Source organism: Phascolarctos cinereus, unplaced genomic scaffold, assembly GCF_003287225.1.
Source record: "Phascolarctos cinereus isolate Bilbo 61053 unplaced genomic scaffold, phaCin_HiC Scaffold_726;HRSCAF=1367, whole genome shotgun sequence".
Taxonomy (NCBI): domain Eukaryota; kingdom Metazoa; phylum Chordata; class Mammalia; order Diprotodontia; family Phascolarctidae; genus Phascolarctos; species Phascolarctos cinereus.
In genome coordinates, this window is record NW_027556098.1 from 106,127,181 (window position 1) to 106,415,538 (window position 288,358).

Here is a 288,358-nt window from a genome sequence, read left to right on the forward strand (position 1 = left end):
ATATAGTTTTTTTATAGTTTATGAAGTAATAGACAAATATTATCTTATTTCTCACAGCAACCCTGGGAAATAGGTGCCATGATTATCCCCACTTACAGATGGGACAGACAGAAGTTAAGTAACTTGCCCAGGGTCACAAACCTAAAATAATATCTTAAGCAAGATTTGAATTTGGATCTTCCTATCTTCAGGTCACTGCACCATTTAGAAGTCTAGATGGAAGTAATAACACAATTCAGATGAATATATGCATACATGTACACATATATTTTGGATTTTTTGAAACATTTCTCAGACATGAAAAATACTAGTTATGGCTCTGTGTGTTCTTAGCCTTTCCTGAAGCCATTTGTTTGCTCAAGCAGCTCCATAAATTTATCACTTTTTAGGTATGAAAGAAACTGGCTGAAAATATGTATTATAAATGGTCACAATGGATGGACATGGGTATTGTGATAGAACCTGAGTACAAAGGGCATAAAATAGATGTTTTTCATGAGTCCTGGTTCACAAAAAAAAAAGATATTTATTCTTTTGCTTGTTATCTGGAGGTAAGATGAATGAGAAGGAGCTGAATTAAAATTCCTTAAGGATGTGTTAGAAGGCAAATAGAAGGAGGCGGTTTTGCTTATCTGCCTAATTTCGTCTTGTCCAAGTGTATTTTTCTTGGACAAAAAGAAGTGAGTCTGATACTTGATTTATTTTCTTTAATAATTTTGATGGCTGGCTCCAGTGAATGAACTACTAAACATTAGGTTAGAGATAGATGGTACTCATAGTGCTCAAGGTCTAGCCCTTTGCCAGCCATGATCACATATGAAGAAACCAGATGCCACTCAAGTTGTGTCTTCATAGTACTATAGGAAGATCAATGATTTTATTGTGGTCTATAGCTACAATAAAGACGAGAATTTAGGACCAAGGATCTAAGGCATAGTTCAGTAATCCTGTCATCTTCATATAGACCTTTTATTCTTTCTTCAAGGCTTCTTTGTATGCCAATCAGGTATGTCATGGTGGTCTGAAGGGAGTCAACCTCATCAAGCGTAAGTTCTTGGTAATTTTTGTTCAATAGAGTCCAAAAAATTCTAAAAAGTAATGTTGACTAATAATCCAGGATTTCATAGGAGTTAAAAGGATTTTTCTAATTCTAAGACAGATATTTAACTGGAGCCAGAGTCTTTGAGTAGTAGTAGAAAAAGAATGATCAAAAGAACAGACTAAATCTTGGCTTAAGGGCTTCTGCTAGCCTTTCTTGGCTGTCTGACCAGTAACAACCATCATGTGCCTAGACAATGCAGATTAAATTAGCTTTAGCCTTCCTTGGAGAAGAATAGAGAGGCTTATCAATTACTGCACTTCTGCAGATAGTAACAAAGAGTACCATGTAGTCTGAAGATCAACAGACAAAATCCTAATGCAGCTTAGTGAAAATAGTAGGCAGACACTAGCAGTAGGACCCAGCACACAATGGATACTAAATACCAGTACAAAACAGCACGATGAGTGTTGCATCTGTTGTTTGTGAAAGGGCTAGAATGTAACGTACATACGTTCTCTGGGCACATCCATAGAGATATGAGTTGTTTTTGCCACATGTCTTTCCATGTGTGCCTGTGCACGGATGCGCTTCATCACATTTGTTTCCTGCATGTTCTTCTTCATATATTTTTCTTGGTCACATGTGCTTCTTCTATGCATTTGTGGGTGATGCATGCAAGCATAGGTGTATACACCTCTCTTGACAGTATAATAACCCATGTGAGATGGTACCTTTTTGGGTATGAGGGAGATTTTCTCAGAACTTAATTTGCTAAGTTGTTCTATCAAATAGCCTTTAGCTTTGAATATTTTACTTTTAATCCTTTCTGGGTGGCACAGGGAAAATGAATATATGGCTTCTGAGCCATAGAATATTTAGACCTTGGGATAACATTCAGGGGAACTATACTTGAGGGGACCTTGAGTATTATAATACCAAGAAAACCTAGTTCATTTGGTCAAATCAGTGAAAAAAAAATCAGTCAAGCTGACTGTGATTAATGTATTTCCTTTTCAGTGTATTGTAATGGAATCATTCAGACATCGAACCTCCAGCTAAGGACATGGTGAAAACACATGTTATAGTTATACTTACATGATGCTAAAGTTGTTTATATGATGGCTGAGCCAAGCAGATGCTGCACTATTGTCTAATCTTGAAGCTTTTGGATGAATGGCCAAAGAATTCATTACTGAGGATCTCATCTATTGGTGGTGAGACTCTCCTTACTTAGCTGGACAGGTACTGAGATGGCAGATGCAGCAGTCTGTCACTGTGATAACATTCAAAACTTTTGCATTCTGGTAGAAGATGTGAGTCTGCACTTTGTTGGCAAAGCCATTAAGAACCTAGGGCCACTTCCACATCACAATGAAGTATCAGACAAGAATACCTGTGAAGTTCAAAGAAAAAGTAAAAATTACAATCATTTTATTATTTTTCCTGCATTGTGCCAAGAAGCCCTAGCAACTACTGTCTTTTTTACCCTTCTGAATTAAATGTATGTGTGCATGCATACATATATATGTGTGTGTGTATGTGTGTGTGTGTGTGTGTGTGTGTGTGCGTGTGTGCATAATGGTTTTAACTATTTTGTAAACAACCATGTGCTTGGTATTCTATATGGAAAACATGTAGATCAAGGGTTTTTAACTTTGAATCTGTGAACTTGATTATAAAAACATTCAAAAACAGCATTTCAATATAAATGTTTTCTTTGTAATCCTGTGCATTTCATTTATTCATTTAAAAGTATTATTCTAAAAAGGGTATCAGAGTGCCAAAGGGGTCCATGAAACTAAAAAGGGTAAGAACACCTGATTTGGGATGAATTTTTTCACTTGAACAATACTTTCTTTTCTTTCTTTTTCTTTTCTCTTTTTTTTTCCTTTGGTATTGTGTGGATGAAGACTTAGAGTCATTGGTACTGTGGGAGAAAATTAAAAGGATGTTCTGCAAAACCATTCATTATGGAAGCTTTAGGGTAAAATCAGAGGCAGATAGTTGCTACCCAGCCTTGAAGAAGTCAGCTTGCTTCAAGTGGAGGTTTCTTAGAACAATAAGGCAATATTTACCCTAGAAAATTAAAGTTAGATTGAATTTCATGTCAAGTCAACAAGAATTTATTAAGCACCTGCTATGTGTCAGGCACTGTGCTCAGCACTAGAGATACAAAATAATAAAAAAGTAAAAACAATCATCACTCCCAAGGAGCTAACAGTCTAATGGGGAAGACAACATGCAAACAACTATGTATAAACAAGATATATATACAGGCGAAGTTGGAGATAATCACGGTAGGAAAACCCTATCATTAATAGGGATTGGGAAAAGCTTCTTACAGAAATAGGGACTTGAAGGAAGCCAAGAAGCTGGGAGATGGAGATGAGGGAGAAAATTTCAAACATGGTGTAGGGAGTATCCAGTGAAAATGCTCAGTCAAGAGATGGCGTGTCTTAGATGAGGAATGGCAAGGGGGCCAATATCACTGGATTGAAGAGTGCAGAATAAGGGAAAATTAGGAAGGGTCCAGGTTGTGAGAGGTTGAAAAGCCAAACACAGGATTTCATGTTTTATCCTGAAAGCAATAGGAGGCCACTGGAGTTTATCAAATAGAGAAGTGATGTGGTCAGATTCTCTTGTTGTTTAGAAAGATTAATTTGACATCTAGGTAGAGAATGGATGGCATGAGGAGAGACTTACAGGCAAGGAGACCAACCAGAAGGCTATTGCAATAGTCCAGGTATGAGATAATGCACTACCACTGGTAACAGCAGTAACAAGGTCAGCCGAGAGAAGGGAGCATATGAGAGAAATGTCACAAGGTAGAATTGATAGGAATTGGCAACTGATTGGTTATGGGGAATGAGACAGAGTGAGGAGTTGAAGCTGACACCGAAGTTTCAATTCTGGGTGACTGGGAACATGGTGGTACCCTGGACAGTAATAGGAAAGTTAGGAAAAGGTGAAGGCTTGGGGAGAAAAAAAGGCTTGGGGAACTCTTTACTTCCTGTATCCAATTGGAAAGCAATAATATGGTTGCCCTAATATTCCAGACTCATGTATTTCCAGTTCATTGCTGTATCTATACCTGTGAACTCTCACAATTGCTCTGACTAGATTGCCTGTGTAGTGAAGTAAAATACCTGATGGAATTCAGTCTAGCAACCACTTATTTTTTGCTTCCCTGATTGCAAATAACCAGTTTGACTGAATTTTTACCTTTTTATGGGTATTTTGTATAGACACCCCAGAAATAAGGTTTTTTTTTTTGTTAGGAATTACTTTTAATATCATCTACATATCATTTTTAGTTTGCAAGACACTTTAATTTCTATGACCTCCCTTGATGTACACAAAAATCTGTGAAATAGTTAAGGCATTATTATTATGGTTTTGTTTTTGTTTTTGTTTTTTACAGGGAAGTACATGGGGCCTCTGTCAAAACCCAAGTACAAGGACTCAATTACAGTCCAGGCCTAGAACACAGGTCTTCTGACTGCTAATTAGATGTCTTTTCTACTACATTAGACTTCCATTGGGTGGGAAATTAGGATGGGCATTGAAGTCTCAATTAAAATGGCATTTGGGGAGAGAGTAGGGAAAAGAAGCATCCTTGAGAAAATTTTGTTGAGCGTTCCATTGTTTTAAATGCATGTCATTGTAGTTTCTCATTATATTGCTAACAACATCAATTATTTCATATATTCTATACCATGCTGATAGAAAGAATATAATTTATTGCTCAACTAACGTATGATGGACACTTTATGGTAGGATTGAACACGCAAGATATATGTAGTCCTTACTCTTAAGGAACTTTGATTTTAATGGGAAAGTCCAGAGAAAGGCATCATTTGAGGGAACATTTCCTGATATTAGTTCTTTTTTTTTTATTAAAAAAATTTTTTTAAGGCAACTGGGGTTAAATGACTTGCCCAGGGTCACACAGCTAGTAAGTGTCAAGTGTTTTTGGTCTGAGTCCAGATTTGAACTCAGGTCCTCTTGACTTCAAGGCTGGTGCTCTATCTACTGCACCATCTAGCTGCCCCTCCTGATATTAGTTCTAAGAACCCTGGATGGAGAAGTTATGGTGGGGATAGGACTAATAAAGGATGGCACATGACTTCCCATAATCTAGATCCTGCCTCTGGATCATAGGAATGAAAAGATGCCTTAGAAGATTCCATCATTAGACTGCCCAAATTATTACATTAGTTTAGGGGATAATAGCAATAGTTTTATTGATTTCACATATTGTTTGAATTGGGTTTGCAGATGATACAGTGCTAATTATATCAAACCACTGAATACTACCAACCTTCTTAAATGACATCCATAATTGCTTCTAAAAGTTTGGCTTTCCTATTGACACACACACACACACACACACACAGACACACACAAACAATAGGAAGAACCCCTGTTGTCCAGGCTCTGAAATTTGTGACAGCATATAGAACCAATCCATAAATATGTATATGTTAGATACTGGATAAACAACAAATTAGTCCAGACTTTAATAGAAGGAGGAGAGTGGAATGGAATGCTTTTGGAAATCAGGCAGGGTTTTTAATGACTCCGAGCTTTTGTGGAAAGCAAGGCTAACATTTTAAACACCAGTGGTTTTCCAGTGATTCTGTATGGCTTTACATCATGGAATGTTACTGTCTCCAGAGTTAAAATTGCACATCACCCAAAAGGCAAGGAGGGAGATGTAGTGTGAACAGGTTGCAAGATACTACTATTGAATTGAGCAGAGGAGATAAAGAATATCACTAGAGAGAACTATGATAGAAAAGAAAATGGGTTGATCATGCAGAGAAATTGAAAAATAGCTCATAGATAGTCTATATGTTCTATTGGTATCAATACAATATCAGAAGATCTTTTCTGGAGCAGAGGTCAGCAGTTTGCCAACCCTCTACTGGTATGCCTCAGAATGTTGGGTGGTGCCTCTGTGGAATATGTACAAGAGCACGCGGTGTGATAGGAACCACATCTAGTGCCCCTTCCAACTCTAAAGCTGTCATTTTACTATATGCAGACAAAAGAGGCTTTTCTATAAAAGATAACAAGATTCCTCAAGGCCTAATTGGACTAGGGGACCAAGACTCATGTTATTAATATAGTTTCCTGGTTGCCTAACTGTCAAAACCCAGTGCAGGATGAGTTAGGAGCTATTCAGTTTTGACACATGTCTTCATTTGGCATGACATCATGGCAAACATGGAGACAGAAGAGTTACAGCCAGTTGCATTAATGTTGTATCCTTGCTGAATGTTCTTTCCTGGTATAACTAAGTACATTTCTCCTTTAAAATTGTTAAATAGTCTGTGAGTATCTCATTTCATTTCATTTCCAAGCCTGATCCATCAGACTGGCCTGAGTAAGGTCTGGGCCAGAACACATGGACCACAGTCACATAGGAAGAGGAAATATGGACAGGTTTTGATCTGTAGTATTGGATTACTCATTTTTATGAGATCACAAACCTGCTCTTTGGATTGAGTGATGTATTGTTCTGCATCATCATCCTATTTGTGTCCCAAGATACGCCTATAAGGTGGGAGTAAGGACATAAGCCTGGATTTTTTTTTCTTCAAATTGAGCCTTAAAGAGATTAAGTGACTTACCTAATGTCACTCAACTACTAAGTGGCAAAGCCAGGATTCAAACACAGATATTTTGACTCCAAGCCCCATGTTTTTTATACTCTACTATGCTGTCTCTAGTAACTTGGTCTCTTTTAAAACAATGTAGTAGAGTCAGGAGGACCTGAGTTCAAATCCAGTCTCAGAGAAGACACTTGGCACTTATTAGCTGTGTGATCCTGGGCAAGTCACTTAATCTCAGTTACCTCACAAAGAAAAGAAAATTATCTCATAGTGGCAGCTAGGTGGCACAGTGGATAGAGCACCAGCCCTGAAGTCAGGGCGACCTGAGTTCAAATCTGGCCTCAGACCAAACACTTGATACTAGCTGTGTGACCCTGGGCAAGTCACTTAACACCAATTGCCTAAAAAAAACCCCAACCAACCAAACAACAAAAAAAAACCCAACGTAGTAGTGATTTGTGGTCGTAAAAGTCTGTTGAAAACTTAAGATACGCCACTTCCAAATCTGCTCTTGATTCTGTTGTATGATGTACTACAAATATCACTAGATAGGAAAAGCACTGAGAAAAAAAATCTTCATAGCAAAATTCTCTGATAAAAGTATACTTAACAAACCAACATTAAAAGTGGATGCAACTATATAAAAAGTAAGTTATATTTTTCCAAATAGATAGAAGGTCAAAGGGTATGAATAGGCAATTCTCAAATAAAATAGTGACGGTTTCTGACAATCACTTGAAGACATGATACAAAAATACTTTTTATTTTAAGAGAAATGCAAATTAATACATCTTAGTGGATCAACTCTTTTCCCATCAGATTGGCAAAGATGACAAAGGAGGAAAACAATAATTGTTGAAGTAGTTGTGGGGTAGACAGGCACTCAAATGCAATGTTGGTGAAGATCAAAACTGGTTCAACCACTTTGGAAAACAATTTAGGATGTACCTAGTAATAATTCTTTTAGGTATATACCCCAAGGAGGTCAAAGCTAGAGAAAAAGAAGCCTTATGGGGGCAGCTAGGTGGTGCAGGAGGATCTGAGTTCAAATCAGGCCTCAGACCGAACACTTGACACTTACTAGCTGGGTGGCCCTGGGCAAGTCACTTAACCCCAATTGCCAAAGGGGAAAAAAAAGCCTTATGTACAAAAATAATTATAGTAGCACTTTTTGCTATAGCAAAGAACTGGAAACAAAATAGGTATCTATCAGCTGAATAATAGAGGATTAAACTCTGCCATGTGAGTGGGATGAAATGTTATTGTACCATAAGACATGACTAATATGATTCAGTCAGAGAATTATGGAACATTTGTATGAAGTGATGTAGAGTGAAATGAGTAGAACCAGGAGAATAATTTATAAAATGACCATAATAATAATAATAATAATAATATGAAGGAAAATAACTTTGAAAGACCTTAGAAACTCTGATAAAAGCTGTAAACAATCATGAGTTCAAAAGACTAATCACAAAACACACTTCCCGCCTTTTGGCAGAGAGGAGATGGACTAGTGTGTCAGATTAGACACGCATTCTCAGACATGGCCAATGTCAACTGTTAAAAGCTTTTGCTTGACTCTATATATTCATTACTCAGTAGGTCTTCTACTCAAGGTGGGTGATTGGAGGTGGATTAGTGGATAGTAATAGAAGTGGAAAAGCATCAATAAAACATCCGTAACAATGAATGAAGAAAAAAGTGCAGAAGAAGATGTAATTGGAGCAATTTTGTTACTGCTTTGTTCTATTTGTAACATAGATATACGCAGATAGTTTTTAGAACTGTAACAGAAAATACAGTTTCTTATGTAATCATTTCCCTTGTTCATTTTCAGATATTTATTGATGATTGTTGAGTTCCTAAAGAAAAAGAAAGTTAATAACAAAAGGAAGATCAATAGGTTTGGAATTTTAGGACTTCAATTCAAATCCTGACATCTTAGATGATTTCTAAGGTTCCCTTCATCTCATTTAATAAATCCTCGTCAAATACTATTGAATTATTTAGGATTATAGATTTAGAGCAAGAAGGGAACTTAGAGTCTATCTTATTCATTTACTCCCTTATTCAGTCATTCAAAAATATTCATTAAGTGCATACTACATGCTAGCTGCTATGCTAGGTGTTGGAGAAGCAAAAACAAAATAATTCCTGACTTCAAGGAGCTTACATTCTATTGGAGGTAACAGAACATACATGGAAAATTAAAAGCCAAACATATATGAGGTAGTTTTCTGAGAGAAGGATAATCATTCTACAAATAAAGAATTGGGGCCCAGAGAGGCCAATGATTAAAGAGGCAAAGTCACATACTTAACAAGATTTAGGATTCAAATGTTAAGTTCTCTGACTTCAAACCCAGTACTCATTCTACAGTATCTCTTTTTTATGCCCCTATTCTGTTGCCTGTGGTATAGTGATTAGACCCCTATTCCTGTTGAGTTTATTATAGTTTCTACTTCAATGGATAGAGACCATCAAAGAGCAAAAGGCATCTCATTATGGTAGGGAGGTTGTGGCAATCCAGAATACCCCAACTTGCCTATGAATTCTAAGACTGGCAAATTTTTCTAAAGTGTGTGTGTGTCCCCATGCAGCTCCACAAAATTTTAGTTTAAAACTTGGAGTCTGACAGCATCTATATTTTTCTTAATATCCATTGTGATGATGGCATTAGAGTTGGAATATTGCTGTCCAGGGTACTAGAAAATTCCAGCCTGAGAATGTACAGTGCAGAACATTCCTTTTCTATCAGAGGAAAGATATGTAATACTCATAATATTTCTAGCTGTGGATCCTTATAAAATCATAAGTCTGTGTATTTGGCAGTGGAAGTATTTAAATAGCCACATAGCAATTTCCTCCAATTTACTACTGAGAAAGAAAGCCGAGGTTATTTTTTTCAAGCATTAACATGAGAGGCCTCTTTTATGCATGGTGCTTTTTATCCTGTCTCTGCTGGCCCTGCCTGGAGATGTGGATATAAGTGAGGTGTGCCAGGAAGTGAACTAGTTTCCTTCCTCTTTAAATGCATAAAGGCAAAAATGAGGCTAAACACTGATCAATATATCTAGACACAGTTTGAGACCAACCACTGTAGTACTTAAGATAATTGGGCCAACAGAGAGTTCATTCACAAATTAGCTAATCATTGAGAATACTTGAGGCAGCAAGGTATATTAAAAAGAGCAATAGTTTTTAGGTCAGAGGACCTGGATTTAAATTGCAGCTCTGATGCTGTGTGACCTTGGGAAAGTCACTCAACCTCCTTGGGATTCAGTTTCCTCATTTGCAAAATAGAAATTTGGATTAGATGGCTTCTGAAAGTTTACTTCTAAATCTACAATGCTATGATACCTGGAAAATTAATCGCCTTTCATTGTTACTGGTCAGGATCAGAGGGCAGACATTCTAGATTTTATTTCCCTTTGATATTATGATTCAATCTGGTCTTAGTTGCACTGGTGGCCTCACTGAACTGGCAGGTCTCTGCCCTGCTTCTTCCCATGTCCCTAGGCCCTTCCTTCAAAAACCAACCACCACCCACAATCACAGCCACAACCACTGCCACCATCCCAACAAATACACAGCTGTTAATGCCTACTGGTGTTGGTAAGGACACTCCTCTTTCTCTGAACACTCCTTCTTTGGATATTCTTGCTCCTTCTCCCCTCCACCCCCCAATCCTAAACATTCTTACAGGTGGTGCAGGTCAAGGGCTTCTGCTTTTTTTTCATCAGCTTTCTTTTCCCTGGGGAAATTATTTGCTCTGACAACTCTAGTTATCATGCATATATGGAGCACTTCCCAATTTATATCTCCAATTCTGTCTTCTATTCTGAGCTCTAGTCACATATCTCCAAATACACTTATCAATATGTATATGTCTTTCTGTACATACCTACACCTTTTGAAATGACTGAAGACATCAGGGCAATGGCACAATTGAATGGAAAGTGTTGGATATGGATTCCAAGAACTTGTGATTGAATCCTATGTTACTTGCTACCTATGTAACCTTGGGCAAATAACCTTTGTGGGCCTCAGCTTCCTCATCTGTCATTAGTCAGTCAACTAGCATTGATTAAATGCCCACTATGTTCAGGCACCGTGCTGAGCTCTGGGGCTACAAAGAAAAGCAAACAAAATTGTCCCTGCTATGAAAGGTGTTGGAATGGCCTCTGAAATCTCTTCCAACTTTGATCTATGATCTAATGATCTATGATCCCATGATGTCTTCCCCACATTTACCAATTATGTCATCACTACTTTACCGATCATCTTGGTTCACCTCCTCAGAGTCATCTATGACTCCTCTCTCCAACCTCCACCCCACATCCAGTTTATCATCGAGCCTTATTCATTCTTATTCTGACATTTTTGGCATTTGGCATAGAATCATAGATCTAGAGCTAGAAAGGACTCAAAGTTCATTTAGTTCAATACCTTTACAGATGATGAAACTGAGGTTCAGGGAGCCTGAGTGATTGTCTATATTTTCATTGGTAGTAGGCAACAAAGGCAGTATTTGAACTCTGGCCCTCTTATTCCAAAGCTAGTGTTTATCCCACTGTACCACGCTGCCTTTTAACCTCTCCTTTCTTTTGCTTTCTACTGCAGGGTGCTAATTCAGACCCTTTACAACTTACCAATGCCCCCAACTAGAATCCTTGGCCCCAATCTTTCCCCACCATCCCATCCAACCTACACAATGCTGCTAATTTAATCTTCTAAAATGTGTCCATCATATTACTGCCCTACTCAAAACTCTTTAATGATTCCCATACATACGCAGAATAAAATCCAAACTTTTTGGCATGGCATTTAAACCTTTTCCATTCCCTCCCTCTCCACCCCCAATCAAAGTTAATAAACTCCTGTCTGGGATAGAGACACATCTAAAAAGGTTTCATTTTCCATATGAACTGGGGGTCTGAGTCAGAGAAATGAAAGGACAAATCGATATTTCATGGATCCATGATTTGAATAATGTGAGTTCTTCTTCTGCTGGTACAAAGGGTAACTCAATCATGCCTTCTAATGTTGTAGGATTCTTGTCCTTGTCTTCCTACAATTCTTCAATATATAAACTAAAACTACTGTATACATTCTACTTTTAAAAAATATTACAACAATAATAGTTCAGCATTTAGGTTTTCAACCTGTTATTACTCATTCTTGCTATATCACTAGGTCACCTACTGTTATGATTTTTCATGTCCTTAATGATTTATTTTGTGTAATTTCTCAAAACAAAAGTTAGTTTTATTTGTGTGCACATGTATGTGTGCATTAGGGTTGTTGCTATTTGTCCTTCTTTCTCAAAGAGGACTATGACATCAGCAAGATGATGTTATGATTTACAAATGAATTGAATTTAAGTGAGGGAGACCCATGCAAGGTCCCCAGCCTCACTTTCTCCACCGGAGCCATCTGGGTCCAGTGGAAAGACACAGAACAGGATGACTGGAAATGGCCCCAGATGCAGTGGTAGACCTCAGTCTTTTAAGCTAAGGTGTTTCCTAGTTCTCGCTTTGACTGAGGCAATGCCCACTCAGTGATTAAGGCTGGTTAAGCACACATTAGGGAGTGAAGTTGTGGAGTAAGAGGTATGGGCTTATGATTTCAAGAAATTTGGGGTGTGGCAACTTCCTCCACTGTAGTAGATTTAGAACTCATCTGTTGTAGAGTTGACAGGGTCACTAAATATTCATTCATTCATTCATTCATTCATTCATTCATGTTTTCATTCCTTCTTTCAACAAACACTTATTAAGTACTTACTATAGGCCAAGCACTGTGCTAGGTACTAGGGTAACAAAGAAAAAAAATGGATATAATCTCTGTTCTAAAAGGATTTACAGTCTATTAGGGGAAACAACGTGTGCACCAATAAGTAAATACAAACTGTATATAAGTTAACATGATGCAGTTTCAGGCTAGGGAAAGGGCTAACAGTTGGGTAGATGAAGAAAGGCCTCCATATAAGGCAGCACTTAAACCTTGGATATATTAACAAATAGTGATGAGGAGGGAGGGGATTTTAAGCATGGGAAGGGCTTTTGCAGAGATATGGAGGTAGAATATTTTGCGTACAAAGAGGAAGTAGGTCAGTTCTGCTGGAATATAGAGTTTATGAAAGGGAATAAATTAAAATAAGTCTAGAAGGATAGTCCAGTCACATAGTTAGCACCTGTTACAGGCAAGATTTGAACCTAAGTCTTCTGACTCCAAGGTTATTCACTATACCATGCTGTCTCATTGGTAAGAAATTGTGCTCTATTGATATTACTATTCATATTACTGCATAATATATCTTTCCATTGTCTTTTGTATAATTTATATATAAATATAAATACATATACATATACAAGATATAATATATCTTTCCATTGTCAAAGAAATTTTATTATTTCTTTGAGATCATAATATTCCATGATATACAGCCTTTACCATTTCTCATCTTTTTATTTTTGTGTCAGCTCATTGTCCATCATCTGAACTTGTCCAAAATATATTCACTTATGGAGGAACTCAATAAATGGGCTACCAATCTATCTGCAAGTTGAAGTCTGGGAAATAGAGATTCTTTATCCATTTGATTTTTCTCATACTGATTCCTAGGCTATTCTCTTTCAAATGATAGGAGAAACCATTGAAGAGAGCATGAAGTACTTTGAAACAGAGCAATTAGCTCAATGTCATCTGCAAACATTATAGTCTGGATACCCTGACCATCTATAACGGATTTCTCTTCCTCTTCAACTTTGTAAAGTATCATTAATAAAAGAATTTTGGAAATCATGTCTCCTTGTCTAGTATCTTAGTTGATGCTGAAATCAGAGGGTGGAGGAACAATATTATCTTTGTGGTTATATTCTAACAGATAATTTTGTCTATCAAATGGTTTTGACAAATGCATGGGAAATACTTTATTATAGAAGAGCTTTTTGATACAATCAGATGATTTTTTTGAGGGAAAAGGTACTCAACAAATAGGAGACAGGTAGGTGGCTCAGTATATAGAACACTAGGCCTAGAGTCAAAAAAACCTGAGTTCAAATCCAGTTTCAGACACTTACTAGCTGTATGACTCTGGGCAAATCACTTAACCTCTATTTGCCTTAATTCACTGCAGAAGAAAATGGCAAACCGTTCCAGTATGTTTGCCAAGAAAACCCCATGAAGAGTTGAACACAACTTAACAACAATCAACAAATAATTAAAAATGAGAATTTTATATTCTCTATACTTTTTGTTCAATTGTGTAACTATAAAAATTTGGTTTGCTATTGCGAACCCTGAATCCCATGAACCTAATCCCAATTTGAGACAAAGTCTGCTCTAAGAAAGAGACAAACAAAATTGGGGTATATGAATCCACAGTTTAATTTCTCAAAGTGAGTTGACATGCATTGCATGGGAGTTTAGTCCAAAACCGGCCCCCCCCAAAGGGGGCCAGTTGAGAAGTGGCTTGGTTTGGGATTTTGGAGTAGTGTTATATGCCCTTCAAAAAGTAGGTGTTCCCAAGGGGGTGCCAATCAACCATGATTGGTCAACATACTAGGAGGTGGATGGGTTCCTTAGACCACTCAGTCTACAGGGGATGATATTGCCCACCATCAAAGGAAATGCCACCCCCAATCTTGGAAGTCTGTCTCCACCCAAACCTGAGTACACAAAATCAATTCAGACCTGGGCTGGAGTTTGACCAAGATAAGAAGATTCAATGCAACCTCATCATCAGAGATGTCCTTCTGAACAACTCTGGAATTAAGGCTGGCAGGGTGGAGCTCTGAGTCTCCAAAACACAGATTACCAATAGAAATCATTTTTCACACTATAGAGGGTCATTTTAAAAAGTCAGTTTACTCCATTGTAATGTTTTCATTGAAGATATCCTCAATATATACATATACATAAACTATTTTAGTATTTTATAGGCCTGATAAAATAGGCCTGTGGTCTAGTAGTTATTTCATTACACATTTTTGTAATAATAATACCTGTGATCATTTCCATCTTTCTGGGAATTTTCCTCATTTTAGACATCTTAAAAATCAATACTTGAATTTTTAAAAATTGTTTTTTCTTCTGTATTTGGTGAGGTCCTGTCCTGCCCTCCTGATGTCCTAAATGCAATTTCTACTTCTTCATATTAGCACCCCAGATATGTGGTTTACTATCTTAATCTATAATTCTACTGTCATCAGTGATGAGAGATCTCTGTTGAAACATTGGCAAAGCCAATCAGTTTTCTTGGGATATATGTTTTTGGCATAATCTGGATTATTTGTATCAATCAGTATATCTGAAAATGTATTTTCCTCTCTATTGCTTTTCCATGATTTGTGGAGTAACGCTACTCATAATCTTTCACCCTCCTTAATAAGGCTTTTCTAGTGAGTTTGTAACTTAAACTAGTATTTCTCTTGGCTGCCAAGTTTCTCTGCTTGAAAAGAAGATTGAGTTTGTCACCTAAGGTGGTTCATGGGCTCTTTTGGTTTTCTATTCAGAAGACTTTTCAATGAAACTTTCCTAAGAACTATTAATAATTGGATTCAATGTCTTTACTTTTATCCATTTCTTATTTTGTAAAAAAAAAAAAGACTTTCTGCATTTAGGTGTCCCCTAATAGCCTTACTAACTTCTAGATTTTATGATTCTATTAACCCCAAGGACAGTTTTGAAGAGAATAAAGGAATCTTAAACAGCTGTTTACAAGGTATTTGGAAAGGAGGAACAGCATCATCCCTCTGCTGAAGTTGAAGAAATTTATTAATTGACTAATAAATTTATAGCTTGTCTGTGAGGTGAGTTGTTTTTAACACCAGAGTGCCAAGTAGACGAACCAACTCTTGCTTTACCATTGACTGCCTTCCATATGCATTACTATGAAGAGTGTCAGATAAGACCAAGGACAGGATCCTGAATCACCAAAACCTAGATAGGAGTCTGGTAGGGAGAAGCAAAGGTTTGTTCATTTCTTTCACCCATGCCCATTTAGACTCACAGAGGGCTATTTGCCAAAATCAGTTTACTCTTTAAGTTTCTCTAATTTCTTTATCTCTAAAATGAGAATAGCATTTATCCATGCCTAATTCCTTACAAGGTTATTAAGGTGATCAAATAAGATAATGTGTGTGAAAATACTTTGAAATTCTGTAAAGAATTTTTTAAACATATGGCATTATTGTAAATGATTGGTGATTTTGACTGCCCAATTATAGTCTCATTGTGACATGCAAAATTTTAATTTCAGAAATTAAATCCTTTTTTTCAATATAAAATATGAAAATTGAAGCAGACTGAGGAGAAGGAAAAATAGATGTCTACATTGGTAAGTCATCTTGGTAAGACTTTGGTGGCACAGTAGTTAAATCCCTTATTGTGAGGAGTGGTTCTTTCTATAACTCAATCTAAGATGGGTGTGGCATGAAGTTGGTTAAAATACAGTACGCAATATTTGAAGCCAAGATTAAATATCTTATTCTACATGATGTTGAACAGAAGGAATTTACCAATTAGGCCAAAGGAGTCTCTTCTACTGCATATTCTTTCACTAGAATCCCTAGAAAGAATCTCTGTACCAAATTGGTGTGTTATCATCAATTAGTGGGTGAAAATTTGAAAAAAATTTTGAGATCTGTAAACATATAAAACATTAAAGGACCGCGAAGGTAGGTTACCTGAATGTCTAAATATTGTTGTAGGTATAATTAATGATCTGTTTTATGAGAAATATTTTTCTTCTCTTAAAAATGTCCCATATGCAGAGACAAGGCACAAATGTATTAACCATACACACATATGCTGCAGTATTCTAACAGATGCACATGCATGTTATGCATTATATATTCTATTTTAATAAATGATATTTCTTTTCCCTCCCAAATTGTGAAATTCATCAAGAACAATCACTTAGACTTCAGATAAGTAAGATGTGCCTTGTTGGTTCCTCCAAGGCTAGGCAGGCAGAGTATTTAACTTTTTTTCATTTCCCCATACTGATCCATGGCGCTGTGGTCAGCATCAATGTGTTCCAGCTCTACTGTTCAACTGTACTCAGATTTTCAGGGTAAATTGGTAGAAGTCATGCATGTCACATATAACTGTGAGGATTATGGAAGGACTTAATGCCACAAAAGACAGATTTATTTCCCAAATACTATACATTGTTCCTTAATTTTAAGTACTCAGAAGTCTGACAAAAGCATAACATAATATGAACAATGTGCATCAATTAGTATATGGAGCATATATATGTATGGTTAATATGTTTCTGTATTCAGTATATGTAAACCTATGTATGTGTCTGAATATTTGTGTAAGTCTTTTATATACTATGTATGTATGTGGGAAAAGAGGCAGATGACCCCTACATATGTTGCTATTCTTGAGGGAACTTAGCCTAGGCATAGTTTACCTGTGTATGAAGACTAAGTGGCAGAAATATCCTCACTCACTGCATTAGCACTGGGGGAAAAAAACTGTCTAGGGATGGGTGTTCCTTTCTTTTACTACTCTGATAGAAAAGGAGGAAGACAAGAGTTTTAGAAAATGTAAGGACCCCCTCAAGCCCCTTTTACCCCAAATATTCCTCACCCAGTGCCCTAAAAAAGCTGTAATATCTTTCTTCGCACCCCCCCACCCCCATCCTCTCAGTGTAGTGGGAAAGTCAGTGGGTAATTGGGTCCAGATTGGAGATGTTTAAATATTCATGAGACTGGCAGGGGACTGGGAGGGGGTGGCTGTCTAGAATGGGGGTGGGGGCTGGGGGAGGTGACTAGTCATTGAGAGCTAGTGAACAATTCTGGGAAAGATACTGAGGGAGAGAGGAAGAAAGAGGCAGAGAGAGAAGGGAAGGGAAGGAGAAAGAAAGGGAGGGGGTAAAAGAGGAAGGGGAGAGAGCGAGAGGGAGAGGGAGGAGGAGAAGGAGGGGTAGATAGAAAGGGAGAGGAAGGGAGGGAGAAAGAGAGAGGGAGAGAGGGAGAGAGAGAGAGAGAGAGAGAGAGAGAGAGAGAGAGAGAGAGAGAGAGAGAGGGAGAGAGAGAGAAGAGAGAGAGAGGAGAGAGAGAGAGAGAGAGAGAGAAGAGAGAGAGAGAGAGAGAAGAGAGAGAGAGAGAGAGCGCCTATGTGATGAGCAATAGCTGAGGACCTTACAGTTGCTGCTAACTGCCCTGGTGTGTGTGTGTGTGTGTGTGTGTGTGTGAGTGAGTGAGAGAGAGAGAGAGAGAGAGAGAGAGAGAGAGAGAGAGAGAGAGAAGCAGAAAAGAGGTGGAGAGGGGGGAAAATAAGAAAGAGAGAGCAGGAAAGGAAGGAAGGAAGAAGAAGAGGGGAAGGGACAATACAATCATGCTGTGCTGTATGAGAAGAACAAAACAGGTAGAGCTAAAGATTTTTTTTTCCTACTTACTGGTAAGAAATTCCCAGACTATTGGATGTGAGGGGAGAAAAAATCTTTTAACTGCTTCTAGTCTGGACATGATGCTTGCATTTCCTTAACATCTGGCAACTGAATGTTACTTCCCTGCCTTTATTCACGTTTTCTTTACGGTTTGGGTTTAGCGTATGGTCATTGATCGGGAAAAAGCTTGAAAATGTGCTTGGCTGGCGAGAAATAAGAATTCTTTGGGCTACTGACAAATGCTCAGGTTTTTATATCTCTGATTTTGAGGGTGTGCGTGTAGAAAGGTATGATGTGGTCGTGGTGGTGGTGGGGAGAAGAGGTGTCGTGAGAAAAAGAAAATTCTTTATCTTACGTGCAGAATGATAGGGTGCAGAACGTGTGGGGGGCGATTTTTAGTGCTAAATGTGCCTGTTCTGTCATGCAATTCCTTCTGATGTGCAGCCAGAGATGCTTTATTTCTTACATGCATGTATGTGCCTTGGAATGGGGGGCAGGTGTACTTCAAAAAACGAAAACGTGTGAAGGTTTTTTTCTTAAAGAAAAGAACTGTTCTTGTGGGTGACTAAAATATTTTTTTATTGAAGGAAATGATTAATTTACAGAAAAAGCAATTGGACGTGAAGAAGGGGGGGGAGAGCCCTCTTCATGATCTCCTTCATAGTAAGAGCAGTTAGACAACTGTGCACCAGCTGGTCTATCGAGAGGGTGGACCACGCCCCTAGGAGCTTTGAGCTCGGATGGGATGGGAAAGACTAGCCGGGTGTTACCTGTTGGAAACCAGTTTTTTTTCCCCTTTTCTCTTTTTCTTTCTTCTTCTTAAAAAACAAAAAAACAAAAAACAAAAAACCTGGTTCCCTTTGGGTCCTTCTAGGGCTTCCAGGGGCCAGAGACACACCAGGCTAAAGATAATAAGCAGGTGACTCATTTTCATCCGGAAGAGGAACAAATACCAGATTTCCAGCCCCCAGGCTCCCTCCTAACACCCTACCCCCACTTTTTTCTCCCTCCATTTCATATTGCTAACTTATATCTTGAAAGGAATTTAGAAACTTGACAGAGGAAATAAAGAAAAGGACAGTTTACAGGATTCCGCAGTTACCAGCTTATCTGAAACTAGGATTCGAACAATCGTTGGGGCACATAGTGTAGATCTTTTAGGAGGGTTGAGGAGCAAATGTATGCAGGGTGTGTGTGTGTGTGTGTGTGTGTGTGTGTGTGTGTGTGTGTGTGTGTCTGTGAGCGCGCACACAGACACACACACACACACACACACACACACACACACACACATGAAGCCCTGGGCAAAGAAATCCATGTAGAATCATGGCCACGGGGTGGGGGTTGAAAAGAGGATTTGGGCATTCTTCCTGTGCAGGTATTGGATACTTGGCAATTTGTAATCCATTCGCTAAAAATCCAAAAAGGGTGGGGTGGAGGGGAGTGGGCTTGGTGCAGACAGCTAGCGAAGAGCACGTTCAGCTAGCAATGTGGGATGAGGGGTGGAGGCAGAGGTTTATGAAGATGGAAGAGGAAGAGGAAGGCAGACAAGCAGAATGACTGAGCAGTGGGAGGAGAGAGGCAGAGCAGATTCTTAAAAAATAAAAAAAGTAGCAGATTCTGGGGTTTTGTGGGGCCCGATGTGTTCGGGGACGAGCAGTGGGGGTGTGGCCCTTCCTGCAGCACTTCCAGGTGGCTGGTCCGTGGTTCAGGCAATTTCTGCTTCAGATGCACATGCTTTGAGTCAGGATGTTCCTATACTGTTTCCATTTTAATATAGCAAATAAGAAGACACAGGTGACCGGGTTACGCACATTGTCAGAGAGATGAACTAAGGTTGCCTCTCTAGTGAAATAAAATTTAGGAAGGAGGAGCCCTATTTGGGGAAGCCAATGCTTTTCCTTAAAGAAGCTTTAATTTTAGAAAGGAAGCAACGCCAGCTTAAGAGATTGATTCCCACCCTATTTACACACACACACACACACACACACACACACACACACACACACACACACTTTGACAAAGGAAACTAAGCATGGTTTTTTAATAGAACTAAAGGATCACCCTCCTAAAACGAGGCCAGCTGCCATTAGTCAAATCCTTACTGACAGCCTCATATATGGCTTCTCTGATGTGCAAACTGCTGACGCTACACTTATAGACTTGGGAGAGTACATGTAATGTTCATGTATACCCATCCATATGCAATCAGTTTCTTTATGGCTACACGTGTTTAAACGCAAGCAGAAACAGCAGAAATGGGAGAAAATTGTACACACACTTACATAAGATATGTCATATCATATATCTATATAGCCACACGTAGGTACATGCTTTGCAAATATATGCAGCTGGGTCTGAAAAATCTTCACAGGGAATGTGTACCAGTCCTGGGAGTGTTCGATGTACATGCAGCTAGCTCTCAGTAGATTATCACACAGAACAGATGGACCTACTGTAATAAGGGTGTGGGCTCACTGGGACACTGAGTGGCATTTGTATTATATGAGTGGTTCAAAAAGTGGAAAGCAGGCTTCCCACTTGTGGGTGAAGTGATCCTAGAACGTCAAGGGCAGAAGCTGATGGCTTCTATCCTTTCCCAGCCATCTTTTCATCATCATTGCCATTAGTAGGGAAAAAAAAATCCTAGCAAGATCCAGCTAAGGTCTCAACTCTGCCACACCCATGAAATCCAACAGAGCAGTGTGGGAGGGGGTGGAGGAGGGCTTTGCGCTTCCTTCCTCTTCCGCATGAGAAGCAAAAAAAAAAAAAGCTACCACATATTTCCAAGTTGCAGTTTACTGAAAATAAGTGGGAAGCCAGCATTAATGAACTATTTCAGCAAATAGCTTTCGGTAGGTCTTGCTGTGTCAGGAGCCTGGGAAGAGAAAAAAAAGGTGGAGAAAGATGTGGAGAATGGAGAAGGGATGGAGTGAAGGAGTAGGAGGAGAAGGAGGAAAAATTAATGACTAGCTGGCATTTTATTGCTTTAAGATATTAAAATGTCTTGGGCCTCATTTGATATAGCTTAATTAAGTGCACATGGAAGACACTGAAAAACTTGCAAGGTGTGTTAGTATGTAAAGAAGCAGGCAAGACACAAGAGATGTGGGTGTTTCCTTTTGTTTAAAAGAAAAAGCACTTAGCTTTAGCCAAAGTGAAAAGAGCCATATTGTATGCTGGGACCTCCTTGACCAGGGAGTATGGATGAGGTTTAGAATCCTCATTTTACTGGTTTCTCTTTTGCAAGGTTTGAACGGATTAGAAATAATGTTCTTATCCCTTGGTTCCAGGAGATTCCTTCTAGTGGTGAATTGGATGCTTCCTAAATTTTATATCAGTAAGCCACACCCAATAACTTCCTGCAATAATTAAATGTAGGCAACTCTCCTTAATGCAACAGAAGGTATATTTTAAAAGATGTTTCAGGCAACCATTCAGATGTGCAAATTTAAACAGGAGAAGAAATAGGGAGACAGTTTTCTTCCAAATATCTTCGCAAAGAAGCTCAGAAAATTGTAATGAATCTAAGCATGTATTCATTTTCTGGTGAATTTATTCTGCAACCTAGCTCAAGGCTAGAGAGTGAGCATATAAAAAGCATTTTTTTTCACCTCTTGAGGCCTTAGTTTCTTCATTTCTATATGGAAGGGGTCAGCCTAGATACTTTCCAAGGTCTCTTGGTTCTAACATTGTGTGAGTCAGTATACTGTAACTACAGAATTAATTCTTTTTCTTGCTGATTTGGCACAATTACAGAGATCTTTTCATGTTTCATTCTAAAGGGCATCACTGATAGGGAGAATGATGTAGGGTCTCTTTTGCTGTGCAGTGAAATCAAGAATATACCTGTATTTCTCTGAATAATGCTACATGTCTCAAGAGTTTTACCTGATTCCAGATGAAGGGTTCTTAGTTCCTTATCCAATTATAAAAATGTATCTGTTCATTAGGTGCTCCTTTCCATCTGGAGGGAGCATATAAACCCTATAGGCTTACTTCTAGCCAGTAATCAGAAGAAATGTATAATTAATAGCCATCCCAAGACAAGATTCTGTGTTTAATCATTCCCTCATTCTAATCATGGGATCATAGATTTAGAGTTGAAGAGAACCATAGAAATTATCCAGTCATTTTACAGACAAGGAAATTGAATCCCAGAGATTTGGGCTTTATCATGGTATAGAGATGAACTTGGGTTGTTAATGACTATGCCTTCAAAGTATGTTCTCTAATAGGTTCTTCTGTGCTGGAAAAGTTTGAATGAATTGTCTCACCATCATTGGCAGACAATCAGCCTAGTTAAGTTCTGAAAGGTTCTTTACTGGAAAATTAGGTATTAGGTATTGAATATTTTGGCCATAATAATTCATCAAGACCATTTACTAAGGCACAAACAATGTGACATTGTCTATAGAGAGAACCAATGGAATCAAGAATCATTGAAATACTTACTGAATTAAAAGATGGTAGTAAATGTCATCTCTGTCTTAGTAATTGTATATATGTGTATTTGCCCTCCTATTTTTGAAATGTGTCCTTGACCTAGAGTTACCATCTTTTCAATGTAATCCGGTAGTTCATCTAAGAACCAAAGACATCTGATCCTTGAATTGATTTGAACTTTGGGCAGACTATCAGGATTATGAATCCTTCTTTAGGATGTGAAGTGGATCAACTCATCAGAAATTGAGTGGTTGTAGTAGGAGAGGAATTCCCTTCCTACTTTACTGACTAAGGTAGGAGGATGTCCAAGATGATAGGTTTCATAGCGTTAGACGGGAAAGGAACTTTCAAGGAAATTGAGTCCAAATCCTTTATTTGACACATGAGAGAACTGAAACCTGGAAAGATTAAACACATTGCTCAGGGTCACATCACTAAGAAGGGTCTGAGATAGGATTCAAACTCAGGTCTTCCTAACTCCCACTTCAGTACTCTATCTACAGCATCACCTAGCTGCCTTATTGTTACCACTGATAGATAGTTCAAGTAAGGATAACTGAATGAACACTGGCTGTGAAGTCAGACTACCCAGGCCATGCTTTCTGTGTGACTTTGAGCAAATCTTTCTCCTCTCTGTCCTTGGTTTCTTAATCTGTAAAAGGAAAAGGTTAGGTTAGATGATCTTTAGAGTTCTGTAAGGCTCTAAAGCTATCATCCTTTTTCCTTATAACTTAATTTGAAGATAGATTTAGAGAAGAACAGAATTTTATGGCTGAAAGATATGAATCCCACAGTCTGGGATTTTTAATAATCCTGATTACAAAATGGCTTCCCAACTTTCATTATACCTGTGAAATTTCTTTCTTTTAAAACTTTTGGTGGCACATTGACACTTACCATTTTGTGCCTCTTGCTCTTCCCTCTGACATTTACCTTCCCTCTTTTGCTGCAACGTTTCCATTCCCTTACATTGACTATGTGAAGAGTGCTTAAAGACCCAATATACATTCTGGATGGCCTATACTTAGGTGCTTCAGTTCATAAAGATGCTTGAGCACAAATTAGAATTCTTTACAAGTAACCACTAATCAGCCAACCACGTAACAACAATACACAAAAGAAAAAAATAGTAAATAGAAGTAAATTCATGGAGGATCTTTGCCATCCCATTTGAAGCTTGAATAGGCTGAAGAGCATTAGACATTCAAGTAGAACTAGTCTAGTCAAAAGTAGGACGGCCTGCAACCCTAGCTTTAATAAAGAATTCCCCTCACCTAGATGTATCAAAGGAGTGTGCTGAAGTCAACTCTTATCTGAACCAGGGAGTTGATTGTTAAATTTTCATTGTGGTCATTTATACCCCAGAAATCAGCAAACACTACAAAGCAGAGCTTGAGGTTTATTGTTTTGTGATTATCTAGACTTAAGAAAATTATGGAGAAAATGGGAATAATTCAGATTACATTTATAGTGTGCCATGGATACATTCCGCTTCTCCTCCTCCCCCTTCCCCCTACCAGAAAGCCAGTTGTTGAACAATTACCAGTACACCTTTGTAAGTATTGTATATACTTCTTCCCATTGGGATGACATGTATTTAACAACCTGAAGTCCCTCTGGTACAAAAGAAGATATTAGGAATCTTAAATTTTCCCTTCTATTAAGTGTATATTTGAGTGTGTCATACCTGTTATTTAAAGGTAGAGTCAGTCCTTCACTTAGAAGTGAATCTCTGAGCCAACTACAGTTTTTTCAAGATTGACTAGCCTTCCTGACATTCTCATGCTAAATTCCTACTCTTCCTCCAAAGTTTTTCACTGCCCAGTTCTTTCTCTTTAAAATATTCCTGTTCTCTTCTCTTCTCTGTATTCTCTCTCCACTCCCCCCACCCTCAACAAATTAAATTGTTAAACCACATTTGGGATTTGGAAGCTTACTGCAGGTATGACCTTAGACAAATCTTTAATTATTCTGGGCCTTGATTTCTCCATCTGCAAAATTAGAGGGCTGGACTAGATGAGGTCTCTTTCAGCTCTTGAGTTCTGATCTTATGATCCTAGAATCCATGATTTCCTTGGTCTAGGTACCCCTTCCACTGATGCAGATTTCAACTCCTCTTTTATCTTAGTGTACTCTCTACTATCTTCTTGAATTTCTATAGCTGAAGTAATTTATCACCTGGTGGCCAAAATTCAGGTGATGATGACTAGTATTTATATGGCATGTTAAGCTAGTCATATGTTAATTTTTTATGTAACATATGTTACAATTTTGCTAGAATAATCCTGGGATTTGGGGCCCCAGAAAATGGGCCCCTTGCCCCTTTCCACCTTGGTAGGGTCTATCAGAATAGTCTCTGATTTTTTATTCCATTTGTTTAAAGGCATTCCTTCCACTAATGTAGATTGCAATCCCTCTATACCTTTGTGAATCAGAATTTACTGTGGCCTCCAAAAATCAATACCTGCCCAACCTTCCAGTAATAAACCTTTCAACTCAGCTAGCCTGGTCCTCTGCCTGTGGCTGACTCATAGTAAACTATCTTTAGTTGGCCAGAGCTGAAATAATTCATAACTTAATGACCAGACTTCTGGTGATGAACCTATTCCAAACTTTTTGAGAATGGTTCTGGGGTGTTATATCTAACTGAAGATTTTGCATAGTGGTAGACTCTACCAAACCACTTAGCATTGTCTTGAGTATCCAGTGTTACCTCCACCCCATGATGAGATATTGAAATAGCAAAAGTTAGAACTATCTTAAAGTGAAATAGACTGTCTTAGAAGGTAGCATGCCTCTTCATTGGCAAGTTTTAATCAGAATCTAGATGACCACTTAACAGGTAGGATGTTGGAAAGATTTTTTTTTTCAGGTATGGATTGGACTCAGAGATAATTATAATGAATTAAACTTGGGTTCAAAAAATCAACTTCACAAGTTCATGATGGGAAAGGTACAAGTTGCACTTTGAAAAAAAACTCAAGGGTTTTGGGGAGTTAGTAACAGTAAACTATGGTATGACAGTGAATAAAGCTACCCTCATCCTGGAATTTATTTCAAGATGTATACTTCTGGGGATACAGGAATGGTAATCATGCTATTCTTTGCCCTATTCTCACTGTACCTAGAGGGCTGTGCTCAGTTCTGCCACCACTTTTGTTGCTGTTGTGGTTGTTGAGTTGAGTTGTTCAGTCACCCAGCTTGTTTGGGGCTTTCTTGGGAAAGATACTGGAGTGGTTTGCCCTTTCCTTCTCCAGCTCATTTTATAAATGAGAAAACTGAGACAAACAGGGTTAGGTGACTTGCCCACTGTCACACAGACAGTAAGCCCTGATTTGAACTCAGGTCTTCCTGACTTCAGGGTGGTGCTTTATTCACTGTACCACCTAGCAGCCCATTTTAGTAAGGACATTGATAAAATGAAGTCTTGAAAAGAAATTCATGCTATATAAAGATCAATGGAAGGAACTGGGGAGGTTTAAGCTTGAAGAAGAGGAGATGTTGTAGTGAGTTTCAAGTATTTAGAGAGTTGCAGTTGGGAAAATTGGTTAGACTTGTTCATTTTGGCACAGTGGATAGATAACTAGACTGCGAGTCAAGAGTCAAGAAGAATTAATCTCTCAGTGCTCCCACGAACATTTTTAAGGCTATAGATCGCAGAGAATGTATCATCTCAGGTGAAAGAATTTTCTCATTAACAAGTTCTTTACATCAATGAAATAACAAATCTAGTCCCTCTCCTCCTCAGTTTAGCCCTAAAGGGAAGAATTAAGATTAATGGGTAGAAATTAGAAATAGGTGAATTTAGGCTTGTTGAAGGAAAAAAAAACCTTCCAAAAGTGATATGTTTAAAAAAGAAACAGCTTGCATCAGGAGATAATGGATTCTCCCTTGTTGGGTTTCTTCAGGTGAAGGATGGCAGACCACTCATCAAGTATGTTGTAGAAATGATTCTTCAAGTACTGGCTGGACTAGAAGGCAGCTGAAGTCTCTTCCAACTTTGGCATTCTGTTATTTCATGCCTCTGTTTCTGAGGTCCCTGCCTACCCTTAAATTCTGTGATTCTTCCTCAAGTAGAACTTTGTAGAAGGATTTAATAAATTAATCCCTCTTAATGCTAATGTGCTATTGGAATAGGACCAATGGAGAGATGGAACCTTCTGGGGTCAATGTACTTTACCCTTAAGTAATTTTAATTGCGGTAACTTCTATGAGGTCAAAAGGGAGCATTCTCCATGGCATGCCAGTAAGGAAGATGTGTTGGGACAGAAGAGGTCTTCCAGTGTCATTCATCTGCCTTTTTAGAACCAGTTGTGTTCAAAGACTTCTGTATCATCATAGGTATTCAATGATATCTTCTTGTTGGAAGTTACTCTTAAATTACCCTCCATCTCATTTGAGTTTCTGTGGTTCGTGCTAGGACAGGATAGAGTTTTAGGTCAAGTCCTAGTACTACCAAATTTGGATTTTGCCTTGTTCTAAGAATTCATTTTCCTTAACATGGACTTAGCACATTGGGAGTTCTGAGTGTTTGCTAGGCTTATAATCATTGAATAGCTGTGATTTTGTTTTCCTATAACCCTAAAGTCCATTCACAAATTAAACCATCAGCTCCTTGGGGTCAGGGACTACATCTTACTCACTCACATGTCTTGATGAACACCTTGCACACAGGAAGAGCTCATTGTTCATTGAATGAATGAATTCAAGCATAGTTGATTTAATAAGGCATATAAGTGCTTATATAGACTAGAAATATTGAGTGATAACAACAATTAATTTGAAGGGATTAGAAAGAAACTTGTGGTCATAGGACAATCTTTTTTCCCCTCTTTTTTGATTATGCATGCAACTAATGATCAGGAAACACAAATCAACCATAGCTCTAGCCATAGTTACATACACATATATGCATATGTACTTATATATATGAACACACACTTACAAACATATATATGTACATGTGAATGTATATACTATATTCCATAGAAATTCTAAATATAATAATAATGCATATCTATATAAATTATAGAAATACAAACTTTATACATACATATGTCCTATCCCATATCTGATCATGGCACGGAGATGACCCTCTGGTAGGTCTTGCCAACTAATAATGCTAGGAGTTAGTAGTCTAGTGAAAAATCAAATCTTTTCCTTCTTTGACATTGTGTGTAAGATACCTGTCAACTCAACTCTTGTGATTATTCCTCAAGTATAATTTTGTGGAAGGATTTAATCAATTAATCCCTCTCAATCGTTGGTCTTACCAACCAAGAACCCTTCAATAGGAGTCTAATGAAAAACTTTATGTCTTTTGCTTGAACTAAGTTCAAGAAAGCTCATCTCTAGGTTAGTCACATGGTGATGCAACAACTCTCAGTGATCATCTAAAAGTCTGTAGAGGGGTTGAGACTTCCTCCTCAAAGACAGAGCTGCAATTTATAATCCCAGAAAGATTCCTGGATCTCTCAGTAGTTAAGTAACATGGTCATATAGCTCACAAGTGTTACAGTAAAGGCATGAGTCCAGATCTTCATGACTTTAAAGTGAACCCACTTCAGCATACTACTCTCCTTCCCACTCCCCCTGACACACATGTAGTCACGTGTGAGTCTACCTACTGTGCACATTCTAGTGCTCTTATATTCACTCAAGATGTATGATGAGCAAGTTTGTACCTTCAGTGGAATTCAGTTTCGCCTTTGCTCCATTCCTATTTTCTTCCAGTCTGAACTGTCTTGCTAACATAGTCTGCCTATGGTTATCTGCATCTCTGAAGGCAGAGATTAGTTCCTTTTTGTCTCTGTATCGCTGGAGCCCAGCACAGTGTCTTATTTGTTGTTTCTCGCTTCAGCCATATCTAAGTCTTGGTGACCCTATTTGGGGTTTTCTTAGCACGAATACTAGAATCGTTTGCCATTTCCTTCCCTACTTCATTTTACAGATGAGGAAACTGAGGCAAACAGGGTCTGGTACATAGTTATAAGAAGAGCTTAAGAAATTCTCCCTCCCTTTCTGCACATTTTCAGCTCCCTTTTGCATGTTGTCTTTTGTTAGTAGAATGTAAACTCCTTTAAGTCAGAGACTCTTTCTTTTTGCATACATTTGTATTCCCATAGCTTTGCATAGTGCCTAGAACATTTGTTGCTGTTGAATCATTTTAAGTCATATCTGACTCTTCATGACTCCTTCAGGGGTTTTCTTGGCAAAGATACTGGAATAGTTTGCTGTTTCCTTGTCCAGCTCATTTTACCAATGAGGAAATGGAAGCAATCACAGTTAAGTGACTTGCCCAGGATCTGAAGCCAGATTTGAACTCAGGAAGATGTCTTCCTGACTCCAGGCCTAACACCCTATCCACTGAGCCCCCTAGCTGCTCTGCCTAAAACATGGTAAATGCTTGATGAATGCATCTTGCCTTGCCTTATTGATTAAATCCTGCTATCGGTAGAATGCCTATCCTTTTTGTCCCCAGCATGTCAATCTGTTTAAAGGTAGTAATAACTACAGGTCCCTTCTGTCACTTTTGGGAAGAAGAATAAGGAAAAAGGTCTATGAGAAGCTTCACTGGCAGTTAGTCTAACTGCAAAGGGATAAGAACTATGACGTTATTATTGCTCATTTGAGAGTGTGTTGTTTGTCCATAACTTTTCTTTTTTCATTTACAAGGGCTCCTAGGACCAGTTTCCTCAAAAGGATTATGGTATATGGGGTATGAAATTTAGCTCCTTGTGAGTGGTATCACAGAAATGGTATTCCTTAACATTAGTCATCTTATTCTGAATGTTCTTGAATTAATTCCAGTGATAATCACCATATTTCTCTATTTTTAGAAGGCTGGCACATCCCAAAATATTGAGCTGTTATCTCCATATGCACCAGTTTTCTCTAAATGTAGGACTTTGGGTAATTATCCTTTCCAGCCACTATTTGTAATCCCAGTTCCAATAAATAATGACTCAGAAATGTCATCTTTCTGTGAAAATTTGAAAGATCATTTTGTATATATATATATATATATATATATATATTTATTTATGTATATGTATATGTATGTATATATATATATATATATATATATCTCACCATTAATAGTTCATATAATGACTATGTTGCACAGACTAGAAAAGGAAAAGAAGACAAAAATGAAAGATCTTCAGAGTGTTAAAGACTCACATGGGAAAATTAAAGGAATTTGCTGCTTTTTCAGAAGGTACCTGAACCTCATGAATCAGCAAAACAAGGAAATGGGGGAGGGTAAAAAAGAGGGAAGAGCATCTGGAGGTGACAGAATGCTCATTTTCTTTGCAGTCAGCCCAGTTTCTACTTGTGATCTTGAGAAATACCACACCCTCTTTTCCAAAGGGGAAAGTACCAGGCACTGTGCTTAACACAAGAGACAAAAAGACAAAAATGAAACAATTCTTGTTCTCAAAGAGCTATATGGGGCAGATGGTTTTTAGCAAGAGAGGGCATTTTGGAAGCAACTAGGGGAGAAGCAAACATGAAACATGGTCTCATTGAAAGTACAGACTTGCTGGTCAAATCTCATGAGTGCATATAACCTGAATAGAATATGCACAAATAAGCCAATCACATTGACACTGAGGTAATTGTAGCTTATGCATAAACTTACTCTGCCTACCAGTTTCCATTATATATGGTAGAGGAGTAAACCTAGCTGCTTAAAATATAAAAATCCTCATTTATAAGACAGGTTTAGAAGATAATTACAGAATGATTCACTTATAAAAATTCACTGCAGGGCTCCTTTAAATAGGAAGCTCTTTATTTACAAAATAAAAATCAATTTACATATAGCTTTTTAGGAACTTATTGATTTTGTTAAGTGCTTACACCTATATTATTTCTTATTTGCCACTCTTAGTTCCTATAGAGTACCACTGGGATTATAAATGGTTAGGAGAATAAGCACTAATCCTTTTCCTACTCTTCAGTACACAATGTATTTCCAAAGTTTGTTCCCCCCCAATTTGTTAATTTTAAAGGGAGAGAAGATAATAGCAATAGTTTGAAGTGTTTTACACACACACACGCACACACACACACACACACACACACACACACATATATATATATATATATATACATATATATTATTTCCTATAGTAGAATGTGAGCTTTTTTTTTTTTGAGGATAGGGACTGTTTTCACTTTTTCTTTCTATTCCCAGCCATTAGCACAGTAACTACTGGTACATAGGAAGTGCTGCAAAAGTACTCATGGGATTGATTTTTTTCTTTTTCTTTGAGACTTCAATACTCTAACTTAATAATTAAGAAAAGAAAAAGAAACATATAAACTTAAATATTGAAACTTAAGTACCAAATAAGAAAAGAAAAAACAAACATGTCATGTGCACAGTAGGACATAATGGAGAATTAAAAATATATAATAATAAATTTCTCATGGATTGATTTTTATAGAGTTTTAGAATTATAAAGGACTTAACCACCATGATCTCATTTTGTGTTAGACTTTGTGAGAGAAGCAGAGAAAAATTATTCCCAATTTACAAATAAAGAAACTGAGGCCCAGAGAGGTTGTAACTTGCTCCAGGTTACACATCCAGTTGGAGGTGCAGGGAGAATGAGATTTAAGTATTGGTCCTGTGATTCTTTCCAGAAGAGCTCTCTATTCATTGCTCTTTTCACTAGACCACCCCATGAAAAAGAATTCTGAGATTTTATATGTAACTGATCATAAGCCCCTCATTTCATCCATAGTTAGGAGCTTGATGACCCTTTTTCTACTGCCTATTGAGGCTTTACTGGATTACTATTTGTGGAATACAAATATCTCAAAGCATCCTGCTATAGTGCTTTTGAAGATTAGTGATAGGAATTAAGGGTTCAGATCTCTTAGTTACTTTCCAGAGTTTTGCAATTTATCCTCAACTCTTCCATGCACCATAGAGAGAAGAAGATATTTGGAGATTTTCAAGAGTCTTACAAAGAAGCCATGATTTACTATGTGGTAAGGTATGCTGACATTGCAGATTGGTGTTTGGCAATCACTGGAATAAAATCTTGCATGTTAATCCCCTTAATCCATTGCTCCTTAGGGTTCTGAGGACCTTTGATTAAAAGACACAGGATGAGAGCTTTCATTAACTAAGTCAGATTCTGGATTCTGGCCACCAATAGGCATTTTGCTCCAAAGCTATATGGGAAGAAGTCAGCAAAAGACTCAGACCCCAACACTGTCTCCCTTTCATCCCGAGAAATCCATATTATATGTGAGTCTCAGGTAATCTATCATGGAGGAGGAACCTAACAGATGTTTAACAGACACTCAGAATTCTCTATCACTGTTAAATAAAAAATTCTTTAGCTAATGGAAACTGTAGAAGTAAATAATTCCCTTAAATTTTGTTACTGTTGTTGTCCAGTCATTTCTGACTCTTGATGACCTCTTTTGGGGTCTTCTTGGCAAAGATGGAGTGGAAATTGGAGTGGATTGCCAATTCCTTCTCCAGTTCATTTTACAGATGAGGAAACTGAGGCAAACAGAGTTAAGTGACTTGCCCAGGTTCACCCAGCTAGTAAGTGTCTGAGGCTAGATTCCAACTCAGGAAGAATAGTCTTCCTGACTCTAGGCCCAGGGCTTTGTCCATTGCACCACCAAGCTGCCCTTAAAAAATTAGAACACAAAATTCTAGCAAACAGTAGTCACAGATACTTAGGTCATAGCTGGCTCAAATCGCACTTTCTGAGTATCATCTGAATAATGACATATCCAAGAATATAGGACAAAGTCTAAGAATTAAGTTCGTACCCTGAGTCACCTCCATTGCCTCTAATCCAAATTCCACCTCAATCTTAATTTGTTTTTTCATAAGAAATGGCTGTTGCTTTTCTGTGAAGTGAAGATCATGAGTTAATGCCCTCAAATCATTGCTCACATTCATGTTTCCACTATGTGGTTTAGCACAAGTCACTATTTCTTGGCCAGGCTATTGCTTTTTGGCACAAGTAGAGAGTCACAACATTTTGGATCTGAAAGGGACCTCTGAGATCATCTGGTCCAATGCTTTCATTTTACAGATGAAGAAACAGGCCCACCGAGATGAGGTAGTTTGCCCATGGTCACACAGCTAGTTAGTAGCAGAGAGGGGGGTTAGAATCAAGGTCTCCTGGTGGCTGTTAGTGGGTTGTTCTTTCTACTATGCTACAGCTCTTTCTAGTGCTATATGAAATTGATTGCCACATAGCATAAATTTGGGCCTGTTTTATTAAATATACCTTATCAGTTCAATTCCATTCAGTAAACACTTACTAAGTACCTTTGTGCTAGGCACTGTGCCGGGTACTAGGACTACAAAGACAAAAAAATTCAAGCAGGTCCTGCCCTAAAGGAACTTACTTTTTATTAGAGAACTCCATGCACATAGATCGGTTAATGTAAAATAAATACAAAGTAATTGGGAGGAGTGCAGTACTAAAAGCCCCTAGTACAAAGTGTCACTTAAACTCACCCTTGAAGAGACCTAGGAATTATGGGAGTCAGAGGTGGGGAGTGAGGTGTGGGAGAAACATGGAAAGAAGAGATGGAATAAAGGGGCCATCCAGTAGGCAAATTGGGCTGGATACGGAATGTGTGATGGATAGCAATGGAAATTGTTATCAAATTAAACTTTTCATTGGAGTAATCTGTTGGGTAGATTATTACTACCTAATTTTATAGCTTCGAACAATGATGATATTATATCCTGTGAGGTCCAACTAAGGTATGATTGCTGTTGATTGGAAAGAAGACAATTATGGGGAAATGATCCCAACCTTCTTCACCCGTCTGCCCATAAGAACAAATAAATGAGAAGAAGCAAATTTAAGGACACAGTGACATTTGAATTTTTTACTGTTAGACCAGTAAGTCTCAAATGAAATTCTTTCCTCTTCCTTACCCCTTTCATCTCAGTAAGTCCTGTTGGTAACTTCTTTTGTCACATCTCTTACTTGGAATTCATTCTTTTCCATTTCCACAGCTACTCACCTCAGGCTTTTCCCATCTTGCCCTTGAACCAGCACTAGACTTAAAACTACTGCCAGATTGGAAGTGGAGGGGGTTTGAAGAAGATAGTATGGGCCTATGTTTTCATTTTTATGGGGAACTCAATGTTTTGGAAACACTCTCCACTAATTTGTATTAGCAACTCATATCTAACTAACACCTAGATAGTGAAGTAGATAGATTGCCAGAACTGGAGTTAGGAAGGCTCATGTTCCTGACTTCAAATCTGGCTTCAGACACTTAGTAGCTTTATGACTCTGGGCACTTAACTTTGCCTCAGTTTCCTCATCTGTAAGATGAGCAGGAGAAGGAAATGCCACACTGTTCCAATATCTCTGTCAAGAAAACCCCAAGTGGAGTCATGAAGAGTGAGATACAATTAAAAAATGACTGAAGATGAACACAGATAACTTAACAGTCTCTGAAAGTTGCCTATGGTACTGAGAGGCTAGATTGCTTACTCATGGCAATGCAGAAAATATGTCTAACTAGGTCTTCTGAGCTTCCATGGCCCTCTATTCATTATATTATGCTGCCTTCTAAGGTCCCTAAAATAGAACTCTGATCGTGTTTCGACCTTTCTTGAAAATCTCCAATTTCCTCATTGCGTGGACAACCTAAAACAAACTTGGCCAGCCATATAACTGTTAATAAATTATTATGTTGAGTTGAATTGTGCCTTGCCTCCTTATAACTTATATCCATTGGTTCTAGTCCTGACCTGAAGGTCTATCAGAACAAGTCAAAGCCTTTTTTGATAAGAGAAAATATTTGTAAAATGCTTTACAGAGCTCAGCGCACAGTTGGTACTTAACAAATGTTTGTCCCTTCCTTCCTTCCTCCACTTGACAAGCGGTCAAATATTTGAAGACTATTATCATGTTCCTCTGGTTTTATCTCCTATAAGTTAAATATTCATAATTCCTTTAAGCAATCTTTTTAGGCAATTATTGTGAGTGTCTCCATCCCTCTAATCATATTCTTCTCTAAATGTATCCCAAGCTAGGTGCAACATTACAGTTACGATCTGACCAGGACAGGGTCCACTTTGTGACTATCACTTCTCTCTATCTGAACTCTATACCATACGTCTATAATTGCTTTAGTCCTCTTTGCATACCCTATGATCCAAGGACTCTGACCTTCTTGCTGTTTTTCCTACATGACACTTCACCTCTTGATTCCTTGACTTTTCGCTTCCTGTCTTCCATGTCTGTTCTCCCTTCCCCTCTTCCTGGCTCCCCTGGCTTCCTTCTAGACTCAACTCAAATCTCACCTTTAAGAGGCCTTTCCTTTACCCTCCTAACCACCTCCTCCCACTCCCCATTAATAACTTCCAAGATTATTTCTCATTTACACTGTATTTATAAGGTATTCCAAAAATCTTAGTATAGTTTTAAGCAATTAAAGCTTAAAATTACTAAAGCTATTAAAACTTAAAACTGCACTAAAAACTTTTGGGATGGTATTTATATCTCACATGTACATAGGTTATTTTTTTTTTAATATTAGAACGTGATCTTCTGGAGGGCAGTGACCATTTTTGCCTTTATTTGTATTTGCGCTTAGCTTGGTGCATGGCACACATTGGGCACCTGGATGGTGCAGTGGATAGAGTGCTGGGTTTGGAATCAGGAAGACTCCTCTTCCTGAGTTCAAATCCAGGCTCTGACACTAACTGTGCATGTCCTTTCATCCAGCATTACCACTACTAAGTCTATCCCAAAGAGATCATAAAAGAGGGAAAAGGATCCACATGTACAAAAATGCTTATAGCAGCTTTTTTGTGGTGGCAAAAATTGGACATTGAGGGGATGCCCATCAATTGGTGAATGACTGAACAAGTTGCATATGAATGTAATAAAATAATCTTATTCCATGAAAAATGATGAGCAGGAGGATGTCAGAAAAACCTGGAAAGACATATACAAACTGATGAATGAAGTAAGCAGAACCAGGAGAACGTTGTACAAAGTAACAGCAACATTGCACAATGACCAACTTTGAGAGACTTAGCTCTTCTCAGCAATTCAATGATCTAAGACAGTTCCAAAAGACTCATGATGGAAAATGCTATGCACATCCAGAGAAAGAACTGTGGAGTCTGAATGTAGATTGAAGCATACTATTGTCTTTTTTTTTCTTTCTCAAGGTTTTTTGCTTTTGCTCAGATTCTTTTTTCACAACATGACTAATGTGGAAATATGCTTAATATGATTGTACAAGTATAGCTTATATCAGATTGCATGCTGTCTTGGGGAGAGGGAAAATTTAGCATTCAAAATCATATAAAAGTGATCACTGAAAACTGAAAATAAATAAATAAATAAACACACACACACACACACACACACACACATATTGAGAGAGAGAGAGAGAGAGAGAGAGAGAGAGAGAGAGAGAGAGTAAAGAAAGTTTTCCCCATGCTGTACTTGGACAGTTGATTTTTAGTATTTATTTCAGCTGCATTATTTGGTACCTGTCAATTTCTACTGTTATTAATCATTATTTACTGGGGGGCAGCTAGGTGGTGCAGTGGATAAAGTGCCGGCCCTGAAGTCAGGAGGACCTGAGTTCAAATCCTGCCTCAGACCAAACACTTGACACTTACTAGCTGTGTGTCCCTGGGCAAGTCGCTTAACCCCACTTGCCTAAAACCAAAAAAAAAAAATCATTATTTACTTAATCCTTAATACACAGCTAAGAACAGGGCTAAGACCAAGCAATTCTACACCTTACTCAAATAGGGCTCACTGTTCACTAAGATAAAATTCACAACTTTAGAAAAAAATAATGTAATTATTTTCTTCTCCAATGACCTACCATCAAGATCATTCCTGAAGTATTTTTATTTAAAAAAATTTTTTTTCTTACATTTTAAGGTCTGAACTGTCCCTCTCCCTTCCTCTCCACCCTGCACTAGAAAAGGCCATCATCTAATGCAAATATATAAATATATGTAAAACCATACTATACATCTATTTATCATTTCTTTCTCTGGAGATGGATAGCATCTTCCTTCATAGGCTCTTTATAGTTGATTTGAGTATTTATAATACTCAGAATAACTTATTCATTCACAATTATTCTTTGAACAATATTGCTGTTATTGTGTACAACATTCTCTTGGTTCTGCTCATTACGTATTATTTTTTTTAACCTATTCTTCTTCCCTTTTTCATGATTTTGAGTATGGTATATTGGGTTGTATTTTCTAGGTGCTCTTCTTTTCTAGTTAGAAAATTTTTATTTTTAATTTCTTAGCTCTTCTTATGTTTTTCTTTTTCTTTCTTTTTTTGTTACCTATATTACATTGGCATCCATATGTTTTATGATGTGTCTTTGAAACCCTATTACAAAAATGCTGGCTAAAGAGATTGTATTTGGGAATTTCCCCATCCACATATAGAGAACTAAATGACCTCTCAAATCTTTCTGCCTCTAATATTCCCTGATAAAAATGAACAAAAAGGTGGGGAGATTATTCCTGATGGCTGGTCTGCTACAGGAGTAAGAACGAACTCTTCCAATAGGTGTAGACGATAAGAAGTAAGTTCCCAAGATTTTCCTTCCTTCTGAACCCACTCTCTCCTATCTACCTACATACTCTCCCCCTGTATTTATGAGGCTAGTGGTTGATTGTTTTTCAAAAGTAGAAAAGCATAGCTAATAAAGTGGATGGCAGAGTAAGCAGTTGAAAGATCTTGATAGACTAGAATAGAGGGATTGCAGCTAACCTGGTAAGATGTTGTTGTGATAAATGTAAAGTTCCACACTTGGGTTCAAAAACCAACTCTACAATCAAATGATAGGGTTAGAAAGTTCAAGTGGAAAATATCTTGGGTTGTTTACTAGATCTAAAGCTTAATATGAGTCAACAGCATAATGTGAGAACCCAAAGAATTAATGTGAACTTCACCTACATGAATGGAAATATAGTTTCCAAAAGGAAGAAGTGATAACTGCTATTTTTGGCCCTGATCAGACCAACATGTGGAATATTGTGTACAGTATTAGGTGTTATCCATTTGAAAAGGTGCACTATTATGTAGAATAGAGTGAATAGCTTAATGAGCGGTCTTGAAACTCTGAGACACAATGATTAGTTGAAGGAACTGGAGATGCCTGACTTGGAGACGAAAAGACTAGGAAGTAATAAGAGTTGTCTTTAAATATCTGAAGGTTTCTCACATCAAGGAGGAATTCATTTTCTTTTGCTCCAGAGGCAAAGACTAAGACCAATTGTTGAAAGTTATAGGGAGAGAGATTTCAATCCAATATTTGGGGAGAAAATTCTCAATCATTGAAGCTATCCAAAAATAAAATGTGCTGCTTCAGTCAGTATTGCATTGCCTAGCAGCATAGATCAGACACTGGTTGACTTGCTTTGGGGGGGAGGATTACTGGTCAAGTAAAAGGTGGGGGAGATCTGAAATCTTCTAACTTTGAGATTCTTTGGTTCTTTGAGAGTGTAGGCTGAAAGGAAAGGGAGGGCAAAATACCATCACTGTGGCACAAAGCTCCTATTTCATTTCATAATTATGATAGTAGCTTTAACAATGTTATATGTTAAATAGGCTTTTGTGGTCATGCCACAGGGTACTAGTAGTTCAAAGCAAAGGTATTTAATGAAACAATATAGTAAGAAAAGTATTAATAAAATATTCCTGCCTTCAATAAACCAGAGGTCCAATTGGAAATAGGTGTCTAGGAAACATACTTGGAGAAGAAACTCATGCCTCTGAAATTGCAACGCCGCTCATGCCTTCTGGTGCTGTCATTGCAATACTTGCACTGGGCCTGCTTCCAGCTGGTCTCCTGTGGCCATGATTTCACTGGGCAGGAGGTTGTAGAATTTCCCTATTCTTCCAGCTTCTGGCTTCAACTGAGTTGTTAACTTCTCCATATGAAAAAGAGTAAGCTCTGCCATCTCTCTTTTAGCTTAGAGCCCAGAAGCTTTTTTCTATGGCTTTTTTTTTTAAAGACAGATTTCACACATCTAGTAAATGAACTAGAGGGGAGTGGGGTTGGGAACCTTAGCAGATTTTCCCAGCATAAGGGGGGTTTTTCTGTTCACAGGGCCTTGGCTATAAAAGGACATTCTTCACTCAAAGGAGATTTCTTGCCCTAGGAGCTAAGATCTTTAGAAAAATGCAGAACAATTCCAGTTAATTAATGTCTGCAGGTTTAAATCAATTTTATAACTATTTTATAGACTTTTTGCTTACCAAGAAATGAATTTCTATCTGAAATCTTAATTTGACTTGCTGTTGGAAATACTTTGTGAATCTCTACTCAATATGTGTTTGCTAATGTCTACCCAGGCAGCCTTGTTTTAGAAGTTGTCCTTCCAATAATCTGCCAAGGAGGCTCCCTACCTCCAATATTTTCAACCCAATATTCTTTTAGTTTCTCATGCAAAAAGATGAGGGACAAAATACACAGGGACCAAACAATATCCAGAAGCAAATGTCCTGTCCTATCTGACCATGGTCTTGAGTCATATATACATGCCTCTATCTCTATCTCTGTTTATATATCTATCTCTGTATCCCTCCCCCCACTCACTCACTCTTTATCATCTCTATCTATGTAGGTATATATATTATTATATCTTTATGTATAGATAGATGCAGATCTGAATAGATATCTATATAGGGATGGAAGTATCTATTTAGAGAGATATTGAGATATGTATATCTAGGGAGACATATCTATATACATATGTGCAGATATACACACACATCTATTAAAGCTTAAAATGGCATTAAAACTTTTGGAACACTCTGCATGTCTTATCTCTATCCCCTCACTTCATATAAGAAAAAAAATATTCCTGGGGACCTCAGTATATTTTATTCCACATTTTTGTACCTAATGCCTAACACAGTACACTTAACAATATTTGTTGAATGTTATTGAATTGGATTTGGTTATTTCTGTGGAGAAATGTATTCTGAGTTCTCAATAATAAATTTACAAATGCATTTGGAATGTACTCTGTCTTTTCTAATCATTAACTATCCTGGAATTCCCAAATCTTGACGATGAACGGGGTTGAACTCCAAGAAGACCCATTTCTTCCTTAAGGATTTCAAGTAGATGAACATTAAAGAAGAGATGAAACTTATTTCAAATGAAAAAAAAATGAGTCACTTTTCTTGGTTGTGCATTTGTTATTTCAGTGATTATGTGGGAAGCAAAGGCACAGAAGTGATTCTGCATAGCTGAGTAAGTAAAGAAGCAAAAGTCTTCACAATGCAGAAAGGGCTGGATTGGAGGCAAAAGAATCTGACAAGTGAATAACAATCCCAAGTGGAGCCACTTGATGTCACAGGATTTGAAGGAAGGTCACTCTTTTATCCTACTCATCTGGCTTTCTACTTTTCATTTTCCTCAAGTCTTCCCATAATTCAGTAGAGAAACTCCAAAAACAAACAAACAAACAAAAAACTTCAAAGAGATTGTGATAATAATTGTGCTTCATTGTTTGCAAAACACTTCACTTAGATTATCTTACTTGGGCTTCATATTAACCTTCTGTGGAATGCCCCACAGGTATTATTACTCCTGTTTTACAGAGGAGGAAAGTGATGGTCCAAAAGGCCACATACTTAGTTCTAGTCACAGTTAGTGAGTGATAGAGACAAAACTGATCCCAGCATTTCCTTACTGCAAAGTAGGCATTCTGTCCAGCATGCCATGCTTCCTCTGCTTGCAACTCTTGGCAAGACCCAGGATTAATCTGTTGAACTGGCACACACTTAAAGAGTCTAGGCCATACCAAATTTTCATGCCCCAGGAATCATTAACTTCTTGAACCAGTCCTCAAATCTGAGGGAGTCTTCTTAATTTAGGGCATTTGTTTAACCCAGAGCTTACCATTCTAACAGTAATGAGCCTTTCAGTATAAATGTCATTGGAGAAGCAAGACTAAAAGAATGTCAAAACTACTTGCCATCCCATGTAAATACTTTACCCTTTTTTCCATTGTACCAAAGCATGTTCTGCTTTCACAATCTTGTTTAAGGCTCCTCCATGAAGACTTAGTTGACTAATCCCGCCTTGCTCCAATCATTGCCATCACAACAAGAACCTATTACCCCTTCTACCTTTTTAGACTTTTCATATCCTTAATTTTCTTCCCTCTTTCTTCTCCTTTTCTTTCCTTCTCTTCCTCCCTTCCTCTTTTTCTTCCTTTCCCTCTTTTTCTTTCCCTCTCTTTCCTTTTCCTCATTTCTTTTCTTTCCTTCCTTCCTTCCTTCCTTCCTTCCTTCCTTCCTTCCTTCCTTCCTTCCTTCCTTCCTTCCTTCTTTCCTTCTTTCCTTCTTTTCTTCATAGGGATTCTGAGTGGAGCTATAGAGAAAAGCCTTAACAGAATGACAATGGTGGGGGCTAACTCCCAGGGTAGCCATCTGGTGATTGAGGCAAAGGTCCCTGGAATCCAAGCAACTCTAATTATTATAGAGGAGTGGTGCACATATGAGAATCCCACTCTCCAAACAAGTGGTAACTCAGCTCTGCCCCAAGGCTCACTGGAAATGTTGAGCAGTTTATTTCCCCAGGGTGGAGTGGGGGTGACTCTAGAAAGCAATTTGTTACTGAATAGGTGGCCATTGTCACAGAGGAAGAGTGGCAGATTTACTGTAGGAATACATACAAAAATATAAGTTCTTGATCTGAAAATAAGCTAACCATATCTCCTAATATCCTGTCATACTTGATATTCTATTAGCAGATTCTCAGTTTTTCAGGTGTTGTGTAGGTTTCAATGCAGGCAGGATTGGTTAGCCAGAGAGGGAGGAAATGAAAGCACTATCATAAGATTTCTGCATATTATATCCTCTAGGTATTATCTGCAACACCTGTTCTTTCAATCTTGCTCAGCGTATTACCTCCATACCTCATACCTGGGAACATCCATATGTAGAACTCAGAATTGAGTATGTGTCTAAAAGGCATTCCTAGACTATTGGTACTTTTTCTTCCTCCCATCTCTCAAGATCCCATTCTTCTTCCCTTATGACCCAGCCACCTGCTAGGACCTACTCCCTTAATCTGAGCATCAGGACCCTTTATGTTTTTCATCTGGGAGACACTGGACATGCAGTGGATTAGAGAATAGAAGCGAAGGAGGTGTTTGTTTGTCTAACAAAACCGAAACCCTATTTAATTCTCTTTATGAGTTTTAATTGTTTAAATATTTGGGGAGGACTTTCTTACTGTGGTAAATTTATATTCATTAAGTTGTCAAATGCGGCTTTATTATTTATTTATTGCTGGAGCTCTTCTAACCGGGAAATGCTCATTTTTTGCCACTGGCACAATTTGGCTTTGACTGATTATTTTATTTTACCTTGAAGTCTCTGGATGGGACAATCACTGTGATGAATGGGTGACAGTGGGAGGTGTCAGGATGTTGATTGAGAAACAATAACAAACATACATAAGACTGAGATTGTGAGACAATCTAAGGCTGACTGAGAGAGAGAGAGAGAGAGAGAGAGAGAGAGAGAGAGAGAGAGAGAGAGAATCCATGGTGTTATCTCATTTATATTCCTTGTCAATTTTCTCAGAACCATTAGCCCTGAAGGGATCTTAAGAGGTTATTTAGATTCCCCTACTACCTATGGGCAAGAATGCAACTAAACTAAACCCAATGTCATTTTACCTATACAGAGGTCCTCCACTTTGCAAAAACATTCCAAGATAAAAACAATAAGATCTTAGATTTAGAGCTGAGAGGGACCTTTGAGGCCATTCAGTCCAACATCACATTCAACAGATAAGGAAACTGAGTCACAGAGTGTTTAAGTGACTTTCCCAACCTCATATAGGTTCTAAGTTGGCAGAACTGGGATTCAAACCAAGGTCTTCTAACTTTAAATCCAGCGTTTTTTATACCGTACCAAATGATGAGGCTTGAAGTCCCAAGGCATAAAATAAATGTACTTTACAGCTTCTGTACTTCCTGTGATTCTTCATAGTTGTGGTTAGACATAGGGTTTTGTGGTTGCATTTCTAAGTGCAATTACTTTAAAGTAGATTTATTTTTGAAAAGAAAATATTTTCAAGATATAGTCTCAGCTCAATATAAGAAGCAATTTGATTTGTGGGAAGTGAAAAACAAACCATTAGAATGGTTAATGTCATAGTGCCAAGCTTTGGCCTCAATAACCTTGGTGGCTAAAACCTGAGCCCAGATTGGAACCAAATACCACTGGGACTATCTCAGCCAGGTTTTATCAGAAGATTTATTCCACACAGAAATTTAGGCACTCTCACTCCTGACCCTGTAAGCCTTCAGAATTTCAAGCTCATTCTAAAGGTAGGACGTTTGTGGATAGAATTAATGTTGGGGAGATTGGAGTAGTTTGAACATTTCTCAACATTTCCCATGAAAATATCTCCAGGGGCCAGAGGGGAATACTGTGGGGTCCTTTCTTACCTTTCATTGTCTTAGAGTTTACTTATCATTGACCTATCTTCAGTATTATTGGTGTACTTAATTTTATTTCCTCAAAGCATCCCTAAGAGAGAAAGCAAGCTTATCTCATTGAGAATGGTCATGAGTCCCAGTAAGGACTGATTTACCTGAGTTATAAAGAAAATGCAAAGCTTAGGGATCTGAATTAAGAGACCCTCCCCCTTTTTCTAGCCATTCCATTCCTTGTCTCTCTCACCTTTAGTTCTATGTTAACAAGGAATTGAAGAGATAGATACATGCAGAATTTTAACAACAGATATTAATCATGTGGTGGCATGAAACAATAATGAAATCTTTTGGTGGTATTTCAGAATACTTTTTTCCTCCTAGGAATAACTGAACCTAGATTGGCTCAGAAATTAAGTTTTGTTTTCACAAAAACACTATGCTTTGGAATTGAGTCCAATATGTTAATACAGAATTCTTGTGTTTATAAAAATGCTTAGAAATATTTCATGAACCACATTTTGTGCCCTTCCTAGGGACTAGGAAATGAATCAATCCTGAAAAAAGGAAAATTAGAAGAGGAAAAAAGATGTTTCTCAGGGAACTGAGGACTGCCAGGAATGGTCTCCTCAGTGCCTATTCTTCCAGGCTTCTCTAGCTTTAAGACTCATCTCAAATCCCATCTTCTACAAAAGACTTTCCCAATCCTTTTTGTCTTCCTTAAGATTGCCTCCCCTCTATTCTGTATATATATATATATATGTATATATATATATGTATATATATATGTATATATATATACACATGTATATATGTATACATATATATACACATGTATATATGTATATATATATGTATATATATACATATATACATGTATATATATGTATATATATACATGTATATATGTATATATACATATATATGTATATATATATGTATATATATATACATATATACATGTATATATATATGTACATATATATATACATGTATATATGTATATATATACATATATATGTATATATATATATATGTATATATATAGAATGTACATAGTTATTTGCAAGTATTATCCCCCATTCCCCCATGAGAATGTGAGTTCCCTGAGGTCACAGATTGACCATGTTTTTGCCTTTCTTTGTATCCCCATTGCTTAGCACAGAGCCTGGCACATGCTGAGCATTTAATAAATGCCTTTTGACTGACTGATTTAAAATTTCCAGTTTTAGAACAAGATATAGGCCAGAATTCATTCATCAGAATTCTTTTGTTTTTAAATTTAAACACCATTGCGTTTAATAATATGCCAAAAGTATCACTTCAACCAAAGCATGCCAAATCATGTTGATTAGCCATGATTATTCCTAAGCTATGACTTAATATTACCTCCCTGCCAGGATCCAGTAACTCAGGGCTTAGAGTAAATTGAGCTTTGGTAAACAGCTTGTCTGGTGTGATCCAGCAATCTGTCTGATATTTGTGACCTATAAAGATTTTTCTTGCTCATTCTCTTATTAGTGCCTACTGCTTACATGCTTAGTGGAAGCTCCCAGTGTTCCCATTCCATATTTAAGTTTATTTTCAGTTGTATTGCTAATCACTATTATAGTAATTACAGTGAAGTATGTTTTACTAGTCACAGGGGGTAAGGAGAACTGAGCCACACAGGGTCCTCACTTTGGTCTGGAGGTAGGATGTGAAAATATTATCTTTGGACTACTGCCATCTCAGCTCCCTTCCTTCAAACAAATGAGTGAATAAATCAGGCAGCAGAGACCTCCCAAGGTTGATGCAAGAGTGAAATTATATAGTGGCCATAACAATTGAGGTGAAAACATGGAATCAGTCTGAGATAAAGATGAGTACATCTCTGTGGGGATCCTGAACAACACCTGGGCTCTAGGGAAAGAAAAGTCCCCTTGGTCACAAGCACTTTTTTTAAAGTTTGTGGATTCCAATAATAGTAACATCTAGCATTTATATATTGTTTTAAGGTTTCAAAGGGCTTTATAGCTGTTATCTCATAGGCTTTATTATTGTCCCCTTTTTATGGAGGAGTGAAATGAGGCTGAGAAAGGTTAAGTGACTTGCCCAGGGCTGTACAGCTAGTAAGTAACTGAGGCAGAATTCAAACATTCCTGACTCCAGGCTCTGCACTCTGTATTTACCATAGCAACTTATGAAAATGACTTCTGAGGCAACTAGTGTCTTGTATAAGAAAAATGGTAGGGGGATAGCTAGGTGGCGCAGTGGATAGAGCACTGGCCTTAAAGTCAGGAGGACTTGAGTTCATATCCGGTTTCAGACCAAACACTTGACACTTACTAGCTGTGTGACCCTGGGCAAGTCACTGAATTGCCTAAAAAAAGAAAAGAAGAAAAATGGTAGGGAATGATATCAAAAGACTTAGTTTGTGTGTGATAGAGTGCTAGGTGTAGAGTCAGGAAAACTTATCTTCTTGAGTTTAAAACCTGGCCTCAGTATCTGTATGACTCTGGGCAAGTCGCTTAACCCTGTTTGCCTCAGTTTCCTCATCTCCCATATGAGCTGGAGAAGGAAATGGCAAACCACTCCAGTATCTCTGCCAAGAAAGCCCCACATGGAGTCACAAAGAATCAGACATGACTGAAAAGCAACTGAACAATCATTCATGGTTTGTGGAAAACTTTCAATCATCTCACTATTATACTCACCATTGTCAGTCAGCAAGAAATCAACCAATAAGTATTTCTTGGGGTCCTACCTTAGACTTGAGGGGGGAGTGGGAGGAGATATAGAAGCTATATAAGACAGAGTGCCTGACATAAAGGTGCTTCCAGAGAGTCATTAGGGAGATAAGATATATCATGATACAGTGGAAAACAAGGAATAAAGGAATGAGCATTTACATAGCACCTAATATGTGCCAGGTACTGTGATAAGCACTTTAGAAATATTATCTCATTTGAACCTCACAATGGCCCTTTGAGGTAGGTGCTATTATTCTTTATTTTACAGTTGAGGAAACTGAGGCAAACAATGGTTAAATGATTTGCCTAATGTCACATAACTAGTAAGTATAATAGGTCACAGTTGAACTCAGGTCTTCCTGACTCCATATCCAGGGCTCTATCCACTGTACCACCTAGCTGCCTCAATTGCCTAAATAATAATTAAGTACTAAGAATAGAGCCTATGTGGTATAACAGTTTTAAAGAGAACAGATAACTGAGAACTGGAGTAGTCATGCAGGCTCATGTAGGATTTTAGTTGGGTCTAGCAAGATGGGTTGGATTGTGGTAGATATTTTGGATAAGGGAAACAACATAAATACAGGTTTGGAGGAGAAAAGTGAGTGAATGCAGTGAACGTAGGCCAGTCATTCAATATATTTCACAGTAAATGAAATGAATAATTCAAAACAAGTAGTTCACTTAATGCAGAGGCAGTATTTCATGGTGGACAGAGGACTAGGCTCAGAATCAGGAAGACCTGCCCCTGCCAGATATTGGTTGTGTGACTCTGGTCTAAGCATTAAGCTCTCAGTGCCCCCAGCAACTTTGAAAGGCTATTTGTTTCAAGGCAGTTGCTAATCTGAATTTAAGATGGAGCTTTTTCCATCTCAAGAGTTCTTATACCAATGAAATCACAGATCTGGGTAAAAAAAAATCAGTTTAGTTTTGCACTGACTTCTAATGAGAAGGGTTAATGATTGAGGTTTCTTTTAAGATAGTGAAGACCTCGTGCAGATGAAGGCAGAGAGGCCCATGCCAGAAGAGAGGGAGAGATCTAAGATGCTGAAGAGGAGGTGGGGAACAACATGGGATCAATTCAAAGGCACAGGCACAAAAGTTAGTGTTGGAAAGGAGGAACAACACCTGTTCTTATAACAAAGGAGGAAAGGGTAAGAGGTCAGATGCAAAGGGAATTGTTGAGGTACAAAAAGGGCAAAGTTCAAGAGTTCCTCAGATGGTCTTGATCACCTTTCTTCCTGTTGAAGTTGACTTCAGTTTAGATCATCTGTCCAGAGAATTAAAGATTTTTGGAAAACAAAAAAAGGTATTTGGATGGGCATTTGGATGCTTTTCTGACTACTGAGGAGAATTTAATAAAAATGATTTAAGAAAATAATAAAAGAAGGGTTGTCCCACAAATCATTTACAATTTGGACATGACATGAAAAACAACAGCCCCCTTTATGATGTGCCAGGTCATGTTTTAGTTGGGTCTAGCATATTCTTGATGCATCTTCTATTCTGGTCTCTATTAGGTTCCATGGAAAAAGAAGAGAATATCATTGTAGTGGACTCAGTGAGAGGGAGGGAATGGCTGTATGATCTGAGATTTCATTATTGAGGTTCTTTCAGTCAGAAGGCCATAAACAATACCAGGAATTCTGTTAATTCTTTGACATACTTGATTCTCAAAATTTCTAAAAATAGATGATCTTTACTCAGTTTCATTTAACTTGCTTATTTTGAGGAACGTGGGGGGGGGTGAAGGAGAAGGGAAATTTTCTTTAAAAGAAATAAAAGTCTCCATTTGTGTGTTCATCTCTTCTCTCCCCACCCCCAACAATATTAGTATTGGTTTTAAAAGGTTTATGTCCCCCTTTCAGGGTAGTTGGATTTAAGGTATAGAAATTACCATCATACTTATCCTTGAAGGTAATTATTGTCCATTTCTGCCTCATGTATGAGACACATCTTTTGTTCCAAGGGTAGCTACTAGGAAGCAGAGGTAGATGCTGCTATGGAAGGTAAGTGAATCCTAAAACTATTTCACGAGTAACTATATGGCTTTGGCAGCTGGAGGGCACAGTGGATAGAGTGCCAGGCCCAGAGTCAGAAAGACTCACGTTCTTGAGTTCAAATCTGGCCTCAGATACTTACTAGCTGTGTAACCCTGGGAAAGTCATTTAACCTTGTTTGCCTTAGTTTCCTCATCTGTAATGATGAGCTGGAGAAGGCAATGGCGAAGTACTCCAGTATCTTTGTCAAGGAAACCACAAATGAGGTCACAGAATCAGGTACGACTGAATAACAACAACAAAATATATGACTCTCAGTAGCTAAAGGGCAGGCTTTGGAGACTCAATGGGATCTATGCCACATACCTTCTGTGTGATTCTAGGCAACTTCTTTGTGCCTGCAGGTAACTCTCTAAGACTTTGAGTTATAGATGAATTTCTGATTTGAATTGATGGAGAGTTTCCACACCAGGGAGTTCTTTATACCAATGAAATCAGAAGTCTAGACTAAATGGGAAAATAAAAAGTGTAGCTTTTCCTTCTTTCCCATCCATTTAGTCTGAACAAAGTGACATTTCTTGTTCTCTCCTTTCTCTTTGAACTATTGAACTTCTTTAAAAGAATATTTTATTTTGGCTGCTTCCCATTTCCTCACCATCCATGCATTTCCTAACTGCTGGTAGTCTAGTATCAACTCTCACCACTCCACCAACACTGATTTCTGCCAGACCACTAGCAAGCAATTAATTTTTATAGCAGTAGACTCTCCTTAGTGCTTATTCTCCTTGGACTCTTTTTTAGTCAATAGTTTTGACAGTTTCCTGTTTCTTGACACTTTCTTTCCCATTGGCATCCAGACTGTGCTGGTTCAGGAACTACATACCTGTGCTTGGATATACTTTCTCCTACCCACAGTCTAAGGCTGTCATAAGATCCGTGCTCTTTCTGCACTCTTTCCTTTGGAGCTGTTATTTGAAGTCATGGCTTTGATCATTGCCTATTTCTACAGAGGTGACCCTGCAGACATCTCACAGTCTTAACCTTTATCCTAAGCTATCCCTCCACATCTGCTAATAACTTATATGTTAGCTCCTTGCTCAAAATCCTTTAGAAACTTTTCTTTATCTATAGCATAAAGTTCCAACTCCTTAGCTTGAGGCTGAAGATTCTTTTTAATTTCCTTCCACCTCATCTATTTGTTTTAAAATCTTCTGTCTCACTATTTGGCATTTCAAGCATGCCAGCTTCCACCCCAAACTACTTCGTAAATATACTCTCTCAAAAATTGCCAATGACCTCATAAATGCTCTATGACAATGACTCTTTCTCAGTTCTCATTTATTTCTGCAACATTTTGAGATTATTCACCATCTTCTTCTGAAAGCTTTCTCTTTTCTAACACTGCACTCTCTAGATTCTCATCCTACCTCTCTGACCATTTCATTCACCTTTTCTGGGGCATCATCTACTTTCTGCTAAACATGGTTGTCTCTCTTTCTCCTATTTCTCTTCTTTCTTGATGATCTCAGACACTCCCATAGGCTTAATCATCATCTCTGTGCAGATGATGAGCTTGTAGGATTATTGACTTATAGATGACTTGTCGAAGAATTGCCAAGGGCTCTAGTCATATGATCACTGATCTATAGCTGGAAAAGAACTCAGAAGCCAACTAATCCAATTCTCATTTACCTCGCGCATTGGAAAAAAATAAGAAAAACAGAATCCTTGTAACAAATAGGTAAGTATAGATAATCAGGCAAAACTAGTTTCACTATTGACCATGTCAAAATATATGTCTCATTTATCCACCTCACTTTCCAGATGAAGAGATTATAGCCTATAAAAGTTAATTGTCATGCCCAAAGATACACAATAGCCACTGGAGGTTGGATTTAAGTCCAAGTCATATGGTTTTATATTTTCTATGTGTTAGCCTAGCTGTTTCCTGAACTTGATGCTTCATCTCCCATCTTGTGCATTTGCAAGACCCATTTCCCATGTTTACAATGCATTCCCTCATCATCTGAATCTTTCTTCAAGACACAGCTCTGGTGTCACCTCAGAGGCATCCTGTTGTTGTTGTTCAGTCGTTTTAGTCATGTCTGGCTCTTCATGATCCTATTTGCAATTTCCTTGGCAAAGATGCTGGAGATGTTTGCCATTTACTTCTCTAGCTCATTTTATAGATGAGGCAACGGAGGCAAGCAAGGCAAAGTGACTTGCTTAGGGTCACACATCTAATACGTGTCTGAGGCCCAATTTGAATTCAGGTCTTCCTGACTCCAGGCCTGGCATTCTATCCACTGAGCCATTTAGCTGCCCCAAATATCCTACAATCTATCTATATGTTAGTGCTTTCTCCCTCCTTAAATTTTCTTAGAGCGTTTTGTTTGATATCTCTCTTGCCCTTTTCACTCCAGACCAAGGATTTATCATTCTTTGTGTTATTATATCCCCTCAATAAAATTCAAGCTCCTGATTTTACTGAAGGAGCGGAGCCAAGATGGCGGAGTGAAAGCAGTGACTTGCTTGAGCTCTCCCCCAAACCCCTCCAAATACTCATAAAAAATGGCTCTAAACAAATTCTGAAGCAGCAGAACCCACAAAAAGACAGAGTGAAACAAATTTCCAGCCCAAGACAACCTGGATGATTGATCAGAAAGGTGTATCGCGCCAGGCTGGGAGCGCAGTGCAGCACCCATGAGCTCGCAGGCTGCAGTGATCCTGGAGCAGGCCTCAGAGGACTGAATCGAGGGGAGCTGTGGAGGTTTCCAGACTCCTCAATCCACCAATGCCAAAGACAATTTAGAAGGTCAGTGGGAAAAGTCTGTTTCTGTTGGTGCTCAGAGAGGAAGGCGGGGTTTCAGCTCCATTCCCCAAGAGTGTGGCCCTGGGCGGGGGCAGCTGCTTCCCGAGCTTCCAGCCCACAGACTAGGGGGAATCCAGTGGCTAATCAGAGAGAGATTGAAGGGATCTCTTTGCCAGTGCTGAGGCAGGAATCTCTTGCTTTGCCCATGTTTGGATCTGGGTCACAGTTCTGGGCGGTGGTGCTGGGGTGAGGAGGAGCGCTGGCGTGGTAGAGCTTGTAGTGGCTCTGGAGAGAAACCCCTTCTCATAGTTACAGGACATAAAGGAGTACTTGTAGTCACAGGCCAGCAAAGGAGTAAACACTTCACCCCTTATCATACCACCTTGGAAGAACTGAAAATTTACAGGTCCCTACAAGTATCTCTGAATACAGCTATACAAACCCCTGAAGCTTGGGACAGTACACTCTCCACATTGGAAGCACACTCTTACCTTAACAGAGAGTTTAAAACTCAAGTAAGTGGCTGGGATCATGAGAAAGCAGCACAAAAAGAGTCAGACTATATTATCTTACTTTGGTGAAAAAGAAGATCAAAATATACAACCAGAAGAAGACAACAAAGTCAAAGCTCCTACATCCAAAGCCTCCAAGAAAAATATGAATCAGTCCCAGGCCTTGGAAGAGCTCAAAAGGGATTTTGAGAAGCAAGTAAGGGAAGTAGAGGAAAAACTGGGAAGAGAAATGAGAGTGATGCAAGAAAATCATGAAAAACAAGTCAACAGCTTGCTAAAGGAGACCCAAAAAAATACTGAAGAAAATAACACCTTAAAAAAGCCTAACCCAAATGGCAAAAGAGGTCCAAAAAGCCAATGAGGAGAAAAATGCCCTAAAAAGAAAAATTGGCCAAATGGAAAAGGAAGTCCAAAAGATTACTGAAGAAAATACTTCCTTAAAAATTAGAATAGAGCAATTGGAAGATAGTGACTTTATGAGAAATCAAGACACTGTAAAACAAATCCAAAAGAATGAAAAATTAGAAAACAATGTGAAATATCTCATTGGAAAAACAACTGACCTGGAAAATAGATCCAGGAGAGAGAATTTAAAAATTATTGGACTATCTGAAAGCCATGATCAAAAAAAGAGCCTAGACATCATCTTTCAAGAAATTATCAAGGAAAACTGCCCTGATATATTAGAACCAGAGGGCAAAATAGAAATTGAAAGAATCCACAGATCTCCTCCTGAAAGAGATCCCCAAAGGAAAACTCCTAGGAATATTGTAGCCAAATTCCAGAGTTCCCAGGTCAAGGAGAAAATATTACAAGCTGCCAGAAGAAACAATTCAAGTACTGTGGAAACACAATCAGGATAACACAAGATTTAGCAGCTCCTACGTTAAAGGAATGCAGGACATGGAATATAATATTCTGGAGGGCAAAGGAGATAGGATTACAACCAAGAATCACCTACCCAGCAAAACTGAGTATAATCCTTCAGGGGAAAAATGGTCATTCAGTGAAATAGAGGACTTTCAAGCATTCCTGATGAAAAGACCAGAGCTGAACAGAAAATTTGACTTTCAAATACAGGACTCAAGTGGAACATGAAGAGGTAAACAGGAAAGAGAAATCATAAGAGACTTATTAAGATTGAACTGTTTACATTCCTGCATGGAAAGATGATATTTATAACTCATGAGACCTTTGTCAGTATTAGGGTAGTTGAAAGAAAAAAATTATATGTATGTATATATAGATAGATAGGGGGCACAGTGTGAGTTGAAGATTAAGGGGTCATATCCGGAGAATAAAATTAAGGGATGAGGGAGGATGATACTCAGAGAAGAAGAAAGGGAGAGGTAGAATGGGATAAATTATCTCACAAAAAAACCAGAAAAGTCTCTCACAGTGGAGGAGAAATGAGGGAAGGTGAGAGGGAATGAGGGAATCTTATTCTCATAGGATTTGGCTTAAGGAGAGGATAACATACACATTCAATTGGGTATGGAAATCTGTCTTACCCTACAGGAAAATAGGGGGAGAAGGGGACAAGAGAGCAGGATGTCTTTCTTATCTCTTTTTCACATTCTGTGGTCTCTGACTCTACATTGTCTCATCCTCAAGTGTCTGGTAATGAGTTTGTCGCAGAGAGTTACAAATCTAGCCTCTGGCACTTAATGTATGAGTGATTATGTTCCATGTACTTAAACTTTTTGACTCTCATCTATAAAATGGAGATTGTGGTACAAGTCTCATAGGGTGTTTATCAGACAAAAATGAGAGGTAAAGCATCTTATAAACCTTAAAGTTATTTATTAAAATGGTAATTATTATAATTGTTTTTGATTCCATAACTCCTAAAGGTTGTATTCTTTAATTATTTTTAATAAATTGTCCTGTAAGCATAGATTCTTTTCTAACTCCTGAGACATATGTACTTTATCATGGTAACCCAAGCCTTAACTGGGTGAAGGGATAGTTGCAATAAACCAGGACACAGTAAGGAGAAGCTGTTGTCTTTCCCACTCCCCTCTTTCCAGATGCCAATAATCTGAGTGGTTGTTGTCTGCTCTAGGAAATCATTTGTCCTTATTTGAGGTTACAAATCTCAAATGGGTCACTTCAGAAAATGGCGATGTTTGAACCGTTGAACAAAACCCAGGATTGGCAACTTGGATCTTTGAGTTCAATTACCAGCTTGCAATGTGACCTTGACCAAGTCACGTATTTGACTTGTTACTGCCCAACTCAAGTAGATGATATAAGAAATCACAAGATTTTTTCCCCTCTCTTGTCAAGTGCTCTTATGGAGAAAGACTACAGAAATAAATACACACTGTCAGTATTGAAGAGCTCAGCCCTTCACGGGAAGATCTGAGAAAATGATGAACAAGGCCATCTTTCTCCTTAGCAACACCCTTTTCAAGACTCTTTTCAAGCCTATTTTTATTTGGATATAAGACGACAGAGGCAAGAGAGTGCTTCAGCAAAATCTGTCTTCCTCAGGGCAAAAGCAATCTGATACATTCACACCCTCAGAAAGGAAATGACTTGCTGAAACATCAACTGGTCTAAAGCCATCTTTCAGGCAAAAAAAAAAAAATCCCCAGTTGCTTGATAAAGGGACACAATGGGATATTTGCAGTTGTTTACAGATGTTTCACCAGTGCCCCTTCAGAGGGTCATGATTCTACAAACAGGGCCCTGGTAATTATGTCGATTTCTGCAAAGAACAGATGTGTAAACTAGGGCCCTCTCAGAAGAAAATAATTCCAAGTTGGCTTTGCAGAATTATGAAGAGTATGGTGCAGCTGTCAAAGTGAGGGCATAAGCCTCAGTAGCTATAAACTGAATGCAGACACATCTCAGGAATGAACACTAGGAAGAGGGATCTTACAAGGAAAGTCCAGAGTCCCCAAGAAATAGGCATTAAGGCAGACTTACAGTATTTTGTTTTGTTTTCTTTCGTTCCCACTTAGTATATGTCCTACCAAAACAACAGTAAGGAAGTCTATGGTTGAAGATTTTCTTTTTTCTTTAAAAAAATTTATTTTCAGTTCCAAATTCTCTCCCTCCCTCTGTGCCTCCTCTACCCATTGGGAATGCAAGAAATAGGATACTCATTATACATATACAGTCTTGCAAAACATGTTTCTGCATTAACCGTGTTCAAAAAAACAAACAAGAAAAATAAGGAAAAGAAAAACATGCTTCAATCTACACTCTAAGTTGATACTATCTCTCTCTAGAGGTGGATAGCATTTTACATTGTGAATCCTTTGGAGTTGTGGGAGCACATTGTATTGATGTTATCAAGTTTGTTTTACAGCTGATTATCCCTGCTTGGCAGATTGTAAGATTATGGTATTTAGAAATTTAAGGGACCTAAGAGAATGTGCAGTTCAACTTCCTCATTTTACAGATGAGGAAATTCAGGGCCATAGAAGTTTGGTGACTTCTCTGAAGTCACACAGATAGCAAGTTGCAGAGAAGGAGGGAACAAGCATTCAGCAAAGCCTACTAGTCACTTTACAAATTATCTCATTTGATTTTCATCATAACACTGGGGGGCAGGGAGGTAGGTGTTATTATCCCCATTTTACAGTTGGGAAAACTGAGGGAAACAGAAGCTAAGTGATTTGCCAAGTGTCACACTGCTAGTAAGTGACTGAGACCAGATTAGAACTCAGATTTTCCTGACTGTAGGCCCAGAACTCTATCCACTGAGCCACTTAGCTATCTCATCAATTCTTACAGAGCTGGAAATAAAGCCTCTCCTTTTTGCAATGTAAATTTATGTAATTTATATGTAAATTAATAACATATAAAATTTCTCCCTGACATATTTTTAGAAAGGACAGCATAGTGCCTTAGAAAGCTAATATCTTGCAATAATTGTATAACCTCCCTTATCAAACATAAGAGTAAATAATTATAGTTTCCCTAAATTCCCTCTATATGTTCAAATGTGTAAGCATCTCTTCCTTTTTTGATCTTGAACTCTTTCTGCTGTTATAGGAAGTCTTATTAGATGATCCAAGGCAATACAGAACAATCCAAGGGGAAAAAAAAATTCTCTTTTAAGCTAGTACTATCTTTACTTATTGTCATAAGTAATTTAAAAAAAACTGGGTGCATCTTTTATAGTCAAGTCAAATCAACAATCATTTATTAAGTGTATGCTATGTGCCAGGCACTGTGTTAAGCTCTGCGAACACAAAGAAAGGCAAAACCAATCCTTACCTTCAAGGAGCTCACCATCTTATTTGGGAGAAACATGCAAACAACTATGTCCAAACAAGAGATATACAGGATAAAGTGGGCATAATCTCACAGGAAAAACAATGACATTAAGGGGGAATGAGAAAGACTTCCTGAAGAAAGTGATATGTTAGCTGAGTCCTATGGAAGCCAGGGAAGCCAAGAGGAAGATAAAAGGAGAGAAAAAATTCCAGACATGAGAGACAGACAATGAAAAGGCACTCCATCTAAAGATGGAGTGTCTTATGGGGGGAATGGCAAGGAGGCCAGTGTCACTGGAATGCAGAATATTTGGAGGGTATTACTTTCTACATTAAAAAATGTATCACATTAAGTTATTTGGGGATTTTGCCTATGGAGAAAGGTAAATATGAGCTTTTCAAAAATATATTCTGCTTTTGTTGTCATGGAGAAATAACATAGTAGGACAAACCCAGGTTTCAACAATTAAAAGAAAGGTTATTGAGGCTAAACCATCTCTTTTGGCTTTATATATCGAAATTAGTTTTCTGTGCTGTCCCCAAATTTGGTCTTCTACTTATCATAGAATCCTAGAGGGAGAAGGGGCTTTATAGATCTATTGAATGAAAAGTCAGTATGACATCTCAGACAAATGGTAGTCAGTAACTGCTTGAATACTTCCAGTGATGAAGAAAGTATGTGTTGATAGTATGATTTAGTACAAAAAGCGTAGAATGTGGAGTCAGGAGACATGGACTTATGCTTAACTTTCTTCATAGGCAAAATTCCCAAATCAGATCTCTTCACTTGCTTGTTTTTGTGATCATGGACAAGTCACTTAAGCTTCAGTCTCTTCACCAGTAAAAAATGGTGATAGTAATATTAACGATGTCTACCTCATGGGCTTGTTATGAGGAAAGCACTTTGTAAACTTTAAAATGCTATATTGGTCATGCATTTAGAGTTATAAGGGATCTTCTAGTCTGACTCCCCCCACACAAACTTTGCATATGAAGAAACTAATCCTAAAGAAATAAAGCAACTTGGCTAAGGTTACACAGAGAGTGAGAAGAGTCAAAATTTGACAAAATTTAGGTCCCATATTTCTGAATCCAAATCCAGTGCTCCTTCAACTGTGTCAGTATTATTACAGGCATAATTACCTCCCTACTGCATAAAGCAGTACATTTCATTTTCAGACAGTTCTGGGTTGATAAGGGAAAGATAAAACTCTGCAAAACATTTATTCAGTGTCCAGGATGTTTATAACAGGGAAGCTGGCACATCCTGAAGATCAGAAGGCCACACTATTAGCTCAAAGTTCTCTATTCTCAAAATTAAAAATTCAAACATTGTTTTCTTGTCACAGTTGCCTGTCCTTCCACCAATTCCATTCTCATTATTCCTAAGCCATCTATTTGTCCTTAACATGACCCCTGATCCCTGAATCCCTCCTTACTCTCCCAGTCTATCTACCCACTTCTGGCCTTACTCACCTTCCTTCACAGTCTTGATCTTATATATGACTATATCAGTAAGCCACTGTCACCCATAAATACCTTGTCTAGTCCTACCACTGCTTCTGCCTTTCTAATGTTAATTTACCACCCCCCCCCATCATCCATCTTTTCTGTTCATACTCAGAAGCAAATAAGTTATAATGGATGAAGTCATGAAACTATGTTGTTTAGGTCCACGAAAAATTATGCTCTCTAGCCTCAACTGGACCCTTATTGGGATGTGATCCTTCTTCAGTTCATCTCTGATTTACTTCCTATCAAATTCCCCACAGCAGCTATTCTAAGCCTTTTCCTTTGTCCAACTCTAAGCCTTGAATCTTCTCTCTCAGTGGGTGATCTTGACCCAAATTTTTTCAAGAAAATTGAGGCTATCCATGATAGACTCCCACTACTCTTCTTGTCTTCATGTAAAATCTCTCTATGCCTTCAGCCATCCATAGCCCAATTCCATCCAAATACTGTCCAAGAGTTGCCTGTGTCTATTATGTGCAAAGTACTGTGGTAAGCCCCAAAGACTGAAGGATAAAATGAAAAACAGTCTTTGCCTTCATGGACTTTCCATTCTTAAATAAATATATGCATATTAATTTGAAGAAGAAAACATTAATCAGTAGGGAAATTAGGAAAACTTCTTATAGGAGGAGATTCATGAACTGAGCTTTGAAGGAAGCTAAACATTGTAAGAGATAGAATTGAAGAGGTAGCATACTGTAGTCAAGGGAGCAGCTAATGCAAAGGAAAAGAGGTGGGTGAAGGAATGTAAAGTTTGGGTAATAGCAATAGGCCAGTTTGGTTAGAGTGTAGAATGTACAAAGAGATGTAATAAAAAAAAAAAAGTCTGGAAACCTGGAGTCAGATTGTGATGGTCTTTAAATGTCAATCTAAATAGTTGGTTTTATTTTAGAAGGCAGTAGGGAGTCACTGAAGGTTCTTAACAAGTAACATATCTGGTAAAAATTGTTCTTTAGAAGGCAGCATGATAGGATACTGAACTTGAAGTCAGGAAAACCAGGTTCAAATCTCACCTCATTTACTTACTATGTGACCCTCAACAAGTCACTCCACCTCTCTAGGTTCCAGAGCAATAAGTTTCATCATCTGTAAAATGAGAGACTTGAGCTTAATGGTCTATAAAGTCACTTCCAGCTTTATGTCTATGATCCTATAATCTAATGAGTATTTTGACAACTGTGTGGAAGATGGGTTGGAGAGGGAAGAAATGGGAAGTAGGAAGTCCAATTAGGAGGTTATTTCAATAGTCCATAGAATCAGTGATGAGGATTTGAAGTATGGTCATGTGAGTGATGAGAAGGGGAAAGATATAAGATATATTGCAGAGATGTAATTGACAAGACTTCGCAAACTTATTAGATGGAGTGGTGAGGGAGAAAGAAGGGTCAAGGATAATGCTAAGGTTGTGTACCTGGGCAGCTATTAGGTGGTGTCCACAACAGAAACAGAGAAAGATGGAGGTAGGGTGGCTTGGGAGTGGGGGATTAATAATTTCTTTTTGAAAGTGTTGAGTTTGAGATGGATGCTTATGGAACATCTCATTGGGGATGTCCAACAGGTATTTTGTTGATGAGGTTCTGAAGGTCAGAAGAGAGATTCCAGGTATATATAGCTCTGGGAGTCATCTTCATAGACATAATAACTAAACCCACAATAGATGATGAGATCACTAAAAGAGATAGTAAATATAGAGAAGAAAAGAACAGATAAGGAAAGGCCCCTGAGGATGCCCAAGTTTAGGGAGCAAATTATGGATGATGATCCATAGTTCATTAAGAAAGCAGACTGAAATTTGGTTCAACAGGTAGGAGGAAGAGGACCAGTTCAGCTTTAAAGGATTATGTGGCCCTCTTTCTTGCCAAGACTGATTCCTTCACTTGTGCCTTAATTCTATATCTTGTTCCTTCAGTACCTCACTTCACTGATCATTCCCTATCATTAAAAATATCCCCTTCCTTATTTTCCTTTCTTTCTACCTATAATCATGTTCAGGATTTCCTTAAAAATCAAATCAAAACAAACAGAAAAACCATTTTCCTTGATCTTGTTATCTTTTAACAACCTATTTCTCCTCTTCCTTTCACTGCTAAAATTTATAAAAATAGCTCATACTCACTGTCTCCACTTTCTCACCACCATCTCACCACTGAAACCTTTGCAATCTGGCTTCCATCTTCTTATCACACTTCTGAAACTCTTCTTTCCTCGCTTGACAATTACCTTTTCACTGCCAACCTCAATGACTTTTTCTCTGCCTTCAACCTCCTTGACATTGTAAGGAATAGGCACTCAACATCATCCTGCTTTTGATAATCTCTTTCCCCTAGGTTTCCATGACAGTTATTTCTCCTGATTCTAGTACCTATACAACTATTCTTCAGTGTCTCCTTTGTTTGTCCATCTTCCTATTTTCACTCCTGAAGTAGAAGTGAACGGCAAGGCTCTGTTCCAGGTTTTCTTCTTTTTGCTCTCTTAGTGATTTAATCTACTCCCGTGGCTCCAATTATCATCCATATGCACCTGACTCCTGAGCTTTATCTTTATCACAATCTTTCCCCAATATTCAACCTTGTATTTTTAATGACCCACTGGGCAACTTTAGCTGACTTTTCTACTGGTAGCTTTAACTTTGTATGTCCCAATTCATTATCTTCCCTGTTAAACCTGTTTCTATCTAATAATCCATTTCTATTATTGACATCATCATCTTCTCAGTCACCTAGGTTCCTGCACTCAAAAACCTTCAGTGGATCCCCATTGACTATAGTATTAAACACAAACATATCTTATCCTGAAATTTAAGGCCCTTTGTGATCTTGATCTGATTTTTCTTTTATTTCACATGACTTTTCTTCATGTGCTCTATATTTCAGTCACACTGAAACCTCTAGTTGTTTCTTGATCTTATTCTATATTTTGCCTTTCTGCATTCATATAGACCATTTCACATACCTATATATTGTATTTCCATATCACCTCTGCCTGTTGAAAGTCCTTGCTTCCTCCAAAGCCCAGCTCCAGTGCTATCTCTTCTGCAAATCCTTCCCTGATCACCCCCAAGGAAAAAATAATTTCTTCTTCCTCAATAGGCACATTGACTCATCTTTCTTTTACCTTATCACATTCTAATTTGTATGATACTTCCCTGTCTGCATCTCACATTACCCCTAACAGACTAGAAACTTTCTGAGGGCAGGGAATATGTTGTTTTAATCTTAATATCTCCAGATGGAGCATAATGTCATACGCATAATAGGAACCCAAAGATACTTGTTGAATAGACATTCAGAATTTTAAAATAATAAGTAAAATATTTACATGAATATTTACTATAGCTATTTCTCTGGTTTATAAATGCATCATGGGATAGCTGAGATTTAAAGAGAATTTGATTCCTTTCAGGTGGACTGTCTCTGTGGCTCAAAATGAGCATTGCAAAGCACTTTGCAGACAACAAAGTATTATGTATTTGTCAGCTATTAATATCACTATGAAATGGAAATCTATATACATATGTTTATGATTATCTATATAAAAATAGATAAATATATATCTATATTTATATTATATATTATGTGGTAGGCACTGTGCTAGGTAGGTGCTACAGGAAGAAATGGAAAGTGAGAGTCCCTTCCTTTGATAAGCTCATCTTGTAATAGGAGGAAACAACACATTTAAGGGAATGTTGCTCAGGGAAAGTCATTTTAGTCTGGGAAGTCACAGAAATTGTGAGTGAAGTCACAAGGCAGGCTCTTAATATGCTCTTTCCAGAAGAAATGGTAGCAGTGACTTTATCACAATTCCCAGAACAAAGGGGTTGGGGTGGGGATGGGGGGAGAGGATGCATACACACTATGCCAGGGGATATGGCAAGATGTCCTGTATGAATGAATGTGAAACATGATATGCTACTAGCCAGATAGAGTGGACTAGGTGAGTTCCCCAGACCCCACGCTATCATTCACCGGTCAGGACAACTAAGCCCCAGGGTGAAGTTCTGAAGATGAGTAGATTCATTGCCCCAGAGAAGAGGATGTAGTCTCCAGTGGTCTGGACTGGAATATGCTCTTCCAAGTGTAGAAAGGTGGACACCACCAGGGTTGATAACAAGATCCTAGAGAATCAAAGACTCAGACTGTCTTTCTCTAAAAACAATATTCTAGTTTGTTGCATCTAATTTGGGGGACTTAGATGTTTCTGTGGAAGAGACATTCTAACCAGGTAATACTGGTGCTGTAATGCTGAAAACAATAATAAACCTTTATTTTCATATATGAATAACCCTATTTCTCTTTTTTTTCATAGCAGAAGCAAGCTTTCTCTTTTATTGTTCTACCATAAGAAGAGTTAACACTTCAAGTTAACCCACTAGTTCATTCATTCACCAGACATACATCTATTGAGTGTCTGGTATTGGGGAAAGAACAGTAGATTTGGAATCACATGATCTGTATTCAAGTATCAGCTCTGCCACTTGAGGCATATAACCTAGGATAGGTCACTCAGATCTCTCTGGGTCTTAATCTCCTCGTCTGAAAAACAAAAGGGTGGAAGAAGATGATTTCTAAATGCTACTTTCAGCTCTAAATCTTTGGTTCTATTATACTTTCTGATTTGGTGACTCTCCAGCTCTGCCAGTTAAGAGGCATGACTTGGAGCAAAGTATTTAAACCTCTCTAGGATTTAGTCTTCTTGTCTGCAAATTGAGGGGGATGAATTAGAAGTTATTTAAATTTAGAAGTTATCTAAAGAGGTGCTTTACAATTATAAGTTTATGATTTTATGATTCTTTTTGACTTAGTGATTCCATAGGAAGAAATGAACAAAAATAATCCTTCTTTCCCAGAGGAATGCTGAAATTAAGGCATTTGTCTAGACTTTAAATTTTGTTGCTCTGCCAGATGACTGAAAACTAATCTGATAGAGAAATCTGTGTTAAAGGATCACCTCCCCATTACTCCTTTCCAACCCCAACATGTTTCATACTAAAACAAAACACGGAATCTAACTGAACTATCAGGGATTAGGGTACACCGCTGAGGGTGATAGTCTTGGATAGATTGACAGGGCCCCTCAAATCACAGCAAACAGGGAAAATCCTGGTTAGCTGACCAGTATTGCCCATCTGTGAGGTTGATTTTATTTTATTTTTAAAACAACCTGCTTTCTCTCCCATTGCCCTCACCTTTTGTTTTTGCTGTCTCTCTGTCTTGGTTCTCCTGTTCACCCTCAGGCCCATCCTCATTCCCTTCCTTGCATTTTAGCTCTTGGCCGGCCCTTATTGAAGTTAATCTGTCCCTTTTTCTGTTTCCTGCCTCCATTCATTATTCTTTCTCTCTTTAGTATGTCCTCTGTGGTCTTCTCCCTTTGTCTCTGTGCAGCACATCAGTCAGACCCTCCCTTCTTTCTATCTTAGCGTCATTTAGCTCTCTCATTCAATCTGCAGGGCTGGGCTGTCCTGGTCTGTCTGTGGAAGCTGCTCCAGAGGAAGGGCTAAAAGGGCGTGGCTCTTGTGTTAAAGCCTGAAGACAAGTCTCCTCATTTCAGCCGGTAGCTGCTACTGCAGCGGGGAGCAGACGCTGCTCTTGTAGCTACAGGCAAAGAAAGAGGAGGCCGCTCCTCTCATTCCCGACACCCCTGGGAATTCTCTCCTTGCTTTCCTTGATCATTAGGGAGTTCTGTTTGATTTTAATGAACCTCTGCAAACTCTTGTTTGGGAGATAATTGCTGACACAGAGAACAGAAACAGGGACCCAGGCCTTCAGCTCCTCCTCAAAGCAGCCGAGGAGGGATGCAGTGGCCCTCCCTCCCTTCTTTACGTGGTGTGGCCTCACTGCCTGCCTGCAGCTGTCTGACTTCTGAGACACAGACCTCTATGCTGGCAAGGTTATTCCACTATGTTGTAGTTGAGAGAAGGTGGGGAAGAGGAAAGAAAGAGATGGGTGGGTGGAAGCTGTTTCTCTTTTTGCCTTACTGATTTTTGCCTTACACCGGAGCTGAGATAACTGCATTAACATCCCCAATGCTTGTTTAAGGCCTGTCTCTCTAGGCTATTAAAAAGAGGCATGGATCAGAAGCCAGGTACGGTTTCCTTTTGTCAGGGTGAACATGGTATTATTATTTCCAAATACAACAAGAATGGTAAAGGAGACAGGAGAAAGGCAGAGGTAAGGGAAAATAACTTCCTTTGGGAAAACAACTCATCTTCCATTTTAGGGAAATGATCACCTGGTTCCCCCAGGGTAAGCTAGTCTAGCATTATTATCTTGGATTTAAGACTGAATGCGAGCCTGGGTACACTAGCTCTCAATTTCCCCATTATGAGTGCACTCTCTATAGAAATGGTCAGGCTGAAAAAATGGGTCACTGATCCTGTGGGTGTGTGGCAGGATCAAGAGAGTCAGTTCAAGGCTCTAGGTTAGGCCTACAGCATTTCCCACCGCCATAAAATGGCATTAGCGTCTGATACAAAAAGAAGAGGCGAGAACGAAGGGGCAGCTTGAGTAGGGACAGGAGTCACTTAAAATAAAAACTGAGAAACAAAGGAGTCTGAGAGATTGGCTTGGGAATATTTATGATGGAGATGGGAAGCTGATGGGAAGTTGGGGAATTTTTTCCCTTTATTTTCTGACCTCCTTTTCTTCTCTAACTAGGTTGAAACTAACTGTGGCTAAAGCCATGGGCAGAATTCCCCAGAATTTTTTTTAAACTAGAGCAAAGTGGTGTCCATCCCTCCCCCTTGCCCCACCCCACAGACTGACAACTCAACTTTACCATATTAGTCTCAAACATGATTTGAATTCTTTTTTTTTTCATGATTTGAATTCTTTATGCATCATTGAAGCATTTTGGGAAAGAAGGCCAAGGAAAGAGTGTGCTGACTAATGAATACTACACATAGCAGAGAACTGGGCATCCATCTCTCCTGCCAGAAACTGCCAGATTTTGTTGAAGGGTCTTCTTTTGATGCTAAAAGCATTATATGTGACTGTGAGAATTCGAAGGAGGAGAGAAACTGGATTAGCATTTAAGCTTAGAGAAAGACAAGTCAAACAACTCCTTTATTGGGCAGCTAGGTAGTGCAGTGGATAGAAGGCTAGGCCTGGAACTAGGAACACCTGAGTTCAAAGCTGGACTCAGACTCCTTGGGCAAGTCACTTGACTTCTGTTTGCTTTAGTTTTCCTCATCTGCAAAATGGGGCTACTAATAGCACCAACCTCCTAGAGCTATTGTGAGGATCAAGTAAGATAATAATTGTTAAGCACTTAGCACAGTGCCTGGCATATAGTAAATACTATATAAATGTTAGTTATTATTGTTTTCACTCCCAGGGAAATTGTTTCAGCTTCAAGAAGTGACAACTACACACAATAGGTGTATTTTCTAAGCACTGAGATCCTCTGTGCTAAGGACTTAGCATGCAGAACCTTATAGTCTTTCTTGCTATCCAAACCTGCAGTTTCAAACCCTTTGAAATAATCTTTCACAGATGTGTTCAAAAAGATGCTGAGTTGTTCAGAGCAGGTATATTTAGTCTCAGGGCTGTAGGCAGTACTCTTTTCATTTACTTTTCTCTTCCCACTGAGATCATTGCCTTGGAGGTTTTAAGTTTTCCCTTTGCTTCTGCCAGCCAGGGTATTGTGATCCTGGAGCTCATCTTCTGGGTGTCTCTCACTGTCTTGTCCTCATCCAGACCTTGAAACTGTTAGAAATCGTCCTGGAGGCAGACATATTGAGCTGGAGAGTGTGATCTTCTGTCTGGTGACTTAACACCATTTAACTTAGTCCCACAAAACTGCTTTCTCATATAAAGTGACTTCCTCAACTCAGATGGTTAAAAAAATGAAAGCATTTTCAGTCTCACAAGTGTCCTCCCAGATGTATCTCATTCCCCTCCTTCTGGGCAAGCAGCTGGTATGGTGTTTTCTCACTTCAGCTGGGGTTCAGAAAACCTTCCACAGCATCTTTCCACAGACCATCAGCTCTTTCATTTTGACTTGACACCTTGTCTCAAATTCTTCTTCCTAGTTTGCTTCCTGGCCTTGCATTTGAAAAGGACGGTATTTCTGAAAATTTCTTTGTTTAGTTTGTTTCTCTGGTAGCTGTTATATTAGGAGGGAAAAAAATCTCCCTCTTTCCCCTTAGGAGTTAATTTATTTTTCCACAGGAGAATTTGGATGATTAAGAAAGTTGGGGAAGAAACTATCTGGTAAGATTGGGTCCAACCTATTTCTTGTGCTGGGTTCATATACTATTCATAATAGAGGGAGGCAGTGTATTTGCTATTGGTTATGTAGGACACTGATATCCATGTACTGTTGCAAGAGAAAAACCTCCAGCACATTAGATGCATTCCCTTTGGAGGATCTTGGGACAACATGGACAAGAGTTGCATTGGATGAGAAAAAAAGGATAGGTCGCTATCTGCACTATTGGAAGGAGTAAATACATTGCAAAAATTAATTTAAGAAAAGCCCATGATTCTAGGACTCTGCCCTACATACTTTGGCACATCAATGGATCAATGGGCTCCTCAATGTATGTACAGGGTGCATTTGCATGTGTATATGTGTGTGTTTTTGTTTGTGTGCATGTATGGGCCCATGCCCACGCCCATGCAGGTTTATGTGGGTGCACATGGTTTTTTCTAAATCTAGCTCCCATGGAGATATACATAAGTATCTGTAGAGTCTCCTCCACTCTCCAAAGGAGACTTTCATTCCTGCCAGGAGGGGGCAAGAAATTGGGGCTACAAAGCTGGCTATTCTACTCTTCTCAGAGATGGAATACCTGTCTAGAATTCTAAATATCTACCTTTCTAAATATTGCTAGTCTGGAGTGGGGGGTGAATAAATGTTTAAGTTGCCCCAAGCTATACATCCATAGACTTGACTCCCTTCCCACCCAATGCCAATTACACAAAGACATAGAGAATAGCATATAAACCCATTTACCTAAGACAATAGGAAACAAAAGTCAGAGAACTTACACAGATTAAAATTTGTCATTCAACACACAGAGTGAATTAGCACTTCCACTGGAAGCAAGATATCTCAGCTCATCTAAAAGTCAGTTTGTCAATCAAGAAATATTCATCAAACACCTACTGTGTGCTAGACACTGTGCTTAGCCAAAAGAGTGAATCCTTGATCTCACCCAAGGGGGAATTCCCTGAAGTCTCTAGCATAATAATCTGGGAATAATGACATGAGTATTGAAGTATTAGCTCATCTACAGGCCAGCTTCTTCCCAATCTGTCTTTCCTCAAAGATGACCTGGAACCAAGTATGCGCTCTCAAAGCTGGAAACCAGAAGAACAAGGCTCTGTCCTGTCTGGAGGTCTTGCCAAATTCCATCCTCACACTGGCACTGAGCATCAAGCAATCATTCTTCACCAATGAGAAAAATTGTGTACAAATGGGCTTGAGCTCTGGGTTACATTCTTTTTAAAAGAGCAATTGAAAGCATGTAGGACAAAACAAAAACAAAAACAAAATGCAATACTGATCACAGAGTCAACGTGGCTCCAACAAGAATTTTTTTTTAACAAGGTCGCTAAATTGGTATAGCAGAAGAATGCCACAGACCTATGCACCTGGATTTCAGTGAAGCTTTTGACAGAGTTTATTAAACTAGAAAAGGAACATGGTATACTAGATGTAGTACAAGACTTGGAGTCAGAAAGAGCTGGCTTAAAATCCTGCCTTGGACTTATTAGCAGTGTGATTTAGGATGTCACATAACCTATCTGTGCCTCAGCCTCCTCATCTGCAAAATGACAGAGTGGGGCTTGATGGCCTCTTAGGACATTTCTGGCTTCAAATCTATAATCTTTGTGGATGAGATGCAGGAAGGTGGGCTAGATGTTAGTAGTTAGGTGAGTTAGGAACTTGGTGGAAGACTGGATCCAAAGAATACTCATTAATAGGTCAGAATCAAGTTGGAAGGAGCTCACCAGTGAACTGCTTCAGGGATTTGTTTTTCATCTGGAGCTGTGTAAAATTTTCATCAATCATTTTGATGAAGCTATAACTCATGATTCTTCCCACCTCTGTGTGTTGAAAATTTGGTAACGCATTAGAAAACTGAGTCAGGATTCAAGAAACTCTTCAAAGGCTATATCAATGGGCCAGATCTAATTAGATGGAATTTAACTAGGAGAAATGGAACTACATGCAGTTTTAAAAATCTACATGTGGTTTAAAAATCAGCTTTCAAGTACATAATGAGGAAAAGGTGACGGGGCAGCTAGATGGCGCAGTGAATAGAGCTCTGACCTTAGAGTCAGGAGGATCTGAGTTCAAATCCGACTTCAGACACTTGATACTTACTAGCGGTGTGACCCTGGGCAAGTCACTTAGGCTGATTTCCTCACAGAAAAAAAAAGTGGTTGGATGATAATTTATGTGAAAAAGGTTTAGGAGATTTGGGAGGTAAAAGCTCAATTTGAATCAACACTGTGACAGGGCAATCAAAAAACTAACCCAATATTAAAATAAAAGAGATGGTGATATAGTATATTCAGACAATTGGGCTGTGCCTTAGTCAACATCTTTCAACAAATGTCTCTTGAATCATTTTCTTCATTTAATAAAAATGTGGCCCTCTTCTGAGACTTGCTCTACTCGAGCTTTTGGCATGAAACAGGAAATCTGATCTCTGTGCAGTACTCAGCAGAACAAGTGGGAAGCTTCTTCCCTGGCAAGATTTTGGCACTGGAAATGAGTCACAGCATCACCTTGGTGATCAGTTCCTGATGCCATGGTTTGTTTTTATATCCATGATTTGAAATTCCTTTTTTATTTTTACATTTTAAAGTGATTTTCCTTGCTAAATAAAAGAGTAGGAGGTAACATAGGCCTTTCAGGTTCTAACATTTGCTAAGTTAAAGTCCTAAAGAATGGGGTTTGAAGACCCAGTGAACCATGAGCCAAATAAAATCTTGGCAGGTGTTAGCAAAAACAACTTCCTGGAAAGTGTCCCCAGCCCCTTCAGTGATCTCGAGTCATGTGTCATGTACACAGAACAATAACACTCAGATGTGTCAAGACAGATAATAATAACATATTTGCATAGTAGTCGTAGTAATAATAAGCTAGCATTTCTGCCTTAAGGTTTCAAATCACTTCATAAATATAATCTCATTTTATCTTCACAATACCACTAAGAGGCAGGTGCTATTCTCTTCTCTATACTTGAGGGTACATTTGAATTCAGGTCTTCCTGACCTAGGTCCAGTGCTCTATCTACATCACTGCCCAGAACTTTGTCACTTGTTATTTAGGGGCCACCCCACTTGCACATGGGGCTCCCACTCTGGACTCCTGATGACCAAGTTCAGTCTTGGGACAGACAGCCTGACTCCAAAGACAGGGAATTGACTGGATTTCTCATGCTTTCTTGCTCATCATGGTTCTACCCTAGAGTTCTGAGGAAGACCTCTTAAAGTTTAAACATTTTTCAGGTCTAGGGTCTTCCCAAAAGGGATTAACAGGGCCCCTTCTAGGAAAAAAAGGAAACTACTCAGTGTACAAAATAGTAGATATTAGGCATATGCCAGCTGTTTATTTACTCCTTCACAGAAGAAAGAGTTAAACATTAAAAAAAATTATGAACTCAATTTATACTTAAAATCAACTGTAAATTATCATTTCTATTAGTTTCTCCTGGAAAATTTTCTGGCTACTGAACATATGTCACTTTCACCTCTGTCTTTACTTTCTGAGCAGTAGCTCAAGGTCATGATCTGGCCAGCCAAGTCATGGTTTGGCTTTGAGATTCTAGGATAATCATTTGACTGAGAAGCAATACAGTTGCAAGAAGCACCTCCCATTGCCATTCAGTAGCCAGGAACTCCTGAACTCTTGAAGTTACCAAGCCTGGAATTGCTTGATCATTTGTGCTCAAGGAAAGAAACACCAAGGACAAGAGGGAGCCAGGGCCTTGGGGTCCAGTCTCAGTCTCACCCAGGCAAGCACATTTTCTAGTTGATGTGTGCCCAAAGCCATCATAGTTGATGCTAGGGAGGGAAAAGAATTCCCTTCTCAGCATCAGGAAGTCCAAGAGAAAGCTCATAGAGTTCTAGGCAACAAATTCAATGGAGTGAGAAGAGACAGACAAACACAGGTATGGAGATACAGAGAAAGACAGAGACAGAGAGAGCTAAAAAATGACAGAGACAGAGACTTTGGCTTATCCTTTTAAAGACTGAGTGGTCAGTTCTTCCCAGCTTAGTACTGAATCCTCTTTGACACTTCTCCTCCTCTGACCCTCTCAACTCCACAGTGACCAATGGACCAGCTAGGAGCTCCTGGTTGTTCATACCTTTTAATTAGCATGTCCCTCTCCATGGGGCCAAAACATACTTATTCATCTTCATGAAAAATGCTCCAATCCAACCACTCCCTGCACATAAAATATCTCATTGAGCTTCACAATGACCCTATGAAAAAGATACTACAAGAATTATCACCCTCTTTAAGTGATGGTGAAATAGAAGATCAGAGACATTAAATGACTCAGGATTTATTATAGAGTTATGAAGTGTCAGGGAAGAGATTTAAACCCAAGTCTTTCTGATTCCAAATCTAGTACACTACTGTGCCACACTACCAAGAGTTCAGTGTGTATTGATTAAATTCCTAAAAGAAGCTGACAAAAGGATTTATGGAGTTTTTATGCAGTGTTATCTGGTGCAAATATTTGTGAAGCCATTTATGGTTATCATTGCCATTATTACTATTATGGTATCACCTCAATTTCTAACTGTCCTTTCTCCTTTAAGGTTATCTCAAGATTTCAAGATTAAATTTACATTTATTCAGCATTACTGGGAAATAAGAAATACAGGAGATGGGGTATAGAAGTCTATCCTGCCCTACAGGAAAATAGAAGGGGAAGGGGATAAGAGAAGAGGGGAGAGATAGAAGAGAGGACAGTCTAGGGGAAGGGATATTCAGAATGCATGCCATCTTAGGGTGGAGGGAGGGGTGAGATGGGGCAAAAATTGAAACTCAAAAACTTGTGGAAGTGAATGTTGAAAACTAAAAATAAATAAATTTATATAAAAAATAAATTTATTCAGCATTCATGTTTTTCATTAGTTGTACTTATTTTTAAATGAGTGATATTGTGCCATAATAGAGTCCTGGACTTGTAGTCAAGAAGATTTAGGTTCAAATCTAACTTCTGTCACTTTTATAAACTATGTGACTGTCAGCAAGTCAATTTCATTATATGTAAAATGGGGATAATAGAACCTACCTCACAGGATTGTGATGAGGTACCAATGAGATAATGTATATAAACTGATTTTTAAAGTTTAAAGCATTATATAAGTGGCAGTTTTATGTCAAAAGTATATGTTTAATGAAACAGGGCAACATAGCCACTCTTTATCTTTCTAGATATGCACTTTATTTTATCTGTCCTCATTCTTCTAGACCTCTCAGTAATATCTGACATCGTTGATCACCTTTTCCACCTAGACACTTCCTCTTCTTTGTGCTCTGAATTCTCTCCCTCATCTTCCCCAAGAAAGCAAGAAAAAGAAAATCTATTACATATATGTGTATAAATGTGTCTGTGTATATATATATATGTGTGTGTGTGTGTGTGTGTGTGTGTGTGTGTATGTTATATGTAAATATGAAAAACAAGTTCCTGCATTATCTATGTCCAAATTAAAAATAAAGAAAAGGCAAGAAAGAGATGAAAATATGCTTCAGCAGCACCCTGAATCCATTCTCTCTGTTGGAAGATGAATGGCTTGTTGTATCATGAGTTCTTTGGATTTGTGGTTGATCATTATGTTGATCAGAGTTATAGCCTTTCAAAGTTGATGATCTTTACAATATTGCTGTTATTGTATTATATAAATTGCTTTCTAAGGTTTTGAAATCATTTCTTATAGAACAGTAGTATTTCATCACATTTATATACCATACCTTTAGTCTTTCCCCAACTGATGGGCAGAGGATGCAGATTTTAGAATAAGTTGGGAAATGGTTTAGCTAAAAGCAAGGGGACATTCAACTATGGAGGACTTCAAGATAGTAGATAGAAAATTAATAGAAAATAAAGGCTTAGGCATTTGGAGGCTCCACCATTCCCACTATTACTTTCCAGTTTTGAGTAGTGTCTGCCATTTGCCATCCCCACTCATATTCGCCACTAGCTCAGGACTGCTGTTGTTATGAGAAATCCCCAAACAACTGCATCTCCATGCTCTTTCATCTTAACTGGGCCCTTATTGTGATGTAGAATTTATTAACCCTTTATTAGCTGCTTATCACATTCCCTTAGCTCTCTAACACATTCCCCAAAGTTGTTTTTTGAAGTTTCTCTTTATCCAAGTCTCCTACTTTCCCTCTTTGCCATACTCTCCACAGGTCTCCAAAGGTGACCTCACTTTCTATTGCACTTACTACTCACTTCAACTCTCTTTACTCCCCTCCTCCATTACTATAAATGTCTCATTTTTCATCCTGTCCTTCTTCCATATAGTTACAGAAAATGAAATGGCCTCTTTGCTTGTCAAGGACTAACCCCTCTTGTATTTTTCATCTCATTCTCTGCTATCTCCTTGACCTTGTTATATTGATGATCATTCTTTTCTCATACATCCTCAATTCTTCCCTCTCTTTGACTCCTTCCCTTCATTTTACAATCATTCCATGTCTTTGTCTTTAAACAAAAGCCAAAAAACCTTCCCTTGACCCTTTTACACTATTATTTTATACCTTTCTTTCCCTTCATGGAAGGCTTCCAGAAAAAGCCATCTATACTTGCTGATTCCCTCAGCTCACCACCCACCCACTCCTTATCCCCTTGTAATCTGTCTTCTTTTTCCCAACCCTCAGCTAAAACAGTCCTTTTCGACTTTACTAATGACCTCCTTAATCACTTTTATCCATCTACCTGTTTTCTGTCTTCAACATCCTCAATCTCTTTGCTGCATCTGACACTATGGGTCACTTCCCTTTCTTTCACTGTCTCCCTTTATTTGGTTTCTGAGACTTTATTCTCATGTGATTGTCCTCCTGCCTCCCTGCCTTTCCCTCTCAGTCTCTCTTTCTGGCACCTCATCCTCTCAACACTCCCTAATTGTATGCATCCCCCTGAAGTTCTGTCCATGGTTCTAAAGAGCTTTGGCTCTTTCTATACATTCTCCTTTGATGCTATCACCCACATTTTTGGCTTTAGTCATCCACTTTATTTAGTATTCTATTCAAATCTCTACCTCTAACCAGAGTTTTGGTACATATTTCTAACAATTAATTAATGAAAAAAATCTTTATTGAGCATTAACATTGGGCTAGAACTTTTCTAGGCACTGGGAAGATGAGTACAAAGAATGAAACAATCCCTATTCAAAAGGGACTTATATTCTAATGGAGGAGCTTAATTCTAATCATCTACTAGATATTATTATGTGGATATCTCACTGTACTAGTGTATCAAACTCAACATGCACCAGATCCAACTCCTTTCCTCTTCCTAATCTGGCCTTCCCTTCAACTTTTTTGTTCATGGTACCAACATCCTTGGCTCATAACCTTGGAGTTATTTTTGATTCTGCCTTCTCCTTCAACCCCTATATCTAATCAATGACCAATACCATCTGATTCTATATCATCACTCTCCCATTTACATTTTCTTTCTATCCCTCTATTGCTCCCTTCTTTTCTTATCACAATACTGATAGGCTTTTAGCTGATCTTCGATCCTTACTTCCATTTTCCAAGTCATTTTTTTCAACCGATCGCCCTAATCAGAACATTAGTCAACTCAAAAATTTTAGTGGCTCCTCACTACCTATGGAATATAATATGAACTCTTTGTTCTGAAATTCAAGTTCTACCCTTTTCAGTATGATCTGGTACTATTATTCTCAATTTAACTTCCTTAGGAGCTAGTTTCTCTTCTGTAAAATGAGGGGGTTGGATTGGATGGCCTTCAAGGGTCTGATAAGCTCTTGTATTATACTTATTTTTCCCATATCTTCTCTACACAATAACTTTTAATGCAAAGGTTACCAGTTGCTCATCTTTCTATTCCATACAAAGTCTAGCATAATGTCTTGCATGTAGTAGGCACTCAATAAATAGTTTTAGATGAATGAATGGTTCCATTAAAGGGTTAAGATTCTTGAAGATCCCTACCAGCTCTAGCTTCTATAATCTGATGGTATTTGTCCATACCTTTCTAGAAGTTGACTAATTAATGCTGTTATACCTTAAAGATGAATCTAATTTGATTTTGATCATAAAGATTCCATGATCTATTTGTTACATCATTATAGAGTCAGCCTTTGGCCATAATATTTCTGTTTCCCTCCTTTTGATTTAAATATTATGCTTCTTAAAATAGGGAAAAAAATCCTCGGTTTAGATCTTAAAGAAACTGTATAGCCCATGTCATCCAATCATCTCACTCTATAGATGAGACCTCCATCCAGTGCAGTTAAAACTTTGTTCAAGGCCATACAGGTGGTCAGTAGCAGAGTTGTGGTTTCTTGGCACTAATTTGAAAATGCCACTATTTTCACTAAGCCATTAGTTTAAGTGAATAAATGAGTCCCCTTTTGAATTCCTGGCGAGATTTTCAAAGAGATCTTTCTACAGTGTCATTTTGGAAGATGTCATGTTACACATTTCCTTGGGTGGAGGAAGAATCAGACAGGACTGTATTTGTGGTAAGGGAGAGAACCAAAAAGCATAGTTTTTGAGTAAGACTGGATTCTTAAATTAACTGGCTTTCCAGTTCCTTAACCACATTGGGACTTTGGGTATGGGGGAATGGCGTGACATTATGTAAAATAATTCCCTGTTAATAGGAAAGGAACTAATTATCCCCCTACTGTGTTTTTGCCACACACACTGGCAAAGAATCTCTAAGGTAGGAAAAAAAGAATTGGGCCAAGAAAGGACTAGATTGCATTTAGGAGTCTTTTCTGCTTACCTCACTGAGAATAGATAGGTCACACAAATTGATGAGTTGATGAACCAGATTTTTCCTCCCTATATGGGGAAACTGGCTTCTCTGAGGGCAGAAAAAAAGGACTCTTCCCTCATTCCACTCTCAGAATATGACATCATTGCATGACCTGACCTGAATAAGAGAGCTTTATGGACCCCTCCAAATGAAGTGTTGCCACTCCAGGCATGAGTGGGCAGAGACATCAAGGCAACTATTCTCAGCATTGGATATACATCCCCAGAGAAAAAATGCTTCTCAGTTGAGTTTAATTCATCCCTTTCTGTTTCTACATATTTTTTGTCTCGGCTCTCACCTCTTTGGTAATCATGCAGACAGGTTCTATAAGCTACCATATATAAGCTACGAGGATTCTTTTTCCCCTCAAGTAACAGAAAAATGAATAATGGGGGGGTAGGAGTGGGGAAAGAGAGAGGGAAAGATCCTAAAGTATGTTCTATTCTCAGTAGCCGTATGGTGGTTAGTCCTTTCCTGAGCACTAATGAAGAACATCTTATCTACCCAACATCCCTAAGATGTAAAATATACATTTAAATTAATTATGCATCTCTTCAAAGTTCAAGTGTTTTTCACATTAACTATGTTATCCAATGAAGGGAGGAAATAGATCATCACGATTTTACAAATAAACAAAATGAGGCACAGAGAGCTAAAGTAATCTTGTTGAGGTAACTTAGTAAATCAGTAACTGAGCTGAGAACCAAGGGAAAGTTCCCATGACCTTTCTTAGAATTCTTCAAATTTAAAATATTAAATATTATAGATTTAGAACTAAGATGGACCCATCTAATTGCCACATTTAAAGAAGAGGAAATAGGAGCTCAGGAGTGCCAGTCTGTGACTCCTACTCACTTTCTGTGATTCCAAATCCAATAGTTACAGACTTCTTGGTTTTGTGTCTTTGGTGTCCCTGACTCTAAAACAATATTTTTTTTCTTTTGTTCATTTTTCCAGTTTTACTTGTTGAATTCATATGTTTTGTTATAGCCAGGTTTTGTACACCCAGGAGCATTGGGACCTTTCTGAATTCTGATCTGTATTATCTGGGGTCCTGCTTCTGCTTTCTCTGAGGATTAATACTTTGATCTTCAAGGATCTCAGGGGTAGCTCAAGGCCAAGGAGATGCAATTTTTTAGTGTATGCCCAGCATTCTGATCTAGAACAAAGTCTGATCACTGATCTGCTGTTTTGAGATTTCGCAAATTTCAGGACTATTGGGGCAACACATCTGAAGGTTTGCCCCTTGTTGGCCTCCAATAGCTAGCTAGCTGGATGGCTTGATAGGTTTAGAACAACTGAATTACAGGCTCAAACTTGGTCCAAACTTCCTGTCATGGTTATTCAGTTGCAGGCTGTGGCCAAGGTCAATGGACTGACCTGAGGTCTGGCTCCTAAGTCAGACAGGCAGAGTCTCAGGCTCATTCCTACTCCTTGCTTGGTATACAGACTCAGGCTTGGCTTTGTTGGATCTGAGATTCTGTGAAGGCCTCAGTCTTGGTCCATGTTTGAGTCTCTGACTCAGCTCCAGGACCAGAGTGACAGCATCGCTTTTTCCTTTCTGTCCCTGATCCTTTCCAGGTACTCAGTCTCAGGGCTTGTACATGCAGGATCTGAAACCAGGTATATAGCTACAGGCATCACTTAAGCTCCCTGTGCTGAAAGCTCAATGTGTGTCTTCCTGGCTGGACCCCTCTTCTTGGCCCATGGGCTTCTAGCCATCTCTTTATGCTTACCTAGGCTGGAAAAACAGCTCACTGTAGATTCTTCTTGGATTTACTTAGAAATCTCCTTAGAATCATTATTCAGTCTAGTGTCCTTTGATCTTTGCTGGAATAATGGGAGAGAGCTGGGCTTTATTACTTCCTTTTTCACTGCCATTTTTCTAGGCCTCTAGAGTTCTTGGGCTTCTTTTTTTTTTGTTAATAGCATCAAATCATAGGATTTAGTGGTGGAGAGGGCTTTACATATATTCATTTTTATCTTGGACATCTTGTGCCTACATGAATCTATGTGTATCACTTCTGACATTGATTGACTGATGTATGCTCTCTTTCACCCATGTATAATGGTTTCCACCTTCATTTTATCTGCCAAGAAAATTGCTCCATTTAACATGCAAAAGAATCTGCCACAGACACTTTGTTATAGCAAGAGATTCTTAAAAGTCATTCACCACTATCTTAAATACAAAAGCCCAAAGTTGAATCTCTTGCTTTGGGGAATTTGAAACTGTGAAGTAAATTGGAATTCTAATGCTTTTCTAGGTCTCTCCAGTATGTAACTGCCTCCTTGAGACCAATCATTCCTTGGATGATGGTTTTACAGCATTTCAAATTTGAAGGGGACCTCAGAGCCTATCTAATCCAATTTAAACCTGAAGAAACTGTTAGGCTAGTGCTTAACTATTAGCAGGCAACAGCTATCCTAAATTTTGAAATCTCTACTCCACATGGCTTTACAGAAAAAGTGAAGTTTGAATTGAATATATGTATACATGAATATATATGTATATGATGCATGTACTAGGTGGCACAGTGGGTAGAGTGCCAGGCCCGGAGTCAGAAACATTCATTTTCTTTAATTTAAATCTAGCCTCAAAGACTTACTAACTGTCTGACCCTGGGCAAGTCACTTAACCCTGTTTGCCACAGTTTCCTCATTTGTAAAATGAGCTGGAAAAGGAAATGGTAAGCCACTCCAGTATCTCTGCCAAGACCAACCCAAATGGGGTCATGAATAGTTGAACACAACAGAAAAACAATAAAATACACATATACAAACAACAAAATACAGACATATATATATACACACAAATACATGCATGCACAAACAATAACATATACACAAACACACATATGTATTATATATGAAATGAGTATGCATATAGAAAATGATCATGTATATGTATACATATATATATATATATATATATATATATATATTATATATATATATATATATATATGTACTCCTTTAGTTTCCAGTTTTGTGCAACCCTGAATAAGTTGCTATGAATATTTTTGTACATCTAGATCTTCTTTCTCTTTATTTGATCTTTTTGGAGTATAAATCTAGGTATTGACTAGTCAAAGGGAATCTACAATTTAGAGACTTTTGAGACATAGCCAAATAGCCTTCCAGAATATTTGGACCAGTCAACAGCTCCACCAACCATGCCTTAATGTATATATTTTCCCATAGCCCCTCCATAATTTGCAATTTTCCTTTTTTTCTGGACAACTTTGGCAATTTGATGAGTGTGAGGTAGACCCTCCAAGTTGCTTTAATGTGCATTTCTCTAATTGTTAGTGATTTGGAGTACATTTATATGGCTATTAATCACTTGCATTTCTTCCTCTGATAACTGCCTGATAATATCCTTTGCCCATTTATCAACTGAGAACCACTCCCTCCCTTCCATTTCTCCCTAAGCTACAGAGAACTGAATTCCAGGGATGAAGTCCAGAAGCACTATGATCTCGTGACACCTCAAGCTTTCACATTTTTTTCCTTCAGCCTAATTTATAAAGAGTGGAAGGGAATTAACAATTATGTATAGTCTTCCATGTGCTAGGCACTGTGCTATGTGCTTTTTACAAATATTATCCCATTTGATTTATAGCATGAAGTACTGCCACCAAACAGAACAAGTTAAACAGATGTTTAATTATGATTACAGCTTGTTTTGTTTATTCTTTAAGGCTTCATTTTTGAGTTTCTTAAAAGTTCCAGGAACAGGAGGAAAAAAACCCCAACAGATACAGGCAAAGCAAGTAGCTGATTGGATCCTTCTTCATCAGTCACCCTCACTGTGCTTAAATGTTGTAGGGAAGATCAGATGTCTGGTGAAGAAATCTGACTTGTTTATTTCTTTTAGTCTGGCCTTGTGATATCATAGGCTTAAGGAACAGCTCCTGGTATGGAAAGTCTCTCTGTGGATGGAGATCAATAATCCTCTGCAACTAATAGCCTTAGATAGAAATGCTGAGGGATTAAGCAATTTGCTTAGGATCACATAGCTAGTACTCTTCTGAGGCAGGACTTGAATCCAGGTCACCCTGACTCCAAAGTAGGCCGGGCTGTCCATCCATCTGAGGGAAAATGTCAACCTTGCTTTATCATCTGCTCATCTGCTACAGGAGAGTTCAGCTTGTTCCTGGGTGAGATCTACTTTGCTTATTCTCCATTTATAGAGAACTTTTGGCTCTTGATCTTGGGACTGTCTGTAGCTTTTTTCCCATGATCTGCTGTCTTTGTTCTCAGGAATCGACCAACAGCATCTTCTCAGTTGCAGTACCGCTTTACTAGATGTCTGAGCTCAGTAGGGTCATGAACCATTGATCAACCAATCAATTAACATTTATTGATTAAGCACTTATCATATGCCAAACACTGTGCTAGGCATATGAAGATACAAAGATAAAAGTGAAGACTGCTCATGGCCTCAAAAAAGTGGGGAGAGACAACATGTTCATGTGTAGAAATATACAAATATTATGTATGTATACTCACACACACACACACACACACACACACACACACATATATAGAGAGAGACACAGATGCAAGTATACATATACAATTAAGCCATACTATATTCAGTACCTTCCTTACTGAATCACCTTATATCTATTATTTATATATGTGTGTATGCATGTTTATACACACAATCATATTGCATTTATTCTATGCATGTATATATGTATGCATACTTACATTATATACATAATATATGTGTATGTGTGTGTGCGCGTGTGTGTGTGTGTGTGTGTGTGTGTGTGTGTGTATACACATACAAGGTGATTCTCTAAGCACTAGTGGGGGCAGGGAATGAGGAAAGGCCTCATGAAGAAGTTGGGTGGTTCAATGGATAGAGTACTGAGCCTAGAATAAGAAAGACCTAAATCTGCCCTCAGACTAGCTGTGTGACCTCAGGCAAGTCACTTAACTTCTATTTACCTCAATTTCCTTAACTACTAAATGGAGATAATGATAGAGTCTACCTCCCAGGGTTATGAGAATCAAATGAGATAATATTTGCAAAGTACTTTATACAGTTCCTGTTTTATAGTAGGGACTATATAAAAACTAGGTATTATTATTGTTAATGAAAACTAGGGATTCTGAGAGATGGAGGTAGGGAGTGATTTCAAGTATGAGGACAGCCAATGTATAGGCCCAGATACAGGAAACTGATCACACCTTTCAAGTTGGTTCACCCTAAGAGATATCTTTAATGTCAAGTCAATGAGTATTTAATTAAACATCTACTACATCTCAGTACTGTGTTAAGCACTGGTGATAGAAAAAAAGGTGAAAATAATTCCTGCCCTTGAGGAGCTCACAGTCTAACAGAGGAGACAACATGCAAGCAGCTATGTACACACAACAAAGTGGATAAATTGTAGGTAATTATTCAAAATGAGTATTTAAATTAAGTATTTAAAATGATCTTGCTTCTGGATGTTTCTGTTCCAGTTGCCCAAGTGCCAGCACAAACTTTTCTCTTCTTTGCCATCTGAGGCATCCAAATTTTCTGTTTAATTCCATGCACCTCTTTCATGAATTTGATTTTTGAAAATGTCTTTCAAATTAAATTTCTATATAACTGGTTTCTTTTGTAATTCTATAAATTTTATTCCTATGTAATTCTAGATATTCTATCTATTTTATGCATTTAGAAACATTATTCTGAGAATGAGTCCAAGGACTTTACCAGACTTCCAAAGAAGGGGATCCATGACACACCAAAAAGTTAACTCAGGCAGTTATCACTATTCTTACTGTCTGAACAATGAATGAGGCCCACTTGGTCCCTGTCTAATATAAGACTACCTTTCTAGGACTTCTTTTCCTTATTAGTCAATATTCTTTTCCCCCATTTTCTTCTTTGGTCTCCCCTTTCCCCTATGGGTTGTTCAGTTGGGACCCTTCTCAAAATCAGTGTAGTCACCATTTAGGTCTTAGTACACAGGTATAATTTTTGTATATCATTTAGCATAATGGGAATTTCCTAATGGTAGGGAAATAAATTCAAGCACGCATTTTAGGTGGTGGGTTAATTATACTTTAAAGTTAAGTTTTCTTTACTAGAATCTTTCCTCTTGCCCAATGAGCCCTGCAGAGATGATCAGTTTTCTTCTAACTATAGTAACTTTTTGCTTGTTCTTTTAAAAAATTAAATATATTTTTCAATTAACAAGATTTTTTTTTCTCTTCATCTCACCCTCCCTCTTAGCACCAACTAGAAGGAAAATATACAACTGTAACAAATATGTATATTCAAGCAAAACAAATCCCTACATGGGTCATGTCCAAAAAATGTTTGTCTCATTCTGCAGAGTTGAACTATCACCTCTCTGTCAGAGGTTGAGTAACATTCTTCATCATCAGCGCTTGACTTTTTTAAAAAAGAGAAAGTGAGGCTTTTAAAATTAGTTTTCTCAAGGCACTATGATGCTTCCTTGAGACCAAGACAGTGATTGATTTCTTCCACACGATTCTGTTTTTTTTGTGCAGGGCAATGACCCACAGTGGGGACCTCTCCCATTCTTAGCACTAAGTACCATCCTGTAGTAACAATGCTTTCATCACTATTCTTCTATTTGAGATTTGGGTTCATTCAAAAAACCAAGCTGTAGTAAAATTACAACATCTTGGCTCCATGCTCAGTTCACAACTGTTCATTTAACAGGGTTATGCTTCCATCTTCTAGCTGAAGACATCCTCATGGGGACAGCTGCTCCAGTGCCCCAGATTGTACTGTGTAAATCACAGTAGGAGATGGCAAGAACAGCAGGATTTCAGGGAAGGTAGTTGTGTATCAGAGAAGAGGCCAGTGTCACAGCATGGCACTGGTGAGAGGGTGGGTGGTAGGCAGAAGCAGGGAGGGGAAGGCTCTCTTTCCATTCATTTATTCATTCATTCTTCACATTGCTAAAGGAACAGTTTTAGGAAGCCAGAATTTTCACATTATACTTTAATATGAAACTGAGATTCTTACTTTGATTCATTTGTTCACCTGTGATTATTATCATCTGTGCTGTATATAGTAGCAAGCTGATGGATTTATCTACAGAGAGGCACTGTGATACAATGGAAAGACCAAACACCAGAGTTTGAGTCCTTGTTCTGCTGGGCTTGGCAGTGTTGACATTGGGCAAATTAGTTAACTTCTTTGAGCTTCAGGTTCCTTTTCTATGAAACAAAATAATTATACTAGATCAAAGGTTTTTAACTGGAGTTTACAGACTCCCAATAGGGCCACATATAGACTATCAGGTCTGTGAGCTTGCACAGAAAAAATACACTTTTATTTTCACGCCTCTAACTTAAATTTAGCACTTTATTTAGTCATTTAAAAACATTCTAAGAAAGTATACATATACTTCAGCAAACTACTAAATGAGTCCATGATATATAAAAAAGGTTAAGAACCCCAGAACAAATGATCTTCGTAATCTCTTCCATTTCTGTCATCCTATGACCCTATATATGTGTACTTTGATATATATATAGACCCTACATTGTAAGTTAACAGAATAGACATAATACAAACATGTGTTTTTGGTGGTCTACACTGCCTCCCCATTTAACTAGTTAATACTTAAGAGACTAGGGCCAAGTTCAAGTCAACCTGGGTTAGAGGAAGACTAGGCAATTCCAAAAATCTCTCCAGTTGTTAACTTGGGGGAATTCCTTCCATCTTCTCTCCTCTCTCTGACCCTACATTATTTACATAAATGTACTGCACTCTCTATTGTTAGCTTTCCAATTAATTCACAAGAGTAATAGTAGAGGTCACTGGGGAGAAAAGTAAGATTAACAAGAGTCTTTTGAGACTCAAACAGGATTTGAACAGATTCTTAGAGATGAACAGCTTTGGGATTGATCTTTGATATTTGAATGTATTGATTTTTGTTTGGTGCAGACATTTGAAACAAGGTGACCTAAGATGACCCTCTTATTCCCATCTACAATGAGGGATCAAAACAGCAGATTTTATGTTGGACAGCAGTCACAGCCCTTGTAATGCATTCATCATTTTCTCAAAAGGGAAGATAAGAGATGGAAAATTGTATTTTCTTCTAAATGTTTATATTATTTTCTTGTTTCCTTTATTTTACCTTATATTAATTTCTAAATATATCCCTCCCTATTCTCTTGTCCAGAGAGCCATCCTGTGTAACAAGAACTTAAAAATTATAAAAAGAAAACAAAATAGGGAAAACTTTATTCTCTATTGTATCATTCAGAAGTGAGAAAAAGGAAGGGCTGAGGCTGTTTCACCTTTTAGACTTGATTATCCACCTTTTAACAAAAGGATCCCTCATATTTGGGTCAAACATGTCAGCATTTGTGAATTTTCTGTGAAATTCAATAAAGATGCTTGAAAAGGTTTTCAGGAAATAGATCTAATTTGCCTTGATATTTGTTTAGGGAACATAAAAACTTAAGTCATCCTTTTTTCATTTTATTGCCCTATGCCTTTTTGAAGTTATATGTGTTTGTGTGTTTATATGTATGTGTGTGTGCACATGTGTGCGCATGTGTGTGTACATATACACACATATACCTATATACACTATATGTACTTATTCCCCACATGTGTATATATTTATATATCTATACCTATATTGATTTCTTTCTTTCTCTCTCTCTCTCTGTATATATATACACACACATATATGTATATATATATATATATATGTACTTATATATATATACATATGCAATTGCTGAGAGACAGAGAGAAAGAGAGATATATATGCGATTGCTGAGAGACAGAAAGAGAGTAAGAGAGAGAGAGAAAGAGACACACAGAGAGACTGGATCTATAATTTCATTGGCCTAGGAAATTTCCAGGTAAGGGCCCTCCATCCTTCCATCTACCAAGAACATTACCTTTTCTGGAAGTTATAATCATACAGAGTTGCCTAGAGCACTGAAAATTGAGTACCCTGCCCACAGTTATCTGGGAAATCTGAGTCAGGACTCAGGACTTATTAGACTCAGGTCTTCCTGGTTTTCAGTATAGCTCTCTGTTCACTAGGAAACCTCTCTCTCTCTCTCTCTCTCTCTCTCTCTCTCTCTCTCTCTCTCTCTCTCTCTCTGTCTCTCTCTTCTCTCTCTCATTTTTTTCTGTTAATGGTAAAAGGCCTTTTTCTGCATTTGTAGATTTGAAAACTTGGTTATGCTGAGGCATGTAGACAATTTTCAGAAAGATATAAATATTAATCCCAAGTCAGGAAACTCTGCTAGTCTGAAATAGTTCATTGTTCCTTGTTCTTTAAAAAGATTACTTTAACTTCTACTTGGAACATGGACAGAAAAGCAGAATTGCTTTTGAGCTTACAAAACCTCATCATTATATAGGATGTGCTAAAAGTGCAGTTTTAAGCTTTAATAATTTTGAACTGCACTTAGAGCTTTGGGACGCTGTATCTGTATTTGTTGTCTACCCTAATAAAATATAAGATCTTTGAGAATAGAGATCATTTCATTCCTTCTATTTGTATTTTCCATGCCTGAAACATATGCAACTGTCTTCTGTATCCTCTTTTTTTTTCTTAGCTGTTGTAAGACAGAATGTTATCATATGATTCAGAGGGTCCACATTCTCTGGTGGATCTAGTGAGTTTACTGAGTAGTAGACAATCAATCCTCTTCCCCATGCTTGCTTAGGTCTTTTTCCCAAAGTATTCTTGGTAAAGAAAAACATATATCTTTAGGAAATAGCAACCTGTACTTGAAAAGTCTACTATTCCTATGATGATGGTGACTACTACTACTATTTACCATCACTACTATTACCACCGTTACTATCATAAAAAACCACACATGCTGTACAGAAAGTATCCTTAGAAAAAGGAAATAAGAAAATCTCTTGCTTCTTCGGCCCCAGAGACTGGAAAACTGAGACATGTTCTCTCCTCCTACAAGGTCCCTGGGGATATGAGCATTTAAGCACTTGGACTGAATTCTAGTCTAGGCTGGGACAAAATGGTGTATGTCTAAATTAAATGCTCTTCATTGACTGACTTCCTACTTCTCTGCTCTTAGTGAAGCATGGCTTACCTCCAGAACATCCTTAATGGAATCCTTAAATGCACTATAGTCTGAACAGTTCTCATTACTTTTCCTTGTGCTCCCCGATTGGGCCCTAAATCACCTTAGAAATACATCTTCATCACATACTCCTCCTAAGACAACTGAGAGGAAGGGGAATGCCTTTTGCTGACATGGTAGAAATTTGTAGATTAAGAAAGAGCACATTATTTGGAAGTAAAATATTGTGGAGAGATCATAGAGAAGGAGGAGACCATAGAGAAAAGTGATTTGTGAATTCTTTTAGCAAAGCAAACACAAAATTTTTCTTTCTCTCTCTCTCTCTCTCTTTCTCTCTCTGTCTCTCTCCACACACACACACACACACACACACACACACACACACACACACACACATGCATATTTTTATTAAGGCTGTGTCAACATCTGTATATTTCTTGTCTTCCTAATAGAGTATAAGCTCCCTGCAAATGGGATAATTTCATTCATTGCGTTTGTACCCAGGACCTGGCACAGTGTCTGGCTGATAGTAGATCTTTGATAGATGCTTGTTGTTCATTGTTGTTGATTTGTAATAAAATTTCCTTGTATACTATGGACTATAATATCCATCCAACTAATTGGAATAATATCTCAATATTTCATAACTCATAAAGTCAGGAACTTTTTTTGTCTAATGGAAACTCCTCCTTCAATCTAAGTGGATTTTTCATAGTTCCCCACAATACCTTTTACATAATAGGTACAAGATAAATAAGGGTGAATGAATGAATGAATATTGATGAATGACTAGATGATATGGAGAAGAACAATGACCAATGGTAGGCACAATAATGATAGGATATACACATGGAGTGTTTTCCACACATGGGCAAGTGTTCCATTCCATGGGTTTTTATTCTATTGAGCAAACCCTTTCAGTCTCAGAATCACAAAATGTTCAATGTGGGTGCCCAAAGATGAAAAAGTATGTGTGCTGACTGTTTGGCTTTCCCATTAAGAGAATTCTATTGAGGGTAGCAAAATTATAGCTTAGGATACAATGTTCTTTTTTTTTTTAATGGGAGTGAGTGGCTTTACATTGCTTTTCTAATAGAGATTCATGCTTTAGTTAATTTGTGCTAATTTTTTCTATATATTGAAACTATGTATTTTTTCCCACAAAACTTTAAACAAATTCGTTAACAAGACAACACATTCAAAAAAGCCTGATTTCTCTATTATGGTTTGAATGAGTGGTCTTCGAATGGCATGAATGAATGTGAAAAGAGTGTGTGTGTGTGTTGTTTAGAAATTATTAGGCTAAAGAGTCAGTTAGATTGGGACCATTCCTTAAAACTTCTAAATCCACACTCACCTTGGGTTAGAAACCAAACTTTGGTTTGGTTTACTCAGTACCAGTTTTACCATGCTATTTGCGTTGAATCTATCATTGTTATAAACTCAGGCTGTAGATTCTGGGAGAACAGGCTTTTTCGTAGGATTTCTTGGCATACTGCACTCTGAGTCCAGCCAGAAATTCTAGAAAAACAGCTATACTGGGAGCACTTCGGTTACAAACTGGGACTCCCATGGATTCAAACATTGTGGCCCACCCAAAAAGCATTGGTTTGAGTTCAGTCGAGAGAGAATGCTTAGAATAGTACTGAAAGGATTTTTTTTCTTTTTCTGTGGCCCTTTGGGATCATAAGAGGTTCAATATGTTGGGATTTTAAAACCTAAGCCACAGATGTCACAGTCGAATAGACTTCTTTTTTTTTTGAAAGGATACCTCTGGTCCCTGAAGACCACAAGTATTCTGTTTTCTAGTAAAACAGTCTGCCCTTCTTCTCTGCCAGATGCAAGTCTGGCCCAAATCCTGCATTATAGAAAAGAGTGGGATTTGCTTTCTGCTTTGATTTTGAGCAAAATGGTATAGTTGAGAGAGCATTGACTTTGGAATAAGAGGATCTGGGTTCAAATCCCACCTCAGTCACTTATAAGCAATGTGACCCTTGGCAAATCATTTAACATCTTTGGTTTTAATCTGTAAAATGAGGGGTTAGGACCAGATGGCTTCTAATGTCCTTCCCTATTCTAAATATGTGATCCTGACATCCTATGCATGCTCATGGTCTTTTCCCCCTTTTTTTCCTTTTCTTTCTCAAGGTTGAAAAAAATGATGATGCTGACCAAAAGATTGAACAAGATGGCATCAAACCCGAAGATAAAGCTCATAAGGCAGCCACCAAAATTCAGGCCAGCTTCCGTGGACACATAACAAGGAAAAAGCTCAAGGGGGAAAAGAAGGGAGATGCCCGAGCTGCTGAGGCCGATGCGAATGACAAGAAGGAAGAAGCTGCTGCCGCTGCCGATGCAGTGGAGAAAAAAGAAGGTGACGGCCCTGCAGCTACGGAAGCTGCCCCAGCTGCTGGTGCTAAGCCAGAAGAGGCCAGCAAAGCTGGGGAGACTCCTTCAGAGGAGAAGGAGGCCAGCGCCCAGGCTGCTGCTTCTGAGCAGCCAGCCCCCAAGGCCACTGCCCCGTCAGAGGAGAAGCCGGCCTCGGCTGAAACAGAAAGTGCCACTAAAGCTTCCACTGACAACTCGCCGTCCTCCAAGGCCGACGATGCCCCTGCCAAGGAGGAGCCTAAACAAGCCGACGTGCCTGCTGCTGTCCCCACTGCTGCTGCCACCACTCCTGCTGCAGAGGATGCTGCTGCCAAGGCAACAGCCCAGCCTCAAACCGAGGCAGCAGAAAGCAGCAAACCTGAAGAGAAGACAGGTGAGTAGGGGCTAAAGACCAGTCCTGGAGGAGGAGTGTCCAAGCTTTCCTACTCCGAGAGAAGGGGCAGCAAAGGGGGAGGACTGAATGGTGGGCAGGAGAAAGGAGATCTGTAGATTAGGAAGCAAAGGGCATGATTCACATCACTCCAAGTTGTCAGGATTCAATTAAGCTCATACAATCCTCAAAGGCCCTGTGGACACTCAGGCTGAGTCTGTACAGCACAAAGTGAAGAGGAATTCTGGCAATTATCTTTTTAATTTGATTAATGTAAAGAGCTAAACTAAATAATTCAGGTCAAAAGTCCACTTTGTTCTAGGTAGACAGAGCCTAATATGTAATTACACAGACTGGACTATTTCTCTGCATGACAATCAGCTAGTATGTTCATTTGGCTCCAAGAAGTACCTATCACAAATACCTTCAACTACATATTGGCCATAGGCAGATTATCCACTTTATGAATTGTCTCCAGAAAAAAAAAACATAATCCCAGATTGGCTCCCTCCCACAACTCAGAGTGTTTCTGGGCTGTCTCACCCCTGCCAGCCATTATTGCATGCTTAGGTAGTGTTAATTTTAGTGTTTGTTTAAATAAAACATAAATAGGTAAATGCAGCTGCTGCCAGAGCAGCAAAGACTTATACAGTGCATCCTGAAGCCCAAACATGGATGAGATTTGAATGATCTGTACGAAGGCTCCTCCCCATCAACATGGGTAATTGGGAATTGACTATGAAGATATAATTGTCAACTCATAAGACTTGACATATGAAGGTAAAAAGGTACTTTGGGGCCTACTCCCTGAAAAGCTGAAATTGTCCCTTGATCCTTTGAAATTTTCAACAGATCAAAGCTGAATGAGCTCACTTTTGGCCAGTAGGGACCACTGTGATTTTGATCTATTCTCTAGAATATAGGTCTAGGCTACTGGGTCAAAATGCCTACTCTATTCCAGAGTGGCCCACATAAGTGTGGTCTGGTCTTGTCTGGAAGAATAACTCTAGAATATTAGGTTATATTTAGGCTTTTTTTTTTTCTGTTATTCTCTCAATGCCTCACTTCCCTGATTTTTCCTGGTTTCTTTCATGGCCATATCCCCATTGGTGGGTGAAGATTTCTCCTCCTTTGCTCCTGTTCCATGAAAACAGCATTTCCTTCAATAGATTTTAAGAGAAATATACATATATATATATATATATATATATATTTACATATATATATATATATATATATATATATATAAGTGAGAAGGGATAATATAAACAGGTAGAAGAGGTAAAGGTTAAAAAAAAAAAAGAAGGGCTTACCCTAGAACCATGTACCAACTATGGGGAGCTAGCCATAGCACATTCTTCTTCCTTCCTGATTAGTGTCCGTCCTTCAGCTAGGTCTTATCCTTGATACTAACTCAATGCTAACTCTCCTACTGTACTTTTAGCTGGCAAAGCTTTTAGTTGCTCAGTCTCCTGCAATCTGTTTCTGCAACACACAGTAACATAAGGGGGAACCTGTATCCTGGGCCAGGTCTTCTTCTTCTGTAGTCCCACCCTTCCTTTCAGCTATGTGGGCTCTTTTGGTTATTTGGTATGAGAAAATACCAATGACCTTAAGAAGTTGGAACTAAGAAGTCAATCAACAAACATTTATTAGATGCTGATCATATCCCAGGCATTGTGATAGGTACTGGGGATATAGGTATGAAAGATAGTCTTTGACAAGTTTACTTTCCACCATGTCATAACATAGAACAAGCACATTCTACAAAACAAGGGTAAGATTCATCAAATTATTATAAAAATGTCTATAACCTATAAGAATAAGACTTAGATTAAAAAATAGATAAAATGCACTGGTGATGTTGGAGATGAATTTCAGCTTTCTTGGCTGAAAAATGAGGAGGATGAACTACGTGACCTCTAAGGACCTTTCAAGCCTAACATTCTCTGGTTCTATGGATATAAGAATGAAATTCAAAAGGAGAGTGGTCCATTAGTCATGAAGAACTATTTTACTGTTAACCATTCCTCAGCTTTGGACAGCTGCTATTTTCCTGTAGCATTGGCCCTCAGGTTTCTTTGCAGAAGACATATTTGCCTTGTTCTCTCTATTTGACAAGCACAAATTCCTCTAAGTTGGCAAGTTTCATGGGATCACAGAAATTAGAGGTGACAAGGAGATCTATGAGAGTATGTTGAACCCAAATCTCCAGGGGTTTTGTAAAATATTTTTTCACTGCTTTCTATTGAATTTTATTTTAATCCAGGTATAAATGTCCCAGTAAGGAGTCTTCCCTACTTCTCTGGAGAAATTTTCCCCTTCCCTCTGGATGTACATGTAATATTTAGTATGTTTTAGCAGAAACTGAGTCTGAATTTCTGATTACTGGTAATACAATGCAGAATGTTCCCTCCTCCCTGTCACCACATACAACCTAAGGAAAAGAGACAGGTAATATCACCAAGATTCCTCTGAGCATGAGGTTCCAACCCACAATGTTATCACTCCACTTTCTCAAATTTGAATGACCTCTTTGGCAAAGGGTGTTCAAAGCGTGCTACCTGTATTAACACCTAAGATTGTATGGATGTTCAAATAGGACAACAACGGGAAAAACGTGGAGAGGGAAGAAAGAGTGGGACATAGGGAAAATGGAGAGCTGGGGAAAGAAGAAGGCAGGGGAAAAATTAGAAGATCCTTTATAAGTAAGTCAATATTTTAACTTTACCTTCATTGATTCTTATGGGTTGACAATAAGGTTCTTAGAAGTTTCTCACCATTTAAAAATCTATGTGCTTTCACTTTCTCATCCCTTTCTGGCCCTCCCTTATCTTTTTCTCTCTCCTCTGCCTCATGAGTAAGGATTCCAGTGCATTTTTATCTATGCCCCTTCTGGATCTCAAAACAATCTGTCTCCTTGAAAAATATTTTTAACCTTTTAGCTATGGAGAAAGAGTTACCACGATTTTATTCTTTTAATCTGGAAAACTGCTATATATCAATGTTATGCTGCTAGTTTCTTTGCTAGAAAGCCAAAAGCAGAGTTTTCTTCCAATTTCCTTTTACCTAAGTAGTCCCTGTGACTTCTTCAGGCCCCACCCTCATGACCATACAACTATTGCCTTTTTAGAGCTCATCTCTTTCTTTTTCTAGAATCCAGGCTAGCAATACTATGTGAGGATGCTGTATTGCTAAGGGTAACCCTTCCAACTGGCTACTAGCCATTGTCATTGACTGGATGTTTGCCATGTTTTGCTTGGTGGCTACTACTAAGAAGAACAACTGTAGGTCACTTGATATTTTTATGGCATTTTTCTGGATTATATTTTTGAATGGCCTTATCCCCTCTGATAAATTATTATCAACAGAAGGGAAATTTGGGAAGATGAGTCTTTCCTTTTCAATCTCTCATTTGATTAGAATATATCTTAATACTCAAGAAAAGACACAAAAGTTATGATTCCTGTGATTCAGGGAAAATAAATAAAATTCCTATCAGCTTTCAAATATTCAACATTAAATGAAGCATATACTACAAAATGAAATTAACTGGCTCCATGAAAACACAATGTTAGGTAAAATTTGAAAGCCTTAAGAACTCTGATGAGTGTAATGACCAATGATAAAACACTAGTCAACTCTTAAAAAAAAAAGTTCATGGACTCAGGGTTCAGAATTACATACATAGATATATATAGATACATATGTATGTGTATATCTATCTATCTATCTATATGTATATACACACATATATATGACATGGTCAATGCTAAAAATATTTTTGTTTGACTAATCATATTTATTTCAAGGGTCTTCTTTTTCTTTTCAGTATTGAGAATAAAATTTAATTAAAAGCACACTATTAGGTGAACTGTTTCTGGGACATTTCTCAGATTCTATAGAAATAATTTTTGTAAAGATTATTTGTGCTTGCTTAGCAATTCAGCATTGGGATAAGGATTTCTGACTTTTCTGGTGTGATTAATGATGATGTATTAATGATTGTAGGACCATAGGTTTAGTGTTGGAAGGGACACAATGAGCCATCTAGTACAATCTGTATTTGATAGCTGTGTGTCTTAAATCTGGGCATTTTTAGATGGGTTATGCTTGTGTTCATTACACTGTCTGAGATTAGGGAGAGGCAGCATTGCATAGTAGATAGAATGCCAAATACAGAATTAGTAAGGCCAATTTTTGAATCTGACCTTATGTGACTTTACACAAGTCAATTAACTGCTGAGCCTTAGCTTCCGTATCTACAAATTGGGGGATCAGGGCTAGATGGCCTCTGTGCCTCCTTATAACCCGACATCTATGATCCTATGATTCTTATTCATCTAGACCATTTTTTTTCTAATTTGCTTGCTCTTTAATCTTAAATGCCTCATGAAATCCATCACTCCATTCTTCAGCCTCCCCAGTGATATGTACATTATAAAATAGTTTCCAGCAAGCCTGGTCTAATCTTATGTCTAAGATTTGATATTTCCCCAGGATATTTACATTTGTATAGCAGGGTGCCTCATAAGCAATTCTGATTTGAACCTTGTTTTTTTTAAAGCTATTTCCCAGATTTACATACAACCCATAAAGAGGGGAAATTTGGGAGGTCTATGAAAACCTATAAATGTTGTTTATAAAAGATGGGCACCCTATCAGATTCTCAGCAGAATGCTTTCTAAATACTATTTATTATTAAACTTTTATGTTGTAATTTTTATATTGCTAGAATAATCATTTTTATTGGCTCTTCTCGACAATAACCCAGTGGTTTCTGATAATATTATTCTTTGCATTTTATAGTCAAAGAAATTAGGACAAAGTGAAGCAACATTCTTCTCATAAATATACAAACATGTGGCTTTACTTTAACACTACCTACCCCTTAAGAAAACTTTTCTTGTTCCCTCTCCAATTCTAAATTTTCCCTTTGATCATCTTATCAATAGCTGAACCAGCACTGTCTACCTAGCAATCAGGACAAAGTTAAGCCCTCATTTTTCCTCTCTGTGCCCAGTAGAGGTGATATTGCCTTTCTTCCAGAGGAATAAATAATCTAAAGTTCTAGATAGACCTTCTCTTTGGGAATAGACCTTCTTTTCTTTTTTTAAGGTAATTGGGCCTAAATTGCATAGGTGACTGTCTATTTATTACCTACCTACTTTTACATCTTGGTGCTAATTTTGAATTCTGGAAAAGTTATCCTGCCTTCTACCCAAAATTGCCCCTTGCTTTCACCTATGTTGCTGCCCAAATTCCATCTGTATTACCATTTATTTTGCTATATTCATTTTCAAGTGAAGGGTGGAGTCATGACAGAGAAATTGTAGCAAGGTCTCTGGAATGATGGCCAAGGCCTGAGCAATGCCAGACTTCTCAGGATGTCCCTTCTATGCTGTTGTCTGGGAATGGTTACTGCATTACTGCTTAGTAGGGCTACTTCGTTTGAAGGAGCAAGGGAGACAGAGAATCTGATTAGAACATATGTGATATTGAGCAACTTAATCACTTTATGCCTCAAATTCCTCATTTGTCTAGAGGACATCTAAGGCTCCTTCCAGCCTTGAAATTTATGCTCCTGTGACCACATGCTTATTTATATGTTTATGTCTAGCAGCTATCCACAGAAAAAAGCAATCAAGCCCTCTCCTTTGCCACCTGGACTATTGCAACAATAATCACAGTTCGTGTTTGTTGTTGTTCAGCCATGTTAGTCACACCCAACTCTTCCTGACATCATTTGGAGTTTTCTTCTTCTTCTTTTTTTAATATAAATTTATTTATTTTTAGTTTTCAACATTCACTTCCACAAGCTTTTGAGTTCCAAATTTTCACCCCCTCTCACCCCTCCCCCCACCCCAAGATGGCATGCATTCTGAATATCCCTACCCCTAGTCTGTCCTCTCTTCTATCTCCTCCCCCTTTCTCTTATCCCCTTCCCCTTCTATTTTCCTGTAGGGCAGGATAGACTTCTATACCCTGTCTCCTGTATTTCTTAATTCCCAGTAGCATGTGAAAACATTTTTTTTAAACATATGTTTTTAAAACTTTAGGTTTCAAATTTTCTCTCTTCCTCCCTCCCCAACCACCCTCATTGAAAAGGCAAACAACTCAATATAGGTTATACATGTGCAGTTATGCAAAGCAGTTCCATAGTAGACATGTTGTGAAAAACTAACTCTATTTCCCTTAATCCTATCCTGCCCTCCCATTTATTCTGTTTTTTCTTTTTGACCCTGTTCTCCTCAGAAGTTCCCAATCTGCCCTCCTGTCTATCATCCCCCTGCTCTCTTGTCCCCTTCTCCCCCTATTTTCCTGTAGGGTAAGACAGATTTCCATACCCAATTGAATGTTTGTTATTCCCTCCTTAAGCCAAATCCTATGAGAATAAGATTCATTCGTTCCCTCTCACCTTCCCCTGCTTCCCCTCCACTGTAGGAGACTTTTCTTTTCTGTTTTCTTTGTGAGATAATTTACCCCATTCTACCTCTCCCTTTCTTCTTCTCCAAATATCATCCTCTCTCATCCCTTAATTTTATTCTCCAGATATGACCCCTTAATCTTCAACTCACACTGTGCCCTCTATTTATTTATCTATATATACATACATATAATTTTTTTCCTTCAACTACCCTAATACTGACAAAGTTCTCATGAGTTATAAATATCATCTTTCCATGCAGGAATGTAAACAGTTCAATCTTAATAAGTCTCTTATGATTTCTCTTTCCTGTTTACCTCTTCATGTTCCACTTGAGTCCTGTATTTGAAAGTCAAATTTTCTATTCAGCTCTGGTCTTTTCATCAGGAATGCTTGAAAGTCCTCTATTTCACTGAATGACCATTTTTTCCCCTGAAGGATTATACTCAGCTTTGCTGGGTGGGTGATTCTTGGTTGTAATCCTATCTCCTTTGCCCTCCGAATATTATATTCCATGCCGTGCGGTCCTTTAATGTAGAAGCTGCTAAATCTTGTGTTATCCTGATTGTGTTTCCACAGTACTTGAATTGTTTCCTTCTGGCAGCTTGTAATATTTTCTCCTTGACCTGGGAACTCTGGAATTTGGCTACAATATTCCTAGGAGTTTTCCTTTGGGGATCTCTTTCAGGAGGAGATCTGTGGATTCTTTCAATTTCTATTTTGCCCTCTGGTTCTAATATATCAGGGCAGTTTTCCTTGATAATTTCTTGAAAGATGATGTCTAGGCTCTTTTTTTGATCATGGCTTTCAGATAGTCCAATAATTTTTAAATTCTCTCTCCTGGATCTATTTTCCAGGTCAGTTGTTTTTCCAATGAGATATTTCACATTGTTTTCTAATTTTTCATTCTTTTGGATTTGTTTTACAGTGTCTTGATTTCTCATAAAGTCACTAGCTTCCAATTGCTCTATTAATTTTTAAGGAAGTATTTTCTTCAGTAATCTTTTGGACTTCCTTTTCCATTTGGCCAATTTTTCTTCTTGGGGCATTTTTCTCCTCATTGGCTTTTTGGACCTCTTTTGCCATTTGGGTTAGGCTATTTTTAAGGTGTTATTTTCTTCAGTATTTTTTTGGGTCTCCTTTAGCAAGCTGTTGACTTGTTTTTCATGATTTTCTTGCATCACTCTCATTTCTCTTCCCAGTTTTTCCTCTACTTCCCTTACTTGCTTCTCAAAATCCCTTTTGAGCTCTTCCAAGGCCTGGGACTGATTCATATTTTTCTTGGAGGCTTTGGATGTAGGAGCTTTGACTTTGTTGTCTTCTTCTGGTTGTATATTTTGATCTTCTTTTTCACCAAAGTAAGATAATATAGTCTGACTCTTTTTGTGCTGCTTGCTCATGATCCCAGCCAATTACTTGAGTTTTAAACTCTTTGTTAAGGTAAGAGTGTGCTTCCAATGTGGAGAGTGTACTGTCCCAAGCTTCAGGGGTTTGTGTAGCTGTTTTCAGACATACTTGTAGGGACCTGTAAATTTTCAGTTCTTCCAAGGTGGTATGATAAGGGGTGAGGTGTTTACTCCTTTCCTGGCCTGTGACCACAAGTACTCCTTTCCGTCCTGTAACTGTGAGGAGGGGCTCCCCTTCATGGCCACTATAAGCTCTACCACGCCAGTGCTCTTCCTCACTCCAGCACCGCCGCCCAGAACTGTGACCCAGATCCAAACATGGGCAAAGCAAGAGATTCCTGCCTCAGCACTGGCAAAGAGATCCCTGCAGTCCCTCTCTGATCAGCCACTGGATTCCCCCTCAGTCTATGGACCAGAAGCTAGGGAAGCAGCTGCCCCGACCCCCCAGGCCCAAGCTCTTGGGGAATGGATCTGAAACCCTGCCTTCTCCTCTCAGCACCGCAGAAACAGACTTTTCCCACTGACCTTCTAAGTTGTCTTTGGCATTGGTGGATTGAGGAGTCTGGAAACCTCCACAGCTGCTGGAGATTCAGGCCTCTGAGGCCTACTCTAGGTTTCCTGCAGCCTGCACGCCCATGCCGAGCTATGCTGCACTCCCAGAGCGGCACGATACACCTTTCTGATCAATCTTCCAGGTTGTCTTGGGCTGAAATTTGTTTCACTCTGTCTTTTTGTGGGTTCTGCTGCTTCAGAATTTGTTTAGAGCCATTTTTTATGAGCATTTGGAGGGGTTTGGGGGAGAGCTCAAGCACGTCACTGCTTTCACTCTGCCATCTTGGCTCCACCCCCTGCAGTTTTCTTAATAGACATACTGGGCATGCCATTTCCTTCTCCAGCTCATTTTACAGATGAGGAAACTGAGGCAAATAGGGTTAAATGACTTGCCCAGGGTCACACAGCTACTAAGTGTCTGTGGCTGGATTTGAACTCATGAAAATGAGTCTTCCTGGCCCAGTACTCAATCTAATGTACCAGGTAGCTGCCCTGGTTGATGTTTATATAGAGTTTTAAGGTTTGCAAAGCACTTATAAATATCATCTCATTTGATCTTCACTATAATGACCTTGTGAGGCATCATTAACCACATTTTGAGGAAACTGAAGTTAGTCTTAAGTGACTCTGTCAAAAAGCTAGGAAGATTAAGACAGAATTTGAACCCCAGGACTTCTTGCCTCTATGCCCTGCCCTCTTTCCCCCAATAGATCTTCCTGCCTTTACTTGTTCTTCCCTTCTATGCATTGTCATGTATTGTAGAAAAACAAACAGTAAGGCTAAGTGGAGAGGATGCTAGGTCTGGACTCAGGAAGACCTGGGCTTAATTTCTTCCTCTTCTGCTTAACTAGCTATGTGATCATGGGCAAGTCACTTAACTTCTGGATTGACTAATATCTGTGGCAACCACCTTATAGGGTTGTTGTGGGGCTTGACTCTGATAATTTAGTAAAGTTCTTTTGAAACTCTAAATTACTACACAAATATATTATTGTTGTTATTAGTATTAATCTATAAGCCAACAAAGCAGTGTGATGAAATGGAGAGAAAGCTGGACTTAAGTCACAAAGAAATAGGTTCAACTAAAAAAAAAAGAAAAAAAGAAAAAAGAAGTAGGTTCAAGTCTTGCCTCTGATGCATACTGTTTATCTAACCTTGGGCAAATAATTTAACCTCTCAATGCCTTGGGCAACTTTCTAAGACTACAAATCTCAAAGAGGTGATAACCTAAGTCAATAGAGGAAGCTTCTTCATCCCTGTTTCTTGAATTTATGAAATCACAAGCCCAGTCCCTATCCCCATCCTATAAAATTTTCAAATTAACCTCACTCCTTTGCTCAAATGTCTTCAGTGGCCCCCTGAACCTAACGAGTGAGGAACAGTCTCATTGGTTGGGCATTATTGGCTTTCCACCATCTATGTTACCCTATCTTTTAAGCCTTTTCCCATATGATATTCTTCCACATTCTCTATGCTCCAGCTAACTTGGACTACTCATTCTCTCCCAAGTATGTACAGCCTGTGCTTTCCTGCCTCAGTAACTTTGCTCATTGGATTCTCTTTCCCTGGAACTCTCTTTCCCTCTTACTATGTCTGTTGATTTCTTGCCCATACTTTAAATCCCAATTCAAATACAACCTCTTTCATTAAACTTTTCCCTGATTTCTTTTGCGACCTCACAAAGCACTATGCTTTCCCAATTACCATGTATAACTTTGTAAGACAATTATTTATATATGTGTCACATTTCCCTAATAGAATGTAAGGTAGAAGAATTGTCTAAACTTTGTATCTCATCTACTGCCTAGCACAGTACTCTAAAGTAGTAAGTACTTAACACTGTTTTCATTTGTTCATTCATTCATTTACAATACTCTGAACATAATAGATGCTTAATTACTATTTGAATGAATGAATAAAGCATGACACATCCAGGATCCTAACCTAGTGCTCTAAATAGACTATATACTCAACAAATGTTGGTCGAATTAATTTTAATTTAATTTGTTAACAAGCGTGTCTGATTTGTATGGGAAAAAAAGACACAAAATTGACATCTTGATTCCTCCATCTGTGTGTCTAGGAAAATGTTAGACAACTTCTTTTGAGTTGTGACACCTTTTTGCTTGCTTGATTTATGATATCTCCCACTGTCAAAGGCACTGTTTTATTAAAAGATAAGAAACGCATATGCACAAACATAGAGTACATGTTTATGTCTATTGCATTTTTCGCTCTCCCTTCCCCATTGCCACCACAAGATTTCCTTAGGGAAAGGTAGAAGGAAAAAGGTGAGACATGAGAGTAGGTAGTGTTGCACAGTCATTTTGCTAAGCTGCTTCAGCATGGGTCAGGCAGCTTGGTCTAATGGGGTAATAAGTATTAAACAGATTCCATCATAATTCTATTTGTACAACCAAGGTTCCTTGAAACAAAGAATTTAAAACTTCTTGTAACTAGACCATAATTGAGTGGGAGGAAAATACTTTCCCAGCTCTTGGGGCTAAAAGGTCCATAATACTGGTTAGCTCCAAAGATGGTTTAGTTTAGAACAGTTCTTAACTTGAAGTCCATACACTTCCAGTGGGTTTTTTTTAAAGAAATATTTTATATTGTTTCACTATGACTGGTTTCTTTTCTCATCCTTTGTATTTTATTTTATGCATTTAAAAATTTCCTGCAAAGGGATTCTATAGGCTTCACAAGTCTGCCAGTATATACCACAACACAGCAAAGGCTAAAAACCCTTGTTGAGATGTTATCTCTAAGCCAAGGATATATGAATATTAGGTTTCAATCTAGTTTAGGGGTAGGTTGTTGTTAAAGATCCTTATCCTTAAATTGGTCAGGATCTTCACAAGATCTCAGAAAAAGGACCAAGACCTTCTAAACAAGGTATATTAAAACTAATTTTAAAAAAAGGTTTTAGTGAAGGTATGATGCCTTCTCTTACTTTTAGTCATGTTTGAGGGGTTTTTTGTAAGAAAAATAATTACATGTGATGCTGAACCTATTTGCTTAATCTAGACAACTGATATTTACTTCTTTATAAAGTGAGTCTTACTAAATTTTCTAATCTCTCTACCTTTTCATGCTCAAAATAATGCTCTGAACTGACAGAGCAAATATTTAATAAATACAAATGAAATTATTTTAGTCTGATTCTTATTGATATAGTTTGTTTTTACTCTAACCCTCATTTCAGAATATATCTCTTCTCTCTTTCCCAGTGAGCTTTCTTTATAGTAAAGATAATGACAGACAAAAATGTAGTTCCACAACACCAATCAAAGCATCAAAGAATATATGCAGCGTTTTACATTCATAGTTCCCTACTCCCTGGGACTCTTCTCTAGGACCAATCTTCTTCCTTATAATTATAGCATGTTGAATGAATGAATAAAGGGCTTAATCACTTATTAGGGTCAAAGTAATGGATTCTGACTTAATAAGAAAATTGTAAAAAAAATTTTGGGACTTATTATCTGATTCACTGGTCTAAAATCAGGATAGGTGTGTTCATATCCAATATCTGGCCTACCTAAGATTTTGATGTTAAGTAGATTATTGCATCTCTCTGGTCCTCAATTCTCTCATTTAAAAAATAAAAGAATATAAGTCATTGACTTTTAAGGTTCTTTTTAGTTCCAACAATTTATTACTTACTTCTGAAATCTGTTCCATCCTCTGTCCACATATTAGAATTCATAGATTCCTTTAAAGTTCAGTTCAAATTTCACCTCCTATATGAGATATTTCTAAATGCCTCCAGCTGCTGATACTTATACAAGTTACACACACACACACACACACACACACACACACACACGCCTACACTATTTTGTGCATGCATATTTTCTCCCTCTGCACAGTACAAACTCCTTGAAGTCAGATACTATCTTATTTATGTCTTTCTATCCTCATTCCCTAGCAAAGTGCCTATTATATAATAGGTGCTTAATAAATGTTTGTTGGTTTGATTAATCTGTATTCTGCGTCTGTTGAATAACTTTGACATAAAGTGGATGTAATATAAATATGCCAACATGTATGTATGTGCATGTATCACATGCATTCCTAATAGATACTCTTCTACACCAAGGGTATGTAACAGTCTAGCTTCATAATGTAATTCCAGCTGTTTGGCATATTGCAAAGAGAACTAAATTGAAATTCAAGAGACTGGGATTTAGCTTAAGCACTAGGAGAATGACTAATAATATCAAGGTGCTGGCTGTGGTACTGAACCAGTCAGGCAAAATAATCTGTCTTCGATCTAAAAGTTCCATGTGTGCTAATGAGTAAACAAATATTGACTTTGACAAGTGAAGACAACTGCATGGATTCTCCACTTGAGTACATTTGGTAGAAACCTAATACATTCATACCTACAAAATCCCCAACAAATAGCTGGTTATTTTGGTGGTGACTAACCTTATCAACACTTTTGAGAGTTTTTTTTTTCCTCCAGTGACTGAAGTGACTCAACGGCTCAGAGACTGTTGGTGTTAAAGCTATGAACTACCTCTCAAGAAAATTATGCTTTTGGAGAGTTCTAGTCTTTCTCTGTCTGGTAATTGGGCCCATTCTTCTTCATGTTGTGAGTGTTTTAAGACTGCTGTGCTCCTCTTCAAGGAATCCATATGACTTCTGTGTCCTTGGGAGAATAGATTTCCCTTTCAGGGGTCTGTTTGTTTATATTTCTCTGTGTGGGGAAAAAGGAATCCAGGAATCCTTCCATAGAAGATCAAGAAAAGGTTGGTAGGGAGATGTCATTGATGATCTGTCAGAAGCTACTTTATTCTCAAACTTATACACGAGTTTGACTTCTAAGGCCCCCTATAGATTCACCACTAGAAGGAAACTGGAGAAGAAGCAAAATAGCTTTTCCTCTTTTGTTATTACTCAGAGTTACTGTGTAAAGGCTGTGCAGAATAGTGAAATGGGATCTGCACTTGGAGTAGGAAGCCTCATAGACTCAGAGATTAAGAGTTGGTTATAGGTTCTAAAAAGTTAAGCACCCTTCTGTGCTTTAGATATATCTTTTAAAACTCTTAAATTGCAAAGAAGGTGCCATCCCATTTTGGTAGAAGAAGTTTCTTCATAGATGAGTTGCTTATTTCAATGATATTGCAGGACTAATATTTCACAGGTAGCTGCTTAACAAACATTTTAAAAATTTCAACCTTCAAAAAACTATTTTTGTAAGCAAACATTAAAATCAAGCAAAATCATTAGTTTTAAGACTAGTTCAACAGATGCTGAAATGTTTGCTCTCAACATAAAATGATAGATATTGCATTTTGTCTGGAAGATATCAGTATTATGGCAGGCAAGGGGAGGCAAGCATATCTAGGGACATCAATGTGCAAATAGAAAACTCTGCCACCAGCAAGGCTAATGTGAAAATTGCAATGATCTAAGAAGCATATTGGGAACCAGAGAAAAACAAGCATTTTCCCTTCCCAAAGAGAATGTGATTTATTTCTTTATAGCCTCACAAGTGACCTGTAGACATTCTTATGTGAGAGCTTGCCAGTGAGGGTGACAAATATGTGTAGAGAAGGAAAGAGCTGCCAGGTGCTTGGGCTGCTTGTCCTGGCTCCATGCTTTTAGATAGTCTTTGTTTGCCATTGTTAAAAAAAAATGCTGTTGTTCCGTTGACAAATGAGACAGTTTAACACTCTCTTACCATCTCTGTTGAAAAGGAAAAAGAAAGCAGGCTCAGATACCTGTACTGCCTATTCTCTTTTGCCATAGTACCTTTCCCAATAGTAAATTTGTAACTGGTGAACAGCTGGCGAACTGTTCAGACCACTGGGCTGTGGTCGGAAGTAGAGCAGATTTTTCCAAATATCTGAGCTATAACAGATGCAGTGTAGAGTAGTAGCTTGTAAAAAGTCAGGCACAGTCGCATTATGATATTCCTTCTAGTACAATTTTAAGGGTTAAGAACAGCCAAGGATCAGGCAATGCAGTCACTACTTCTTCCCTAGTGATATAAATCAGATGCTCTTAGAAAGAACCCAGTACCAGAGTGTTCTCCCTCTCCCTGCTGTTAAATTCTCATCTCCTTGCTATAGGTGAATGGTTGGCTTGGGCACTATTGGAAAATCATCTTCTTTCTTCTCATGGGAAAAAAAGAAAGAGAAAATTAAATAAAAGTTTTTCTGTTTCACTTCATCACATAGTCTTCATTGGAGCCATCAGAAGGATTCTGATCCAAAGTGAAAGAAAAATTTAAGAAATTCCAGAATATTTCTGGTTAATTAGCAGTGATCTATACATACTGTTGAGTGTGTGTATCCTGTTTCTCCTGTATATAACTTTTTCATCCATAGTTTTTTGCATGTTGTCTCCCCGGTTAGATTGGAAGCTCCTTGAAGGTGGGGACTTTCTTTTGCCTTTCTTTGTATTCTCAATGTTTAGCACTGTGTCAAGCATATAGTAGGCACTTAATGTGTTTATTGACTGTACAATAACTGGGTATTCAACAGTAAATTCACATAAGGTCTCTCATCCTTTTATTTAACTGACCTTAACTTTGTTGATCTTCTGGGAAGTCTGAAAAATGAGGTTGCGGCAAGCATAACATTTAACATAACATTTAATGTGCTTAACATTTGGCCCCCTGATCTGTCAAGCTCTGCTGTGTCTTCATATAATAATACTTCACATTTACAGATCATTTTAAAGTCTGAAAAGCACTTTATGGACATTAATTTATTTGATCCTTAAAGCAACCCCTGTGAGGCAGGTGCTATTTTTCTTTCCACTCCAGATATATGGAAACTGAGGCTTGAAGAGGATAGGTGACTTGCCCATTGTCACATAGCTAATAAGTGTGGGAGTTAGGATTTTAGTCAATTCTTCCTCATTCCCAATCTAGCAGTTTTTCTACTATGCTACTCTGTCTCTCACATGTTAATAACAAACAAATAAATGAATGAATGAATATTGAATTGAATTGAAATGAAATGAAATGAATTTATTCCTTTGCCAGACTTTCTTCCAATCAGCTGGCTGATGGAATGCTGAGAGATATCTCCTAATCTAGTCCCCACCTCATGGTCCATAGTACCCAGGGCTCTATGTAGGCTTTTACTTAACTATTTTAAGTGTGGTCAAGGCTAGGTTCTACCATTCTCTTACACGATCTTTGGACCCTGAATGATCATTTTGAAAATGTGACTGTGGTCACTATGGGAATTGTTTAATAAGAGAATGAATGTCTCAGTTCCATCCTCTTACAGGAATGAGCAAATTCTATTAAAAACCATTTCCCCCCTAAAAACTCCACATGGTGGTAACTTCTTATTATTCCAAGTAACTCCCCAGTTCTCTCCAAACACAAACCTTATGTTTCAAAAGTGTGTCCAGTATACAAAAGAAAAATATTGAACTATGACCAGGGCTTCCTAACTAATCATGTCATTTTCCTGCTGTGTGGAAATTCATTAGCTAAAGGGATAGAGTTTGGAGATGAATCAGGATTTCCTTCTCTCCCTGCCCCCTCATTTATTATTTTCTATTAAGTTAACTCTTGGAGGAAGGACAGGGTATCCTGAAGACAAGAGAAGACAAAATGGAGCCTGGAAAGGATGCTGTAGAGAAAATTCATGAACTAGGTTGGTATTGAACTAAAAGATTTTATGATTCTGTATAATCAAGTTACTCTCCCAGAGGGCTAGAATTGGTCAATGATGAACATAAAGCTAGAAAAATGCCCCATGGTCCTCTGACAAGACTTTGCTTTATTAGGAGCTATATACACATTTTACATGTTATTTATTATTCTAATCCAGATCAATTAGAAAAGAAAAGCTCTTTTATTTGTTATACTTGTTGAATATACAAATATCAGGAAAAAAGCTATTTAGATGTCATTATAGAACTGCTTCATAGCCTTCTTGCCTTTAGCCTCTCCTTATATTAATTTTTGAGTCATTTTCATTCCAGTTCACCACTACCATAGATTAATATATGCTGTAATACAAAGCAGAAGGGTAGTATTCTTGTTATTTTTATGGGATGCCAACCCTTTTAAATAATTAAACTTAAATTTATCAGCTTTTATTTTAAGAGCCCTTAAAAAACTTCATAGGACAATAATGGTTTCCAATATAATACATGTGTGATGCCCTGAGAGCTGATTTTCAAATTTGCAATCATTTCTCTTGTGTATTGTTGACTTATTAAAGGTTAAGAGAAAGGCCAAAGTTTAGTACTCCAAGCTGCAATTCAGTTGAAAATAATAATTGCTACTGAAGGGCTGACCATATTGTCCTCTTTACTGTGATCTGAGTTGCATCTTTTTAATGAATTGAAAGGCTTTTTATCTTCTCAGAAATGAGTTCAGGGTTCAGATAGCATTGGAACCATTGAAGATTTTTATAACCTGTAATAGCCAGTGAAGAGCTGCTATTCCCTCTTTTCTCATTAGACTTTTTTAGTGTAAATGATGTTCTCAACTTACACCAGTGGGAAGATTGCAAAACACTGAAACTTGTGGAAAGGAAGGAAATAGAAGATATCAATTATTATTATAATCTCTTTTTTCCCCTCTTTTGCTCTCCATCTCTCTGCCTATCTCTGTCTCTCTCCATCTATTTCTTTCTCTCTGGACAACATGGCTTACATTCAGAAGTATCAGTGGTACAGTTAAAAGAGCACTGGACTGAGTCAAGAAATCTGGTTAGGAAGAGATATTCTCCAGTTCACGTAATTATTTAGTTGTACAGTCAAGATCTCCCAATTCCTAAACTAATAACTGATCCACGATACCAATTCTTACTTTATATCTAGTTTTTCTCATTATTTTCTTTTTTTCCTTCCTTTTGTTTCTTTCTTCTGCTTTTCATTTTTCTCCTTTTCCCTTTTGATCTTTCTTTTGCCTCTCTTCTATCCCTCTGCATTTCAGTTTCCTTATCTATATCGTGGAGTTGGATTAAATGTCTAAAGTCTCCAGTTACAAGTCTATGATTTGATGATGTTCTTTCTTCATTATTTTGAATATTTAGACTTGGATTTCTAAAATGTTAGACTGTTACATACAATTTATGCATGTAATTCATATAAATTCTCCAAATGTTACATCTAGAAAAAAGACAGGACATAGACACCAGTTTTGCCTAATTACCTAAAGGATTTCATTAATATTATGCATGCAGCAAAGTCTTGGCCATACTCAGAGAGGAAAAAGTTACTTCTAGTTTTATTTCCAGTCTCTTTAAATACTCTATTAATACATATGTTTGAATAGAATTATAAAAATTTACACTTTATTGCCCTGCTTTATGGCAACAGTGGAAGACAGCTGTTTTTGCCTCCCATAAGCTGAGATTCTGATATCTAAAGAGAAATTGATTTGTGGGAACAGATTCAATACTGATTATCTTTATTTGGGGAGCTGAAACTCTGGAGGGGGAAATGGGGTATCATTTATGTAATATATCACAACTTTACACACTCTGCCAAACCCAAGTTTTTTAATATAAAGCTTGCACATAAAGTATGGAGTTGTGAATCTGATAATAGTTTAAAGAATTGTGTCCAATGGAGAAATTTTTTTTTGTTTTTATCATGTAGTCTGGACTCATGATTTCACTAATGTATAAACTCTTATCCATAACTGCATATTTGTAAATCACCTGCAACTTATGATCATAGACAGTTACCTAATACACCGAGATTTTAATTGATTTGACCATCTTCACATAGCCAGTCTCTATCAGGGTCAGGACTTAAATGCAAGTCTTGCTAAGTCCAAGTTTGGCTCTCTATCCACTACCCCAGAAAAGTTTACTGGTGAAGTTTAGGTTACTCAAATTGGGTTTTTGTTTTTCCTTCATATACTTACTTGGCTTGGAATGTAGAGGTGCAGCTATTCATTCACCTGTATGGATTCTACTTGTACTATTATCTCTCTTTCCAAGTAAATCTGACATACAGAAAGAGAACCAATTCCTCTATATAACCTGAAGTTTTTAACTTAAGGCCATCATAGCACCTTTTGGTGGAGTTTGATATTGGAGCCTGGCTGTGTTAGACAATATAACTATTGCACATCAGTGTTTCTAGGCTTTTTCATTCTGTTATGTACTTTGAGATGTCCCCAAGGCATACTGATAAAAAAAAGGAGCTGGAATGACTTAAAAATAGAATTTTATGTACTCTCAAGGAGTGCAGAAGAGATTATCACTCTCATAGTTCAAATAATGAAGAAAGGAAATCATTGAATCATGGATATATAACGGGAGATCTTAGAGATCATTTAATCCAGGGGTGGGGAAGCTGTGGCCTTGAGGCCGCACGTGGCCCTCTAGGTCCTCAAGTGCAGCCTTTTATCATGATATAGATTCATGATATAAATAAGGAAACTGAGGTCCAGAGAGATAAAAAAGAAGCAAAAGGATGGAAGAGAGCAAAAGGGAAAACAAGAAAAATGAAAAGCAGAAGAAAGGAAAGAAACAAAAAAGAAGAGAAAAAGAAAATGCTGAGAAAAACTAGATATGAAGTAGAAGTATGATATTGTGGATAGGCCATTAGTTTACAAACTGGAAGGTCTTGACTCTACAACTAAATAGGTATGTCAGCTTGAGAATGTCTCTTCAGAACCTCTGTCCTGAATCCCTACTTCTGTAAAATGAAGGAGACTGACTTGATCAAATTCTTGAAGGTTCCTTTTAGCTCTAATACTCTAAGACTCTGTTAAGTGACTTCTTTACAAACAGACTCTGAAGAAGTTGGAGCTAACTGGAAAGTGTTATCTGGTATCTTAAATAATTGTCTTTTAAAGGTCTAGCTCCTGTTATATCAGGCTATTTCTTCAAAGTGGCTTGGCTTTAGTCAGGATTGTCTCATTTATTTAGGACCAAATATATCCTTTCTCCCTAAATCTTTTAAGAATTTTTTATATGAGAAAAGGGCAGAATCCTCAAATTTAAAATGTCACCCTCATGGGATAGAACTTAAATTCTGTGTCTCAAGAGAAATTTTCAAAAAGGCCTGGCTACCTTTTGTAATTGTGAAATAAACTCATCTCCAGCACTTCTGAAATGGAAGGTAATTGGGTAGAGGCAACTTCTATTATCAAACATTGGTAAACACTCAACCTTCATCCAGCTGGTTTAACATTTAACAAATTAGAGGCCTCAGCTCTTTAAAGAAGAATTTTGGATTTCTAGGAAAGGAAGAAAAGTGAATTTTGGCTAACTGAACTCCCATGAATGCCCATGAAACAAGTATATTGGATATAAGTATGTTGGATTTGTAGACATCAGAGACTACAGTATCATAAACAATGCCTTAAAATACAATGGCAACCCTGCTATCCACTAAAGATTAGGTTAGTTAATAACCAAGGGTAACTTTTTGTAGTTTTTGTTTAGATCCTACTTGGTGGACCATCAACTACTAAGTAATCCCTGGACTAATGGATTTTATTTGGGTGTGTATGAAGTTTATGCTTTTCATTGTAATCTATTCTGGGAAATGATTTTGAAAAGCAGAATACTGAAAGAAAACCCCAGCTTTCCTCCCTACTTCACAGTGTTATCAACTACAGTTTCTGTTTTTCACCATCAGATAATGCTCCCACCCTGTTATGATGGAATTCTAAACATCTAAAGTATCTGTCCTCCAGCCTTCCCACCCCCATGGGGGCTACTAGGTGATGCAGTAGATGGAGCAGTGGGCTGGGAATCTCATCTTCTGGAATTCAAACCTGGTCTCAGACATGTAAGACCTTGTGAGACCCTGGGCAAGGCACTTTAATAATAGCATTCACAGGGTTGTTTTGGAACTCAAATGAGATATGTATAAAGCATTTAGCAAATCTTAGGAGTGCTATCTAAATATCAGTTCTTATTAGGGAGGATTGTTTCAATGACAATGCATTTGAAACATTTTTCATCATTTTTCTTTTAATGAAACCTAAGATGAAACCAGATTTCAGGTTAAACTATACCTAGAACTTGTGCACAACATTTGAGGCCCTATATTAAATAACTCATCTATCCTTCCTCTCCCTTAGCCACACCCCACTTGACTTGTTTCCTCTCTTTTCCCCAGCAAATGATTGCTGGTCTAGCTACATAGACTCGATAGCTAAGAACTGAATTACACTGGTGCCCTCTGCTGGGTAGATATTGGAAATTCACCAAGATGCAATGGTGTGCATGTCTTCTATTCAATACAGAGTCTGGTTTGGTGATGATGAGCCTGGGCAGCAAACCTTACTCAATCGGTCTGGGTTTTGTCGTTGGCTGCCCAGTTAGATATTTTCTTGCATCAAAGCTAGTTTCATTAACCATACAAAGTAACTGATTTTTTTTTTTTTGTTGCGAGGAACTTGCCAGCCAATTAAAAAAAAATAGCCTAAGAAAATTGCCCCCTTTCCCTTGCACTGTATCCTGACAATTTAGGAGCCAGACACTCTTTTTATTGGGTACAATACTATGAAATTTTAAGTAACAGCTGCCTAATTAAAACTTGCATTAGTGGGCTCTGTGTGGGTGGTGGCCATCTTGCAACAGAATAATGCCTCTTGAGATGCAAGTGTTAGAAGCTGGAGTCATTCTCTCTCTGATTGGATTATTATTTCATTTCAGTGGTGGGGAAAACATTGGTTGGAACTAAACTTCTTGGCTTAGATAATCAGCATTAATGTTCTGGTGCTAAATTAGATTTATAGTGTCTCCTCTTGTCTTCCTTCAGTGACTGGCTGATTTTCCAGCTAGAGATTAAAAAAAAAAAGATTTAATTATAATTAAGGGGTGTGTGTGTGTGTGTGTGTGTGTGTGTGTGTGTGTGTGTGTGTGTGTAAGCTAGCATTTACCATTTTGTAGGTGAAAGACCTATGAGTTTTCACAGAAGCTAATTAGAGATTTTAAAATAAATCTGAAAAATATAGGCAGGAGCTGACTGGAATAGCCCTTTCTAACTTCTCAGTAGATTTTTTTTTTCTGGGATCAATAACATGTCAGACTGGACACAGAGGTCTGCCTCTGGTTTCCATAACAACTTGCCCTATTGAAGGACTGCAGGCACCATGAATCCTCAATTTATCAGTCTTGCAGGGCTTATTAATGGAGGCCAGAACCACAAGGAATCAGGCTGCTCATTACTGGCACATGCCTGTTGGTGTGGGGGAGGGGAAGAGGAGAAGGGGGAGGGTATGATGTAAGGGAGTTGAGAGGAAGAGTAAGTAGCACACAGAGATAGCTTTAACCAACTTTATTACTACTCACAAAGGGAGGAAGAAATTAGCTACTAGCAGGGACAATCTGAGTAGGTAGTTTCCATGCCCTAAGTGGACTACACACTGTTGGAAGTGGGGGTTCCATGCATCAGTCAAAGACCTAAAGCCCTTAAGGCTCAAATGTATAAATTGTTTGTGAAAACAGCCAGTATAATAAAAATGGGACACTGCTCTGTTAATTATAGGACTAATAAAGTGAGGTTGTTTTCTAAATTACCTCTGGAGGGAGGTGTGAGGGGCAGAGAAGTTAACACTGACAGTACTATTCCAGCAAAAGGCTGAAAAACAGAGACTGAGGCTATCTCAGCCAAACTGGTTTTCATGGGCTTATAAGAGGAAGCAAGGGACCTTGTCCTGGGCAGTGTGTACAGGGAGGGCATAGAGAATTCTGTTGGTACTGGCATTCCTGGAAAAGGACTGGTTGTTGCTTTCTCTAGCAATTTACACCCAGCCTAGTTAGAGTTTGGACAAGCAGTCCAGGTGAGAACCATGATATGTAGTCTCTTTTCTATTATTTTGAATTTCTGTCTGACCCCAAATAACTTTTTTCCTTTGTCAATGCTAAGAAAGTTGTACAGGTTTTCACATGATTTCTTGTTTGGAGTTCCTCTTCTTGATTTCTACCAGAAAGTCCTGATTTATTGCCATTTATGGACCTCCAGGTCATCCTCTCCACTTTCTCAATGACTTCAATACCTTGATCATGCTTTTTCTTGTCACTCTATTCTCCTCCATTATACCATTGGATTTTGGACCAAACCTACTATGAGCCCCCTCATTTCACAGAGTAGGAGACTGAGGTCCACAGTCCTGAGGTTCTTTGTCCAAGATCACATGAGTAGTTGAATTGGAGAGCTGTGATTTGTACTCAGTTCATCTGTCTCCAAAGCCAGTTGTGACACTGCATTTCCCCCAGTCTTGGAGAATACTTTGTCATCTCTCTAACAATCTGATCACACAATTCCTCAGTGTTTTCAAATTAAAAACTGTGAATAACCTTCAGTCCCTTCATCCATCTATCCCTATTTTCTTAGTGCTTCCTCCCTATACTGCCTACTGCTATATTCCTATACTAGCTACAACTCTAGGACCCCCTGTATACTGACTTTCTACTGTTTCTGTTTTTAAAACTTTATCTCTGGGTGCTGATCTCACCATTTCAGCACCAGGGCATCAACGGAACAGAATCCTGTTGAGTCACCACACTGCTTCTCTGGGTTTTGGCTTCTGCTTGAAAATCTTTCCATTCTACCCTATTCCCTTCCTATCTCATTCCCTACTGTCATTGTCCCTAATCCTTTTCTTCTTGAGCCCCCAATCCTATCACAAGCCTTCATAATTATAATAAATGACCTGGATTAGGGTAGGGATTGAGACAGGAGCTGTGATTTCATTGGTCTAGTGAACTCACAGGTGAGAAAACTGTACCAATACTGGTACCTTCTCTGCAACTGATTTTATTAGAGAATGACCTAGGACACTAAGTCTTATCCAGGGTCTAGGTGTCAGAGGTAGGATTTGAGACCATGTCTTCCCAGTTTTAAGGATGCTAATCGTCTATGGATGACCTAGCCCAGGGGTGGGGAAACTGTGGCTTCAAGGTCACATGTGGCCTTTTAGGTCCTTAGGTACAGCCTTTTGATTGAGTCCAAGTTTTACAGAACAAATCCTTTTATTAAGGGGATTTGTTGTGTGAAGTTTGGATTCAGTCACTTGAGGACCTAGAAGGCCCCATGTGACCTTGAGGCTGCAGGTTCCTAATCTCTGATCTAGCCTCTGATAACACTGAGAAAACTTTAATCCAATCAATGTGAGCTCCCTCAACTCTCTTTTTCCCTCCCTCAGTTTCTTTTAGCATCATGATCCACCTTGGTTCTCTGGTCACAGAAAATTTAGCCCTATTACTCACTAAGGTCAATCCCCACACATGTTCCCTTGATTCTATTCCCTCTTGCTTCTTGGGGCCTTGGCTCAGAAGCAATCTCCTCTCAATCCTCTAATCTTCCACCTCTCACTTATACTAAAGTCTCCTTCCTACCCACCTACAGACATTCAGATCTCCTCAAAACCAAGGGAAAATTTTTCTTTGATCTTTTTATTCCATCCAGACACTTTTCTATCTCTAATCCCTTTTACTATACAACCACTTGAAATTATCTATACCTGAGGCTCTGCTTCTTCACTATCTACTTCCTCGTCAACCCTTTGTAGTCTGTCTTTTTCTATACTCATTCTATAATCTTTGGCAATTTCATTCACTTATATGATTCCCACTTGCCAACTATATGCAGGTGCTGCTTAGATCTTTAGAGCCGTTTGAGGACATTCAGTACAATGGAAAGAACACAGATTTTGGTGTTAGAGCATTTGCATACAAATCCTATTTCTGTCATTTACTACCATGTGAACCTTGGCAACTCAGTTAACCTTTCTGGGCTTCCATCTATTCATCTATAAAATGAGGTAGTTGGATTAAATGACGTAGTGGCACAGTGGATAGAGGGTTAGGCCTGGACTCAGGAAGACTCATCTTCTTGAGTTCAAATCCGGCCTCAGACAGTTACTAGCTGTGTGACCCTGGACAAGTCACTTAACCCTGTTTGCTTCAATTTCCTCATCTGTAAAATGAGCTGGAGAAGAAAATGACAAACCATTCCACTATCTTTGCCAAGAAAATACCAAATGGGGTCATGAAGAGTTGGAGATTACTGAACAACAGCAATGCCCTTCTTCACTCTAAAGCTCAATCTTTGATCTTTTCTTCTCTTCTAAGATCCAAACTGATACCTCCAACTTGTTGGCAATGCATCTCCACCTAAATGTGTCTGGAGCCCTTTAACATCACCATGTCCAAAACTGAGCTTATTGTTTTCTCTCCTAAACTTGATCCTCCCTCTCAATTCAAGTTAAGTCAACAAACATTTATTAATCATGTGTTTTGTGCAAGACTTTCCTTCCATCTGAGGCACCATCTGGTTTTCCACGTCCATGATCTTGGTATTGTCTTTGCATCTTCTTTATTTGGTCATTTACCCTGTCCTGTTCTCCCGTCTCTGGAACAGCTCTGTTTTCTGTCCTTTTCTTTCAATTTGCCCCTAAGACATCACTTGGTTTTGTAACTCTCTACTGAACTCATCGCTATATCCCCCATTCCTTATTACCATCTTCTTAGACTGCCTCTGTGCCGGTTTTCTGAACTTTACTGAACCTCCTTCCCCGCTTCATATTGCTGTTACAGTCACATTCCTTATGTATGATCTAGTCATTTTACTCAACTGCTCAAAAAACTAACGTGGTTTACTATAATTCAGGGGTAAGCAAGCTACAGCCCATGGACCAAATTCAGCTCATCATCTGTTTTTGCATAGCCATTCTTAGCTCTCAGACCATATAAAGAGAGGCAATGGGTTGGATTTGATCCATGGCACATAGTTTGCCAACCTTTGCAATAAGTTCATGTTGCTCTGTCTGTTGTTCAAGGCTATCCATAATTTAGTCCTGCCTCCCTTTTCAGCCTTACCTCCTATTTCTCTTCTTCATATATTGTATGTTTCAGCCAAACAAGACTATATACCCTGTGCCCCTGGGCCTCAGTGTCTTTATTTTCCAAGTGCTCTGGGCTAAGAATGTCCTCTATCCCTCACCCCCTTTGCATGTTCAGTTCTTACCCACCCTGTGAAGCTCAACTCAAATAATATTTTCTCCATTAGTCCTTGCTTTATCCCACTAAAGCACAGATTTTTCCTCTAGGACCTTATCTAATACTAACATTTATAGCTATTAATAATAGCCAACATTTACATAGTGCTTTAAGATTATAAAGTGCTTTAACTATGCTAATTTCATCCTCACAACAACTCTGGGAGATAGGTGCTATTATCCCCATTTTACAAATGAGAGAACTGAGGCAGACAGAGGCTGAGTGACTTGCTCAGGATCTCATAGTTAATAAGTGTCTGAGGCCAGATTTGAACCCAGATCTTCTTGATTTCAGGTTTAGAGCTCTGTCCACTGCCCCCCCAGCTACATTTATTATATACAATAATAATATAATATTGTATACAATGATGTTGAATACAATAATTGTATACAATAATAGTGTTGATCTATGGAAGTGCCAATTGATACAACAATAAAAATAACATATTTATGCCATTTGACAGAGAGATTATTTTCATAGTATCTTAGATTTAGAGCTGGAACTTTTGAGGCTAATGAACCCATCTACTTAAATTTATAGAAGAGGAAGCTAATAATGAGGAGGTTAAATCACCTGCTCAGCACCTCAGAGAAACTATATGTGGGAGGCATAATTTCAACTGAGGTCTTCCTGATGCTAAACCCCACACCTAGCCTTTGTGGCAATTAGATGGACATCATTATCACCATATTACACCTAAGGAAATAGAGGCTTGGAAAAGCCAAGTCATTTCCATACATTCACATACCAGTTACATTTCTGAGGTAAGATTAGAACTCATGTTTCTCCTTATTCCAAGTCCAACATTCTTCCTACTAGATGACACTACCTCCTAGATCACCAGATTAAACAAAATGAGACCACAAGTGAGTTCTGTTCGTAAGCACTTCATCTGTTTAAAGATGAGGTGAAGAATAAGGAGTTACATAATTAGAAGGGGCTGTGAGAAGATACCCACCATATTATGCCCTTAGGGAGCTGTACTCAGCTCAGACTGAAGCCTGTCTCAGCTTCCATCATCTTCTAGGAAAGGAAAATTCCAAAGGAAATTGGAAGAAATCATTGAGAGACCTGAGGAACCTTTCTTCTCACAATTTCCTGCTCTGCTTTCCCTTTACTATTTTGTCACTTTCCTTTACCTCAGTACTCTCATCTTAGCTCAGGTCAGCACTGGGGAAAAATCTAAGCATTGCAGCCTCTCACTAGACTAACCTAACCTCCAGACTTCACTGGCAACAGAGGATGATGGCAATAAGACCGGTTCTCTCCTACCTATGACATGAGAGAATCTAAACCATTGTTCCTGACTTTGTTTCACACTTTGCCTCCTACTGGGATTTCCAATCCATATGGGGGAAATCAGCCTTGTTTTCTCAAGATAAATATAACTCTGTTCAAATGCAGAGGACCATTTTGGGTTGTTAAAAAAAACAAAACTCTTGGAACTATTAGTTCTAATACTCTAAGACAAATAGAAAGTATATTTGAGATAAGCAGAATCAGGTCTGTGTGCCATATTGACAAACTGAAGATTGTCATAGAAATGTAGAATTTTAGAGGTGGAAAAGACTGAAGTGGCCATCTTCTATCCAATGGCTTCCATACATAGTGACCTCAGTGTTAAGAGTAAAGACAATGTCTTATAAGGAACTGAGACTTTAATAAAGAGAAAAAAAGACTAGAGGGATGTGATAGCTGTCTTTAAGTACTTAAAGGGTTATTATGTGCCTGGTTCCAGAGGGAAAATGAGTAAAAGTTGCAGAAAAGCAACCTTAAGCTCAATATAAGGGGATTTTTATAACAAATCAAGCTATCTAAAATTGGATGAGCTGCCTTTGTAGTTAGTGAATTCCTCCTTGGAGGTTTTTGAATGGAGCCCGGATAACTACTTGTTAACAATGCTATAGAAAGGATTCTTGTTCAGGTATGGGTCAGACTGAGGTCACTTTATAGCCCTGAAATTCCAGGAATAAACAAGGCTTTGTCCTCTCAAGAACTAGCTGTCTTGGTATTCTCTTCTTTTCAGTTATCAAAGCAAAATTCTCAAAGCCGGTATACCTCAGAAGTTATCTTTTCTTTTTTTTTCTTTATTCTATTTGTTCTTAATTAGAATTAACTTGACTTTTGCATTGCTAATATTCTTGATTTAAAATCTATTAATATTTTTGTGGTTTTGAATTTCCTCACTAATACTTTAAGTCAGATCTTTGTACCTCTTTGTAGGTGAATAAAGTCTCTACACATGGACCCTAGCACAAAGAGATAGAAGGCCTATGCCATTCAGTTCAATTGATTTAAGATAAGTAGATGAGGTTATGGGTAAATTCTCTCCTCAACCCAGTAAGTTTTACAAAGAGAAATGTTCTGCCTTGGGGCCACATATTGCATCAGTAGTGATAGTAGGGAACCTCACAAATGCTGTCATAAGTAGGACTAGACAAAAGTATAATGATTGGGTTCAGTCCATTGCTACTAGAAAAATAATTAAGGGGGTATGTTCTTTGGATGGTGGACTAAAGGAGAACAGAGTATATAGCATGCATAGATGGGGACCTACAGCCTTTTTTGTGTGAGAACTACTCTCATCTTCTTGTGACCTTGAAACTACCAGGTAGGTCTTTATGTGGCCAAGCCTGTGCCAGCAGTGGCATGCCAACTCTGTATGGAGAGCAATGATGTGGAGGAAGCAAAGACAGTAAGACCCTCAAGTGGAACAAATAAAGAAGCTGTTGCTTGTGTTTGCTTCCTCACTGGGAATCCTTAAAGCCTTAGAGAAGATGCTAGATTGGGTTAGGGGAAGGGATGGTGGATGGTGGTGGCAACTAGCTTAGGTATCTGTCAGTTAAATGTTCAAGACCTCCTGGAACATCCTGATTTTCTTGTCAGGGCTAACCACAAAAATCTATCTGTATATACCAAAAGGTAAAAAATGTTTTAGTCATATTCCTAATAGGTCACGATCTTCCAACCTTGCTCCCTTTATCTCATGTTACCAAGGATTAGAGAAGTGCTCAGAGCCAGCATGAAGAAATTGAAAAAGCACTCTACTTAGAGTGGAAGGCAGGAGCTCGAGTCCTAGTAGGACCAGAGCCAATGGTACTATTTACTATCCCATGACCTTGGGTAACTCAGGTACCTTGTCTGTGAAATATGGATAATAACACTGAACATTATCTACCCCATATAGTTGTTGAGAGGTGCCAATGTGATCACATGTGAAAGCTCTTGGTAACTCTAAAGTGATAACTAGATGTGAGTCATTACTAAAATGACTCTCTCTTGCTTAGAAGGACATTACAGCTACATGGAGAGGCATAATTTCCAGGAATAAAGAGATTATGTCTCTGTATTCTGCCTTGGTCATACCACATGGAGAGTATTGTGTTCATTTCTGGGCACCACCATTTGAAAAGGACGTTGATAAGTGGGAGAAGGGTGCAGAGGAGAACAACTCCAGTGATGAAGGGCTTTGAGTCTGTGTGAAATGATGGTCAGGTGAAGGAACTGGGAGTGTTTAGATTGGAGAAGATAAGATTAAGGGAAGCATTGTAGAGGATTTCAGGAGGTTTGAAGGACTATCCTATGGAAGAGGATTTGACTTGGCTGTTTGCCTCCAGAGTGTAGAAATAAGAACATTGGGAATGAGTAACAAAATGGAGAATTTAGGCTTGATGTCAGGAAAGCCTTCCTAACAATCAGAGCTGTCCAAAAGGGGAATTATGTTTTTGAGGCAGAGGTCTTCAAGCAGAAAACCGGAGAATCACGTGTTGTATTTGTTATAGGGGAGATTTTTTTCCATGTACAGACTATATCAGTACTGAGGTTCCTTCCTACTCTCAAATTCTATGATTTTGTGATTCATTGATTATGAATATGATTTCTTATACTTGGCTATAGCATGGAGGAATGGGCAGAATGAAGAGGAAAGTATGGAGGCTGTATTTGTAAAGAGCTATAATTCATCTTTGTTACTCAGCATCTGTAAAACTAACAGACATTCTTGAAGATGAGAATCTCCTGCTTCTGTTGACTTCAGTGGACCAGTAGTTGACACAGTCTATTTATTGGGGAAAACTGTAGTTTCCTAAAGAGATGCTTTGGCACCAGCAGGCGGTTGATCGAAGCATAAAAAAATCTTAGCTCAGCTCCACATCTAGACAACCAGTGTCCTGACACCTGCTGGGCACAGCAAATTTGTACCTTGTCACTGGGTGTGTAATGTGCATGATAGAAACAATAATGAGGTTAATGATAAACATTCACAAAAAACATTTCCTCCCTTTTTTCTTGCTCTTTGCCTCTCATATTTCTCTAATACCCTCTGTACTGATGCTCCCCACCTCCCTCCAACCCCCACCCCTCCAAATGCACCCACCCAGATCTCTTGAGAGTCATTACTACTCAAACCATCAGCCAAAGTTAGTGGGTTTCTATGGTAACCAGGCAGCTGGTGTCTAGACACTGTGAGAGATGCCTTGCAATTGAGCTGCAAATCTAGCTTCCATCACACACTCTACCCCCCCCTTCTTCCCATTTCCTTTTTATTTACTGCCAGCATTAATGCTGACACAGGATGGAGTTTCCTTTTGACAGGCCATTAAAGAAAGGAGGAGAAGAGAAGAAGGGTGAAAAATTCAAGTTTGCTGCCTTGTCATACCAGTGAAGGGGAAGACAACCGGGAGTGACAGGCTCAGATCTGCCACTTTCTTCCTTCTTCACAAAGGATCTTTATAAGATTAAGACATTTTTTAATTAGAAAACATAGACAGTGGTCTGTTGGGAGCCATCATCATCATCTTTAAGAGATGGTAAAAACTGCTTCTTGATTTTCCCTCAGGACAGGACTTCGAGCTGATGGTACTGGACTGAAAACAGGCAGAATCATTACACTGTCTCTCTACAATTTAATTTTTCCTTCCATGCGATGGAGGTTGGGGATTTCAAATCTTTAACAAGTATTATCAGATGGCAAATAATAAATGGTACTGTAGATAAATATGATGACTTGCTTGGGATGTGGTGACACTTCATGCCTGAAATATAGACTTCAAATGGTTCCAGTGATAGTAATCACAGTCACAGTCATAGTAGTTGCAGTCACCATCATAGTCATGGTAGTAGCCAGTTTCTAGATGACTATTCACCATTTGACCTTTCCATTCTTTTCTAGTTCCTTTGATTCAACAAATATTTCTTAACCCCTGCCTATAAGGAAGGTGCTGAGTATACAATGACAGTAATGAAATAATTCTGGTCCTCTAGGATCTTACATATGCCTAAGGGGCCAGAACATATATTAAAACCAGAGTAAATATCTTTACTGATAGGTTGGAGATATAAAAATATTTAAAACAGTATTTCCCACCAATGGTCTGGGGGTTTAAACACCATTATCACCACAAGAATTTTAAAGGTATAGGTAGGATCCCAAGTAGCATGTTCAGGGACAATGAGAGGAGGTTTTGTGTTGGAAAGTATCTTGTTGGTTAAGTATGATGGTGAAAGTTTTGAAAACCCAGAAGAGGAGTTTTAGACTTTTTCCCCTATAATTGAAGAGATGTCATTGAAGGCTTTTGAGCAGGGAAGTAATATACAACAGGAAGTATTATAGGAAATATTTGTGTGGTCATGGTGGGCAGGATGGATTGGATGGGGAAGAGGTTAGAGGTAGGAATCTTCATTCCAAGGTGATTAGAGTAGACCAGGGAGGTTGTTATGAAGATTTGGAGTATGGTTATAGCCCCGGGGATGGAGATAAAGGGATGCACATCATGATATTTCACCATTGAAAGGGGCCTCAGAGATTATATTTCACCTCATACTTGATCAAGAATCATTTCTATAACATCCCCAGTGAGTAATTATCTTGCGTTTGCTTGAAAACATCGAGTGAGGGAGAGCTCATTACACGAAGCTGAAATCTGCCCCCTATAATTTTTATCTATTGCTCCTAACTCTCCCTTCTAGGATATAATAACAGAGGTCTAATTTATCTTCAGCATGATAGCATTCCAACCACTTGATGACAGCTACCCTACTCTTCCCAAGTCTTCTTTTCTTTAGGCTAAACGTTCCTAATTCCTTCAAGGGACCATCATATGGCATGAGTTTGAGTCCCTTCACTCTCCTGGTAGTCATACTATAGCTAACTTCCAGGTTATGAAGGGTGTTCCTAAAATGAGCCATCACTGAACATGAAACACTCTAAATGTGATCTGACCAAGGCACAGTAAAGTGGGCAATCACTTTTCTTGTTCTGAGCATCATTCGTTTCTTAATTCAGCTTAATATTAGATTAGCTACTTTGGCTGCCGTAGCACATATGTATTGAATTTGTAAGTCAACGAACACCCCTCCATGATCTTTTTCAGACCAACTGCTACATAGCCATATCTCCCTTATATCATATCAAATCATTTATATGCTTTCATATGTGTCCTTATTACATTAATATTTTTATCTTTTTATCTATCGGAACGTTTTTGGATTTTATCGTCCAGTATGTTAGCTATCCTCATCTTGATGTGATATGAAAATTTATTAAAATTGCAATTTGTATCTTTATCTGAGTCACTAAAACAAATAAACAAAAAAATGAAAACAAAAACAAAACTGACATTTATTAAGAGGCTGAAGAGCTGGTCTTTTAGCCAGGAATCCATAGGTTTAAATCCATCCTTTGACACCTATACTGGCTGTATGACCTTGGGCAAGTCCCTTTACCTTTCATTTCTCTAGGCAATAGTCTCACACTATCAGTTGCAAAGATGGGGCTGCTGTGCATTAGCAGAGGGATTTTTATCACTTGAACGTTCCAATATAGCAATCATATCACAGGTCCAGTCCCTGTGTCTATTGATATGAATATTAAATGACATAAGACTAAACATAGAGCTCTGGCACAATCTACCTTTCCATCAATGACTATTTTTGGAGCTTAGTCATTCAACTATCTGTAGTCACAATTTGTTCTAACCCACCTAGAGTAACTTAGTGAGAGAGGAAATGAAATTAGTCCAGCATCACTTACTCTTGATGAAGCCACACTGACTTTTTTGTGATTTACCTTTTCTTTTTGTTCACTAACTATCCCTGCAATACAGATGATGAAACTTCCATTTTTATTAGATATGGGTACATGTATACACCTTTTGCTGGAGGTGGGATTTTGGTATGTGGATTTTCAGTATATAGAATAACTTACTCAAGGTATAAATGGATGGATGTCTTCAATATATTCAGTTAATACATTTTTAAAAAGACACCTGCTACAGACAACAATAGTTGGTGCCCAAAAAATATTTATTGCTTGGCTGGTTGATTTTTTAATTCCATTTTATTTTTAAAATTAATCTCTTTTTTTCTCCCTCCTACCTCCTTCCCCCCTCCCAAAAAACACACACACAAAAAAAACAAATTAAAAAAAACTAAGCCCCAAAGCCTTTGTAATAAACATGCATCACCAAGCAAAACAAAATTTGGCATTGTTGGCTGGTTGATTTTGCATCCCCATTACCTTTTTAGTTATTTCACTCTATGTCCTAGAACTAGGGGGAGGATGACACATGGTTGTGGCAATTTGACCTAATGTACCTCTTTCCTTTTCACAGCTGTCCCTCAACCTCAGGAGCAGCATTTTGTTTCTTTGGTTTTCAGTAGCCCCACAAGCCTCCCTTCAATCATTATGCTGCTAAGAATATGGCTATAAGAACATTATCACCCATCACAGCAGTAGATGATTTTTTTAAATGGGATATAACGAGGAATCTGTAGGAAGTTAGAGGATTTCTTTTCCCCATAACCCTAAGGAGTTCATTGATACATCCTGCAAATGAAGCACATTATCATAAACTTTCAATTATACACATACATGGTATCTAGATTGTACATCAGCTAGGGTAATTTTTTTAAAACCATAGACTGGTTCTTCCTTATTCCTTACCCCTTCTTCATCCACCATTCTCCCCAACACATCTACACTATAAAGCTCTAGCTTGCTTCTGCCTGGAGGCCTTCTCCTACTGCTTGGTGAGTGTATCCTCAGGAAACATAAGCCAGCTCATCACAATATAGTTAGAAAAGCCAATCTGCTGCAAAACAAGCACCCATCTATATAGAATCTATCTAAATATAAATGACTTGGGGATTATCTACTGTTTTGGATCAGAACATGTCTTTATTGTGCCACCACTGCCGTTGCTTGTGTATATACTCAGAGGACTAAATGCACATTGTCAAGTGTGGAGATATTTGAGTTGTTGGAGTAATGCATGTAGACAGGGTGGCACGTACAGAAATGTCTTACCACACTTTAAATAAGTCTAGAAATGGCCCCAGGCAGGAAGAGGATTATTTGAGTCGTGTCATTACCTACACTACTAAGGGTCAAGTCAGAAAATATTTGCAAAGCATTTTGCAAATGTTAACTATCATTATGTCTATGAAGAACCAAAGTCACATGAATTTTTCCTTTATTCAGTCTCACCTGTGCCTTAGTCCTTTAGCTGCTGGGATATTGGCCCCATTCTATCTTTTTGTTATTGCTCCAGTTCTTTCTTAGACTCTGGGTCCCAGTTTCCCCTAGATTCTCTTAGCATTATCCCAGAAGTTTCATTTCGTCCCCTTAGTAAGAGGAGAAGGGGAGAGGAGGAATAGAAGTGAGGAGGAGATGAAGAAAAGGGAAAAGGGGGAAGGGGGAAAAGGGGAGAAATGCCCCAGATATGACTAATTTAGTCATAGATGCCTAGCACAGCTATTGGATTAATCAATTTCCATATACCAATTGTTTCAGGCCTGCCTCACTGCCATGCTAAAGATATCTAGAGATATCATGTAAGGCTGTAGTAATTAAGAGCTGATCCAATGGAGGAAGATGGTGCAAGGGAGATTTCAGGCACAGAATGTGTCCTGGGCAAAAGCCAAAAGGCTGGCAGTAGGATTCAATTCAATTCAAAACAGCTCAATTCAATTCATTCAACAAATATTTATCTGATTCATGTCTTCCTATTTCATATCTTGGGGCAGTTATGCAATGGAACTTATCTTCCTGAGTTCAAATCCAGCCTCAGACACTTCCTAGTTGGATGACCCTGGACAAGTCACTTAGCCCTGTTTGCCCCAGTTTCCTCATCTGTAAAAATGAGCTGGAGAAGGAAATGGCAAACCACTCCAGGATCTTTGCCAAGAACATCTCAAATGGAGTCATGAAGAGTTGGACAACCGAAAAACAACTGAACAACAACGACAATCTGTATGTTGATTTGAATTAGGGTGATGAAACAAAGGGGACACTGGGCAGTTTTCCCTGGTGGAAGTAGAAAAGACAAAACTGGAGGAGAAAGTCACCGAGTTATTTCAACTTAGGTTATAGAGGGCTCAGAAAATTCTGATGGAGGGCATAGCCTCATCACTAGCCTCAGGACAGAGTCATCACTCTCAAATTCTGTTAGTATTCCCTCTGTCAAGACCTTGGACAGCTTGGCCACCTGACCTGGAATGCAGGGGTTTCTCTCCATTTTCTATCAGTGCTTCTGCTTGGTTTAGAGTCCCAGGGGTGAGGAACCTTCGGCATCAAGGCCACATGTGGCCTTCTAGGTCCTCAAGTGCAGCCTTTTGACTGAATCCAAACTTCACAGAACAAATCCCCTTAATAAAAGGATTTGTTCTGTAAAGCTTGGACTCGGGCAAAAGACTGCACCTAAGGACCTAGAAGGCCACAGGTTCTCCAGACTCCAGGAACATCTTGCTTTGCCCAGGATAAACCGATCACTTTTAACCTCATCACAGTGCACGTGGACTCAGCTCCCACAGTTGCCCCTTCCCTCTAACTGAAAGGTATAGAATAAACTCCTCCCCAATCCTTTTTTTTTTTTAATAGAGTGCTCAGTATTCTCCAGTTAACTCTCAGTTTTCTATCAGTGCCTCTGCTTGGTTTAGGCGTCATGATCATCATGTCCTCAGCCACGGGTGCGTGCCTCTCCCACCTTTCAGCTTCCCTTTGGGTATTGTCTTCCCACACTAGCCTATAAGCTTCATGCAGGCAGGGACTGTCTTTCTTTTTCTTATTGGTATCTCCAGTGGATAGCACAGTGCCTATCATATAACAAGTGCTTAATAAATATTAACTGACTTGAACTGACTTCATCAACGACACACATGTACAACACGATGGAAGCCTAGCACATGCACATATAAGGAAAGACAGACTCCACATTTTTTTGTTGTTGCTTTTTGTTTGTTTGTTTGTTTGTTTGTTTGTTTTAGGAAGAAGGCTCAATCAGTGCTGCCATTTGTATGGGCATGCTCTTTCTTGCTCCTTCAATTATGACAAACTCTGTCACAGCTGTATGATTTGGCCAGCCTTCAAAAACATCAGCAGGGAAGCCCTGCTTCTTCTTGCTTTTATTACTGACTGCAATCAATCCTAGCATGAGAGAGAAGCTGGTGTATTCCTCTGGGTGATTGGCAGCAGCTGCTGCCTTCCCATCGCTATAACTCAACTTATCCTGATTTTTTCTTAGGTAATGGAGTTGCTCACTTAGTAGATTTTCTAAATGTTATTATGGTCTGGTTTTGTACAGTAATTTGGAAGATAAATTCTTTATATTATACTTTCACCTTTCTTTTCTCCACATTTATATTATATTCACCTTTCTTTGATCATTTACTTTATTTCTTCTTACTTTCTTGCATTCAATTTAATTTAATTCCCAATTTAATTCAAGAAACATTTGCTTAGCATTTACCATGAATAAAATACTGCACACATTGTTGGAGATACAAAGATGGAAAATGACATAGTCTTTGCCCTTGTATTCTTTGCCTTTATATATTCTACTGGGGGAAGTAATAATATGTACAGAGTTAAGTATAAAACAAGGTAGAGTGCATTGGAGAGAAAGGAGAGATAAAGAACAGACCTAGATAAAGTACTTGAGGACAATTTTGTTGTTATTGTTCATCCCTCATTCTTGGAGTGGACCAAGGACATCACGAGGGTATTGTCTTGACAGAACTGCACAAAGGCATCAGCCTCACTCTCTCCTTTAGAGTTACCGAAACCCAGTGGCAAGATGAAGAAAAATTTTAGGAGAGAGAAAGAGAATACTTTTAATTGGGAGATCTGGGAAGGCTTCATGTAGAAGATGGTGCTTCAGCTGAATCTCGAAAGAAAATAGGGATTCCAAGAAGCAGAGAAGTAAGGAAGTGAGTGAGTTGCAGATGTGGGCAACAGACAGTGTAAAGGCATAGAGATGGCGTGTCATGTGTGAAGAACAGTAAGAAGGTCAGTTTGGTGGACTCTAAAGAGATGGAAAAGAATAATGATATATATTAAGGTTGAAAAGGCATAAGGGAGCCAGGTGTTGAAAGGCTTAAATATCAAACAGAGGAATTTTTATTTTATTTCAGAAGTGATAGGGAGATGCTAGGGAGCCATTTTATTAGGGGAGTAATGTGTTCAGACCTATACTTTAGGTAAATCATTTTGGCAGTTGTAAGGAGGACACATTGGAGAAAGGAGGGTTTTGAGAGAGGAATACCAAGTGGTAGGTAGTCTGTTCCAATAGTCCAGGCAAGAGGTAATGAAAAGTTTGAACTAAGGTGGTGTGTTTGTGAGTAGAGAGAAGGGAATAGATGTGAGAGATGTCGGGGGAGATAAGATAGGATGCTATCACTTCCTTTCCCAGTTGTACATTTCCTTGGGCCACTTTCTGAATAAAGGTCATCATTGAAATATAGTGCAGCCTACTTATGCCCATCATGTATCTATCTGTTGCCCTCTGGGTTAATCACAAACTTAATTCTACAGAGATTACAGTGTTTCAAGATTTAAGACATAGGCACAGATTCTACAGAAAAATAGTCCGTTATAAGATATAAATATGACTCATGAATGTCATGCTCTAATTTAAAAAATCTAATATTCTTTGGGAACATAATACAAATAAGAAAAATAAGGAAGCAATCTTTTTTGCTCTAGTCAGTATTAGCTGAGACATTTGTGGGGTCTGAGTAAGTATCCAGCTTTCATCTCTGTATTTTAGTATCAATGCTGAAAAAAGTTGGGAGGGAGAGGAGATTAATAAAAAATGACTTAAGGGCTAGAAAGTAAATAAATGCAAGGGAGACTAAAAGACAACTATTTCTGTCTTAAAGCATATGAAGAGTAATAGTGGGGGTAATACTGTGGAGACAGAAGAGTTTTTTCCATCTCTGCAGTACACTACAGCAGGATTATGATTAGACATGCAGACCTACGTAGAGTGTGGATCAGATATGCCAGCACATCTGTGTATGTCCATGGTTAGTCATAAGGAAAAACACTGACTACAAATTTAATGAAACAATATACTGCACCAGCGCAGAATTTGAATCTATGAAGATTTCTTTTTTCATTAAAGCAATTTTTAAAATTTTGTTTCATATTCCCATCATTTCCCAATATATCCCGTCCATGTCCCAACCAAAGAGTCATTTCTTATAACAAAGATAAAAAGAAAAGAGAAAAAAGTGATCCAATCAACAAAACTAACCAACACACCAATTAAATCTGATGGGGCAGGGCATCACGACAGTTTGAGTACTGTCTGAAGGTTATTAAAGAGACTGTTGGGACAGCCTGTGCATGCATTGTTCCACACCTGTAACATCCCACCTTTCGAAAGACCGATGGAGAATACATTCTCATAACTCTTTTTTATAGCCGAACACAGTCATTGTAATTACTGTTTACATATCCAAAGGGCACGTGCAGTGCTGGGCAGGAAGTCAGGAAGACCGAAGTTCAAATCCAACCTCAGAGACATAATAGCTGTGTGGCCCTGGGCAAGTCATTTAACTTCTGTCTACCTCAGTTTCTTCAGCTGTAAAATGAGAATGGTAATAGTACCACCCTCCCAGGGTTGGTGTAAGGATCAAATGAAATAATATTTATAAAGTGCTCAGCACAATGCCTGGCATAGTAGGCACTTAATAAATATTTTTTAAAATATCAGTGATATGTATATAGGAACTGAGGAACAGAGAAGTTATGTGATTTGCATAGCATCACTTAGCTATTAAGTAGCAAAATCATGACTCAAAACCAAGTTTTCTGATTCTAAATTTAGTATTATTCTTAATATGTCAAACTATGAATTCTCACTATACCTTTTAGCTGCTGCTTTAAAAGGGTGGAGAAGGGAAAAGGGTAATCTAGATGTGTGATTCAGTGTGAAGTGAATCAATGTTGAGACCTCCCTGTGTGGAAATTCCCTCCATCGATGCAAATTCATAACTTGTCTGTAACTTCGTTTTAGGGCAAAGCTTCAGAACCCCTCTTTGTGTGTGACATGGATCCTTTGGCAGTCTGGCAAAATTTATGGACCCTTTGTCAGAGTAACGTTTTTAGAAGCATAAAATAAAGTCTGTAAGATTACAAAGGAAACTAATTATGTTGATTATAAAAATATTAAAAATAAGCTTATCAAAACCAAAGTTATTAGAAATATTAAAAAATAAACAGATCCACAAACCCTAGGATAAGAACCCACCCTAGAAAGTTTCCTGGGGCCACTGAGAGGTTAAGTGAGTTACCCATAGGCATGCAGTATGCCAAAGAGAGGATTTGAGCCCAAGGCTCACTGCTTCCAATGCCAGTTCCCTCTCTTGCTTTTGCTATATTGCCTGTTTCATTGTGGGATACTATCTACAATATCAAGACCGAGTTTAAATTTTTTTTCTTAACTTGGCCTACAACACTTGAAGTTAGTTATATTTATAGCTGAGAGCAGTATGGCATTGTGGAAGAAAAGCCAGCCTCAAAATCAGGAAGACAGGTTGAAGTCTTGCCCATGATACATTCTGGCTATGTAATCCTGGTGTAGTCATTTAACCTCTGAATTTTCTTGACCAGAAGTTCTTAAACTATTTGGTCTCAGTATCCCTTATATTCTTAAAAATTACTGAGGATCCTCCCCCACTAAGAACTTTTGTTTATGTGGGTTATGTCTATTGATATTTACTATACTAGAAATGAAAACATTAATATTATTATGAAAATAACAATTTTGACCCTGTGAAAGGGTCTTGGGGACCCTTAGGAGTCCTACGACTATAAACTGCAGAAAAGGCGCTGGTCTACATTGGATGGTGGGAGCTTTGTTTCCTCACTCAGGATTTCCTTATGCCAATGAAATCACAGGTCCAGTCCCTCTTCCCTTATAATTGTAGCTAACAAATTCATGAAGACTTTTAAAAGAAAGACAGATATAGGCATATTCCTTTATAAGGTTGCTATGCCCCAGGTAATTCTGAAACAACATCATTAAGACATTATAATCAATTCAGCTATAAAGTCATCAAATCCCACCATAGCTCATTTCTGACATCTGCACCATTGTCCTTATAAAGCTAGCTATCTTTTATAAGACTACTTACCTCATGTGTTTCTGCAGAACCAATTAATAATGTTGGGTGGCATATGCCTATATGAGGTTTTTTTTTTCTTATGGAAAGGGGAAAAGGACACCCTTGGTAATGATGGGCTCCTCAGTTTTCCTTTGATGCTGTGATACCATAATATAACATATCATCAAACAATCAATTCTCAGTCACTTGGAAAAGCAAATAGCATTGTGGAGCAATTAGCAGGGCTCAGTGGAGAACAATGGTGCCACACCAATTTAATTTCTTTTTGTGGTATGGTGCTAGACACTGAAGACAGGGAGACAACAATGTATGAAATCTCTCTGGACCTCCTGTCCCACTTGACCTTCACAGAAGCAAGCCAGGATAATGGATTAAGTAGATATGGTGAAGGGAGGAAGGCAGGGAGGGAAGGAGAGAATTTGGAACTCAAAATTTTAAAAAATGAATGTTAAAATTATTGTTATATGTAATTAGAAAAAAAAACATTTAAAAAAAAAAGAAGAAGATATGGTCAAAGGAATCACATCCTTTCCTGAGTTTCTTCCTAGGAGGGAGTAGGGGAAAAAATCTGAACCTTTCTACAGAGTGAAAAAGAAATGGAGAAGCAGTATTGAGCCTCATACCATGTTCACTGTGATCTCATAATTTTCTCAGTGTTAAAAATTAGGTATTTGGATTCAGCATTCTTTCCCTGGAACAAAATGAAGGTAAATTTGTGGGGGTCTAATAAACCACTACAATAATTAGCTACATAATTTCATTATTTCACCCTGAGGCCTTATGTCAATAGTACATTTTAATGAATGAAATAAACATTTTTCATGTTCAAAGTGATGTACAAGCATTAACTAATTAGTTCTCACAACACTTCTGTGAGAAAGATATTATGGGATAATCAGTCATAATGGTAACTGACATTTACAGCAAACCAGCACCATTTATCCCAAATCCCCAAGCACACTCCTAAATTTACATTCCATTTTGCATCTGTTTGTGAACATATATCTCAGTAATTGATTTATTTATTGATTCCAAGTCTACTGATCCCCCACAGTGAGTTAGGCAATGAGGAATACTTAGAAGGAGAAGCCACTGAAAAGTAGAGCCCTTGGCTTCTTAGCATTCACATCTGAAATCAAACCAGCAATAGCTACCTCCCAGTGCCATGTAAAACACCAAACATAGGTTATCTGTTTTTTTTTTTCCTTTGTAAAAATGAATGAAAAAGATTGATTTCAAATGCTATTTAAAAGTTGTTTCAATACTCCAAAATACTTTTAGTTAGATAGATTTGGTTCTTTCCTGCATGGCTTCATAATGTTTTGTGTGGGGCTTTGTTTCCTTTGGGATGGAGGGGGTAAAAACTCTGATTTGTCTTTTGTTCAAGCAGTGTTATTTGGGTCTGGCTTGTGTTGGGTTTCAGCTCATTAGTATGGTTCATTCTGGTTTTTAGTTCATAGTTTTGCTTCATTCAAATTCCTGATTAAAAATTCCTGTTAATCATTTTGATCCATGCACTGAATAGGTTAACCTCTTTCCTCCTGTTCTAAGAGCTAATCTGTGCTAAAGCCTTGGGCATATGGCCGTTGGCTTAAATCAAAGCATTTTATTGGAGGAGAAGACTCAGAATAATGCAATAAATAGTGGTGTCAAAAGGGAAGCCAAAGGGATTTAGGAATACTAAAATGGCTCATGAGTATTAACACACATCCATACACATATATACATATTCACATATGAAATCAAACTAACCATAGCTATCTCCCAAGTACCATGTAAGATGCCAAACATAGGTTCATCTGTTTTTCTTTTTTTCTTTGTAAAAGTGAAAAAGAGGTTGAGTTCAAATTCTATTTAGAAAGTTATTTTAACACTTCAAAATAATTTTAGTTAGCTAGATTTGGTTCTTGTATGCACATATAAATATATATATGCTATATATATATATATATATATATACTATATATATATGCATATATTTGTGTGCATGTGTATATATACATATATATGTACATATTCATATATATGTATGTGTACATATATATTAACCTTAGCATATAGACATAACAGGACATAATTAAGCCAAAACAATTTCATCAGCCAGTTAGCCTACTTTTACAAAGAAAAATTTAGCAAAATGGCAGCTCTTGAATGTGATTACAGGCTTTTCCATCAGGAGACACTATGGCTTAGCAGAACAAGGCTGGTATAGGAGTTAGAAGATTTGGATTCTAGTCCCAGCTATAGGCATTGAGTAAGACATTTAATTTCCCTGGCTTCCTTTCAGACTTAAATTAAAAAACCCACCTTTTGTGGGAGGCCTGTCCCAGTCCCCTCAATTGCCTTCCTTTTTCAGATTATATTTCATCAATTCTGTATATAATTTGTATGTTGTTGTCCAGTCATTTCAGTCACATCCTACTCTTTGTGTTCTCTATTTGGGGTTTTCTTGGCAGAGATACTGGAGTGTTTTGCCATTTCCTTCTCCAGCTCATTTTACAGATGAGGAAACTCAGGCAAACAGGGTTAAGGGATTTGCCCAAAGTCACATAGCTAATAAATGTCTGAAACCAGATTTGAACTCGGGAAGATGAGTCTTCCTGACTCCAGTCCAGGCACTCTATCCCCTGCTCCACTGCCCATTTTGTATGTACTTTGTTATTTAATTGCTATCTCCTCCATTAAAATGTGAGCTTTGTGAAGGTGAGGACTACTTTTGCCTTTGTTGCTTCTTGAAGGCAAGGACTGCTTTGTCTCCTGAGAGCTATCAGAAGCTCATCATAAACACTTAAATGCTTGTTGACTAGCTCTGAGCCTCAGTTTCTCCATCTATGAAATGAGAGGACTAGAGGAAATAATCTAAGATCCTTCCCAACTCTTCTATACTAGGATTCTCCCAAGAATTCTAAGATGAATTTGAAGCCCATACTCATTCTTACACATATGCACAAACACACATTTGCTCATACACACACATTCACAAAACAGAACTTTTAGAATTCCATGGTGAAAACAATTAACTTCTTTGGATCATAAAACCTCATGGCTTTGGAGTCATAGTAGAAGAGAGTCTTACAGATCACCTAATCCAACTCTCCATCTCTTAAATATGAACTACATGGAAAAATGAAACCGTAAGTAACAATTCATGGAGACTTTATCCAAATTGGAAAAGAACAGAATCCTTTTAGCCAAGGACCACACAAATTTGGGTTCTGATATGGACACACATTTACACCAACTCCTGTGGAATTTTTTAGGTTTCTTTTTAATTCAAAAGAAAAAAAAGTTAAATAAATTGTCACTAGGTATTCTTATCAGGGCATCAGGAATACTCCTATACTATTATTTGGGTCTGGGATGTAGGAAAACGATGGAACTATTTTATTTCCTGTCTCTACCCTTGCCTAAAGTCAAAGATCTCTCCCTGTACTATGCTTTTTGATGCCATGAAGAATTGATATTTTTGCCTATAGGCTTACTCATGCCACTGCCCACCCCATTTCCTCCCACTCCAACTTACACTGGGGACATTAAATAGTATCTTTGGTTAGTGAATGGGTAAACTTTTTTCAGAATATGTGCCAGGTTAAGTAACAGCAGCAGTAAGAGAAGCAAATCAGCAAGCAATGTGTGCACATGCATGTTCACATATATTCTAGAGTCAAATTTCACTTGAGTTTGGGAGGTTTACTATAACCTAGGAAGGTTGACATTGATTTAAATTAAGTAAGCAGGATGAATGGGAATTTTGTTAACATTTTTACTTGTTTTACACCGGTGGAGAAGGTAAGATAGTAGCTTTTTTGTCAATAGGTGAACATGTATATATAGAAATCTAAGTGGTACAGTGGATAGAGTGCCAGATCTGGAATTAAGAAATCTGGCCTCAGACACTTACTAGCTGTGTGACACTTAGCAAGTCATTCAACCCTGTTTGCCTCAGTTCCTCGTCTATAAAATGAGCTGGAGAAGGACATGGCAAAGCATTCCAGTATCTTTGCCAAGAAAACCCAAATGGGGTCATGAAGAGCTGGACACAACTAACTGAGTCAACAACAACAAATGTGTATATATTGTATTTAAACAACAACGCGATTGCAGATAATAGTAATATCAAGATGAAGTACTAGAGATGTCCTAAGTTTCTTGTCTTGTACTTCCTTACTTTTATTACCTCTCTTCTTTTGTTCCTTCTCTCTTCTTCTTTTTTATGAAAAGCAGGTAACATCTTGTGGTTTGTTCTCTGAATATAAATGCCTGACTTCTGGTCCCATATCTATCACTAATTGGTTGAGATTCCAGGGAAGGTCACATTAAGCCTGATTCTCTGATCCACAGGGTAGAGATTGGTATGACAGGAGCCTACTGAGGGAAGCTCTGGGCCAGCATCTGTTGGATGAAGGGAAGATAGTTTTTCCCTCCTGGGAGCAGAATAATCCAAGCATAGCTGCCCATGGCCCACATCACACAGGCTGTATGTTACTAGAATGCTGCAGTGATGTACTCTCCCTGCCTTTCCATATATCCAGTATTATACTTATCTTTGTTTTGCTCAGGACTGTACAACAAAATGTTAGTGAGCATAACTTGGTCATTGGTTATAGGGAACGTAATTTTCTCCCACAGCCCAGCCCAAACTGAAATCCAGGCAGGCACATGTGAAGGCAGGTTAAGGTAAAAAGAACAGATTACCTTCTCCCTCTATATCTAGGGAATTGGTGTTTTCTATAAGCAAAATCAAAAGGAAGCAATTTCTTTAGTTCTTCATTGAATTTTAGGTATTTAGAATCTGAATTCTAAAATTTTCTTGAAATGATCTAATTTAACTCCATTATTTTATATATGGTCAAATTGATTCCTTGAGAGATGAAGTGACTTGCCAAGCTCATGGCTAGTTAGTGGCAGAGCTGGGAATAGAACCCAGGTCCCTTAACTCCTAATCCTGTATCCTTTTCACTATGTCATATGGTACCCAAACTTCCCTCATGCGAAATTCTGGCATATAAATGACCTAGATTCTCAAGAGATGCTAGTTATGTCCAGCAGGGTATTTCTTTTTACCTAGGCTGTATGGGTGGGGAACCTGTGGCCTGGAGGCCACATGTGGACTTCTAGGTCCTCGGGTGTGGCTTTTTGCTTGAGTCCAAGTTTTACAGAACAAATCCTTTATCAAGGGGATTTGTTCTGTGAAGATTGGATTCAGTCATTGAAGACCTAGAGGGCAGCTTGTGGCCTTGAGGCTGCAGGTTCCCCCCCCCCCGGGGGCTCAGAAGTCAGGAAGCCCTTGGGAATCTCTGTTCCAATAACATCAAAATGGTATGCTCTAGACCAGTGCTTTTAAATTGCTTTTGAATGTAACATGTTATAATGAACATGAAAGGGACTTTCAAACAGGTGAAAATAATCTAACCTAGTAATAGTAGTATGCTGGTATAGGCTCAAGATTGACATCTGTCATACTATAAAAGAAGACAGGCTGTGTAAAATCACAAAAGATAGACCTACATATCGCTCAATATAGTGGTATTCTTATTTGCATTGCTTTTAATACTTGAGGGGATGGTGCATACTATTTAGGCAAGGCAAATACTTAAACATCCACAAACCCTCCAGTCCCAAAGTAGTGAGCAGGAGGATGGTTGTGGGAATGGCCACAAAATGATATCTGCTTCTTCTTAATCACTTCTGACAAGGCTAGAAAGTTGGGTAGGTCCCCAGAGGTAATTTTTTACTCGGAAATCCCTCAACCTAATTTCAGTAATGTGGGGGCACAGAAGGGCCTGGAGAGGAGCCGGCAAGCTGGGCCATTACAACAGGCTAGGCAATGTCAGCTGGGAATGCCGCCATCCTCCAAATTGCTGTCTGCCTGTCTGAGCTCTGGAACAGCCGCAGCTACATATGTTCCCAATGCTTGCTCCCCAACAGAACTTACAGACGTGCTTTTCTCACCCTTTTGAGGAAACACACAGAATGTGGAAAACAGGCAGGGGCTGCTTTTTGGAATCTGTTTAAGGAGCTATCAGAAATCAGGTCTGTCGTGTTTTGTTTCAGGGCCACCCTGAGATGTGACCCCACAGTGGACAAGTAGCTTCAGCTCAATGTGCTTTAGAGGATATAGCTAGACACTCTTCCAGTTGAGTATAGAATGAACTTTTGATTTCATCCTCCTCTACACAGCCTCCAAATATTGGCCAGTTTAGAGTTTTGATGAGGATGGAGAATAAAGAACTGATTTATATGTAGTACTTTAAATCTCAGGTAAAAACGTTGATTTGTTCAATCTCAATTAAACAAAATGTAGGGGCAGCTAAGTGGCGCAGTGGATAGAGCACCGGCCCTAGAGTCAGGAGGACCTGAGTTCAAATCTGGCCTCAGACATATAACACTCACTAGCTGTGTGACCCTGGGCAAGTCACTTAACCCCAATTGCCTCACCAAAAAAAAAATAGATAGATGGATGGATAGATAGATAGATAGATAGATAGATATAGTGTACGGATGTGCATATGCATGCTTACCTAGATGTATATCTATATAAGTGTATAAATATATACATATATGTTTACACATATATACATGTATTTATATCTCACAACATTGGTGAGTCTGGAGGCAACCCAAATGATTCCTTTTCCTTTAAAATATTTTATTGATGCCTTTTGTCATCAATAAAACTTTTTTTAAAAGTTGCATTAAAACATAATTTATTGTTGTCTTTTGTCATATTGATCATCCCTGGACATAATCCTCCTCCCCAACACATGCATACACAGATCTGTGAAAATATTGAAATGTTTGACCATTAAGGAAAAAGTCAATTAAAACTGACTTCTACTCAAATGCCTCATCATAATTTTCTAGTGACCTTCCATTCTCAAAACCCGAGCCCTTTAATCATCAGCTAGAAAAGCTTCAGGTTTGGGCCCAGGGATGGGCTTGTTTTCTGAAAACTACCTTATCTCAATCTAGAGAGGCTCATGGCTGGGTTGACAGCAAGGTGATTAATTTTTCAGCCATAGTGGCTCTTGAAGACTATTGCTACATTGAAGGGTTGTTGTTTACCCTGGTATAAGGAGTTCCCATAGATCCTTGAAGCATTGAGGTGGAACAATAGTCACATATCCAGGATAATGTCTTATTCATTTTGAGGACTAGACAGACTATAGTCAAAGGTAATTAGATGAAACAAATTTCTCTCTCTCTCTCTCTCTCTCTCTCTCTCTCTCTCTCTCTCTCTCTCTCTCTCTCTCTCTCTCTCTCTCTCTCCCCTTCTGCCCCTTGGTTCCTCACCTACATTGTCCAACCACTCTTGTGTCCTTTGCTTCTTTTCTTCTTCTTCTTCTTCTTCTTCTTCTTCTTCTTCTTCTTCTTCTTCTTCTTCTTCTTCTTCTTTTTTTAATTATTCATGTTATGCCCACTAACTTTGGTTATATCCTCAGGCCCTGTCCAGCCCTTCTATTTTTTGTCTCTATATGTTCTCATTTGGGGATCTCGTTAGTTCCCATGGATTGAATTATCATCTCTACACATATAACTACCGTATCTATATACATCTCTAGTGAATCTTCTGAACTCGTTTTATATCACCAAAACCTACTGGGCATTTCCAACCGGATATCCCAAATTCAGTATGCCCCAAACAGAATTCATTAACTTTCCCCCAAAAAACCATTCTTCTGAGCTTTCTTATTACTGTTAAAGATATTTCCAACCTTGGTGCCATCTTTCCCACCTCACTCTCACTTATCCCACCAGTTGTCAAATCTTGGGATTTCAGTTTCTGTAACAGTTTCTGTTCCCTCTTGTCCTCTTACTAAGCCACTACCCTAGTTCAGGCCCTCATCACCTTTCTCCTGGACTATTGCAGGTAGTTTCTCATTTTGTCTGCCTGCTTCAAATTTTTCCCAACTCCAAACATGTAGCTTTCAAAGTGATTTTCTTAAAACTCAGCTTTGACCTTGTTATACTTTTGCTGGACAAACTCCATTGGCTCTCTTTGCCTCTAGAATCAAGTATAAACTCCTGTGTTTGACATTTAAGTCTTTTCATAACCTGACCTTCACCTTCCTTTCCAGCATTCTTACAGACCTCTCCTCTCTCTGCACCTTGCACCTCCGTCATATTGCCCTACTTGCTGTCATGCACAAATGACTCCATCTCCCATGTCCAAGCCTTTGTACTGGCTGGTCCCCCTGCCTGGGATGATCTCCCTCTTCCCCTTGACCCCCAGGGAGTTCTGGTTCCTTTCAAGACTCAGTTCAAGTGTTATCTTCCACATGAAGCCTTTCCTGGTATCACCTGGTGTCACCTTTCTCCCCATATCACCCTGTGTTCATTTATTATACATTATTCATATACTTACATGTGTTGTCTCTCTCATGAATGTTTACTTTATGTTAGTGGCTATTCAACTTTTGTTTTTGTATGCCCTCAAATTAGCATAGTGTCTGGCACATAGTAATATCTAGTAAATGCTTATTAATCGATTGGTTGATTTCTCAAAAAATAAACTTCAACTCATTTATATGAGATATCAAAAGAGCTAGATATTTTGAATAAGAGTTTGGCCTCACAATTTTTCTGCTTTTCAATGGATGAAAATAATAGAAGGCAGGTTCATTCCTTTATGATTAGTACTAAATTCTTCATGAAAGAAATGTATGTTTTTATGAAGTATTCTCATAAAGACTGTCCAGAAACTTTCTCTGGAAGGCAGCAAGAGTATAAGAACCAATGATCTACCAATTCAGTGGAAATGGATCAAAACTGAGAAAACCATCCACTTTTAATATCCTTTGAGATTCATGTTGGATTCCTAGCTTTATTACATCAAGATAAATAAAAACTAATTTCCTTTGGAATGAACAGTTCCCTTCTTATCCCCTTCTTGCAGATATCTTTCCGTCCAGTCATATGTATTGCCATAGCAATTTCAAAGCTCTGTCTTTTAAAGCTTATTTCAGATTTGACACTTGTAGAAAAGTTGTATTTTCTGGCTGTGATTCTAGATTTTTATCTTTTCTGATAAACTTTCAGAAAAATATGATGTTATCAGAGGCTAGTAGTAAAACTTGCTTCTTAAGGCTTCTGACCTAGTTTGTTGGTGTTGTAACTATTGTTTTGCTCCCAAGTGTACTTGAAGAAGTTAGTATTTCTGCTAAACCTGTAAAATGGTGCCCATAAGTGTTATGGACCTCTGAGGAGTCCAAATATTGATTGACAATGTTGGTAGAATTGGAGCTTCTGAGAACAGATGGTAAGCATCTAAAAATATAATGACTGTTCAATAAATATTTATTAAATACCTTTTATGTTTAAGGTACTAGGGATATGGAGACAAGAAAACACAACAGTCACTACCCTTGAAGAAGTGATGTTCTATTGGAAAGATACACATACACAAAAAAAGTAAATACCAAATATATACAAACTAATTCAGAGCAATTTCATGAAAGAGAGGGTGCAAATTCCTGGAAGGAAGGGCAGAGAAAGGTTAGAAATGGCCTCATGTAGGAGTGGCACCTGAAATGCATTGAGGGAAGAAGGGATTCTTGGAGGTGGTGGTGGGGAGATGACCCGTTCTAGTTGTGAGAGACCACTTTTTCAAAGACTTGAAGATATAATATAGAATGGCATATATGGCAAACAGTTGGCTGATCTGTTTGACTAGAATAGAGAGCAAAATGCAAAAAAAAAAACCCAAAACAAGAAAACTGGAAAGGTTGCTAGGAGTCAGGTTTTCAAGGACTCTAAGTGCCAGGCTGGGGATTTTGTATTTATGTTAGGATGCCAACCCTGACTTTAAATGTCAAGCTGAAGAGGGTTTTTTTAATCTTATTTATTCCTTTTCATATATTTTATATTTTTAAAAGCTTTTTTATCTGAATAGAATTTTGTCTTAGGAGCAATAGAGAATCATTAGAGTTTCTCAAATAGGGAAGTGATATTGTCAGATCTGTACAGCAGGAAGATTATTTTGGTAACTGTGTGAGGATGAATTAGAGAGCACAGAGATTGGAAGTAGAGAATCCAGTTAGAAGCCTACTGAAATATTGGACTAGATATAAGGAAGCCCCAAGCTAGAATAGTTACTGTATATAAATAGAGTAAAGAGGATGGGGGGCAGCTAGGTGGCACAGTGGATAGAACACTAGCCTTGGATTCAGGAGGACCTGAGTTCAAATCCAGCCTCAGACACAGAATGCTTACTAGCTGTGTGACCCTGGACAAGTCACTTAACCCCACTGCCTAACCAAAAAAAAAAAAAGAGGATGGATACAAAGGATGTTGCATAGGTAAAATTAATAAGACTTCTAATCTTGTTTTGGTGGTGTGGTACAGTAGAAAGAACATGGCTCTGGAGTCAGGGCACCTGGGTTCAAATACTCTTTCTAAAGTTTATTATCTGTATGATGTTGGCAGGTCATTCAAGCTCCTTGAGCCTCAGTTTTCTCATCTGTAAAATGAAGGGAGTGAATTAGATGGCCTTGAAAGACCCTTCTGGATCAAGATCTGTAATGCTATACCTATGCAATACCTAACTCAAGCCTTTTAGTTTTTATGTCTACCTCTAAAACTAGTTAGGTTTCAGAGATCTGACAGCCTTCATCTAAACATTTTCAGTTTCATAACAAGAGAGCTTTAATCCTGTGAGGGAGCGATGTGACCATCTCCCACAGCCAGAACCAGGTTCCTTTGATGACTAGCCCCTGATATCATACTGGCTTTCCTTTGAAGTCACTACTTAACTCAAATTCATTTTTCACTGAAGGTTAAAGGTTATTCATTAATATTCCTGCATACTCTTTGATAGTGTGTATTTGTGATGTTTGAAAAAATAAACCTGAGGTTTAAAAGGGTGTCTTCATTTTACTTCCTATAAATGTTTTAAATATTTTTGATAGACAGCACATAATGTTTTTAAAAAATTACTTATAATGATTTCTTCAAAGGCAGTTTTCAAGTTAAAAAAGACACCACCCATTAAGTTGTTATTTCTTGAATTCTTTTTCTGTGTTCTTTTTCACCCATCGCTGCTGACCCAGGTACCAAGATCCTGATAGAAAAAGAAAAGAGATTGAAAGGAAAAGAAAAAAAGAACTCAACAAACTAATGGTTTTTGTCTTTTTATTAGTAGGATGTAGAACAGTCCTTCCATGTAGTAGGAACTCGGTGTTTTAGAATTAAATAACATTGATTTGAGTTGAATTAAAATTAATTGAATTCTATTGAACTAAATTGAGTTGAATTGAATTGAATTTTAGACCACAATCTGTTCTAACACTATTTTTTTTTCTGGAATCTTTTCTCCTAGAAATTAAAACTCTGTGAAATTATCTTATTTTTCTGAGGTCATTTAGGGAGGCCATTTTCTTCATGCTAGCAAAGAGCTTTAATTGTGAGAAAACAAAATAATTTGAATACTCTTCCAAAGTTTCCACCTCTTCAAAGTAAGCAGATTTAAGGTCTTAAAAATCAAGTTTAAACTCTGACAAAGTAGAAATTTGTAGTGAAATTCTTCTGTAAATTGCAATTATGCAATAGACTTAATGATATAGCTATTACAATTAATTCCCAAGTAATTTTTAGGAAAAGAAGAGTATGATTAGAAGTTAAACCTGTTGGCTTATCATGGACATTCTCTAATATTCTTAAAAAGATTGTTGCAGTAGAGAATGGAGAACATTTAAAAAATGTTTTAACGGTATTCTTTTCATATTTTTAAATACAGAAGTACCACTTCTCAATAAGTCTATCCTCTATTCACCATCTCCAAGGGTCTTCCTTTGTAACAAGTAGATAACCAAGCAAGGCAAACTAACCTATTGTCTATGTCTACAAATGAATACCTCATGTTGCATCTGTTATATATTATCTCTTTCTTTATAGGTGGGAGGCATGCTTCTCCAAAAAGTCCTCTGAAATCATATTTGGTCACTGTCTTGACTAGAGTTCTTCAGTCTTTCACTGTCACTTTTTTTTTACATTATTATAATCATGATATAAATTGTTCTCCTGGTTCTGCTTACTTTACTTTGCATCAGTTCATGAAAGTCTATAAATATCCAATGAATTCATATTCACCATGTTTTATGGAATAAGAATATTCTACCACATTAATATACCACAATTTATTAGGCCATTCTCCAAATACTGGGCACCTACTCTCCTTCCAATTCTTTGCTTTTGTAATTAAATCAATCTATAGATTATGTAGCTATAGATTTAGATATACACATAAAATATATATATGTGTATATTTCCCCTTTAATGAATACTAATGCCTTTCTTCTGTTGAGTATTTCCAGTTTATCATACACATACATATGCACATGCACACAACATAAATGTGTATATATATATGTATATTATATATATATTATATTAATTAGTGCATATTTATTTGCACATTGTTTCCCCCATTAGATTGTGAGCTCCTTGAAAGCAGGACCTGGTTTTCGTCTTTCTTTTCGTACTCAGCACAATGCTTGACACACAGTGAATGCTTAATAAATTCTTGTTGCCATTATTTGACATATATTTAGGAACATTTCCCTTTGTTTTGTCTTCTTTGGTGAATATATAATCAAGAGCTTTATTGCTGAATCGAAAAGTTTGCATATCATTTTCATTTTTTCTCATCTCTGCCAATCTGATGAATATAAGGTTAAATCTCAGTTTCTTTAATGTGCATTTCTCTTAGTGATTTAGAATACCCTTTCATGTGTTTGTGAATAGCTTGAATTTGCCTCTTTTGGAGGGCAGAGGTGATAGAATTCATAGACTTTTCCCATTTTGACTTCCAGAAAATGCTATTTCTTAGTATGATATTGTTCTGCTCCAAACCTCTGGCAACAATAAGATGTCTTCTGCCACTAAACTTCATTTCAAAGAACCACTTTCTTTTCTGTACACTGAATTTTATTCAGGAAGACATTGAGAGCCTTTACATCAAAAGCTAGCCCTCAGCAGGTCTTCTGTTTCAACATGACTTTTTCTATTCTGAGATCCTTTCTTTTTCTCTTCCCTCTACCTGAACAATAATACTGTCTAAAGTTTTATAACTACATATTTTAAAAACTCTTGTATATTCACATATGTGTATGTGTTCTGTATCTGATCCTCAAAACAGTTCAAAGAGGTAAATCAAATGTGGCCATTATTATGGTTGAGGAACTACAGGCCCAGAAAATAAAATCAACTTACTTTCCCAAAGTTATGTAATAAATTATAGGCTGAACTAGGATTAAACCTCGGGTCTCCTGGTACTTAATCAAGTGCTCTTTCTACCACTCAGTACCGACTCTGCACCATCATCCTCTCTCTCTCTCTCTCTCTCTCTCTCTCTCTCTCTCTCTCTCTCTCTCTCTCTGTCTCTCTCTGTCTCTCCTTCTTCCTCTTTCTCTCCCTCTCCCTCCCTCCCTATTCCTCCCCTTCTCCCTCTCTCTCCCTCCCCCTTCCTCCCCCTTCTCCTTTCCTCTCTTTCCTTTACTTTCCCTTCTCCTTCATTTCTCTTCCCTTCCCTTCCTTCCTTTCTTTTCTCCCCTTATTTTTTTCTCTCTTTGGCTTTCTTACCCTTCATTTTCCCCCCTCTCTTCAGTTTTTGTGACCTTCATAGTGTGATTGTGTGTTTTATCTACTAACATTATTTTATAACAAGTACTTATAATATATTCAGTAGTGATAAAAAGTGTCATTCATTGCCCCCAGGATTTAGTTCTTTGGATAGAAATGCCATAATGCGGTTAATACAAATTAACATCCCTTTCCCCCAGTTTTGTTTTATGGTATCTTCCTTGATAGGTCACGTGGTGATATAGTGGATAGAGTGCTGGGCCTCGAGTCAGAATGACTCATTTTCCTGAGCTCAAATCTGGTCTCAAACACTTACTAGCTTTGTGACCCTGGGCAAGTCACTTAACCCTGTTTGCCTCAGTTTCCTCATCTGTAAAATGAGCTGGAGAAGGAAATGGAAAACCACTCCAGTATCTTTGCCAAGTAAACCCCAAATGGGGTCATGAAGAGTAGGAAACAACTAAACCACAACAATTTTACAGACAAAAATACTGAGGGCTTGTGAGCTAAAGCAACTTGCCCAAAGTCACATGACATACAGCCAAGGCCAAGACCAGAACTAAGATCACTTGGCTAGTTCAGGATTCTTTCTCATCCAATCTATTGTGCTACTTTTGAAAAGTCATATGATCCATTTTGCCCCAGTGACTTTGCTTGTAAAGAGAACATTGTGTGTGTCTATGCCTTCTTTCCCTTTGAAGCTGTTTTGTTTGTTGACTAAGTTGAGATCTTCAGAAATTGGAAAGCAACTACTAATTATTTGCTGTCATAGCGTACTATTGGCTAAAATGAACTCGTGTAAAATTTGATCCTTTCTGTTAGACCTAGGCAATGGGCACAATAGAGAAAAGCGAAGAACATGCGAGTTAATCTTAGAAGGTTGGTTTCTCAAGGTAAACTACAGAAAGTCTAACAACTCCACAGAATCCCTTCAATCTGTCCTTTTCCTTATCTCCTGGGAATAGCCCCTCTTTCCTGTACATTGCCATCATACTCAACTCACACAGTCTAATCGTCCTTCTCTGAAGTTTCCATCTCAAGTCAAACCCGAAAGTAATGTTAAAGCTTTTATGCTGCTATAAATGTTTGCTCCTGCTTCCAAGCCACTGAATCCACAATTGTTTCAGTCAAACAACAATAATAAATATGTCGGCTCAAGCAATAACTGTACTGCAATTAGACTGTTATCACAGTAGGTACCTGTTGCTCACCACAAACCAAACTTAACATTGAGCCATAAAAATGTATCATTTTTATTAGATATAACCATATCAAATGTTAATAATCCCCAGTCTGTGTGGAACAAAAAACACATAGAGATCTAGCAGAAGAAATAAAAAGACTGTGCAAATAGGACAAAATGCATGTGAGCTTTGTTACCAGTCTGATACTGGAGTTGTACCAAAGATGCTTTTGGTAAGACCACAGAGGATGGCTATTTACATAGTAATACTTAAAAAAAATACAAATAGAAATTATTTTACCTACCCGTCTAATAATCATTAGAATATTAAATATAAAAAAGAATAATATCAGGATATCAACTTTTGTTATAACTATTTCTTTTTGAACCCCTTTGAACGAGATGAGAATGACCTGTTCAGAAAAACAACCACATTTATGATAATAAAACAGCATAATGTAGTGGATAAAAAGAGTTAAGTTTACATACCACCTCAGATGAGTATGTGCTATAAGACCCTAGGCAGGTTCCTTAATTTCTCAGTAATTTAGGTGACTCTCCAAGGTTCTAAGGTGCAGAATTGGTGCTGATCTTCACTGGTAGAGGGAGTTTTCTCACCAGGAGATCTAAACCAACATGACTGCATGTCTGGACCAAAAATAAATAAAATGACAGCTTACATTTACCGAGATTTGAGATTTACAAAGCACTTTCTTCACAACCCAGTAAGGTAGTGTAAGAAAATTATTCTCGCTTTAATGATGAAGAAACTGATGCTCTGACAGTTTGTGATTGCCCCATAATCTAGTTCAGTACTATATTGTCAGTCCAAAGATGGAACTTCATATTATTCTGATAATAATATTAAATGAGTAGAATACAACTCCCCTTTCCCAGCCCTTCTTCTCTGACTCCCTCCAAACTTTTGTCAGGTTCTACTTTGCTAAGTACATTTTCTGAAAAGATTCTAAATAATTTCAATAAAATCTCACTGGAAAACATGTAAGGGTCTCAGCAGGGGCTATAAGTTATAGGATTAATTAGCACACAAAGGTCATGCCCCAAACAAAGTTGTGTATTGGGAAATTGGAAGCAACATAGGAGAGAAATAGAGATACTACTTTTTGTACCACTGGAATCAATTCACTTAATGAGAAAGTGTGTGATTTTTAGACCTGTGATTTTTATTGGTGCTTGCACCCCCCTAGTGTGGAAACTGCTTCCACTCAGGTGTACCATGTCTTGTCTTTTGGGTATTATCTTGAAGAGTCATCTGGAGTAATGAGAAGCTAAGTGATTAGTCACACAGCTAGTATGTAGTAGATAGAACTTGAACCCAGATTTTCATGGCTCTAAGGTCTGGTTTTTTTCTCTCCAGTCTGAATCTCTCACAGGTCTGTATCAAAATGAGAGGGTAAGTAGCAATTCAGAAATTGTGCATGGACTCAATAACCCTCAATTTATTGGCTTAAATCCATATGAAGTAATTGCATGAGATAAATCATTCAACTTCAGGGCCTAACTGGCCTGGAAGACAAAGAAATGTTTTTCTTCTTCTTAGTACTTCTGGCAGTGTTAAAAAAAAAAAGTCCATTCTGCCACAAAGAATTTATTGCAAGATGTTTGTGATACCCTAAAGGATATTGCAGTCAACTGAGGAGGAAAAACACATACATGTGAGGGTTTCATTTTATTTTATTTGCTAATGATTACTAAGTAATATAGCTACATTTAAAAGAAAACCAACAATATGAAAATCCCAGCAATATATGGAATAAACCACTGATTAATTAATCCATCAATCAATCAATCCTTAAGCGTGTATTAAGTGCCAGATACTGAACTGAGGATTGGGAATACAAAGAAGGCAAAAACGTGGTCCCTGGCTTCAAGAAGCTCACATTCTAATAGGGGAGATGATGCATAAGCCAATATGTTCATATATAGTATATGCAATGTAAATGAAAGGTAATTACAAAGGGAAGGAACTAGGTAAGGGTGGGGAAAAGGAGGGTGGAAGAATCAGGAAAATGCCTTGCAGAAGGTGGGATGAACTGAGCATTGAAGGCAGGAGGCAGCTATGAAGAGGGAGAGCTTTGGGAAATACCCACACTGGGTCAGAAGATGGAATGTCATGTCCAAGGAACAGCTGGAGTAGGAGAAGGGGATTTTAAGATTTGGGCTTAAAGGGAAAATATCAGATTCCAGTTTAGTCCTCTCTTTCCCCCTCAGCCCTACCATATGCTTCACTTCTTCCCATGGATTGGTTTATATTTTTTCTACTGGATGGACTTATCCCTTGGCAAAACTTGCTGAGCCTGGGATAGCCCTATTTCCAAGCTATGGCTTCCATCATCATTTGAACCAGTTTGAAAACCACACAAGGAAATTCGTTTCATTAACAGTATTATATTTTTTGACCAAAAACTGTATCATCTATTAAATCCTCCATTTTATTTAATAGACTGAGCCATTTCCAAACATCAAATCTACCATCAAAGGATGAAGATTTGCTCCCACTGAGGATGTTCAAGAGGGTGTAACACAAGCTTTGAAGCCAGGTTAAAAAAAGTTCTGAGAATGTTTTTCCAGTGGTGGCACCATTGGGAAAAATGTATGTTCTCTCCAGGAACGACTTCAAAGTGGATGATATTCATTTGATTGTATGCTCCTACAGCAACCTGCCATTTTTAATCTCTTCCCTCCTCCAATTCATTCTACATGCTGCTGCCATATTAATCTTTCTAAGGATGTAGAGCTAAGATAGCAGAGTGATAGGAAGGCATGTAGTTGAGCCTCTATACAAACTGCTCCTAATAGATCCAGGAAATTCATGGAATTGCATCCTGATTGGGGGAGATCCAGAAAAAAAAAAGAATCTTTCTAAAGCACTATTCAGATGATGTCACTGTCCTGCTCAAAAATCTTCAGTGGCTGCCTATTACATGTTTCTGAAGTCCAAGCTGCATAGCCTTGAATTCAGATTCCTTTTTACTCTCACCCAAACTCCCACCCTGATTTCGTTTTATACCACACCTACAATGTACGTTCTAGATGCCAGTCATATCAGACTACTCACTTGTCTCAAATATACTCTATGCCCCTGCCAATGCTCATTAAATTCCCTCTATTTAGAATGCCTTCCTTCATCCCATTTCCACCTGTCAAAATCCAAAGCCATCCTCAAAGTTCTCATTGAAATTCTACCCCTTCAGTGAAGCTTCCTTGACACCCCTCCCAATTAAGATCTCTCCTTCCTTTGAACTCAAAACCACTTTTTTCTTAGCACTTTTATGAAGCTTATCACATTCTGTCTTGCTTTGTTGTTCCTTAGATGCCTGCTATGTTATCCCCTTCTGGAGGGTAGAGGCAGGCTGTGTCTTCCTCATCCACCACAGTTCCATCCCAGTGCCTTGAATAAAGAAGGCACTTAGTATACTATTTATACACTGAGCAGTTGAATGAATGGTTTTTGCATGTTAAAAAAAAAGTCACTTTCCTTTGTCACATCTTATAGAGGATTTGATTAATTCAAACAGTTATTAAATAAATAATTTGACCACTAACCCACTTAGTTCTTATAAGAAGGCACATAAGCAACCCAGGCACCTTTAGGCCTGGTTACTTTCTCTATCAGAACACTAAGCAGAGATCTTAGTGATACTCTGAATAATTAGGATGCTATAAAACAGAATTTCAGCACAAGACAATCAAGCCAGAACTGCTGAGATAGCAGGGGGTAGGGAGTGGCAGTGGGGGCTGGGGATGATGGGGAGCTGATCATAGAAGTACACATAATTTTTGTGGAAATTACTCGTTGTATTGCTCAGAATTAAAAAGAGGCAATTTCCTTGACTGATATTATTTTAAAACAAATTTTAAAACATTTTGCAAAATTTAACATATGAGGGTAATAGGTGTAGAAAACTGAGATTAAATATACCTTTAAACCGATTTTGCAACTTATTAAAAAATGTATTGCTTAAAGGAACATAGTAAAGTGTAAGGCACTGCTGTTCAACCCACAAACTTACAGAGTTTAAAAAACAAAAAAGGAAAAAGACTACCAAGAAAAGCCTTTAATAGGACAATTGAGCCTTAGTGAGCTTTTGGAGTAGCACTAGAGACTGCATCTATGATTTCACTGGTATAATGAACTTCCAGGTGATGAAATTACCTTCTACTAACATAGGACAGCATATTTGCTGCCAATTATAGTTTCAGAGAATCACTGGGAGTACTAAGAGGTTAAGAGACTTACCAAAGGTCACACAGCTAATAGACACTAGAATCAAGACTTGGATTCATGTTTTCCTTTCAATCTAAATTTCTATCCACCAGGCCATGCTGTTGAATTTAGCCTATCTTTTTCAGTCATTTTTCAATCATGTCCAACTCTTCAAGACTCTATTTGGGTTTTTCTTGGCAGAGATGCTAGAGTAATTTGCCATTCCCTTCTCTTGTCCTAAGGAAGGTCAAAAACATCCTTTTCTCTATGGAGTGCTACATGAAGGCAGAAAGGAATATTTTTTTTCTCCACAGTTGTTTATTTTGTTTTTAATTAGTGAAATAAAACAAGCATTTCTAGAACATAGTATAATATGATTGCACATGAAATCTATTATGTACAACTTCCTATTCCTTTTAAATATATAATAAAGTCATCGTGTAAATTTCTTTTTTTTCTTTTTTCCTTTCCCTCCTCCTTCCCCCAGCCCTCCCTAGAGACGGCAGCAATATTTATATTGTAAGAAGGGGACTACAATATATTGTTAGAAATATTCTATGTCAGGAAACCAGAGAAGATGGAATGATTGGCAACTCTTCATGATTGAAAGTAAAAAGACAAATGAGTGATAATAATTGACACCCACTAATAAGTATATTTAGTCAACTATTTGATATCATGAAATCAACTATCTGAGTAGTTTAAGGAAACTTAAAACAGGTACTCTCCAAAAAGGCTTCTCATTCTTCACAGGATTCTCTTGAGAGCCCTTAAAAATGGTTTCAGTGGGGGGCAGCTAGGTGGCACAATGGATAGAGCACCAGCCCTGAAGTCAGGAGGACCTGAGTTCAAGTCTGACCTCAGACCAAGCACTTGACACTTACCAGCTGTGTGACCCTGGGCAAGTCACTTAACCCCAATTGCCTTAAAAAAAACTGGTTTCAGTGGGCATATACCTTGTGATCCATTAGGATGATTTCATCTACTCTGAATAAGCATCTGATTCCTTCTTTCTATTCCCACTGCCACAATCCACATACAAGCCATTCTAGCCTTCCTTTTGCATGTACTTGATCATGGCACTTCTGCCCAGAACCCTTCAATGACTAGCTATTGTCTGCCAAATAAAGTCTAAATCTATTAGCATTACCTTTTAGGTCCTTCACAATCTGGTACTAGTTGATTGTTTATGCTTTTCTCATAGTATTGTTCTTTTTCTTTCTTTTATTTTTTTTTGGGTTAAGCAATGGGATTAAGTGACTTGCCCCACAGCTAGTAAGTGTCAAGTGTTTGGTCTGAGACCGGATTTGAACTCAGGTCCTCCTGACTTCAGGGCCAGTGCTCTATCCACTGCATCACCTAGCTACCCCTTTCATACTATTCTTAAAATCCTATCTCATACTACCCTCCATGTGGTCTACATCTCTACATTCAAGCCACACTCGGCTACTAGTGGTCCCTAAGAGACACCCCTTCCTGTAATGCCTCTCTATCTTTGTTTATTCTAATTCCTGTACCTTATATGCCCTCCCTCATATCTCCCCTGAGGGAGGGCTCATGCCTATTGCAATCTTACCTATCTTTAATATTTAGTTCAAATATCATGAATAATTGTTTCCCTCCCTCCCCCAGGTGGAAATTATTTTTCTCTCTTTGGACCCTACATAGCACTTTAAATGTCACTTTAACCTTTATTGTCTACCACTTTGTATTATAGCCATTTAAGTATATGGCATACCCCTTCCCAACTTCTCTCCCATGCTTGACCTTAAGCTTCATGCAGGAAAGCTTTCATGTAGAAGATGCATTTTCAGTCAGTCAACAAACATTTGTTAATCATGGCTGAGATTATCAAATAAGATGATGGTTGTAAATATACTTTGAAAATTATAAAAGTCTGATGTGAATGCAAGCTATTATTATTGTTATTACTATAAAATGGGTCAACTTAACCCTAATAGAACGTAGACATATGGGCTATGTTACTTCTTTTAAGTGTGATTTGTTGTGTTGTGTTTTAGGACTTGGAATGTGGGAATGAGTTTGCTGCCTAACCATAGAGCTCATCTCTTCTCAGTGGGAGGCTCACCACCACCCATTAGACTCCTTGATTCAGTTCCTACAGGTTACTGAGTGATAAGATTATCCCAAAGTAACAAATTTCTAACACAGGAACCAATTCTTGAGTCAATAAATAGCTTGTTTCCTTCTCAGGAAGGTATGGATGAACTTGATCCCCAAAGCAACCCATGTGATAATACACTAACAATAACATTTTCCTGTTTTATTTTTTTCTCTTCTTATCTTCCTCAGAAGCTGTAGAAGAAACCAAACCTATGGAAAGTGCCCAGCAGGAGGAGGAGAAAGGAGATGAGAGCAAGGCGGACCAAGAACATGCCTGAACCCTAAAGAAATGACTCCCTGCCTCCCTTCCCTCCCTCTTCCTGACCCATGTCTCTCTGCACCCTCTACCCTCCCCCCACTCCTGAGTCCCTCTTCCTCTCCTGCTCACAACTGTGGGCCTGTCTTCTCCCCCTGCCCCCACAACCCTCTTTCTCTCTGTGTGGCAAACATTTAAAAAAAAAAAAGCAGGAAAGATCCCAAGTCAAACAGTGTGGCTTAAACATTTCTTTGTTTCTTGGTGTTGTTATGGCGAGTTTTTTGGTAATGATGATCCAATCATTTGGGAAATTCTTGCACTGTATCCAAGTTTTTTGATCTGGTGCGTGTGGCCCTCTGGGAGTCCACACTCCCTCTCTCTCTGTTCCAAGTGTGTGTGCAATGTTCCGTTCATCTGAGGAGTTCAAACTATCGAGTGAATTCAAAAACGTTTTTCTTTTCTCCTTTTCAATGTGATGGAATGAACTAAAAAGGAAAAAAAATGAAAAACCCAGTTTGTTTTAAAAAAAATAAAGCAAATGTGCCAATTAGCGTAACTTGCGGCTCCAAGGCTCCTTTTTCAATCTGAATATTAATAAATGATGAGAGTAATCATACGCATATGGCTTTGTGTTTCTGTATCACCTTCTCTTTGGCTCCAGCTTGGTTTGCCTTACATATTGACAGCTTATGTTTCTTCCTATTACTGACAAGTTCTTGGTCTAGTTGTATCAATCTAGCCATTGAGAAAGCCAAGCACTGGGGAACAACAACAACAACAATAACAATAATGACAACAATAACAACAACAACACTAATGACTGTCAGTCAACACTATGTGCCGGGCATTGTACTAGCATTAATTGCACAAAGAAAAGCAAAACCGTGGCCCCAGGCCTCAAGGAGCTCATATTCTAGCAGAAGAAACAAACAAACAAACAAACAAACAAACAAAAAACAACCATATACCAACAAGATAAATACAAAATATATGGAAAGTAATTTGTTGTGATGGTGATAACAACAATAATCAGCATAACAATTAATGACATTTATATAAAGTTTTTACACGTTTTATCCCATTTGAGCTTCACAATAGCTGTATGAGATAAGTAATACAAATCTTATTTTTTCCCATTTTACAAACAAGTAAGTAAAGTAAATGATTGCGGTGTTTGCCTTTGGCTATACAGCTAATAACTGTGAGTTGTGGAAGGAATATATATAGACTTGATAGGAGTTGAAAGTTGGGTGTTGTCCAGGATTAATATTCCAGATCTTTCAAAAATTATCAGGAGACATTTTTATTATCTCAGGAATCATCAAAACCAATCATCAGGACCAAGAATTTCTATTTCATCCAAGATATTATAGCTTTGTGTTCTTTTGGCTTCTACATAGTAGAACAGAGCACAGGAAGGAGTCATCATTCAACTCTACTTTCTGATTTTTTTTAGAGGATTTCTTTTGAACCAACTACCAATCCACTCTATCCAATTCTTCTTTAACATATTTGTTGACATGCTTACAGGATACCCCTAGTTAGGACAATTATCAGAATCTTTATTAATTATAGCCATCAGTCTTGTCGAAAGGTGAAGGTAGAAAGAGAAATGTAATGCATTGAAAGTGTCTATTACTAATCTAGGTCACATTACTTTTGGGTCTAGCTGTTTGAAACAGTCTTTATTTGAACTTAAATCGTTCAAACTGAAACAAAGCAAAAACAATTCTCTAGTTCCAAGGTATCTGTATGAAAATTAAGAACAAAAAGAAAAAATGGTAGGCATTTTAATCAAGCCTGCTATAGATCTATTAATATGTTCTACTTTATGTACCCTGTGATCACAAGACCATTTCATCTCTGCCTCCATACATACAGAACTTCCATCTTCTTGCACGTCATTGTAGTGTTTCTCCTCTGCATAAAGGAAGCAACTGAATTAGAATAAATACTTCAAAAACAGTGGGTATTTTGTAAATCTCGTAGTGCTAGAAAACAAAAATCTCATCACAACATGAGTGGGCAGTGCTAATAAGTGCTTGGGCTGGAGATGACAGTACTTGAAGGCTGGCTGAACCTCCCTGAGCCACAGTTTCCTTAGCTGTAAAATGAGGTTATACTAGATAAACTCTAACGTTCCTTTCAACTCTCGATCTAAGAGCCTGTTAAGTTGTAGGTACTTGGTCAATTATTCCTTTAATAAAAGTAAAGCCACTTCTTTGGCTTGGTCCTTATCAATTAAATTGGTTTCCTACTGCAAAACCCAAAAGCCCATATAAAAGGCACCAATGACATTGACTTCCATTAAAGTTCTACTCTGTTACCTCATTTGCAAAGGCAGAGCCAGTAGGGTACAAGGTCTCAATACAGTATACCAATCCTCAACAGTTCAGGAACAGATTGTAAATCTGTTGTCCAAAGATCAGTCACATCAAGTTCAATAGGCTCCTTTCTTTGGCCACCTAGGGATACATTTTCTTTTCAGCCAAGTTCAAATAAAGACTGTTTCAAACAGCTAGACCCAAAAGTAATGTGACCTAGGTGTGGAATGGGCTGTAATCTGCACTGGTGAAGTGAATTCCCACAACAAAGAAATCACAGATCCTTGAAGTGTAGAAATACAAATGATATTAAAAAATTTGGATTTTTGCTTAATCTTGAGCCAACAATGAAATTCTACATGTTAATCAGGAAAGCCCTCTGGGGTAACGTGAATTGTTTGACCATGATTTCATCAGGTGTAAGAAAGAGTAATGAGAGGCAGCCCTGTTGTAGTGAATAAAAAGCTGGCTTATGAATCAGGAAGATCTGGGTTCAAGTCCTATATTGGACATATACCAGTTTTGTGACCCTAGGCAAGTCACTCAAACTCTCAGTCAAGTCAATAAGCATTTATTTAGTGCCTACTGTGTTCCAGGAACTGTGATAGATGCTGGGGATACAAAGAAAATTTAAAAAAAACAAACCCATTCTTGCTTTCAAGGATCTCACCTTCTAATGGGGGGGGGGCAGTATACAAACAACTACCTATGTGTAAAATATATGCAGGATAATTTCAAGGTGATTTCACAGGGAAGGCACTAACTGACATTAAGGGGAATAAGGAAAGGCTTCTTGCAGAAGGTGCTATTTTAGTTGATACTTGAAGGATACAGAAGACAGAGATGAGGAGGGATAGAATCTAGGCCTTAGAAACAGCCAGAGAAAATTCACAGAGTCAGAAGATGGAAGAGCAAGGAGTTCACTATCACAGGGTCCCAGAGTGAGTGGGAGGAAGTGAAGTGTGAGAAGACTGGAACAATTGTAGCCAGGGACCAAGTTATAAAAGCCTTTAAAAGCCAAGCAGACGTTATATTGGCTCTGAGAGGTGAAAGGGAACCACGAAATTATACTGAATCAGGGAGAGGGGACTAATAGGAGCAGAACTGTTCTTCAGGCAGAGCAATTTGACAGTTGAGTGGAGGATGGACGAGCCTAGGGAATCCCGTAAGACTCTAAGTTGGAATGAATGTTCCACCTACACTAGTAGAGGGAGTTCCCTCATCTGGGAGTTCCTCAAAGGGATGATATAACAAGTTCAGTCTCTATCCTAAGAAATAGTGATACACAGACAATAACTAAAGTGCAGACACCAGAGGTTGCCAACATTTTGATAGACAGCTTATATAAAGTGTGATAATTCATATTAATTCATTTGGGTAAAATTTTTTTTGGTCCTAGGACAGATATGTTCCCTCTATCCTTATCACTCTTCACAACTGAATCTACAGTCACAGCTAGACTCAATGGTTTATTGTCATTGGAATCTGTGGTTACAAGCACAGCTCTGCCTCACTTAAACCCAATTCACTTTCAAGTCAAGACTTCAGCCTCCTGATGGCATTGGACCTCTTCTAGAAGGAAGGCCCGGCAACAACAAAAACAACAACAACAACAACATAGCACTACTTCCTGGGCTTTATAACCACAACTGGTTACTGTATTCTAGTACAAACAGCATCTATCCTGCTTAGGGGTTCACACTGTAGCCCTGGCACCAATTTCACATACACACACACACACACACACACACACACACACACACACACACACACACACTATTTGTTCCTGTGATTCTTATGCCTTCTTTTCCCAAGCACAGCCTTCAATTTGTAGAAAGGCAAAGTAGGACCAACAGGTGGAAGTTCCAGGGAGGCAGAGTCTGTCTCTCTTTAAAGCAAGCAATCAGTTTCCTCACAACCATATATTCAAAAATGACATAAGTGGGTTCAGGAAGTGGTTAGCACCTTATTAATTGAAAGAGGCAGGTGGGCCACTTATTGAGGACATCCAATTTTATAGAGGGAATTTTTGCTTCTGATCCCCCACTCCCATTTACCAATCTGATGCCTTAGTGTTCTCTGGCTGCCCCAGCCACTTTGGGTAAGCTATTACTGAACGGTAAGGCAAGGCATGAGTCTATTGTGATTAGAATACGCTTTATCTACTGTCATTCTCGTGTAGCCCATCTACTGAGAAGGTTTTACTGGGATGTGACTACTGTGCATATTACAGCTTCTTGGACACACACTCACACCTGTACACAAGCACACTCCCCACATATACCCATACATACCCATTCCCCCCACCTCTGACCTCACCACACACATACAATAGGCCTCAAACTCATTGGTGAATTAGGGGGATGCCATCTACCCCAAGCACGTGAAATTTTCTGGCATCAGAACGGGCAGATGAGAACAATTTGTTCCAATGGCCATGAAAACAGCTAAAGAGGGCACTGTGGAGTGCTTAGAGTTTGGTCAGATGTCAAAGACTGCAAGGTCATCCACTGCATCCTAGGCCGTTGCCAGTCATCCTGACTTTTGTCCTGCCACTGGGCTGAGATGACTCTGGAAGACAAAGTGAGGCTGACAACGTTGGCAACTCTGCCTCACTTAAATCCAATTCACATGCAAGTCAAGACATCACTCCATGATATCACTAGTCCTCTTTGAAAACAAAGGACAAACAACAACATGGGCCAGCCAAATTGACCTTTTATCTTTCCCCATCATCTATCTCTGGACCTTCACAGTGGCTATCCCCCCATGTCTGGAATGTACTTCCTGTTCATCTCTGCCTCAAAATCTCCCACTTTCTGCAACACTCAGCTCAACTACCACCATTTTCTTCACAAAATTTTTCTTTATTCTCTCAATTACTAATGCCCTCCTTCCTGAATTCCCTGGGGGTGTGTGTGTGTGGTGTGTGTGTGTGTGTGTGTGTGTGTGTGTGTTTTGTGTGTGTGTGCATATTATATATATATATAAAATAGATGGATAGATATTTATATATTCTGCATACACATTGAAAGTAGGGATTGTATCCTTTTTTACCTTTATTTCTGAAATTCCAAGCACAGTGCTGTCACTTTGACAAATAATTATCAATGCTATCTACCTTCAGAGAGAGAATTAATAAATGGAGTGCAGATTAAAGCATTTTTCCCACTTTATTCTTCTTGCTTAAAAAAAAACAATATGACTAATGTGACTTATACATATGAATTCATATATGTAATGGACGTCACATCTCTTGCCTTCTCAATCAGTGGAAAAGAGGTGGAGAAACAGAATTTGGAATTGAAAACATTAAAAAAAAATTTTTTTAATTGATTAAAGAATAGGCCCTTATTGGGCTAGGAAAACATACCAAAGGCTCTGTGACACCATTGAAGTGCTGAAGATATGCCTGCATAGAATTGTGTTGATTTTAAAACAATATGGAAATAATATGAATAACTGGTATACACATGATGAAAGTAAAATCAAAAAAGCACCACTATCCATTATTATATTAATACTTTGTATGAATATTCAATTTAAGAATAATTCCACATTTATTAAATGCCTGTCCTTTAGCTGACTGTATTAGACACGTGAAGAAGGAACATTTAGATAAGACTTGACCCTTGCCTCATGAAGTTTGAAGTCTAGGTCATAGCAGATTGGTAAGATGGAGAAAGAAAAAAATGGTAGACAAAGAATTTGGAACGTCCTTGGGCGATACTCGCTGTGAGACAATAATATATAAGCAAACCGGAAGGAGGCTTTTGCCTCCTTCATGCTTGAGAGGTTAGATGGCTGAAAAAGAAAACCAGCTTTGCTAGCAAGAGTTAGCATACCAGTAAAAGAACAACAGGGTATTTGGCATAAGTAAAATGAGAGAAGTTGAAATACTTAGACTCTGCTCCCAGAATTGTTACTGAGTTAGTGTCCTTGGACCATGCAACTTGTTTCCCATACCTTAATTTTCCTTCTTAAAATGCAGGGCCAGCCATATATAACCATAGGAGTATGATGAGCTCATGTTGGTTGGTTGTTGTGTTTCATTCTCAAAGGGGACAAAAATGACATCACTATGTCAGAGTCAAGTTACAGCATGTATGACTGTGTCTGATCAGACCAGTATGAGCTTGGAATGCTCTACACAGGTTGGGTACAAATAATACGTGTAAAAATGGTAAAATACTATAGGTGATGCCTTTTGGTTTATGTATACATTAGATTTAAGTGAGGCAGAGTTATACAAAGTCATTGGCCTCACTCTGTCTTCCAGAGTCTTCTCAGTCCAGCGGCAGGACAGAATCAAGACAACTGATGGCGGCTAGGCATGTAGTGGGTGCCCTTGGTATCTTTGATGTCTAATCAAGCTCCACGGTGCCCGTTTCAGCCAACTTTGTGGTCTTTGGAACAAATTGTTCTCATCCACCCCTTCTACTAGGATATGCTTTCACATGCTTAGGGTAGACATTCCCCTAACTCACAGAAAGGTTTGACACCCCTCAGTTACCTTCAATAAGAGGGATATTCTTGATCAGTGAAGCTATTTTGTATTGATGAAACCCTGGAAATAGGCTTAGGGTTCATAAAAATGGACTATTTTTTAAATAGTTAGGATGTGATTAATGGCATCTAGCTGGAGCTCAGGTATTCCAAAATGTGGTGGTGCCTCTGAATGCCCTGATGTCAGAATTAACTGACCATGCTGCACTTTTCTGGCCTAGCCAAGGCCTTTTTACTACTTGTGTATACAACAAGAGAACTAAATCACAGACAAAGAAACATATTTCACAATCATGTTCTTCAACTGAATGCAAAAGGGATGACCAGTTTATAGCATAAAAAAGTGACTGAGAAGACAAATTGGTATGATTTGAAGTTAAAAGGTAATTATGTGCGTGTGTGTGTGTGTGTGTGTGTGTGTGTGGTGTGTGTGTGTATGTGTGTGTGTTTCTAAATGTGTGGGGAGGGGTTGTATAGTGCCGGGATAGGGAGATACAAAGTTAGGAGACTGATGAAAGTATGGCTAGTGGTATGTTGGGACCAAGTTGTGACTGTAACATTCTAGAAACAAGTACTTCAAATTGAGCAGGTGTTTTCTATTGTCCTGCCTAGACACAGAATCTTTCCCATAAGAAAATATGTCTCCATAGTTTCTTCATATGTTCTCTCCAAAAGCCTTTGCATTGATGACAAGCTCCCTGGAAGAATTATGAAATAAGAGAAGCCTGGGATTCTGGGTCCCCAGTGGTGTTTTATAACCCAATGTGAAAAAATTCAGCTTTGAGGAGTAAAAAGAAATTGTCCAGGTTGACAAAACTCCATTTCCACCCACATCTCAGCAGCGTCCAAAAGTTAAATGTATCTACATTCTAAGTTCTTAGAATAAGAATACTATGGAAATTCCACCTAAAAATGCACATGAAATTCAATTGGTACAAATTTTTAATGGCATTAGTTTTTCATTTGTTATGGAACCATAAGGGGCAGTAATGATTTCCAATGAATTATTTCTCCCATGAATCAAAAATGTCTCACAACCATTCTACAAGGTGCCTCTTTCTTGTTTTTTGTATTTTGGGGTTTTTCTGGATGAAGCAATTGGGGTTAAGTGACTTGCCCACAGTCACACAGCTAGTGAATGTTATGTGTCTGAATCTGGATTTGAACTCAGGTCTTCCTGAATCCAGGGCTAGAAGGTGCTTCTTTCTTTATAGGCTCAGAAGTAGGGGCTGACCCTACATGTATAATTATGAAATAGCTAATAATAATAATAATAATATCATTTATACAATTCATTAAACTCTTCAGAGTGCTTTATTTGCATATGCATATGAGCCTCACAGGTAGGTATATTATTCCCATTTTACAAATGCAGAACTTAAGCCTTGGAGAGGTTAAGTGACTTGCTCATGGTTACACAGATAAAGAGTCAGAGATTGGATTTGAATCCAGATCTTCCTAATTTTAAATCTAGGACTGCTCTATGCTACCCCCAAGGCAAAGCTTATCTTCAATGACCCTGCCAAAGAAATAGTGTAGAATAATACACTTACAAAGAGTGTTACACATCTCATTTGATCCTTAAAATAAACCCATATTAAAATTAAATAGTGCTGGGATTATTATGCTGTACTTTATAGGTAACATAGAGCATATTGATCGTGTAATAAATATTGGTCATATGGGATTTTTATTTTTCAGTCAGTTACTTGTTATTTTGTAAACTTTCTGCTGAATTGCAACCTCACATTTCCTACTGCCCAATGGACATCTCCACTTAAATGTTGCATACAACTCAACACATCTGAACAGATCACTTGGTTTCTCCCCAAACTCACCTCTCCTTCCAACTTCCATATTTCTGTTGGTAGAATTACCAACATTTTTCAGTCATCCAGGTTCACAGCCTGGTTATCATTCTTGACTCTCCCCTCTCTTCAAATCTTCATAACTAATCAGTTACTAAGCTTCAATATGTACATCTTTTCAATAGCTCTTATGTCTTCTCTCCTCTCTCCCTTTACTCAGTCTCTACCATAACTCCAAGCTTTCATCACTTCTCACTCAGAATACTGCAACAGACTATTCATTGACCTCTTCTTTTCTAGTTATCTCCCCTATTTGATCCTCTGAAACATTGCCTCCAGTATAAAACAAAAAACGCTTAGCTAGGGATTTAAAGACCTCTCCAGTTTGACTACTTTCCTAGGATTATTTCATGTTGTCTCCTTTCATGAACTCTGTTCTAGTCTCATTGATACACTAGCTGTTCTTGGTATATTTCATTCTATTTCCCTTTTTGCCTTTATACTAGGGTTATCACAGGTCTGGAAAAGACCCTATTTTGTAGATTCCTTCACTTCCTTTAAAGTACAGCTGAGGTTTTATCCCCTCCATGAGATGTATCCTAAGACCCCAATTATTAGCACATTCTCAGGCCTGAACTCACTGTATAAGTTTGTATAGACCTTGAATTCACTCATTAGTTTATGTATAGTAGAATGCAGCCTCCTTGAGGGCAGAGACCATTTTCCCCCTTTTGTATCTCCAGTGACTTAAAAAAGAGTTTGTTGAGGGGCATCTCGGTAGCGCAATGGATAGAGCACCAGTCCTGGAGTCAGGAGGACCTGAGTTCAAATCCAGCCTCACACATTTGACACTTACTAGCTGTGTGACCCTGGGCAAGTCTCTTAACCCCATTGCCTAGCCAAAGAGAAATAGTTTGTTGAATTGGATTTAAAACATAGATAAATAAATGCTTCTCTAAGGCCAATTGCATAAAACTCACTTCACTGATAAAGATTTATTGTTCATTCTTCCATTAGTCAATATTTCATGAGAGGGGTGGAATTAATAAGAGCTTGAGAGAAAAGAGATCCTGGGATCCTGGTCCTCTAGCTTCCAGTTTCAAGAGGGAAGTCATTGGTTCCAGATTTTTTTCAGGTCCTTGAAGGGACAGAAAGTATCTGGGAAGAAGTAAACATGAGAATCTGGAACTAGTATCTTCTCTTGAAGCTGGAAGCTGGAAGACCAACTTCTGTCTTCAATCTAGCTCTCAACAACACTGCCCCTCATGTAGACATGGGAGCACTGAATGGTCCATTTCCATCAATGAGGAAAATTTTGGGCACATAGCATTGAGCCATGAGTTACAATGGCAATCCTGTAAACAAAAAAGCTTCTGAAGCTAGTGCTTCCTTTCTTTCCAATAATAACATTTTTTGATATCTGATTTCTTATGAATGATGAGCTCAGGCTTGCCTATTATCTGAAAGATAATTTATACCCATATAACACTATTTTTGCTGCAAACTTATTCCTAATATTTACTGATTGGTTTTTTTTCTAGCAAGTAAATTCTTGGTCACTGAAGCTGTGTAAGAATTTTTTTTTTTTTTACTAGGGGAACACTCAGTCATTTAATGATCTTTTGGGAGAAAATTGTTGTGGTTGAACTGACATTTCGATTGAAAAGTTTGAGGCAGACTAGAATTTGATTTGTTCTTCTCTGTGAATGTATTTTTTTTTTCCTACTTGCAGCCTGTTAGAGACGTGGGTAGGCAGCTAGGTAGCACAGTAGATAGAGTGCAGGGCCTGAAGTCAGGAAAACTCTTCTTCCTGAGTTCAGATCCAGCCTCAGACACTTACCAGCTGTGTCGCCCTGGGCAAGTAACTTAACCTTATTTGCCTTAGTCCCTCACCTGTAAAATGAGCTGCAGAAGGAAATTGCAAACCACTCCAGTATCTTTGCTAAGAAAACCCTAAATGGGGTCACAGAGAGTTGAACATGAGTAAAAACAACTGAACAATCATGCTACTTTTCACAACCAAGTTATCATTGCTGTTATACTAGATTCTACTTATTCCTGCCATGTGCCTTTCCTTTATCCTTTGAGTAACCTAAATTTTGGTTATTTTGTGATCTCATTGCTTTGTGATTAATAGCCATATAGGATTGCCAGGAGAATAGTGGAGTCAAAAGAGAAAGGTTTATTGTAACAAGATGCAGCTGTTAATCATGGAAAGTGCAGCAGGATTTTCCACATATGATCATTGGTCCTCTATTCTCTTCCCATTCCACTGTATGCCCACTCAACAGCACCGTTGTATCTTCCAAGATTCATGTGATGATGGACCAACTCAGTGGGCTGCCCATTCAACTGCATGTCATAACACGGAACATGTATATTCTTCACCTACTTGTTTTCTCCTGTTTCAGTTGCTGAGTTGATCTCTTTTGAGTGCCTGTGGGTCTTACTGAGAAGACTTTTTGTTGCTACAAAAGTAACGTGATCAACACATCAACAAACAGTAGTATCCCAAGGGAAATTTAACAAAAGGGCAAATTGACACACTTCTCTGAGAAAGATGTTTATTAATAGGGCACCATTAATCAAGGGGTCTCTGGCCTGCTTCCATTTGTGCCAAAGACCTGGAGTAAGGCTAATAGAGCCTTTTAAACCTAGGTGTGTCTTCCTTCTGATTGGCCTGACAATATATCATTTGGAACTCACTAGGCAATCTTGATGAGTAGATATTTTAATGAGGGGGTGAGTTGATATTTCTTAGAATAGGGAGTTCTCTCTCTATTATTTCAGTCATTGGGTCAGGACTAATCCTCAGGCAAAAGGATTAATCTGTAGCGAGGGAAAGTGGGCTGGCCTTCAGATGTGGCTGATTATACCCCTTTCTGACACCTAAGGAATGCTAGTGGCTTCATGAGACCCAACTGCCTTTAGGAATCTTGGCTAGAAAAATAAAATCCCCTCAATCAGGATTTTCTTGGCTTGGTCTCTCCCTTGTAGACCAGGTCACCTCCAACTCTGTTGAAAGAAAACCAAGGACAAGGGACATATCACCTGGGGAGGGCCTAGCTTAAGCTGGCTTCTGTTTAAGGGGTAAACAGAAACAAGGGTCCCACTTGGAGGCCCAGCCCAAGCTGGTTTAAGAGCAGATGCCATGGGGGCACAGAGTGATCACATGGCTCAGACCCAACCTTCAGAAACTTCCTGCCCTTCAGAAGTGGCGTCTGACAAAAATGGGGGAAAAGACGGATCACAGAGTAGTGTTGGTGATTAAATAATACAACGTAATATTAACCTTCCTCAGTAGTACCAAAATAACTTACCCAGAATCACATTTTAGTTTGAGATTCTGCAAAGGACATTAATTGTAATGCTGAGGAACACACTCTAAAAGCATATTCACTCTTTATTTTACATCTCACTCAAAATTAATAATCAGAGGTCAAATGAACAAAGTAATTATTGGAATTATAGAAATTTGTGTGGTCTTAATATGTAGAAGGGAAGAAATGTCAATCAATCAAGAAGTATTTTCAAGTACTTACTGTATATGTTAGTTATTGTTTAGTAGTGTCCAACTCTTTGTGATCGCATTTGTTTTTTTTTTGTGGGTTTTGTTTTTTTTTGTCAAAGAAACTAAAGTGATTTGCCATTTCCTTCTCCATTTTATTTTATAAATGAATAAACTGAGGTAAACTGGGTTAAGTGACTAGCCCAGGGTCACACAAGCTAGGAAGTATCTAAGGCTGGATTTGAACTCAGGTGTATCCTGACTCCAGATCTGGAGCTCTATTTCCAGTACTACCTAAATGGTCATTATTCTCAAGGATCTTAAGTTCCAAAGGGAGAGACAAGAAGAACAGGCATATGTATATGCATTTGGTTTGAAAAGAAAAATTGCATTTTTGGTAATCAAGAAACAATAAATACAAGTTTGTTTGTTTGTTTTTAAATTTAGACCTATCTGTCAACTGTGATACTATAAAACTATGTTCTGTAGGATCTGTAGAAAACCTGCCTGTCTCTTTTCGGGAGTTCCTTGCTATCAAAGAGTTTATTTTCAAATGGTAAAGTTATGATCTACCCCTGCATGAATTATCAATAGTCTAGGTTTCTAGTCTACCTGTACCTGTGGCACAGGAAGAACTGTTTCAAATAGTCCCTGACCTTATTACCAGTAGTTTCTTCCTCTGGCATAACTGAGGCATATTTCTCTCCAGAGGGGAATGGCTGGGAAAGATGTGATAGGATTACCCACATCAATGATATGGACCCTTCAAAATGTATCATGTTTGCGTAAATGTTATTCAAGCTCAGCACATTTCATTTTTTTTAAGTATGTTGGATTTTTTTTTAAGTAGAAAAGGTCTGCTTATCTGTATAAGGATCAAATCTGCTTACAGTTTTAGTCTTCCTATTTATATCCTATATCCATTAGTTGGTGTACCACAACTAGCTGATATGACATTCTCCTATTTTAGGGGTCAATACAAAGCTTTTCAAGATGGAATTGCTGAAGTTGAAATTATTAAGTGATAACAGATTTCCAAGAGTATCACAATAATTTCTATAAAGTAGGCAGGGCCAGGTATTGCCAAGTGAAGAATCCAGGGTTAGTGATATGAGTGATAGTTCTCATGAAATCAAAACACTGAGTGAAAGTCACAAAGCATATTTTATTACCCAGAAGAATGTGATATTATGTGTGAGCCAATATCTAAACCATAGGTGACTCTTTTAAAAACTTGACCCTATTTTGCATCATAACAGCATATGGTTTGAAAGTAATTATAGATTTTAATTAACAGAAATCCATCCCTATTAACACACCATGTTGAACAAATATTTAAAAATATTTATTCTTGTTGCATTACCACAGTGATAAAGTAGAGTGGGTGTTTAATGATATGAAAATTGGAATATATATTTCACATTTTTTTTTTCCTCTGGACTTGTGATTTCTTCCATGTAGGGAGTTCCTAGTGAGGATACACTCTTTACTAACATAGTTCTGCACCTGCTATGTAATCTACAGTCTTAAAGAGTTGCTTCAGACACAGGGAGGTACATGTCAGTCAATATATATCAGAAGTAGGACATATACCCAAATCAACCTAACTCTGAGCCTGATAATAATAACAACAAAATAACACATCCACATGTCATATTAAGGTTTAAAATTACTTAAAATACTTTTTTATTTGTCTCAAAACAACCCTGCAAGGTAGGTACTATAGGCATATTATCTAACTGATACACCATGCTATTTATATAATAATAAAAGGACTAAGAACAAATTGACTGGGAAAAAAAAAGCCTAATGAAAAAGAAAGAAAAAAAGGACCTAATTATATTGTTGAGGTTTAGGAGTACAGGGGTGCTAGGACCCCAAAATCACAACATGCAGGTCCTGCCTAAAAGAATTTGACCCAAGTCTTCTTTCAGCCAAAGACAACGTTTATTAGAACATCTGTCACATTGGGCAGACTCTTAAGGAGTCTTAACATTAGTGAGCTATTGGCTAGATTGTAAGAACGTGAGCACCTTAATGAAGGCAAGATGGATCTTATGTACAGAAAGACTGTGGGAGGGACCTAGGAGTTGCCAAGTAGTTTGAGGTGACTGGAGGAGGGGTTTAAGGAAGATCTGGATGGGAGTGGCCAGTAAGTTTGGGTGAATGGAGAATGGAGTATAGATAGGAATAAGGGTGGGAAGTAGCCAGGGGCCATCTGGAAGTAATAGACAATGGAGGGCTAGGTAACAGGATTGGGAGATTGGGCATAGATGATAATGAAAGGCCAGTTGATAGGATTATAGCCTCAGGCTAATGCCAGAGATTTGGCCATGTGGGAAAGTCCAGGGTTTTTCCTTTCTGGCATCTAGATCCCAACCCCATCATTAATACTACATGATATAACAAAAAATCTGGTGTAATACAGGTCTATCTTGGATCCTATCCAAGAGTGGTTAGATCACTGATCTAGAGGGGACTTTAGGAATTATTCAGCTTGTCCACTCCCACATTTCACGTATGGGGCTCAGAGCAATTGTGACTCTTAGTGGAAGGATTTCATTTTGGTGCAGTCTTATCTAGAAGGTCATCATATTGAATGAATACCAATAATTTAAATCAAGCGTTCTTAAGCTGTGGTTCATAAACTTTTTTTTTTTCAGTTTTTGATGATTGTGTTTGTAATTTTACATTTTATTTTATTCATTTAACAATATTATTCTGGTTAAAGAATATTCTATACTTTATATTCTATATTTACCATACTATTCTATTCTGAATATTAATACCAGAATATTCTATATTCAATATTCTATGTTCACCAGACTACCAAAAAACAAAAAAAGCTTAAGTACCTGTGATCTAGATAAGTCACATATATTCCTGAATAATTTCACCTTAATTGTTTTCTATTCTTTTTCTTTGTTTTTGATTGTTTGTATCTTTTCACATGGTCAGGAGCTACAAGAATCAACTGTTTCCCAGTTTTTGACCAAATCATTTCCAGCTGTGCTTCTCCCTTCTGCCCATGGCACATTCTAGTCTTCCTTCATTCTTCCTCAGCTAAAAGCAATCTCTCCTCAAAATTTTCTTGCAGTATTCCATCTGAAAATCTTCTATGCCTTTATCAAACCCTACCCTATGTCAATTTAAATTGCAAGCGTCTCAGGAATAATGCCATTTTGTATCCTGGCTTTATGTCTCAAGTGATTTAATCAGAGGATTATCTGATAAGGTTATTTCTATTGTTCTATCTCTTAACAAATCTTGTATGATTTTGACATATACAGGGAGATTCTGATTTATAGAACTTTGTTAGTGTATTTGTATTTCAAATGCTTAGTACTCTTTTTTCCTCCTTATATTTATTTGGTATATTCTTATTTAGGGAAGCTAGAAGGTACAGTGGATAGAGCTCTGGGCTTGGAATCAGGAAGACTCGTTCTCAGGGAGTTCAAATCTGGCCACAGGCACTTACTAACTCTGTGATCCTGGGCAAATCACTTAACCCTGTTTGCCTTAATTCCCCATCTGTAAAATGGGCTAGAGATGGAAAGAGCAAGCTACTCTAATATCTTTGCCAAGAAAACCCCAGATGGGATCATGAAGAGCCAGATATGACTGAACAACAATATTCTTATTAATGTGTTTGTACTACCTATTATACAATCAACTTCTTGGAAGCAGCGATCGTTTCATTTTTGGTCCCAACATTTAACATAGTGAGAAACACATAGTAAGTGCTTAATAAATGCTTGTTGACTGCCAAATCAAATACTTTTAAATAGTGAGTAAATAATGAATATAGTGAGATTTAGTGTTGACTATACCAAGTAGTTAATTGCATGACTACAAAGATGTGGTTCTTCTGTAGAATATTATCTGTGAAAGCCTGACTATTCCCTTTCCAGATCTTCATATATCTAGAACTACAAAGGACCACAGAAGCCGTATTGTCCAATTTCCTTTTCTTACAGTTGATGAACCTGTAGCCCATTCAGGCTAAGCGATTTGTCCAAGGTCACACAGGTCGTAAGTTACATAGCTGGTGTTCAAATCTGGTTCTCATGATTACCAATTCAGCACAGTTTCACTAAGGATGCTTTTGGTAATCATAACAATAATTATCATCATCATAATAGTTAAATTTATATAGCACGTATTGTGTGCCAGGCACTGTGCCAAACACGGTACAAGTATTACCTCATTTGATCCTCACAATAACTCTGGGAGGTAGGTGCTATTATTATCCCATTTTACAGATGAGGAAACTGAGGCAAACAGAAGTTAAGTGATTTGCCCAGGATTATAGAGCTAGTAAGTGCCTGAGTCTCAGGTCTTCCTGACTCCAGGCTCAGAACTCTATCCATTCTGCCACTGGCTGCCCATACATTAGAGATTATTCTTATAAAAGTTTTGTACAGTTGAGAAAATAGGGGTATGGATCAGTAATTACTGATATTTTCTCCATTGCTTTTTAGACACAATAACAAGGTTAAAGTCTTTTTTCCCCCTGTGCTTTTGATATTTTCTCTTCTTTTATGTACCTTGAGAATCAATGCCTCAATGTTCTCAAAATTTTGTTGCTTCTAGACTGAAGTAAAGAAATAAGCATTTATTAAGCACTTACCAAGTGGTGGACTATGTTAAGTGCTCAGAGTAGATTATCTCATTTGTTCCATACAATAATCCCGGGAGGTAGCTGCCTTTCTTACCCTCATTTTACAGTTGAGGAAACTTGGCCATGTGGAGATTAAGTGACTTGCCCAAGGTCACACAACTAGTAAATGTCTGAGGTTAGATTTGAATTCAGGTCTCTCTCTTTGTATTCCTAGGGTAGTCCAATTTTCTTCCCAACTTTATTTCTTCAGGGCCATTTTTACTTCTTCCTGTAGCAGATTTAGACCGATGATATCTGAGTCTAAAAGTAGTGGTTCTATTGTCACTAATGGTGAAAAGCTTTATTGTAAACATCTCTAAGAACTTTTTCTCATTTTTTATGTGTATTGTCTTCCATCCAGTTTCATCCTTAAATTTCCTTGGGATGACTCTGCCTGATTGATGTTTTCAACATGCTTTCTTTAAAAATGTGCTGCTTTTTTGCCATCATATGAGAAGATACTGCTCATTACGTTTTTTTAACCTCCCATGTAAGATTTTGCAAATTAGTTTATGCTCCAAAACATTGTTACCCTTGGCTGTCATATTTCTATGCCTGTCAAAGAGATGAAGAGTTTGCTGACCGAAGTGGTTTCTGGGGCCTTTTGGTCTTCCTGTTATGGTAATTGATTTACATTGATTATACATCTTTCAGGAATGGTGATAACCTATGTCAATATCTATAACTTTAATAATTTCTTTTTTTTTTTTAAAGAATCAACAGATTGTTAAATATCAAATTGGAGTAGTCTTAGTTTCATACCATATCATCTCATTTTCATTTCATTGGAATTGATTTTGGTTTTTGTTCTGAAAAATTGTTTATATGACTGTACACATAGAGTTGATTCAGAATTGGTTCCCTCATCAGAAACTAGTTTTTTCTGTCTTTTAAAATATAACCAATTTCACTTTTGGCTGATGTTTGGATTTTTCTGTGTCCAGTGCTTACTGGCCCTTTTCTCAAAGAATGTGTTTTTGATATGGAGATGTAAAGCTTCTGCATAGTATATAAGCCTTTGGCTTCTCTTTTTATTTCTTAGGTGAATGATCAATCAGATCTACTTCATTAGGACCCATCCTCTTCCTATAAAACACCCAGTTTGTTCTATACTGGAATCCTCCACAAAATCAAAATCAGGGGCTATGTGGAGCCATGCATCTAACAGTCCTAGATGATAATGGACTATCTGTTCCTTCTTGGTCTTAAGAGAACTCCATTTTCAAGGTACGGTCTCAAGACCAATGGACCTTAGAGTAGTTGGTGATATTCTTGGGTTTATTCCCTTTCCTGCCTTTTCCAAGTTACTCATAGTTCTTTTGGAATTAGGAATTTGAGAGACTTTCCCTAGTTTGGACTTACTGGTTCTGGCTCTAATGTAAAAAGAATTCAGTGGCCTTCCCTTCCCTGTTGTTATCTCTGTAGTCCACTCCTTTTCATTATCTTCAGTTAAATCACGTGGCATTCCTTTTGGATCTTCCTATAACATATCTATCCAATGTTTGGACATGGGTGAGAATGAGCAGTAGAATATTGCAATCACAGAAACAGATCTGGATGAGATCTTAGAGGCCTTAAGGTCCAATCTCCTCATTTTATAGATGAGAAAATAGAGGCACTGATGTTATGCAATTCATTCAGAATCCTACAGCTAGTAAGTGACTGAGATGCAATTTGAACATTAATCTTTCTGACTCTAAACCCAGCACTCTATCAACTAGCCATGATGCTTCTCAAAATTGGGGGAATATATTCCATTCCATTTAACTCTAGTAGCATGTATTAATTGCCTTCTGTGTTCCAGGCACTGAAGATTCAAAAACAGAGACAAAAAATATCACTGTTCCCTCAACAAGTTTACATTTTGTTGAAACTGCTATTTATATTTCTTTTTGTATATTTTATTTCATTTGAGTTCATATATTATCATCCCCATTTTGTAGACAAAGAAATTGAAGCTCAAAAAATTGTGCCTTACCTGTAGTCACAGAGCTAATCAATGTCTGAGCTAGGATTTGAACCAAGTATTTACTAACCCCAAGTTTAACACTCTACTGACTATGCCGACCTCTCTGCTTCAGGAGCCATTCTGTGGAATATACCAAAAAAAAAAAATTCCCTGGAAACTTCTGGTCATCAGAATTGAAAAGTTTGAGTTTTGAGATGAAGCAATCTCCTTACTGGGCACTGAACAGTAAGAAGATGCTGACTCAATGGATCTTTGAAAGTGAATTCTCTGTCTTCTGACATGTTCTTCTTTTCTTGTTGATATGTTGAGAGTCTATGTCAAGACTATCTGATCCTCTTCATTTCCCACCTTGACCACGGGAGTTGGGAGCATGTGGAAGATTAAGCTTCCTTCTTGTCCTTCATGGACAAGGCTGAGACTGGCCACACATGGACTCTAAGTCACTGAAGCACCTTGTCAAGCAATATTTGCCAATATGATAATAAATAAATAATTATAACTACCCTTGCTGTTTTAGTGCTGATGTCTATTTTTTTAAAGTCATATTGCATAATTACAGATTTCAAGTTTACTCTGGGTAATTTTTGCAAGGTACTACAAAATTTCTGACCCTGGGAGGAATGTAGCACTTGCATTGTAAGCACTGTTCTAGAGGCAAAGAAGCCCAAGCCCAAGAGACAGTTAGGACTCTGAGAGCCATTCTTCGGTTTGCCCAGCTAGGTTATTTGCTCTAGCCACCATGTACCTACAGTTCCTATGTAGCGAGGATCAGGGAAGAACACAAGCCCTTCTCCTCCATACCTAGAGGGAGAGGTTTGAATAGTCCTGACACCATGTGTAGATAGGAAGAGAAAAGGGCATCAAAGGGCGGATCACTCTCTTTTAAAGATCCATTGAATCAGTGGCTCTCTCAGTTCAGTGGCCAATAAGGAGATTATTTTATTATTTCAAAAGATAGCACTAATCTCTATGTGTCCTTGGAATCCCTAGAAATGTCCAGGGGAGCTCCAGAACATGTTCCATAGGATGACCTCTATAGGCTTATTCACATGATCCAAACACAACTACACTTGCTCCTTAAAGTAGCAGATTGCTTTCAACATTGACTGGTTCAGATCTTTCTCCTATGAGGCCCTTTAAGTTTCAGCATCTCAATTTGATAGGGAGTAATGTGAAACCTAGGGTAGCTAGGTGATACAGTGGATAGAGATCCAGGTCTGAAGTCAGGAAGATTCATCTTCCTGAGTTTAAATCTGGCCTCAGACACTTACTAGCTGTGTGACCCTAGGCAAGCCACTTATCCCTGTCTGCCTCAGTATCTTCATCTGTAAAATGAACTGGAGAAAAAAAAATGGCAAACCATTTAAATATCTTTGCTAAAACAAAACCAAATGGGGTTTTGATTTTCATGAACAAGAAATGTGAGACATAGCTAGTAAGGTAGGTTGGAACCAGACTCTGAAGTCATAAAATGTCAGGCTAAGTAGTCTCCAGTTTATTCTTAGGGCAATTGGGATCCACCTCAGATTTTTGAGCAAAGGAGTGACATGATCAGATCTGTGCCTTAGTATGGAGGCTATGTGGAGGATGAACTGGTATGAGAGCAGGGAAACCAAGTAACCAGCCATTCTTTAAGAACAAATCAGGTCTTGAACTATGATACTGACAGAATAAGTGGCCAGGAAAGAGCGATGTTTTGGACATAGAATGTTCTGTGCATCAAATTCAAGATTCTCTTCCTTTTGTTCAAAATCATCATGGAATTAACAGCAGTAGATCTAGAACTAGAAGGGACCCTCAAGGATACTTAATTTAAAAGTTTACAGACAAATAAACTGAAGCCCAGAGAGGGGGAGTGACTTGCCCATGGTCACACAGGTAGAAAACAGTACACCTAAGATTTAAATCTAAGTCTTCTGCCTCCAAAATCTGTTCTCTTTCCACTGTGTCATGTGCTATTTTTTCTTCATTCTTCACTTTTCTCAGGCATACATAGTACGGTAGAAGCTATATCCTAAATTTCCCTCCACCATCTGCATGCAAGTTAGGCTAATTTTTCTTTAGCAGTACTAGAACTATCCTTGAGACTTGATTGATTCAGGGAAGTAAAGGCTTAGTGTTGCCATCATTTCCTGGTTCCATATGAAAGAGACATGAAGAGCTCCAAAATTTTCTTGCGGAGGGCTTGGCTGACAGACCGAGATAGGGAACTCAGGAAAGGGAGCTACACTGAGATGAATCAGCTGTGTCTGTCCTCACGGCCCATCCTTTCTGAATATTCTTCTCTTACTATGGCTAAGGAAATCTCCTCTTGTGAACTGCTGAATGACCTACAAGTCATATTTTGTTCCAATACCAAACCGAAAATACCAGGAGATAAGCCTGATTTAGGTCAGCCCCAGAACACATGTCCACAGTCCTCCTTGTTTGATAGCTCCATTTCTTTACCAGTCTTCTTCCCAAGGACACTCTACCTGCTGCGAAACTGCCACTCCAGCCCAACAAGCTTTCATTATGCTATTCAGAGAACTCCTGAATTTCCACCTCTTCCACAAAGCTTTCCCAGATGAATCAGAAGAAAGTTGACCTTTTTTCCCCATGCTTCTTGCTAAATTGTCACGTCCTTGAGAGAAGAGACTCTATTTTCTGTTCTCTGTCCAGTGCTTAGTGTTATTGCACATAACAAACATTAGTGTTTATTGAATTGAATTCACAGAGAGCTTTCAATACTCTCCCCTTATTCTAGGTTATTAAAGTCTACTGAAGTTATGCATAATTTAACCCCTTTAAAATATCTTCAAACTAAGTAAAAAGTAATCCTGCAAAGTCAATGTTAAACTAATTTATATTCAATTAAAAGTTACCTGATAAATAAGGATAGGGATGGAAATGTGATTTCACTGGTAAATGGAAAATCTTTTGTGAGGAAACTCTTCCAAATAGAGGTCAGCACCATTTCTACAACTTCATGCCTTAGAGATTTCCCTGATAACTTGCATAGCATCACATCATTTAATGTGTTTCAAAAGAACAGCTTAAACATAGGTCCTCCTGTTCCAGGCTGTTTCTCTACCCTATGTGTTACATAGCTGTAACACATGGAAAAGGTACCCTCGGGAAAGTCACTGATCTTCTCTTTGTTTGAATTATCTCATCTATAAAAATGAGAACTTTCTCAGACCAGCAAAGGACCTTAGAGTTCAACTAGGTCGTGTATTTCTGTGTGTCTATTGAGTCTTGCCTTAGCTTAAAAAGGCCAAAGTCTCCCGCTGCATTCTGGGCCATCTCCAGTCATCCTGATCTATATCTGGCCACTGGACCCAGATAGCTGTGGAGGAAAAAGTGAGGCTGGTGACTTTGTATAGCCCTGCCTCACTTAAGTCCAATTCAATTGCAAGTCATGGCATCATCTTCCTCTTAGAGAATGAAAGACAAACCACAACCACACACTGAGTCTTGCCCACTAACTGAGTATCCTTAGCCCAGCTGATTCTTTACTTACTAGCTCTCCAAAGCACTTCTCAATATGAGCATTCCTTCCCAAAATATTGATCACAACCCATCCATGGCCTCTCAGAAATCTGCTACCTAGGGTCTACTCAATGTGTCAGGTACTTTCTTGACTTCTCTTGGCATTGTGTTAATAAAAATATAAGTTATTCATCTGTTACATTCAATTCCACAAGGATTTATTAAGTGCCAAGCACTGCTAGTCACTGAGTATATAAATATAAATATGTAAACAGTGCCTGTCCTCAAAGATCCTACATCATCTTAGTGGACAAGGATTATGGAATGGGGACATAGAAACATAGTAATAAACAAATAATAAAGGAAAGAAAAAAAATTCTGAATTCTCTCCCTCTGGGTATTTGTCTCTCTTTATGTCACTCTGTCTCTCTGTCTCTGTCTTGGTGTTTCTGTCTCTGTATGTCTCGATCTCTCATTCTGTTTCTGTGTGTCTCTATCTGTCTCCCTCCTCTCATCCACCTTCCTGTACCTTTAAGCTACCAGGTGAATTTTGATTGTCAGATTTTCATTACTAGTAATGGAAAACGAATCTGAAAGGAAAGCTGTATTTTTCTGCTGATGGACACATTGATGACCACTGTGGGAATGGAAAGAGAAGGAGGAACATTTCCTGATTTGTAAACGAGAGTGTTGAGTAGTTAAGTCAGGGAGAAGGAATAAATCTGGACTCCACGAAATGTATATTATTATCCTATATTTACTCATTTTCAATCATTCTCATATCAAATCAGCTCATTTAGCAAGTCAAAATAGAGTCCTAAAAACAAAAACAAAGGCACAACAGTAAAACCCCCTAATAGTTTCCTAAAGGACTAAAAGAAGAAAACATCTGCACAAAAATGCTGAAGCAAGGTTGTTATAGAGTGGGCTTTGCTTTACTATTATCCCAGCCTCAGCCTTACACCTTAGAAAACAATCAAGTTCTGTTCTTCCGGCTTTCAACACCATCACCAGCCAGAGCTTAGCTGGCAGTTGCTGAAGATGTGTGAGAAAAACAGCTTTGCCCTCCACCAGCAATGTTGACTTCAGGAGTGCTGACGAGGAGAAAATAGGTCTATTTCAGTAAAATAAGCAGATAGCGAGATAGACTGGCCCATTCTCCCTGCAGTTAGCATTCTTTCCTCTCCTACTAACTCCTGTCATGATGGAGCCTTTGCCAAAGTGGTGAGATCCAGGGAGGCACAGCCGTAGGAGAATCAGCAGAACCTGCTGATGGATTGGATGTGGGGTGTGACGGAGAGAGGGAAAGAGGAGGTGCAGGCCTGGCCCAGGCTGGGCTAGTAGCTCAGGCTCGAGATTGGAATTAAGTGCAGAAAGGATGCTCACTGAAGGTACCACAGTGGTTTAGACAGATGCTTCTCTGCCTTGTCTCTGTGTAGAACGTAATCTGCTCAGCAGGGCGGGCAAATGGCAGAATATTTTCCAATTCTGAAGGCCACTTAGTTCTTGTGGGCTGGTATATACACACATATACATGTATATATATACATATACACACACACTCACATGCATATATGTATATATATATATATGTGTGTCACATATGTGCAAATACATGTGTGTATGTGTATATACATATAGCACCTGGATGGTGCAATGGATAGAGCATTGGGCCTGGAGTCAGGAGGTTGTAAATTCAAATTCAGCCTTAGATTAACTAGCTCTGTGACACTGAGCAAGTCATTCAACCCTGTTTGTCTCAGTTTCCTCACCTGTAAAGTGAGTTGGAAAAGAAAATGGCAAACCATTGTGGTATCTATGTCAAGAAAATTCCATACGGCATCACAAAGAGTTGGATACCGCTGAAATAACTAAACAACACAGGTGTAAGTATATATCACTATAAAATTTATAAAGTTTTACATATATTATCTTATTTAATCTTCACCCAACAACCCTGTGAAGTTGGTGCTGTTATAATCCCCACTTTACAGATGAGAAAACAAGGCTGAGAAGATTAAGTGATCTGCTCAAGATCACAAAGCTAGTGTCTGAGACAGGATTTGAGCTGAGGTTTTCTTGATCTCAAGCCTGGTACTCCACTACTACGCCACCTAGCTGTCTAACAAATTGGTTCTTTTATGCCCTAAGGTGACTAAGAAATTATATCAAAACTTGAGGAATCCTTGGGCTCTGGGCCAATTAAATCTTGGTGACCACTTCCTTGCCTTTTAAGGAAAATCTAGCCTAATCCACATGGTGGGGGACCCTGATGGCTGTTGTTCTTTCCATACCAGGCAAACATAGTTACCATGTAATGAAGCTGAGAGACTGGGAGGAAGCAAGACTTTAAGGATAGTGGTTTGATGGGAAATGGGACACTGGGAGGTTCCTTCAGTCCATTGTTAGCTATGGGAGCCCCATGTCCTAGGCACGGAGGCAAACATAAGGGTAAATAAGACACAGCTACTGCTGTTGAGGAGACAGAAATCTGGTAGGGGAGAGAGCACACGCATACAAATAACAGCAATATAAAACATGGACTAAGTATTTTAAAAAGGTGTAAATACCATGAGTATAAATATTGAAATGAAATTTCTTGTATGATGGAAAGCTTCATGGGAGAGATGACATTTGATCTAGGTCTTGAAGGATGGGCAGGATATGAATGAGCAGATATGGAGTGAGGGGAACACATCAGATGCAGGGTATGTGGAAGCAGAGCATGACTTTTCGGAGAATGGTTTGTTGGTTGATTGGAACACATGGGTGGAGAAGGGAAGTGGTGGGAGATGAAGCTTTAAAACTAGATTAGAATTAAATTTATAGTACAAGATAGGCCTTGAATGCCAGGCTAAGAAATTTGGGTTTTAGGAGAGGAAATTTATCGTTGTTACCGAGTCATTTCAGTTGTGTCTGACTTTTTGTGATCCCATTTGGGGTTTTCTTGGCAAAGATACTGGAGTGGTTTGCCTTTTCCTTCTTCAGACCATTTTACAGATGAGGCACTGGGGCAAATAGAATCAAATTACTTGTCCAGGGTCACACAGCTAGTAAATGTCTGAGGCCAGATTTGAACTCAAGAAGAAAAGTCTTCCTGATTCCAAGTCCAGGGCTCTATCCACTGTGCCAACTAGGAGAGGGAATAGGGAACCAGTAAAGAGCTTTGGGTAATAAATATTTGAGAATTCAGAACAATTCTTATTTGAGAATTGGGAACATTCTCCTATTTGAGAATTAGGAATATTTACTTAGCAGCAGAGGGAAGAGTGAATTGCAGAGGCTAGAGATAGAGGAATGAGGGAAATGACTGGATCACTGGGTCATCTAGGTTCTGTTTGTATAAAAATCCTCTACTAAAGGGCTACTCGGGAGCCTCAAAGCATTGTGAAGTTGACCTTTTGTTTTCTAAGGCTACGTAAGTTGAGTGTAAGTTGTGGTAGATTCCACCACCTAGAAAGGCTTTGTGTAAAAGCATGGAGCTGGCACACTCAATATTTATTGTCCAAGGACCAGCCTATGCTCATAGAGCCCCTTTACCAGATTGGCTGTAGGGTGTTAATTGCTTTGGCAACTCATGGGGCATGGTAGTGTATTAAAGAGGTCACAATCTGTGCTGATGGAGATGGTAACCACACCTATGAAATTATAGATCTCTGGGTATTAAGGTATTAATATTGTGTAAGAATTTAGAATTTTGTTTTGCTCAATGAAATTACTGGAATTGATTTTTTAAAAAAATAGCAGCATTGTAGAGTGGAGAGGAGCACTAGCTGTGGTTCAAAAAATATATCTGATTCCTATTACCTGTAAGTTCTTGGACAGCTCTTTTAACCTCACTGGGCCTCAGTTTCATCATCTATAAAATGAAAGGCCTGCAGAACTAGGGAGCCTCTGATAACCCTTCTGGCTCTAGATATTTCATCTTAGACGGTTATTTGACTGAATTTATTAAAATAACTGGCATTTTTCTTGTAAGAAAGACAAAGTTTCTCTTACAGTGTGTCCAAGCTTGCCTGACTATTTCTGGCCTTTGACTCCAAGCCTGATCGTCTGGACCCAGTAGACATCTTTGAACTGACTCATTTTCCTTCCAGACTGACTCCACCCAAGGGATTAGAACAGAGTCTACCAAATTCAATGTTGCTCTCCAGGGGTTGAAAATGTTTTTCTTATCCATAAACTGCTAGCTCAGCTCTGACTAGAAGAGGTGTTAGGGCAAGTCAGAATGTAGAGTGATGGTTTTGTAAGGCTGTTACATAGAAGAGCTTTGTTTCAGTTAGCCCCAGAAAATAGATTTACAGTAGGACCAGAGGATGAAAGCTGCAAAGCAGCTGATTTGAGCTTATTATAAGGGGAAAAAACATATATTCTAGCAATTAAAACTACATGTAGAGATGTGCCCAATGTGATATATTCCTCAAAACCTGGTAATGATATATGAATTGGCATGAGGCTAAAGGGACATTTTCCAGTTGATTCTAGGATCATTGGCTTCAGTGACAATGTAGCCCAGATTGGTTTTATTTGAGGATATGGTAGAAGAGACAGAAACAATGCATGGAGGTTGAATCCTACCTATACCTCTTTTTACCCAGTGTGAGCTATGCCATCAACCTTTCTAGGTTTCATTTTATCTATTTGCAAAATATGAGGGCTAGACTCCATAATATCTGACCACCAATAGTGGTCCTATGATCACAAAAGGAAGAAGTCCAGAGATATTTGTATCTTGATATTTTCTAAGGGAAGTTAGGAAGCAAAGAAAGGGTGGTGGTTTTTCCAAGGAGTCAGACATTATTATTGTTGGCTGATTTCATCCTAACTGAGTTAACTGCCCTTGACAGCACAGAGACATTTAATAAAGGTTTTCTAGCTTGTCGCTTCCATATCAAATCCCTTAAAAGCCCCCATCCCCTATTCCCCAAGGTCCATTAGAGGAAAAAACTGTGTCTGCTACAACATATGGGTCTTTCAGGCATTGTCTGGTTGCCACTTGAAAAGACAGTTTGAGCTAATGTCCCAACTGACCCTGTGAGATAGTGCAGTCATGGGATGGCAGGTGGGAAGGAGGAAAAAATGGTTGTTAGACTTGGAAGAATGGAATCAAAGATTTAGAGCTGAAAGGGACCTTAGAGGTCTTCTATTTCAACCTCCTTATTTTACAAATAAGGAAAATGAGGCTCAAAGTGATTAAATGACTTGCCCAAGATTATACAGGTAAGTGCAAGAGCTTGGCCTTGAAGCCAAACCATAAGATTCTAAAGCCAGTGTTCTTTCCAATATACTATGCTTATTCCTTCATAGTTAACTGAGTGGACAAGGCCATTAAAATGGAATGCATGTTCCTGTAGAGAAAGGTACAGATAGCTTAGGGGTCTGCAAGGTATCACCCAAACTGAGTGATAGTAGAGATAGAAGGATAGAGAAGGAGCAAAGATGATCATCTGGATATGGAACATTTTATTTTATGCCTGCCTGTTATGCCACTGAAATCTTCTCAGCGCTTCTGGTGTGTCTCATTTTTCAAACTCTATCTCCATTTACAGAAAGCATACGGGATTTAATGGAGTCCCTTGGCTTTTGCCTTTGAAATATTCATGGGCTTTCATGCTCTCCTCCTCCTCTTCCATTAAAGAGGAAGTTATGGAAGACTGAAATGAAAGAAGTGGGGGAAGGAAGGGAAGAAAGAAAAGAGCTCATTGGTTATGGGAGAGGAGTATTTAAGTCTCTACACAAATATAGGGACCCCACTATTTCAGTGCTGAGGGGAAAAAACTCCTACAAACTAGAGGTTGAATTATTCTGAAGAAAAATCCTAAATGTTCCTGCTTAGTACTTTTCCCCACCCCTCACACCTGATTGAACTTACAGTAGTTCCCCAGAATGATGGAAAATTACCCAAGGGAAATGCATATAGTCAAGAAGGTGGTGAACATCAAAGAAAGCAAGCAAAAATTATTTGAGGAAGGTCCTAGCTCTGAACAATACTGCCCTCTTTTGGCCATTCTCCCTATCTGGATCCTTTGATTCCCACTCCTTATTAGTATACTCCTTTTCCACTCCCTCTTTGCATGGATTGCATGAGATAAAGTAACGGATTATAGCTATGTCCCATCACCTGCTTCTACCGTGGTTTACACAATTGCAAATGGGTAATTCTTGCTCTCACATGTAATAATCATATAATTGCTCAATTTGAGAATGATTATTATATCTGTCTTTGTAAGCCTGAAGAACATTCAAGAAAAGAGCAAATTTGCCATTACAGTGTAGTAGCCCTAGATTCATGTTTCTGAAACCCCCATGTATCCCAGATGACTTCTCCCATGTGGATCCCCTGAAAATTTCCCCAGGTTCAAGGATTATTTGAAGTCAGCAGCTAAAAACTATAGCTCATGACTCTCTTCCCCCACCCCCCAATCCCTGGATTGGCACACTTGATGTTCCTTGAATGGAACACTCCGAGTCTAGATGCTGTGCCATTTTCAATGGCTATCCCCATACCTGGTACTCTCTCTCCCTTTTCATCTCTTCCTACTGACTTCCGAAGCTCAAATATCACCTAAAGTCACACCTTCTGCAAGAAACCCTTCCTGGTTCTCCTTAATTGTAATATCTTCCTTCAGAGACTATGTCTAATGTATCTTGTTTGTGTGTGTATATCTCATTTGTACATTTTTGCATTTTTCTTGTCATTAGGCTGTGAGATCTTTGAGAGAAGGGATAGGTTTTTGTCCAATTGTTTTGTTTTTGTCTTTTGCCTTTCCTTATATCCCCAGAGCTTAGCAGAGTGCCTGGCACATAGTAAGCACTGAATACATGCTTGCTGACTTGATTTGACTTGACTTGGCCATTTACCAGTCTAATCAGATGACATAGCATTTCAAGGAAAAAGACATTTAACTAAGAAATACGGCAAAATAAGTGACAAAGGAAATCCATTCAATAAATGTGTTAGACTTGTGAAATTGGTCCCTATACAAAGGACATTAGCATCCAGTGGTATCTTCCTCAAACCTTCTTTAGAAAGGCTGATTGTCATAATATTAATTTTCCACTAAGGAGAATAATACCTGAAGTGCCCACTAGGTGCCAATGTACTTGAGCTACTGGGCCAGAGTTGTCAGTTTTTCCCGGGCACCTGGGTGAGATACCTTTCCTAAGAGGCCACCAGAGGGCTCTTAGCCTGAAGATACATAACTGCTGTTCCCTCTCCTTGATTCTCTCCACCTTCTCACCCCTTTACTTCCCACTGTAACTGCAGCACTAAGCAGCATATAATAGTCTATGCTGGATAGATCTAAAAATTAACCTAAGACTGGGGTTCTTAACTTTTTTTTGTCGGGGACCTTTTGCCATCCTGGGGAAGCCTGTTGTTCTTTCTCAGAATAGTATCTTGAAATGCATAAAATAAAATATATAGGGAACAAAAGAAACCATTTGTATTTCAATGCATTTATCCATCCATAATCTATGTACATACATACATGCATGCATGCATGCATGCATACATACATACATATATTTTAAGTTCACAGCCCCCAGGTTAAGAACCCTTGATCCAGATCATTGTCTTGGGTATTTACTCAGTGGGACTACATCAAAGAAGAGATTATGCCAAAACTGAGGTCTCATGATAAAGTGCAAAGTGCATTGAACCAGGAATTGGAAGAACAGAGGGCTAGCCCTAGCTCTTCCACAGTAGGACATTGAGTCTCTTGATTTCTCTAGATCTCAGTTTCCTCAAATGTGAAATTATGGGGTTAAACTGGCTGAGTGATTCTTCAAAGTTCTTCTTTTGTCTGTGATAGGACTCCTAATCTAGGGAACAAAATGGAATATAGCTTAAAATATTAACATATGAAATCTGCTACTTGTAGCTAGATCATGAGTGCGTACTCCATCTGAGCTCCCCTCTTTTAGTTCACTAACCTGAAATTACAGGTTCAGATATTCAGTATTTTATTATCATACAGTTCATTTTACATAGAATAAAGTAAAAAAGGTACTAGGCTAAGTACTCTTGCTTAGAGGGATTTGCCTCCAGCCATCTCCTAGCCCTAGATCATTCTAGATGCTCGATCATTAGATATAGCTAAAGGAAAACCCAATTACACTCATTGATGGCTCAGAAATAACAAAAAGAACATCTCATCATTTCAAGATCATTGACTAGAAACAAAAGATAGAAGGGAACATGATGAGAAGAATCAATTTAACCCAGTTCACCAGGCGAGGACAAAGCACAAGAACTGAAAGTCTCAGCAAGTCTGGATCCCCTTTCCTCATGGCATCCTGGTCCACTTCTCTGCTCTTGGGTCAGGGGCTTTTTTTCAGTTGTTCTGACCTCTAATTGTCTCCGTCTCATGGCTCCATGGCTTCTGGTTGGTCTTGGTCACCAACTCTCTCTCATGGAACACCAAGATAGCACAGTCAACTGAAGGATAATAAAAATATTACATATACATATATACATATGTGTGTGTGTATGTGTGTAGAGAGAGAGATTAGATAGATAGATAGATAGATACATACATACATACATACATACATACATACATACATACATATGTAGGCATAGCATGTAGATCATCTTGATTTCTCCAATTAGGTCACCTCCTGCCCCAGAGCCCTCAGCCCAACTAGAATTAGGGCAATCACACTCTCTCTGTCTCTTCTCTGGAAGACTTCCTGGTCCTTAAAGTTCTACTCAAAAATTGAAAAAAAAAATGCAGACCTATTGATAACATTTCTCCCCTTAGCAAAAGATGTCTCTAAGAAATTCACTTAAGACACACTTGAATATCTACAGCTATATGCCATTAGCATCATGATAAGCATCAACACTCAACATATCCAGGGTAATTATCCTAATATCACAGGTTTAGTTCACAATGCCACTGTATAATACTATTTGCATGACAGATGGAAGCAGATAGGTAGTTCAGTGAAGAGAGTAGCTTTTTAGTGTGTGACCCTTTCTGTTGTTTAGTCATTTCAGGCAAGTCATATAATCTCTGCCTGCCTGAGTTTCCTTATCTGTAAAATAGTGATAATAATAACACCTACCTCCCAGGATTGTTGTGACAATCAAATGAGCCCATAATTGTAAAGCACTGGCTAAAAAATAGAAGGGTAGATCAATGGAACAAAGTTAGAGGTTCCCAAAGTGGGCGATACACCCCCCTTGGGGGTGCTGGAAAGATCAGTAGTAGCCTCAGGTGAAATTGGGGGGGGGGCATTGAATAAAAATAAGAGGATGGTGGAAGCCTAAGGAAAGAAGAGAAGAAAATTTTGAAAAACCATTTGTACATATTTCATCTCTTATGTAACAGAGTTAAACTCATAGTGATTACATTGTCTTTCACAGAAACACATAAAATGAAAGCTATAACCAATCAGTGGTCAAGTCCACTGACAGGTCTTAAAAAGCAAATATTGGTAGACGAGCATGTCGCACATTGAAGTCTAGTGTGCTGGAATATGTGCATGTAATGACTCTGATACTATATGGATACACAATGCAATACTGTGTCATCAAAATTTCAATGCAGTAAAAAAGCCACAGATTTACAATAAATTATCAATTTTAAGATGCATCATTTTTTAAAAAAAATGTGTCCTCTTAACATGGTGTAAATGTTTTAAAAAATGTTAAACGGTTAAAGAAAGTAGATTTTCAGGAGATGCTGTGTAATTTTTTCTTTTGAAAAGTGGTCGGTAGGCCAAAAAAGCTTGGGAACCTCTAGAGTAGACATACAAGTTACAGTAGCAAATAAATATGATATCCTTGCATCAGACAAGTGTAAAGACTTAGGATAAGAATTTATTATTTGGTAAAAAATAAATTGTTGGGAAAACTAGAAAGTAGAATAGCAAAAACATTTTACAGAAACACAGGCCAATATCTTACACCACTTACCAAGAGAAAGCCAAAATGGATATATGACCTAGATATAAAGAGAGACATTACAAGAAAATTAGAAGAACATGGAACATATTACTTATCAGAATTATGTAAATGTGAACAATTTATGAATAAACAAGAGACAGAAAACAAAGTTAGGTGTAAAATGGATAATTTCTATTATATTAAATTAAAAAGGTTTTGTACAAATAAAACAAATATAGCCAAGATCAGAAGGAAAGCAGAGAATTGAGGGAAAAATTATGGACAGTTTCTCAGATAATGGTAACATGTCTCAAATATGTAAAGAACTTTATCAAATCTATAAGAATATGAGTCATTCCCCAATTGATAAATGGTCACAAGATGGGAACAGATAGCTTTCCAATGAAGAAATCAAAACAGTTTACACTCATGTGAAAAATGTTCTAAATTATTATTGATTAGAGAGATACAACCTTGAAATGTTATTTTACACCTATCAGATTAGCTAAAATTATTGAAGAGGTATTCAACAAATGCTGGAGAGGATGTGGAAAAATTGGGGCACTAACTCATTGTTGGTGCTATTGTGAACTGATCAAACCACTTTGTAAAGAAATCTACAATTATGCTCAAAGAATTATTAAAGCGCCTATACCCTTTGACCCAGCAACACCACTATTAGATCTATTTCCAAAGATGATTACAGAAAAAGGAAAAGACCGACGTGTTCTAAAATGTTTATTGTATCTCTCTTTGTGGCGACAAAGAACTGGAAATTGTAGAGATGCCCATCATTTGGGGAATCACTAAACAAGTTGTAACATATGATTGTGATGGAATACTACTGTGCTGTAAGACATGATGAGCTTAATGATCTTAGGAAAACATGGAAACACTTGAAAGAAATAATGAAAAGCAAAATGAAAAGAACCAAGAGAACGTTGTATACAGAAACAACAATATTGTTTTAAGAGTGACTTTGAGTAAATAAGTAATTTTGACTATTATAAATACCCAAATTAACTATTAAGGACATATGAAAAAAGACACTATCTGCATCCAGAGAAAGAACTATAAATAGAATTATGTATAGAATTTGTTTCCCTCTGTCTTTTTGTGGGTTCTACTGCTTCAGAATTTGTTTAGAGTCATTTTTATAGGTATTTGGAGGGGTTGGGGGAAGAGCTCAAGCTAGTCACTGCTTTTACTCTGCCATCTTGGCTCTGTCCCTCCTCAGTATAATTTTTTAAAGGCACAACATAAAATAGATAGGATTACAAAGGAAACCAATTATATTGAAATACAATATCAGAATTTTTTTTTCAATTAATGGACCTCAGGGTTCAGAAATCCTTCTGTACATTTTATCTGCTGATTTGAGGTGAAAGCGGCATCTATTTGTTGCTTTGGAGACTCAGGCGATAGAGAGTGTGTCAGTGCTCATAACCAGCATATCTAGTGACTGAGGGATCAATGGAAAGAAACCTGTCATGATTAACCTGCAGCTAAAAGAGCCATACCTTCTGCTCTGAAAAAAAACAAACAACAAATGATGGTATGATGCTTTCAATTCATTTGCCAATAGCATCAGCAAGGGAGTCTTTCTGAAAAATCTCGGTGTTCAGGAACAAGCAAGGTAGTGTATCAGCAGGGAAAGCCACTCTGCACCAACTAGTCATGAACCTGGAAAATCTGTTTATAAGAGTTCTTAAGAGAAGAATAGAGGCCTTAAGAAGACAATTCATCAAAAATCTCCAATATTCACAGGGGGGTTAGTTAGTCAGACTCCCTGGTGAAGTGGAGAACAAAAGTGATAGATGGTCAGTTAAATAGATTCAGAGAAGAAACTGCCTCTAAGGGAGATGGTCCGGCCTATACAGTAGAAACTCTGAAGATGATGTTTCAGATGAAAAAAGCAATGCGTACGCTAATGACTTAGCCTTGGGCTGCAGGGGTCCTTAGAACAGAGCGGGAGGGGGATGGGTAAAGAAGGAGGAAAGGCTGCTTCTACAAAGGCAGCTTCCTTCCTGACTGATGTTTTGACAGTGGGGGGTATAGAGACCATCCATAATGTTTGAGAATCTTTTTTTTAATGAATTTTTATTTTGAACTTGACAAACATATTTTCACCAACCTAGAAGAACAGCAAAAAACAAATGTACATGAAATAGTAGATCTCAGTTATGTAGAATGTGATCTTTTTTTTAAGTAAAAGTTCGACCTGCAGCTTGCAAAACTGACCTTTCTGTACCCTTCTCTGCTTTAAAAAAAAAATCCTAATCCTCTTCCCCCGAAAAACAAAGCTTTTGTAACAAATACACATAGTCAAACCAAAGAGATTGCCACATTGGCTATACCAAAAAACCACCTTATTCTGTCCTGAGTCTGTTACCTCTCTGTCAAGAGTTAGGTAATGCCTGAGAATCTTGACGGGCATCTTGAGTCCTTTAAGTACAATGGACTAGGAATGCAGGCATATAGATCTGAGGATACTGTAGGACCTATCTGTCTAAGACCATCAACTAGTTTAGCTATAGGTGCAGTAAAACCAGCCACAGAAAAGCTCTCCTTTGATCATACCACCTTGGAAGAACTGAAAATTTATAGGTCTCTAGAAGTACCTCTGAAAACAGCTGCACAAAACCTTGGGACAGCACACACTCCACACTGGAAGCAGACCTCTACCTTAACAAAGAGTTTAAAAATGAAGTAATTGGACAGGAACATGAGCAAACAGCATAAAAAAACTCAGACCATAGAATCTTACTTTGGTGACAAAGAAGAACAAAACATACAACTAGAAGAAAGCAACAAAGTCAAAGCTCTTACATCCAAAGACTCCAAAAAAAAAAAAAATTGGCCCCAGGCCATGGAAGAGCTCAAAAAGGATTTTGAAAAGCAAGCAAGAGAATTAGAGGAAACATTGAGAAGAGAAATGAGAGTGATGCAAGAAAATCATGAAAAATGAGTCAACAGATTGCTAAAGGAGACCCAAAAAAATACTGAAGAAAATAACACCTTAAAAAGTAGACTAACCCAAATGGCAAAAGAGGTCCAAAAAGCCAATGAGGAGAAGAATGCCTTCAAAAGCAGAATCTTGTGGAAAGGAGGTCCAAAAGCTCACTGAAGAAAATAATTCCTTAAAAATTAGAATGGAGTAAATGGAAGCTAATGATTCATTGGGAAGACAAGAAATTATAAAACAAAACCAAAAGAATGAAAAAATAGAAGACAATGTGAAATATCTCATTGGAAAAACAACTGACCTGGAAAATAGATCTAGGAGAAATAATTTAAAAAATATTGGATTACCTGAAAGCCATGATCAAAAAGAGAGCCTAGACATCATCTTTCAAGAAATTATCAAGGAAAACTGCCCTGATATTCCAGAACCAGAGGGTGAAATAAAAATTAAAAGAATCCACCGATCACCTCCTGAAAGAGATCCCAAAAGGAAAACTCCTAGGAATATTATAGCTAAATTCCAGAATTCCCAGGTCAAGGAGAAAATATTGTAAGGAGCCAGAAAGAAACAATTCAAGTATTATGGAACCAGCTTTTACATTAAGGGATCGAAGGGCTTAGAATATGATATTCTGGAGGTCAAAAGAGCTAGGATTACAACCAAGAATTACCTATCCAGCAAAATTGAGTATAATCTTTCAGGGGAAAAAATGGAAATTCAATGAAATAGAGGACTTTCAAGCATTCTTGATGAAAAGACTAGAGCTGAATAGAAAATTTGACTTTCAAATATAAGACTCAAGAGAAATATGAAAAGGTAAACAGGAAAGAGAAATCATAAGAGACTTATTAAAGTTGAACCATTTACATTGCTACATGGAAAGATGATATTTGTAGCTCATGAGACCTTTCTCAATATTAGGATAGTTGGAGGGAAATATATATATTTGTGTTGTCTTCATCCATTAGATTATAAACTCCTTGAGGGCAGAGACTATCTTTCTTTTTCATATTTATACCTTCAGTGCTTAGCACAGTCCCTGGAACAATGTAAGTGCTTACTAGATATTTATTAACTATTGACTGTTTAAATTGTATGTAAGCAGATTGTTTTTCATCTATATTTGAAATTTAGCTCCATGTACGTGGTCTTTGGATTCAAGGAGAATACATTGTAGAGCCTAGGACTGCATATTACATGTGAAAAATATTGAAAATATTTGAAAAACATCTTGAAATATTTTGAAATATATTTAAAATATTTGAAAAATCTCAAACCTCACTGTCACTAAATCCTCTTCTGGCAAATGCTTATTGGTTTTCCAATAGCCTGGTGTATGGTGAAGCTGTCAGTCATATGTATATGTGGATGTGTGTGTGTGCATATACACATACACACACGTACACATATATATACATACATATATGTACACTTATCTCCAAGGCAGGTGAACAGAGGTCCTCATGTCATGGCCACAGACCAAAGGTCAGTGAAATGTTAATAATGATAAAAATAATAACAAAATTAATAATAAATAATTACATTAATAATTAATCATATAATGAATAATTATTATATCTAACATTTATATAGCACTTATTAAGTGTCAGGTACTGTGCTAAGTGCTTTACAATCATCTCATTTGATGCTCACAACAACCCTGACAGGTAGGTGCTAATAAGGTTAAGTAACTTACACAGGGTTACACAGCTAGTATGAGTCTCTAGTCTGGTGATCTATCTACTTCACTACCTAGGTCCTAAGCCACCTGTCTAAGTTGTAGAGTTTTATCTTGGTGTTTGAATTTGCTGTTCTGCTTTCTTCATTAAATAGATTGTCAATGATTAAGACACATATTTAGGATCGTATAATCATTTAGCTATCGCTGTAAGGGACTTCAGAGATCATTTTAAAGAAGAGGAGACTGAGGCACAATGAGGTTAAATTAGATTGTGAGTTCTTTAAGGGTAGGGACTATTTTTGCCTTTCTTTGTATCACTGACTCTTAGCACAGTCTTGGCACAAAAAAGCTGAATAAATGCTTATTGACTGAATTGCCCAGTATCATGCATTAATACATGTTTGAAGTAGGCTTTAACCCTACGGCTTTTTGACTACAATTCCAATGAACAATCTAATTACCCCATCTAATGATGTCTCTTACTTGAAATACAGACTTTCAGAACTGGAAAAGAAATTAGAGGTCATCTAGTCCAATGTCCTCACTTTTCTAGATGAGTAAATCATGAATCAGTATGTGATCTATGTGACTTATCCGAAGTCACATAGAACTAGTTTCCTGAGTTGTGGCTGCCTCCTTGCAGACCACCATGTTATTTTGTATTATCTTTCCTTTTTTTATTGAATCTTGATTCTTTCATGCTCTGCCAACTCACCTTTGAAGTGGCACAGGGCATGAAAGATGAAAAGTGGCAAATAGATGTCAAGGATTATGAAAGTGCCTTGGATAACCTAGGTAACTTGCTTCCTAAGGTAGATAAGAAACAAGGCATTAGGGTCAAAAACGGAATTCTTATTTTATCTGAAAACTCATTTGGCTCACATATCCCCAATGTGCTGAAAATGCAGTTCTGCAATGGCCATGTAAAAATAGAGCCCTGTTCTCAGAGTTATATTAGGAGTGTCTGGCCTTTCCTCTCATACTGAGATAAGAGAAGTGAAGATGAGAAATGACATAGTAGGTTAGCTGGGAATTCTGGAGAATCAATAGCCTTAATTCTTACCTCAACTGCTTCTCTGTGTGTGTGTGTGTGTGTGTGTGTGTGTGTGTGTGTGTGTGTGTGTGTTTAAATTAACTCTTCTTGTAGACTTTAAAACAAATCTCCATACTTCTGGGGCAGTGAGGAGCAAAACAAAACAACCAGCTATGCAAGAGAATTCACTTAGGCCAACTATTTAAGATTACATGTCAATTTCCTCTCAAGGAAAAAAAAAACACTTTACATAAGCTTCTAGCTCTATTTTATAGATTTATAGTTTTATAATTTAGTTTATAACCTGTAATTTAAATTTATAGATTTATAGTTCTAATGATAAAGATGAGTAAAGTATCAGAACATCTGCCATCAACAATACAGGTTAAAATGTGGTCCCATTCCAGAGGGCATAACATAAGCCAGACTGGGATTCAAGATGAAAAAGGGTGAGGTGGGCAATGGAACCAAAATAAATTGGATAATGACTCTTGAATATTCTAATTTCTCTGTCCTTAGTTCTTAAGTTTCGTCAATTTCATGCACAAAACCTACACTGCATCATTCATTAATATAATAATCAAGTTCCAACTTCCGATGACTCTACCTCCTAATACTATACCATGGTATAATACTACACTATTGTACAATACTATACCATGAAGGAGATGACAGAATGTAAATCATCTGCAGCAGCAAAAAAACTGAATCTTTTTTTGGGGGGGGTTGGAGAGAAAAGAGAGAGAGAGGAAGGAGAAAGGATGAAGCACATCCCTTGCCATTCAACTGCCTTTCTTATATTTATTTATTTATTTTTATTTTTTAGGCAATTGGGTCACACAGCTAGTAAGTGTCAAGTGTTTGCTCTGAGGCCGGATTTGAACTCAGGTCCTCCTGACTTCAGGGCCAGTGTTCTATCCACTGTGCCACCTCGCTGTCCCCTCAACTGCCTTTCTTGATCTTCTCTTTATCCCTAGGCACTCAGAAGTTGTCCACATTGCTCCCAGAGAGATCTGATAAACTGGCATAATTTCTACTTGAGACCAGAGGAAATCTGCTTATTTCTGATAGAACCAAGAACTCTGATAGAATCAAGATTTCTGATAGAACCAAGAACTCAACAGCCTATCTTTGCTATCAATCAATCAAACAAGCAAGCAATTAACAGGCACTGGAGATAAAAATACAATGAATGAAATAATCCCTTTGGTTCCATGACTACACATTATTTTCTTCACTATTTTTTGCTTTTCTGAAAATCAGTCACTAAAGTTTTCTACAATACTGCATTATCTGTTAGTTGTACATTCAGAATCCTTTCCTGTTTTTTGAAAAAAAATGTGCTGTTTTTTGACAATATATTGTTTGTTGTGCAGGTGCTTAACCATATTATTGATTTTAGAGACACTATCATAGATTTGACAAGATATTTAAGCCACATGTAATGTTGCCCTGACCAATAAAATTTCACAATATCATAATTATGAAGTCCCAAAAAACTGACCACGGAAGTATTCAAATTATAAACCTTGGGTCATGGATTACAAACTAGTTTGCTTTCACTACAATAAGAAATTGAGGTGACTTGATAATGGTGATTTGTTAAAAACAGACAAATATGATGACCTCATAAGTGTAGGGTGCCAGGGTATGGGAGCAATGAAATTTAATGAAAGTATCTATCATCTAGAAAGTGCTAGGAAATGTGGTCTCTTTGGAAAGGGCTTCATACCATCCCTGCCCCTGTCCTTTACATGTTTCTAATGGGGCACATGGGCTGTTCAACAGTGCAACCTAACCAGCCTACATCCTTTTCTGGTCATGAATTTTTCTGATGATGTATTTCACATTGCTTCTCATGCATATTATTAATTTAAGATTTTTATTTATTTATTCCTTATAATTGATTATAAATGCATCTATAATTCTAATTACCTCAGTCAACTCCGGTTTAAAACTACTTTTGTTTTTTTCTTTTTAAAATTTAATTTCTATTTATAATTCTTCAATTACATATCAACAAATATTTTTAACATTCATTTTTTGAAAATTTTGAGTTCCATATTCTTTTCCTCCCTCCCTTCTCTCCTCACTCCTTGGGAAGTTAACAATTTGATATAGATTATACATGTGCAATCATGCAAAATATTTTCATATTAGCCATATTGCAAAAGAAAACAGACCAAAAAAAAAACCCCAAACCCAACAAAACCCAACACATATATACAAAGAAGAAAGGCTATAAAATCTGCTCCAATCTGCATTCAGACTCCATCATTTCTTTCTCTGGAGAAAAGTAGCATTTTTCATCATAAGTCCTTTGCGATTGTTGTGGAACATTGTATTGCTGAAAATAGATAACTTATTCACAGTGAACATCATACTTTGCTGTTACTGTGTACAATTTTCTCCTGCTGCTCATTTCACTTTGCATTAGTACATGTAAGTCTTCCAGGTTTTTCTGAAAGCATCTTGCTTGCCATTTCTTATAGCACAGTAGTATTCCATCATAATCATATGCCACAATTTGTTCAGCCACTCACCAATTGATGGATATCCCCTGAATTTCAAATTCTTTGCCACTGCAAAAAGACATGCTATAAATATTTTGGTATACATAGGTCTTTCCCCCTTTTCTTTAACCTTTTTGGGGTACAGACCTTGTAGTGGTATTGCTAGATCAAAAGGTGTGCATAGCTTTATAACCCTATGGACAGAGTTCCATATTACTCTCTAGAATGATTGGATCAGTTCACAACTCCAACAGTGCATTGGTGGCTATTTTTCCACATCCTTTTCATTGTTTTTCCTCTTGAGTGAAGCTATATTCATATGCTCCCAATTGTATGGCACGAGTGCTGGACTTGAAATTAGGAAGACCTGGGTTCAAATTCAGCTTCTTACATATACCAACTGTCCATGACCATGACCAAATCTATCATTCATCTTTAATGAATCTCAGTTGTTGCATCTGCAAAATATGGGACAAGATGACCTGTGCTATCTAAATCACAGAGTTGTTGCATTGCTCATTTGCAAACTTTAAAGTGCTCCAAAAACGTCATTTTTTTTTGCATAGACTTTAAGCTCCTTGAAGGCGGGAACAGCTTTTCATTTGTCTTTTATCGTAGCTCTAACTTACTGCTTTGCTCCGAAATGTTCATTGAATTGAATCCTTTTTTGGCAAATGTAATGACATTTAATTTAATTTAAATGTGATGCCTATAGGATAGTCATCAAAGTGCTAATGCTAATGGAAATTACATCATCCATACCTTACATTTTGTATATATATGACTCATAGCTAAGGAGCAAAGTTGAGCCAATTTGCAGCATAATTTAAAAAATAAACAATTAAGACATTTGTAATTTTATTTGTAAACAAATTATACTTGAGATTCGTAGACCTTTCAGCCCTATTAAAACATTAATAAACAGGCTTGTAGGATCACAAACTATATGTTTGCAATTTCTGAAGTATGTTTGAATTTCACAGGTTTTGAATGTCAGCAAATATTACCATGTTCCATTTTGATAAAGATAGAAGTTCTTAATTAAATGTCACCCATTTGAGTTCTGACGATCCTCATTCCAACTACCACCCTTACAAACTCGTTTGGTCTCCAGAGTTTAGTTACATTTCTTCTTTAGGTTTCCAGGGGTACCTCTGGGGGGTCAGGAGTAATACTCTAATGCTTAAGGCTTGAGCCCCTAACAAGGCCAATCACCTCATATTATCATTGAATCGAGCAGTTTAAGTGATTTAGAAAGAAGTGTACTCATTAACTAAGGGAGTACAGCAAGGACAGGTGGAACAAAAGACACTTCCCCCCCCCCCAAAAAAAAAGCTTGAGACACAAGCAAACAGAATTTTCTAGTAGAGGAGAATGCAAAAAGAACTACTTTTAATAGATTTATTTATTGGTCTTACCTATTATCCAGTATTTGGTCTTCAGTTTTCCTATTCATACTTTTCCCATTTTCCATACCTAAGAAAAAGTTGTAGAAATCTGTTTTTATTATTTAAACATAGAGTGAGGAAGGAAAAAGAAAGAATACTGCCCAGATGCTCAAAAAGAGAAACCTAAGGTCAAATGAGAGTAAATTGGAGATTCAGGACTCAAACTCAGGCGCTATGATTCCAAACCCTTCTGGTTTAAATCCCACCATCACCACCCTGCCCCTCCCCCCCTCCACATAAACAATACCTTCTCTTTTTTTCACTCAGTCAGTTCTCTTACTTATTTGTTCAGTAAGCCTGCCTGCTAATTTGATCACACATAAAAGACTAAGCTGCATGTCTGGTGTTTCCTATGCTTTGCCATCCGTGCTTCATGCCTTGTATTCTGGGTTAATTTCAGCTGCTTTTTTTTTTTGAGTTTTTATTTGGTTTCTTTCAAGAATTGATTGGTGTTTTTTAATTTAATTTTTACTTTGATTGGACAGTTATCTTTCTTGATTTCTTGAAATATGACATCCATGCCCCCCCTTCTTTTGTCATTGCTTTTCAGATAGTCTAATGATTAATTGAATTATCTTTCTTTAATCTGTTTGCCAGATCATTTACAAATATGAAATGCCTAAAATTTATTGTTTTGTCAATATGTTTCTTTTTGTTTTAATATTTCCTATTATCTCATGGAATCATCAACTTCTATTTCATCTATTCTAATTTGGGGGGAGTGTGTTCTGAGGTTTTGTACCTCTTGTGCTAAACTCTTCCCTCTCCAAGTGTTTCCTCTAAAACTCTCACTTCTTTTCCAATACACGTTTTTTTCAGTTGTTCTCACTTAATTTGTGATATTGTTCTAAATTCTTTTTTTTTTAAAGCCTGCAAACTTTGGCTTCATTTCTTCTAGAATTCCAGTTGATCTTGTGTCCAAGACAGGGATTTCTTGAGGATTGTCTTTGTGCTGTTTCCTAGTCATTCCTTTCTCTGAGTTTGTGTTGTGAGCATTCCATGTATGGTAATAGTTGTCTTTTTTTGTATACTCATTCTTCCAGCCTTGCTTCCTGGATTGGGACTTTGGTAGGATCAGATGCTAAACAGGTCAGTCCTATGTAAGCTTATTGTGTCCTTGTATAGTCCTGGTCTGTTTTATATGAGGTTCTGCACAGAAGTGTGCTGGCAAATATTTAATAACCTGCTCCTGAGGGCCCTCCTGGTCCATCACATCCCACAGTTGCAGCCCTTATCCCTTGCCCCTGGGTCCAAGTTTGAATGGGGACTGTTTCTCTTTTGATTTCCCAATCACCATTTACTTAGTCTGGCTTTCTTCTTTGATATTTTATGGATTAGTTGTGGGGTGTGCTGAGTGCTGTTACTTCCTACTTTTCTACTATCTTGGCTGGTCTCCTGGTAATCCAAGTTCGGAGGCTAGCTTTTTACCTTCAGCAGGATATGCTGAATCTGGGTGATGCTTCCAAGCAAAGATTGCCCCAGGGCCTAAGGCCATTACCAATGGGACCCATGCTATAGAGGGAAAATTCAGAAGTGGGGGCAGGGGGGAGAAGAGTAAAACTCTCTTCTCCTATGAGAGGGATTAACAGATCCCCTCTTGACTCAAGGGAAGGGAGTGATCAGGGTTGTAAGGAGGTGTTTCAAAACTCCTTAATGACTGATCACAAAACCTCCAGAATCTGCTAAGATGTTTTAAGCTATTATAACTTTTCTCTGTAACCTCCATGAAGGAGGATTTAGGGGTGTAGAGGGAAGGGAGTCAGTAAGCCTCAGGGAACCCAACAGCATCTGCAGTTTTCCCAATTCCCTAGTGCTAAGAGAATTGACAAAATTGGGAAAATGCTCTCAGATAGGGCATCTGTCCTTGTCCTCTATGCTGTGGAAGATGTATCCAGGTCCATGGCCTCGAACCAAACTAGTAGACTGAGAGTCTGGGAGCATCAGGCCGAGTGCAAGACAGCTCCATAACTGTCTGCTCAAAAAGCACCTCTGAGCCTTCCTAGGTGCTTGGAGAAAGACCCCAGCTGAAGGGCAAGAAAGAAGCAGGGGAAGCTTACATACCTTCCGGTCTTGGCTGGAGAAGAAGTTGGGGTTAGGTAGCTTTCCCTGCATGGGCCACCAAAATGTTGACGTTAAGGGGTTTAGGGGTACGGAGACACCAAAATCAGAACACACAGATTTTGCTCAAAAGAATTTGACCCAAGCCTTTTTTCAGCCAAAGACAAGGTTTATTACAACATCTGTCCATTGGGCAGACTCTTAAGGAGCCTGAACATTAGTGAGCTATTGGTTAGATTATAAAAATCTGAGCAGTAGCTAGATTTTAAGAATCTGAGCAGTGGCTAGATTCTAAGAATCTGAGCCTCAGCTCAGATGTGGGCCTGACAAGATGCTGGATAGTCATTTTGCATTGGCAAAGAAGGTCATGTTCAAGGCTCTTGTGTGAAGTTTGGATAAGACATCCGTGATATGTGACATTTGTTTAGAAAGTGTGATAGAGTCTGGGACCTATGATTTCATTGGTATAGGGTGCTTCCACAGAAGGAAACTTCCTCTACCAATGTAGGTTAATACCTTCTGCACAACTTTTAGTTTTAGAGAATTGCCTGGGCACTGAAAGAGTTAAGTCACTTTCTCAGTGACATACGGAAAGTGGCAGAACACAAACACAGACTTTGTAACTCTGCAGCCAGCTCTGTACCTATTACGCCATGTTGTCTCTTATTGGATAGGGATAAGGATAGGATTAGGACTAGATATGTGATGTTATTGAAATGCAGAACTGGCAGGTGAAGAAAAGTCATAGTACCAACTTATTAGAGTATCTGCTCTTCAAATTAGAGTCTTCCAGAACTGCCTAGCACACTGAAAGGTTAAGTGATTTGCCAGGATCACACAGCCAGTATGTATCAGAGAAAGGATTTGAATCCAAATCTTCCTGGCTAGGAGGCCAACTTTCTATCCACTCCACCATACTGCTTCTCATTTTATATCATGGAGAAATGTAGAGTTAGGGGTGGTGTGTGGGATACAGACAGGTGTTGACAAATGGGTCAGCCATCAAATGGGTCATTAGCAGGGTAAACTAAACCAAACAAATGGGCAAGTATGTACTTTAATCTATAGTGTACTACCCCAATCTACTGATACACTGAATGGAAGTCTTTAGACTACTGACAATTATTTCAAACTATCTTCCTATCCCAAATACAAGCTCCTGATTCTTTACCTCTCTATCCCTAGAAAATCTAATCCTTGACCTCTCTACCAATTCAGCTCAGTACCTTTTCTACCAGAGTATAGTCTTAAAGAGTTGCCTAGGGCACTAAAAGTTTAGGTGACATGTCCAGGTACACCCAGCCAATATGTCTCAGAAGAGGAACTTGAATCCAGGTCTTCCTGACCTCAAAGTCTCCTCTTTATCCACTCTACATTAGTTTTCATTTCATAACATGTAAAGATGGAGTTAGGATGACATGTGAGTTGTAGCCAGATGTTAGCAAACCACCTTCACATGAGTGACCAGCAGGATTAACTAGACCAAGCAGATAGGTGCCCTTTTCTATGATAGGCTACTTCAAACTGAATGACAGTATTCAGACTGTTGAAACTTTTTCACCATCTTCTTCTCTTGAATAAAAGATTCTGGTTCCTTTCCTGTACATTCCTAGTAAATTCTAAGCATTCGGCTCTCTCCTAGCAAGGGGATGGGGTAGGCATAGGGGAGGGGAGCCCACACATGTATTTATGCTTAATATGAAAATATTCATCAGGCCACCCACACACACTCCCCAAGAGTCAAATGTTTATGAAAGTGTTCACAGATTTTTTCCCAAGTATCTATGAAATCATTATAGTGTGCCCAGAATCATCCTAATTACCAGGTATTCACAGCCTGCCCACAGATCCTTCTACCGGCATGTTGTATGGCATGTCAGTGAATGTGTCAGCATGCTTCTGTCCATCTGCCATCCAGATGTACAGAGCAGTTCTCATGAAAAGATATGCAGGCTTTTCTCCAGGGGGGTGGAAAATTGAAGTAAGAGATGTTAGTGTAGTAAAGAGCTATTGTGAGATGCCACAAAAGCCTAATGAACCTTCCTCCTTGTCAGCTTGAACTATTATAACAGACAAATAATAGAAGTTCCTTTTACAAATTCAAATTAATTTTTAAAAAAACTCTTCCTATGTATCTGACACTGTACCAGGTTAGAGATACAATGACAAAAACAAAGCAGCATTTGTCTTCGAGGAGCTTACATTATACTAGGGAGGAATGCAACATGTAGATAAGACAAATTAAATATAAAATAATTTCCAGGTGCAATGGATAGAGTACTAGACATGGAGTTAGGAAGACCTGAGTTCAAATCCAGACTCAAGACACTTACTAGTTATATGACCCTGGGCAAGACATTTAAGTTCTGGCCACTTCAGTTTCTCTCCTGTAAAATGGGGATAGTAACAGCACCTGCCTTCCAGGGTTGTTTTGAGCATAAAATGAGATAATATTTTTAAAGTGCTTTGCAAACCTTAAAGTGCCAAAAATGCTTTTTGGTGTTGTGATAATGATAATTTCTCTAGGAAGAGTGCTGGTTTGGAGTCAAAAGATCTGAGTTTGAATCCCAAGTTCTGCCATTTAATACCTGTATTACCTTGGGCAAGTCACTTCTTTTTAGAGCTCTCAGTTTACTTATCTAAAAGACAAGATGATTGAATTTGATGGTATCTCAGGTGCATTGCAGTTCTAGATTTATGATCTTATGATTATATAATGCTGACCTAAGTTTTTAATAAATGTCTATTGAATGAATGTAAGGTATTTAGCAAGTGGATTTAGATTTTAGGTGTTTTTGTAAAAAATAGTGAATATTTTGGTTAAAATATTGGTGGAATATTTTAATTATGTGTGAGGATACTTTTCCAAATCTAACTGCCTTTTCTTCCTTCAGTATCCTGTTTATTAGCTTATCTACACTGAAAATTGTTCCCAGGGATATGTAAAGAACACAAGACAAAACTTACAATACAAGTATTGCCACCTGCAGGAGTAAAATGTATTGCATCTATATGTATATAAAACATATCACACATCTGCATGTATATACATGTGTGTACACATTATCTATGTATCTATCTATCATCTATCTAATCTATCTATTAAGAGTATCATAAACTCCTCATTCCCCATCAGAGAAGTAGCATGGATAGAGTAACAGTCTTGGAGTCATATTAACTTAAGTTGAAAGTCTGCCTCTCAGACACATTAGCTAGACAATTGGAAAGTAACTTAACTTCTTAATATTTCAGACAACTTTTTAAAAAGCTAAGTTATAAGGGAGTGCTCATCTGCATGGTGAAGCAAATCTACATACCAGGAGCTTCCCATATCTTTGAAGTCATAGATTGGGCCCAATTTACACTCATACCTACTAGGTCATATTACCTTATTATTTATTCATCTTCATAGAATTTTTTTTTAAAAATCAAGTTGCTAAGAACTTAAGGAGGTAATTTAGTCCAATCCAAACTTGAATAGCAATCCTCTTTATAATACCCCTGACAAGTAGCCATCTTTCTCCTGCTTGAACTTCTTCAGAAATGGAGTTATCATTACCTCATGAATTAGTATATAAACGAATGAATCAACAAATGAATCATACTTGTTATTAACAGATGAACACTCTTCCTCCTTTTTCAATTGCACACTCACTGGATGATATTTTGTTTTTAAGTGTCTGCTCTGTTTAAATGCATCATCTTGATGCCTATACTATGTCAAAATAATAATAAGACTGCACCCAGCATCTTGGTTGGACTTCCTGTGATGGATAAACGATGGGAAGACATGAAAGAGTTGCATAGGATGGGCATTCGTGCGTGAATGACAACCCTTTTTTATGTCAAACATACATAATGTACTATAGCCTACTTATGCCCATCATATATTTCTCCTTGGCTATAAGAATGACCTGAAATTTTGATTTTTTCAGATACTATGCAATTTTGATTTGATTTCAAACAGCTTTACTGGAAGAATACAAAGAATACTGAAGGATCTGTGATTACATCAGAGTGGGAAACCCAGGTCCTGAGGCCCCAGGTTTTGTTTCCTTCTCTTTTTTCTCCTCCTACTCCCTCTCCTTCTCCTCTACCTCCTCCTTCTCCTTTGATATTTATATAGCACTATGAGGTTGGCAAAGCACTTTACAAATATTATCTCATTCTATCCTTACAAATAACTCTGAGAGGTAGGGAAGGAAAACAAGGGGAAGAAGAGAATATTATTTATTCAGTACCTGTTATATTTTAGGCATCATGCTAAGCACTTTACGGATAGCTTATATGATCCTCACAACAACCTTGGGGAGTAGGTGCTATTATTATCCTCATTTTTACAGTGGAGGAAACTGAGGCAAATACAAGTTAAGTGACTTGCCTCAGGTCATATTATTAAGTGCCTAGCTCAAGATTTGAACTTGGGTCTTGATGACTCCAGGCTTAATGCTCAATGCACTGAGCCACCCAGTCTGCCTCTAATACGATAATAATTCTTCTATGACTTGAAATAAGTCCTAATCAGTTGGCTGTGGCACATAGCTAACTGACTTTCCTTGGTCCACACAAAGATTAAATGTTAAAGGCAGTAAATAATCCCAGGTTTCCTTGGCTATAAGCCTAACGCTATCCACTATATTCATGTTGCTTTTAGTAGAATGATAACAGGCTGAATATCAATATTTTGTTTTAGGAAAAAAGATGAAAGTCATTGGAAGAGAACTGTGCAATTTCCTAAATGCATCTAGACTGTTCTCTTTCTTCCACTGCATTCTGGACCTGACTCATTGTCTATCTGCAATATTTGTCCAAAATTTACTGATGGACCACCTCAAGTGGCTTTTCGTTCAATGATGTATCAAAGACTGAGTGATAGACATTATTTATACACTCAGGTTTTCAAATGTGGATTGTTAGGTCAAATTACTCTGAATGATCAGACATACCTCATTACACAAATTTGAGTAAATTTTATATTAAAGAATTTTGGGAGCTACAATAAAAAGGTAAAATATTTTATTCCTCCAAAAATTCAGAAAATCCCTCTTTGCCCTTGTGCAGGGATAAAAGTGAGGCAATATAAGGAGCTACCATTTAGCTACCATATAAAGAGCTATCCATTCTGCCTGAAAATTTAATGGAAAATTATGGTTAACTACTTGAGTGAAAGAAACACGCTCTTTCTGAAAAAAGTGTTATCATACACTCACATAGAGCTGTGGTAATACTGATATAAGGTCTAAACCTGATTTACCTCTTACTGTTCAGCTCTGTCTTGCTCACTAACTTTCCTCTGCTAATGGAGTAAAATTCTGACATGCTGAGCACTTTGCCACGTTGGAAATACTAGGCTTTCTGTGGTTGTGGAATACTCAACTTTCCACATAGCAATAATGACATGAAGAGAGGTGCCTCCTTTAGAGATAAAGCCTTTATTAAGAGCTTCCTATGTGCCAAGCACTGTGCTAAGAGTGGGGATAGATGTAAAAAAAGTTCTTGCCTTCCAAGACCTTGCATTCTAGTAAGGGACGATAACACACAAAGGTCAGCTGGGACAGATGCAGAGGTGGAGGAGGGGTAAGGCTGCTGGTGAGGAAATAAGTGGTTTAGAGAGTGGATTGAGCTGGGAGCAGAGTGAACATGGCTGGTGACCCTCATGCAACAACAGTACTATCCAGGGACTCTCCAATCAGGAGAATTATCTCCCTCTACTATGTCACCTGACCCTGTCTTTTCAGTCAAGTAAACTGGAGGGTAAGGAAAAATGATACAGGTGAAATTATTGTTAGGAACTACTCAAGATAGCAAAATTATTCAATTACAATAGAATTTTATTTAAATGGATAATGAGCTGGGGCCAGAATTAAACTGGGAGAGAAAAGTGATCTGGATTGCCTATGGGAAATGGCAGAAGTCCTTTAATGACTCCAAACTTTTTTCTGAAATGACGTCCATCTTGATAATACCAATATTCTACCAGTATTATAGAGCTGTGAGTAATAATAATAATAATAATAATAATAATAATAAACCACAACTCTGGAAAATTAAAATCACTTAGAAGAGAATGAACTGGTGTGTGGCGGGTGGAATCAGGCACATAACAAATAAGGAACAACAACAACAACAACAACAACAAAAGAATTGTAGCAAAAGATGCTGTAAAAAGGATCGGTCCTCTACCAATAACAAAAGGAATTCTTGGTTGGTCTGTGTGCTCCATTGGCATGCTTGAGGTGACAAGGAGAATGAATGGATGAAGCAACTAATTAAAAAGCATATATTAAGTGCTTGCAATGTGCCAAGTACTATGAGAAGAACTGATGATAAGGGAAGATAGCCCCTGCCCTCAAGGAGCCTACGTTCTATTAGGGGAAGACAACAAATATCTGGTGATCAGGGAGGGATCTTTTGGTTTAGACAGTTATAGCTATAGCAGATCACTGGGGAGCAGACTGATGCACTCTTTCCAGCAGCAATAACCTGGATATGGTTCCAAATCTAGAAAGGTGATGGGAAGGAAGTTTGTGCTGGGATATGCAGCTGTTGAAGAGAAGTCCAGGGAGTAAATTAAGTGATACTAGAGCCTGGACCAACGTGTGATAGGTGACCAAGGAAACCATTGATAAGGGAAATAGGATGCCAGGGGGTCTTAGGACAGAATTTCAGGTATGAATGAGTTTTAAGTGATCCAGGACCAGGGAGTATGGTAGCTTTTAAGGAGACACCTGAAGAATAGCAGAGCATGTTGGGTTGACCCTTTTGGCAAACTTATGTGAGGATATAGATGAGTTGTACAGGATGGGCAGGCATGGATGGCTTGTGATTCTTGACTCCAAATAATTGGAGGGAACATCTATATGCAGATCAATTTGAATTGATTACACTGACAGAAATGCTTTTACAACTATAAAGCAGAATATAGATGTAAGTTGTTATAACAGTAAAATTATTCTTCTCATCATGTTTAATGGAATTCTAATAGAAATGCCCCAAGACAAATCACTTCTTCCAACATTATTCTTTTATATTTAATGTTTTATGGACTATTGCACAGGTGGATAAAGTTTTTGTAACTGAATAAAACTATTTATTAGTATGTAAGATAGTTTTCTGTAGGCTTACTAAAAGCATGCTCAGCACAAATCTTACAGCAGACAGGATAATGAGGATGAAATGTACTTGACCCTATTCCCACATGATTATGATCTCCTCTGCTAGATTTTTGTACTTTGAAAGCTTTTTATTCCATAAAGTTTGGAAATTATGGGTATTTTGGTATGGTGACATTTATTAAAACACTATTAGTAAATTTTTATGGACCAATGCAATATCTGGACAATTGTGAGTAACAGTTCATTTTGTGATAATGTGCTGGTTCCAGTATAATGTGTTGATTCAGTTTGCAAGTCTATTTTAAGAAATGCCTTTGTAGCATGGGGATTTTGTCATCTGTAGTCAATGAAAGATAATGAGCTTCTTCTGGAGTATAATTCTAACCAATAGGCTATTTCTAAGTATTTGGTAGGTGCTAAATGTTTGCATCCTGCAATGACGCCTTACTCAACCTCTCTTGTTTCATTTCATAATTTGTATTGATCACTATTTCTGGTCTCCTTAAGAATAATCCTTCTGTAATTTCCAACTATGATGATCTGGTACTGAATTGCCATCATCATAAACCTCTATCTCCATATTGACATGGCAGCCACTTGTTGGGTTCTTCTTCGTTGACATATTGATAGCTGAGCTCATATGGATATTGCTTGTGGAAGACTTTGGGGCTTTTTGCTTTTATTCTTGCATCTTAGCTATTCTAAGAATGTGCAGACATGTGCCACTTTTGGTACCTGTTGTGAGCCTTTATAACTTGGTGTAGTTATGTCTTATTCCAGAAGTATCTATGTATTTTGTCTTTAGTCCTTTTTCCTATTTATCATGTGCCTTGAAAGTAGCTTTCAATCCTTTTCTCCCTCTTTGATGAGAAAGTGTTAATCTTTCTATATCTGCCTTCAGGGAAATAAGACTTGTTTTTTGTTAGTAATGAATGGATTTTTGGTTCCATTGCTTCCCAAATCTACTGTTTTCCATTTCATGCTTCTGAAAGAGTAAATTAAGATTGGGATTGCATAAACCAATTCTTCCCTTTGAGCTTGGATTTCAAGGTGTCAAAATTCAGATTCACCTTTCTCTCAGAGAGTTTGATATTGATGTGTCTTACCTGTTGAAGACAAAGGTATGTGTAAAGGTTACTTTTGTCCATTGGTTTATTTTGACCTCTGGATTTATGCACAAAGCCTTTTGTTTCTTTCTTTGGTGTACATTAAGGATTATTTTAAAAAAAATTTTTCAATTCCAAATGACATTTTGAAATAATTGGAGAAAAACATGTGAGAGGAAACACATTTTTGAAGTAAAATTTTTAATAACCAGAGAGGAAAGAGGCTGATAGCCTCTCAGTAAAAAGTACCTCATATTTTTATAGGACTTTAGGTTTTGCAATATGTTTTATATAGATTGTGTTATTTGGTCAAAAAGTCTTTGAGAGAAAGGAAGGTTTTACTTTTGTCTTTCCATCTCCAGTACCCAGTCTAGTGCCTGGCATACTGTAGGTGCTTAATAAATACTTATCAGATGATTAATAACCACAACAATTTTGTAAGGTCAGACATATTATCCTCATTTTAAAGATAAGAAAATTTGAGTAAAAAGAGTAATATAGCTAGTAAATGTCAGAGGCTGGATTCAGACCCAAGAACTGGTTCTACATTCCCCCCCCACCACCCATTATAACACTATAATTCTACACAATCCTTTTCTAATATTGAAGTGAGTTAGAAATTTAAGTACTCAGAGCCCATTAAAGAAGAAGGAAGAAATCTCACTTACAACTTACTTCTTTTCTTTGCTGTTGTTGTTGTTGTTTTTAAAAATTTTTGACAAGGCATTTGGAGTTAAGTGACTTGCCCATGGTTATGAGTATCATGTGTCTGAGGCTGGATTTGAACTCAGGTCCTCCTGACTGCAAAGCTAGTACTCTATCATCTGTGCCACCTACCTGCCCCCAAACTACTTCTTTTCTACTCACATTTCCAGGTCATTTTGTCAGTTGATTTGTTCTGATGGGTGAAGTGTGAGAGTAATTTACCTGATAGTGGACAAAAGAAGTATAAATAATTTAGGCATAGATTATTTCACCTTTCTTCCTTCCTCATAATACTCAGGTTACATAGTTGAGTTCTTTGCTTAAAGAGAAAGTGATTTACATGAACCAAAAAAAAAAACCCCAACCCTTACTTTGAAAAAAAGAAAAATTTTGTAAACTCTATCAATAAAGCTAAATGTATCTTGTTATAAAAGTATCTGATAATAAACTACATTGAATAATATTTTTCTGTTCTCAGTAATGCCAAAGAATTGAGGATGGTGATGAGAGTGTCTGAGGTAGGCAGATAAGTTGACATTAGCCTCTTGGGATTCAGATGGATCTTTGAATAAGAAAAGACAAAAACGTATGAAAGGTGGGGATATTTTAACGCAGGGTGTAGCAGAGGGCTTGGAAGGGACCCAAATCCTCTGGTTGCTATTTTCTCATTGCAGCCACTTGTTCTCTGATTGAGTTCTGAGACCAAGGAGCTAGGGCATCAGAAAAGCTATTTCTTCTGCTTCTGTATTCAGTATTAATGGCATGAAATCCCATTAGTACACTCTAGGGGTTCATTTTAATACAGACAATGGTATCTGAATCAGCCTGCCATGGATAATCATCCTACAATAGAAAAATTATACAATCAACAGTTCAGTGCAAGAGTAGAAAAGGCAGTTCTGTGAGATCATACAATCAGATTCCCATATCTCCTCCCCTTATCATTTTTTCATAGTTTTTTTTGGGGGGGAGGGGAAAGAAAATTATACCTTTGGGCTATGGTATCACAGTTCTATTCTGTTGCCATCATTGTATTCTTTTGGATGGGCCAAAAAAGATTACTTCAACATTTAAAAAAAATGAAAGTTAAGTTAAAAGCAGCTTGGGATTCTTCCCCATTACCTCTCCTGGCTTATAGGTAGGTACCTCTTACCACGACTTCTACCTTAGTGATTTCATCTATTCCCAGGCTTTCAACCATCACTTCTGTGAGGATGGTGCTCAAACTTCTATCTTTAGCCACATCTTCTCTCCCAGTCTCAAATCCTCCCCAGAGCAATACATTGAAAACTCAAATTTAGCATTTGTCCCTACATTACCAACTCTCTATTTTAGAGAGTGATATATCATCTTTCTCCTAATTGCAGGACCTTGAAATCATGGAGGCATTCAGTGTAGCTCCATTTCGCAGGTATTATTAAGTACCTACTATGTTCAGTGTCAGGTCCTGGGAGGATGCACAGATGAAGAAACATCCTTGGCAGGAATTGCCATGAACACAAATGGTGAAGCTGTAAGGCAGAATATAATAAGAATCCAGGAGATGCAGGTAAAGTTATGAGAAATTTGAGGAGGGAGATATTACTTTCAGCTAGAGACATACAAGATAATAAAGTAGGTAGCAAACACGCTGAGCCTTGAAGTAAGGGAGAGATTTAAGTAGAAAGAGATATTGTAGAGGGAGGGACAGGAGGTTAGAAGAGAATTTAAAACTCAATTTTTAAAAAATGAATAAATAAGTAAATTTTTGAAAAAGAAAAAAAAGAGATGTTGGACAGAGGAATTCCATTCCATTTCCTCCCCTTGTGGGCTCACTAGTGGACCAGACCTCTTCTGGGTAGGCTGGGTACGAAGAATTAGCAGGAGATGGTACCCTTACCCCTTGCCTTTCCTTGTGTATTCCAGGTTTTTTATTCTGCCTATTATTTTTGCCATGCAGGCCATCAGTTCTGCTCTCATAATTCTCATTTCTCTTTTGAGCAAAAAGAAACAGCCCGTTGTGGTTCCATATTCTCCTCACATTCCACAGGATCCTCTGTCTCATCCGGTATTAGACCATTTTCCTTTGTTTGGTAATATTTATTCATAGATGCCTGACTGAACTCATTTACTAGCTCTGGAAGCCATATTTCCTTTTATTGTTAATGTTTTTCCTGTTGATTTATCTGCTTGTGTTCACGGTCTTTGAGTTTTCTTCTTCCTGAGATCTTTGGTAATTTCAGTCTTTTCCCCCCCTGATTTTCCCATAGTTACTTTCTGATTCCTTCCCGCGATGGTGGTTTCCATCTCAAAGTGTCTCAGCCTCCTCCCTCTCAGTTCACCAGCTTAGATATGCCCCCCACCCACCCACACACACACACAAGAGGGACTTGGATGATTAGAACTGGCCCCACCTGGAGGCTGTGCTCTTTCAGACTCAGTGGAGTGCTGCCCAGTCAACTCCACCACACACACACACACACACACACACACACACACACACACACACACACTCCTGTGACCGGACCCACTCCCTCTGTTTCTCAGTTCTCTGACCTAGCACCAACAGTTCAGAGTTTTGCAGTGCTGGTGCTAACCAGGTTGAGGCCTCCAGTAGGCATTTGGTCTCGAAGAGCTGTGCTAGCTGTTGTAGCCCAAACAAACTTCTGCGGCCTGGACCTAGGGGGTCTCCATGGATCTGGAATGAGGGAGAGGGTACTGGGGTGTAGGAGTGGTTTTTGTTGTAAGATCTTTGGGTCTGCTGGTGCAGCCTCACTACTCGTGTATGAGGTGAGAGACAGCTGCCAAATAATGGGGTTTAGATGGTTGGGTTTTTTTTAAGTGGGAAAAAAAGTAGATTCTTATTGGTATATACAAAGTATATATACAAACATGCACAGGAATTTCAAGAGGGAGAGAGCACACATAATTGGGGGTTGGTCATCAAGAGGGAAAGGCCCAGGTTAAGAGGTGGCATTTAAACTGTTTTCATTTAATTTACTCTAACAAACATTTATTGATAGGCACTTTTCTGGGTAGTGGTGAATAAAAGGGAAAAAAAATCAAAATTGCCTTTGTCCTCAAGGAGATTACATTCTACTGAGAAGAAAGAATATTGGTAAAGAAAAATAAATGTGGAATAAATAAAAATAAGTGCCAATTAATTTTAAGGAGCAGATAACAATTGAGGGTATCAGGAAAGACTTTATATAAGAGGTGGCAGAGCGGATCTAGCTAGCAGACTAGTTTGCCTGAAATGCAATACTCATAGAGGAGAATAAAATATGGGAACCCTATTGTGGAGGACTTTAAATGACAACATGATAATTTTGTAATTTCACCCTTGAGACAATATAGAGTCACTAAAGATTTTCTCTTTTAGGTATATTGTTTGACAGCTGTATGGAAGGTAGATTGGATGGGATGGACACTAGAAGCAGTGAGACCAATTAGGAGGCTATTTCAATCATGCTGTTGACAAGTGACAAGGGCTTGAACAAGGAGAGAGGCTACATAAATGGAGAAAAATGGTGAGAGAAGTAATTGAGGTAGAACTTATAGGCCATGACATTGAATTAGGCATGAGGGGTAATAAAAGGGAAGAATCAATGGTTACCTTAGTGTTGTGAACCTGAGTGATTAGAAGGATAATGACAACCTTTAAAGAAATAAAAACATTTGGAGGAGGAATGGGTTTTAGGGGAAAAATATGAGTTCTATTTTGATATGAGATGTCCATGGGAGAGCCAGGTAAGGATGTCCAAAACATAGATGGCAGTGCGGGACTCTACTTTATTTCTGACATGTGATTTCTTTCATCTACAGAAACTCAATGATTTTCATCCTTCTCAATGATCATAAGACAATAACATTGGGTCATTATTTAGAAGATGTCTTAAAATAATACAATTTTTACAGCATTATGAATTTAGAGTGGGAAGAGCCATGAAGCCCAGCCTTTTCATTTTACAGACAATTTGATGCTGAAATGGTTAAAATAATATAGCCAGTAAGTATTTGGTGCAAAATTTGAACTCAAATCTTTCTGACTCTAAATCCAGTACTCTATCCACTGTGCCATATAACAAAATTGTAGAAATCCTTGTTTTTTTTTCTTCTGAATTTAGCCACAATCTCCAGTTAATGGCCCCTCAAAGGCCATAATAGCTATTATTCAGGGCCTAAGCTATGAAGAAGCGCTCTTGAACTAACTTCAGGATCCCAGAGCTCTGAAAACAGCAGTATTAAAAAAAAAACAAAACCTGATACTTAGGACAATGGCCTCTCTACCCTGGGAGCAGAACCCAACTTTAACATAAAATTAAAAGTTAAGAAATAGGCTAGAAAAATAAGCAAACTACAACACAAAGAACTTGACCATAGAAAGTTACTACAGTGAAGGAGGAAATCAAAACACAATCTAAGAAGAAGACAGCAATATCAAAACAGCTACATGCAAGCCACAAAGACAAACATCAATTGGCCTCAGGTCCAAAAGAATACCTGGAAAAGCTCAAAAAAGGATTTTATAAATCAAATAACATAGAGTAAAAATTGAGACTAGAAATGAGAGCAATGCAAGAAAATCATGAAAAATGAGTCAATAACTTAATAAGGAGGAACAAAAAATACTGAAGAAATATTACCTTGAAAAATAGAATAGACCAAATATTAAAAGAGGCATAAAATGCACCAAAGAGAAAAAAAATACTTAAAAAGCAAAATTATCCAAACGGAAAAAGATGTACAAAAATTCACTGAAGAAAACAGCTCCTTAAAAAGTAGAACTGGACAAATGGAAAAGGAAGTACAAAAGCTCGTAGAGGAAAATAATTCCTTAAAAAATTCCTTTCAAAGGCAGGAATTAGGATGAATATTTTTCCTGTGGTCCAGAAGTGAGAAACTATGAACTCATCTAAGTTTACAAAAGAACAAATCAACCAGATCTGTAAGAGGAGTGAAAGGAAGGTTAATGTTCTTTTTAAGGTTTCTAACCTCAATTTTGCCATTTCCCTTGTCTTTTCTCTGACTTGAAATTTATTTTTCCAAATTTTCAAAGGTCTAGGGATTTCAGGGGACATCTTATCCAGCTAACCTTTTTTTCCCCACCTGAGGAAACTGAGACACATGAAAGTAAAGCTACTTGGGAGAGGGAAAGAATTACACAGGTAGTGGGCACTGGGATTTGAACCCAGATGCTCTGACTCCAGTGCCCATGCTTCTTCCACTTTACCACACAGCCTCTTTTAGACCATCTCTTCCCTAAAGGTTGTAAGGTCAGGTTGGCCTGGTTGTTAATCACCCGAACTAAGTTTAATTCAAATAACTTTCATCTTTCTTCCTACTCTTTGTGGATTTTCCCATTCTGAACTCCTCACAGTGTACACACATTTTTCTGGTCTTGAGGACAATGGAGCACAATTCCCCAGATGCATATCCACCAGTGTTGTGGTGAAAAGATGTTCCAGCCCTGTGGTGCAATGTAGCTGGAAATAGCATCAGCCATTGCCGAGCGCCAACTCATACTGCATATGCTGCCCACACTCCTCTTTAGTCTCTCATTATAATTGTGTCTTGGTTTCCTCCTGTTCATTGGATGTGTTTGCTTTGTATATTTTTTTTCCCCCAGATGACTTACTGTTCATTGATTCAAACTGTATTTCATTTTGTATTCCATTCTCTCCTTATTTTCATAGACCCTGTTTTGGGCCACAGAACAATTTCATCCTCTCCCTTATCTTGTGTGTTAGGAAAACATGCTGGATTGTTTGCTCCAAATGTTCAGACCCTGCCTCACCCTGCCAGGTTTGCAGTCTGCTTTCCGGGCCAGTTTTGAAGCTGTTGTTGGCATCTTTCCTGTTTCAGCAGAGCCTGCCTCAGGAAGAAGTCTCTTTCCCTTACAGAACTTTCACCAGTTCTCTAAACCCTCATTACTTTCAGTACTTTCTTTTCAAACTCACCTGTAGATTCATCAGTTCAATACCTTGGTTTGTGGAATTGCTTGTTTTCTCTTCTTGATTGTTTCTTTATTTTAGGAAAACCTTGTGGGAAATCCCCTTTATCACCCCAGCTTTTCATTTATGCACTTAGGGTTGGACAAAATCATCCTTTTACTCTATTTTCAGTAACTCTAAGTGCTCTCCAAATATCTCTGAAGTCCACTTTGGTCATATCCATTATAACCACTAAATCAACCATTTTTTCTGCTGATTTAGTTTGGGGTCATCCTAAAGGTGACAGCTCATTAGAAACTAGTGTGCTATGAAGGAATGCAAAGGCTCTGATGAAAATAAGACTGTCTATTTCCCAATCTAGTTGCTTTCATTGTGTAACTCCTGGGGGTACCATCCATATGTACCTCCTCACCCCCTAAAAAAACCAAAACCAACCCAGAATCAGAGTTCTTAATAGGTCCACATTGATTTATAAGCCTCTGTGAAGATTTAATCCTAATCTTCCTCTCTTTTATAGCTAAAATTGTACAGGGTCTCCCACTGCACCCAGGACCATCACCAGTCTTCCTGACCTTTGTCTTGCCATTGGACCTCAATGACTCTGGAGGAGAGAGTGAGGCTGATGACCTTGTACAGCCCTGCCTCACTTAAATCCAACTCACTTGCAAGTCAAGACATCACCCGTCTGATGTTGTTGGTCTTCTTCAAGAATGAAGGATGAATGACAGCCAAACTTTTCCAAAAAGCTATCACCTGTTGCTTCTACTTCATTATTTTCCTCTAATTTACCCCTAAATATCTGAATTTGTCATCATCACTTTAACTCATCACTTGGCTGATTGATTTCATCAATATTATCAAAGTTCTCTTAGTTGGCAAATCCAATGGCCTTTTCTTAATCCTCTTTACAAAAACAAAACAAAACAAAACAAAACAAAAAAAACAACTCTATAAAGGTTGGCATTATTGGCCATGCTCACCTCCTGATTGTTCTTTTCCCTGAGTTTTTAATGACTAAGACATCTTGCCATATGTCCTGCTACTGAACACCTTCAGTGCATGTGGATCAACTATTCTCTAGATCTGATCTGCCCCTCTCTCTAAGATCACCAATCTAATCAGTTTTGAAACATTTGCCTGGGGCTAAGTGGTCTTGATTACTGAGTGAATGAATGTAAATTAATTTAACCCACTATAGGAAGCCAGCCTTAGCACATACTTCACATCTCATCCAGTGATGCATGAGGAATCAGGGTCTATGTAGGCATCTTGTCATCCAGCCTACTGCTAAATATGTAACAATTGATTGTCCTACAACTCTACTCATAATCCCTGGGACCCCCTGGATGGAATCTCCTCTCCCTGGTCACCACTCCCCTAAAAATTTTAATTTTCAAAACCCTTCATAACCTAGCCCCTTCCTACCTTTCCAGTCTTCTTATAATTATTCACCTCCACATACTCTAAGATCTAGTAACATTGGCCTCTTTACTATTTCTTGCACAAGACATTCCACGTCTGGACTCCATGCATTTTCAGTGTTTGCTTCCACACACTTGAAATTCTCCTCTGTAAGTGAAGTAAGCAGAACCAGGAGAACACTGTACGCAGTAACAGCAACATTGTGCAGTGATCAACTATGATCAACTTAGCTCTTCTCAGCAATACAATAATCCAAAAGACTCTTGATGGAAAATGCTATTCACACGCAGAGAATGATCTGAATGCAGATCAAAGAATACTGTTTTCACTTTTTTGTTTTTTGTTTCTTGTTTTTCATGGCTTTCCCCTTGTGTTCTGTTTTTTCTTTTACAACATGATTAATGTGAAGATATGTTTATATGACTGCACATGTATAACCTATATCAGATTAATTTCCATCTTGGAGAGGGAAGAATGGGAAGGAGAAAAAAAAATAGAACTCAAAGTTTTATTATAAAAAAAATGAATGTTGAAAACTATCTTTACATGTAATTGGAAAAAAATAAAATACTATTTCAAAAAATAAATAAAAGAAATTTTCCTCTCTATCCCCACCTACTGGTTCCTCTGACTTCCTTCAAGTCTCAACTAAAATCCCATCTTTTTCAAGGAGGCTTTACCAGCCCCCCTTGATGCTAATGACTTCCCTTTGAGATTACCTCCAATTTGTCCTATATTATCTCCTATTGTCTTATTATTTGTCCTATTATCTCTTATTCGTCCTGCTTATAAATAGTTGTTTGAATACTTTCTCATGTATTATATTTTGAGGTCCTTATGAGTAAGGTATGTTTTTTTTTAACTTTCTTTGTATCATCAAGGCTTTGGAGATTGCTTGCCACATAGTAGGCACTTTATAAATATTTATTGACTTGGCTGGACTTGTATTTAGAATTCAAAACTCTTGAGGGCAGAGACTGTTTCATCTTTGTAAAATAATAATTATTGATAGCATTTGTATAGTCTTTTAAGGTTTATAAAGTGTTTTACATGTATTATTTCATTTAATATTCATAACAGTCCTATGAAGTAGTTACTATCATTATTTCCATTTTTCAAAGGAGGAAACTGAGTCTGAGGGAAGTTAAATGACTTGCCCAGGGTCATACAACTATTATGCGTCTGTCTTCTTGACTCCAAATCTGACACTGTATCCACTATGCTACCTGTCTAATATCTACATCTTCAGCCTTCAGTGTGGTGTCTAAAATACTGCAAGGGGTGAATAAGTGCTTTTTCATCTATTCATAACTGTTTTTTTCTCCTGCCTGTCTAACTACTCTTTCTTAGTCTACTTTGCCATATCCTCATCCATATCCCATTTCATACATGTGGATGTACCTCAGGGCTCTGTCGCAAGCCCTTTTCTCTTCTTTCTCTACATACTCTCTTGGTGATTTCATTAGCTCCCTTGAGTTCAATTATTGTCTCTGTACAGATGGCTTCCCAAAGTATATATGCAGCCCTTATGTTTCCCTTGAGCTCCAGTCCCATATTACCAACCGCCAGCTAGTCAGTTCCACCTAGATATCCTGTAGGCAACTCAACATTTGCAAAACAGAACTCATTATCTTTCCCTCAAAGCCTCTCTCTCTTCAAAAGTTCCCTGGGTGAGGGCACTACCATCTTTGCACTTGTCCCCAGTTTGTATCCTCAGAGTTGTGCTTGACTCTTCACTCTTCTTCATTTTCTACCTCCAATCATTTGGAATATCTTGCCAATCTTGTCTTCACAGCACTTCTAACATGCATTCCATTTTCTCCATTTGGGTTCAGAAAACTGTTAACTCTTACCTGGATAAACTCAATAGTTTCCTACGGGATCTGCCTGCCTCTAGTCTATCCCCGCTCTCTTACATGATCTACATGATGGCCAAATGGCTATTCTAAAGCACAACTTTGACCATGTCACTTCTCTGCTCAAGCAACTTTAATGACTCCATATTTCCTCTAGGATAAACTACAAATTCCTCTTATTGACATTTAAAGCCCTTAGAAATCTGCATCTAACTTTTTTTTTCAAGTCTATTTCTGATTATTCCCTGGCACATATTCTATGCTCTAGTCCACTTGCCCCACTTGAGATTCTGACCCAGCTCCCAGGCGAAGAACTAAGTTTTATTATAGCACTACTGTGGCCTAGCTCAGGAAGGTTTCTACTGAGAACCAATCCCCAAGGAAGTTAGACTAATCATTTGGAGTTAGAGCATCTTTAAGATGGATAATTCAAGCATCCTTCCTCCTATGTAAATAAAAAACAGAATTTACCTAAAGACGACTGAGTTCTTTCAGGCTAAAATCTATGCCTTTGGACCAAGGGCCTCCTTTACCTATCAGGAAATACAGAATTATTCTGAAAGAAAAAGTTATCTATTTCAGGATTGGACATAGCCATCCTGCTCATGAGTGCTACTCTTGTTCACTTCCTGATTGCATGGAATCTGCCATTTCCTCTCTGTGTGCTTTTCTGACATCTTTAGACTTGGCCCCTTGACTGTCTAGATAGGCGTTGTCCTGACTACCTACTTAGTTAGACTTCTGATCTTGGAAAGCCCTGTCCTATTCAACCCCGATGGCTGATGAGATGACAAAAATTAATCATCAAATATATATTTTTCTGTTTGGCTTTTAAAATCCTATAAAATTTAATCTCTATCTTTCCAATCTCATTAGACATCATTTTCCTTTCCAACTCTGCAATCTGGTCAAACTGGCCTTGTCTCTATTCCTCCCACATGACAGTCCATTTTTAGCCTCCATGCCTTTTGAATTGACTGGCCAAAATTTTTGAAATGTACTCCTTCCTTACCCCTACCTCATAGAGTCTTTCTCTTCCTATAAGAAACATTATCTTCTTCATAAAAATCTTCCCTAGTCCAACCCACCCTCCCTCCTATACTACCTTATATTTAACTACTTTGGATATATTTGCATTCATTCACTTTATACTTATGCTATGTATATGTGTATACTTACTTATCTCTTCCATTAGAATTAAGCTCTTTTAGAACAGGACTTGTTCCTTTGTAGTTGTATACCCAGTGCCTAGTACAAATGCGTGGCACACAGTAGGCACTTATAGAAAGCTTGTTGATCGACTGCTCAACAGTCTTTAGTCCTTCTGACTCACTCCACAGCTCCAGTGCCACTAGTTCCTCATGAAACATTATTAGAAACAATACATTCTGGCAAGTGTCTCTCTCAGATAGCCATTATTTCAAGTCAATCCTAAAGGAATTCTGCTTATATCATCTTTTCCTTCAACACTCTTCTGATACCTTAAAGACAAACAGAATTCCCATTTACATATTCTGTGTCTAAAAGAGCAGTCCTGATTGCTTCTGGGTGCTGTGTGCCCTTTCCATAATGGCTGTGACTCCCTGCTGGCTGAGCATATGCCTCTTGGGACTTTCCTACCTTTCTTCTAGGTCTACTTTTCTGCAGTGAAAGAAAAATCTATAAAAAGACTCATGCAAAGTATCCTCCAAATTCTCTGCTTTTAATGGAAAAAATCGGGGGAGAAAATTCTGCAAAACACTAGGCCCTTTATTCCATAAATTAGAAATTAGAATTTAATAGATTATAACTTCCCTCAGGAGGATAATTAACTGCACCTGTTAGAAAAAAAGTAAAGACAGAAAAGATGCTATAAATTACTGAGTAAGTCTCCTTCCTGAATCAGAAGGTCAGAGGGAAAAAAGATGGAAAAAACCTCCCTTTTCAGTAGAGAAGCTAACATTTTGCCATATGGCAAATCCTATTTTTTAAAAAAGATTCTTTTTAACTATTGACGACTTAACCTGTGATTTCATTAACATCAAGAACTCCCTATACCAAGGCAGGTCAGTATCTTAAAAAGTTTTCCTAAAGCATGGAGTAGTTGGTCAGGTGGCTTGTCCTGGGTCATGTAAGCAATATTTTTCAGAGGCAGGATTTGAATCCAAGTCTCCTTTGCTCCAATGCTAACACTCTATATGCTGACAATGATAGTCTCACAGCCTCAGGTAACTTTCTCCTTATAAATTACAGATGAAATCACAGGTCCTTGTCATTGATAATGATAACAACTAAAAAACAGATAGTGCGGTTCAGTGGATACAGCGTCAGAAGGCGGGATTTAAACTCTGGTCTTTCTGACTTCCAGCCCCATGCTGTCCACTATTGCCCTGCTACCTTGCATCATTATTAACTAGGAAGGGGGATTCTTTTTTTTTTTATTTCCAGTTTTGAGATACTCTCTGTCTCATAGATTATGAATAAGAAGTGCCTGATCACTAAATTATTTGTTATGAATGAGGAATTACATTTGAGATAATCTTCGATTTGTAATATATAAGGTCAAGGTCTCTAAGGTAGAGCACTGATGTCCCCTTCAGGCAAAAGGCCAGCCTGAATGACACATGTAATTTCATTCATTTTGCTAGAAAATATTGATGGAAGAATTAAGTAATTGTATTTTTCATGATGTTTCTCAGTCAAAATACACTCTTGTAGTGGCTTATTGTGAGTAAGTGGTATTGTAACAAGTTTCTGTCATACGGGGACCTACCTCTAACTTTAAAGTAGCTTGCTAAGCTTTTAAATCAAAATTGGAAAATTCATTTTTTCCCTATTAATGACAGCTTACAGAAAAAATATCAAAAGCCAAATTCTAAGTAAAAAAAAATACATACATACACACACATATATAATAGCAAACATGTAAGTTGAAATACTGTTTCTTTCTTTCAGTTAATTCAGAACAAACATATACAAGGTCTGTATGACAATAATTGAAATCAACAAGAAAATTTAATTTCCAGGCTAATAAAATTTTATTCAGATATATAACAAAGAATGAGGTTACAGATTATTGCAAATGAAAGGATTTTTGAAAGAGAGACTTATAGTAAAAGGAAGAAGTACACAGAGACAGAGGGATAAATAGAATCTTTTTTTTATAAAAGTCTCAAACCTCATTCTTTATTTTCCAATGAGCCAAAAATCTCAGCACAAGGTGGAACCCTAATTCAGTGACATCACAAATCAACAACCTTCAGCCCTCACCAATTGCCTTGAATGAGAACATTTAATATGTGCCTTTCTCTTTTGTTTGAAATTTTTCCCATTCACAATGTCTTCACATTATGTGATGTTAGAAATAAGGTGAAATATTTATTATCTTTTGTTCTATTAACTAGAATGAGATGAGACATTTCTGATCTGTTCCAAACATTGTATGAACACACTTAGAAAGTGATCCGATAATAATAGGCAATTTAAGCTAAGCAACTTGACTTGATGCACAAATGGTCTACTTTTATGGCCCAAGAAATAGTTAGGGTGTATAAAAATGCTGTGTCCATCTGGAATGTCTTATCCTCTGAAAGATGCACCCTCAGAGCACTTGACATTACTTCCCCCTTTTTTGTGGAACTGTCTAGTCATAGCTGACCAGCTGGTGCTTATCAACAGATCCCTAATAAAGGCAGCTCAATGTAGAGCAACATGCAATTCTCCTCCACACTCTGTCCCCTCCCTAACCCCTATGCTCCAACATTTATTCAATATAAGAAGAGGGGTCCCCATAACAAAGAGAAGATATATTGTCTGTTGATATTCTGGAAATAATGCTTCTGTGTCTCCCAATTCACATTGTACTTGGTCAGTAGCTTCCTGGTGGGGCCCTGGAAATGCCAAATGTGGCAATACTCCTAAATATCCTAGTTTGGTTATCATGGATCTGTTAAACCTAAAAATTTGGGGAAAATAATATATTTTCATAAAACAGAAAGCAGGATGCTTCCAAAATCCACAGAAATGACAGCTGTCTATATTTATATATCTTTTGCTATATTCACACACATTTCTATGTATGTATAGAAACATAAAAACCTAGAGGTTTCTTCTTAAAAATAACAGGGACATTATCGCCACCTGCTGTCTTTTTCTTTCCATGTCACTTGTTCTTAGCAACCTCTGGATTTTTAACCTGCTTTCCCTTTTCTTGACTTCAAAGTAAGCCTTTTCTTTTCCCCATCCCAACACAACATAATGTGACTCAGATCATAGGACCATAAACTGACAGCTGTAAAGGCCTCAGAGGCCATGTAGTTCACACTCTTCATTCCATAGGTGAGGAAGCTGATGCTGAAAGAGGGAAAGAGATTTACCCCAGTTCTTGCAGGCAAGGCAATGGCAGAGCAAGGATTAAATCCTGGTTCCTTTAACTTCAGATCCAGCACTTCTGCATAATACTGGGTCATGATGCCTTCACTCTATATCACTCTGCTTAAGTCTCTGACCAAACACAAGCCCTTTCATACTTCCTGGAACCAATGTCATTAAATAATTTAATAAAAGTTAACATTTACAAAATACATTAAGTTTTGAAAATTAATTTATACACTTTATCTCATTTGATCTTCAAGGCAACCCTGTAAGGTAGGTGCTATGATTATCTCCATTTTACAGATGAGGAAACTGAGGCAGGATACATTCCAGGTGATATACAGCTAAGTAAAGTATCAGAGGCAGGATTGGAATTCAGATCTTTTTTATTCACTCTCCCCTGTGCCATCTAGCTGCCTCCTGTTTATGGATACATGGATATGGTGATAAGGAATGTCATTTATGTGGGAGGGAATTGAGTTTCTAAGATGATTTAGCTTGCACATCTGTGCAGACCCCTCCTCCCAAAATAATTCTCAGTTGTCTGTGGGACACGCTTCTCCTGTGGGGTTGGAGTCAGATAGGGGTAAGCAGAATTAACAGTAGAAAGCACAAAGGGTTTGGAATTAAGAGTTGATATTCAACTCTGAACTATGACATTTAGTAGCCATATGACCATGAGAAAAGGAATTTATCCCTGTGACTCTATTTCTTCATTTGAAATATGAGGAAACTGCTATACTACTTACCTTCTAGTTTTATAAAATTATAGACTTAGAGGTGGAAAGGACCTTGGAGGTCATCAAATCCAGCTCCTCATGTTACACATGAGAAAACAGTTCTATTTGGCAATGACTTACCCAAGTGCTACAGGCAGCGAGCCTTCAGGATCTGAACTCTGGGCCTTTGTGCCTAATCCAGTGCTCTTGTGCAAAAAGTGCTTTATATGCCTTAACGGGCCATCTAAATGTGAACCTTTTGTGATGTGACATAGATGATCTCTTTCATTTTTAAAGCCCATGAATAAGCTCAGTCTCACCTTTTTGCCTTGCCTTTCCTAATCATAGAGAAGATGACTCACTTTTTTGTCTCTGCAAGAAATACATCTGTTATAACCTAAGGCTGAATCCACCTGCTCTGAATCTAGTCATTTTCTTGTTTCCAGCAGTTCCCTGGCTGCCTAGATGTAGGCAGTCTCCCTGTTTAGCAAAATCAGACACCATGGGGATGGGTGAAACCTAATGCAAGTTTTTCCCCAATCATCTTTTAGGAAATAGTCTATAGATTTTTTCCTTATTCTTCTCACAATGGCAATCTCCAGCCAGCATCTCTTTCTCCTTCCTTCTGTTTCCCTCTGGTCCTTTCATCCATTACAGAAGCAGCAAGTAGTAGGTCACTCTCCAGATGAACATCTTTCCATAACTTGGAGGCATTTTCAAAAAAGACATTTCTATAGCTTCCATTCAAATGCTAGGAGAAAGGAAGGATGGTTCCCAGCCTTATAACTAATGAATGAGAGCTATGCTGGTGTGTGTGTGTGTGTGTGTGTGTGTGTGTGTATAACAGAGAGACAGAGAGAGACAGAGAAAGGAAAGAGGGAAAGAGGGAGGGAGAGAGAGAGAAAGAGAGAGAGAGAACAATTAAAATAATTAAAATCATATTTGTGACATTATGAGGATAAAAAGAGGGAAAAAGAAGGTGATGAAGAAGTAGGAAAATAGAGTAATATGGGTTGTGGAGGGGAGGGAGTATGAGAGCAAAAGAATAGAGAGAGTAATAATTTGATAGAAGTGGGAGAGTAGTTCAGAGAGAGGAGGGGTTTGACATCTGGGAGAGGCAAAGTTAAATTCTGGTGAAGCAAATCTTGAGAGCTTTTCAATACAGTTATCTAGTATCTGCCATCCTATTTTGTTTGGCAGCTGCTGGAAACGAATTTCCATTTTTCTGTCTTGTTTTAATTTTCTCATGTCTCCCTCATCACTGAGATCATTAGCGGCAGAAACTGTTCTGCCGTATATTTCCCTCCATCTGACAAGATCCTGGGTGCTTGTTGGGTTATTAACTCCAGTCTCAGTTATTGCCACCAGCTATGTTAGCTCTTGTATTCTGACCCAGCTCCCTCTCTCCTGTCTTTTCTCTGCTGACCTTTATGGGTCCCTAGTCCCTTTGGGAAATAGACAAGTATCAACTAAGAATCCAGATTTTTTTTTCCAAATGTACTGTAAACACTCCAGCAAACGAGCTGTCATGGACTCCTCAAAAACACCACGGTTGGCTTTTATCTCATCTCTAATTCCTGATCTAATCCCTTGAATTTTCTCCAAAAGGACAAAAGAATGAAAAAGGGTTTTCTCACATGGCTGTCCTGAACTTATTGTTGCTGTTTAGTTATTCAGTCATGTCTGACTCTTTGTGACCCCATGGACCATAGCATGCCAGCCCTTCTGTGAAGTCTACCCAAGTTCATGTTCATTGCTATCTATCATCTCATCCTCTGCCATCCCCTTTTCCTTTAGACTTCAATATTTCCCAGTATCAGAGTTTTTTCCAATGGGTCCTATCTTCTCATTGTGTAGGGGTGTGTGTGTGTGTGTGTGTGTGTGTGTGTGTGTGTGTGTTTGCATGTGGGTGATAACAGGCTGTTCTCTAAAGATCTGATGGTAGGTCAGTATCTTTTTAGGGTCTTCTTGATTTCTGTCAGTTTCACTCCTGAAACAGTGAGAAACAAGATGGACGCTGGAGAGTTAAAAAAAGACCATAGTGCAGGAAATCCTAATTGTTGTGGAATCAGATCTAGGAGACTTTGTTTTATAATAAGTAATTGTGTATGCTTATGTGTATTTATATATATGCATGTGGGACACAGAGACTGAGAGAGAAACACACACAGTCACACAGAGACACACAGAGGGAGAGCTACAGAGGGAAAGAAATAGAGGCAGAGAGACAGAAAGAGAGGAAGGAAAGGAAGAAAGGAAGACAGAGACAGAGACATAGAGAGAGATGTTCGCATTGTCAGTGTTGGACAATTAACAAAGAGAAGAGAAAAATGTAAAACTCATTTGACTGTATGAAAGTAATGCTAAGGAAAATAGAAAGAATAACCACCACAAAAACATCTAAAATGAATTTAACAAAATTACAAAGAACGAACTTAGTCCCAAAGAAAACACTTCCTTCTTCCACTCCTTTTCAGAGGGCTATGTGTGTGAAAGAGAGAGTATTGAGAGAAGGAAGGGAAGAAGGAAAAAAGGGGAGGGAAGGAGGGAAAGAAGGGGGAAGAGAGAGAAAGAGAGACAGAGAGAGAAAATGTGTGTGTATGAATATGTGCTCGTATATTTTTATGCGTGTATGTATATATATATATATGTGCATGTGAGTATGTGTGTGTGTATATGTGCATGCATGTACACACCCATACATACATATATGCTGTCTCAGCCTGGAACCTCACTCAGTTCCTGATGCCTCCTCACCGTGAAACATTTTATCGTCCCTGAGGCATGCTCACCATGAAATATTTCTTCACAAAGACTATTTGCCACCCACACCGTCTTCTCCTCTTGGTGAATTTCTCTTGGAGCCTCCGTTTTGTGAAGGGCCCAGGTGGACCTGTTGTCATTCTTCTCCCAACCTCCCATTCTTCTCTGGACTTTAAAATCACACCCCTATTTTGGATACCATCATCCTAATACTCCCACCACCTACTCCTTGCCGCAAACACGCGCTTTTCAGCTCTATTCTGTTTATCTTTCCCTATTAGAATGCAAGCTCCTTGAGGGCAGGGACTTTCTTTTTGTTTATATTTGTATGCTCAGCTCTTAGCACAATGCCTGGAACATAGTAATAATGCTTGATAAAACTGTATTTCCTTCCTTCCTCCTTCTCTCCCTCTTTCCCTCCCTTCCTTCTTTTCTGTACTTGTCTACCTGCCTGCCTTTATACAAGCTATGTGCTTTATGATTCTCTCCAATTTTGAGCTTATAATTCCTAACTTCCTTTAAGGCCCAACTCAAATGTCACCTCTGATATAGAGCTTTTCCTGTACCTTTTCCTCCAGTTATTAGTAGTCTCTCTTTCGGTTTCAGATTTTGTGTTTACTTATCTGCATACAAGTTATCTCTCCTGCCTCCAGTACAATGTAAGCTTGTTGAAGATAGGACCTGGTTAATTTTTTTTTTAATTTCTTACCCCTCTGCTTATTTCAGCACCTTACACATAATAGGTGTACTCTGTCTCTGTCTCTTCTCTTTCTAATGTATACATACATATACATATACACATATACATACACATATACAATATATAGATATAGAAAGGGAGGGATTGATCAATTTCTGAATGCTCACAGCATTCCAGGCTTTATTTCCAGATTTCTAGCAGAACAATTTTAGGAAAGCATCTCAATGGGTGTGAGAATCTCTCCCCCCACGGCCACCCTTAGAAGGGCCTTTTCAGTATCACTTCCCTGTACTGTAGCATTATCCAGGAACACAAACACTAAATCCTGGAGTTTGAAAGTGATGTCAGAAGCCATCTGTCCCAAACTATGCCTGAACAAGAATCCTTTTGATAACTATGTCAGAGCAGACTTGCAATTCCGGGTATCCTACTTCCCAGTCCCCACCCACCATTCAGCAATTTAAAATCAGTTCCATTGTTACCCAAGTGATATTTAGGGTGTGTTTATTTTAAAAAGAGTACTATATTTAGCAAACGTTACAGATACAGTAGGTTTTCTGTGGGACTAAATGCAGCGATTAATGCTAATGAGTCTGCTGTTAGCATGTGATATTATGGGGAGCCTCAGTTTGTTCAACAGATGCTGATCTTAATGGCCACATTCTCTTCCCATGGCTAAGTTATCTTTAGTTAAATGTACCATTAAAAATAACCATTTGCTATGTTAATGAAAACAGAGCCTGTATCTACTAGGATTTAGTTTTTTTTTTTTTTTGGTCCCTGCTTTATTGCTTATTTTTAAAGGGGCTTGGAGAAGATTATGAATTCATTGTTTATTTGTGGTGAATTAAAGAGGAAAAGACCATTGAATGTACAATGTTTATGGGTGGGGTTAATGCAAATGGGAGAAATAAAAATCTAATCTCCTACTGCTGACCTAATCTGTAAGCCAAGCAGCCCCCACTAGCATCTTTCACACTGACCATAGCGTCTTCTCTCCTGATAATTTTCTGGTATTCGCTCATTTTTTTAATCTTGATATTCAATTAGACTATAAGATAGACTTCAAGTAGTTATTCCCGAATCAAGTTGTTTTTTTTTTCCAAAGTACTTAAGATGAGAACCAATATCTCAGCACTAGGGACTATAATTTTGGTAATTAAAATTTGAGGATTTAGGGGCAGAGATCCTAGAATAAGAGGCAGCTAGCTGGCTCAGTGTATAGAGCACTGGGCTTGGAGTCAGGAAGACCTGAGTTCAAATCCAGCCTCAGACACTTAATAGATGTGTGACCCTGGGCAAGTCACTTAACCTCTGTTTGCCTTAATTCACTGGAGAAGGAAATGGCAAACCACTCCAGCATCTGTGCCAAGAAAACCTCATATGGGGTCATGAAGAGTTGGACATGACTGAATGACCGAACAACAATATATCCTAGGTGGGGTCTGTTTGAGAGGAAGCACAGCAAAAACTATTCGTTGACTTTCTGTGTTAGCTAGTGAGCTTTGTTAACCAATAGTTAGTAGAGAGACTTGTTTGACCTTTACATTTCTCCTTATGTACCTGCCAATGGTACCCTGAGCTGGGGATCTTCTTGCCTTGTTAAATGAAGCCAAAGTGGGAGCAAGTAGTGTAGATGATTTCTCTGTAAAATCAGGATATGCTTAGCGCAGGGTAGAAGTGGAGAGGTTCACGGGAGATCGAGCCCTGGATTTAGAGTCAGAGTTCAAATATGCCTCCATCACTCAGTGCCTGTGTCATATTGTGTAGTTCTTCTAACCTCTCAGGGCTTCAGTTTTCTCATCTGTAAAATGGCTGGGTTGAACCTTTTAGGTTTACTTTTGGCTGTAAATTCTATAATGTAGATAAATGCTACCCCCTGCTCCATACATCATGTAGCTGTCCTACAATGATTGCCCATTATTGCTCACATCACAGGTCTACCATGAGGTGAGCTCAGGAAAGGTAAAGGATAAATGGAATAGTATGGTTATACAGAGGCTTTTTATGCATGCAACCTGGCTTACTATTATCCTCCTGCCATGTTTTGATAATAATTATTATTATAATAAATTTTATAGTACTTTAAAGTTTATGAAGCACTTTATATATGCAACTGGTATAAGCATATGTATTGCTCTCTTATTTATTTGAATCATCATTCCTATTTTTATCTTGGACCCTGGAAAGGTGATAAGAATGATTTTAAAAAGGTCAAGTGGTATAAAAAATGTTTCTAAAGATTTTCCTTTCTCCTTACATGCAGGGAGTTCCCCAAAGGGGGAAACAGATCTAAAACAGACCCAAAACTAGGGAACTGGGAGAGATTTCTTGTCAGCTTTTCCATTTGGCACAGGGAATAGAGACGCTGCCATATTTTTTTGCCTTGAAACTGAAAATTTCCAGAAGGGCCATATGGGCTGATGGCTTCTTGCTGCTTTTGCTGCTGCTGCTGTTGCTGCTATGGACTGAACGTGGATTTACGGCAGAAGAGCTAAGACTGAATGGGGAGCTAGAGCAGTCAATCAGGGAATGATGGAGAAATGGAGAGGTAGATCTGGAGAGAGCGGTGAGTCAGGATAACTTCCAAACTTAAGAGTCTGATGATTCTTCTAATGGTTATATGAGAAGGCTGGGAGTCAGATCTAAACCCCTTGCATGCCTCCTGCCTTTATTTTTATCCTTTGCTTTACTGTTTCAGCTTAGTTGCTTGATATGGACCCAAGGTAGCCACTGCTTTTCTTGACCTGTGAGTATAGGAAGTGGGTATGAGATATGATCAGGTGAAAGTTTCATGTTTTTTGGACGAGTGTGCCTTGATTTATTCCCTCCCCTCCCCACTCTTCTTTGTTCAATGAATGTAGGCACCAAAAGTTGTTTGCCCTCATCATATAACTTTCTTAGCTCAACATTGAACTATGGGATGAAGGAGATGACATAGAAAATTCTCTACTATTCATATTTTAGCAATACTTACTATACTATCAACCTCTAGACTAGAATTCAGAATCTGGTTTCTGGGGTGGTTTTTTTTTCTTTGCTTTTGTTTTCATTTTATCCTGGTTATTTGAAGCTTCAGAATAGGTAGCTTGTACATACATCCCAAAGGGGATCTCCTGCACGTGTGTCAGAGAGCCCTTAACAAAACCACTTATATAGTTGGTAGCTGATGTATAGCACCACCAACAATGCAGATTAGATATTACACTGCCCTACTGGTTAAGAAAGTGACATACTATTGTTTTGGTATACCTAAAGAAGAAGGTATCCCCCAAACCAGTGTGCGCTGGTGCTGATGATACTTTGGCATCTCAGAAGTTACACAGAGTAACCGCCAAGTGCACATAAGCCCATCCTTGTGCCATACATATATTATCTCATTGGATTCTCAAAAATGCCTCATGACTATGCTGTCTTTTTTTTTTTTTAGCAGATAAGGAAATAATTTCAGACAAGTTGAGTGAAGCAAGATTTAAATACTTAGGTCTTCCTGCCTGACTTTAAATCCAACACTATGAGTCTTTCTAGCATTTATGTCAGAGGAGGTCTCAGCCATCTGTTCAGTGATCTTGGACTTGTTAAGTGAACACCTTTGTGAGTGAGAATAATGGGGCAACTAGGTGGATAGCACAGTGGGATAGACAGGTGGATAGCTAGGTAGAACGCACAGTTTATAGAATGCCAAATGTGAAGTCAGAAAGACTCATCTTATTGAGATCAAATCTGGCCTCAGACACTTACTAGCTGTGTGATCCTGGGCAGGTCATTTAGCCCTGTTTGCCTCAGTTTCCTCATCTATAAAATGAGCTGGAGAAGGAAATGGCAAGCCACTCTAGTATCTTTGCCAAAAAAAATCCCAAATGAGGTCACAATTGGAGCAATAACACCTTTATGAGTGCTTTTACTTTTTTTCCCTGAAGTAACTTTCCCTGGAAGTAGAAAAAGTAGGTCATCTGGTTGGCAGTGCCAGTGAAGTGTTATGCAGTCTCAAAGTCATTGGTTCACAGAAGAAGGAGTTAATCTCTGGTCCATGACAAGGCAAAGAGACTGATGGAGCACAATGGATTAGTCAGTAGGAAGTTAAGCAGCAGGATAATATCATAGAAAAGTTGTGGTCATGACATTAAGTGGATAGTCAGGGGTGAGGGCTTAAATGTGGGAACCCTCAAGATGCAAGAACAAAGGCAGGCCAAGGGGAGGAGATTTTACTAATGGTTACATGACTACTTCCCTAGCCTAGAAGCAGCTAGATAGAGTGCTGAGACTAGAGTCAGGAAAACCTGAGACAAAATCTAGCCTTAGCTACTTACCAGCTGTGTCACCCTAAGTAAGTCACTTAACCTGTTTGCCTTAGTTTTCTCAGCTGTAAAATGGGGATAACAATAGCACCTGTCTCACAGGGTTATTGTGAGAACGACATGGATTGTATTTGTAAAGCATTTAGCACAGTGCCTGGCATATAGTAATTTCCTTGTAAAATAGTCCTGTTCAGCCCTGCTGCACCAGCTTCTCTTTCTTAAACTCACTGAATCCTGTCTTGTCTCCATGTTTTGACTGCTATCTGTCAGTACCACTTCTCTGAACTATTGGGGTATCAGTTGAGAGGGAATGCAAATTATCTGGGGCCTTAGGTTCAGTTCCTTCTTGTTACTGGTGCCATTGTTTCATTTACTGCTTTTAGTCAGGGGGACAGTGGAAACCTTGCTGAATATGAACTCAGAGAGGATGGGTTCTAATCTTGACTGATTGGCCTTACTATCTAGTGACCTTGGTAAATCACTAACCTTCTGTGGATCTCAGTTTCCTTAATTAAAAATGAGGCTCTTAACCAACAAGCTTTTATTTGCTGTAGTTGTTGGGAATGCCAAACCAATGTATGTAAATACACACACATGGGTATATGAATATATATATATATATATATATATATATATGCATATGAATATATATATATACACACACACATATACATATATATATATATACACATATATACACATACATATATATGGTCAATATATATACACATACATATATATATGGTCAATGTATATGAATAGACAGTTTTCAGAAGAAGACATAAAAGCTATAAATAGCCATATTAAAAATGCTTTATGTCACTAATAATTAAACAAGTGCAAATGAAATAACCCTGAGGTACCACCTCACACCCACCAGATTAGCTAAAATGACAGAAAAGGAAAATGAGAAATGTATATGCATGTGTGTATATGTATATATATAGATATATATTTATACATACACACATATGTATATATATAGTATATATACACAAAATAAATGTATGTGTGCATATACTCTTAAAGTATATACTCTTAAAGTGTTTATAATTTAATGGGGGTAGGGAAGGATGACCCTCTCTAAGAAATTTTACTTATACAAAAATAAATCTGTTTACACATATGTATAGGTACATACTTATATGTGTGTATGTGCATAAATATATAAATGAGTGAAAAAAGCATTTCTTAAGCATTTACTTTATGCAAAATCTTGTGCTAAGAACTGTGGATGCAAGTAGAAAAAAAAAATGATCATCCCTGTTCTCAAGGAGCTCACATTTTTTGAGTTTTTATAATATTTCATTTTTAACTCACTTTTTAAAGCACGGAGAATTTTAATTCTTTATTTATTTTTCTTTCTTTCTTTATTTATTTTTTCAGCTCCAAAATTTCTACCTCTCTCTATTTCTTTCCCCGCCCACTGAGAAGGTAAGAAAGACAAAATCCATTTCAATGTGTATGGTCATGCAAACAAATTTCCACATTAGCCATGTCCTACCCCATAAACCCCCCCCCAAAAAAAAATACAAGTAAAAGAAAGAAGAAGGAAAAATGCTTTAGTCTGCACTCTGAGTCCATCAATTTTCTATCTGGAGGTGGATATCATGTTTCATCATGAGTCCCTTGAAATTGTGGGGAGTCATTGCATTTATCAAAGTTACTAAGTCTTCCAAAGTCAATTATCTTTACAATATTGGTATTGCTGTGTAAATTGCTCTCTTGGTTCTGTTCACTTCACTTTGCACCAGCTTATTCAGATTTTCCCACACTTTTCTGAAACCACCCCCTTTATAATTTCATACAGCACAATGGTATCCCATCAGATTCATATACCATAGCTTGTTCTGCCATTCTCCAACTGATGGGCATTCCCTCAGGTTCCAACTCTTTGCCACCACAAGAAAGAACTGCTACAAATATTTTTGCACATGTGTATCTTTCTCCTCCTTCTTTGGTCTCTTTGGGGTATGGATCTAGTAGCAATACTTCCAGGTCAAAGGATATGCACAATTTAATAGCTGTTTGGGCATAGGTCCAAACTGCTTTACCAGAATGGTTGGACTAGTTCCTAGCTGCATTATTGTATTTATTTTTCCACATCTCCTCCAGCATTTGTCATTTTCCTTTTCATTCATCTTAGCTAATCTGGTGGGTGTGAGGTGTTATCTCAGGGTTATTTTCATTTCCATTTCTTTAATTATTGGTGATTTAGAGCATCTTTCATATGACTGTTGATAACTTTGACTTCTGAAATAGACTATTCACATACTTTGACCATGTATCAGTTGGGGAAGACACGTTATAGAAGCTCACATCCTAATGAAAGAAGTGAACACATAAGAAAGATTTCAGACGCAGGTCAGATGGAAAGTTCCCACGGTCCTTAGGGTGAAGTGGCAGAGCAAATGTTACTGACTCTTCCTTAATGTCATTTCTACTAATAAAATCATGTTAGTTTCTGATGTTGAACCATTTGACAAGAACTTTGGTGACAACAACATTCTTTTCTGGGTCTTCAGTATCTGAGTACCTACAGGAGCAGTTGCCAGGCTGCATCTCCACAGGCATAGCTTCCCAGAATGAGACTGAGGGCAGTGGGCTGGAAGTCTTAATATTCCAAAGGCTTTTGGATTCAGGGTTAGGGCTTTCTCCATCAGGATGGGAGATGATGGTCAAAGGCATGATGGTGGTGGCATGACTTGTGTGGCACCCAGTGCTCTTTATCTCTCTCTCAGGATTCCCTGCTACTTTAGCTAGGCTGGTCTATCTACCCTATCAATAGCATTTACTGCCTGTCCTATTATCCACAGTAGCTGCTTCCCTGGATGATGGTTGCAAAGGTTGGCTGGGAGTTGAACTGGTGATGTGGGTGGAATAGTATTGCTCCCCAGGCTCTTGTGCTCATCTGCCTATTGGTGACATTTGGTTAGCAGTTGTTGCTGCTAATGATAAGGAAGGTGGCTCTTTACCCACAATTATTTTTGCCCTTTGATGGTTATGAGGAGTGGGCTGGAAACAGGTCTGGTTGTTTGGGTGACACATATTCCCAAGGCTTTTAAGGTTGAGGATCCTGAGCTATTCTCATCAGAGGCTGGGGAGGAGAAGAGGGTTAGTGGTCAAAGTCGTGTTGGTGGTTTGACCTGCCTAGCACATGCTGCCTCCTGCTTCACTCTCAGGGTGCCATATTAACTTCAGCTAGTGTGCCTGCTACATGAGTAGAAGTTAATTGACATTTGGTGGGGATAGCTGGCCCTTTCTCCATAGTAGTTATTTCCTCAAATGATGGCTGACAAACTGGAACTAGGTTATGAATGGCTTTAAATGGCAAAAAAAAAAATTAAATTTTTATCCTAGAGGTGACAGGAGCCACTGGAGCGTTTTAAGCAGGGGGTGGCAATGGCATGATCAGAATTATACTTTAAAACAGGAATATTTGATATCTCTGTGGCATGTGGATTAGAAAGGGAAGAGACTGAAGGCAGGGTGACTATTTAAAAAATCCAGGGGTGAGGTGATAAGGGCCTCATCTTAGTTGATGGCCAAATGAATGAAGAGAAGAGGAAGGACACAATAGATTTTATGGAGGCAAATCAACAAGACTTGGCAACTGATTATACTGATGCTTGAAGCAATCATTTTCTCCATAACTTATGACCAGAAAGCTTATTCACTTGCAGAGTCTGGCTAATTAATTAATTTAAACTCATTTCAAAGTCCTTTGAAATAATCTTAAATGGATTGAGTAATAACCAAGCCTTTACTGGGCATTCATCCAGTGGACAGTATAAACATTTGATGATGATTATGTAAATAATGGTTGAATTGTCTTTAATGACCCTCAGCTGATGCTAACAGAATCAGCTCTGCTTTCTGAAAGGGAAAAATGGAACATGTTGTCACAAGGTTAGCCACATCCTCAATTCAAGTCCTTCAGTCTCTCATGACTTGTTTCATTGAGCTCCTAGAATTTAATGGACTTTTCTGGAAAACCAGGGTTTGGACTTTTAAGGGCAAACTGGTTGATTTCAAAATCACTCCATGACTTTCTGTATTTCATACAGAGTAATTTATATGTAAATTTGTATTTGCATTCATATTTCCAGTGATGAATATACTATGCATGAAGTTACCACATGGTACACCAAATCTATAGAAAGGGAAACAAAGGAGGTCATTGTAAAATGTTTGATCGTTACTGATATGGCACAATGGAATTCAATTCGTGGGACTTGGGTGGGAGGGAGGAATCCTCATTGAGCCAGGAGATCCTCTTATCATTTATAGTAGTCTTTGCCACAAATTACACTGCATCCTGGGCCATCTCCAGTTGTCCAGATCTACATCTGACCACTGGACCCAGATGGCTATGGAGGAGAAAGTGAGGCTGGTGACTTTGCACAGCCCTCCTTCACTCAAATCCAATTTAATTGCAAGTCATGTCATCCTCTTCCTGATGTCCTGTTCCTCTTTGAGAACTAAGGACAAACCACACAACCCATAACTTTTTATAGTATCTTCATTTTAGTAGAGGTGAGATTTCGTATGTTGGGATTCAGTCTACTATATTTCAGTTAAATTCATCCATTTTTGCTTAGGCATCTAGGATAACAAGCCAAAATACCAGTATACAAATAGTCCTCTTTGCCTAACCTTGAATGCTGACTAAGGGCAGACCTAGTAAAGCTATTCTGTATATCCTCTTTGGCCCCATCCTAAAGCTGATTCTGTCAGTGCTATTAGATTCACTAGAACAGACTTGCCATGGATCCAGGAATCTAGCACCTGTTTGTAGCAATCCTGAAAAAAAGCACCAGGCTCTCTCCTACTCTGTTTCTATCTATTGCCTACAGGCAGCCTCAGTGAGACCCTTGGATTGGTGCTTGTTATAGGCTGGCCCCATTATATTGTGACAAAGTAGTATAGCTCTAGGTGACAGGAGTCCACTAATAAATGCTGTCAAGCTTAATTATTCAATAAACTCTGGGTCTGCTTATAGACCCTATACTTCCTTCTCAATGTCTCACCTAACAATTTATTTTCCTGTGTAGAAAATACTAGGGCCTTAGAAACTATATAGTCCAAATATAATATCTGTCCAGGCTTGTGATTAGTAGGATTTGGTAAGAATTCAATCATAGTGACAGGAAACAGGATGAGGACACCTGACTCCATGAATAACCCTAATGTTAAGGAGGCCTAATGGAAGTTTGTCCTAGGGCACACCTTAAATTTTCAAGGGACTACTCATTGAAGAGAAGAAATAAATCTTGAAATTATCTTGGGGATCCATACCCCAACTCATGGGCACCAACTCACATTCCTTCAGCTTGCATACAGTTAAAGCATTAATTACTTTTTCTATCTAATTCACACCACAAATCATTCCAAACCTGACTTTTACACTTGGTCCACACTCCAGTTTCACTATCCATTACCATTATACTCTTCATTCACTCCCATTCCACTCCTACTCAGTCACATACAGAAGACAGGGATTGTTTCCAATGATACCTATTTGACCAATTAGCATCAGGAGAATATTGTTAAATTCTCTTATAGCCTAGGGAAAAATTAAATACTACAGAAAATTATGTGCCCTCTTCTCACTCACATGGCACTCAACTGTCACTTCTTCAAAGTCTGTCACTGTGTCACTTTCCTCACATTCTTGTGCTTGTATTCTCTTGTTTGTCTTCCTCTGAAAGTCTTGTGTGCTGGGTTGTTTTGTGGCCTGCTTGAGGTCTTGGGTGCAGATTAACAATAATTAATCACACTCATTTGTATAGTGCAATAACCCTATGAGATAGTGAGGAAATGAGGACCCAGAGGGTGTGAGTTTAAGGTTACAAAGCCAAAAAACCTCAGAGTAAGAATTTAATCCAAAGCATAAATGCCTCCAATTTCACAGCTTTACACACTATACCATGTAACTTCTTATATATCACGCACTCACTCTAAGGTGTAGGAAGTGATTACTCTCGTCACAACTGTGTTCTGACAGCACCTTTCAGTAATTTTACTTTGATGTTCAGCTACGCAGCCAGCAACGTAGTGCGTATATTTCTATATGAGTACCTACATGGGATACTATAAAAGGCCTGGGACCCAAAGATCAATAAGACTTATTATTAAACAATACCTCCCAACAGCATGGTTTGTCAGTCAAGAAAGTTAATCTCTTAAGTGAGTAAGCATAGCATATAGGTTTAGGAAGGTGACAGTCTCACTGTCATCTGCCCTGGCCATGTCTATATTCTTGTGTTTACTTCTGAACCTATTTTAGAAAGGTAATTGATAAACGGGAGAGAATATAGAGGGAAGCAACAAGGATGGTTAAAGACTTAAAGATCAGGCTTTTTGAGGGTCCATTGAAGGTTAGGGATAGTTAACCTGGAGAAGAGATGACGTGGTCTTGGGAGTGGGATGTTAGCTGTTTTCAAATATTTGGAAGGCCATTATAAGAAAAAGGGTTTATATATATGTATACATATTTTTTTTTTGCTTGGACCAGAGTCTAGGTCAGGGGTGGGGGAACCTGCAGCCTTGAGGCCACATGTGGCCCTCTAGCTCCTCAAGTGTGGCCCTTTAACTGAATCCAAACTTCACAGAACAAATCCCCTTCATAAAAGGATTTGTTCCACAATTCTTGGACTCAATCAAAAGGCTGCACCCAATGACCTAGAAGGCCACATGTGGCTTTAAGGCTGCAGGTTTCCCACACCTAGTCTAGGTACAATGGGGGAAACTTATAAATTTAGGTTTTATCTAAGGAAATTAACCCTTGGAAAGTGGTAAATTCCTCATTACTAGAGGTCATTGAGCAAAGGCAGAATGACCACATGTTGGGTGGTCAAGTTATACAGGATATTCCTATTGATAGCTTCTTTGGACTTGAAGAGATCTGAGGAACCTCCTAACTCTGGGATTCTCTGAATCCTTCTCTATCCTTTTGTCCATATTTGTGTCAAGGGTCATAAAACACTGACAGTCAGAAGCCATGTGATAGACTCAAGTGACTTGGGAAGGTTCGATCAAGGATGTCTATTATTTTTCACTAGGGTCCAAAGCAGATCACCTCGGGGTTTTCCAGGCCACAACTGATTCCTCTGATCCCTCTAAATCAGACCCTACTTTGTTGATATGCAGCTGAATTTTGGATCATGTTGTGCTTAATTGTATTTCCCCAGCAATCCCCTTTACGACACATTTTCTTTTATTTCATGTCTTTTGCTCTTAAAACAGAGGTTCCTGAGATATGAAAGATTTTTTGAAAATACCTTTAACTAATATTATTTCTTAGCAAAGGTGAGTGGAAGCCTTTCTGGAGAAGTTACTGAGTGCCTTGCCATCAGACAAGTATGCCTAGACCTTTTGAACTATAGAAACCATTGGAAAAATTACCTATTTTCTGAAAAATCTCCAGAAAAAGACACTCTAAAACCTGACCTTAGAGGACAGAACCAGGAATTTGTAGAGACATATTTAGGTTGGATATCAAGGAGAGAAAGCAAATAAAAAGCCTCTCTAAAAATGAGAGCTGCCCCAAGAAAGAATGAGCTGCCTAGAGAGCAGGTGAATTCCTTCTCTTTGGAAGTCTTCAGGCAGAGTCTGCATGGCTGCTTGTTGTATGTGTAATTGCGGGGATTACTTTTGCCCATAGGTTGAACTAGATGGCTGATAAGGTGCCTTCCAACTCTCTGATTCTGTGAATTTGCCATGACATCATTGCCAGAGTCCCACTCCTAGTAACCAGGAAGTCTTTCCAAACATTTAACAAATCTGTAAAATGGAAATTTGTTTCCATTTTCATTGCCCCAGTATTATTGAAGATATTCCTTACAACCATTTTGAAACATGACTTAGCAGCCAAGAATACTTGTTTTCTAAGTTCTCCCTCAACCTTCCTTTCAGTATATGTGAACATTGTGAGAAAATCAACAGGTTGACTCTTCAGCAAATATCCCAAGCATAGACAGCTAGGCCTGGGTCATGTGCTTTGCCCGCAACAATTCTGTTTTACCATTGGCTTGGCTTCTTAAGTAACACATCAGATTTACCCAGAACTAATCCAGTAGACCACAATAAGACCAACTTAGGGCAATAAAGACACATCTCCTTTTCACGTTTATTTCATTTTGTTTTAAGATCACAGAAGAGCAGAGCATTCATACGTGTAAAGTAACAGAAGAGAGAAACAGAATTTAAATACATTGAAAAAGAAAAAGAAAAAAGCTTGTTTTAATTTTAATTTTTTTACACACATTGCGCTTTTGTTTTTCTCCATAGAGCTAATATATGGGAGAAAAAATGCCCACCAAATTAATTTTTTTTTAAAAAAGAAGAAATTTCAAACAATAAGAGTCCCAAAGCAAAAAATGATCATGTGTTTGTATTGTCAAGGGAAGTTCAGTTCATGGCTACAGGGTTGAAAAAAAGGAATATATATATATATGTATATATATATTTATATGTATATAACACTGTTAATAAGAATTCTAACCAATAGCAGGATTTGTAAACCCTTCCATAGAGCAATGGGAAGGGGGAGGGGGAGCAAAGGAGGCTTTATTTGAGCACTCCATTCTCCACATCATCTCCTCCCTGTTGAAACCCCCCAGTAAACACTTAGGGAATGAAACTTGGCAACAATTCACCAGACTCAGCCTTATACATTCTCTGGTGAAGGGTAAAGACTCATTGGTGGTGGAATCAGGAATGGCCCCAGCAAACTTGTATTGGGTGGTCTGAACTATGAAGCTAGTAGTTAGAAGTACTTCCTTCATTTTCTAGATGTAGATTAGAACCTTTCTGCTTGTGTCCATCTGTAGATGGATAAAGGTTGAGGATAGAGAAATGACCAGAATGGGAAGAACATCTGAAATAATCACAGAGAAGGAAAGTATTTCTAGTTTGACTGGTAGTTCTCTCATTTACAAAATGACTTTATAAATGTTCTAAGGACTTGGCTTATCTATATCTATATAAAGTGATATTGACATATAGAAAGATATAGATACAGACCACTATTCAGCATATAGGTAACTAAGATTCCATTGGCTATTTCTGGCAATGCATAGGAAGACAAGCTAGGGAAAGGCTAAGCTTGGTCTCTTGAGATGCTGTGGGACATTAACTCTTGGGTCAATATAGTAACAATATGCTCAGCTCCCTAAAGGACACAGGCAGGGAATTGGATGCAATATCTGATTTTACCAAGATACTAAGAAACCTTTCTCTCTACACCTAGAAACCTATCTTCCCTTTGCACTTTCCATAACATCCTATTTAAAACCAAAGAACTTGACTTTTTACATCTGATTTTGGCCATTCTTAGATTCCCCCAAAGATATCATATCACAATCTCATTGTCACTACCATCATCTCTAGAGTCTACTCAATGATTTTTCTTGACATCCTAATCCTTTGCCTGAAGCCTTGAAATAATATCTGCGCAGTCTTGCTAGACACTTTTTGAAATCGTTTACAAGTGTGGGCCAAAAGGATATTTCTTTTTTTTTCCTCCTTTCACTTGACTGTTTTTTAGGGCTTGGAGTCCCTAATATCTTGGAATAGGTTGTAGGAAGCTTGAGCCATACAGGGCAAAGTGTTGGACAAGAATATTCTAGTAAATGTTCTCTCTCTCTCTCTCTCTCTCTCTCTCTCTCTCTCTCTCTCTCTCTCTCTCTTTTTTAATAGTATAGATCAACTGTACCTGTTTGGGACTGCTATTTTAAACATCATTTCTTACAAGATATCTAATCAATTTTTAGGATGAGATCTAGGATCAGATTTTCTAGATCTTTAATGGGGAACTTGAACTTCCTCAACTTAGAAAGAAACACTTGTTTACTTTTTAAATTTGAGGACTTGTTTACTTAAAATACATGGAATACTGAAGCCATATGGCTATCATTCAAGGGATGGTATAAGATGGGGGAAACAGATTAGGTTCTTTTCCTTTTATGCTAGGTTAATAAAATAGTGTAATAGCTAGATTTGAAACATTTAAAAATATACAACAGCCAAAACATATCAGTGCCCTTAGTTAAATATCCCAGATAAATCACATTCCCAGCATGCTAACAAATGATATGGCCAGATATGACCAGATGATCAAATCATAACATAAGAAAATTCCTGTTAGAAGTTTTAGCCCTCAATACTACTATTTTGGGGGGAGTGTGTCAATAAAGGATATGGGAAGACCAGATGAAAAAGGAAAAAATGTTATCTAAAGTAGTCAAACACAGTGAGCACCCAGTTTATAATCATGTAATCACAAATATTATAACCTTCGAGATTATTTAATCTAACTACCTCATTTTGCAGATAGGGAAACTGAAACCCACAGAAGTGAAATAATTTGGCCAAGATCACAGTGACAATGGAACTAGGACAACTCTGGGGTATCATACGAATTTGACAGTTCTTTTTACACAGTAGCCTTAATAATAAGTCTAGACTATTTTTTAGGTTTTGCCTTTGATGTTTTTTTGCGTGGGCCAATTATCTAGTTTGTCAATATTTTTATCTGCTTCATCAAACTAATTAGGCACTTTGTGCAAGCCCAGGATGTCAAAATCAATATGAAAGGGAGTATCTAGGTTCTAGGGCAAGGATTCAGAAATGGAATTTGAGAACACAATGGTGAGAACAGTCTACTAAGTCAACTGAAAATTGCTAGTTCTCCAGATTAAAGAATAAGATCTTTTCCAAGGATTCTATTTTATTTCTTGCAACCAGAAGATAGACTTTTTTTTGTGGAGGATCAGCCTTTCTCTTTATTATTTCTTTGAAACTTAAAAGAATTGCAGTCTCTCCTTTTCCCCTATTAGAACAATTCCTAGGATTTGTTGAGTAAATGGATGGAAACAGAAGCAACTTTCTACTCATCAAGTTGTAAGATCTTTCCAAGAGTCCATTTAACCAAAATGTTTAGGACACTGAAGCAAGAAGTCAATAAGAATGGGAAATTTGGAAATAGACACAGCAGAAACCCAGAAGGGACAACTCTAAGGCTCTTCCTCGATCTTTCTTCTTTCCAAGGGAAGCCAGAAAGGCAATGATATTATCTGCTACGATGAGAATAGCTGAAAGTGTTTGCGATTCCTCGCCAGAACGTATAGACTGAGAGAATGTTAGAGCTAGAAGAGTACTTAGAAATCACCTAGTTCAACCTACTCATTTTGCAGATGAGTACAGACAGGGAAGATGACATGGCTGAGGTCATAATAATAGTGGCAAAGCCTGGGCCAATGCTCTTTCTATGACACTATTCTTCCTCCTAAGGGTGGCCCCTACACTTGGAAGTTAAGTATTATGATGCTTGTGCTGTATCTAGGAGGTCTCTTTGAAAAAAAAAAAAACAGTGGGATTAAGTACTGTGTGAATAAAGCAAAGCTTTCTCCTACTGAGGGAATTTAATCCATTGAGAGATTTAGTCTTTCCTATGTTTTTTCTCTGACCACTTCAAATGGTTTGGTCCTGTTTAGCACTGACGTTCCTTGTAGACTTAAAGGTTTACCTGGACCTGTGTGTGGTGGGGGAAAAAAATGAAGTTTACATAGTTTACTTTATGTACATAAACTAGTGATTTACTTTGATTTACACATGATTGGGGACTAATTTATTAATCAGCATACCGTATGTAAATGTGGAAGAAGGAAATCAAGAGTTTAAAGCATTTTTCCTACTACATACATAAACATTTCTGTTAATGTAAATGTTAACATTGGTTGACTTTCCAAGAAAGAATTTATGTATATTACTGGGTAAAACAAATGTACCCTTAATCTTCAATGTCTAGCATTTGCAAGCCTAATCTTTATACAAACTGGAGTTTAGTTGGCAGCTATACCAGTAACCTAGAAAGAACTATAAACCTCATTTTGTACACACTGACATTATAATACCATGATATAGAATTTGCAACTGAGGAAATTATATCCTTATGTCCTTGATCTTTTGAAAATAGTTTGAAATCTCTAAGACAATAAGAGGCCATATTAAACTGAATTTGGGTTGCTATGGAAATATGTATAAGGAAATTGATTTACATCATCCAAGCATAAGACTCTATAATCTTATAATGTCACAAGTGGGTATTTTAACACCTGATTATATCTACACACTTCTGAAATTGGTGGCCCACTGGGAATCAACATCAAATCCAAGCTCGAAAAGCCATGGGAGCTGAAGAGAGGAATTAGGTCATGGTTATCCTCAGTGAAAGTGATCCAAATGCAAGAATTTTTAGTAGACTGGCCACTAGAAAGACTCCCGGAACTGGAATCCCTACCTCCAGAGTAATTAATTAACAAGCAAATGAGAGTAGCTCTAGTATCAGAAGCAATTCCATGTAATAAATCCAGTTTATTTGTGCAAAGACTGCCTGGCTTGGTAGATGATAGTGAGACCATGAACTCATGACAATAAGCTGATTTTGGTTGTAATTTAGGAAATCTCACCTTGCTTTCTTGGAATTTTTAAAATTCTTTCTGGACAGACACATGCCTTAGTTACAAGAAGGAAAAATCACAATGATCTATGAGAAAAAGAGCAAGACAAGCAACTAGGAAGGAGGAAATGATACTATTATCTGAAGTTACAAGACCTCAGATTACTCTCATTCCTCAGAAAGCACCCCAGGCCAAGATCATTACTGCTCTTGTTAACTAAAAGTTAAAGGAAGTATCTTTGGGAAGTGAAGACTCAGTTTTATGGATGGTTGAGTTTCATTTTGTATACAAAGGGCACTTCTCTTGACATGAAGTATATTAGCCAGTCAGATTAATTGATGAATTTCACTCCCTTCAGCATATTATTTCCATCCAGTTGGTTCTTTCCCACATACTGTTTCACACTTCAGTTGCTAATGGACTTGATTCCTTGACAAACAGCCAAGTGATGAGCCAAATAGTAAGTGGGTCCTTGCTAAGATTCCTTTTTCCTAGATGCCTATTTCCTGGCTCCTCTACTTTGCTGACAAATCCTCAAATTCTCTTCTCCAGGCTTAACACTTCTATTGAATCTCTAATCTGCTTCTTTCTATGTGCAAGCAACAAAAGAGCCGGAAAAGATCTTGTTGAAGAAGGGGGAAGGAGAAGGAGAAAGTGTGAAACTCTTTTACTTTATACTTCATATGTGGACAAGAAAAATCACAATCAGGAAGAAAATCTATGAGAGCAGATCCTTCCAGAAAACAGAAATTTATTGTTAGAATCTGTATCAGGCACTGAAAATATGTGTCTGTCATTCTATTTGGAGGCATGCTACCATAAGCATGACAATTCCAACTTACATCTAAATGGATTATTGACTAGGACTATTCTCTTGGGCAGGGATAGGGTGAGGGGTATTTTTTTTTTGAGTGAATGGATAACTTTTCAGTTTATTCTTTCTATTGGGGCGTCAAATGTGGAGTGATTTCTGATTTTCTGATAAATGTGTTAAGATTTCTGTCTTCAAAGATTTTAAACATATAGGCAAGAGATTTCTAACCTAATCTGACTCACTTTGTAGAAAGGACAAAACAAAAGTCCTGATTTATCATCAGATTGATGCTGATCAGGAACTGAGATTTTGGTTAAACTAGGTTTCTTCTCAGATTAGGTCAATCATTTGATCATATCAGCAAGTACCTACCAACTCTTGCCAATGGCCATATTCTATTTCTGCCTCATGCCCACTCCTTTTTTTGTGATTAAAGTGTAAGGATTTTTTTTAAGTATACTGACACAAGGTAAAAGGCAATGGGGTAGAGCATTTGTAATGATGGCTATTTGGTACCCCATTTTCCATTCTGTGTTTTAGAGCTGAGGGAACAAAGTCTGCAGGCCCCAGAAAAAGGCTAGTGAAAGAGCACCTAAAATTTTAAAGGGTGTTAAGCTAGCAATTCACCCAAATAAAAAAAAAAAGATTTGTTGTCTTATACTGTAATGTATTACATTATATTGTCTTATGCTGTAATGTATTACATTATATTGCAATGCATTATATTGTATTGTATTGTGAACTATATAGCATCATGTCATCTCATCTCAGTTATTATTGACCAAAACTTCTCCAGGACTATGAGGACCTAGAGCAAAGCCAATTCACTGTTTGCCAGTCTAAATTTCCAAACATTCCTAACCACGAATGGCTAAAGTTCAGCACGGTGAATAACAATTCCCTGAAGGAAGTTAGCAGCCAAGATTTTTCTTTTCTTCTGTAAAAAGAAACAAGTTGCATGAATCTTCCTCAACATCATGACCTTACACTAGGTAAACTATGGGTGACAACTCTTGTTAAGTAATTCAGTCCAATTGCCCATAACTCAGGACTCATTGATTTCTACTCCATTCTCAAAGAATTAATCTGTTACTTTCTCACTCTCTTGATTTTAAAGTACTCAGAAGTTTTGACTCTTAAACAAACACTAATGCTTGGGATGTAAGAGATGAGCCACCTAGTTAGTTGTCTCTGTTTCTCTGACCAAATTCCTAGATCCAAAAGAAATATTTAGGAGGGACAGCTAATGAAAGGCTCATCACGGTGAGGATTGCTTGCCTGAGCAGACACTGTAAAACAACATGCTATAATTCAAAGAGATTTCTTTGCATCTACACAGAAGAAATGCCCTTTTTTTTTTTAAAGTTTCTATCTATAAAATCTATCAAGAGGAGAAATTCCTAGCATGGCTTTTCTCTCTAGTGTGTAATGGATTACAGTGTGAGACTTCCTTCAATCAAAAAGGATGAAAAGTTCTTTTCTTAAAAACCGTTTTTCCTCTTCTAATTGCTAATGGAGATAATACATTTGGTCCCACTCTCATCCAATCAGAATTTATTTAAAGGATACCAGTCTGTTCTCTTGAACTATTCAGGAACTCAAGCAATTTCAAGCTTTTTTCAATACATTTTTACTGACTTGCTTTCTATAGATATTATTGTCAAGGAACCATTGTTCGTCTTGGTTCTTTCCTAATCATTACAACTTTATTAGTAGTACTACGGCCATTTCTGCCCAGAGGCATAATTCAGATCTCCCAACCTCTTTTTTTTTTTTAAAGAAAATAGTTCAAATTTCTATTTGTCTTCTATGCTAAGGGTACATTCCCAACTTGTCTTCCTTCAGTCTTCTGTGGGAAACATGAGATTAAATCTTTAGACTTTGAGGAAGATCATGTCCCACAGCATCCATCACAGAAAACACAAGCTAGCAGGCAAGATCACTAGTAACTCAATGTCATGGAGCCCACTAAAAAATTAATCATCAGGCTACTAAGAATTGATGGGGCTGCCAAAAGCACCAAAAGAATCAAAGAGAAATTAGGCAATTGAATTCTGTGTATAGTTAAATTCAACCAGTCACCAGATAAAGACTTTGTGGAGGCATGTGGAAGGAAATTTTTTTTGTTTTTCTTTTTATCTTATGCTTCATACAGGGGCTCCAACATATGCATTTGGAATATGGGTCATGGGGTTTCAGTATTTACAAGTTCCTTGATTACTTTGCAGCTGCCAAAGATTCCTGCTCCACTTGATCACTCTTTATTTGATCCAAATTATGAAACAATCATTATCCACATGTTTAATCCAAGGGAATTGGTCAGGAGTGGCTGGGTGGGGAATCTGTAATGTTATTTGACCAATAGGGAGGGGCAAAAGGAGGGAAGTTTAGGTGATCATAGGGCTTATCATTCCTATAATTATGAATTAGCACTTGGTGACTTCCCTGCTTCTCCATATATTCTGTACACACCATACCCACTACAGAGGGAGGACAGGGCACAGCCAGCCCAATGTCACTAAATGTTTGAATTTTCTCAGCCCTATGAAGCAAGAGCTAAGTCAGAATTCTTCCCCTCCTAGGGTAGCTCAGCCTATGTTACTGATTAACTCTTCCCTATCTGTCACCCCATCAGTAGTAGGCACTTTCAGTAACAGTGATATTCTGGGTTCTGATGATGGGTATAAAAGGAAGTTTAGAGCCCTGCCCCGGAGGGAACCCAGCTTCACTTCCTGTTTGAATGCACACTGATGTCATGTGACAGCCACTAATCTAATGCCTTTTGGTTAGATTTGGGATGGGGGTGGAGGAGTGGAGTGGAGAAAGGTGTTGCAAGGTGGGCTCTTCCATGCTATCTTAACAAGTGAAATTCAAGGCAAACTCCAGTTAGGCTGCCACTGGAGCGTCAGACACAAGGATCTACCACCTTCTCCACCATCTTTCTGAGCAACATGTCAAAACCGCATTTCACAATTACAATGCAGGACAATTATCCACAGCACGATGAGTCTATGTACATATGGACCATTCCCTTGGCATGCTTTAGAGAGAGAGACACACGCACACACATATACATCCACATGAGAGAGAGACCTGAGCACGCTCACACACAAAGTGAAGAAAATCAAAATTAAAATGTCATTTCCTAGCATCAGCGGCATGACTTGAGCTCAAGGTGGTGGTAGCAGGGAAGGAAGAGGAAAATAAGGAAGATAAAGGGGATAATACCAAGGATTATAGAAGAGGGGAGAGGGAGAATGGATGATTTAGGAAAAAGGAATAAAGTTAAGAGAGAGAGGGTGGGGCATGCCAATGAGAGGCTATTCACAAGACACCAGGATGGATTATTTTGATAGTCTGAATTGGCTGAGTCAGTTCAAAATGACCAACTGGAAAAAAAAAAAACCTTATATAAACACCAAAAGTAAGACGACTTTCCACAGATGAAAAAGGATGAAGAAAGGAAGAAAAAAGGGAGAAAACAATTATCCAGCATTCCTTTTCTTTTTCTTTCCTTTTCCTTTTCTTTCCTCTCTTTCATATCTAAAGAACATCTGAATGTCCTCAGCATGATGTGGTCTTTACACAGCAACCAACTGTTCATACACACACACACACACACACACACACACACACACACACACACACACACACACACATACATGCACAGTGGCATTTTTCCACCAAGTTGTTTTCAAATTTTTACTTAATGAATTTAACTTTTGAAAATGTTGTAGATACTTTGTTGTCATATTTTTCACCTTCACTTCTGAACACACAAAGTTGTAAAAGAAACAGTCCTCCCCCCTTGCTCTCTCTCTCTTTCTCTCTCTCTCTCTGTCTCCTGTATGACGCATTTTTGTGTGTTGGGTTTTGTTTGTAAATTTTTATTCTATTAACATTTGCTGAGTAGGCAGAACAGGGATGCTGCCAGCAACCACAGTGGTACGGCCAGGCTGATTGATCCATTTATTCCTCTCACTGACCCAGGTCCTGCAGGGCAAGAAAAAGGGGAAAAAAAAGAAAGAAAAAGAAAGAAAATATTAGAATCAGTAGAGATTTCCTTTTATTAAAGCTACCTTTCAAATATATTTTAGCATTAGATTCAGCAGCTATATTAGGCACTGGTGCCTAAAAGCTAGTGTCCTTATGTCATAGGACATCTAACAGAAACCAAGGGGCAAAGAATAGCCGCAATGCCCCTGGATGTCAATGCACTCATGATAATGCCCTAAGTTGGTGGTCTCCTTCAAGTTCCACATGGTACAATATCACCCTGTCTAAACATCCTCCTTTGCTACAGGACTTCAGATGCCAGTCTTCATTATAATTCCATACAATGATGAGTGTCCACCAGCAGCCAGACAAGGGCTCCTCTGGGGCCAATTCATCACAGCATTTCAATCAATAAAACATGGAACCAATCAGTGAATCCCTTGCCTCCCAAGGGAGGAACAGTAATTACTCATTTGTTAATGAGGATAGAGAATTATTTCAAAGGAATATTTATATTCAAATGGTAGCATACCAGAAAAGTAAAAAGGAAGGTAAAGAAACATAGAATGTTAGAGGAGAAAAAAGAATTATATCTCAATCTAGTCTAAATGTCTCATTTTACAGATGAGGAAAATGAGACTCAATGAAGTAAAGCAGCTTGAATATTGTTATATATGAGTTCAGCCAAGAACCTAGATCTCAATTCCCTTTTCAGTATTTTTGCCATTGTACTACACCTGTGTGTATGTCTCTCTTTTTCTTTCTCTTGTCTTTTTTCCTGTATCTTTGTTGATCTCTTCTTTTGCCCCCTCCTCCCAATCCTCTCCCTATCTCCTTGAAGAAGTACAGAGAACTTCATAGTGTCAAAGGACTGAACAATGGACATAATATTGTCCTGATAATCAAAAAAGGTGGAAGAAGGCAGATTATGTAACATACTGTCCTGTACTGTACTCTACTATGTTATGCTATAGTATACTATTCTATACACTAGTTAGGTTGATTTGAATTATTAGGAACATTTTAGAATATACTGTTATATATTATATCTATATATTTTGGAGGAGATGATGACTAGGACATGAAACAGAATGTTGGAAAGGGGAAAGAGGATGACTAGAAGAAAAATACTAAAGTCATATTAGGCGCAAACTTAAATATCTTTCTCTAGTGTTCTTCCATCCACTTTTAGATAGTTTTAATGGCCAGATTAAATCTAGAGATTTTCTTATTGCCCACCATTTAGGCTTGGATTTGCTTTGGAAACTAGGGTATTTGTGTACTTAAGAATGGGTCCTCAAATGAGAAAGTGCTATCATTGGGGATGTGGATCCCTGAATTGATGGGAGACTTGAGAGAGAGTGTATAAGTCAACTGCTGTTTCTAAGGTTCTGAGTGCTTGTATGTATAATGCAAGGACACTCAATATGTGGATGGAAGCAAATGAGTGTGTATACACACTAGAGAGGTCGGCAAATATAAGTGCTCTAAAAATGAAAAGGGATATAAAATAATGTTAAGGGATGCTTCCTTGTCATTATTTAATGTGGTGAATAAGAAAGTGAGAAAACACAGGTGTCCCCCTCTTCAAGCTAGACCTATGATCATCCTTTTAGAAAAGGATTAACAATTGCATTCCATTTCTTTACACAGTAAACTTTTGTGCTAAAGCATTAAACTCTCATGCTAAAATATTGGTTTTTATGTCAACATTTGCTTGCACATAAGTTTTCAGGAAAATATCTACTTCAAAAAGAGAAGTATATCAGTATATTAATACATACAATTATGGAAATTTAAGATGGACTCCTCAAGTACAGAGTCAACACTCTATTATCCCAAATGGGTTATCCCAATTGTAAATTTCTCATGGTAAGACTTCCTTTTAAATCTTTATAGATCTTTTTAAACCTACTTTGCTTAAATACTGCAATACGAAATTTTATAAATAGAGTGAATAGAAGAAAGGAGACTGGGGTTTTAATGTGCTATCCATATATAACTCAATTGGTGACCTTTGGTAGATCACTAAAATCCTCTGGGTCTAATTTTTTTTGTCATCTGTTAAATGAACGAGTTGGACAAGATATTTTGAAGATACCTTCAATTTCTATCATTCAATTGAATAACAGATCTTTAAGATCATTTGTTCCATCTCCTTCTTTTTGCAGATTAGGGAAATTAGTCTGAAAGAAGTTATTTGCCTAGTCATAATGCTCATTAGTGAAAAGGATGGAGACAAGACCAGATTTCTTGTCTCTCTTCAGGGCTCTCTTCATTACGATGTGCTATATTTTATTGATGTGGGATCATTAGATTTAGAAGTAAAGGAGGTATTATAGACCATCTTGTTTGGCTCCATCATTTAACAGAGGAAGAAACTGAGACACAGAGATGTTAAATGGTTCATGCAAAGTCACATAGGTAGTAAGTGGACAAGATAATATTTGAACCCAGGCCTTCTGACTCCAAATCTGGTTCCTTTTCTATTGTACCATATTACCTCCAAAGGAATCATTAAAATCATGGATAAAAGCTGGAAAAGGCCCTTACAGATCACACAGGAAGTTCTGATTTGGCTTTACTATTTGCCTTGGATATAAAACAATGGAGCTGGAAATTAGAGGGGACATGCCAGTGTGGGCCACATAGACAAAACAGTGAAAGGGAAAAGTTGTCAATAAAAACTGTTCTCCAGACTTCCAGCTCCTTCAGGAACTCTGGATCTTTCCCTATGGCAAATATGAAATCCACGGAGAACTCTATATTCCTATACAGAAGATAGTCATTGTAAATATTTTAAAAAGGAAATACACTCACACATTGCTGATAGACTTACACATTGTCAGATTCTTTGTGAAGGCAAATTGGCCTTTACAAAAATAATTAAGTCCTTTAACCAAACAATCCCATTATTGAGAAAATGCCCTCAGGGCTCTTATAAAGAAAAAAAGATACATGCTTAAAAATACAAATAACAGTATTATTTATAATTTCAAATTTCAATAGAATATAATTCTTTTAGAGTATGCATTAAGTATCATTTTGTCTTTCTATCCTCAGAACTTAGTACAGTACCTTGCTCATGATATTCATTTTAAAATACTCTGTTGGAAGAAGGAAGGAAAGAAGGAAAAGAACTAGAAACAACACAAATGTTCAATAGTAGCTAAATAAATTAGGATATATCAATATAATTGAATGCTATATCATTACAAATAATAAGTATGAAAAATCTAGACATAGAAAGAATTATATGAAATAGTGTGAAGTAAAGAAACTAGAATCAGAAGAACAGTATTTTATACATTTACTATGGCTGTGTAAAAGTCAAAATATACACAAATATAAAGTTGAATGCCTAGAGAATAGGAGGGAATCTGTAAGGAGTTGTGAATGTTTAATTGGTTTGTTGTTTAACATTAAGTATCTAAGTTACTAATAGTTTTAAAAAATTAAATAATTTTTTTAAAAAAAGGAGTGATTATCCTATACCCAGGAGAAAGTAGCTAGTGTCTTAGAATCTCTTTTTGGGAGACAGTGGGGAACGTGGTTTCTTGTGCTGCAGAAAAGTCACATGCAGAATGCAGGGGCTATGGAGGTCTAGAATCAAGTGTTATTTTCGCTATGCCCCAATGCCTTTAATTTAGATTTTAATTTTAATTCTAGGTCATTAGGAAGCAGTAGAAGGGACCTTTAAGTTAAATTCTTCATTACCTTGTCCCTGTAAACATTTGCCAGATTGTTTGCAGAAAATATGTAGGGAAAATCCATCTCTGTATTAGTCTGATCCTTTTCTTATGGGTCAGAGAGTTGATGCATTTCAGTCCTAGAATGGAGGACAAGGAGCTCCAGGAAAAAATTAAGCAGAATGGGGAAGATGAAAAGTTTGAACTACTTATGCAATTCTTAGGATATTAGAGAAGCAATGTACTAGAGTTGAAAGCTAGGACACTTGAATTATTTTTTTTTCAGCCAAACACAAGATACCTGAAATCTAATCCCAATTCAGACGCTTAATTTCTATCTGTGATTTTAAAGAAGTCATTTAGACTCTCAGAGCCTCCTTTCTCATGTGCATAACATGGATACTGCCTAGCAAACAGGACTATTATAGATAAGCACTTAACAAACCCCAAGGTGCAATATAAATTTTAAAATTATATATAAAATTGAGCATGTATTTAGGATGCACATGTTCATAACTGATGTTTAAATAACAATTATTATTTACTAATACAAACTTGTGACTGTGTAGTGTATTTGTATAGTTCTCATTTCTTCTCAAAATATTATTGGGAGTGGATTGAGTTCATAGCATATAACGCTGGTATCATATGGAGAAATATCACAGAGTTATATGCTTAGATCTACATGTGCTACATATGTATGAGTACATATATACACACATGTGTATTATATGTACATATTATATGTAATATGTACATATATATGTATATACCTCAATAGGGAAGAATGAGTAGCCCATTCATTGTTTGTATTTTGGTTTATCCTCTATTCCAAAGGCAAATGGTGTAAGGAAGGACTGCTTTTCTTCTTAATGAATATAAGTTGGTCTATTCACAAATAGGGGTGAACTTTGTGATTCTTCATTGTAGTTCAAGACAAACAACCATCCTTTGCAAATATTTTGATGGATTACAGATCTAATCAGGGCGGAAAGTCTTAGACTAATATATCCTTAAGAATGGAAAAGTAAACAAAGATAATTTACCAACTTGCAAAATCTTTTCAAACTGGAGTTTGAGCCTTTAACTATAAAAATAATGCACTAAAACACTGTGTTGAGAGATATCTAATGTAGATGAATTTGGGAGTAATCTTAGGGACAAAGAGCAGCATCTAGAGGAAGGAAATTAGGATGGTGAAGAAATAGCTTCATGTCATAGCAGTAATAGTTGAAGGAACTGGCCATGTTAAGCCTGGAGAAGAAAAGACAGAGAAGACATGATAGCTTGTCTTCAAGCATTTGCTGGGCTTTCATGTGAAAAGGGGTTAGATTTTTCATTTTGCTTGGCCCCATGGGGCAGAACTAGAAAAATGGATAGAAGTTGAAAAGAGATCAATTTAACCTTAGTGTAATGAAAAACTTTCTATTAATTCAAGCTGCCCAGAAGTGGTTTTGGTTTGTATGCCTTCTCTGATAGAGTGGTCCTCTTCATCAGTGATCTTTGAATGAGGACTTAACATGCATTAAAAATTATCCAATTTAAGTATGGGTTGGACTAAATAGTTCCTGAAATTTCTTCTAATTTTGAAATTCTGTGATTCTGTGATCATCAAATCTAATCTTAGAAATTAGAACAGGCATGGAGACTATTCAAATAAGCACTGGGTCACTGGGGAGAGGGGGATAGGCTATACTGCCTTAAGTACAGGTTCTGCCACTGACTTAAGACTAAATCACTTAACATTACTAGGCAATGTTCATTTGTAAAGTGAAGTGGTGGGATTAGAAGATCTCTTAGGTCAATTGTAAGCTCCCAAATTCAGGGACTCTTCAAGTCTAGATGAAAGGATTTGCCCAATGGTTACTTTTTTTAGTTCTGGTTGAAAGTAGAACCCAGCCTTCTGGCTCTTGGTCTAGTACTTTTTCTGCTAATTGATGGGAAGTAAGAACTGAATAGATACTCTGAAAACAAGAGTAGGAATCAAAGACACTAGGGTATACACAGTCCCTGGGCCAAGGCTTTAGACCTCTGATATTTGAAAAGAAAAGATAAAGGATGACTAGAGCAATACATAAGACAGCTAATCAACAGCAACAAGACAATTTTATGAGTCACTGGTCATGACAAGTGTTTAAAATGTTTTTGAAATGGAATATAATTTTGCATGAAGAATTTAAATGGATATGCACAAAAGGTGAGGCAACTAAGTATGACATAGTACTATAAGAATAGAGTTAGAAAAAATTCAGAATGAGTTGGGCCTGATGATGAATGTCTAGAAAAAACAACCAAAAATGCTTCTTAAAAACTATGTTGGAGACACAAAATTTTCAAAGAAGGGAGAGGACCACTGTTAAAGATAGATAAGAAAATAACATTGGATGACAGAGAAGGCAGAATTACCCAAAAGAAAACAGAAATAGTCAGTGGGGAATTTAAACCCATGTTTTAAATTGAAGATGTGGTATGAGATGACTTAGCTATCTTTAATAAGTACCTATCAGTATAAGCAGAGAAAATTCATATAGAGCTGGACAAGTGCCATGAGTCAAGAGATAGACAAATTTGCTACTTTTTTTTTTTAAGAAATAAGGAATGTTCTTCACTTTAGAGATTGGTTAACTTGATATCTATATTTGAAAAATAACTCCGATACATATCACTAAAGGCATGGCTTATGAGAATTTAAAAAGGCAGATAGTGACAATAAGAAGAGCTCGGTCACCAAAAAAGATCATGTCAGACTATCATCTCCTTTTTTGACAAGATCATTTAGTTTGGCAGATCAGAAAAATAATAGAGAAACCTTATACTTGGATTCTTTCAAGGCATTTGACAAAATTTCTCAGAATATCCTTGTGGGCAAGATGAGCAAGATACAGGCTATAGATAATGGAGTAATTATGTGGATTTGGAAGTGTTTGAACAATCAGATGCCAAAAATGGACTGAAACTGATCAAGATGGAGGGAGGTCAGTAATAGAGGACCAAGGGCCCTTTCTTTGCTCTTGTTTTGTTCAATTGTTCATCAGTAGCTTGAAGAAAGAGACCTTATTCATAGTAAATTTCAAAATAACCTAAAGCTGGGAGAAAAACCAAATGTGTTACATAAAAAGCATCTATGTCTAAAAAGATATTCGTCAGCTTAGTTTGTTGGGTAAAATCTACTATGATGACCAAACCTAGTAGGTGTGCCATTCATTTCCACTGATGGAAAAAGAAGGCAATGAACCCACAGACAGTTCTATGTTACTCCTTACAGGTATGAAAATGATGACAACATTTACCGAGGGTAGATGTAAAGATCTACACTTGGGCACAAAATGATCAATTGGATAAATGTTGGATGGAAGAGTGAAGCGCTCATTGGTCTGCTAGTTCATGTGAAAAGGGATGAAGGGTTTTGTAAAATGCATGTTCAGAATGTTAGTCCAAATCTGACATGACAGAAAAAGGAGCATTGTGTTCATTTCTAGATCCCTTATTTTAGGAAAGACAGTGACAAACTGAAGTATTTACAGATAAATGCCAAGATGATAAATCGGCAAACTGGCTTGTTTTATGAAAATGGGGAAATGTTTAGACTAGACACAAGAAGACGTGGATTATGGGTTTTTCTTTTAAATTTGTGAAAAGCCTGATAGCTTTTATATTATAGAAGATTTTATATTATGTTATATATTCTATTTTACTATAATTTATTTTATATTATAGAAGCAATCTCTCTCATTCTGACATCTTGGGGAAGAACTAGGAAAAAAAGAGGTTAAAGTTGTTGAGAGGTAGACTTCAGTTTAATACAAAGTAAAAAAAATTCCAATAATTTGAGTTGTATAATATGGAATGGGCTATTTGGTAAAATAACAATTTCTCCATCACTGAAGATCTCCAAATGAAGCCTAGATGAGCATTTGTTGGGTATAGCACAGAAGAAGGGGATTTCTGTACAGATATGAGATGCTTCCTAATTGTGTGGAAATGACCCTGCGTTCCTAAATGATATGTCAGCATATCACAACTTCTGCTTGGATCTATACAGCTAAGATATCTTCCATTATGGGCCCCATGGTGAATTATATGTTTGGTATTTAAGGTCCATCTGAGCTAAGTTCAAAAATGTTCTTTACCAAGTGGGTCACAGGGTCAACAATATTTTTGGCCGTAATCGCTAAGGCTCTCAAAAAATATCTTTTAAACTAAATTGAGGTTGTGAACTGTATCAGTGGAGAGATTACCTATGCTGACAAAATTACTGGTCCTTAAAGTATTGAAGCAAGGTCTGGACTAGATGAATTCTGATATCCCTGCCAAATTGGGGATTCTATTCTTCTATCAGTGGGGGTCAGCATTATGGTGAGAAATGGTATAATTAAAGGAATGTAAACGGATGAGTCATGAATTTTTCTATTAGTTCGTTTGGCCGTACTGTTTAATCTTACTGTTTGGTTAATCATACTGTTGCTTATGAAAGGGAATTTGTAACTAAAGGAAAGACTTTTGGCAATGTGGGAACAGTGGAATAGTAGCTACAGCGATGAAACTGTAATAAGTCTCTTAAGTGATTGTCTAAGATACATTGTATAGGACCTTGAATGTGCATAGGTCATTTGCTTCTACATTATGATAGCAGACAAGTCAAGATTTGTTCTGTGAAGTTTGTATTCAGTCAAAGGGCCTCACCTGAGAACCTAGAGAGCCACATGAGGCCTCGAGGCCGCAGGTTCCCTTCCCCAGACATAAGACTAAGATTAGACAAGGATCTACTTTTGTAGGGCTTAGAATTTAGTTAGGGTAAACTACACAGAAGGAGCAAAACAAGGGACTTTAAAATATTATATTTTATAAATGCACTTCTTCTAATATCAAAGAAGTTCTCCTTTATTTGGTTTATGAGTATTACTTTTCTGTGTTGCATTGTCCTTGTGTATAATTCTTTTTTACTTTTGATTTTACTTTCTTGCTACTACTACATTTCTAAATGAAAATTAACTCTGTTAACAATGATACAAAAAGGAAGAAAAAGGGAAAGAAAAGAGATCCATGAATGTTAGTTTGCTTTATCCTGAATGCACTGACCTACTTTTCAAGATCTCACTGTTAAAAATACAAAGAAAGGTCAAGATTTAGTAAACACTTGGAGAGGCAGAGAGGAAGATCTCTGGATGCTTTCCATATTTATGTGATTGAGTCTAATTTTTTCCTAAATTTCTAAGTGTGATGACTCTAAATAACTTCATTGGTGCTCCTTGGCTATTCTTTTTCTCTTGAATTTTCTCATTGATCATAGATTCATGCTGAAGTGTAGTCTGATTTCTTTAACTAGACCATTTAACCTAGAAAGCAGAGCAAGGCCAGCTTTTTAAAGACAATCCTTTTAAGAGGTGGCCAAGAAAATGAAAACAAAAACAGATAAAACCCTAAATGGTACACCAGGTAACAACTGCTGAGTAATGCAAGAAAACTGTCCCAGTTCCTTGTGCGTTTTTTCCCCCCTCTTTTTGTTTCTTCAATAACCACATTACGTTGGCAGTCTTCCTGGAATCTATAGTAAAAGAAAAGTGATAACCATGACTTTGGCGCCACCTGCTGCCAGTTGTGTATCAATGCACCCTTCTTTGAGGGTTGCTCAGATAATTCTGATGGCTAGATGGTAGCACAGAGCAGGAGGGGCCCATTTGAGCTTCCTTCACAAGATTAAATAAAATTTCCTTTTGACCTGTAGCCACTGCTGGCTGTATGGTGAATTTCTTACAAAAATAAACATAAATTCACAGTAAGATGGTTACCATCAAATTCCTGTCTTCTATCAAAGCATCACATAAGCATGAGGAATTTAAGGTTATTGCTCCAGTAAGCCTGAAGATGATAAATGATGTGATGATGTCTCTCACACACATATATGTGTGTACATATATATATATATATATATATATATGTGTGTACATATATATATACACATACACACACACACATATATATACATATACATATATACACACACACACATATATATGTATATATATACACACACACAAACATATATGCATATATGTATATAAACAAATATACAAATATATACATAGGTATATATATATATATATACACACAGGTGTATATATGTGTATGTACACATACACATATACATCTAAGTCATTCTTTAATTTTTAAGCCTGTATTTATCTTGAAGGCCTCGAACACATTACATATGCCATATAATGTCAACCTCACCAAATGACCAGATCTTATACCATTTTCTAGAGGGAGGGAATGGATTCAAAACTAAAACACAGCAGCAATCTGGACCCCAGCACCAAGTATTAAGACAACAAAGGACCTTAGAGATATTCTAGTAATTCCTACATTTTACAGTTGAGGAAACCAAATCTCAGGCATAGGTGAAGGGACTTGCCCATCTTCATCCAGCACAGCTAAGATTAGAACCTAGGGCCCTTGATTCCCATTCCAATGTACCTTATATCATCCTGCCTCCTCTTCTACCATTTTTTGAGCTCAAATCTTATCAACCTAGATGACCCTAGCTCTAGTCTTTGTTGTCCTTTCCCAGCCTTTCTTAATAAGCTATCAAAGCCATGGTGAGGGCCTACAACATTTGAAAAAGCTGGTGCTTCAGTTTCCTGTGCTTTGCACATAGGCAATGCTTAATAAATATTTCATTCATTCTTTCAGTTGCCCTTTGTCTAAAGATGTACAGATCACAAGTCTCAGGAATGAGTGCAAATTTCCCACAACAGTCTTAGCCTAGGGGCTCTGAGTGACTCACATAACTCATTTTAAGAGATTCTGCTTTATTCTATTTAACAATATACATTTTTTTCAATAGTTACAAAAGTATCCTGAAAACTGTTCTCCTCCTTTTGTGTAGATGATACACGTCCTGAACTTTGAGAGTCTCCAAACATGTCATTTTATTAGAGGTTGACATGAACCAAAAGACACTAGGGGGAAGGGATGAGGAAAAAGGGAAAAACAGATCTTTTCAGTGCTGCAGATTTTTAAAATCAGGGGACAAAACAAAGGGCAGGCATAGATGGTTTGTGATCTGTATCACTGGAGGAAACATTCAATGAAGATCCATTTGAGTATTTTAACAAAACTCATTGATTAAACCATAGAATTTCCATGAACAAGAGATATATACAACATGAGAAAAACAGAAGCAAATTTGTTACCACAATGTGAATATTAGAGGTGGGAACATTAAAATGAAATCACCTAACATTTTCAGGGCACACTCATTGTATGATCATAATATAAAAACAAAGAAGAGTTATCAGAAGAAGATGCCATACCTTTTTGCTTGAAGTGCACGGTGGTGCCAATTTCTAAAAAAAGAAACATTTAATACAACAAGAAACAAAACAAAACAAAAACAAATTCTTTATCAATGCAGATTAGTTAGGACAAGTTTGGTACTCTCCATTGCGAAGAGAGAGAAAACATAGATAGTTCAGTTAGGAAGAGATGATCTAGCTTGGCAGTCTCTAATAATGCAAAGAAAGGGATAGGCAATGAGATTCCGATTTGTTGGAACAAACACTATGAAATTGAAGAATCCCCCTTCAAATACATGTGAATATAAAATTTATATTCACGGATGGCATAGGACATGAACTATTTATCAAGTGCCTTTGGTTTTAATTTGTTCAAATTTAAACCATAAAATGTAAGTAATTTAACATAACTTTTTAAAAATTGTATGTGAACCTGAAATATGTCAGTAGGACCATTGAACCTATCACTGTTCCCTAAAAAATTAAACCTGTATCTTCAGATAAAAAGTGATATAGAAAATACAATGGGGTGTGTGTGTGTGTGTGTGTGTGAGAGAGAGAGAGAGAGAGAGAGAGAGGAGAGAGAGAGAGAGAGAGAGAGAGAGATTAGTACTAAGCAAAAAACAAAGAAACAAAAACTCTAAGGATGTACAGAACCATTAATATCTGTTTTGGGGGGTGGCAAAGAATGGGAATCTGAAAGGGTGCCTATAAATTGAAGAATGGATAAACAAGTTGTATATAAATGTGATTGAATACTATTGTACTGAACTCTTATCATAATAACCACATAATAACCAAACAGGATTCCAGAGGACTAAAGAGGAAACATGCTAACTACCTCCTGACAAAGAGGTAAAGGACTCAGAATGCTAAATGAGAATTTTTTTGGACATGGGCAATATGGACATTGGTTGTGACGATAAAATGAGTTATTATTTGTAACACTGTGCCTAGGCTTAATAAATGTTTATTCCCTTTCCTTATAGTCATGCTAGACTCATGTGAAATATTGTGCACCCCATCTAACACAGAAGACCAGACACAGTATTTTTCATTATATAAGACAGTGAACCCTCTACTGAAATCTTACTAATTCCTCTTCAAGATTCTACATTCTCTGACTCTATATCAATGGAATGCAAGCTACCAAATTGTTCAGACTTCCAGGATGGGCCCCAATGGTAGATTCTAGATCCGTCCTTCAAGTACTGGTCAAGCTGGTCATAGTGTTTCAGTAACTTTTTGGTTGGCAATCAAAAGATGAAAATTTTGGCCACAGAAGCTCATGAAAAACTCTGAAGTCATGAAGGGGTTATGATCTATGTTGATTGGACAGTGTACCCAGCCAAGAAAATCATGAATATTTTTTAAAAATATGAATACTACAGTGGTAAGCTTTCAGTGGTAGTCATTACACTTCTTCTTCATTCTCTATACATACTAAGGTCCATTTGAGGAATCCAGATAATTTACAGGTTAACTAGTGGCTCATATCTAGTTCATGCTTTCAAAAATGTAGCTCGGGGTTCAGGCAACTGGTTTATGCTAAAGTCCATGGGTCATTTAAAAAAATTCAGATAGAACTTTCTCAAACTGGGGGTGAGAGGATGGAGTTGACCTTAAAAACAGCTTCACTCTTCCATGGAAGTTTTTTTTTTAATTTAAAATTTAAAATAAATTGTTTCATTGGTTTAACTGTTGTTGAATTCAACAAGAATACTTTTTAATTAACTTCATTGTCTCAAGCCAGGAAATAAGCTTTTCTCTAACTTGACTGGGTCCTGCCTGCCAAATGCAAATTAGACAGTTTCTGCACACAGGTCTTAACATAAACACAACTTGGCTGAGTTCTAAGCCACATTTTGGGAAACACTAGGATAGATAATCATTTGGAGGAATTGGATTAGACAGCATGACTACTCTTGCACTATGGCAGGAATTAGACTAGATTACCTGGGAGTCTATTCCATATCTGTTTCTTTAAGTGAATATAAGATTCTTTGTTAATGATGAAGCGACACTCATAAGTGAAGCTTTATAAATATATACGAGTACATATTGACGGTATCTGAACCCTTCAGTCCAACTTTATATCATTGGGGAAACTGAGACACAGAGAAGGTAAATGAATTGCCTAGAGTCACACAACTAGCAAGTATCTGAGGAAGGATTCAAACTTAAGTCTCCCTGACTTTGAGTTTATCATTCTATCCATTAGCCTGACTCCCTTATTTTATAAAAGAGGACGTAAGAACTCAAGGACAAGTTACATGATTTGCTCAAGGCCATTCATCAAATTTATGACCAATCAGAACTAAACACTAAGTCTCCTGATTCTGGGTCCAGTGGTCTTTCCGTTTCACCATTTTTTATTGATGCTGTTGCTGTTCAGACATTTCAGTTGTATCTGACTCTTCATGGCCCCATTTGGAGTTTTCTTGGAAAAGATGTTATAGTTTTTTGCCTTTTCCTTTTCCAGCTTATTTAACAGATGAGGAAACTGAGGCAAACAGGTTTAATGACTTAGCCAGGATTATACTGTTAGTAAACATCTAAGACAAACTTGAACTCTGGGAGATGAGTCTTCCTGATAGGCCTGGCACTTTTATCTACTGTGCCACCGTGCTGCTCTTAAATGTATCGGGTATTTTCACCTTGTTTGGATTTAGGGTAGTTGATATGTCCACAGAAGATGACCTGGCATGATTTCTTTGGAATGTCATATTCAAGGGGCAAGGCAGAACTTGAGTTTCACAATGCAGAAAAGAAGAAACAAATACCAGAGCAAAGCCATGTCAGCTCTTTGGGCTTTAGTCATCATTAAAAAGAAAATTATGAAAAAAACCCAAATAAAATAAAATTCATTTTTCAGCCAGTCTTTTGAAATTTTTTACAAGTGGCATTCAAGTTGATCCTCTTTCTGATTATTTCTACCTTTAAATCTTATAGAGTCTATGACCAGGGTTTTAGTGAGATAAGCATTTGTATTATGAACAAACCTGATTTACTATGAAATTGTATGGACTCTGTGCTTCGTCATTGTAGTCATTTCTTTTTGTGACAGAATCTGTGTCATTCTGGTGCTATCTTGGTCACCTCTAGTTGCTATTATATCAGTGCTATACATCAAAGATGAGGCATAATGCAAATCAATGAATTTTCTGGGCATATAACAAGAATCATAGCTTCATTCCACAGTTATTTTTCAATCTTGCTAGTTAACATGGATCAAATTTCCCTAGTGAGAATTGTCATTGTTTATGTTCTGATTGGACCTATGATTTTATAGGCCTAGGGATTCTCAGACTAATTCAAACCAGATCTTTTCTGCTATTTCTAATCTGGGTTGCATGGGACATTAAAAAGTTAAGTGACTTGCTCAAGGTCACCTAGCCTATATATGTCAGAGAAAATATTTGAACGCAAGTGTTTGTGGTTCTTTGGTCTGAGGCCAGCTCTCTATGTACTACTATCATACTACCTTTCTCTATGACATAATATGACAGCTACATTCTCTTTGAGTATAATAACAAAATGGGTATTGTTGTGATCCCACCTCTAGGACACCTCAAATTTTAAAATGAAGTTTTAAATCACATAAACACAGAAGATTAAGTATGGAGGCAACACATTATTGGAGTGCTGGCAGTGAAGTAACATGAAGGAAAAATACACATACATATGTGCCCACAAGCACATACATAGGCAAGCATAGGCAAGCGAGAGTGCACACAGACACACACACACATGCAGAGTCTTTATCTATCTACTGGTTTGTATATGAAATGGTAAAGGAATTCAGGCTAATGAAGTGTATCTTAGCCAAGCAGCAGGTAGGTGGCACAGTGGATACAGTGTTGGGCCTGGAGTGAAGAAGATTTATCTTCATGAGTTCAAATATGGCATGAGACACTTATTAGCTGTGTGATACTGGGCAAGTCACTTAACCCTGTTTGTCTCAGTTTCCTCATCTGTAAAATGAGCTGGAGAAGGAAATGTCAAATCACTGCTGTATCTTTGCCAAGAAAATCCCAAATGGGCTTAAGAAGAGTTGAACACAGGGCAGCTAGGTTGCCCAGTAGATAGAGCTCTGGCCCTAGAATCAGAAGGACCTGAGTTCAAATCCAGCCTCAGACACTTAACACTTACTAGCTGTGCGACCCTGGGTAAGGGACTTAACCCCAATCACCTCACCAAAAAAAAAAAAAAAGAGTTGAACATGACTGAAAAATGACCGATTAACAACAGCTCAGCTAACTTGCTTTTAGAGGAAAAAAATGAAGCCCACAAAGATGAAGCGGTTTGCCTTAGATCACAATGGGCAACGGCGAAGGCAGGATTACAATTCAAGGCCCCTGACTCAAAAGTCAATGCACTTTCCACTGCACCACAACTTTACTTTATAAAAGGGGCCATGTCGTCTCTACACACACTTATGTATCTCATATTATTTTGGCTCTCTGAAATACTGACTGCCAGAAATGAATGCCAAAAGGACTTTCAACAGCCAACTAAAGCCAGCCACAATAAGATCATGTTAGAATTCAGTTACAGAGAACATATGGGCAAATTCCCTTCTTGGGAAGACTACTTTTAATTAAATTATTGGGGAGAAATCATTTCAAAAAACAGGACATGGCCGTGCAGAAATATATAGAAATATAGAAAAGGAAACCTGAATCCATTATGGTAACTAATTGACAAAGCAGAGGTGATTCTAATACAGAGAGAGCTGATTGGCAAGGGAGTTAACTGAGTACTATTTCTGTCAGGAGAAAATAGACCAGATTCATTGTTAATCAGCACAGGCATCAGCAACAGCATTGCCAGTGTATGCCTAAATATAATAAGTCACCGTTTTCTTCTACAGGGCTAAGTCACATTCCTAGAAATGGAGATGAAAATCAGGGTCACAAAATCACAGGACCTTAAGACCTGCAAAGGACTCTCAAAGGCCAACTAGTCCAATGTTTACCTAAATAAGTATCCTTTCTATTGTGTACCCAACATGTCTTTGCCTGAATAACTTAGCCCCAAACCCCTAGTATTTGCTCCCAAATATACAAATATTCCAAATAAGGGAATAATAGATTTCTGTTGATTACCTAGATAAGCTTGAATTCTCCACCTTACTTTGCAAGTGAAGAAGTCCACTTTGAGCCCATTAAGAACAAATTAGGTAATCCTAATGCTGAATTTCCTGGAGTAGATTGTGGTAGTGCTTTGATTCTTAACTTATTTTGAGAAAGGCTCAATATGAGAGGATTTGGAATTCAATTTTCCCTTGGAGAAGATGATATGTTTATTTCATAGTACTGGTTCTATCATCACAGTATCTTGCCTTTCTCTTCTGGACAGGATATTCTCCCCTGACCAAAATAAATGTTAATTTAATCTTTAGAACCTTTCTTTAGTCTCTGCCTATCTTTTGTCAAAGATTGGTTCTGGGCTGCCATCTTGTGGTAAAACTGAGAAATATCTCCACTGGACCCCAAGAAAATTAATTACATTCTTCCACAAGGTGGCGATGGAGACAAAGATAGGAGCATCACTTAACTAGGTCAACCAACATCAAAAACGGAGGAAAAACCAAAATCAAAGCAAAAATTTACTTGGGACCAGTAGAAAGTGCTGTTCTTCTCAGGACAGACAAGAAGTCTTTTGATTCTTAACAACTAAAGAAAATCCTCCCTTTATTCCAGGTCAAGGAATAATAGTCTTTGTGGAGTTGGGGTTACTCTACAAGGTCTGCCTTGCCCAGAGTTATACTGAAGAGGGAATTTTTCTGAGAAACCCTAGTGAAAGTCCACAGAGGAGATTTGCTGAATGTCAATTTGTGTGATCAGGAAAATTACCGCCATGCCCCCCAAAATCTGTTACATTACTTGACAGCCTTCCTTAAGATGTCCCAGGATCTCTTTTTTCCTGATCGTCTTAACAGGCTACTTAGATCCCACGCACCGTACAGTTTATCTTTATAGATCTATGATGAGAAAGGGGACTCAAAGATCTTCTAATCCAGCCTCCTCATTTTACAGATCAGGAAACTGAGGTCCAGGCAAACAATGTACTTTGTCCAAGGTCACACGAGATGTAATTATGGAAAGCAAAATTTAAATCCAGTTCCTCCGACTTTTGGACTGCCATTTCCATTGTACCACATTTTAAGTCCACAATGGGTTAGGAGGCTTTTGAACTGCCATCATAAAGGGACGATACAAATTCTAGTAGGGCAAAGGAATTTTTTTGCTCTGAGTAGACACTGGGTTTACAAGAACACACATGTTGATTTCACAATGCCATATGTGTGTATATGTGTGTGTGTGTATATGTATGTACGTATATATACACACACCCATATATATATACATAAAATCAGGGTTGGGCCTTTAGGACATGACCTAAGAAAAATTGTAAAGTAGGTTAAGATGCCATTACCCTTTCTGTATGTTCCATGACTTCATTCAAAGGACTGGTAAGCTTGGGCATTTCAGGATAGTGGAGAAGAGACAATTCTTTCAATATACCTAAGATACTATCATATAGGGAACTCCCAATGTCTTCTCCAAGTCTTGATCTTTTTTCAATTAGTGATGATGAAGAATCAAAGTACATCACTCTGAGACAATTAAACCAGTGTGTCTTCTATTCAAAGGTAATTCCTCTTCAATGATATTTTCAAATAGATTTAATTCAATTTAATATTTAGAATCATAGGAACAAAACCAGAAAGGCCATCAGAGGTAATCTTATTCAACCCTTTAATTTTTTCAGATGAAGAAATTGGATCACAAAAGTGAAGTATCTTAGCCAAGCTCACATAAGTAATAAGGAGCAGAGCTGGAATTTAAATTTAAGTTGTATAACTCTCAACCCTTCACTCATTCCACTGTACCACACTGTAAAGTTTGGGATATGGTACCAGAGACTACACTAAGGTTCCTGGATACAAAGATGATAAACAATAGGTTCTGCCCTTGGAGACGGCCTTCTGCCATCTGCATTGTATGCAATAGTCATAGCTACGGTTTGTCTCTTCAGCTTGTGTCAGGTTAATGAGCATTTATTAAATATTTACTACATGCCAGACAGTCACCTCACTGCTGGGATTACAAATACAAGCCAAAGGAGAGCACTTGCCTTTGAGAAGCTTGTATTCTTGTGGGAAAAGACATCCAATAAAAAAGGAGATGAAAAGCAGGTGAGAAGAAAAGGGGTACCTATGCAGGTACATGGTAGAGAAAGTCAAGAATCAAGATTATACCCTAGAGAGGAATGAAAAACTGGTTGGCCTAGGTTTCCTACTTAAAATTGAGGTTCTCAGATGAATCAGCCAACGGGAAGAAGAGGCCACAGAATAGAGTATATACTTTCATAGTAGAAAGTCCAGGGGTAAAGTGAACTTCCATGGTGAAGAGGTTTCTGCGGCACACTAGTTAGAAAAAAGTCTGTTTAAAGCATATCCTGTTCTAGTAAGGGCAGCTAGATGGCTCAGTGGATAGAGCATTGGGCTTGGAATAAGGAAGATTCATCCTCATGAGTTCAAATCTGGCCTCAGACACTTAATAGCTGTGTGACCCTGGGCAAGTTACTTAACCCTGTTGGCCTCAGTTTCCTCATCTGTAAAATGAGCTGTAGAAGTAAATGCAAACTACACCAGTGCCTTTGCCAAGAAAACTCCAAATAGGGTCATGAAGAACCAGACAGGATTGAAATGATATAACAACAACAGTGCTCTGGTACGAGTTGTCTTGTCATACAAAACTTCTTTTTTTCCATCTAGAATATTTTTTTAGACCTGAGCTCAAATTGCTTTTCCATTTGATTTCTAACTGGCATAGAAAATGAAAGGGCCAATAATTTTCATGGAGCAGAGATTTTTCCACTGCTTTTCAAACATTCACTGAAATCCTCTCCCAGCCAATTTTAGAGCTTTGGAATTTGTGTCATTTGGCTAACTGACTTAATTTTAAGGTGCTTACTTAGGCATAAATGCTATGCTTTTTCACTTTCCACAGTCCTTGGTGGAGCCAGTGTCTTTAAGAAAAGAAATATCTTCCTTCCTATTTCGGAGTTGTCTGCATCTGCCTCCAGGCCTAGTTGTCCTGATGTGACATGAGTTGAGTCTTTTTTTTTTCTCCTTTGTGAACAAAGTCTAATCTTTACATAAATAAAATTTTACCATATTCTCTTGAAAAAACTTTTTTTCTATTATTGAAATAACTATATTTTTTGGTACAGAAGTCATAGCAGCATAGTCCACCAGCATTTTTTCTAATCTTAGAGCAAAGGTGACAAAGTGAATATAGCACAGGCCCTGGACCCAAGAAAACGAGTTCAAATCTGGCCACAGAGATTTTCTAACTGTGAGACTTTGCAGAAACTATTCAATCTCTGTTTCCCTCAATTTCCTAATCTGTAAAGTGGGGATAATAATAACACTTACCTCCCAGGGATCTGTGATGATCAGATTAGATAATATTAGTAAAGTGCATATATCACAGTTCCTGGCGCCTAATATGTGTTAGCTATGATGATTATGATCATTACTTATCACTCTCAAAATTAATACAACATCATTACTTTGCTTAGTCTAGCATCTACTATTCCTTTTTTCCTCCTCAAGATAAGGTTTCAAGATTTAATTCTCTAAGTGCTTCTGTATTTACACAGATTTCATACATCAGACCAAAAATTCCACAGGTGTAATATGTAGACTCAACTGTCTTAGATATCAAAACACACCAAACAGACTGGCCAAAGGGGTAATAACAGATTTAAGTGGCGGGGGATAGTAGCTGGGGCCCCAAATAATTTACATAAAATAGCTAAGAATGAAATTTAAGTTCAGTGACATTGAAACAACTAATACCAGGTTTTGAAAATGTCACACAGAATGACTTGTTATAAGTAGGTAGATCCTTCTGTTTGGGGTATATAGCAGGAATCTAATTCTACAGGCAAATTTTCTTCTTGTTTTTCCTTCTAGGAAATTGAGACATTATCGGACTTTTACCTTCAAGCTGGATGTCAACGAAGAAAGATGGGAAAAGAAAAAAATGTTGACCACAAAAACATTACAGAAAATCATAGAAAGAAATAGAAAATGTGTATTTACTACTCGGTGTCTCCCTTTGGTGTGACGAGATTAAATTTAAACACATACCCATTTGCATGTAGGAAGTTATATTTCTAGGCTGTTGACTCCTTTCTGCCAGGGCTTCCAAAGAGGAATTCTTTATTATCTATTATCATGGTGGCTTAAGAGGGAAGGATATTGTTAATTCCAGTTTTAATGTCACATTCTGGAAATTATTAATGTTTCTCTACCCAGTTTCTGCACTTCGGCTTTAAGATTAGCAGCTTCTACTTAACAGTATTCTTTTTTTTTTTTGCCAAAGAAAAGGAGAAAGCTTTGTGCTTTCCGTTTTCATGATAACTGTTGGGTTTTTTCCATTTACATTTCAGTCTACATTCATGCTAACCATACTTCTAATGTTATGTTTTTCCAGAGATTATGGAGTTAATGTTGTATCTACTCAGGAGCCTAAAGAACACAAACTATAAGGAAAGCTAAAGCTTCATTCTTATAAGATTAGCTCATTAATAGGAAAATGATGTTTTATGAACTGTTCCAGAGACAGTTCCAAGTATTCCAAGCATATAAGAGACAGGATGGGGAAAGCCGAGAAGACCTATCATACAGACCTGAGGTTCAAGATGTCAGCTTCAGTACACGAGTGGGTTAAATCCTCTAAACATATATCTTCTTAATAGCCTTAAACACAAATATTCTTTTATTTAAACTACTTTCAAAACCACTTCTGTCTCTTTATTTTGGAATTGAAGTATACTAAGTGCCTAATTTTAGAAGTTTGATGATTAGCTAAGAGTTAGAAAGGTGAAGACTTTACTTGAATTTCACAAACTTACTTTCACCTTCTACTTGAGTCAGCACCTCAAAACTTATTAAGCTATCTTTTATTGTTTCTTGTTTCAGAGGGAGAGTTTATCCTTCTTGCTTTCTAGCCTCTCCACTTGGCCCTTTGACCTCACACGTTTTTGCGCTTTTTGCTTTCTTGAGAATCTTTTCCTATCTATTAACCCTTCTCTTGCTTGCATTTTCAATCGCTTCCTTTCTATTGGCATCTTTCCTTGGAACACCCCACAAACATTCTCAGTCCTCCATTATTCTTGGAAAAAAATCAGTGCAACTTTTTCTTGAACTCTGTTGTTGTTGGGTCATTTCTAGTTGTTTCTGACCGTTCCACCCCTTTTGGGGGTTTTCTTGGCAAAGATACTAAAGTGGTTTGCCAATTCTTCCTCTAGCATATTTTACAGATGAGGAAACTGAGGCAAATAGGGTTAAGTGACTTGCCCAGGGTCACAAAACTATTAAGTATCTGAGACCAGATTTGAACTCAGTAAGAGGAGTCTTCTTGACTTCAGGTCCAGCACTCTATTCACCAAGCCACTTAACTGCCCTGCTTTTCTTGACCCTATTGAACTTTAAGTTACAGCCATCTCTCTTCCTTTTCCCAAGTGACATTTGAAAAAGTTTAATTCACTGCTTCAACTATGAACCACATGCAGTTCTTAAACCCACTTAGTTTGATTAATAAGTCTGTACTAAAATTGCTCTGCTGAAGACAATCAATGACTTCCTCATCATCAACTCTATATCTTTTTCTTAGCTTTCGTCTTCCCTAATCTTTCTATAGAATTTGGCACTACTGACCTTGAAATATTCTCCTTCCTTAGCTTATATGGCAGAACACTATTCTGATTCTCTCAATCCAAATAATACAATCCAATCAACACTTAGCCGAGCACAGTTATAAGCAAAGCACTGTGCTAGGCACTGGGGATATGAGGAAAATGGAAACAGTCCCTTTTCTTAAGGACTTGCCATTCTTCCCCTGCCTCCCTGATCATCTGTCTTCTTCAGCCTGTCTCCTTACATCCTCTAAATGTCAACTTTCCTTATGGTTCAGCCCTTGGCCTTCTTTCCCTACATTCTTTTATTTGGTGAGTAGATCCAGTCCCATGGCTTCAAACTATCAACTTTGCAGAACTTCCAATCTTTATGTCTAGTTTCAATAATGATAATTACCATTTATATAGTGCTTTAAGGTTTTCAAAGCACTTTATGTGCATTATCTTATTCAATCTTCACAAGAACCTTGCAAAGGAGGTGCTCTTATCGGTTTTACAGATAAGGAAACTGAGGCCAAGAGTTGTTATGCTAAATAATTTGCCCCACTTAACACAGCTAATTAATCACTGAGGGAGGTTTGAAGGCAGTTCTTTTGCACTCCAAGTCCAGTGCTGAAACCAATATGCCATCTAGATACTTTAACCTTTCCCTTTAGTTCTGCTCCCATATTTCCAAGTGTCTGTTTCTATCTAGATGTCTTAGCAACATCACAAACTGAGGCTGTTCTAAACTCATTTTCTATTCCCCTCGAACACAGTCCTCTTCATGACTTTCTTGTTTCTATTAACTGGGACGGTCATCACAGACATCCATACTCACATTCTCAGAGTCACTTTTGATATACTTCTTCTCTTTTGATTTTTATATCTAATCCCTATCAGACTTCTATCTACTCCACCTCTGAAATGCCTCTCATACCTGTCCCCTCCTTTCAATCCCCACTACCACACTAATTTTTGCTGATTACCTCTCATTTGAACTATTGCAATAACCTCACAGCTGGCATCCTCATCTTCAATCTTTGTCTTCCAACTCATTGGAAACAATGACAGACTCATCTTTCCTTAGCAAAACCGACCAAAGCAGTCCTTTTCTAAAACAAAAACCAAACCAAAATACACCCCCAAACAAACAAACAAACAAAAATCTCAATGATACCTTGCTATCAATTCATAGTTCAGATTCACACTAAGTGCTGGCACATACTAGGTACTTAACAGACACCTGAAGATTGATAGATTTGAGCCCGACCTATCTTTCCAGTTTTGTCTCCCCCTTTCCCCCATGCCTGCTATATTCCAGCCAAATTGAATTGTTGACTACTCTGTGAATGCATTCTGAATTCACTGGAAGTTTTGAAATGTAGCATCCTAATGAATTTCCGCTTAACTAGGCAATTTGGTGCAATGGAAAGGTCAGTGGTTCTGGAGACAGAGGGCTTAAGTTCAAATCTCTCCAATGATCATTACTTGTATTACCCTGGACGAAAAACTGAATCTACCTCAGATAAAGTTTCCACATCTGTAAAATGAAAGTATTGAACTAGATGGCCTCTGAATTTTCTTCTGGTTCTGGACCTATGATTCAATGATACTATCTAAGCAGAAAAAATAGTAGTAGTAATAAGAACAACAATAATGAAGTTAACAACAAGGAGGAATACAAGTCTGCAAGATCAGATTATTATGGATCTTAGCCCTTAGAAAGACTAGGATCAGCTTTGAAGATCAATGGGAAAAGCAAGCAAGCATTTATTAAGTGCCTGCTGGGTACAAGGAAATATCAGGTTCTGGCTGTGCAAAGACAAAACAAAAATAAGTCTCTCCTCTCAACAAGTTGACATACTACTGGACTTAAGTTTCCTGGGACACTACGAGAAGACAGGACTCATTGTGAAAAGACCCTAATGTTCGGGAAGATTAAAGGCAAAAGCCAAAGGGCATGGAAGAAGATGAGATGGATAGATAGTGTCATGGAAACAGTGAACATGAACTCGGATAGACTTCACAAGATAGTGGAGGATAAAGGGTCCAATGTGCTATGCTCTGTGGGGTCATGAGGAGTCAAACACAACTGAAGAGCAACAACATGATAAAAAAAATGGTTAAAAAGTCAATTAAGTGGAAAAAATCAGAAAGACAAACGATTTGGCATCATTACCAGGGGCATTTAACCTGGGGGTCCATTGATTTTTTAAAAATTGATAACTATTTGAACAAAATTGGCTCCCTTTAAACCTATGTATTATATTTTGTGCATTTAAAGACATTCTGAGAAGGGGTCTATAGGTTTCACCAGATTGCTAAAGGGATTCATGACACACGGAAAGGTTAATCACTCCTAAGTTACACCAACTATCAGGCTTCATGGCTGATCACTTTTTTGTTTGTTGATCTGGGGTTATAAAAACACAGGGAAAGAATAGGTAAGACGTGAAGGAAGTAACTTCTGCTAAGTCAACACTGCTAATGCCATGAAGTGGCAGTGTAATAAAATGCATATCAAATGGATTAAACTGTTTAACTACTTGAAGTAGTCTATGATTGGTTTATTACTGGTTTTAATATAAATACAGTATTTTATGACCTAGCTTAAGACACCATGAGCTGGACTTGGTCACACAATACAGCTTGTTACAGATGAGATTGTCTCACTAAATACTCCAAATATATACCAAGAGTTTCATGAAGTCTGCTACACCAGGTAATCTTGCCCTAAATTCTAGTTTGCATATTTAGTCTGACAGGTTTAGCTTTTAATAATTGAATAATATAAATGCAGAAACAGACATGAAGAGTGAAATCTCCTTCATGGGATTTCACCATGCTCGTCCACAAAAGCATATCTAACAGGAAGAACCAGATGTTCAGATCAACAATGACATTATGTGCCATTAAAAGATTTGTACATTAGAATGTATCAGACGGCTAGGAGGTGCAGTGGATACGGTGCCAGGCCTAGACTCAGAAAAATTCATCTTCCTGGGTTCAAATCTGACCTCAGATATATATTAGTTGTGTTTTCATGGGCAAGTCACTTAGCCCTGTCTGCTTCAGTTTCTTCATCTGTAAAATGAGCTGGAGAAGGATATGGCAAACCACTGCAGTATCTTTGCCAAGAAAATTCCACAGACAGTATAGTCCATGGGGTCACAAGTAGTTATACACAACTGAATAACTAAACAACAACAGAAACAACAATCTATCTAAACATCCACCCACCTTCCTGCCTGCCTATCTGTCCATCTAGCTCTGTGTCTGTCTAAGAGTTTTGCTTCTTCAGTTCCTTGAACTACTGAAATGAATTGAAATAGAAGTTTATGGTGAATGTCTATAGGGATCCTCAGCCTTTCGTGTCCTAGGCTTATCCTTATGTTTCCTAGCATCAAGTTTTGAATCTCAGATGAATGAGGCAGTCTTCAGTTTTGAAATTCAAAATGATAAATGCCTGCATTTAATTCATGTCACTTGCATTCTTGTTTTGGATGTTTCAAGAATAAGAGCAGAAAATCGCCACAAGAGGAGAGGGTGTTCAATATTCCCAGGAGGAAGAGAAATCCAAAAGACCTTAGGGTTTTTTAGTTCAGTTGGGTAGAATTCAGGTGTGAAGAAAGAGTGATTTTTAAGTTGCTTAAAATCACTAGAACTTTACTCTAATCCTACCTTGCATAGTGTAGTTCTTAGAACTACAGCATTAGAGATTTGGAGCTGGGAAGGCACTTTAAAAGATCACATAACCTTCAATTTACAGATATAGAAACTGAGGCCTGGAAAGATGAAGTGACTTGCATAATGTGACACAGATATTCAGAGGATCATAAAATCATAGAGCTAGAGCTGGAAGGAACCTCAGAGGCTACATCTTTTTTTTACAGATAAGGAAACTGAGTCCCAAGAAAGTTAATGAACTTGCAAAGGATAACACAGGGTATAAGTAGCCCAGCTGTGATTTGGCCATCTGGTTCCAGGTCTGGTGTTCTTTCCATTGCACCATGATGACTTAGTACAAATAGACCTGCTTTGAATTCTACCCAGATTTTTTTTTTTTTTACTATTGGAAGTATTGGCTTACTATGGAACCCAAGGCAGCATAATATCCCTAATTGATCAAGATTTTCTTCTCATCCTGATCCTCCCTACAAGTACAAAAAATAATTATCACATGACCATAGTCTAAGACTGCATGTTTATTCCAGAAGTTCTGAGAGGGGCGGGGCAGGCTTAGCCCTAAACATTCCTCAGATAAAAACATAGTTACCTGATGCATTATATAACAGGGCCTCATCTATATAAATTGACCAGTAACGTCTTGATTTGGCTCTGGCAAAGACTGAAAAAGAGCTAGGAAAACATCATTTTTCCTTAATGCTTAGAGAATTACACAATTTTCAACAGGCCAGATTTACAAAAAGGATTACTATTGGGCGAAGATGAGTCTAATGTTGTGTGGCCTTTAAAAAATTGTAAGATTGCACATGTAACAATTCAATGTGCCTAATAAAATTAATTTTCACTGTCAGAAATTAAGGAGACCCCAAGGTGAGTAGGTTGGTCCAGAATTTAAGTTTCAGGTCCCCAAAGAAGGGTTCTTTGTTGTATTCCTAATAATCAGAAACTTCCAGGAGGGAAAAACAGAAAAGCATAGCACTCTAAAAGTCAAATAGGAATGCAAGTAGAGAGTACACCTAAAGAAATGAGAGATCACTCAGGGACTTGAGCTACATCTGGACAGTGGGTATATCAGGAGGAAGGAAACTGAATCTTTGGCAAGGGAAGGGTGTATGAGGTGGCTTTTGGGTGCGACCAATTGGATGAACTTACCTGTGCCCTGGAACTCCCAGGTAAAAGATTCATAGACTTTAGAGGGGGAAAAGAACCTTAGAGGCCATCTAGAACACCACCTTCATCTTACAGATGAGGATGTTGTGTACTATCACAATTAAATGACTTACCCTGAGTTACCCGGGTAGCCCTGTGGTTACCTAGCAGAATCTGGACCTGAAGTCATTTCCTCCTGACCCCATATCCAGTGTTCTTTCCATTCTTACTACAAAACAAATCACCCATGTTACTCTCTTAGTGTGAAGAACAAAGAGAAGGGAATGCTACCCTTTGACTGCTTTTAGCCGTTAGCTCTCCAAACTCCCTACATTCGAATTAATACAAAATGCATAATTCCATAGGAAGAGCACCTATTCAAACACCTGAGCATGTTTCAAACATACAGGAAAACTACTGACCAAAGTGCTGTGAATTTGGTGGGATAAAACCCAACAGAAAGCAAAAGTAGGATCAAAAAAACCCATTCAGCATCCAGGAAAGACCTTTCTCTACTGTTCTAAGCACTGTTCATCTGGAGAATGCTCTTTTACAGTACTGGGTCTTATGGATTTGAGAGGTGGGGAGCTAAAGCTGACTACCCCACTGTGAGGAATAGGGAATAGACAGAAAAATGCTTTGTAATGATTAGCATGATGTTAGCAAAGCAATTGATAGATTGTATCATCACTCCTTTGTATTAAAGATGCATGTGCACATACAAATGTGGGAAAAGCTTTCTTTTACAATCAAGATGATGATAAGCCAAACAGTGCTGTGAGCTGTGTGGGGTGCTTGCTTCCCCAGTGTCCAATTAGGAAGTGTAAAAGACTTTTAAGATATTTTTCCCCCTACTGATGTGTGGTGGATATAAACAGGAAATTCTCAGTGGATGCTTGGTGAGTGGTCTGCATATACCCACCACGCACCTGGGTACATTTGAACACCTTAAATTGGAATTCCAAGCTCATTATATCTTGCTATGTTCTGATGTTGTAGGTGTGTTTCCTCACAGCAGGGCACAAGGGAAGGATCTAATGTGGAACTGCTCTGTTCCTTTTTTTCTTTTCTTGTAAGTGCTTCTTTATCTTAATAACCATAAATGTCCTGTGATGATAAAAGAACATCCTAATGTTATGGGGACCATGTTAAGACAAATGGATACTATGGTTAATTTCTGTCCCCTTTTAAAAGTGGGTGTTTCTTCCAGATGTGTTAGTTTTAGCATTCACATCTAATCTCTAGTTTCTAGCCAAGGAAGCCCCACAGGCAAGACATGTTCCATAAATTCTTTCCTCTGGTTTTGTTTCAAAGATATATCTTTCGGTAGAGAAACCTAGGTGGTGAATTTCTAGCGAGAAGCTGTTCTATTAGGGCCAAGGAAGTCAACCCTAAAAGTTGGTCCTGTTTTACAACAGAGATTATGAAGGGTAAGCCATGATAATAAGGACTGGGAGGAGTTTCCAAGTATAATAAGCTCTGAATTTTGAATAAGAAAGACTGGGTTCAAGTCTTGGTTTTACCACTTAGGATGAGCTTTACCTTTAAAGGCCTTAGTTTTTTTTACTTCCTAATTAGTAAAATGAAGAATTTGGACTGGCTAGTCTCTAAGGTTTCTTTCAATAGGACATAGACTACCCGAGACTACTCTATTATAAGTCTACAATTTCATGGGGTGTGAGAAAAGGGAAAATGGAATGAGGAAATATTAAGACCAAAAGTGAATTGACTAATTGGTGCATTTACCCTGTAGTTATGGCATAACCAGAAATTCTGTGAACTTGGTAAACACCACAAAATGTACCAGGGCAAATAGCATGAAAACTACCCTCAAATCAACTCTTAAAATCAAATTCTCTTGGTGCAGGAAGAGTTGGGTGAAGGAGATGGGGCTACACTAGGGCAGAACTCATGAGACACGAAGCATCTGTGGGGAAAGAATTATACAATCTGGTAGCTTATTCCTTTAACTATTCTTGTTAGCTAGGTACTAAGCTCAGTTGTTTCTGTTTGCTCAAGGAGAACAACCACTGTCAGTAGTAACTAAATTATATAAGCCAACAGCAAAACCCTATTCTCCCTATACTAGTCATTGCTCTGGTTGTGAGGCATTAGGGTTACTTTGGGAATCACACAAACTAGTCACTCAGAAGGATTATTTTTGTTTCCCTTAGAAGGACTGTTTTGTGTCTTTGAATGAAAGCAGCATATTCCAGTTTTCTCCAAGGTCTCAATGACTCTAGAAAGAGCAGAGGGGACCAACTCATCTAACTCTGCCCAGTAATGCCAATGGGAATGGTGATTGACTGTCATTCTTAGACAAAAGGAGTACATTGATAATAACTTCCTCAGTGGAGTATGCATAAATGTTTGAAAAGCCTGAACAGCTTTATCTGTCTACTGAAATCCTTGGTCTTCTCACCTTTTTGAGGATACAATCCTTTGCTTCTGTAAATATAATTTCTTTCTTTTTAGGCTGCTCTAATTCATGCTAATTAAAATGATGAGGCAGTCAATTATTGAAACTTAATTACCAAATGTAAATGTTTCTGTGAAAGTTAGTTCCCCCCCCAAAGCTCATAAAACAAAATGATTTCCATGACATTAAAATTCAGTGGAAACTTAATTTACATGTAATGTAATACATATGTATAGACATATATTGTATTGTATGTATATTCCCCTTAAAAATCCTTGCAAATACTGGAAATTTAAATAGTGAAACTGTAAACTAGAGCAGGATAGTTACTGAGAAGTATTGGCCACCATACGAAGGAGAAGAATGAGATTTCAGAATCACTGGGACAAGCTTCCTGGCCCCAAATTAACTTCCTCCCCATCTGTGGATGGATGCCTGAACCTCCACTGTCAGAGATTCATCCGTTTAGTTTTAAAGCTTAGATTCCTGTTAAAATCCCAACCCCCTGGGAGAGGTAATACTTTAAAGCTGCTGTCAGTCATTTGTACACGAAGAACAAGATGACATTGGGTGGCCTGAGGGGAGAGGGAAGGAAAGGGATAGGGGGAGAGAAAGGCACAGAATTGGAAAGACAAACTTCATCTGCTTCACAATTTTGCCCACGGCCTGAACTGAAGGCGGGATCTCTATGCTGGTTGAAATACAAAAAGTGGCTTTACTTGTATTTTGTAGCACTTGTATGGTTGCAGTGGCAGTCCTTAAATATTAGCTGGAATGATGGAGTGAGGTAGAAAAGCTCACTACACAGAATTCTTGATTATTCTCATGTGGATTAACCAGGACTAATCTTGCTATGAAGTTTTAATAAAAAACTGTCACCTATACTTCTGTGACACAAAATGACAGCTTTGTGTAATTTAGAACAGGGAAGTGACACTTTTAAACTACAATTCTAATTTATCAATCCTTTTTTATATTTGCATAGCCCTTTACATTTTATAAATAATTTCTCCTTATTTTATTTGATTGTTACAGAGTAGGGCTGGGCATTATTGTACCTATCTGATGAGTTTTTCTATGAATGCCTCTTTTCTGAATTCATTCTAAGAAAACTATAGTATAAAGAAAACAAAACTCAAGAATTGTAGCTTGCTCAAAGTCACACAGCTTCCAAGTAGTAGTGTTGAGACCAAACTGAGAGAGGCAGAGAGAGAGACAAAGAGAGACAGAGACAGAGAGACAGGCAGACAGAAACAGAGACAGAGACAGACAGAAGGAGAAGGAGGAGGAGGAGGAGAAGGAGGAAGAGGAGAGGGAAGGGAGGGAGGGGGTATCCTTTTAGATCTTCTGATGTTTGAAATGAGAAGTACTTTTGGTGGTTAGGAAAAGAAACTGTTTTCCCTTTAGGACAAGAAACAGCTGGGAAAAAATGTTCCTAGGGCAAGTTTCTCTACAAAAGGCTTTCTCCTTTTAATTAATATAATGGGGAGTCTTTGATTAAAGATTGACTATAGCTCCTTTGTTGAGTGATCAAGTGATTCTTTAGAAGTAGTGTAGGAAATTCTATGACTAAACATAAATATGTACAAATAGACCTATATTTATGTATGGTTTTTAATGTTTCCGCAAATTTTATGCAAATTGGTTCTCTATAATATAGATTGGGACCTGTTCTGCAAATTATAGTTTTAGAGAGTTTCTTAGGTACACTTAGAGGTTAAATGACTTGCCCAGGGTCACAAGGTTAGCAGGTGTCAGAGGCAGTACTTGAACCCAGGTGTTTCAGACTTCAGCTACTACATCATGGTATCCTGTATATATTGGGACCTCTGATGTCATCCATAAAAGGAGGTCCTGGGTGAGAAACTTTTCCCTGTGCAAAGTGGCAATGGCTGGACAACTCATAGTCTCAGTGACTTTCTTTAGGTACTGAAAAGTACCTAATGATGCGAAGTGTCAGAGACATGACTGGAATGTAGATAGGCCTTCCTGACACCAAAGCTAGCTGTCTGTTATACTGTCCCGCCATATGTAAATGTATATGTAGATATATTTTCCATATACATGGAAATGTCTATTTACATATAATAATATGAGTATTAATAATAGCTAATATTTATGTAGCACTTTAAAGTTTGCAAAGTACTCTACATGTATTATCTCATTTGAGTTTCACAAAAACCCTATGAGGTAGGCCCCATCATTATTTATATTTTGTAGATGAGCAAACAGAGGCTGCAAGAAACTGACATATATATATATATATATATATATATGTATATATATATATGTATATATATATATATACACATACAAATATATATATACACACACACACACACACACACACACACACACATATATATAGGTGATAAGTAACATTAATTAAAAAACTCAGTTTTGCAAAGCTCTTTATATATGTGTGTATCTATCTCTATCTAATGAGCACATATCAATCAGCAAACATTTTTCAAGCATCTTGTGCTAGGCATTATGATACATGAATGAATGTGTCTTTTATATGTATTTATACATATGTGCATATATGCAGATATGCATTATAGTATGTATACAAAAACATCTTGTGTACATCTATACATACAAGTGTGTTTCCATGTTTATACATTTTCTGTCATTTTGGATTAGTTATGTTTCATCTATCCATTAAGATGAGATAACTATAACCCTTTCAGGGAAAGTTATTCAGAGAGTGATCAAGATCACAGCAATGGCATCAACCACTCAAGTTTTCTAGCTTTCTCTGTTGTCGTTTTATCAAACAGTACTTTGAGGCACATGGAATTTAAAATCTATGCATAAGTACACATAAAGATCTATAAATGCCAAAACATACACGTTTGTGTGTGTGTGTTTTGTGTGTGTGTGTGTGTGTATGTGTGTATTTGTGTGTATCTTCCCTATTAAGGAAATATCCTTATTTATATTTTAGGTGATGTCCCACAGGGAATGAATGTAGCTTCACTGACATTCATGTACATGAAACAATCTATTTGTAGTGTTTTTTTCTTTAATCTTGCTATGTTTTTATTATTGCAAGAACTGACACAAATAACACATTCCAGCAAATGCAAGGCACTTTCTCTACTTGGGGAAGCAAGTTTTTGCTGATACCAAGATCTATTAATAAGTGCGTGTATCTGTGTAGACAGAGATGGAAATAGGAACATATATGTGACTATACAAAACGAACACACACACACACACACATATATATACACATATACATATGTAATACATATATAGATATATAACATCAGTTGTAAAAACTCAGACTAAGTTTTATTATGTGTATTTTAGCCCGATAGCATTCCTTTCTCTCGGCCTTATACTTGTCCCATTACTGAACATTCTGGAGAACACCAAAGGTTAATGGAACAGTGTGCCCTCATTAAAGCTCTATTTGTGGGAAGGAACTGGTAGCTTATATTATGAGGTGTCCATAGAGTAAAATGCCACTAACATACCATGAATATTGAGCATCGATCACATATCTGGCTTCTGTGTAATGTTGTAAAAGTGCCCAAACCCTACCAGAGATTAGTGATTTAAAAAAAAATGACAATTGTGTATCTGAATATGACTACTCTTAATTTCATAAGAACCTTTCTTCCAAGAAATTCAGAAACCCTTCATGCATTCTAATCTATGCGTGCTTAAAGCACTATTGTGAAAGTATGCACAGATTGCTTTCCCATTTAAAAGATGGAGAAACTGAATCATAGAAAATTATGCAAGCATTTATCTGGTGCTAATAAAAATGTACATGTAAACAAATCTGAATAAATCTGAGTTTCAGTTTATATGTGTTATAGGTAGCTGAAGCTATGTTTAACTAAAGAAAGCTTTTGTGTATATGCCTATAGAAGTGTATACATGAAAGATGTATAATGTTCTCAGTGGTGAGAATTCACTGTGCCGTCACAGATAGTAACTAATCTATGTTTTAATAGGTCAGAGGATAATGGATTTAAAGTTGTAAGGGGGGGTATCTTAGAGGTCATCAGGTACAGCCCCTTCATTTGGAGGGCAAAGTAAGTAGAAAACTGAGCTTCAATGAGGTTAAACAATTTGCGTGATTAATAGAGCCAGAGCTGGGACATGATCCAGGTCCATCTTCTGATTTCAAATCTTTATGACCTAGTAATGTGGCTGAAACATACAGAGCTTAAGTGGCTATACAGAGTCACACAGATATTAAGTATTAGAGATGGGATTTGAACTCAGGTCCTCCAGGCATAGAATTCTATATATTACTATACCACACTGCTTTTGTGTATTTGAACATAGGCACTGAAAAAGACATGCTTCTGTGCGGGTAACCAGGTGTATCTTCATAGGATGGCTACTATATATAGTGCATTATCAAAATGGGATTTTTAGTTGGGATTATCAAATGAGAGAGAAAGCCAGCATGCCATTTGTTCAGATGAGGTAAAATGTCTGTAAGCCCTCTAAGGAGGGCTTACTCATTAGTACTCTAGGTGATGGTCCTAGAGGGAATGAATGGAGCTGTACAGCCATCTGCATGGAATGGGATGTTTGCAGTATTTTCTAACCTGTTACCTTTCCATCACAGTGGCAGCTGACACAGATAATCCATTCCCATGAGTACCAGGTTGGGGCAGGAAGGTGTCTTCCCTCCTCTGTCTGTGGGACACAGGCTTTTGCTGATGCCAGGGTCTGTCAGCATGTACATCAGACTCTACTCAGAAGGGAAATATGCCAGGCTGACTTAGAGTTTCTGCAAGCTTGGTTTGTTTGTGAGATTTTTTTTTAGAGAGCTTTAGACAGCTGTATTAATCATGCAAACCCAGCCATGTGCAATGTGTTTTATCAACAGAAAAACAGGGACTGAATAGTAACCAGCTCCTGAAAAAAACCATTGCAAAGCCTGAGTCTAGAAGATAAACCAAACATTTCCTGAATCCACTTGCCATTCTGGGTTGGTGAATGGGAAGGCTGCTCCCTTGGGATAATAATCAGATGGGAGGCAAATTTGTTAGACAAGATTCCAAAGTGATTTGCAAGAGAAAAGGTGAACTGAGCGCAGAGGGGAATGGTTTTTTGCCCATTTAGTCAAGGCAGCAATGGTAGTAGATTTCCACCATCCCATTCCCACAGCCCTTCATATTACTTTTACTTTCTAAGGCAGGTTCCATCCCTACATTTTGAGCACAGAATCATTCTAAGGAAGGGAGATTCTATAAACTCTTTGCTTCATCAGTGAATGCTATATTAAAGAAAACTTACAGCTAGGGGATGGAGAGTGGAAGTACTAACATCTCCAAGTGTTTGGAATGAGACCTTAGTAAAGGGGTGAAATCTAACAAAAACGAGGAGTGTTTTCTTAGCCTTTCAGATCCACCTATGCCTCTCTCTTCTCCTTTTATAATTCACCATGTTCTTTGCAGAGATGCAGTCAGGAGAGGGTTATGCAAATATATGCAATCCAGGGCTCATTTCAGAATAAATAAATTTAAATTAAAATTAATGAAAAAACACCTAACAGAAACAGATCGAGCAATGAACTAAGGGTTGAAAAAATGAGGGGGGGAGGGTGCACTGTCTTCTGCTTTAGGAAAGGGATGAGAGAAATTTTTAAAAGTTTGATTGGCCATGGCAAATGTAAGCCAATCTTTGGTGTCATTCCAGCTACTAATATTATTATTGCTACTGCAGAAAAATCAAGCAATGTGATGAGACAAACTCAAAGGAAATCCTTCTGAGTTACTGAGACTTGTTTTTGTTTAATCACAGCTTGAAAGGGGCTTAGGATAAGGTTCCTGCTGAGACACTGATGTTTGAAACCAAGTCTGCTTGATGAGCCATCCAGGGTGGGGTTGGAGGCAAAAGCTTCACATGAGGTATATTAACAGAAAGAAATTGGAATTCAATGCATATTTTTATTAAAGTGAAAAAGCAGGGAAAAAATTGTCTTTAGACTGTAAGGAGAGAAAATTATCTCAAGAATTGTGTTTCCCCATATGTGAGTTCAAAGCACTTAGTGTCATTCAATCACCAATAATTATTTAAAGTGTCAGTAAAGCAAGGTTTCAAATTCAGGGGCACAAAAAAAGGCCTATGAATAGATCACCCCAAGACACCTTAAACTCCAAGATAACAGTAAAACATGCCCTCCAGAGAGGTTGTAAGTGTTGAATTGGAACAGTAAGAGGGACATCTGAATCTTACTGTCAATCATTCTTCTTGAGCATGTCAGATCTTGACTGCTACCTGGACTAGCAGGAGGATGAAGATTGTGATTTCAGCTCTAACATGCCCATTTCATTATTGGGAATACAAGACTTGTAAGAAGATTTGTCTCTGTTCCAGGTGATCCCCATCAGTTACCTCAAATCTCATTGGATAGCTTTTCAATGCCCACCACCAGCAACCCAAAGCATTAGTAGTAGGTTAAACTAGAATACTACAAGCTATTTGAACTAAGAAAAAGCTAACTACAATCTATCTATAATGTGAGACCAAACTAGGGCCATTCTCCAATCAACACTGGGGAGGGGGAAGTGGATTGAAAAGTTCTCACTATTCTAAGGGCTCACTTAGAATTTCTAGTCAATTTCATTTAATCTATTTCTCTTTCTGAATGGCACATAAATTATTTCTCTGGATGTTTTTTTTCTTATGGTAAGGTATGATTCAATTAAATATTTGAACAAGCAAAAGTGGCTGGGAAACAGTATCCACCAAGTATGCACAGAGTTTTAGGAAAATTGGGCTTTGTATATGTTCCTAGGGAAATTTCTGCTGTAGTAGCGCTTCCTTTTCTTCTTTTATTTATGTGAACGTATATTCTAAATCCTGCTTGATCGATGCTCTTTTGTTGAGTTAGCAAGTGATCTTTTGCAGTTGATGTAAGAAACCCTTTGATTAATTTTAAAATGTACATAAAACATGTTTGCAATGAATTTAGAGATATGTATTTATGAAAAATAAATTATTGGCAATTTCTAAAACTAGGACAAAAATGGGCACAGGTATTCAGTTTTGGTGGGTCTTAACAAAGCATGATTCTTTCTAGCTCAAGCAGCAGCAACACTGTACCCTTAATTCACTATCTGAATATATTTCATTTATGGTGCATACAATAATCATGTTTAATTGGATTTATTTTTTCACACTATGCCCCTCATGGCCTACTTTCCTACTTTTTTCAGCTCTTTGAGGGATATTTGCAAATCACTTTCTGAGATTTAATTTTAATGGTAGGTTGGTTTCATTTTGGACTTTTCTTTCTTCTTTTTTTTTCAACCTTGCTTAAATTTTATTTGCCAATTTGCTTCCAAATAGCCTTAAGTTACAGGGCTGTGGCTGTAGCTTGCATCTAAATGTGATACAGATGGCATAATTTAACTAGATTGTCCATGCAAAGATTTGTTAAAATAAACACAAAACGTTCACTTTGGTTTCTTTGCCATTACTTTCAAGAAGATCAAGTTAGAGCCTATGTCCTAGAAATATCTAATTCAGGTGATATGATAAACTAGCAATACCTAAAAATGTTTTCCACTAACTTTATCAATACTTTTTGGCTTAGATTGGCTAAGTCCCAAAAAGTAGGGGTAGTTAATCTCTCTGTTCTTGTCTTTTGGGGATCCAGAACTGGGCTGACTTTCACATAAAAAAGGGAGATTAGGGTAGTTAGCTGCTGCTGCTGCTGCTAAGAAGTAAAAAGTCTTTGAACAGCTTTATTTCTGGGTATTTGGTACTGTCACCCTGACTGCTGATAAAATACCAGCAGGCCAGACAGCAGCAGCAAAGTGTAGAAATACTTTAAACAGGGTCACTGAACTATATCATGCCTATCAGGTTTGAAGGGGTAGCTATCATTGGTGTTATGGCTGGAGGTATAAGGAAGAAGAGTGATTCTTATTGAACGTGAATTTTGTGAATTGGTTTCCCCTTCCTAGGTTTAAACATGAAGATGATGGAGAATGACCCTGCAATAGCATAGTATGATAGAAACCATACTGACCTTGATTAGGGTTGGGGATTGTGGGTAAAACTCGCTCTGAAGGGGGAAAAACAGTAAGTGTCATGGAGAAAAATATATACAAGTGAACTTCTCATTTCTAGCTATAAAGCAAATATAAAACAGATGACTTTCCATCCTAACTGGATTTCAGAAATGGAAGATGTGATTCCACTGACAGGTTATGTTGTATGTCCCCTGTTGATAGCAGAGTACCAAAGAGAGCTATCCAATGAAAATCAAATATCATCTGTGAAGCAGGGGAGAAAAATAAAACAGAACAAAACAACTTTACATGAAGTAGGAGTACTAAGAGGCTCCTACCTTTTGTTAGGAAAACTACCATCCAGTTTAAGACCCGATATAAAAGTAATATTGTTCAACAAAGGCCATTTGAGGTTCTGGACACCATTGTTCAAATACTCCTGATGGATCACATGACACACCAACCCTACTTCCCACCGTATCAATTTCTGAATTTAGTCTCACTCCTGGACAATGGAGTTGTACTGGCCATAGTTCCCTCTCTAATCTGCTCTTCCACTCTACAGCCCCACTCCAACCCCTCTTCACCCAAACAACGGCATGGAATACTTTTAATCCTCCACATACTGCTTTACATCATCAAGTATCTTAACTCATATGTTTTTACTTCCTCATTTTCACCAACCTGGCTGTCATAACTATTATATCCCATAAATGTTTTGGCAATGTTTCACACTCCCTAAGACATGCAGCTATCACATTTAAGTACTAACATTTTCTGTCCCATCGCATCTTTCACATTAAAGATATGAGTAAAAATAAGTGTTTCTTTGTGTATGATATGCACGTTTGTAATAAACAGGCATATGTATGTGCATATATTCTTACTTCATTTTAAGTACATATACATATAACACAATTTGTTTTTTTATTTTACTGTTTCCCAACTCATACACAAATATTGCCTCCCCATCTCAAAAAGCAAGTTTTTGATAGCCAATCAAACTTGTCAGGTTTGACTTTGGTCAGGCTAAAGAGGGATGATTCATCTTATGGCTAAATTCAAAATGTTTGTGCCCTGTGTGTGATTTTTTAAAACTTTAACAGGCAGCATCTTCATTTCAATTCAATTCAAGAAAGCTTTATCATATATCTACTATGTGCAAGGCATCATTCTAGGCACTGAGGATGCAAAGACAAAAAGTGGCACTGTTTAAACCAGCCATTTTGTTCAATATCCCACCTCACCTTTCACAGATTATTCATCTTATCTCAAAACCCAAGTAACATTGTGACACCTCACTACCGGTTCTCTCAGAAAGGTGACTCACTGAATTGAGCCTCCTGTCTTCAATTATTTTGTTCCCCTCAGCTAAATACATCCAAGGCATTCCTCTTTCTCCCTCCAACTACAAGTGCTGGGGTAACCTTGTAAATATCTATCTGTATCAATATCTATATCTAAACTACGCCTGTGATTTCACTGATCAAGGGAACTCTCAGTTTATGAAACTTCTTGTTATAACACATTGTAGAGCTTTCTCACTCTCTCTCTCTCTCTTTCTCTTTCTCTTTCTCTTTCTCTCTCCCTTTCTCTTTCTACCTTCTTTTTATAGATAGATGGATATAGCTATATATGTGGGATGGATAGATAGATAGATAGATAGATAGATAGATAGATAGATAGATAGATATACACACGTGTGTGTGTGTGTGTGTGTGTGTGTGTGTGTGTGTACATTTTTTTCTATTTTGTCATCTACTCTGAGCTTCTGGAAAGTTAGACTTTGTAAGGATACAATTTCTGATAACACTTTGGTAACTAAAAATCTGAGACACCAGAGATAGTGCTAAGCTTAGCTTGGTTCAGCTGAAAGTTTTAGCCTCAGATGATGAGTTTCCTAAGCGTATTACAATGCATCAGGTTAATAATAGCTCAATGAACAATTGAGACTTACTTGTCCAAGTGTCGAGTAGACAATTCAAACTTCTACTGGTTATTTGACATTACATCTCCAGCCTAGAAAATAAATATCTAGGCTTTTCATAGCATTTATGTAGCAGTAGGAGAGCACTGTCCTATGTTCTACTCCATCTACCTTATTTTATTATTACTATTATTATTCAGGCTGTTTAAATGGCTCAGCTTAATATTTTCTTCTCATACTGTTCGCAGTTGGGTAAATGCTCTCTGCCCTCATTTTCACGAGGCCATTTATAACATTGCTAAGTCATTTCTCTCACCTTCTATTCATCACCCTTTCAATTTCTTCTCACCTTATTATCATCACTTTAGCTCCACCCTATAATCATCATTTCCCCCCACCATACCTCATTACTTATTTTGTTCTCCTAATTCTATCCTACTGCCTGATCACTCCCTAGTCTCTTCTCCATCCCAGCTTTTTAGCCTCACTCTTCAATTATCTCCCCACTGCTATTATTATTTTCCCACTCCATCCCATTATACCTGTAGTCATTATTACATCTCTGGTTTCATGGACAATTCTAAGACTGTCAAATGAAACAGTACCTTTTGCATGGAAAATAAGTCTCAGAAACTTTCAGTCCCAGTATCTTCTAGGGTACTAATCACATTAGCTTGCCCTCTGGGTTTTGGAAGTGGCAAACACTATAGTGGGGTGGCACAACTCAACAATAGACCAAGAAGTCATGTAGTCAGAGTCCCACTCTCAACTTTAACTGCAAATTCAAAACCCAGCATTGGAAGGGTCAATCGAAGTCAGTTAGTCCAACTCCTTATTCAATTTAAATCCTCTCTACAATATCCCTGACAAGTGGTCATCCAAACTGTTGCAGGTGGGTATTTGATTCAGGAGGAAGCCACTCCCATTTTCTTTCACAGCTTTAATTGTTAGGAAATTTTTCCTTATGTTCACATGAAATCAGCCTCTATAAATTCTACCTATTGACCTTTCAGGATCAAACAAAATTAAATCTAATCTCCTCTTTGTATGACAGTGCTTTAAATTCTTGATAATAGCCATCATATTTCTCCTGAGTCTTTTCTTCTCCAGTCTATCTCCTCACTGTCTCCCACATTAGTCCCTTTCTCCATTTGTAACACAACCATCACCTTTTGTCGAGACCATGGATGGGGAATCTAAGGACTGGAGGCCACATGTGGCCCTCTAGCTCAAGTGCAGCCCTTTGACAGAATCCAAATAGAACAAATTCCCTTAATTAAAGGAGTTGCTCTATAAAACCTGTATTCAGGGGTGGCTAGGTGGCACAGTAAATGGCCCTGGAGTCAGGAGGACCTGAGTTCAAATCTGGTCTCAGACACTTGACACTTCCTAGCTGTGTGACCCTGGGCAAGTCACTTAACCCCAATTGCCTTACCAAAACAAACAAACAAACAAAAAAACTTTGACTCAGTCAAAAGGCCACATATGGCGTAGAGGCCTCAGGTTCCCCGTCTGGTGGTAGACTATTGAAATTGTCTCCCAACTGGTTTCCCTTTATCTAATGTCTCTGCTCTCCAATCCATTCTCCACATATCTTCTAAATTAATATTCCTAAAATACAGTTCAGACTCTGCCACTCTACCCTTTCTTTCAACAAATTTCAGTGACTCTCCATTGGCACTAAGATAAAATACAAATATCTCTGTTAGGCATTTAAAACCCCTTACAATCTCCCTTGAATGTATCTTTCTAGTTCTTTTTAGTTTCCCCTGCTCACATGTTACCTTTCAGACAAAGTGCTTGCTCCTTTCACATCACATTCCAGCTCCCCTTTCCATGTCTTTGCACAGGCTGTACCCCCATTTCTGGATGTCTCCTCATCTCTGTCTCTTGGACCCCAAAGCTCCCTTTTAGGCTTAGATCAAGTATTATCTCTTTAGAGCAGACTTTCAGTTCCAAAGGTTTGTTTGTCCCATGCATCCACCTAACAGGGATCACTGAGAGATAGAGAGGGAGAGAGAGGGAGGGGGAGAGACTGAGACTGATTTTATTTATCTAGGAACCTGTTGTACTCCTCCAGTAACATGTAAGTTCTTTAAGAGTAGCAACTGTCCGAATTTTTGTACTAAATTTTCCAGCATCCACTATAATGGTTGGCACACAGTACATTCTTAATAAACACATTGTTTGATTGGTTATTTGATAGATATTCCTATTTTCTTCAATAGATCTATTTTGGGGGATGGACTATAGTCTTTTTATCTCCTGGGTCACACATCTGTGCATGTATTCTACCTTATCAGAGTCCCATTCAAGATGTGGCACCTAGAACTAGTCACAGTCCATGAGGTGTGGTCTAATAAGGTCAGAATACAAATTATTTCCTTCTTTCTTGATGGTGTACTTCTATTAAAACAACTTAAAATTATAAGATCTGTTTTGGCTACTACCAATACCATCTTGTAAATTCCATTTGGATCTTGGCTAAAGTTCAAGATAATTTATAATGGGATATTAAAAAGTACCAGCTTACTGGGACTTCAACTAGTACAAATTTTTAAACATAGAAGCCCTAAGTGAAGCAATAATGAGTTGATCAGGAGAAACAATTCCTTTTGTGCCTCCCTGAAGTTTATGAGTTGTTGGAGGGAGGGACAGTATTTAATCCTCTGGCACCAGCAATTCTTTTGAGATATACCATAATGACCTTGAAAAATTATTGATTAAAAAAAGACTAATGGCTGATTCTTGAAGACAGGTCTTCCTTGATTTGATACACCAAGCTGCCTCTCCAAATGAAACAAAGGAAAGGAAAAACCGTCTAAAACTATGATGAAGTGTAACACACAAAGCAAAAACAGGAAAAGGAGGGAAGGAAAGGAAGAAAGAAAGAAAGAAAGGAAGAAAGAAAGAAAGAAAGAAAAAAGAAAGAAAGAAAGAAAGGAAAGAAGGAAAAAAGAAAAAAGAAAGAAAGAAAAAAGAAAAACAAAGAAAGAAAAAGGAAGGAAGGAAGAAAAAGAAGAAAGAAAGAAAGAAAGAAAGAAAGAAAGAAAGAAAGAAAGAAAGAAAGAAAGAAAGAAAGAAAGAAAGAAAGGAAAGAAAGAAAGAAAGAAAGGAAAGAAAGAAAGAAAGAGAAAGAAGGATGGAAGACAAATTTTACTAAGGCTGTTTAAGATTGTGCATATTTCTGACTGTTTGGGGTAGGAGAATTATGAGGAAAACATGAAAAGCTACAGAAAAAAAAAGAGACTGTCTACTGACTTAACGAGGAAAAAATGACTTTCACAAAATAAATAAATAAATAAACCATTTCCATTTCTGACACTCTGTTCCCTACTTTGTTCTCAATGTCTGAATGAGAAGTGGGGAAAATAGGGGCATAAGAAGATCAAGTGACCCTGATCTGACACTGCATTCCAAGTCACTGCGGACACTGTTAAAAAATCTACTGACTCCCCAAAATGATGAATAATCAGAAACTCTTCCAGGGATTTGAGCAGGAGCTTATACCTGCTGCTGCCTGGGTCTGGCAGAGGCTTTGCCAGCTGCCTCTTCTCCTCCAGACTGGCTTAATCAGCAGAGTACCCCACTGCCCACACAGAGCTCACAGTCAGTTAGTGCTCACCAGAGAGAATATTGTTCCTAGGCACTGTCTTGCTGATGCAAATCAGGCATTATGATAAGGAAAAACACAAGTGCATCTAAGGGCACTGAAAGAACATGTTTCTTTCCTTCCTTAATTAATTAAATTCTCTCTATATGTATGTGAACATGTGAAGTGGGCACTGTATCTTTCGGTACAAGCTAGCACTGAGTGGTAATTTTTCACCATGCCTTTGCAAGAAGAAACAAAGTACCCTTCAAAACTGAACAAGGAAGGGAATTCACAGGATATTCCTGTTTCAGAAGCAGCAGAAGACTTTTTTTAAAAATTTTCAACCCACTTTTCCTCTTCCCTGCCTCTGATACAGAGAACAGAAAATCTGGTATACTACTTAGATTTTTAATAGCACTTTTCCACAGCTATATGGTTATTTAACTCCCCAACAGCTATCAAGCTTCATAACTTTCTGATGAAGTAGGTAATCAATTCCAAACAGCATGCTAAATATAAGCTCTAAAACTGTGAGCAGATCAAGTGTACCAGCAGCTGAATAATAATATAATAATGTGTAATAGTTATTATATAGGTAGCATTTGCATAGCACTTCAAAGTTTACAAAACATTTTTACATATGTTATCTCATTTGATCCTCACAGTTACACTGTGAATTATGTGCTATCATTCTCTGCATTTTACAGATGAGCAAATAAGCTCAGCAAGCTTAAATGACCCAAGGTTACAGTGATTTGTTCAGGGTCACAAACCTAGCAGGTAGATGCCTGCGGCAGAATTTGAATTCAATTCTAGCTGACTCCAAGTCCCACATTCTATCTGTCCTTACCACTTTGTTTAATTTTAAGGGTGGATATATTTTATTTAAGTTTAATTTGGATCAATCAATTAGGAAGCATTTATTACGTGATTATTATTATCTCCAAGGACAATGAGTTTATTTAAAATATATCCCTAATTTCCCATCTGTAGCCTCCCTAGCCAAAGTCTCAGAGCAATGTTTGTCAAACTATACTGCAAAGACCTGAAACACCTCAAGATTGTATTTTAATGAACTTTATGTTTGTTTATAGGCATTACAAACAATAACTTTAGAAGATTTTACTACCAGAGTTCTGGCAAAGTTTTGTTTAAACTGAAGGATTTCACCATGGAGGAAAATTCTAAGAACCACTGATCTAGAGTATTATGCTTTCTTGTTTCCTATCTAGTTTCTTTGAGGAGTCTCTTTGGAAGATTTAAGAATGAGGTGAAAACCTCCTTTTGCTATGAATATTATTGTGTGTGAAAATGGATTCTCTTCATCCCTGGCAGGCTAGTACTGTCTCCATTCTCTTTGGGTGAACACATCCAATCCCTTTCTTTTCAGTCTCTCATATTTCCTAGCCTATTTTTGCCCCTTTCTCATAAGAACATAGTTGTCAAGTATTTTCCTTTCAAGGTGGAATGTAAGTGAAAGGATCCATTGATATAATTTGATTATTACCCGTTTCCTTTCATCAATCAACTTCAACTGTCCTCCCAAACTCCCTGTCTCCCTCAACTTCCATTTCATTCTTATTCAGATGACTCCTCCTCCCCCTTCAATCTCTCCCCCACCGCGCCCCTCCAAATCCAAGCTCAATAGCTTATGTTGCTTTTGCTGCTACTTAAGGACTTACTAATGTCAGGAATAGAGTAGGGATGTACATTTCTTAAGTAACCTTTTGGTGTCTTAGGGGTTATTGATGTCTGCAGCTGTAGCAGGAAACACTGATGTTCAGTCTTGGGAGACAAGTAAAGAAGGCCATGAATTTTAAACTTCATGTTGATAAAGCATCTGTGTACCCATGTCACATTAAACTGTCACTGACTGAAGTCAATGAGAGTTATGAATGACAAACTGAAGGCCAAATTTAGTGTGGTTAACACACACACACACACACACACACACACACACATACAAATATGCATACGTGCGCCTGAATTTAGATCTGGAACAGTTTTAAACACTTCAAGAGGGCCATTATTTGATTTTTTTTTAATCCTTTTATAAGGGCTCACTCAAGGCTGGCTTAAAAGAAAAAATACTCAATACCCAATTCATCTTATATTCTTGCACATATCCACTGACATACCCATAGACACAGTAGTTCTGAATTGCACCTGTGCAAACATCTCCTGGTAATTTAAACAACATAAAGATAATAGTCATTTGATTGCATTCTATTTTTTCTACTGATCCTTTGACTTAAAGTATTATAATCTTTTCTTTTTCTTTTCTTTTTTTTTCTATTGCCATCCAGAAACATCCTCCTCTGGTATCTCATGAAGACATGAAGATGACCCTGGATTTTTGAGGATTATGCTCATGGGATAAATATTCCAGCAGGTCCCATCAAAAGTGAGGGAACATGCCTATCTCCCGAGAAGCAGTTGATCTGAATTTGGAGGGTCCCATTACTGGACAGGTGGCCACAAATGACAAGTTCTTTTGCTGAAGCAAAAACAGGGATCATAGGGATCATCAATCTTCTAAGGTACAGGAGGGTTACAACCTATGCACATGGAGGGAATATTCACACTAGGTAAATCAAAGATCATTTTAACTATTTGAAGTATATTTTATATTATCCATGTCCCTGTTCCAAGTTTTATGATCCATTTCTTGATTCCAACCTCATATACTTCTGTCTGTGCCATAGATTCCTCTAAAGGTGTCTTTGCATCTTCCTTAGCACTTCCAGCCACACATTCCACTTGCTCAGGGATTCACGTACCTAAGGTGTAACATCCCGCTAATTAAAGAGACACTGGTGCAGGACAGCCCTGCCACCATCAGTAATTCTGAAATCACTGATTAACAGTACTTCTATTGCTGAACCTTCTTCAGAAAAGGGTCAATACATCTTTTCCTTACCACGTCACCTATATCCTCTGAAAGGATTCACAGGACATAATTTCCCACAGCTACCAATACAGAAACATGTCCCTATTCTATCTCTTTTTAAGATTTTTCTAACTGTAACACCCCAATGTTTAATTCCTCAGCCCTCCCTCTTTTACCATGCAATGCTGAAAACACCTTTTGATTATTCTACGTCTCCTTTTCTCAGTCACCTTATTCAATTCTCACTGAATGTTTCTCTCTCAGTCACTTTCACCAACCGTCATTTTTCCAACTTCCATGATCCTCTATCCTCTTAGGTGTCATATTTTTTTAAAGCTACCATCAACCTAAAGAGAAATGTGTTCTATCCCTGTGGCTTCAACCACCTGAATTTGAAACGATAACAACCCACAAAACAAAATCCTAAAACAAACTAAATAATCACAGAGAAAGAGAGATGGTATCTCATTCACGTACAAATATTATCTTACGGAGGGTTATGAATGCTACACATGAATTTTCCTCCCCTTGCCCCCGCCCCCCGTCACTCATTTCTTGTTTTGCCTAGGAGTTTGTTCTGTAAGAGATGACGAGTGAATGGTGTTCCCGTTTGCTGAGCGGGGAAATCTGTAATGTAATTAATTCCACTGAGCTGGGCCCCCTCATCTGTGATATACTCACTGAAAAGGATTAGGCTGGCATTTGTGACTCCCAGCTTGTTGGCAGCCACGCAGGTGTAGTTGCCATAGTGTTCCTCGGTGACGTTGGTCACCATCAGGAGGGACTGGCCCTCAATGCTCTTAATCTCGAGGCCATTAGCGCTGTTTATCCTAAGAGTGCAAGAGACAACATAAGTAGACCAATGAAATGTATAACATAAAGTATCTCATTCTGATTGGGAAGAGGGGGAAAGATAGCAGTTTCAGTTCACTACTCTCTGAACCATCTCCATTACATTTTTTATGTAATTTCAATTAGTAGAGTAGATGTCTACTGTCAATGGAGACTAGCTCCAATTTAACTTGATCTCCATGATAAATAAAGGGAGGATACGGAGGGAGCATAGCCTATTCAACCATCCAACCACATTCCCAGTTTTTGTTGGTTGCTTATTTAATTAAGGCCTGAGACTGAGACTCAACATTCTTTAAAAATTGTATTCAAATGTAGTCCAATTTGATTTTCTTCATAAAACTTCTGTTTGCCTTCTTAAACACCTGCTCTGGCCATGGAGGAATCATGGTGGGCAGAATAAATACCTGGTGTCATCTCTGTACCACTCAAAGTCAGGTGCAGGCACTGCGGAGGCCTCACATTTAAGAGAAGCTTGTCGCCCCGTGGTGGCTTCGTTGCTCTTGGACTCTGTGATAGTGGGAGGATCTGCAGCATGAAAGCAAAGCAAAACAAACAAAAATAAGGCATTTTTTATATTTTAGGTTTTCAAAGAAATGTCAGTATTGGTGTAGATGTGGACAGCAGAATAATAAATGTGTATTTTCCCTGTGCTTATACAACCTGTTGTTGCATAAATATATATGTGTATATATATATGTGTGTGTGTGTGTGTGTGTGTATATATATACACACACACACACACACACACACACACACATATATATACACACATATATATATATAGTGTGGGTGTGTATATATACACACACACATTTGGTAAATTATGTACTATGCTACATAAATCTTATATATATATATATATATATATATATATGTATATATAATACACACATATGTCATTGCTGAGTCATTTCAGTGCTATCTAATTCTTTGTTACCCCATCTGGGGTTTGCTTGATAAAGACACTCATGTGGTGTGCAACTTTCTTCTTCTGTTCATTTTACAGATGAGGAAACTGAGGCCAACAGGATTAAGTGAATTGCCCCAGGATCACACAGCTAGAAACGTGTGAGGCCAGATTTGAACTACGGAAGATGAGTCTTCCTGACTTCAGCCTGGCACTCTACCTACTGAGTCACCTAGCTGCTCCCAACAACAACAACAACAACAATAACAACATAGACAGATAGACAGAGGGATATGGATGGGACCTGTGATTTCATTGGTTCAGGGAACTCAGATTGTTACTTTACAATTTATGGTCTGAGTCACACAGTCATTATATGTCTTTGTCAGAGAGAGTACATTCTCTGTCTATGTTTATCTTTTTCTCTGTCTCTCTGTTTCTGTCTCTGTCTCTCTCTTTAAAAGGAACATTATATTCACTTTGTGACTTTTTTAAAAACTTATTTTATTTTCAGTTCTCTTTAACCTCTTCCTCTCCATTTATGTTCATTGCCCATTCATTTTCAGTCCGGAATTTCTTTGCTAAAATTGTCTTTTCTCTCACCTGGAATTTTGTAATACCTTTCTAATTAGTATATCTGCTTGTTACTGATGTGTCTATTTTCTTGTAAACATCAATTTCTAATGGACAGATAAACTTTTTCCAATTTCTCTACACTAAGAAATGCCCATTTTTTATGAGACCCACCCATCTCATTTGTCTATACTTGACAAAGCAAAATTCTGTTTGGGGAAACTGGAAAAGCAGGGTATTTTATTGAGATTAAACTTTTATCCTTTTAGTTTGGGGATAACTGAATAACTTCTGTACAGAAATGTCCCTTTAGCTTTAGGGTTAAAGGAATCATTTCTACACAAAAATCTCCTAGTTTGAGATTCCAGTCTCATGATTTCAACTCCAGAGAAATTGCTGTTGAAAGGTAAAATCACTAAGTCACTTTACAACTTCTATTTTTTTTTGTCTTTTGGGGTTTATCTTAACATGAATATCATTAAATTATTAACAGAAATTTGAAGTTGCAAGCATGTTTGGTCAGGTCTCTTCCAGTCATTTGTAAACATATTCCAAACATTTTTTTTAAAAGTCCTTAAAAAATATGAAGGGATAAGCTAGACATTTGCAAATTGGGATTCTGTTTTAAAATGGACCCTTCTCCACAAATGGTCCATACCATAAAAACACTGCCCTAAGTGAATTATTCTGAACAAGTGCTGAATAACCTCCATCTTGTTTAGTCCTGCCCAATATATTATCAACTTATAGATTATGTATGCATAATGTGGCATAGCAGGAAAATTGTATTGGATTTCTGGCATCTTGACTTTGCCACTAACTGGCTATGTTATCTTGGTCACTTTAATCT

General features: G+C 37.9%; 2 protein-coding genes across 3 annotated transcripts in view; one reads left to right on the forward strand and one right to left on the reverse strand.

Moving 5' to 3' along the window:
- Positions 1-17,783: 17,783 nt before the first annotated feature.
- Positions 17,784-148,357, forward strand: GAP43 (growth associated protein 43). Its single transcript, XM_021007194.2, has 3 exons — positions 17,784-18,051; positions 86,008-86,620; positions 147,675-148,357. The coding sequence occupies exons 1-3, from the start codon at positions 18,022-18,024 to the stop codon at positions 147,761-147,763; spliced, it is 732 nt and encodes a 243-aa protein (XP_020862853.1). The 5' UTR covers positions 17,784-18,021; the 3' UTR covers positions 147,764-148,357.
- An 82,291-nt stretch (positions 148,358-230,648) lies between these two features.
- Positions 230,649-288,358, reverse strand: part of LSAMP (limbic system associated membrane protein) — an 817,304-nt gene continuing 759,594 nt past the window's right edge. Inside the window, exons 5-9 of one of the 2 annotated variants that reach the window (XM_021007122.2) lie at positions 286,433-286,553; positions 285,855-286,003; positions 276,779-276,814; positions 250,827-250,859; positions 230,649-239,821 (exon numbers count right to left, since the gene is read on the reverse strand). In XM_021007122.2, the coding sequence (XP_020862781.1) occupies positions 239,724-239,821; positions 250,827-250,859; positions 276,779-276,814; positions 285,855-286,003; positions 286,433-286,553 (437 nt within the window). In that variant the 3' untranslated portion in view covers positions 230,649-239,723. The remainder of the gene's footprint in view (positions 239,822-250,826; positions 250,860-276,778; positions 276,815-285,854; positions 286,004-286,432; positions 286,554-288,358) is intronic. The other variant, XM_021007124.2, reaches the window with a different exon arrangement.

Bases quoted from the DNA above. Each gene is read 5' to 3' on its own strand.
- GAP43 (XM_021007194.2), top strand. From the start codon at position 18,022: ATGCTGTGCTGTATGAGAAGAACAAAACAG. The intron at 18,052-86,007 runs GTAGAGCTAAAG...TTCTTTCTCAAG, and splicing joins GTATGAGAAGAACAAAACAG to GTTGAAAAAAATGATGATGC. The intron at 86,621-147,674 runs GTGAGTAGGGGC...TATCTTCCTCAG, and splicing joins CAAACCTGAAGAGAAGACAG to AAGCTGTAGAAGAAACCAAA.